Here is a 277,230-nt window from a genome sequence, read left to right as displayed (position 1 = left end):
ATGGCTCTCAGTTGTGGGAATGCATTTTTAAAGGCAGCTCTGATATGGTTGTGTGATTTACCCTAATTCACAAAACTTAAAAAAAAAAGAACCCAAACCCAAAACCTAGTAAAACAAAAGGAGTCAGGGAAGGGGAAGCAAGAAAAGGCCCGGGATTCAACTGAGTTTGGAACATGAGAGTTTTTCCTCCTATTCCTGCTGATCAAGATTCTCTGTCACCATCATTCTCACTAATTTACCTGACCAAGAGGATGTCACGTTACACATTGTCATGGCTCTACATAATGTTATTTTTGATATTTTTTTATTTGCCTTCATTTTGAATGCTTACCAAGTTCCCTCAGGGAGGGATATTAATGTCTCCCCTCAGAGAAGCCCAAATTGTATTATTGTGCTCAAGGAATAGTTTCTGAACCCAGTTGCTCCTTAGATATTAGAATAAGCTGTATCTGTCCAGCCATCCCTTTTTTGACTTTCCCAAGCATTAGATGTTTGTGCAGTGTTTTACGTACATATAATTACAATGATGCAATTGAAATATGCTTTAAAAGGTAGTTTTTATAATAAGTCTCTCTCTTGTTGCTACTCGAGTGAGGTTACTTCAGTTTCTGGCTTATCACAAAAACCAAGAAATGTGTGGGTCTTTTCATCTGGGAAAAAAAATTCATACTGGGAAATTTGTAACTAAGATGATGTTGAGAAATGTGCACCCATTAAAGGCTGTGACTAGCAAGCCAGGTAAATGATAGCAGACCTGTGGTTGCTGAGAGAAAGATGCTCTCACAGTTTCCCCACCCAGAAAAGGCTGGGTCCAAATGTTTGTTGTCAGTTGCTAGACAGCCCATAACTTGACATAATGAAGCACTGATGTCAGGGCTTCAAGGCTAATACTGAGCTAAAATCTTGCCAGCATTTTTAGGTAACCTCTTTTTATTACAGATTGATGGCACAAAGCAAACTTAAATCGATGTTTACCTCTACTGTTAAAAGCAAGGAGAAGAGGAGAGGACAGTTGGTGGCTCCAAGGGGGCTTGATAGCCAAAGACTAATGTCCTTGTAAATCTGATAAATAACAGATAGTCCAAATTTTTGTAAGAGCTCCAAGGTTTCCTGTGGGATTCCTTTAGATAAGAATTTGAAGGGCACTGGTTACTTCTGAAGGTACATTACCCTCTCAAGGTCCAGCATATGGGGAGAAATAACGTTAAAACAGAGAGAAGGAACATATGGGGAGAAACAGCTTAAAAGAAAACCGAAACCAACTACTACTTGTCCCTTTTTTGCATAGAGTTGGACTGTCTACACTCTCATAGAAGAAGCACGCAGTCAGTGGATGCATAAAGAAAGAGGAACAATTAATCAGGACAGTGGTGAGCAGAAACATAAAATACAAGGAACTGAAAACCAAACAAACCCTGCCATATATAACCTCCTGAGTCAGGGTCGTGCCCTAAATGCACAATACTATCTAAAAGTAGTGCATATTGTATTTAAGTATCTAAACACATGCTTACTACATACTTGTAAAATATATTCCAGATCCAGCATAATATCATTTTAGTTGTACAGTATGTTCTTTTAATAAGGAGGAGATGCCAATCCTGAACCTGCAGTCAGAGGTGCTTGTCTTAGAGAAGGTTCCTGGAACCATCTCAGCTCAGGTTTAAAGGTTGCTCAAATGTTTAGGCTCAAACTAAACAAGTTAAGTATGTTCTTGACAGATTATTTTCTCCCTTTCACAGGTCTCCCCTGAGGCATATTAGTCATAAACTCAGCAGAACGCCTACACTGCATCCACACAATTTGAGGTAAATGTTAAAATAATCCCCCACCTCAGCACACAACTCTGGTAACTGTTCAATCAGTTATGCAACTTGCATGTGTAAATGAATTTTGCATTCACAGATGGATTCATGTGTGTACTATGGATAGTTAAAAGTGGAATCTGAAAACAGTTCTATAGTATTCATTTCCCATAATGGGATTTTATCACATTAAATTATAAATCTATGTTTTTATTTCTCTCTCTCCCTCTCTCTCTCTCTGTATATATATATAAAGATGCACAGAGCATATCTGTCTGTGTTCAGTGTTCACTTCTGGAGCTACAAGGGTGCTTAGCCAATTGAAAATGTGATGGTGGAGCTCTGTACAAAGTTGTCTTTGCTTGTCATATTTTGGGGAAGTGAGTGGGACAGCAAGACTGGGAGCTCTTTCAAACAGTAGTGGCCTATGAGAATCATGTTCTCTGGGTGTTTGGATTTCAGTTTGTAGGTCATTGCAACTCTTGCTCTATTTTTTGGAATGCAAATTTTCAGGTTATGCAATGTACTATTTAGATTCTGTGTTTTCAGTACTCAGAAAGGAAGTGTGTCACCAGTCCCACTGGCCACTTATTGGCACCAAGTTGTTAACAAAGGCTTGTATGAGCGCTGGGTTTCTGGCACTGACCTTTTTTAATAGTTTTTTTCTTTAGAGAACAGACAAACACACAGTTCTGACCTTAGCAGATGAATGTAGAAAAATAAGGTGGTTTAAGGTTTGAGACTGACAGCTCTCCGTCAGTATTATCCGTTTCTGTAGTATAATAAACAATTAAAGTATTTTTGCATTATCAGTTCAAGATGACGTTGGGTGGTTAAAATGATCGATACTTCACCCAACCTTAGAGAATTCAAATCTCACTGATTTCTCATGAAAACAGAAATATCTTCCAGATATTCATATTTTAAAAATACAACACGTCTCACTCACATGTTTACAAAACTGTTTCCCAACACGATTTTTAGTTTCTAAATGGCTGAGAATTCCAAGAAAGGTCATTTTAGAAGTTATCCTACATTTCACGTTTAGGGATCAGATTAAAGTTTGGGTAGTGGTAATGGCACATCTAGGCTTTTCAGATTTCTCAAAGAAACCACAGAGCTAATATTAGGAGCCATGAACATGACTTGGCCTATAGGCCTATAGGCATAGCTTTATATTATAGGTTTATATATTTGAATATTCCCTGTTAGATAAAAGAACATTAATCAATAGAATATGTTAGGAATTGATCAAAACTATTGACTAATCCTCCAGGGGCATCTCCCTCATACTGATCTTGTGGATTAAATGAAATATGTTTACCTCAAATTCTATTACCACAATGCCTTTTAAAGTCTTAATCTCAAAGATTCTCAACAGATTTTGGGAAACACCACCCCCCCACACAAAAAAAAAAAAAAAAAACAACAAAAAACACAAAACCCCCCAAACCACAAAACAAAACAAAACAAAACAAAAAAAACCACAAAACAAAACAAAACCAAAACCAAAAAAACTCCACGAAACAATAAAACCTGCAATATTCTTCTTGAAGTCATAGCACAAAAAAGATTTCAACATTTTTTCCTTTTAGAAAAAAGAGCAAAAGGATACCTCTGAATTTCTCGATTCTCTACATTGTTTTTATTTTTTAGGAAAAAATTATTAATAGAAATTTAAGAATTATAACATTTTAGAAAAAGTATCATACCAGTGAGCAGACACTGCTATAGGATGTTAACCAACTGGAAAAATAAAGCTGCTTATCTGAAGTGATGGGAACTCTTTTCTGCCTACTTAAAACTCAGTTTCTAGTTTGCAAATTTCCAATTCCAATGCCCCATAAAGAATTAGGAGTCAAAAACTGTCTTTGCTAAAGAATTTATGTTTCTTTCTTTCCTATTCTGTCATATTATTTAATCAGAGACTGATGACATTAATCAAATAAAAATAAAATCTCCCTATAAAACATTCAAATATCCAGAGAGTCCTGTCAGTAAACCAGTCTTAAAAAGTGATATGATGCTGAAGCAAATAGCATCATTAACATATATGAGATAATTTTATCTACTCAAACCTCAAAGGCAGAGAAAGATGAGATTCTTTGTGAAGGTTACTTTTAATATTTTGTTGTCATTTTTCCTTGCACATGAATTTTTAGACAATCTCCAAACACTAGCAGGATCAAATGAATCAAATAAGTTGGGACAGACTGTGTTAAATATGACAAAAGGTGATTGTGAAAATTTAACTTTTGAGAGTAGTGAGAAATTTGCAAAGTAAAAAATATATTTTATTAGAAAATATATACTCATAAGCCCCCCAAAATGTCACCAGAATATTTTCAGTGCACTTCTGATAAAATGCAGACTGGATCCACTGGTGATGTGCAGCTTACTCTGAGTCCAGCCATTAGGTCTTGAATGCAACCAGGAGCTTGAGCTTCCAGACCCACAGCTCTATGTCAGAGCCACACTGCTGACTTGATGGTTCAGATTTATCAGTCCTGCTTTGCCATATGGCTTGTTTCAAAACCGGTGGTCTAAATGTTTCCTTGATTCCTGTTTCTGAGTGCCTTGCTGGAGTGAGAATCTGCATAAAATTAGGTCTCTCTCTGCTGGGAAGAACTTCAGGACACCCAGGAGAGTTGGGTGATCATATTATACCACATCAGAATTCTCATCTAAATGCATAACACCCAATCATTATTTAATTTAGGGTGCAGTATGACATTATAGCAATGACAAGGTAGAGGTTGATGTCACTGAAAGAAGTGTTCACGTTTCTCAGAGCAGCTCCTTGGGTGAAGTTACACTCACATAGCTATAAAGGTATTAGGCAAGTAAGTCTTATATTTGTATTGGAACTGATGTTATCCTGATATAATCTGAGAAGACATAGCATTCTCTATGTTGATTTAGCTGTAGTTAATTGTCTACTGACTTAAACTAAATCCTTAAACCTATTCATAACTTCCTATATATCAGGGTGCATTCTGTCTAATCGTTATGATTTTCTTTTCTGTAAAGCGATTTAGAAGTCCAAGACTCCTTTTACAAATTACTTGCATGTCCAGGAGCCTCAGACTTTTTGCAAGACACTAAAACTTAAGCTTATCTTGAAAATTGTATCAGTGGTCTTAAGATGGCAAGAGTCTGCACCTGTGTCGTGCAGCATAAAGCCCTAGATTAGAAAACAAGTCCAAAGTAAATATTTAATTGAGGATAAACAATTAACAGTTCAGAAAGTTCAAGAGAGAGCTCATACTTCTGGCCAGGACTGTTTAAACTTGCCCAGCTGCAGGTTAGGAGCAGTGATCACTTCGAGGTCACCTTCACACTCAGAAGCAACAGGAACTTCAAAATTTAAGCCATGTCAAATCTCCAGGTATAAGATCTGTGGAGAGCCCTGAACTCCAAGCTAGCTATACTTTTTCCATGCCTGAGGATTTCTCATGTCTCATTTAATAAGATATCCAATCATGAAAGCCAGTGGTGATCATAAGCTCTTAAACTGTCAGTTATCTGGTATTTGAATCTTAGTGAGAGGAAAGAGCAGGGCGTGGAAGAGGGAAAGATGGCATGCAAAGTGTAACTGAAGTCAAATAGTGAATTGAAAACATGCAGGCTGAAAAGCCAGCTGCTAAACTATCCTATAATATGGAGACTCATAAAAAGTTAGGAATGAGGACATATCTTCTGGCAGTGCCAATACGCTGAGTAAGCAAAATGTTAGCATATCTTAAGACATCTTCATGATCTTAATTTTCCTTCCCTGCCTCATACATCAATCTAATAATTTAGTATAACCGAGGAGATTTAATACTTTAATGTACTTGAATCTCCCTTGGACATGGTGGCACCAGTTCCAAATTTGAGACACAAAGGTACAGCATCATATATTGTTGGCTAAACTCGCCAACAAGACCTCACCTTGTAATGTGAGTAACAAAAGTTTTAGCATTAATCCTATCTTTCAAGAGACAAGTATTTTCCATGAGGAGGGAAGATGATTTGAAGAGAAAAACATCTAAATATCTACATAAGAGGCTCATAGAACAGCCTCTTTCTGTGTCTTGCTAGTGGAATAGAGCCAAATGTGTCAGGGTTTATTGATGGATCTCATGGCCTGACCACATCAGCCTTTTATATTTGCACCATGAAGTTTTGACATTCTGTTGGAGGCTCTGGGACAGTTGGGCAATGCTGCTCCAGTCAGTGTTCCTCTCCAGTGCACTGCCTTGAAAATATTAACAAAAACAAGCCTCTTCCCTTTCAACAAAAAGGGCTATCATGCAATAAAATGATGAAGATGAAGGTACAGAAGGGCCTCAATGTAGATGAAAACAAAGACTAACCTGAGTGTAAAACAGTGTGAAAAGTAGAGGAGTGACTTTTTTTATAGATTAAAATGGAAGTTAGGCCTCCAAAACAGAGATTTTTGGTGTTTCTTGTGCATGTTTTAATCTCCAATCTCACTTGCCCAGCAAGTGTGCCCTCAGGAATGAGATGACAGGGTAGGCAGCTCCCCAGTGTCCCTAAGATTACAAAGTCCTGCTGTACTCAGGTTCTAACCCACAGTCAGCATCTCTCCCTTGTCCCACTGAAACTGTTCTTGTGGCTGCAGGTATTCTTTACCTTTCCTTTTATCTTCAGATTGTTGATGTACATCAGCTACCCCAAGGTTAAAAAAAAATAAAATAGAAAAAGCAGAGTTCAGCACTGAAGACAAGCCCTAAGGAGATACTGACAAGCAATCTGTCCAGGGGGGGTAATTTCCAGGTGGATCTACCGAAGAAACCACATTCCTGAAACTAGTAGATGAAAGCATGGCAGCTGATACAGCTTAAATTTGTGACTCAGGCAAATCTATGTTTACTGAGATAGGATTAATGCTGATACCAGCCAGAACTGCAGTCACTTAGTGCCAGCAGTAAGGGTTCTGGGATTGTCCATCTAAAATTACTACTTGCTCTACTGGCTGCCATGAATACACCCTTGATTTCTTCATTTATTTAAAAAGTGACAAAACAAACATTCCCAATACAATCTGGGCTTTCATTTGCAGGAGGGCTTCGCTGGTTCAGGCAGGTTATGGTAATTTGTCTGTTGACATTCTTGTGATAGACAAAATGCCTATTATAAATAGGTTTGTTGCTTCTCCTACTCTAGTGGCCTCTCCAAAAGTATGGTCTGATTCTGGCTTTAACAGTTCTCTCTGCAGATACAGTGCTCCCATATGCAGTGCAGCTCCAAACACTTAGAGAAAATTAATTAGACCTTCTACTAAGTAGAATAGGGAATTTTAGAAGGTTAAATCTTATCATAGCTCAGTGGAAGACATGGGAGACAAATGTCCTTCCATGGCTGGTGAATTCAAAGCCTATGATACTTTTACATCCCATTCACCAAGGAAAAAAGGATACAAATAATCCACAGGTCTTCAAGTGGCCTTGGCAATTTCTTTTTTAAGTGATTTTCTTTAAACCAGATCATCTTGAAGGGAACTTATAAAATGGATGGGGACAAACTTTTTAAGTAGGGCCTGTTGAAATTGGACAAGGGGTTCTGGTTTTAAACTGAAGGAGGGTCGATTTAGATTAGATATAAGGAAGAAGTTATTTACAATGATGGTGGTGAAACATTGGAACAGGTTACCTGGAGAGAGACAGTAGAGGCCCGGTCCCTGGAAACATTCAAGGTCAAGTTGGACAGGGATCTGAGCAACCTGAACTCATTGAAGATGTCCCCCTTATTGCAGGAGGGCTGGACTAGATGACCTTTAAAGATCCCTCCCAACTCAAACTATGATCTCACTAACCAGATCACATTGCAGACATACAAATATTAGATCTAGCACAAGGAAGAAGGAAGGAATATGAGGCTGGGAAGGAGAAAAAGGAGAAGTTAAGATTAAGGCTGCCCAAACTTAAATTAGCTCAAGGTGGTTGGAACCCTACCTAGAATTTCAGTATATGCCTTTGAAGACATGCATTTGCTTTGAGACCAATGCAAAATTACTGAAATCATACATGCTTGTTGAGCTGGTCTATCTGCAATTTTAGTAACTGTATCAGAGAAGTCAAACCTCATTCATTTCCCAGGGTCCCAACATCCTTCAAGTTACATCCATCATGAATGCACATTTTACTCAAAAACCTCTTACATGTTTAGCTATAAACAGTTTCAGAATCAAAGCTTACAGCAACAAGATGACACATGGTGACAAAAAGGGGCTGAGAAATTCCATCCCTCTCCCGGTCCCCTCAGTTTACCAGTGGGAATTAAAAATGGAGAGGCACTCTGCTGTGCCAGACACCAAACAAGATGCCCAGCGACTGCTGTAGGACCATGGTGAGAAACTTTGCAAAGGCTGCTGCAAATCAAGGATTGAGAACAGAAAAGCATGATAAATAATCAAAATCTTTCACAGAAAGAGAGAGTGATATTTTCATAGATCAGAGGCAAGTAAGAGCTACATGAGAAAAGTATGTAATACGGCAAGTGTTCTGGAAAAGGGAGACTAGGAACTAACCTGAAAGAACAGGAGAGCATCTTTGATTTTACAGCTCAGTACTTAAACTAGCCTGGAGCAGATGGATTTCCATCTGTCTGACCACAGTCTCAGGTGGGCTTGAACCAACTGGACATTCAATCTGATTTCTCAAGGAAATTCCTGTATCCTTCTAATGGAACAAGGCTCTTCATTCAGGGTTCAAGTCTGATTGCTGTGGTGATATTTAAAGACATGTTTAAACAGTTTGTTAATTCAGAGTTTATGTCGGTACCTGTTTTGGGTACTGCAGAAGTTGCACCACTCAGAGAAACCGACTGCTGGTCCCTCTGAAAGGGTAAAGATACAGGCACATGACTGTTAGCTCTTCTGGGTTGATTAGCACATGTTAACCACTTGGGCTGATGTTTATTTAAAACCATCTGCTCAGGTAATCTGTATAACTATCTGAAACAATTCCTGAGGTCAGTCTTTTAAACAAGGAGATTGGACAGATGGTGAGCTTTCCAATGAAGGTGGGGCACTACAGGTTTGAGGAAGCAGATATCATTCCAATAGAAGCCTGAATTACCCACTTTTCTTGCCATTGTTGGATTGATAAAGCTGTTGCCTCAGTTCGCAGCCAGTGCTCCTGGTAACGTAACCATATTAATTCATGCTGCTACTGCAGCATAGTATCTGAGACCAAACATAAGGGCATATGCATTTGTACAATAAGTTCACTGCTCAGCTTCAAATTAGCACCCCACAACTAGCAGCTGCTGCCCATTTAGCTGAAAAAGCACAACTATTTGACTGTTGGCAGCTTTAGGTGCCTTCTAGAGAACATCTAGACTTGTCTCCTTAGTTTGCACTGCTATAACTATTACCATGACTGTGGTCAGTTACTGTATCTTAGCTCCTAACTCCTTAAATTCACTAAAGATAAGAGAACCTCTGATTTTAGACACTTATTACTTCTGCAGGCTTTGCGTGGGTAGAGTCAAACCAAGACTCTACCTACCTATGTCTCATCTTCTGTATTTCCAAAAGAAAGTGAGGGTACATATCTGGCTCCTCAGTGGTACGTGCAAGAATGAGAAAATACACACATTTTTAGAAAACATCCATAAAAACAGAGATTGTTCTCCTCACAGATCTCGTGAGGGTACCACATATTAAGCATGGATATCCTCACAGCAAAGTACAAGGTGTGCTTGGATATTTTGATTGTCCTTGAAAACTTTACAGAAATGAGGAGCCAAAGGGAAGGTAAATGGGTAAAAATATTTGCTTGGCAATGAGGTTATTTGTTTACATAAACACAGAAATTTTCCGTAAAATTGGTTCTGAGCAATTTCATCAGACACATCTACCAGATGGCTGTCAAATAATTGATTTTTTGAGTTGGAAGCCAAATAAAAACTGTGGGGAAAATTCAGAATTTGAATCTTCTTGCCAAAAAAAATTAGAAGTTGATTTAATTTGACATGTCATGTTCTGGCTAATACAAAATATTTAATTTTACTGACTTTCACAGAAGCAGAAATATAAACATGTAGAGTGGCAGTAGTTCTCAGGATTGCTCCCTGGGAGACAGTTGCCGCTTTATTCAGTATCTCAAGAGCTGTAGCTCTTACACAGGACATAAACTATCCAGATTCAACTCTGTCATCTGCCTCCATTACTCAACTCCCAGAAAATTGGTATAATCATCATGTGTAGTCAAAGAGCCCCTCTCTAGTGATCTGCTGATGCACTTTCACTTTGGATAAACATTTGCAGCTCCAGCCTTCCACACAACAGGTGGAGGCTCATTCCTGGATGCTTTTCTGTGGTCTTTCTTTTGTAATACTATAATGTTTTACCCTAAGTGGAGTTGTGGTGCTAACCCAGGGTTTCTCACAGCTCAGATAAGTGCCTGACTCCCAGGCTGTCAGACAAATCCAGTATCTATCACATTCTCCTTTTTCTTTGTGGTAAAAAAGAAGGAAGACCAGGATCTAGACAAAGGTATCTAATGAATTCACTCTGAATTTGTAAATAACATCGGGATAAAAAATCTGAACACACTTGGCTCAAAGTTTGTCTAGCTCCAGTAATTTCTTTGCAAACTCTCAAGGAAGGAGTGTGTGTTTTATAAACATTGTCTGACACGGGAAAACTCAGAGGATCCAAGGAGATGGATTTTGGTCAAAAGGTTTGAGTTGTAACTGCACTGTATTTGTGCAGTATGTAATAGTCTGCATGAATATATGAGAGTTACATTAATGAGATATAAAAGACATTCCTGGGATGGCTGGACAAGACAAATAAATTTGTAAAATTTGTATTAAACTGACTGTCATTAAACGTTTTTACACTTCAGATATACAAAATTATACCTCTTGAAAAAAACATTCATACTAATTCATTTGGAATATAGTGAACCTAGCTCCTAAAAATATGACAGTTGTACTCTTTTTCAAATCAGTTGTCTGCTAGCTACATTCGAATTCAAGAAACTGTGTAGAAAGACAAAGAAAACTTCTAAGGGGTCACTTGAAAAAGATATAAGAAAGCATGCTGTCTCGTGTTGCTGTTGATGCACAAAAAGTCTGCCTGGAAAAAGCCAAGACAGTGTCAAGAATGCTGGCATAAGTAAATGAATGACCAGTGCCTTTGGGGCACTGGTGTTTCATTACATAAACAAAAATAGACAAGACCATCACATGAACTCACATATACCAAGAATGAGAAAAAATTCTAATACTTTCTTAATGTCAAGGATCTCAACCAGGAGAGTTTTGGAAATGTATTGAGAGATCACAAGATGAGTATGAAAAGGGAAGACACGCAATGGCTTTCATCTTCTTTTTACTTTTGCAAAAATCAATCAATTAATGAAAATAAGTCATATTTTAGACCATGCCAGAAATCCCTGCTGTCTACTGCCACCAACCTTAGCCACAGGTTGAAACACAAATTTTAGTCAAAAATGATATCAAGACCTTTCTTCTTGGAAGAAAGCTTATAACCTTGTGCTGTATATTCCTGGTGACTAGTGATGGCAGGAAGAAAAAACCCAACCAAACCAGCTTCTGCTTTGTGTAAAACTCCAGGCTGTTAACATTCTAGTTAGGACAAAACACTAGCGGCCAAGTTTCCAGCAAATGGGAACAACCCAGTCCACTGGCCAGCCAAAATACCTGCTCAGCTGTAAGCAGGGAAGCCAAGGAAGTTGGCTGATTCCCTAAGAAGCTTAGCCAGATTGTGAGTCCATCAGGCAGTCACACCTTTAGCCAGGCAGCCAACCCGCCAGACTTCTGCCAAAAGCTTTCAAAGTACCAGTGTGTCTCCAGAAGGAAAAAAATAAAGTTGCCAGTGAAAAAGTGTTATTTTCTGGAAAATGTGTTTTGGGTGAAAAAATTGTAACCAAGTCAAGAGGCAATTCTGTTTGCAGTGCTTAAACAGTCTTCATCGCCTGAGGTCTGGAATCGTTGCAAAACATTGCTAATGCCAAAAGGGAGGTACACACTGGAAATATGGTATGTGATGTTGAAGCACTAAGTGGTGAGGTAGATGGTAGACGGATTCAAAAATTTGGCCACAGACCATGCGCAGAATCCTTACCCTGCCCCTGCTAACAGCACTCCACTGAATAAGGAACCACTGTTCTTCATATTCTTATTACTAGCTCTTTTACCCATGGGACTAGACCATTTTAGAAATTTTGCTGCTAAATTTGCATTCCTGCAAGTAAGAACAGCATTTGCTAATATTTACAAAGTCATCCAGGGTATGTTTAATAGGTAACAGGAGTACACCAAGAATCATGTATGTCTGAGGTATAGCTGACTCCAGCCACAGTCCAAAAGTTGGAGGTTTTATTTTTGTAAAACAGCCCCTTTATTATTACTTGCATTTGGCTTGTGCACTTTGTGTCATAGGCTGATCCTAGTATTGAATACAAGTCCTCTTTTCTCATTTGCTTCACTCGGTCTCTTCCTAAATGTTCCTTTTATGTTGCTTCAATAACGTGTCATAAAGACTTAATGGCTGCCACCAGAACCTTATGGGACTCCTTAGTAAGAAATAAAATGGGCCATTGAACTGTGATGGGCCACTTACAAGTCCTTGAGTACCTTGACAGAAGCCAGCAGGAATATATAGCAGAGATGTGTGTTGCATTCTTTGCAACACAAATCACACAACCATGACAAGCTGGAGAGTAAAGTGTTCTGTGTCACCAAGAAATAGCAACTCTACCTTTAAAGAAAATCTTCTCTAGTTCTAAATATTATTCCTGTCCTCATCAGAATTCACATATCCTGCCACATATTCAAAGACCAGACAATTTCAGCTCTCAGAGGGACTGCAGTTGGTATTGGAACCTTTGATTTAGCCAAGGCAGTCCTTGACAGTATCCCCACTTTCATATTTATATTACAGACATACTTTGCATTCCTCTAGCACCTTTTATCAAAGGATTGATCTCCTTTACAGACAGCAATGAATTAATGCTTGCAACGCCAATGTAAATTGGGATTTGTTTTCCTTGTTCTGTAGGTGGGAAAGAATCAAGCTCAAAGATAATGCAACATATTTAAAGAAGGCTTGGCAGAGCCAGGCACAGACTCCAGATGTCCTGATACCCGAGACAGTGCCTTCAACTCCCTATCATTGCCCTTTTACCTGCTAGCTGTGCAACAGACATTCAAGCTGGACACAACACAAAAAAAATTTTCACCTGCTTTTTAAAATGGATGCCTAAACTCATGGGTTCAGAGCTAGACATCAAGTGTGATAAATGTCCAGGACATCTTCAGGCATTAGATTTCACTAGTTCAAAAAAATAGAACTTAGTGACTAAATAAGGATTAAGAACCCCTAGTTCTATCCATACTTTTTTTTTTCTTAAATTTGTCTTTTTCTAATGAGTACTTCTATGTGGCTATGTTGAGTGTGAAAGTATCACAGGAGAGAAAAAGATATTGTGAAAAGAAAAAGAAACTGCTTTTGCTTCACTGGTATCTCTGTGTCTATCTGAGATGTCATTATAAGCAAGGCTGGTTTTATTTCTAAACACTTGTCAAAGGTTCCAGGAAATATGTGCATGGGTTAGACCTGATAATATGTGGTTTTGAACATAGGAGCCCAAGTTTTTCATAATCATAGGCTGACTCTCAACAGAGCATCCTGTACCATTCGCTTTTTTTACCCTGCCCAGTGACACTATCTCATTTCCGACTTACACCATCTCACGTTCACATGTCATGTCTATGCCAGCCAGACAAATTACTTATTTGTAAGTAATAATGAGAAGAGGTAGGAAACCATAACTGACCTTATGTGATACTCAAATTCTACATGCACCAAAGACTTAGTTGGTTACCGTGATTTCCATATATTCCTTGATGCAAGGAACATGTGCAAACCAATATTCCAGTGGAAATAAGCAAAAGCAGTTATAACCTCAAACGCATCCCCATGCCTGCCTCTTCAGTAATTCTGTGGTCCTGAGCACTCTCCTTTCTTTCATAAAATGTTTGAGAGTGTTTCTGTTGCGGTCTGCCTGGTCTTATTCTTTCTCAGACAAAGGGACACATTTACCTACTTGAATCAGCTGATTTGAGGAATACAGCTCCAGATCCACCCTACAATGGGAGGCTCCTTTGGGAGGAAAGCTTTTTTGCTTCTTTGTTTTTCAGCTCCTGTTGTTTCCTAAAATCACGCTGAGTTCTCAAAGCTCCTACTGGTTTTGTCCAGAGCCACAACTGTCTACAGTTAAAAAACCCCAACCAACCAACCAAAAAAAAAACCAAAACCTGAAACCCAAAAAGGCAAGGATTTAAAACTTTCTAGTTTAAAAACAATACACTGTGAATAATAGACCATCTTACAACACAGGGAGCTTTCTTTTGCTCTTGTAGACATCATTTTAGAGGATGTCATGGGGAAACCCATGACAACACTAGCAAAAAAGTCTGAATGTCACTATTTAGCTTTTTTTTTTTAAACTGTGTTTCCTTCATCTTTGCCATAGCTACTGATCCGTTCTACAATAACTTCAAACCATGTGGAATCCACCTACAGAATGAATCCACTTTTGTCAGTTATAGCTCTTTACTGAGATCTGAGGGAGCAAAAAATCCTACCAGTGTTAAAATACACTATTAAGGCAATTTGATCCAGCTTGAAGGTCTTATGCTTATTCTATAGAATCTGCATTTTTATGTTAACAATTCCTTTACTCTTCTGTTTGAATGGGCTTTTCAACATTAATATTACACTATATTTATTGTAAAAATCCATCAGTTTTTCCGATGTTGTCAGTAAATCCATCAATTGATTACCATCCCTAATGTAAGTCTATTGTGAGATTCAGGTGTTGTGGTTGGTCGGTGCACCACCATGCCATGCATGTGTACATGCACACAGTCCAGCCTGAGAGCTGTTCAGGTAACCAGGCCAAATTCACAAATTAGCACATATTTTTTTTCTGATGCTTGACTTTATGGAGTAATTTATGGTTTTCCATCTTTCATTATCTCTGTTCTTTCAATCAGGTATTACTATTTATCTTTGAGGAAAATGTTTCCTATATAGTTACTGTTTAGCTCATTCTTATTAATGAGTACTATCAGGTGCTTTTGATTTTAAATTGTGAAGTATATGTGAAGAATATGTTTGAATTCATGGTCATAACATGGCAATATTTCCATACACTGATGAAGACAATATATGTCTGATTTTAACCCTCTTACAAGTGCAGCTGTATGCAACTTGTATGCAAACTGTCTGAAATGGGCTTAAAAGCCTAGAAAAGTATAAGTGCATTTTGGAAGATGAACTCCAGGACAGGATATTCTGAGCAGCTGGGCAATGAGGGAGCACAATTAGTTAATGCTACTTCAACCTCTCTGTCCTTAATGTCCAAAGGGGCAAGTAGAAATTTATCTTGTTAGTTAACTGTGCTAGTTAATCATAATCTCGAGTTGTGTATATGGCAAAGGTATTTTCTTACCTCATACAGAGGGCTTGAGGCTTGATGTTTGAGTTCTTTGTGCAGAAGGTCATTGATGTATTAATTCAATGTGCTGGCTAAAGGCCCCTAGATGTTGAATGGGTGGTGGGAACAAAACACATTGTTTCTATATTGCAAGGCAAGGTTGAGGGGCTTCTCAGGGACTTTAGCAATATAGACACTACTGGTCAGGAATATGCCATTTCTAACATGCAATTAGAAGCTACAACTGTAAAAAATCTTTATATAAATCTGGAACTGTGCAAAATACCTTCAGATTTTCCACTCTCCATTTTTGTGTTTCTTGATGCTTTGTACTTCATAAAGAGTGGATTTCTTCTAGTCAAAGTATATGGTAATACTGAACAAAGACATTCTCAGATACATACCTATAACTATGCTTGTGTCCTCAGAATGATTGTGTTTGGGCTTTTGGTTCTGCAATATGTATTTTAATTTCACTTATCCTAGGGCACGTGTACAGTAAATAATGGAAAGCAGTGCAGACATTCCTCATTTAGCATCACCAGATGGCTCTGTGTGGAGAATAAATGTTCAAGACACTTGCTGAGGTCGAGAAGCAATGTAGGTTAATGACATGTAGACTGGTAAGCCCTATCACTCCACAAGATAATTGCAACATTTTGGGATTTTAATCTTCCAGTCTAGAATTCATCAGAGATTTCTTGTTGAACAATGTTTATAAATACCGTTTCTGGGACCTGGGCCCCAATCTGGGACAAAGCAAAATGCCACAAATCAGTTGCTCTACACCACTGAGTGCTATGCAGTGAGTCAGCTGCTCCCAGCATCCCTCCATTGCCTCCCATCCAGCGCAGATGCAGGAGCAAGGCATGGCAGAGCTGGGCTGGAAGGACATGGGCCTGGGCTGAGGGGCTGAAGGTGGGAATGTGGAGAATCTGGAGCCTGACTGGGGAAGTGGAGGACCCATGGGCGGCATATCAGAGACTTGTGGTGATGTGGTGGAAGAGGTTGCTGAGGACTCAGACTGAGTTCTGAGGAAAACACAGTTTAAGGAGGGATAATTCCCTGTATGTCTCTATGAGTCCATACATTCAGCAGCAGCAAGTGACTGTTTTGGCTTAATGCCCTCCAGCAACAGCCCCAAGCAACAACAGCTCAGGTTCCTTTCACAGCTCTCTGTCCTGTGACACAGACACCAAACCAGGGCAATGGCACTGAAAACAGTGGACTGAAATGCAGATACCTGAGGCAAAATTTAATCCCTTGTGTTCGGTTCCCAGCATATGTTTTTTATTTGTCTGTAGCCCTTCTGCACTCAGATGGGTATGTCCTGGGTACATGCTGTTTACCTACAAGGAATCCAAAGCATTTAGAGGCATGCCAGCATCAGGGCAGGTTCTGCCGTGCTGGAGCTGTCCCCAGCAGCTCTGGGCTGTGATATCCTGTCTAAACAGTTTCCAGTGCTCTGGTATTCCCATCCTCTTGATCCATGTGGATTTGTAATATTCATCTGAGGGTGAGCTGAGGCCACATTATTTTGTCTCAGTTTGAAAAGACCTGGATGCACTATAGGATTCCCCAAGTTTCATCCACCAGATATTAATGGGTTTTATGTGAAAGCATGAGTATGGCCTGAAAAAACTCAATTTGGGGAATGAATTTATGTCAGTATGATGAAACTGATGTGGACACTGCCATCAGAGCTTTGACAGATGAGCACCAGCAAAAACTCACTTCTGTAGTTCAAGACTAGTACTCTAGTTTTTACCTTTACTCTTGGTTGCCTTGTTCAGTAAGAAGAAAGCCATGATGGGGGTTTACTTTATTCCCCTCCTCCCCCATGAAGAGGAATGCAATCCCCATTCAGACACTTTCTTTGTGTATAATTTTTTCTCTCCATGTTAGCTTTGTGTGCCTTCAATAATTCAACAGTGTAAACTGAAGAAACACTTTTCTTCTATTAAATAAGTTGCATGGGCAGTATATTTTCTAGTTTTCTAGTTTAGGGAGGGCTCCCTTTCTTCTTTAAGTAAGTTCCCTAACAGAAATATATTTGTGTCATGAAGTGCATGAATATCCAATACAGAGAGGCTTGCAGGACAAACTGCACAAACTCTGTAGCTTTGATCTGTACAAAATTGCTAGAAGATTCTTTGGGTTTTCTTGTCAGACAAGAAAGCTACAGAACTGTACTACCATAGTAATTGGGCTACTGGGCACCTGGACACAATCTCTGGGCAGAAAGAGAGGACACACCTGGAAAGATATGGAAGTATGGAACTCCTAAATTGTAGATATCTGAGTTAGGTGCATACACTGTGTTGTTAGAAAGCCTGAAGAGCATAACTGAGTGTGCCGATATTAATTCCCTGCACCAGCTATGTAATTGCCTAGCTCTGTGTTCCATCTGGACACCTACATGAGGAAAGGGTACCAAGTTTTTCATTAGTTAATTATAGTATGATAATAAGATATGTACTGTCTAGATAAGCACTTAGGCAAGTCAATATCTACATTTAAATTAGTCACTAATATTCTGAAATAGGCATATCTACACAACCTTTTACATTGTTTAAAATCTCTTCAAGTTACATGAGAGTAGCTTTCCCTTGAAGAGAAACCAAGAGTTCCCTGTTGCACTGTAGATGAGTTGCTTTGCACAATCTTTTATTGTCACTGGTATGACATTTTTTTCTCTTTCAGACTCTGAAAATGGGCTTCTGTTTCATGATTTAGATTTTAAGTTCTTTGGGGCAGAAATCGTGTTTGCGTGTGTTTGTATAGCAGGTATATGACTGTGGTTTGTAAACATTACCACAATATAAATAGTATGTTATTGTTGATACATTACTATGTCTTAAGTGGTGGCACTGTCTATGACTCTTTGTCTCCTCACAGAGATGAGGTCAATACATTTCCATAATCAAAACATCAGTCTGAAGTCATGGCTGACCCAGATCTTCCTGAAACAGATTCAGAAACAGAGATTGACATTGTATTGTGAATTTCTTGCCTTAGGTAGCATCCATATGGCAGATTGACATATCAACTAATCAGCTAAGGCATGTGCATTAAGTCATATGCATCTATACAAAATTTAATGCCTGTGAGAGTCTCAGACTGCTCTGCAAACATTATTTCACTATCAATAATGTACAAGAATGTTACAAACTCAGTTTAACTCCAGGATGAACTAGTGTGTTTGGTCAGCATATTCACAAAATGTAAGAAAGTAAGTAAATTTGTGTGATTGATATGTATAAGAAATGAGTAAATGCTGGACTTCACAAATCAGGTGCAGATACATTCCAATTTCTTGTAATAACCAATGCCTAAAACATTGAGTTCCCTGTAACTTGACCTGAATTGATTTGATTGTCAAGGTCATGCTGGAAATCTATGACAAAGCAAAAAATAGAAACCAGATCTCCTAACTCTCACTAAATTACAGTTTCTTAATTACAGCAACTGACTGTGTGATCCATAACAGCATTTAACCACATAAAGAGCAATTTAAGACAATTTCCCAACCACTTGAGGCAAATAACTCAAATCTCATCTAAACTGCCTAGGGACACATAGCTTGGACTGAGAAGTTGAGTTTCATTCTTGTATCCACAGAATAGATCAGCAACACAAGGTATCTAACCAACCATGGCATAGGAGACACAGGTCCTCCCCTCCTTCCTGAGTCCCCAGACAATGTGGTGACATACTGTCTCTCTTGTCCTGTAGATCCTTGTCATGTGACTTTTGTAATCCTGACCCCTTATCCTCAAAAGAAGAGTAGGAGGTGTCCATCAGGAATATGTCTGACAACTGGCTGTCCTGCAGAGAGGGAGCCCTGGGTTCAATGCCCCTGAGGCTGAGGAGGGACACTGGAATGGGCAGTTCTTCCACCTCATTTGCCTGACTGAGATGCCGATGCTCCTGAGCTGGTTTCAGTTTCAGCCTTGCAAAAGCAACTAACTCTTTAACTGAGTTAAACTACTAAATGGAGGCAAGAGGGAGAACTTCGCACACATTCCTTTCTTCAGCATGTCCTGCTGCCTGGTTCAGTGCTCTTAGTACTGAGATGCCTGTTATCAACTTCAAATTTAAACATCTGCCCCTTCCTGCTTGTTGTGGGACACCTCACTCAGCACGAAGGGTTCCCTCTCTGGAGGTGGGCACACACAATTTAGGCACTGAATATCACAGTTCTCTGAACCTTTGTAGAGAGGCTCTTCTGAGATACCTCAGAAACTAAGCACCATATTTCAGATGCCCACAATTCTGCTTTGATATAGGCCATCTAGGAAGGACTTTAATACACAGGGAAGATGCAGTACTTAAACAACAGGGGAAGCAGAAGTCACTGTGGAAGAAACAGCTGGACTAAAAATTATGGATTTAGAAAACCCTAATTCAAGTTTTTACTACTTGCACACTAAAGCTATGTGCAAATGATGTCTCAATGCCTTATTTCCTCCTCTGCAAAAGGAAGAAAAATATTGGTGTGTCCTACACAAGTACTGTGAGGATAAACAGAAATGTGGAGATAGGATGTGAACAAATGTCAAATACAGAAATGATAGTCAAGTTACAAGTTGTTAAATCAACTTACAAGAACTACTCATCCACATAGGGAGAAATTACTGTGAACAACCTCCACCTTGGATGAGGCTTTTTCATTTGTACAGGCAACATCATGTTGCAGCAGTTTACATGCTTCTGGGGACACACTAAACAAATCATAAGCAAACTCTGTGAGCTTTACAGGGAATAAGAATCCCCACTCTTAAATTGTGCCTGCCTAAGCCTTTCCTTTCTGACCGTCATGATTATCTGCTAGTATTTGAGTCCCAGTAATCCTAAATGTTTTCATATATAAGTGCAGTTCTGACCCACAATACCCTCAGTTTGCCTCCATGTCGGGTGTCTCTAGAGCAGAGAGGTCCAGGCTTTGCCAGGAATAGCCATTTCACAGGCAATGTCAAAAGGCTGATCAGCAGAACATTAGATCCGTATGAGTGCTTGTTTTCTTTCCCACCCTTATCAGGCACACACTTTCAAGTCTCTTGAATCAACAGTTTCACTGATCATTTTTAGAAATAATACCCATCATTCAGTAGATGTGTTGATGTTTCTCAGAAAAGATCAGGTGTTGCCATGTGTATGGAAGGGATATGTGTAGAAGATAAGATGTCAGACAACCAGTGAAAGCAACAACAAAGAAAATGGAGGGAGGGAAAGGGTAGGAAAATGGTGACATTTTTCTGCTGGACAGCTAGAGAAAGTGAATATCCAGGTACTTCTCTACCACTTTAAAAGCTTGTAGGTAATGCTACAAAAACAGGGTTCTGAGAGAGATCTGGTAGGAGAGATAACAGAGATAAGCAGAAAGAAGGGGAAGTGTTTCATGGTGGAAAAGAAAACAGAAAGGTAAGATAGAGAGGAACTTCATTTGTGGCAGAGAGGCTATTGGCTTGCCCTTGCTGTTTATTTAGAGGAAGCCACTGAACTCTTCTTTAGTAGCAGTCATCAATTTTATAGGGATGTCTGTTTTAAATTCACGTGCTTATCATATTCTACAAATGTACTAGAAGATAATTAACCAACTGTAATAAACCTCAGCACAGTCAAGTATTCTCTTTCAAGATTCAGCTGGATAAAGGTCACCATTTCTAAAAAATTAACAGCTTGATCTAATAAGGCCCTGCATCACTTTGAATTTTGAAGCTGAACTCAAGTGACCCAGAGATGCCCTACTTCAGTTAAGCTCTTTTGCACCATCATTTTCTTGTATTCACCTTATTCCTCCAGATAAGTCTTAAAAATATTCTCTCTTTCTGACATCATAAAATTGGAATATTTAGCATTGAATTCCTGGAAGAATAAGGTGATCATTCTTGTTAATGTTGGAAGTCACAGTGACATTACAGTAGTAGTAGAGCAGCAGCAGTGTGCCGGGTGTCCAAGAGAAAATTCCTACTGCTGTGGAGGCTGGAATACATTAAAAAGCAGGGTGCTACACTGTGCAATCTGATTTCACAAAGTGAAACTCTCCAGCCACTACAGAGAGATAGGATCAAATGGGAAAAGTCTATGATTTTAGGGTGCTTGAAAGAAAGAGAGGACTTAAGCATAGCTGGAATGAAGGAGATGAAGCATGTGATTAGTACATCAATGGGAAGAAATTGGAAGATCAGAATAGCACAGGCACAAAAAAGTGCGTGGAGAGAGAGAAGACTAGGATTAGGCATGTGGGAATAACATTTTAAAGAAGTTCACACTTGAATTCTTCATCTGAGCTACTGGTGGACAGTACAGAAGTGAAACCCCTAATTAGTTCTGCCTGTCCCTGACAGGAGCCCTGAAACCCAGACACACACAGCAGATCTAGGGGGCCCATAATCACTGGTGTAATCCTATTTGAACTAGGGATGCACTTGCATGGGCTGTTGTTGCTGGGTGCAGCTTCAAGTTTTTGAGTCACAGAATAGTTATCCCATAGTTATCCTAGAATGTCACTGTTTCTTTAAGAGAATCCATATCAGCAACCCCAAATATTTCAGCTCCCATTTCTATAAATAACAGAAGAATCACTTGGATATTGCATAGCTTCCTTTATATTTAACTAGTTGCCATAGTGTCTCTGCTGAAAAACTGTGATAGCTATGGCTGCTTCAAGGATGTCTAACTCTTGTCAGTCTTTTTTCTCTCTCTTGCCTTAGAGAAACAGAATAAGGATACAAAAGTAAGCTTTAAATAATTTTCTTGAAGCATACTAAGAATATCTGATGAAGTCCCATGCCTTTTTAGAAGGAGTCAAGTTGGAAAATTTTAAGTTTCTAAACAGTAGGAATGAAGAATTAAAGTACATGTTCAGGCAAACTTCACCCTGCCTGGCTTGTGCACCCCAGCTCTGGGAATTGCTCCGTACCGGAGGCTGGCTTTGAACTCTGCAGGGGGGTGGCTACACCTGCCCTGCAGCTAAATTCCTGACGCACCTCACCCCCGGAACACCAGATTTCTCACATTTGATAAGCGCTTTGCTTCTCTTGTAGTCTCTCTGCCTTTCTGTGTTTGACACAATCCAACCCTGCATTCACCTGCCATTAAAAGCCTATGCACAGACAGCTGCTGGCATCCTCACTTATGGGACTGATTCAACGCAGTTCTTAAATTAGATGTGTAGGAGCTCTTGAAGCTACAGGAAGTCCTTTGATCAAATGAGCATCCTGTCAAGGAATTTTCTCCTCTATTCACAGGTGGGAATGGTCCATCCAGATCACCTTTTAATATGAATCACAGCTCTGTTGAACTCCTGGGACTAATCCTTCTGGGTAATCACACTTTGCACAAAGCAAGGCAGTTGGTTGATTTGCACATAATTCCAGTGCTATTGACAGGGAAGGGCAGTGTCAAGGTTTCAGAGATATCCTTTATTTCTCAGATATCGGATAGTTTTTTAGATATGGGTGTTAGACCTGAAGCTGACTTAAAAGGCATGAAATACCAGTGGACAGCTTTAACTTTGCATTTATGATGCTTTTTCCCAGTGACTATAAGATCTGCTAATGAATTTAGGAACCTCCCTGAAATGGGTGCTCTCTCCCACTCTGGAAGTACTCAAATGAGGCAGAAAGCTGAGCTGCGAGATGCTAAATCATCAAAACTTTATCCTTGTGATTGCAAGGATTAGAATGGGGAACTCAGAAATCCCTCCTGATGTACACAGGAATTCGAATTAACATAGTCTGAGGCCAGAAATATTCTTTTCCTGCTATTGTCTTTTTAATGAAAATACCTAATCCCCAATATGTCTATGGTAAACCATTTCTCAGCACTATTGTCTGGAAAAGAATGTTAAATCATTTGTCTTGTGTAAGTATGTATGAGTTTTTATATAAAAATGAAACTTTGTATGGCTTTTGTGATTCAAAAGAGGATGACATAAAAAATGTACTCTATTTATGACCACCTACCATTTTTAGGGTTCACCTTGTTTTGGAAGAAATTGCTTTAAAATCATAGGAACAGTAGTTTGGGTTTCCTCTGTAGTATGCCAGTGAGCACTTTCAAAATTCTGTGAGCTAAAGAAGTAAGTGAAACCAACAGTTCAGAACAATAAAAATAGGCTTGTGTTCTGCTGTGCTTCCATCACCTGGCTGCTTGCTGTAGGCCTCTTTCTTACAAGCCACTATGAGCAGGACAGTTTGCTCAGCTGAATTACCTACCGGAGGTCAGTCTCTGTTGTGAGCAATGTGTGTTATAAATGAAGCTATAGGCAATGTGATGCAACCAAATATTTTGCATACCACTGAGGTACGTGCTCTATAAATACATGAAAGCAAACAGACACAATGTTTTCCCTGTGGTCACACTGGTTATTTACTATAGCAGGTGTCAGCCTCTTGAATGATTAAGATACCAAGTAAGTTTAGAAATGTCTTGTATTTATTTATGTCTGACTATATATTATGCAGGTAATATTGAGAAGTACCTACCATTAAAGGGAATTAACCAGCATTGCCTTTTCCAAGCTAAGTATGCTATATGACAGTAAAACCCCCCCTGAGCTGTGGTCCTGGTATTTCAGTTTTTCATTAGCACATAAGAGAACATTCAATTCCGTATTTGTTTTCTAGCTTTTGTGGGTATGTAACAAAAAGAGGGAGAAAACTAAGATCATCATGTGGAAATTGCTAAGGAAGTAATATAAATACCTTTTCAGTAAATATGTAAGTTTGAGGTTAGAGCAAAAGACCAAGAGTTAGGCCTCCAGGGCTTTGTTCTTTGGCCTGCTATTAATGCCAGGTGTCCTTGAATGAACCGCTGACCAAGCTCCTAGGGTGAGCTCCTGAAAGCACTCTCCTACATTTACTCTTCCTCTCTTGTGCCACCAAGGGTGCATCTCAGTCAGAGACATGGAATAAATTAGTCCTGATACAGTCCACATGAGGTCCACTGAAGAAAAGGACTAAGCAATAAAGCGCAATGTTAAAAAATAAATATGTGCATATCTGCACAACTTTGCTTCTTTGCCCACTCCCTCTCCAATACATCAAAGATACAACAACCACAACAGATCACTACAGACACTAAAATGATGTGAGGCACTCTGAACACACTACAGGGTTATCAGCAATCACAATTTCTTTCCTATTTATCATGTTTCAAAGGAGAATCACATTTTAAAGCACTGCAAAGAGTTGGTCAGCAACTGAAGCACTTCCAGTGATTAAGTTCTAATTCCATGTTAACTACCTAAAATATATCTTAATATCATAAAGGCTCATTTTGGTCTTCATTCTAAGGACCCTACAGAAAGTAGGGCTGTTTTCCCAATTCTCTCCGTGGTTAGTGAGGACAGTAAGAGCCTGTTTGACTGCTGTAAACTCTTCATCTGAGATTTTGGGGCGTATCTGGATGCCAGGCTATACAAACCTTTTTACAAAGCTAGATTGGTTCAACTTTTTTTCAGGCAAACTGAAAAAAAAGAAAAGGAGAAAGTGAAAAAAAAAATTGGTCTGTTTGGCTGTTTTGAATTATAAGTACTTGTTTTCTTCCTTGCTCCCCAGCTAAGCTATGGAGGTAATGTCCTGCAGAAATGATTCACTACCTGGTTGAATCTTCACTGGAAAAGAGTTAAACTTCTCTTTTTTGAATACATTTCTATAATGTATTATTACATTATAGTAAGAGCTCCATAGGCTTATGTTGGCATTAAATTGGTAGCGCTAAGATTAAGTTCTTCAGCTGGATTTTACAGAAATTGAACAAGGGAATTGTTTCAATTTCTTCTGTGATAAATATCTATAAATTAATAAGCATGGATTCCACAAAATATTTTATCTAATACTTTCCAGCAGCACACATTTAAATCCAAAGAAAGATTAAGCCTTTTGTGAGTAAAGTGGACAAATAGAGATTCAAGCAGCAAAATGTCCACAGTAATGACTTTCCAGCCCAATACCTGGAGCACAAAGGTTTCATCAAAGAGTCAAAAGGTTTCCTAACATCTCATAGTGGCATCCCTTCACAAGCTATAGCTGCCATCTGTCCCTTGAACTTCAGGTTTCCTCCTCTACTATTTCATTTGACCATACACTGATTTCCAAATTATGATCTACCTCTCACTGGCACTTCAGTCAACACTTGGATTATCAGTTGTAATTTCAACGATATATAGATTACTTATATCTATTTTATGTGTGAAATTCAGGCACACCTAAACCAAGAAAGACCATCAGTGCCCTTTCCTTTAATAGTACATGTTTGATCAAAGATCACAAAGCCTATGTGACAGCATAAGTTTGGTCTCAATTCATTCCCAGTGAGTTGAAGTTCAAAGCAGTCCATTGAGAGCAATAAAGTTTGCAGGCTTCATCTCTGTGGCCTCACTTAAAACCAAATTTTAATTTACCTCACAAAGCACAGTTGTGAGTGTACAAGCTGTGGTATACAAGTCCATTTGGCAGTTTTAGAAGGCTTTACAGACTAGCTTTCACTTTCAAATATCTTTCAGATTGTCCTTCTCTCCCAAAACAGAAAAGAGGTCAAATGTCTTCTTTCACTAGAAGCAAGAGAGAGCCTGTGATTATGCTGGGCATGCTCTGGTAGATGGTAGGAGTTAACAAAGCAAGTCTTCATTTCCTACCAAGGCTAGCTTGATTCCTGAAGAGATGCTGGTGTGCAAGGAAAGGGACTGCTAAGAACTCCACAGAGATGGAGGCAGTGTTGGGAATGCAGGAATCTGAGAACACAGGCGAAACTTTGGGTTTTTACTACAGATGTGCAGTTTCCAGATGTGAATGCCATCGGTATCTGAATAAGGTATATATTGCCTGCATTTCTGTTATGAAACATTTAAAAAGGCTTTTTCCTTTTGTTTCAAAATGCCTATAAACCCTCTCTCTGCCCCCCTCTCTGTCTGTGCTGGGCTGGATCAATACGCTCCTGTCCCCACAGCTGTGGGCTGTGGCATTGACCAACATGGGGCTGGAACTGCCTGACCTACTTCAGAGCTCCAGGACCAGGAGCCAGCAGAGAAGTGTCTGGCACTGACAGCACAGCATTCAGCTGTGCAACACTCCTATCCTCCTAATGCATTTCACACTCAGCAGATTGAATTGCTTTGGTCTTCTCATCTCTTTTTCTTCCAGCAAACAAAACTTTTCCCCCCTTTTTCCTTGACAAAGAATTTTGCCATATGCTCCAAATCAATTGCAACCTTTTTGATGCTTTGTTACCGCCCACATCTTGGGCAGCATTCAAAAAAAAAAAAGAAAAAAAAGGAAAAAGCAGCTTAAGCATTTTTGTTTCTGCTCCAACCAAACTAAAATTGAAACATTCTGTTCATTAATTCAAGGGTTAATGTATCTTATCACTCCTCTCTTACTCTGAACTAACAAGAACTGAACCAATTCCCTGCTGTAACTGACATATCTGTCTGACACATTTTTGTCTTTCTGCATGGATAGTTGTCATGAATAGAAAGGAATTTGCTCATATTCATTCAATGATCAACATTACTTGTTGACTTTACTTACCCAATTATCTTAATGTGATTTAATGCTGCACTTCATGTACTTCTGTCCCTTCCTATGTGCCGCCACTAGTCCTTGTTTACTCACAGTCAGCCAGGCAAGGCAGCTGAAGAAGAAGAAACAGAAGCTTTTTATTGATAAAACTCATTTTGAGCATCCCCTAATGACTACCACCGTGGCCCAAAGAGTGGGCAGAGGTAGAGTAAGAGATATAATACAGCTACATTAAAATCGACATTCACTACACAACTACTCCTAAAATCTACAAAAGTTAAAAAAAAAAAAAAAAGCTCTGAGGCATCAGTACCCTCTGCTTTCAGCAGCAGTGGGGTCTTAGATGAATTTCAGCTTCTGTCTAATTCTGAGAAATAGCTTTCAGGCTACATTATTGTAGGTATTACTTAGGGCATAAGGCATCCATATACCGTACTAATGCCTAGTGAGGACATATTTATAGCAGTAGAACAGTCAGATATTGTGAACTAACTATTAACTGCACTGACAGGCACTTTGGAAAATAACTGGGTCAACCCTAGGGTATCTGCTGACACAGCACATACTGGTGAGGAATCGTGCCACTTTCCTCTCCCAAATAATAAAATAAACTCACAGAAATCTGCTGGGTATTTCAGAATGTGACTTACTTAGTGGGATAGGAATAAGAAGGCATATATTCAGAGCATGAAAACTTTATTGCTTAGGTTTGACCCAAGATTTCTATCTCCACTATCCAACTTTGTTCCCTCCCCCTCTTCCTCCAAGGGTACAGGCCACCAGGGAGGTCACTCTGTACCAGGGGATGGGAATAAGTGATGTCAGTGCAGTTGACATCATGTTCTGTGTCCAGCCCCCATGTACCTTGAGCGTTGCTATGTATTCCCCAGCTGAAATGTGTTTTACACACTTTTAAAATCGGTTTCACTGAAATCTTCCAGTTATTTGATATGTTTAGTTTTATTAAGTCCCTTTTTTCAGTGCAGTTGTTCTGGGAATGGAGGGTTGCATTTTCAAGGTCTATATTAATTTTTTTATTTATCTGATATTTGCTACAAATTTAATTTGTTTCCATTAAACTACTTGAATCTGCTAGTGAGAATTTTTATGGAAAGCAAAAGAGAAAGTATGCAAGCCCAGAAGAAAGAATGAAAGATAATATCACACAGATGTAATTAAAACAGGTTGAGAAAAAGCAAGGGAAGGAAAAAAAAATTAATCCTTTGGGTCATCTAGTTTATTTAATTCAGCTAATTAGTTTACACTTATTAGGTATGTCTCCATTAGGAAGATTATCAGTATAGCTATCCTGGTCTAATTATATTAATGGATAAAATCAATTTAAATTTTGAAATGAAAAGCTAAAGCACATTTTTCCTCTATGACTCCAGGTCTCCTTCTGCATTATAAGAACATACAGAGCCAAAGTAACTTAGTTCAATTTACACCATGTGATAGAAAACTTTTACTGTCACCTTTTAAATCATAGTAGTTGTTTAACAGCCTTAGTACTTGCTTTAGGTAAAATACATAAAAAACTTTCCTTATGTTAGTCCTAGAAGACAGTATAGTAATATTATATGATTACTAATAGCAGAAAGCAGTTCTTCTGAGAGGAAGGCAAATGTGAGCCATTCACTGGAAAATTTGAGAATAGACAAATGTGGCAGACAAAACTTTGGGAGGAGATGGGCATTTCCCCACCTCTTCTCTTCCACACCCATCTCAACTCAGCTGATCCCATGGAGTTAAAGCTTGCAAAACAGACTCTGATTATCTTTCCCTTGCTATATGGAGTGTTAGGAGTTAAGTTATTGATGTCTGTATAGTACCTCTGCTTTTGGAGACACAGGCCTTGTAGAAGTATTACCACTTCAAAGAGGTCAACAGCTCAAAAAAGAATGAGCTGAAACGACATGAGGCTGTGGGGTGAATCTGCACTCATCTGAGTGAGCAAAGGCAGATGTTATTCAGACTCATTTCAGATTATTACATTTATATGGCACAAAGCCCTGATAGCTAGACTCTTCATTTCAGTTCAGTGTTTGTTTCCAATGGCTGCTTCCATAAATTTGCAATTTACAGAAGGTAACGCAGATATTCAACCCAGTTGCATAGCTTGAGGTTTAACTCAGTCCAACAGCTCAGTCTCCTAAAGGCTTTGTTTGACAAATATCACTATGTTCTTAATGTCACTATGTCCTTAAGGCAATTTACACATTGTAATTACAGATGCACTGCACGAGTGTAAAGAGGGAGCTACACCAGTGACAATTCACAATTTTTTAGATTCAAATTTAGAAATTTAGGCCTACCCTAGACAGGTTATGAATGTGTTGATCAGATGTGCAATATATTGGTTTTTGCCAGACAAATGCTTATGCCATTAGAAGCCCTAGAAAAAGTTGCCTGACACCAATATAAACTTTATTGCTTCTCAAGGCAAAATTAACTGTGCAGCACTTTCGGTTGATATCTTTATATATGTGATAAAGTGTGGGGAAAGATTGCTTGCTTGGACTACACAAACACAGTAAAGGCTGCAAAACTGCCTGTAACTAAGGAGCCCTTGCTCATTGAACTCCCTTTTCCTCAATGCAATGCTTGTTATCCTGCTGAGATTTTTTTGCTTCAGTGTAGATACAGTTTTATCATCCTTCTCTTGAGTGCCAAATGTCAGGGCAATTGCAATTAACCCTTTGTTGGCTGAAGACAGCTGCAGGGTGTGTCCCTACAATTTCCAATTTTTCATAAGCATCAAAGCTAGAGAAGGAAATGGGACTCTTTGCGTGGTCTGTAAGCAATAACAAACATGGAAGAGGAATGCTGTTTATTTGGTGCAGCTGGAAAGAATGAAGATGATCATCTTCCTTTATCCCTTTCAGGAATTCAGACTGCTGTTAGGTAACAAGAAAACTATGCTAATAATTTTCCACCTAAATAAGCAAGAATTTCACCACTGATACTGCAGTGGGCTTCTCTACTGCTGCTAAGTTGCACAGGTAATGGATAAAACTCATACAGTGATCCCAGATCCACAGAGAAACCTTTTGCCTAACTGCACTGTAGAGATTAAACCATTTGAATATGCTTGGCAGAGGACTTTTCAATTATGGTGACTTTGTTTTTGGTTTACATTTTGGGTTTGTTTGTTATTTGTTTGTTTGCTTGCATTTTTTTTTGTGTTTGTGGTTTTTTTTTTAAACAGAACTAACAATTTAAGTGTTTAGCTTTAAGATAAGATCCATTGCTAGACTATCTTCCTTCTCTTGTTTAGATTACATTCCTTTTTGCACTATTAGATGTAAAACTTCAGTTTCTCCTCTTCAGAAGTAATGTTTTTACTCAGCTCTGTAGTTGCATTGGACCTGGAGACCTGGGGCTGGGGGTTGCTCTCAGTGTCAGGGCAGCTGGACATTAGAAGTAGCATTAGTGTGCTTTGAGGATTTAGCCCTTGCCCACCAGCATTGATGAAGGTGCCTCTAGACAGACAGGTGCAGGCGGTCTCGGAGATGGTCTGCTTGCTTCCCAAGCTGGATAGGAGTCAGTTCTGACACAGAGGTGATGATCTGAGTGTGGTACTTTTAGCTCAGATCCTCTGCCTCTCAGCAAGGCTTTTGTGCTCAGGAGCAGGACTGTGCTAACATGACTATGCTAACATGACTGCATGGTTTAAAGTTTGGATCTGGCAGCCAGGAAAGACCATGGGGATAGCAGATGTGTGGATGTTTGCACTGGAATGAAGCTGTGTTTCAGTTTCATCACTAATACTGAAGGATTACATTTCAGAGAGACCTGGGAAGACTGACAGAGATATTTTGGTTTAGGGCAGATAGTGATTTACTCCTAACCACAATATGAAGGCAATGACTATGGAAAAGGAGTTGTGTCGGGCAGTACAGTCAGTAGATCAACCCATGAGATAGTCATGTGGGCACCACTGTCAAAAGATTGAGGCGTGGAAGAGAGTCTAACAGTGAGTGATGTGAATGCCAATGGAATTTCCTAAGGGATTTTAATGGAAGTCCTGAAGAAAAGGATCATTGTAGTCAGTAAAAAGTCCTAATCATGAAAGGTCTGTTGTCACTTCAGAAGATAAAACAGCAATAAAGTTTCAGGAACCCAGGATATCCCTTATAGCTATGTTGTGAAAGGCTAAGGATGTAAAACTGCAAGGGCAAATGTTGATGGACTCTATTATTCAATTTAACATGAAAAAAAAGCCTAATTTGTGGATAACAACCTTGGTTCAGTACTTCTTTAGTTGCAAGCAATGCTGCTCCAAAAAGCTCCACATGCCATCTGTTCCATGCCCTACCACAGACCTGAGATATTTCTACCATACTTTACAACAAACTTTTGTAAGGAAGGCTGCAACACGAACTGTGCCATAAGAAGATATTAGAGTATCAAAGGGTGTTACTAGTACCCTGCATTACTGTCCTATAAAGGATATAGTAGATAAATAATATGCAGAAGATTTAGGAGTGTGGCCTTACATTACATGAAAAGAGATAGATACATAGATACATAGGTACATAGATATATAGATAATTCTTGGCAGGTTGAACCAAGGGAAAGTTCCTTCCAGACCCCATGTTTGGTGGTTGACAGGTCTTACTCAGATGCTAGGGACAATTTTGGCTCTATCATTGGGAGTAAAGGGCATGCCAGTGGCCATCTGGCCAAACAGGGGTGCCAGTAAATGCAGAGACCTCCCACAGCCAAGTGATAGAACTGGGGAAAATTCTGAAATGGGAAAACAGAGCTATTATGTACCTCTCTGACACAGGAAGAACTGAGGGCAAAAGCAGTATTTTCCATCATCTCCTGCAGACTTTTGAAGCAGTTGAAACAGAATCTACCTTAATCTCTGCTATAAGTGTTCGGCAAAATGGGATACTGTTGCTCTGTTGATACTGTTACTGTAACACAACTCTGTATCATGGTACAGCCCTTAAGACAATGTTTTTCCCTCAGGACCTTTGCCTGACAGACAGTCTCACTATTCCAGCAATAGCCCACATCTTTCCCTTATCACTCCTGAGTCAGCATGGCCAGCCAGTAATCCAGCACTGACCCACCAGACCTCATTTTCAGCTGTGAATGGGTGTTGTTTCACTGGCACTATCTGCCCAGGCTGCACTGCCACGATATGGGGACTTCAGCAGTGAACTCATCTGGGAAGCTCCTGCCCTGATCCCGTCCATCTCTAGATGCTTGTTCATACCAGCCCCTCCAAAACCATTCATGGGGTTGTGCTGGGAACCACAGCACTGAAGTGGACCTCAGTAAAAATAGCTGCTTTGGGGAAAGGAGAGATGCACCTATTTGCAGCTCATCTCCATTCAGTGGTCTAGTTGCTGGCATAGCACCACAACTAGTTGTGTCAGCAGTGTGGGATCAGTCGGAGAAGGTGTGGACATGTTGATCTCCAAAGCATGACAGGGCAGGGCCATTTTTACCTGGTACAGGTAAAGATGGCCCAGCACTCTGTGTAACAGTCTCTGTTCATGCTTCTGTTTCTTCCAAAAACAAGAGGAAGAGGAGGAAGGAAATTGCTAATGGTCACCTTGCAAGCCTGTGCAAATTTGTAAGGAAGAGGCAAAGACTTATCAAGGAACTCTTATGTACTGCTAATTACTTATTTTTGACTGACTATAAATAAATAGCCTAAACTCCCACTATCAGATTGAGAATAATCTTGCATTTTGTTATGAGGGGAATGACTTTGCTCATAGTTTTATGTGAAGAGTTTGATTAAATATGGGTCAAAGTAGAACACAATAAAATTAATTAGTTGTGTCTGTGTGTGAGAGTGGGAAGGGAATAGCAAGCTCTAAACAGGAAGGTGTATCAGTTTGACAAATAATGCGATGCTGCACAGATTTAGTTAACAGTGCGATTTTGCATAAGGACATTCTGACATTGGCTTATGTGTTGTTTTCACTGGATGTATGCCACAGAAGACAGATATAAATTAAAACTACATGTGCCAGTACTGGAGGCTGGAATGATATAAGACATAATATCATCATAACTTCAGTTTAAAAACAGCAAAAGCTTTGAAAGATACATGCTTTAATTCTCATGTATATCATGAACTGTATTTTCTTGCATGAAATACTTTTATGTAGTACATTTTAACCAGGTATCTTAGTACAGCTATTGTATAATCTACATCTATAGAATAACTTAACTAAAAAAAAATTCTGCAATCTGGTTTGTGCTATAACCATGTTTGGTGCAGTGTGTGTGAACTGAATTGCACGTCTGTCATCTGAAAAATGACAAAAAAATAGACCTACAGTATGGTAGATTTATTGGTTTGCAATTCACAGAGAGAATGTGCAAAGCAAAGAAAAAGTCACAGCGTGTTATTCAGTGGTCAATTAACATGCAAAATTGTTTTGCTTGGGTGATGGCTGCTGACAGCTGTGTGGTTGCAATAGCTGGGTGGTCATTTTCCAGCTTATATAAATAAACACTGCAAATTCTGATATGACTGGACTAGGGTGTCTGTGAGTATAAATGCCATCCTTACAAGAGGAAATACAGGATGCTTGCTTTGCTGGCAGACATTTCTCAGGCTGGACTTCCCTGATATGTTCATTCCACTTTTAGGACAAATAATCACGGATCAAAATCATTGTGGTCTCAGAAAGCAAGGCACTGAACTAATCTTAATCTCTTTGCTGCCTCAGTGTTGTTCAAAATGTTTTGAGGGAGTAGCTTAGCAGGTAAGAGCTGCTCTCCTGCAACTAATCTGCCCAAAATAACATCCTGAACTCATGACTTTTCCATATCAAATGTGCACTGCCACATGATCTTGCAGTGCACAGAAACTGGTATTGATGGACAGGGAACTGCAGCTTCGTCATTCCAGCTCAACTAGAAGATGATACAGTGCAGTTTCCTCTCCTTTTAGCCCAGACTTCATTTGAATTAATTAAGGAGCATTTTGAGGATTGGAGTGGGAGCTGGATAAGCAACCTCAAAGGCGAAATGTTGCTCAAAGATTAAGAAAACCTTGCTCAGAGGAAGACAAAAAGAAGTCAAGGCAGACTTGAAGATTGTCTCTAGTAGGTAAGGATGGGCATAGACCCCTAGCTTAAACACTATATAATTTCTGAAAATAAAAAAAACAAACTTGAGATGAGGACTGTGAGGACTGGTAGGTGAAGTTAGGATTCAGATTCCTGTTTGTTGGCTGATCAGATTTACAAAGTAATTTTACTCTTAGGACCATAGTTCTGCTATTTTGGCAGGCTCTTGGCACAAGTATGAAAGCTATTTCCTTAATATGAAGACAGCAAGAGGGAAAATGATTGAGATGGTGGAAGTTTGGCTTCACTGATTGTTTTTGGGGGTAACATTAAACACTTCACTGTCTGGGATCCCTCTATAATCAATGAAGGGAGATAAGGACTCCTGCTCTCCATCACTCTGAAAGAGCTTTTATCTCCCTAGTCACCACAGAGAAAGCCCAAGAAGAGCTAAGTGAGTTAGGCTGTAGTTTACATTACAAAGGGTTTCACAGCTACTCTGATTTAAAGTATCATCTCCTTCCTCTCCTCACAGACTCCTCCCCAGAGATGCCTCCTCTGATTTACACCCTGTCCAGTGGCATGCTATCCCTCAGTAGTGCAGCTGTGCTGTAAACAGCTTTGCGCAACCACTTCAGTCAGAAAATAACAAAAAGGAAATTATTTTTCAGATGTTGCCTCCCAATTTGGTTCACACAGTGGCCACACAAGCAGCTCTATCAGCACAACTGGTGCACCCTTTTCTGGGGCAATATTAATAAATAATAAATAATAAATAATAATTAATAAATAGTAAATAATAAAGCGGCCAAGGGAAGAAGGAATGGCAGTGGCTTAGCATTGACATGATGTCCCACAGCACCTTAATTTGCCTCTGTGCTTCTGGAAAACACATTCCCATTCCTGGGGCTGATATATGTCCCAGTTAGGTCCAAGGCCTAACTCTTTTGAGTGTAGCTTGGCCATGCACCAGGCTCTCTCATCTGTCTTTCTCTTCCTGTTGTCCCTGTGTTCATGTGAAAGAAACCCAGAAGCATGGGTTAGACCAGAGCTGGGGGTCTGCTCCTGTGCAATGGTGCGGGAGCAAGATCCTCTGGCATCTGTTGTTGAATCTACAGGTATCTACTGTGAGCCAAGTCAAGTCCCTAAAAATGTACTTCAGCAACTTCAGCACTTGCACTGATGTGCCACCTTTGGTAGGCATTTGCTTGAGAAACTCATTTTCCCATATAAAATTTGAACCATAGCTATTTTCCAACTTTCCAACTCATAGCAAGGCCTCTATGAGGTCAGAAGTCACCAGATCAATGAGGTTCAGGCAAACTCAGAAAATTTAGAAGAAATTGTAATTCCTTTGATGCCAAACTTGTTGATAACAGAATTCAGTGTTAGTGTGAGCCAAGTTCCACTGGCTGACTATTAAAGGCAGTCTCATGACAGAGATTTCTTGTGATGTGGCTCTACTCTGTAACTGCTGATTGTCAGCCTTTATTGTAACATCATCTACAGTAAAGCATCCATTCCTTGGGGGCAAAAGAAAATGGATGTTTCATACCAGTAATGAAAGTGCCATTGATTTTGTTGAGAATTGTTACTACAGTTATAAAAAGATCCCTTCAGGCTTGCACTGACACATGAGGCAATGAAAATCAAAATCACACTCTTAAATGCTAACAAGCAGTGTGCTGGTAAGGGGAGCAGAGTAGTGAGAGTCAACTAAAAATTACATAGTCATATTCCGAGATATTGCCAGAAGCAAAGTTTGCAGGGGCTTTCAGAGAAAGAAGGGGAGCGACAGCCAGTGTTTGATGGTGGGCCCAAAATGTATCAGAACGAAAGCAACAAATTATACCAGAATTTTAACTCCCTCAATGGAAAGAAGCACAAACAGTATTCAGAGACGAAGTTGTAAACAACAAAAACAAAGTCCCTTGCCTTCAAATCAGCCTGCAATTCAACAGCCAGCAAATATGAGTCCTAAGATTGGGAGGAAAACTGGCAACAGATCTTCAGAAAGGATGCGATAATGTGCACTTTCTCTGCTGCTTAAAAGAGTCACAGGATATAAGGCATGTAGCAGGCCAGATCTCACCTCGCAGCAGGTTACGAAGATGTTATTAAAATTGGGGGTCTGTGTCACTTGACAAGGAGCTTGCACACCTCACCTGACTAAGCTTATGAAGCACATACCTGCACTTGGATACAGCTGAAAAATGGCTCTCCACTGGTAGACATAAAAGAAAAGCAAACCACTTGAAGTGGCCTCTATTCAATAGCTGTGTTTCTATTTTCTTAGACTGAATGGTGAGCTATCACAAATGCATCGGGCACAACTAGCACTGCAAACAAATTGATGAAGTGTCATTGTTTTAGTCTCAGAAGAAGCCATTCACAATTTGTAGGAATCCTTGAGGCAGCAACACCAAATTGTTCCCCAGCATTGGTTGATGCTTTTCTACTTTTTTGTTGTTGCTATTTTTGCATGAGTGGGAAGCAAAAGGCAGATCTAGTCACAGAAGCAACAACATTTAAAGAACCATCACTGATCACCTCTTCTTATTAAATTCTGAAAAACACTCAGGGAGATAAGTCACTGCTACAGCTCTGCAGAGCTTCTGCAGACATGTGGCACCCACCTGGAAGTGAGCACCTGATTGTGGATGGAAGAGAATGGAAGGGAAAGGAAAAAGTTATTTCATCCCTGCTGATTTATCCTTTTATTTATTTTTTTTACACAGAACTTCGGCTTGTGGTGCCTACCTGTCATTTTAACCTTATTTAATATTAACTAACTGGATCTTTTGCCTAAATTTCTTAGGATACCATTTTCTCATATAAACCTGTAATCTGGACATGCTTTTCAATGTCATTGTTTATCTCCTTATGCTGGTTGAGTCTATATCTTGCGGCCTCTCATAAACATCTTCACTTGTACAGCTGAAGTTCTCTACTAGTCTATTGTCATCTCACACCATTTCCTCTTTTCCTTCCTCCTTTGCACTAAAAGAAATTTTTACTGAGCCCTGCTTAATTCTACACTACTGGTTTCATCCTTATTTAATGCTATAAGGGTTTCCTGGCTTCATACAGCACAGTGCCTCATAAGGAATATATCTTAAGGTGGAAGTGCTCAAAGGACCCATCTCTTACTACCACTCCAATCCTGAGATGAATTTTGCATAGTTTGTTTGCATCCATTCATCTGGACTCTGCCTGATTAGAGTGCTTGCTGTCACTGGTAGAGTGCAGAATCAGTGCTTGAGAAGAGACTGGTGCAGAGAGTAACCACTGGAGGCATCAAGGTATCAATCAAAACAATGTAAGAAATGAGGGGAAAGTTTAGAAGGATGATGCATAAGATCTGATGCTTTTGCTTATTTCAAGACACAAAAGCTCACTGTGAGCTCAAGTGCTTACAGGTTTATCCAAGGTATACAGGGCGTACTGTCCTGTAGAGCTCCCCTTGCTTATGGCCTTGCTACAGCACAAGAACATCCACACAGAACACTTGCAGAATTCCTGCAGTTGTGTAAGTACGTTGATAAGCAAATAGCAGTATATTTTTGCATAGAAAAGTCCTACAGGAATCAAGAAATGTTTGAACTGGAAAGTATTCCTGAGTATGAATGCCACTGAACATAAGAAATTGCTTCTGCGTCGTGAAACACACAATGTTTCGCTTTAATATTGCTTTCTACATCTGTATCCTTGACTTTCTAAGCTCATGCCTTACCTGTTTTCAGTAAACTCTGTACATTAGTGTAGAAGAGAGAATCAGTTGGTCCTTCAGTTGAGAAAGAAGTGCAAGGCTGGGGAGGCTGTTCATGTGCAATGCACAGCAGGCTGTCAGCTAAAATGCCAAGGCACACACACAGGGATGGGACTTGGGCTCACACTCATGAATAATGATGCTGTTATCTAGTTATGCACAAGCTCATAAAGGTTTGATATTGGTAAAAGACTAGAAGTAGTGTGAAAGTATGTGGGGGAGGAGGAAAAAGAAGAAGGAAGACATGATATTTTCTATAAATCAGAGGTCAAGAAAAAATATTGTAAAGAATGGGAGCTTTAAAGCTACAGTACATTTAGCATCAGAGATGGTGAGGATGTTGTTTGTAGCATAAATTACAGAATGGAGCATCTGCCCTAAAACTGATTAAACTGCCCTGTTGGCAGAGGTACCCATATGCAAGTATCCCCACTTGAACAGCTTTGTTTTAGGGACTGCAGAGCATCCCCCAATTAGGTGCGTGGCAATGGTGTCACTAAAACTTTGACGACCCAATTGAAGACAAAGCAGAGATCTTGCTGCCATGTGGGAACTTGCAAGTTCAAGGGTCTGTGTAATCAAAGCTGAGCTGCAGCCAGGAAGGGAGGAAACTGGGCTCTGCTCTAGCATTGCACTGCCAGCCAGCTAAGGACAAAGTCCCAAGCAGCTGCTCTTGTGTAAGATGTCTGGGTTTTGGCAGCTTTAGATGCAAAAAATGTTTGTAGCTTGTTTCTAGGCCAAGAGATAAGATGAACAAGAAAAAATGGAATTAACCTTTTATTAGAGAGATGAATCATTACTAGTCCATGAGGCTGCTAAAGGGGCTTTTCTGGACTCTGTGTATTAATATAAGGTGCAGTACACAACATTATATCATCAGGCACACTAGCTAAGCAGGATGAATTGAAGCATGAATCAGGGTGTGTGTAAGGCTCTTGGGGGAGGTGCATGGGAGTGGCTCTTTCCATGACAGAAATGAATGACAACATTTTGGGAGCACATTTTTTCATGGGAAGACATAGGAGCTGAGACTGTTCAGTGAGGACTGAATTTGGATTTGGCCAACAGGAGGAAGTATGGAGTTGGAAAAGTTTGGCCTTTCAAGCAGGATGGTATTTAGACACTGTGGAGGAACCGAGGTCAGCTTCTCCTGCAAGGATTCTGTGTATGGTACTGTCCCACAGAAGTGCAGAAAATAGACCTGGCCTGGGATGTCACACAGATCTTAATCCATTACTGTGCTTTGCTGAGAATGACACTGGACATTCAAAACCCATGAAACATGCCTGTTGTATGTTTGGTTCACAATTTACTCCAATTCTGGAAGATGAACAAAACACAAACAAAACTCAGTGAGTTACATAAAAGAGTTTGGTCCCATGTCACGATCAGAAGAGAATGGATGGCTAGCTTTCAGGTACTCAGGCTGTTTCTAGAGAGGCAACTTCTCACTTTTGCACCAGCACTGTTGCAAATGTCAGATGAGAAAATACCTGGGTACAACACTTGTGCTGCCACTGTGTTAACTGGGCTGGTAATCTCAGCTGAAAAAGCTGTGGCTGTAAATATCCAACCAAACAGCATATTCATAACAATCATTAATGGACTATTTTGCACTGTGCCTGTGTATGCATGTGTTTGTGTGCGTGGTGAATGCATACAAGATGTTCCTACAGATTCTTGTAAATGGAAATTTGAAAGTGGAATTGAAAGTGGTGAAATTTACTTTGTGTTGCATAACAGTAACAGAAATGCTGTGCAGACAGATGGTTTTTCCATAAGTCTTTGCTATAGAGTGGTATTGGCCTCACTATATTAGTAAGATTATGTTTGCTGGTGAATGTCCATACCAAAGAGATGATGCATTAAAGAGCAGTGTTTTTAATCAGTGAGTGTTTGTCTGTCCATCATGCTGATTTTATTCTCCCCAGCATATCTACTTTCATTGTGTACAGATCTTAAGATGAATGAGCTCCAGCATCAAAAGAAGATGTCAGAAGAATATTTAAAAGTTAGCATCTTCTATGTGGATTTGGAGGTTTTAGACACTTCTTAAATTTAGGAGTTAAATGAGAACAGCTTTGACTGATGATGCAATGCAATGTTGGGATTGCAAGAAAAGAAGATCCCAGCAGAAGGCCAGAGCACAGATGTGTCAGATGAGACTGCATTCCACACACCAGAAGTCACGATCTCCTTACCAAGCCATCAGCAGCATTGACTCAGACTTCCTTACATTTGAAATCATTCAGACACGGTGGAATAAATTCCTCTCATTGCAAGTAAATTTAGCCTACTGCTAAAAAGCCAGGAGGTGCCCTGCAAAACACCCTCATTTTACTAATAAGCGATAGTACTCATTGTTCTTCATCTGGAGTCATTATCCTCCAAACAACAGTAAGTTAAGAACAAAATATACAGTTTGGTCCATTTCATTATGTATTTTACTTTCTTTATGTGTTCTAATGGGGTAAGGGAATTATTTTGTGATTTGACACTTACGTATACTTTCCTGACTCTCTTTTCTCTTTTGGAAAAATACATAGGAAAGAGAACCCATGAAAGACTCTCCAGCCCCAACAAATTAGAGTCACAGAACCATAGACTAATTCAGGCTGTAAGGCATCCCTGAGGCCATCTGACTAGGCTACCTGCTTACAGCAGGAGTAACTTCAAAGCTGGGCGTGGTTGCTCAAGGCTTTGACCAGCTCAGATTTGAAAATTTCCCAGGACTAAGACTTGACAGCCTCTCTGCCCTGTTCCAGTGCAGTGTCACTTTCAGGAGGAAATTTTGTTTTTTTTATATTCAGTTACAGTTTGCCTTACTGCAAACTATATACATTGCCTCTTGTACCTTTCCTGGTGCATGTCTGAGAGGAATCTGGCTCTATTTGCTCTGTAGCTCCCCCATAGCTACTGGAAGATGGCAATAAGCTTTCCTAATCCCCTTCTCTGTCTTAGGCTAAATAAACCTTGTTGTCTCAGTGTCTTCTCCCATGTCATGTGACTTGTGGTCCTCTGCTGGACTCCCTCCTGTGAGCTGGACACAGTTCTCCAAATGCAGCCTCATTAGTACCAAACTGTCCTATTAGAAATGTTCTTGCTAAGAAAGATACTCCTTCTTGCTTTTCTTGGAGGTGGGTGTGACATTCGCCTTTCTTCTTGGCATTGGGGACCTCATCAAATTGCCATAATCTTTCAAATATGATAGAGTATGGCCTTGCAATGACACCAGTCATCTCCCTCATAACTCTTGGATCCTTGCCATCACATCCCAAGGACTTGTACACATCCCCATGCTTATGCTGATGCATTTGTTTGCACATTCTCTGGCTTAATCTTCTCCTACCATTAGCAATATTTGTCTCCTTCAAACTCTGCCACAAGGCACGCAGCTTTATGAGGCTGAAGGCAGACTTTGACAGTGAGGACTGAGGAAAAGAAGGAAATGAGATCTTCAGCCTTTTCTGTGTCCCCCATTAGCACATCTCTGGACCTATCAGTAATCGTTCTGAGCTGGCAATACTTTCTCCAGGGTAAGTTTGGTTGTCCAAGTTCTGCAATAAATCTTCACTTTTGAAAATCTGGACTGTTTCTGTAATAATTTTAATAAAAACTTTTGTGAGAGAAAAGAAAATAAGAGGCTGTGGATGTGAATGTTTGCAGATAAAGAGAGAGTTATAGACCCAAACAGACCGTCTTTTGCTAGCCTGTTACCAGTCAGGTTATTTACACATAATGGAAAATATTTCCCATTTTTTAAGTTCAGTTCATTAAAAAAAATCATTATACAGGAAAAAAAAAACCAGAAACCCAACAAGTCTTAATTTATTCCCCAGACTGTAGCTCAACACAGAAGGAAAACACAGATGTTTCATAACACAGCTGTAGAATGAGCTTTTCCAGGTTTGTGAATTTGGCACGCTCCTGCCAAATTAATGGCTCAGGGCAGATAGCCCCAGTCTGGATGTAGCCCTGACTGTGCTGCCTGAATAAGGATCAGGAAGTAAACACAAGCTCCATCAGCACAAGCTCATAGGATTCAATGGAAATGGAACCTGATATAATTTGTGCCATGGTGTTCCAAGTTTAGGTTATCCCACAAAATCATAGGTCATTTGCAAATTACATAAGCAATAAACACTCACTTCACAGCCCTATGCAGGCTACCCAGATTAGAAATATGTCACAGGGGAATTTCTAGGGTTTGTCACCAGTTTAAGCCATTTGTAGAATATATATGATAGTGAAAGGGTGTAGCTTTTGCCCAATGCTGTGTGCATTAGCTGCACTTGTAATCCATTGCCTGAGGGCTGCACTGACTGTTGCTGATGTGGCTGTAAATTATGACTTGCTTCAGCCGAAGAGAGGGCAGGAAGGCTACTATTGTCCAAAAGGGTGTTCCTGAGGCAAACATCCTTGATCGTTCCTGTGAACTGTGATGATAACAGTGCTGTTAACATATATTCCTTGCTGGAGGCAAGTTAAATACATGCGGTTGCAGTGCCACTGCCCAACATTGGGCTTCTCCCTACACTCACTCAGCGACCAGATTTAGAATCTCATGCTTTACGAAGCACTATTTTGCAAATCTCTGGTATTCCTTAATTGCATCATGTAACCTCTTTTATTTCCCTTTTCCTGCAGCCAGTTCCTTCTGGATGCAAAGCTTGCAGTGCCCCTTCCCACCTCTCCCACAGGACCAAACACCTGACTTCAAATTCACCTTCATTTAAATACACTTTTTCATAGCTAAAAAACCTAGAATTCTATACCTAATAACAGGAAAAAACCCTTATTTGATGCTGAAGGGACAAATTATAATTGTTGGAATGAATTCTCTGCAGTCTGATCCTGCAAAGTAATCAGGACTATCAGTTCCCATTGCCCCCAGTGAGAGTGAAGGACAATCACTGTTTCATGGGTTCAGCTGTACTACACTACAGAACCAAAGTACTAACAGGATTACTTCTTGGACTACTGAACAAAGATTTCCTCTGTGAAGAATTCAGATAAGATTAATGCTTTGTAGAAAGGGAGAAACTCTGGGTACCAGGCAGATCCTGTCCTGTAGTCACTACAGTTTACGCAAGGAAGCACAGCAATGCATTAAGCTTTCTCCCTTTGGGACCACGGAAATGGATCAGTCTTATCTTTTTGATGTGCTTTATCCAGATTTGTTTGGCACACCAGCAAGCGGACACTTACTGATTTCTTCTGAGTTTACAGTTCCATCATAATAGGGTCAGATTTTTCACAAGGGATTACTTAGTCTCAAAGGGACAGAAGGGGACAGGAAAACAAAATGATATTTTTAAAAATTAGATATTGCTTTCCTGCTAATAGAGTATGCAATGAAAGCATGTTTGATTTGCTTCTAGAAAACAGATGAAGAAAAAAAAATGTGGATCAAGCAGAAAAGAATGGGATTTGCTTGTAGCAAATAGAAAGCATTTTTCACCTCCTGAAATACCTAGCATGCTAGCTGAAATAATTATAATTATGAGCACTATATCAGTGCTCAGAGAGATAGAAGAAAGGAGTCATACTGTCTCTCACTGGATAATTAACCTCCCATTACCATCCAGGAGGGTGGGATGAGATAAGCTGTGTATGTGGCAGGTGGGAGGAACAGAGCAGAGCAAAGAGAATCGGAGATTTGTGAAGGCAAGAAGCTAACCATATCCAAAAGCGAGAAATCAGTCCAGTAAAACGAAATGCTTCAGCTCACTGCCTCCTCTTTATCTGTGGCAAGAAACACAACATCAAAAACTAGGATGTTCTTAGCACCTACTTAACCTTCTTTAGCAGAACTCCAGAGCTTTATTTCCTAGCAAAATCCTGTCATTGTCCTAAAGGAATAGGCAGTTGTGATAGCTTTCATTTCACTGATGGGGTGATAGTGGCCAAGTATGTAGGTGTATTCAGCAACCTTCTTTCTAGGATTTTTCAAAGCAGTAAGTCAGTTGATATTTCATTCAATAGAAGTTAAATATGAAATTACTTCTGAAATATTCACTAACCACTTACCTGCCTTTTTAAGCACATATGTAACTTTAAAAATTAGATGAAAGTGACTTGTTTCTAAGAGAGATATATCTTAAAGCTATGCCTTATCGTAGGTGTCCAAGGAGAAAGGTGACAGGAATTAGGCTTTAAGCATCCTCAGGCATCAGGTCTTTACAAGTCCTCCCTGAGTCCCAACTCTCAGCTTGCCTGTTAGGTCAAGCTAGTTGTGCAGCAAGAAACTTGAACTTTACTGTTCATAGATGAAAAGAAAAAAATGTGTTGCTGGTATAGAGATGACTGAATAACATCCTCAACTTGGGGCCCCTGCTTTCTCTAGAGAATGGCTCTAGAGAATGCCACCTCTGACATGGAGTTCCTTATCTTCTTGAAACCCTTAAATACTTACTAAGTTAAGGAGCAAATGATAGTACAAGGCCCAGTTTATAAACAGAAGATGCTATACACAGGAGGGCTGATTCATTTTGTTTGGCTAACTCGGCAGACCAAGGAGGGAGGCTTTTCACAAGGACTCACTTGGCTTGGCCTCATGTCTTTGGTTTTCTGGGTCTGCTTCACAACAACAAATTCATAGTCTATAAAATAACTCTGGTGCATTCAACATATTAATCTTGTTGAAAGTACAGATGTCCATTTCTTCAATGGAATAATAATAATAATAGCTTGTCTTCCTTAGAGACTGGAGTGGTGTGAATAAAAGAGCTCTGCTAGACAGCAAAGTATGCCAAATGGACATATTTTACTAGATGAGAAAAACAGCTTGTCACTTCTAATTGTTCAAATTATGTGTGATTCAGTTCTTCCTGCAGTTATTTTTAAAATGTTGTTAAGGGGGTATAATGTGCAGCTAAGAATAAAAAGGGTGTGAAATTGTTAGCTCCCCTGGTAGGTAGGTGGTGATAATGAACATTTCATAAAGTTCTTGTTAACAGACAAATCTCAGTAGTGCTCAGAAAGTCTCTCATAGCATTAACAGTCTCTCACGAAACTAAATGGTTCTTAAGGAATACATACGGGTTTTGATCTGCTGCTTTTCTTTTTTTCTTAATTACAGAAATGAGTTAAAATCAGACTGATGGGTCAGAGCTCCAGGATACCAAGCATTATGCTGGTGTCCCAAAATGTCACCCAAAGCTGCTGATTGAGACCCCAGGGCATGGTCTGCAGCTGGTTCACAAGTCACGTTGTATGCTTGGCATGGTGCCAGTCTCTCTCCATGAGAAGAGCTACAGCAGACACTCCTCTGCTTGCATGGCAAACCTCTTAACAGGGATTGCTTTCATGGCAGGGCCCACAAGTCTGGCATTTGGGAACCATTGGCTGTGACCTCTTCTGGCCTGTTAAGTACTCTTGCCCTAATGTAGGTATATGAAAGGCCTGCTAAAGTAAGCTAGATTTCTCTGGAATATCAGAGGAACTCAGCTCACACTGAATGAAGACACTGGGCAAGAACATATACGTTACTGAACCACACAGCCGGATCTCAGACCTATACCTCTGTCTAGTGTGGCAGAGTTGGGAAAGCAGTGGTCCCTGAACAAGGTGGCCATGTCAGCAGAAGCCTCTTGTGCTGATGCATTTTTAGCTGCAGAGCTGTGCTTTACAAGTAGAGCTTGGCTTGTCTCTGTGACTTCTTTACCTGCTGCTGTTAGCCACTAGGCCATGGCTGTGCTTACAATATCTGTGAACCTACAGGCAGAAATCTCTGCACACACCTGAACTGTAGTCATTGAGACTTACGTAACAGTGCTTGAATTAAGTTCAGACATGTTAACATGGGTGGAGATAGATATTAGCTTAGATGCAGGCAGTGTAGTTGTGGCATGAAAGAGCTCAGCACAAGCCAGCTGCACTAGCACCTATCCATCCTCACGAGCATTACAGCCATTGCTGTTTGCAGGGCTAAGGTGACTACAAATGGGGGCTTCCTGTTCTCTGGTGAGAAACTCCAGGAGCTTACTTTTAGTTCTTCCAGGACACATACATCACTGTAAGGATCAGAGATTGAAATCTGGGATATGGAGAGGATGGACAGAGGGAAGTGGCAGTCTGGAGTGCAACCATCAATGGAAACCTCAAATCCCATTCAAGGCTGTCCCTGTGCTCCTCGATTATGACTAATTCCTAGTGTGGACAGGGAGCAAAAACTGTCACTGCTACAGGGACACGACATCCTTACGCATGCAGGTGTTCACATGGCTTTCCTGCCTTTCTCTGGCATGGAGACGTTTACAGGCTGGGTGTATCAGTCTCATAAACATGCCCTAGTCTGACTAAAGGGCTTTTCTTTGCAATGCTCCTGCATGGCCTTGCCCTGCTGACCTTTGTTCTTGTTCAATTAATCAGCTTGGTGGATAACCAGAGACACTTCAGGCTGTGCCATAGATTGCTTTTCTAGCAGGTATCTTGCAAATCTTGTTATTGTCATTCCTGCAGGCACTGGAGCTTCTTACTGTGGGTTTTGCAAATGGTGACTTCTCCAGCACCACAATTTGTTTTCTGACTGTTGGCTCTGCACTACAGATTTTATTTCACAGAGTGACTTCCGCATTTATACTCACCTTTTGTGTGGGATCTCATCCTCTGGTGGATCTTATCAACGTTTAGATGTTTATGATGTAAATGTCTCTCTATGTAAGGTAGTCATACTAAATTCACTTTATAGTTAATGGAAATAGATACTTTTATAGTCAGATTTAACTGCTGCCTTTTCATCAGCAACTTGGGAATGAAATGAATCATGCCCTGGCCACATCTTTTTTCCTTCCATTAATTATCAGGGACACTTAGTATCTTGTTCAGATCTGTCTACACTGGGTGAATCTCATCCCACATGACTCCCTCTGCCAGGTGCTTGTAACATCGTCTCATTGTAATTTAGTTTTCATTGACATAATGGTAACTTAAAATCTGATCAGTTGGGTCTAATTTGAGGTTAATGAGGGTTTTGCTTCTCATGAACAGCTTGTCTGGGTATTAGAATTATCTGACCTACAAAGCAGAATGAAAAGGGTTCTCTAGGCATGAGAGTAGGCTAATGTGCTTTTTTTTTTCTTAAATTGTCTTGATATGTGTCTTTAAAGAAATCTGGATGACGTGTCTGAAAAAAAACATTGCTGAGTAAGAAGTAGTTTAAGACTGGAAGAACTGTCATAGAGACAAGACTTCTGAGTCTTACTCCTGTCTGTAATAATGACTTTGTGGCCTTCAGGTCACTTAGAGCTAGCCAATCTCCCAGGAAATAATATCTACTTGCAGTGGAGACAATAAAGAAATAAAATTAATTCTCAGTATCTTAAAAATTAGTTTAACAAAAGTCTTGAACTGACCACATAGATGTAATGATAAACAATTCAGAGAACTGATCTGAAGCTTAATTATCACAGCCATAAAAGCCTCTGTAACCTAGAAAAAGATGACAAATACGAACCTCAGGTCTAATCTCACTGATGTCAACAGATTTACAGCTAACATGATCTGATTTTCTGGACTTTGTTTTGAACCCTTAGTTAATCCAAACACCCACAAAATGAGAGGCATCTGATGGACAGTTCAATAAGTATGTTTTTTTCCTGCAACTTGCCATGCTCTGAGAATGCACCATTCCAGAGCCAGTTAATTCTGAAATAAAGGATTTTGGCTCTTCACCCTTTTCTGGAAAAGCAGTCCTTTTGGATGATTTAATTTTTAATAGTGTTCATAGTACCACACAAACTGTGGTTCAGAGCAGGAAAGAGAGAAGGGCTTATAGTACACAAGCTGAACAAAAGCTATAATATCAATTTTCTGCACAACCACTTGGAAGGAATGAGGAAACACCACTTACTTTCCTTAACTGTCCTGTCATCATTCAGGTTCCTGGTTCACATCCTAGATAAGGGTTAAGTTATAATCCAGTGGGGGAATGACTTTGAAGAGGCTGATTCATTTACTCTGGTAAATAACAGATGTTTGTTTCATGGATAGAACACATCATTGGTCAGATCTGTATCTTGAATTTCTGAAGCCCCTATTTAATGGTTTCAGGAAAGAGTAATATTTGTCAAATAAAGGTGTTCAGGTGGATGTTCCTACATCTCAACTCATCAGCAAAAGTGTCATAAGCAATCACATTTTTGGACCAGGCAAAGTGAGTACCCACATACACTAGCTGAGAAACTGGGGGCAGCAAAAATGTTAGTTTTCAGACTTGAAATATGTGATGTTTGCCAGTAATGATTATTGACTATTAACAAAAACTGTACAGTACTGAGAGTGATGAATCATATTCTCTTAAAAATATTATTGAACTGTTAAGAAATTTATGGAAGGACAACAACTACTGTCCTGCCTTGCCAAGAAAAGAGACTCAAACCAGCACTGGTCATGGATTAAACAGGGTGTGAAAGACTTAACTTTTGCAACACTCAGCTATGAAGTTTGAGAGATCAAAGGTCTTTTTATCAAATCAGTAAATTTCTTTGTTAGCAGCTGAAGTAGTTCATATTAGTTCACAGACATAGGCTAAAGATGACGAAAAAACTCATTGTGGTGTGGGTCTCAGTCTGATGGGAGGGTTTTGGAAGGACTCTGCAGGCTTCTTAACCTGGTACAGTACCTCTGCTGTTCCTGAGAGTGAGAAGGCAGAACAAAGGGGGACAGCTTGGAAATTCCTGCAGTCACACCAGTACTCTTCATTTTGCTACATTAGTGAGGTACACTGGCCCACAATTGGATTATAAAGATTTTGTGGCTTGCAGAGAAATATATGTATGTATCTCTCAAATAACACTGGTGCCTGTTGTGCTTACTTGGCTCCTGCTTGGATGAACCAGCAGCTACCGGGCACAAGGATGGGTGGCTCTGGGATACAAGTAATTTTAGTCAACAGGTCAAGCCAAGAATACATAACAGAAGGCATTCTCAGGAATTCACTGATTAGCAGCTGGGAATAGTTTGAGCTTTATCACTTAATCCAAGCCACATAAGCAAGGTTTTTGTGCAGACACACTAGTGGGTTTAGGCAAATGCATGGGCAGGAGCACAGCTTAAAACTGCAATGCAGGCATACCCTGAAACCCTGATTCTCTTGACTTGAGTACTCACATCCAGTACAGACTTCAGTGAAACCCATCAATCTGAATAGACAAGATGAACAAAGAGAGGTCTCAGGGTCAAGCACCAGGTCAAAATGAAAACAGAGAACAGAATCCAGACCACTAAACTACCAGCTAGCCACACAGTTCACTGATTTGCACTCATCTTTCTACAACCCACCACTGAGGTTAACACATGTTCTGCCTCAAGTAAAGCAGAAAAAGAAAAAGCTGAGATTTAGTGTATGAATGCAGCTTTTTTTCCTGTAGATTTACGTGTAGGCATGCATGCTTTTACAGCAGAAAGTAGGATCTAAACTGATACCTGGCTTGTCCGTGTGAGTGTGCATGAATGACCCTAGAATAATAAAGTAATCCATGTATAATTCAATGTTCAGGAATAACAGTACAATACAAAATATCATGTAGGCCAGTTCTTTTCGGTAGATTTGTAATAATGAAAGGGCAGCATAACCAACATTCTCAAATCACCTTAAGTGATTCACAACTAGTACATATGACTTCTTCAAGAACAGCAAGACAGCTTGTGAATCTCCTGACTCTCATAAGCACCTCCTCTTATCAAGAAATGCCCACTAGAGACAGGCAAAAGCCTGATCAGGTAACCTGTATGCTGCAAGGCTGCAAAAGGATTATATAGATAAAGAGAGGGAAAAGACAGTGGTATTGAAGGTGATGGAAAACGTCTTTCCAGGTGCCTGCTCCAATGAATGTTTTGTCCTTGTTTGAGAGTCACTGAGATCTGTAACAATAAGCAGTGGGATAACAGCAGGCCCAAGCCTGGCAGCAATAAATAGAGCTGTGGGGAAAGAGAGGCATGTTTGTGGCTGTTATATGGAAACCATTCAAAGGAAACCAAAACATTTAAAAGCCTGGATAATCTACATGATTTAAAGCTGGGAAATGCTGCCACACATCCTCACTTGTAAACTCTGCAAGAAGACAGGGAGAGTTAGACTTCATCACTGCCTCACCAGCTTCAGAGCACTTTGCCAGTGGTGTTACTTGCCTCATCTCTGACTAGCAGCTCTGCAGACCTCATCACCAGATTCTCATCACACAAAGCATCCTCAAACAGCCTTTAGGACACCACCTGCTGTATAGCTCTGTAATGCCTACACAGCCCTGAAGGAGAGGTCTTCCCCTGAAAGCAGCATGTGTGTCAAGTGAGGGAGCTCTGAGCACTTCCCACAGCTGAAATCTCAGGAGAGGGATAGGGACCTATCTCAGGCCCCAGAGAAATCTCTATCTTTTGGTGGGCTGATCGAGAGAAGAGAGACGGATCTAAAACCATGACTGCCCATAGTGGTTTATTTGGCATCCCTGCTTCCAGCAGCTCCCTCCTTTTATTTTCTCTTCCATTTAGGTAATCATGACTTCTGAGCTATGCTCATCTCAACTGCTAAACTGCTCATTCATCTATCTGTCTGCTTCCCAGTCTATCCACCTTAAAAATCACTTAGAAACAGACACAAGAGCATCCACTCAGAGACTGATGCTAATTTAAATGAATCAATCTGGATAATCCCCTTGGATCTGACTCTCATTTGTATTTAAAACCACATTTCACAGATCCAGAAAATGGAAAATTTAATTGGCACTTTCCATTAATGCCAGAGGTCTGCTCTTTTTTTTGTGTGGCGGCAATCAAACAAGCCCAACATGTTGATTTCTGCATTCTCCAACAATTCTCCAAAGAAAATTATCTTTAAAGACTGAAAACATTTTAGCCGAAAAAAAATAGAAGAGGCTAAACCATTTAATGCATCTATTACAATCCGCCCAAAAAAACCCAAAAATTGATGCATTTCTTATCCATTCGGAGTCACTCACAGGCCTTATTCTACTCATTCTTTATTATACTATGCAGGAGAAGTCCATGTTCAAAAGATATGGGGTCTCTATGTGGAACATAGAAAACTAAGTAAGAATCAAAACAGATATACTCCTCTTTTACCTCTGCCCTCAGAGAGACTAGAGAAACCAACATTACAAGACAGGTTTGTCCACCTTCTCAACAGCAGAGTATTGAATTATACAGTCAGATAAATATTTCAAACCCATTTGATTAAAAAAGAGAAACTGCTCAGGGTACAGATGGACTCATCAATGGGCTGGAAGCGGCTCTTGGGCTGCCTTACAAGCATCCCTATATTTGGGTTAACTGCGCAAATAGGAATGTGCACATCCCAGATGAAACATTTCTCGAACGACAACAGCAACAGACTGACCAAACTATTTCAAATAGGTAAGTGATCTTGTCCAGATTCAGTGCCTGCTTTGCATCACAGGGAGCCTCTCCTGCTTCAGCAGGTGTAGCAGCTGCTGTGTCCACAGAAAATGAAAAGTGGGAGTAGAAATCAAAGGGGTTTCTCCTGCACCAGGAATGTGTGAGACACCAATATGAGACTTGGGGCTTAAGTGGAAGATGCCGAGAGCTCCTTCCTGGCCTCCTACCATTAAAAAGATTGGACAAGCCTGACTGACCTGCTACCTAAATCTCTCCCACTTATTAGTTAATTTTCAATTCAGCTGAAAATATGACTGTGGGTCTACATTCTTGGCTGAGATAAGTTTGTACAAATCTACATTGTTTGAAGATATGATTCACTTCCTTTAATCACAATATGCTCACTTATCCCATCAAGTATTTGGCATATATTTAGTATTCTTCCACTATCTTAATCTCTAGACTTTTATGAGTGTGAGGAAGCATGAAGACTGGATTGGCAGTTTAACTGAGAACTTCTCAATGGGAAAATGGTTGAAGTGAGACCCAGCTTTTATAAACAGTTTATAGACAGTGCTGGCTCTAAACACTCCCTACTATTCCTCTTTGGAGGCTCCTAAGAACATTTTAAGCCTTCTAAGAACATTACCCTCCATTGCATGGCAGCAAAGCGGGTGTGAAAGCAGCATCAAGAGATGGCTGCTGGCATGCCTACATCACATAGCAAAGCATGGGCACAGAGATGCCTAATCCAGCAGCCCAGCAGCACCATTCAGATGTATCAGCTTACGTAGCAATAGGTCAGCATTAGTTCACGTGCCTGTATTGCACAGGGTAGATATGTCTGTGCCTTTTCCAGCTTCTAAAATGTCTGGGCTGTTAAGAGGAGTTTTGAAAAAACCTCTACCACCATCAAAATCAAGCACAGAACAATTCAATAATCCCGGGTAAAGTGTGGAAAGAGGAGATTTTTAAACATATGAAGGATATAGGAATAAGTAGTTTGAGCCTGGGGCTTATATTTTGGGATAGAAGAGAAAAGTTTTACAAAATGTGAAAGTAACAAAAAATGTTTGAGTTTTTATCTCTTTGTAAAGAAAATAATTGTCCTGGACTGAGCCCTTCCCTGGGAGTGTTTGCAAACCAAACATTACACAGCTGCCAAGTGCCTGAAAACCAAAATGTGAAACTGACCTAAAATAAAAGCAAAAGTGATTGCTTTATTTCCATCCACACAGAAGACTACTCAGAGGTCTAGGTGCAGGGTGATTAAAGACCTTTAGGATGTGATTCATCTGACATCCTAATGTGCACAATGTCAAGGCCTCCTATAAAAGCAACTAAGTGACATACACACTGTTCATGTGAAATCCATCTTATTCATAAAGTGGGTAAGACAAATCATGAAGTTCTTTGATTAATTTATGTATAGATGCCTAATATTGGGTGAGATTCTTTGCCTGATCTTTAACAGATCAATCTGCTACCTTACCTTACCCTGTTCAGCAAAACTAAGCATTTTAAAAAACAGTAGAAGCAGAAACAAGAACAGAATTTTAGAAGTGGTGAGATAAGGGAAGACTAAAACTGTTCCATGATATCTGTCCAGTGACAGTGATTCCCTGGGTTTTTTGAACACCAAAAGATTTTACCAAGGCTACCTTTGGCTTGTTGTACAGGACCACATGTTTACAGCCACATGTACTAGCTAAAGCTTAGCATGACGAGCCTGATGGAGCTTCAGGTGTGCTTAGACATTTTTTCCCCTGTGGAAATGCAGTAATTGGGAACTAGATTACCTCTGAGTAACTGGCAGGCAAGCAGACCATGTCTAATTTTCCTCAACAGCTACATGGATGCTGTCACCAGCTAGAGACAACGGCTAGTCTAAGGGGTTGTGTGAGTGCTCACAGCATGCTAACAGTATGCCACTGCATCAGTAGAGTGCATTGGAGATCTTCTTTCTGGAAGTATTGTACAAAGCTTAAGTACTGACTCCTTTCAGTATTTCTGGGAGCTGTAGAATAAGAAACATTAATTCCACTTTGTGATTGAAGTTGAATTATAGAAAAGTGAAAGGATCAAGAGAGGTCTTACTTCTCCTTCCAAGATTTGCCAGCCTAACTGTGTTGGTCCAGAATACAACAGTTATTCCAACAATATAAGCCTCTATTTCCTTTTGGAAAGTAATACGAGCTTTATACTTGTTAGGAGGCTTTCCTGGTATAGCAATACCAATTGAAGTTACACTGGCAAATACTTCCTTGTGCAGATAAGGTTTGAATTACTCCAGAAACATGTTCTTACAACATGATCTTATGTTCTCCCCATTCTACTCCTCTGTTTGTCACAGACATAACCTATTGAGTTCAAAATCCTGCTCTTACCATATTGTGTACTCCTGTGTGTGTCTGTGTGCAGGCAGAGTTTTATCATCCCTCATTTCTCAGGCTATAAGCGCCCTGACCCACAGCAACTCACTGAAGTGTACAGAGACATCTAAACCAAGACCTAAAATAACCCTCCCATGCCCATCTGATTGAAGGCATCTAGGGCTGAAAACCTGAAAGTTAGTAACTGTTTGTTAGAGTGAATCAACCGATTGCTCTGCAGGTCTCTGACTGACCTCAGACACAAGGTTAGTCACACCAGACGCTGCTTAATCATCTGGCTTTGCTCAGAAATATGATAAGGGAGGGCAAGGCTGGGAGACACAGCTCCCATTGGCAGCCTCTGACGGCTCCCTTTTATTGCAAAGCAAATGGTGTGGGAGATTATAGGTGAGAAACTTGCTCACCCACCCACAGTTTGACTTTATTTCTGCACGTCATTTATTTGTGTTATGGCATTCCACAGTTGTTCCAGCTGTATATACAGTTACATCCTTTAAAACAGATCATTCAGGTCTGATGTAACAACTGAGCCTAGCAGTGCTTAACTAACCTCTGCAGTTCTGCATCCTCACGGCTCTCCAGTGGCAACTGCTTTGTAGGTGCCACAGATCCCCTATTAACACGGTAGTGACCTTCTCGAAATTGCTACTGGCTACTCAGCAGGTGATAACTTGAGATTTCGGGTCAGGATATGAAGGCCCTGCCCCTCCTAAACTGGAGTTGCTAGGTACCTTGAGTTGAGTCTTTTTCAGTTGCTGCAGGTACACTTGTCCCACCCAGTTGTTAACTATTTAACACTTACAGTAATGGATCCTAAACATCATATTTTCACAACCTTCATACTTGCATAAGTGAGCTATAGATGGAACCACTGGCTCTCTATTTCTGCAACAAATATTTAGCAAAGGAGACTGAGAAAGACCAACTTCTGTTTATACGGGGAACATGGTTACCATTCTTGGGGTTAAGGGCTCTGCTATGGGACAAGTCCATCTAATCCATCTAATACCAAGATGTTATAGTGCTTGAGAACCAACAAGCATACAGACCCATGAGAGCTAACTTGATGATATCTATGATGGCAATTCTTCACACCACTGGCTACTGAAATCCAAGCACAGGACTATTCTTTCTTTTCCTACTGTAGCAATTCCCTAAGGGGTAAATCCACATAAAGATTTACACATGTAGTGATTCATGAAGCAAGAGAGAGAGTAGCTAATAGTTCCCTACCTCACAGCCAAGTTAATAATTTATGAGCAGTGAAACAGCTTCAATAGTGACTGAGATGGCCTGCCCATGAACCTTAAGTAGAGGGCATTCATGTCATACTGCTGGCCTGCCCTACCTGAGTCAGACTGAAGACTTGAAAATGGATCCTTCCTTCCCAGATATCAGTCCTAAGCACTTTATTTTTTTTCAAGACAAAGCACTGGCTTACACCTAACATCTGGACATAGTCCAGATAAAGGCACTTCACTATGACTGAGTAAGAATGGAGTCCACCTGTTGTGCTTTTTTTGTCTGTTAATGTTTTTGTTTTGTTTTTGTTTGTTTGGGGGGTTTTGGTTTTATATTTTTTTACTGGCTTGGTTAGCTCTGGATTTTCTGGATTCAGTGAATCCTCCTGTTAGTACTCCACACACTGCAGGGAATATTGTACTGTTGCCCTGAGAATTAGATGCAGATTGAGTGGTAAACGGTCCTTATTTGTAAAATCATGAAGATATGCTGTGACAGGTCCTAAACTTCAAAAGTTTTAGTCATAACAAGTGTCACAGTGTCATAACAAGAACATTATGCAGTACACTGTCTTCTGGCTACTAGCTTTCATCATTATATTTTATGTCACATCAAAAGATATCCTCATATTCAGTCTTGTGTCTTCAACTCACTGCTCAGCTGAAACATTTTGTTCTGAACTCAAAAGGCAACACTATCATGGAACAAATAGCAATAACATCCAGAGAGATCCATGGGGAGGACTATTTCCTGCTCAGTTCCTGGGGTCACTCATTGCCACCTGGTACTTCATGGATTACTACAGCTAACGTTCTCCCAAAAGGAAGACAAACTTGTGTGAAGCCATCACCACCTTCCTTCAGGCTTCTCCTGAAGGTCTTAAGTGCTGCCAGTTCCTTCAAATTCTCCACAAGCCAAATGAGCTTGAAGCATGGCTGCAGCTGACAACAAAAGCTTCACCTTTCCAGTACATTACAACCAACCTGAAAGCAAGCCAGCCATCTGAGACTATCTGGACTCTCTTGCTCCCCTCATGGTAAAGACCAGCAGATCAGAACTGGTGCAGATACTGGGGAGATCTCAACCTCCCTCAGAGCTGGGATCCTATATTTAACATAATTACAAGAAGAGAGTGGGAACAGGAAAAGTAGTCCCTGCAAACCCTCTGCTCCTCCTTCTTCTCTGCATTATATACCGTGCTGGTCCCAGCATAGCAGAGAAGACTCTGTTGTACATAATTCTTCCTGGCATGGGAGAAGGGCTTGAGCACACAGGGGAAATACAAGAGCAGCAGAGCTGATTTTGGCCCAGGAGTGGTGAGGGAACTATTGCAGGATCAAGGCTGATTAAGCAGAATCAAGACCAGAAAAAAGGACGAGAAAAAAACTGTTCATGAAGAAGAAATTATAAAATAAATTTTTATTTGCTGGGAAAGGGGTTGGAGCCACGTGGGGAACACGCTGGAGGAATTAACATGACCTTAATATAATTAGGAACACTAGCAGCACCATTCCTTTCTTTCCTTTGCACAAACACAGACATACAATGTCGTACACTGCAATAACAGTTCAAAATTCAAAGGGCAGACACTGAAAAGTATGACTCAGTATTTTTGAACCTCTGGACTTAAAACTGCTATAAGACTTCAAAAGTCCTCTCATCCAAATGGTGTCAATGCTTATGTCTCCTCACTAAGTAAGATCCGAAATGGGGCTTTATTTTGGGTGCACCCAAACTGGTTATGTTACATTGAAGTCTTGTCTTACATTCATTGCTTACTAAAGAGAAATTCTCCCTTATTTTGAAGCCCATAACTAATTAAACTCCTCATTATGCATTGTTGACAGCAAAACCATATAAAACCAAGCTGCCAGGCATTCTCTATGATCCTTCCAGTACATCATGCAGTCATCCACCGCATTTGCCTTCTAGGATTATATTTTTCTGTGCTATACCTCATAAAATTTGCATTTTTAAGTTTTAACCAAAGCTTAATCAACAGATTTAAACTTTTGTTTGGAATGCACCCTGTTTATCAGTTTGAGGTTCAGGGGATCATTAGTACCAGAATAATGTTCTAACTGGGCAGTCCAAAAGAATAGTGGAAAAAGGGATGAACAACAACATTTTTTAATGTTTTTTAAAAACAGTCTTTCAACTTCAGCTTGTAGTAGAATTACATATCAAGTAATGGCAGTTACAATACAATCATGACTTTTTGATCAGTAGTTACCTAAATTACGTTACTCTAACTCTTAACTATATTAGAAGTTCCCTCAATTATCCATTCCTCATTTACCATAGTCAGCTAGGCAAATGCTGCTTCAATGGATTTCTCCTTGCCTCAACTAATTCTTTCTTTTTGACCCTATCCTTACTATGTGCCTTCTTGTTCAGTTTTCATACCTATGTCTTCAGTTTTGCCTCTGGTGGCAGGTTTGTACAACCCTAAATTTTTGCATTGGGCCTTTCTATTCACTCAGATACATGGATGTCTGAAGCGTTTCCATAATCACTAACTAAATACAGATGTATCCATTTATTTAAGATATAGCTTTTAAAGGCATAACCAAAAGAAATGTATGAACCTAATCAAGTTTGATAACCAAGTTCCTTAGGAATGAGCAATAAACTCCACAGGCTTCTCTCCTTCATGTTTTCTTTCCTATTATTTTCTCTCACTTTCTGTTTTTATCTGTTGTAGCTTGCTTTGGTAAGCAAGCTCTTGTTTTAATTTAGAGATTTTGGAAATTCGTATTACTCAAGAATTAAATCTTATTTTCCAGTGAGTTTAAGTCAGTATCAGGGAAGATATATGTACTACTAAAAATTAAAACAGTTATGTACTAATAAAAACTAAAATAGTTTCAAAGTATTTTAACTTGCAAAGTATCTCTAACTTACACTGCATTGCTTCTGCCTCAAGAGGTGGCTCCAGTACCTAGACTCAAGCATTATGGATCTATCAATTTTTTACTGGGAATGTCTTCTTGTTCAACTTCCCTTAAAAATAAAGGTACTTTATCTCAGAACTTGAAAAGGAATAAAAAAGTTTTGGAGACCATATCTGCACCTATATGAACATAAACAGCTTAAGAATACAATAATCCATGTTGCTGCTGTTTCGTCCAACAGGGACAGCTCTTCAGTGGCTCTTACTGCAACACGCATTGACTTCGGAGGTACCAGAGATCCTCTCTACCTGCTTAGTGCTACCTTAAAACATGTGTTTCAGTTTATATCTGAAACCCCCCCCACACCTTTAACATCTGTTTAAATCACAGTCCTGAGAAATGAGAATTTGTAAGGGCATAGATATTGTTCCATTGTAATCACCCATCTTTCTGAGAAACCTTTGAATCTTTGCCCAGAACCATGCAGTGTGATAGTTGCCCAGACGTTCAGACTCAACTCCATTTCAACTGGAAGTTTCCACATACTTATTTGAGATGTTGAAAAAAAAAAAAATAAAAGAAGAAACCTCCTAAAACCAAAAGGGTGCTCAAAGACAATCACAGAAATTATCTACCCAGGTGCTACTTCACCCATAGCCAGGACTACTGGAAGGGGAGACACTATCAAGCACGTGGTTCCTTAGGCATAGCATAACTGTACTGAAAAAGACCATTTATTTATTGCATTCATCTCTTCCATCAGCCAGCATATTTATTGACATAGATGGCAGGCTCACATTATAGGACCTAACTGTATTAAAATTTTGCCCAAATTCAATTGGTAAGTAGCAACCTGTACCAACATAAGCCTCTAATTTAGAAAGGGTAAACCAAAATGAGGTTTGCCTTACCTGAGGTGTGTCAGAAATAAAACTGAATTCTTCTTCTGGAACTTGTAGGCAGATAGGTAACATTGACAGGAGGCTATACCAACCTGAAAAGCTGAACACTATTGTACATTTTTGGAATGGCACAATGGTATCTAACATCTGGAAGAGACACTTCCCCTCCCTCTCCCCAAAATAATAGTATTTGCTCTGTACCACTCTTCCTATAAAGCATATCTGATTGTGAGACAAATTGTGGGAAGGTCTACCAGGCCTGCTGATGGTGCAACCTGAATGTTAATGGAGATAGTCTGGAGAGAGTGGAAGGATGTGTACTGTGGACTATTAGGAGGATGGTTTGACCTTGAAATGCCGAATCCTGAATGGCTGAGGTCGAACTCCCCTGCTCAAGTAGGGTCACCTAGAGATGGCCTTTGAATATGTCCAAGGATGGAGACTCTACCACCTTCTCAGGCAATATATGCCAGTTCTTTGCTCATAGCGGAAAACTGTTTCCTGGTGTTTCAGTTTGTGCCCACTGCCTCTTGTCCTATCACAGGGCACTGCTGAAAAAGAGCCTGGCTCCATCCTCTTCACACTTTCCCTGTAGACATTTATATACATTGATGAGATCCCCCTGAGCCTTCTCTAGGCTAAACAGTCTCAGCTCTAAACAGAGCTGGGGTATCAGTTTTAAGGTAAGATCTCATCAGCCAACCACTGCAAGAAAAATGACAACCTGGATTTTTTTTTGGAGCCATAGACCATAGTGGAAGAAGGGCTTTTTTGTTCTAGTCTAGGGACCTCAAAATACTGTGGACAACTAGACAAAGAGTGTGCAGTTCTGAGCAGTCTGCACTATGTTGCTGTAACATCCTGTTACGTACTTCTGGACACATCGCTCCCCAAGGGGTAAACATCTCTTTTGGAGTAGCTGAAAGAGCCAGCATAAGAAACACTGAGGCTGAAGCCAGGATTTGTCCTTGGAGTAGGGGAGATAGACAGGGGCTTGTTTTCTTGCTTCAAGGGATTGATTTCCTGGGAAACTGTATAAAGGTCAGAAGCACATTATGCTCTATGTGATTGTGAAAAAGACTCTGGAGATTGATGTTACATAAATATTTACAACTACCATTACTAACCAAACCTGTTTCCAACCCCTGCCCCTCCCAAGGAAGAAAACAGGATAATAAGGAAAAATTGACTTGTGAAGAATAATAGCAGTGAAAGTCTAACTTAAAATCACTAATGAAAACTGCACACTTATTGGAACAGGAAGAGATATTAAATAAAAAATAAATCAAGGAGCATCAGTAATTTTCCAATGCAGACTACAGAAGACTGCAAGTCAGCTGTGACAAGAGTGATAACAGCACCATGCTTTTGTTTTCTTTATTTTACCCTTGAGAAGATAACCTTTCATATTTTGGTATAATAGACACATTATGTTTTTTTTGCGATGTTGCAAAACTCCACTTTCTTCTCATTCCTCTGGGAACAAATTCATCCATGTCTTTTAACCACAACACAGTTTTATAAAGATCAGAAAGACCAGAGGAACACCAGTTTGTTGGGATTCACACACGATTGTATCTATTGTTCATATCAAAGCTAGCTGAAGAACTGTCAAAAAAAGGATATTCGTGACGTCATGTGAATTCAGTGTCAGAGAACCCAGGCAGAGATGGCATTTGACTAATTTCATATTTTTTAAGGTGATCCAAGACCCCCAAGCAAGCAACTTGCAGCTCTGGAGGTACACATGGCTTGCAAGCAGTTCAGATGCACACATAAAGTGTGCTGTATCAGAAAGTGCATGGCAGGACTACTGGTGCTGAGCTGCTGGGTAACGCAACAGCACAGCTGCAGAAGGAAGTGAATCATAAAAGATTGCTGGAGCAGATAATGAGGCATCTTGAGACCCAGCCACATGCTTAGGTCTGTGGCTGAACCCTGACGTATGGTGGAAGCACCAAGATCTATGAAGAATTTACTGGGTTTTTTCCTTTTTTGGGGGCTACTCCTAAAGTTTGTCTTCCTTTTACGTCTCAAAGTGTATATTAGCTGCCCAAAGGCATGCAACTCTGTTTCCACTTCAGTGGAACCAAGGTGCCCAAACTTCCAAGGCACTTTTGAAAACCCCATTCACAAACTAAAAATACATGGGAATGTGAATTAAATGAGATTAATAAGCATTCAAATTCAAAAGTCGAAACTCTTCTCAAGATAAGCCTTCTCATCAAAGAGCAGAGCTGACAGAAATCCTCAGAATCTCTGACATTTCAAACTGAAGTTGAAATAGATTTAGCATAGTCATTCCTGTGCTTCAACAGTAGAAACTCCTACTATCTTTTGGACATCTAGATTTTACAATACAGTTACATTTACTTAGTTTTGTATGTGAAAAAGGGTGCAAAGGATAAGGATAAAAGAGTACCATGTTTTATGCTGTGGAATTGATTTACTTGTGTTTAAAGAAATAAACTTTGGTCTTTGTGTAGGCCAGCCCATTATGACATAACTAAAATCTACACTGTACATCCAGCAGTGAAAATAAGCAAGATGAAACACAGAAGAAACAAAAATGTTTATTATAAAGGCTGTTAAAGAAATTCCCCAATGTTCAAAAATTTGAAACGTATTTATTTTGCATCCGTATGATCCAACATGTCCACTGCCTCCCTTCCTTATCTTTTCTGCCTATTCAAACAGTATTTGAGAGAATATTTAATACTATGCAATCAGCAAAAGTTTGATAGACTAAATTTCACCCAGCTGATTTCTTTCCAGCATTTTCTCCTGTAATCAGTTCCACCACTCAGACTGGCCTATATATGGAAACTTTTTTTTCACAATATATCTTCCTGATTCTGTGTTCTTGAAGACTGTAAACTTTTCACTCACTACATTTCTGTGAATATAGTTATGGATATTTCTAATTCCTGAGTTGCATTCTCCAATGGATTGAATTTTCAGTCTTTTCTCTACCATTCATGTGGAATCTTGGTTCAATGCAAAAGCTGAAGGCTCACCCAAATGCTTCATTCTGGTTTGCTGCTATGGTCAAGTTTTCAAAGTTAATGTTCTAGGATGCAAGTAGCACAAAAGGAATAAGAAAATAAGAAGACTAGATATGGGAATACAAATGGCAGCACGACTTAGACTCTGTTGTGCCTTTATCAATGACATAATGTATCAAAAGATTTTTGAGAATTTAATGGAATTAAAAAAAACCAAACCGTTCTGTTTCATGACTGACACAAAGGCCAAATAAGCAGGTCTGGCATTCCACAGATCAGACAGTTGTGATTATATAAAAGCTGTTAGATACAATTGGTACACTATTCATTTATGACATGAGAAGTTCACCAAAATAGCATCTCTTGATCACAGCTGAAGATACTTCAATCTGCTCCTAGATTAAAGTAGCCCTTGTTAACACTGGCCACAGGATAATGTTGGAAGCACTGCCACTTAAAAATGCCTCTAGTCCTCCTTTTATGACTTCCAAGATGAGGCAAAATAATCTATCTAAATGACCTGCTGATGACATCTGGTCTACATAATACTTTACAAAGGATGAACCTATGTAAGTTCTGAAGTAAGGAATAGCCGACCTAGTCTCTTTCTAATATTAGAGGACCCCTGATGTAGAAACTTCTTTTAAAAAAATTGAATTATCTGTTTCTATTAAACACCTCTACAAGCTCTGTCTTGTCATCCATGTACTAGTGATAAGAGAGCAAAAGCTTGTTGCCACCTTTCACAAGCACAAGTATACAGGTGATGGTGCATGTGACTGACAAATAGCTTTAAATAGTGCTTTTCTTTAAGTCTTTTAGCAACACACTGTTTGTTTCCTTCATTAAATGGCACTTGATTTTCTAGCTGTGACATTTGCAAAATGCCACACACTGGCAGACACAGACATAGCAGCTAGAGGCTGCAAGAACTTTGTATGCAAAGAAAAGGACAACAGCTGATGTTGCAAATTGATGTCAAAGGTTACCTCATATATTGAGTGGGAGGGCAGGTAATATCTCCATCAATCTACTTTTGGCTAAGAGTCCCGTTGGTAATTCTTGGTGGTGCTGGAAATGAAACATTCTGTTGCCATTGCACAATGCAGAACAGAAGCACTTCAAGGTCACAGGCAAGCTTTCATCCCATGTGAAGGTCAGGGCAGCACCACTCCCTCATTTCTAAATGGTGCATCTCTGGTGCACTGAAACCTACAGGACACCAAGGGTATATTTCTCCCCTAGAGGGCTTCTGTATGAGCTGTCTAGGTATGAGATTCACCCGGTCCTTTTGTTTTTGTGTCTTTGTCATTGCAGATGTCCACATTGTGAAGTCCTATCATACTATTTTTATTACCATCCATTAAGTCTTCTGCCATCTCGGTGCTCTTCTTATTGCATTGACAGAAGTCACTGGAGGTCTCTAGAAGGTTGATGCAAAATTTGATAACCAGTGCTAGCCAGGCCATCCCAAAGAGGATCCACAGAGAGATTAGATTCTTGTACCACCTTGGATAGGTGCGATCTGGGTTCATCCCTAGAATAGAATCACCCAAAACATTTCTAGATTGGATCAAGAGTGCCTCAGAGACAATGAACATAAAAGCAAAAAGGCAGCTGAAATACCAATTAATATTAGTGGTTTCTATATAAAACAAGAGTATCTCATCTACTTAGCACGTGAATAGATGTTGTAAGCAAGTATGTTTCATGATGTCACCAACAACCTAGTACTCCCTAAGAATCGCAAAGTTTACCCGTAAGAAAGAAAAATAAATCCCAGACTGTATCTATGTCAAAGTGAAATTATTCACATTTAAGCACACAGTTTTATTTCTCTATTTATTACTCAGCATAACAATATTGTATTAGCATGTAACAGGGGGTCCTGCAGGCAGAGAGGTAAGTGGGTTTTATGTATCAATGCATGTTAAACCACATATAAGCAAGTGAGAGAGTCTCTGAGAGTGGGAGGAAAGAAGCCTGAGCAGTCCTAAAACCTCCAAGATAAAACCAAGCCTTGGAAGACAGTTTGAAATTATGCTACCTCTGTCTGGTTACTCAGCTAGGTACTCTGTGATCCCTTTGGAGCAAAGCCATATTTCTGGTTGTGTTTCTACAGTGTTTAGTGCAAAGAGCTTTCTATGGGATAAGTTAGTGTCAGTAGCAACATTAACACAGAAAAAGCCCTATGAAGTGACTGGGCTGTATCATAAAGCAGTCTGGGGTACCTTTCAGACACAGGATACAAATCACTGGCAGTGAAGTTGTTGCATGGCCTTTTTCCTACACTGCTTCTCAGGTGTCATTGCTTAGGTTCCTTACATTAGGAAGGTTTGTCACTTTATAACTGGATACCTACAGTGCAGCAGATACTACAGGAAACCCAATAATTTTGGGACAGAATGTGAGGAGTTAACACATACGAGGCGGTACCTCCACAAACCTGGAGGCCACACTCCATACCACATTCCAGTGAAAAGCACTCACAGGGCTGGGTTAAAATGGGACATCCATCAAAACACTCCTCAAGTGTTTAGGTTTTTGTCATCTGTGATAGGTTGTGTGCAAGAAAACTGTCCTAGCAGTTCCCAAATCATGGTCTATGAGCTGTTACTGTCTACAAGACTGTGATAAGTAGAAACTGTTCAGTAGAGTCATATTAAACAGCCAATTCTTTACACCCATTTACTTAGTATTATTATATATTATGTAATAAACATTGTACGTGTTCAATATAATGGGACCACAAGACATTAAGTTGTCACTAAGTCCCTGTAAATGTCTGGGAGCTACCCTGAGATTAGCTTAGTTGGTTAGAGTATGGTGCTAATAACACCAAGATTGCGGGTTTGATCCCCATTCACTTAAGAGCTGGACTCAATAATCCTTGTGGGTCCCTTCCAACTCAGAATATTCTATTCTATAATTCTAACCACTTCTGTGGTAACTACTCTTTTGGCTGGCTTTCTACATCAAGGTGAACTTCAAACAGGAAGAGTATTATATGCATTATTCAAACAAGAACCTTTAATCAATGCTAAATTCAAAGGTTTAAAAATTGTTTGTTTCTAAGAAATAAATGAAAACATGAGCAAAGGGCTATTTGAGGCTTCCAAGGAGAATGCTTTTCCCACAGAGACCATATGATAGGTGCAGACTTGGGGGTGAGAAGATCTGAAGCAGTATAGGACCTACATGACACCCTGTGTCCAATAGAAGGGCTTACTGAGTGTGTAAATTAGCAAATTTCAGGGCCAGTAAGAGAAGCTACATCAGTATTACTAAATAAAACTGGCTAGGGACCACTCTATGACTTCAAATCCAAGTGCCATAGCCTGGCTTACATTTTTCCCAAAACAGAGCAGCTGTGTCCAAAGCGAACAGAGGATATCACTCTTGGCATATGATATCCCTCAGAATTTCCCTCGCCCAGAACAGTAGCAGAAGCATCTCTGGAGATCATCTAGTCCACCCCCCTTGCTAAAGCAGGTTCACCTAGAGCAGGTTGCACAGGATTGTGTTCAGGCAGACTTTTAATATCTCCAGAGAAAGAGATTCCACAACATCTCTGGGCAGTCCATGCTAGTGCTCTGTCACCCTCAAAATAAAGTTTTTCCTCATATCCAAATGAACCTTCCTGTGTTTCAGTTCGTGCCTATTGACCCTTGACCTGTCACTGAACATTACTGAAACAGGTTTGATCCCATCCTCTTGACACCCACCCTCAAGATATTTAAATGCTTTGATAAGATCTCCTCTCAGGCCTCTCTTTTCCAGGTTAAACAGGTCCATCTCCTTCAGCCTGTCCTTTTAAGAAAGATGCTCCAGTCCCTTTATCATTTTTGTAGCCTTTCACTGGACCCACTGCAGGAGCTCCATATCTCTCTTGTACTGAAGAGTCCAGAACCGAACACAGCACTCTAGATGTGGCCTCACTAGGGCTGAGTAGAGGGGCAGGATCACCTCCCTCGACCTGCAATGCTCTTTCTGATGCATCCCAGGATACCAATGGCCTTCTCGGCCACAAGGGCACTCTGCTGGATCATGGCCAGTTTGTTGTCCACAAAGGACCCCCGGGCCATTCTCTGTAGAGCTGCTTTCCAGCACGTCAGCTACTTCTCCCAGTTTTGTATCACACTAGTGGGGAAACAGTATGATGGTCACTTGAACCTCCTTTTTAAGTTTAGACATAAAACCACACATACAGGATTGTAAGGCCAAAATTGTTTGGCCAGTACATACCACAGGACACTGACACATTCAGTTATTCCCATGCTGAACCTAGCATATCTATCAGCTGGAAGGCAGGATGGCTCTGCAGAGGGACCTGGACAGACTGGAGAGTTGGGCTGATTCCAACGGGATGAGATTCAACAAGGCCAAGTGCCAGGTCCTGTACTTTGGCCACAACAACCCCATGCAGTGCTACAGGCTGGGCACAGAGTGGCTGGAGAGCAACCAGACAGAGAGAGACCTGAGAGTTTGGATTGACAGGAAGCTGAACATGAGCCAGCAGTGTGCCCAGGTGGCCAAGAAGGCCAATGGCATCCTGGCCTGGATCAGGAATAGTGTGGCCAGTAGGTCCAGGGAAGTGATTCTTCCCCTGTATTCAGCACTGGTGAGGCCACACCTGGAGTACTGTGTCCAGTTCTGGGCCCCTCAGTTCAGGAAGGATATTGAGGTGCTGGAGCAGGTCCAGAGAAGAGCAACGAGGCTGGTGAAGGGACTCGAACACAAGTCCTGTGAGGAGAGGCTGAGGGAGCTGGGGTTGTTCAGCCTGGAGAAGAGGAGGCTCAGGGGAGACCTCATCACTCTCTACAACTACCTGAAAGGAGTTTGCAGCCAGATGGGGGTTGGTCTCTTCTCCCAGGCAGCTATCAGTAAGACAAGAGGGCATGGTCTTAAGCTCTGCCACGGGAGGTTTAGGTTGGATATTAAGAAGAAATTCTTTACAGAGAAGGTAATCAGGCATTGGAACGGGCTGCCCAGGGAAGTGGTGGATTCTCTGTCCCTGGAGGTTTTTAAGATGAGACTGGATGTGGCACTGAGTGCCATGGTCTGGCAACCACAGCGGTGTTGGATCAAGGGTTGGACTTGATGATCCCGGAGGTCCTTTCCAACCTGGCTGGTTCTATGATTCTATATCTGTGGCAGTATGCCAGTTACAAAGGTACTACACAGATGAAGGTACACCTGGAAGAGGGAGGTATACCAAATTCATTAACAGAAACTGAGAGAAGTAAAGCTGCTGCCACACAGAATTCGGCATCATCTGTAAAATCAGTGCAGGAAAATGCTGAACTAACCTAGCTTTTGTTAAGCTTCATCTGGCTACCCTTACCCAAGATAACATGATTCCAGCTTATTTATTTCTGCCTACACAAGCTCTAATCATAACTCTGATGCATTATACACAAGTCCTAAAGTAACCACCACAAAGTTGTCTAACCATCAATCAAGTGCTATGAAGAAAAGAAAATAGAGAATCCATAATAAGATGTTTTAGTCTTTCTGTCTCTCAGGGATTTAAGGGTGCATGTGTTTCTATAATCAATTTGTTTTTAATGAGAAAGTCTTTATCAAAAAGGTGTGTCCTGTGTTTCAGCAAATGCAACGGGCGTGGGTCCAATCCCACTTCCTCTGGCAAAGGGTTTTGGCATCCAAAACTAGGCTGTGCCTGGTGCCTGACAGTCTACACCTAAGTGACTTAAGCTGCCTTTTAGAAAGCAGTTGTCTAGGGTTTTGACAGAAGAAATGGTCACAGTCTGTTAATGGTGATGCAGAGTAGCATCTGCTGAAATTAATCGCTGCTGATGCATTGGAGTGCAATAAGTGTGCCATCAGCCACTGCTGTGATTAAAAACAGAGCACTCCAGCTTGGTGATGTAGTCATTCAGGGGACAGACCACGTGAATGCTGGAAGACTACTCATTGACCAGGAAACAATTTCTTTGTTCTTTTACAGGTGCATTGCTATCACAGGAATCACGTCTTCCTCAACCTGTCAAACGCCTATCACAATATATTTATCATCAGGTCTATGGACTGCTAGTGGTGTCAAACTGCCAAGTGGGGAGCTTCATATGCTATGCATTTAACTTTGCTGTTTAGTAGGTGCAAGCGACAAAATGTGAACTACTCACCAATAACATAATCTCCAAACCCTATAGTGCTGAGGGTAATGAAGGAATAGTAGAAGCCTTCTTCATAAGACCAGCCTTCTTTGTCAGAGAATAACAAGGGAGGTAGCAAGAGGAACAATAACAAGCCAGTTACCAGTGCACAGGTCTTCATCAGGAGAGAAGCTTTATTCTAGTAAAACAGGAAGAAAAAAAGCTTATGAAGGACTCCACAAAAACATGCAAACATTCATTACATTCCACTATGATAAATGGTGTGGATCTTCCAATGTGTTGATTTTACCTGGGATGGTTATTTTCTTCATAGTAGATAGTGTGGGGCTGTACTTTAGATTCGTGCTGAAAATAGTATTGATAATACAGGGCTTTTCTGCTTCTCATCCCACCTCACCAGTGAGTAGATGGGGGGTACACAGGAATTTGGGAGGGGACACAGCCAGGACAGCCAATCCCAACTGATCAAAGGGATATTCCATACCATATGGCATCATGCTCACCATACAGAGCTGGGGGAAGAAGGAAGAGGGGGGATGTTCAGAGTGATAGCATTTGTCTTCCCAAGTTACACACGATGAAGCCCTGCCTTCCTGGGGATGGCTGAACACGTGCCTGCTGATGAAAAGTGGTAAACAAATTCCTTGTTTTGTTTTTCTCTGCTTGCATGCACAGCTTTTGCTTTACCTGTTAAACTGTCTTTATTTCAACCCATGACATTTTTCACTTTTATTCTTCTAATTTTCTTCCTCATCCCACTGGGAGGGAGGGAGGGAGTGACTGCATGGTGCTTAGCTGCCAGATGGGGTTAAACTTCGACATCCAGTCAACACAAACTGGGCATCACCTCCATGAGTCCTAAATTCATGCCAGTTTAAAGCCTATTTGACAAATGTTCCCATATAACTTACTCAGGCAATTCTAACTATGACTGATGATAAACAGACTAGATAGTCTAGGACTGTGCATGGCTCTCATGCTTTAGCACTTCTGTTGCTGTAGGGGAAGTCATTAATCACAGAATTTCCCTCAATTAATAAACAACCTTATCTGACACCTCATAGGGCTGTCATAAACTAAATTTATTTGCTTCCAGCTATTCCTGAATATTATTGCCTTTTTGGCCAAATAGGGGGGCAGGCTGTCCTTGTTAGTCAGACGATCTCAAATACCAATGTCCTCTGTCTTTTGTTTCCTTGAGATATACCCATGCACATTGCTTACCTGCCAAGGAAACACCTCCTCTAGGCGATGGGCACAATGCTGAACCCCAAGCAGCATCAGCTGCCCAATTTCATTCAGGAGTACAAGGTTCAAGGGAATTCCAAAAAGTGCAAACACGATGCAGAAGATTCGCCCGAATGCAGTGCTGAGGCTCAGGTTCCCATAGCCTAGGCAGGGAAGGAATGAGGCATTAAATCTAAAATACTCTTTGCTTGCCCTCCTCCCCTGGAGGGGTGAACCTCCATCTTCTAAAGAAGTTAGGCAAGAAGGTCACTGCTCCAAAAGGACCTTTTTTATAAATAACTGTAAGTTACATCCATTGTTTGTCATATCCTATTGTGGGCTGGAAAATAACACTTCTTTCTCTGCCAATTTTGCTTAGTTCCTTTTCCATTTACCAGTGAATTTCCTCTCCCCTACCCACTGTCCTGGCTGGGATCTGACGTAAATGCAAACCTTCCGTTTAGCTCAGTTTTTGTAAGCATTGTTGGCATGGGGTTTGCTGGTAAATGATCCTGCATGGCTGTCAGATGGTCTCTGAATCACAACAATAGTGTTTTAATTATAACAACCACCCTTTTCTACCTTTGTCCCACAGGACTAGCGAACTTCACACTGCCTCCTTGCTTATACTCCTCATTGGCGCCACAAGTACCAAATACACCTTAAATTGTCAAAATGGTTGTCTAGAATCTAACAAAAAGTCCTGCCTTGCAAGCACAGCCTTGCTTGTATCCTCAGGTGATTATGCCTTCAAAATCACTGCTGCAATATTTGTCTTTGTTCCCCTTTTTAAAATGTCCTGTAAATCTGCAAACTCGCACTTCTTTAGTTTCAAGTGTTTTATGCCACAGGAAAGTCAGATTTAACTATAGTTTATTTCATAGGGTGCTTTCTAAGACAGGGGAAGAAACAGCACACCACAAGCATTTCAACTGTGATTTAGCCAGTCAGAGACCTGTGGCCTTGACTACATTTCAAAATCACCTCTGCTCATTAGAGATTGGTGTACGTCCACATGTAAGATTATCTTTTCACGACAAATAATGATATCCCCTCCCGGCGACACCCAAGGTTAGCACAGCACAAGCACCAGTGCCTGCTTTTAGGTGGTGTAGCCCCAGAGCAAGTGAGCAGTGCCCAGGAGGGAGAGGTCCCAGGGCTGGGCTCTGTACCCCAGATAAGTGAGAGTGCAAACACCTGTGGTTAATCAGATAGAGTCCCATTCCTTCACCAACTTCTGTCACATGCCAGCTGCAATAAGCCACTGACCAACAGTGTAGAAATGTGTACAACTGTGAGCTGGGGATATCTACACGTCCTGTGCCACGTTTTGTGCTAACAAAAATCTCTCGCCATGGACAACTCTGCAGTTAATTGTACATGGGAACCAGCGAATTATACCCAGAAAAAGGTCTGGGGCAAACTATTTCTAAGTGTGCACCCATAAAAATTCGAAGTTTTACTATTTGGAGGGCTTTCCCTCCAATAATTTTAGACTTGAATGATTTGTGAGCCCCTGAGTCTAACATATATGATAGTACATAATATACCTCCAAAGCAGCCCCAGCAGCCTGTCCCTGGGAGAGGGCAGAGCATCTCTCAGAAAGAATGGGATGCTGTTATGTAACTAGAAATAGTTTTTCAACACACTCAAACAAAGGGGCTAAATTAGGACTTCATTCCAGTGGTATGTTCACAGAATCATAGAATCAGCTGGGTTGGAAAGGACGTCCAAGATCATCAAGTTCAACCCTTGATCCACTGTTCTTTGCTTGTGAGCAGCTTTATAATGTTTATGCACTTTTCCCCACGTGTAGTTGCGGATTTCTGCCAGCTTTCACCATTTCTAGACTAACAGGTGTGGTAAATGAGACATGCAGGCAAGTACATCCGGTTGGTAATCTCACCTAAGTGAATTAAAGGGATATGTGCCTGGAGTGATGCATTTCACACTGGCTGTGCCACATTTCAGTGGATTAGTTCCAGTTTTTCCCTTTTGTGGACTGATCTGGCCCAAGGAGAAAGTGCTGGGGGGGGCATTTACTGTAAGGCTGGAGTCTGAACATTATTTACATACATTTATGGCCAGCCATTCCCAAAGTGGTTTCCCCATTCCCTTTGCCCCTCTTTTCCTTCTATATTAAGTTTTAAAAGACTGTGTAATGTCTTGGGCAGTTCTTTTTACCACAGTTTTCCAAGTTATTCCATCTCTGAAGAAAAACATCAGATAAGAGAAGAAAGGCCTGTGATCTCAGATGACTGTGTGAAGCACAGCAGCCTCCAGAATTTTGAAGATGCCACATAGTTCTGACTGGAGAGCATCTATAGTTAAACCGTACATTACAACTAATTTAGAGTGGCAAATTCAATAATGTAAGAAGGTCTAATGCGCACAGTAAGCCCAGCACTCCAAAACACCAGATCTGCTTTGCATTTGATTTCTCTGCTTCCCTTTTCCCTTGGGCTCAGCAGCTCAAGACAATTTTCTGAAGACTTGATGAGCAGTTGCTGAACATATGCCAAAAAGCCACAGTCCCATTAGCTTTTTATACAGGATACAAAGTTTAATCAAATAGCACAGGAGATTTCAGATTATGCGAAATGGCCAGAAATTTATTCCTGGCTAATGACATCCACTTGCCTTTGCATGAGACAAATAGATGCCAGCCTAGTTGTATATAAACCTCAATTGTTATAAAACTCAAGCAGGAATGGGTAAATAGGACATATTCTCTTCAGTAAATGGAATGAGGGTAATTGGTGTCTTATACCACTGTGGGCTATACATTAGAAGATCTGAACCAAACTCAGAGAGTAAAACTAAACTGGCCGTTGTGTCACATCCCTCACGAGCCTGCTGCTGGGATGTCACCTGGTACGTGCCTGATCCAAGAGACACCAAAGGATGGTCACTAAAAACTGCATAGACATCAAAATGTGTTTTCACTGAAGCTGGATTAAGCGCATGTACTGTACTCTCATTTTGAAATAAAGTGTAAAGTAAGTTAAGCTTCTTTAGAAGAAGCAAAATAAGAGTGGTTTTATTTCTAAATGTTCATATCCATGTGCTTTAACTCTTGTGCTTCTGTTGTACATATTTAGTAATTCAGTATTTTTTCCCTGCTTTCCCATTACATTCCCTTAACATATGGGCTTTGGAAGCTCTGTGAACTTGTTAAAAAGATGAGACTTATTAGTAAAAGATCTTTTCATTCACAAGACAATATCCTATTTGCAGTATTCTCAGTTCAACTAAGGCAACTGCAACTTCCTGCTACCCACAATGAAAGATTTGTTTAGCTCCTGTTCTCACTGCCTGGATGTGAAAGAGTAGTTTCAGCAAAAAGTCCTTAGAACAAAAAACAAGTGTCTTTCACAGGCTGAAAATCACCTGCAAACTTACAAAAAAATTCATCTGTGGAAAAAACTCAATGGATTTAAAAAAAAAAAAAAAAGCAGGAGGAAGAGCTGCTTCCCTAATCTGTAAATTTATCAGTGGTTTTAGCATTCAAACACATTTTTGGGGAGATTTGGTTTAATTGTTTCTCCTACTTGAGAGTATACAAGCCATCACTTCCTAAGGAATGACCTAATCCTAAATTTACAGAGTACTCTTGTTGACAGTATTTTGCTTTGAACAGCCACACACTCATCTAAGCCTAGGAGCCAGGTGTCTTGAACAACAGGAGTATTTGACCCACAGGGCCATTGGACAGTTCAGTGAGGGGTATCAGTCCTAGAATTACTTTATTTTGCATTAGACATTTAAATACTCAAAAATGCTCCACTTGGCATTTGGGATGATCTCCGGTGAGCCACATTCCTCTTCTCCTAGGCACTGGAGGAAGTTATACCCTCAAACTATCTAGCTCCTCCCACCAATAGCTCCTCCTCTAACATTTTTCAGAAAATCTAAACTTTTCTTTTCCCTGTGATCTTTACAAGTAACCCAAATTTTTTAATCTGGGATAAATGAAAGGTTTTGCTCATGAAAAATTCAAATGTGTTATTGAGAAAAAATAAGACAGAAAAGTTGTCTTCATATAATTCAAAGTGGAAAAGTATACAAACAAACCTATTGATCACTCACACAGCCTTATATGTTTGTCTGATTCCTGAAAATGTGAGCAAAGGTCCAGTTCAGCTGGAAGGTGTCCTTGATAAAGCCCTCATTACCCTGGTTTGACCTCATAGCTGACTGCTTTAAGCACACACGTTGCACCAGAGACCTTCTGAGGCACCAGGAAGACTGAATTATCTTATGATTTTACAAGCATTAAGATTTTCAGAGGTCATTTGGTACCACCTACAGTCAACTGAAGATCAGCAAGTCAGAGGTTCCTATTCTCCCTTTGATTGCCTCCATGAGAATAACTATATGAAAACGTATTTGGCTTCTCGAGATTCTTGTGAGATTTCATATTATACCCATCAAGTCTGCTTCAAGTTCAGGAACACCTGGCAGCTGGACACAGCCACTGAGCTCAGGACACTTGACATGGGAAGTCAGTTATTTCCAATTCATCCATCCATGGAGGATGACCTTGCTAAGGCCTCCCAGTTGTGGTAGAGACAGAAGCAGGACATGGAAGCCCCAAGCAGCCACAGTTCTTGCACTGGCTTCTCAGTTTTATGATTAGAACAACCAAGAATTTAAAGAATTTGATTATTAAAGCTAGTGGGCAGATTCTCAGGAACTGTGTCTTACATGGCACAGCTCACTGGGACCCTGGCAGGTTGGACCAGGGCATGTGGTGGAAGCTGCCCATCACTATTCATTTTAGCTGGTGCTGTTTTGAAGTAGAGACCAATAACTAAGGCTGGTAGGCTGAAAAACAGGTTTGAACAGAGTTTTAGCCCTATGAAATTCCACGCGACAGCAAATTTGGTTGCACACTCCTTCAGTGAGTGAAAGGCCAGAACAATGCTTCAGATGAGTACTGTGGTCTTATTTGTACTGTATTTATTTGGGTATACAATGGAAGCTGTATAGCAGGCTTTCCTTCAACTGGACAAGATGGTATGCAGTCAGGAAAGCAGACCAAATTTGTCAGTGCTCAGGAGATAGCTCAGAGGATGTTGCTGCAAGTAATATTCCCACATCCACCAGTTATCTCCCATGGATCACTGTGCCACATCCTACTTGGCCAAGCCCGTAAAGCAGCTCAGTTAGCTGTCACAAGGCAGGGAAATGATCAATTCATCAAAGGTTGGGGGCTCTTCAGCAGAGAACTCCCCTACACAAGCCTGAGGTTCACAGAGGATTCAAATGTCAAAGAGGCCCCAGGTTGTTATTCCATATTTTAACTAATCTGAGACATTAAGTTACTTTAACTGACTTTCTCAATGGATTGTCCACCAGCAATGGGCAGAAACTTGGCCATTTCTCAGGAACTCTACCAGACGCTGGGCAGCGCTACAGAGGGTCAGTGTTCAAGAAACTTTTGCTGGCCCAAAGCATTACACTACCCTGAACTTGCTACTTTTTTTTCCTCCCCATAGGAATCATCTGTGGCACCACTCACTCAATAGCCTGCTCCTTGACTCTTTGCTATCCCCTAATCCTTTGGGGTTTTGCTTTTAGGAGCTATTATACTGTGATAATCAGAGATGGAAAGAACAGGAAGAAGGTCTTTCCCTTCCTTTCCACATGGTGAGATGGTTTATTTGCCTTATTTTATATTTAAAAAAGGGCTTTTGAAATTCATACAAATGAATTCTTAGCTTTGCAGCAGAAAATGGTAATGCAGCACCAGGCATCTCCCTACCCAATATAAAGGGGGATGTTCAGGCTAGAGAGGACACTACTCTCCCATCTACAACCACAGCCTCAACACAAAGCATTTTCCTAGCACCTTATCTGAAATTACACCACCCTGAGATCATTTGACTTCAGGAATTTTCATCTTGTGCCCTACTCTCCACTTGCTTTGACCTCTGCATTAGTCCAAACTAACTAGGAGGAGAGTAAACAAAGAAAGGAGAGACTTTGTGTCGGCAAGGGATAAAGACGTCTGAGAGATAAAACAAGCAGCAAGTTAGCTTCTCTTCTTTAATCATGTTTAGTACTACATCTCTAAAGGAACTCTGAAGATGACCCTTCAAGGCATTGGAGAGAGGGTTTCTATGGAAAAACTCTGCAGAAAATGAGATAACAAAAATTCTGGGATGACATTACATGTCAAAGACGGCAATGAAGAAAGCACAGAAGCGTAACAGTGGAGAGAAGGAATCATCAGATGGCCAGGGCTGTCCAACCCACATGATCAAAAGTTATAAATGCAGTTCCATTCAAATTCCAAGACTGGCCAAAAACTACATAGGCTTTGAGGCACTTTAAACAATAGGGTTTAGTTCATACACACCTGTTCTTTAAATCTTTGGGATTAGGGAACCATGTGTGCCCAGCCTGCAGGTTAGAACTTGCTTTGTTTTTTCAGCAAAATTTGCATGCTGCTTTTAATTATTAGTGGAAATGGATGATACTCTCATTTAAATGGAAGAAGAAGAGTACAGTGCAGAAGATGCTGGAACAGGAAACATGGGGAGGCAAATCTTGTCAGCAGGGAAAGAAGCTAATGCTCCTCAGTTGGTCTTAATGAGGAAAGAAGATTACATCCTTCCCGTATCCCAGTGAGAAAGCATTCTGCTAAGGACTTGAGAAACACATCAAGCCTTCTGAGGGGGGCTGAAGTATCTAAAGCAGAATACAGCTAACAGAATAGAAATAGTATCTCAAAGGAAAGTGATGAAGGTGAAAGTGATAATGTCTTTGGCAGTGCTGTTTGAGAAGACTAAGGAAAAAGGCCACAAAGACACTACATAGTGTCAGAGGCCAGCAAGACACCAATAGCATTAGTAGCAGAGAAAGAATATGGAAGAGACAAACAGGCCAAAGAAGGACTTGCAGCAGCTGGAATACATGAAATAGAGTCCATCCAGATTCTTCAGAATCTTTATATAGTACCCTTAAATTCCTGAGAATCTCTTTTTCTCCATTATCATCTTAACTCCACCCTTTATGAACTCCTTTGCCAGAATGCCTTGGGCTTTAACTCCTATACATTAATCTTGTGAGACTGGACCTGCTTTCATTGGTTCCATAATCACAGCCTAGGATAGGCTCTTCCTTGCCATGTAAGGACACTAAAATCTCAACACATCCTCAAGAAACCTTCTCAACTGTCATTTACCCCATTGCCGTGCCTTATAAATGAAGTTTCCTACTGTGACTCACTCCTGTGAACTTCACTGAGTTCTTTGGAAAGGAGCTTGACTCTTTACTTGACATCAGTTGTCCTTCTCAGTCACATATCGATTTTCTCCATGAAGCTGAACTAGCCACTATCTCAAGAATTTGCATAAAACCAGATGATAACAGACTCAAGGCGAGGCTCTGTGAAACCATCTTAGTTTTCTCTTCTACAACGTACTGTTATCAAGTGTTAAGACCTGTATGCAACTAACAATTTAACTTGAAAAAGAATAAAGGGTCCATTTGTCTGAAGCTCTCTGCATAGAAGTGACTTGTATGGCCTTCTCAGCTCCACAACTGAAAAATCAAGAGCAAGTCTCTACAGTCACAGCATCAGCTTTAAAATTATGAGATAGAGAGCTGTAATATTTGGTTCTTTTCAACTTCCTCTGCTGTCCTGTCCCATCCTTCCTCCCCCAGCCATCAGTGCAACAAGTTTACTTAAAGAAAGAGGGGGGGGGGAAAAAAGAAAAAAAAAGGAGTAGCTTAGCAGCCAGAAATGCTTAGTCTAGATCTCTGCAACATCACAAATTCCCCTTTTATTTTTTACTCTTCCTGAATATAATTAACTTAAATTGGTTGTGTTAAAACAGTCACTCTGATGACTTATAAGCTGATCAGGATTCACTACTGAAGTAAGCGAAGCAGCTCTGAGCAGATGCTGCTTTGTACCAAAGGCTGGAAGAAACTGCCCAGGCTCTGCGCTGAAAACCTACTGTCTAATGAGCCTCCACTGCCATCATCTGGTACAACCCGTGCGAGGTAGTACAGCACACTAAAAGTGTGTTCCCAATCAGAACAATGCACGTGCAAACAACAGGGCAGAAAGATGTACTGAGTCACAGGAAGATGACACCACACCACCACCCACTCATTTCCACCCCTGCAAAAAACCCTCAAACCCTCTCTTTCTCTGAGCTCATGTGGGGGGGGGGCTTAGTGTTCTAAGATGGAGACAATCTAACAATCAAAAATCAAAAGAATGTGCCATTTAGGTGCAAAAAGAAAATTCTTGATTTAAAAATATACTTGAAATTGAAGAGAGCTGACAAATTCAACACAAATCAGTAAACCTATGATGGATTTTTGATATTCAACAACCATCTCTCCACATACTCTCCCCTCCATGGTTCTTATAAAAAGACATAAGCGCAAGTTATTAATGGTTTTTGGGGGCTGGGGACATGAAATGACAATAATTAATAGCATCTGCCTTAACTAACACTGTACCCAATACATTTTATTTTTTCCATTCTCTCCCCCCTACTTATTTCCATCATTCCTTCATGGCTTTGCATTAGTCGTTTGCTGAAACCTGAGTCAACTGAATTGTGATGTTTATTCAGCTATTTAACTTTCACTTGAACAAGCAGGTCCTCAACCAATACAGATAGTAATAAGAAGGAATTAATTCATAAATATAGCCTCTGAAGATGTAGCAGCCAGTATTAGGAGTGTTTCAGAATAATTCCTTTCCCTGTGATGGGAAAAGCTCATTTCAATGCACAATTCACCTCAGACCTCTCAGAGCACACTAGGCTTGGGGAAGTACAGGTACTGCAGCACTGTGAAGTTCAGGCCCCAAAAGTTGTGTAACTTAGTAGGAATATGGACTGACTTAATTATCCCTGCATATAATCAGTCAGAGATCATTATTGTGCTGGCACTGATGATAAAGCGTTTCTAGGGCTAGGTTCATGGGTGCTTACCTCCTGCATGATATAGAGAAGCTACAGGAAGACTCACAGTGCTGGAGGAGCATCTGTCCTCATTCCCACTCTTTTCCTAACTATGAGGTGGCCCTGAAAGCAGGGAACTCTTACCAATGGTTGTTATTGCAGAGATGGAGAAGAAGAAAGACCCACTGTAGTCCCATCTGCCCAGGTTAGTGGTGTTTCCCTGGAGGGTTATGCCACTCTTGTAGGCTTGGATGATAGCCTGTAAAGAGACAATAACATGAGATCCCACAAACCCCCTTATGGCAAGTTTACGTGACTGGCATTTCTACTTCTGGCTGGTAAAGTCAAAAACTACAACTACTTCTGACTCTGTTGTTTCCCCTTTAATAGAGGATATCCTGTGCCTTAGAGACCAAGGAGCTCCAAGGTCAGAAAAGCCAAAAGGCGGACTATTGCTTCTAAGAAAAGGGCATTTACGGCAACGAAAAAGTTGCACATGCACATGGTAGATAGCAGAGGTAAATGTGGAAGAGACTGGAGGAAAAGAACTAACTAGAGAAAGCCTAGACAGATGGTTATTCAAACTGCGTTATGACATACTCATTAGGAAAAGGAAGTGTTTCCAGATGGGATATTCCAATGGCAGAAGACCCAGAGCAGCAAATAAACATGCATATGTAAATGATACAGATCCTTTGGTGGGGATCCCCCTGGGGAGGAATGTATATGGTATATTATACGAGACTGAGACTACACAGGATGGACAGTCTACTAGTTTTGGGCAATAAAATTTATAGTCCCCACATCAGGACTATAAATGTGAATTAACAGATTGGATTAGCATTATGGCTGATTCTCTTCAACTTACCCAGGAAAAACTTAGAAGCCACTACACTGAACTGTGCAGAATTACACTAAAATAAGATATCAGATGTTTTAACAGTGCCCACATCTGATTATGCCTTCTCATGCCAATAAAACTAATGACAGTTGTGTCCAAAACATTAATCACAGCATGTACACTAAACATTTCACACTCACTGATCAAGAATCCCTGACACTTAATTGTCCTTGAATGCAAAGTGTAGCCAAGAATACATAAATTTCATCATCTCTGAGAAGGATATGCAGATACTGAATAATGCAATCACTATTCGAACAAAAAGACTGCTGATAAAGCTTTCACCATTGATAATAAAACGAATCACTCTCAGGTTAGATTTTGACCAATTGTGGGCTTTACAAAGAAGTTGTAGCTTATGCATCCATCAAGCAAACCGGCACTTTAAGCCGGCAAAGCAAGGAAGCTTTGCCCCATTTTACTGATGCAAGATGCTCTGTGTGAATTGAAAACTGTTTTCAGAGCTCCAAGCAGCATGGATCATTATCTCTTTTCTCTAAGCTACTAGTTCTCAAACTAAAGAGCAAGGAGCAGCTCAGAGATCAACACATCTTTCCAAGAAACAAGCACTGCTTGACAGTTGCATTCTCAGAAGTATCTTCATGTATTCATAACTGAAGGCAATCTAAACCATTCAGGGTCACATTATAATCTACTGAATCTGACAACATGCTCTTCTCTTTGCAAGACAGAGCAGAGAGCCCGTGCTCCAAAAAGAGCTAAGGACCACATGCTATATTACATTTTGCTTCCTTCTGTGACTTGTTGCCACAACCTGAGCGGGGCAATTCAAGGAAAGAATTTTTATACAGCGTGACATAAAAGAACCAAACCCTGCTTCCCCCTCCCCCCCCAAAAAAAAGCAAAAATGTTTTACTAAGAAGCCTCCACCAGGATTTGTTTTGAATAGTTGTGGGTAATTCTGCCACCCCTCATTCTTCTTCCAGGTTTGGTGTCTGCACTGAAGTTTGTCAGGTTGCATAGGGTGCAGGCTCTGACATTTCTTTGTTGCTGATCTCTGACCATACTTGACCTCTGCTTTAAGAAGTATAAGAAATTCTGGAGACAGTGGCCTAGTCAGGAATCACAGTTCCCATGAACATAAAATAACTCCCAAACTAAGCTGTATGGCAAAGGAGACACTGGAAATTTACACAGATGACCTGCAGGTTTTTTTTCCCTCCAGAAACGAGTGGTTAAATTTGAAATCAAAAGCTTGCTATTTTCCTGAAACTTTCTTTCTGTAAACTGTGATGTCTGCAGTTTTAAGCAGTTAGTCTTGAACACATATATACCTGCTGGAACAGCAACAGTCCAGCTCTCAGATAACTTTAGCAGCTTGATCAGATAGACTCAAAAACCTTGAATATGTAGCATGTTTGTTGTCCATTCTCCTGCCTCATGTACTGCTGATACAAGCTCAGCAGTTGACAACATTACGCACAACATCAAGTTTTTAAAGTCAGAAACACTTAGGAACTAAACAGGATTGCAAGAACCTGTGGCTGAATTGGCCCCAGGAAATGGAAAATTCTTCATGCAGAAAGGGGAAACAAAAAGCCTACGTGAGACATCATGTGAGAAGCAAGCAGCAGTAATGAAGTCATTAAATGCTTAATTTCACATCCTTGCATCACTTCCATTTTGCACGGTTTAGAACGAAGAGGCTGAGCAGTTGTGAGCACCCATGACAGCTCTGCAGTGACTTCCAACAACTCAGCATCCCAGAGTCACTGTCTTAACTTTCCCCAAGGTGATGCTACTGCCAGGAAGCACAGCATGCATCTTCAGAGTCTGCAGACAGGCTACAGTATTTGCCCCAAAGGGCACAATGACCTGTGCTACTCTCATGGAGAAGGAAGGTACCACGTAACCATTACTCACTGGCAAAGAGCAAGCACTGAGCCTGCAGTGTGTCAGCTGTTTTCTGTTTCTGGTATTGAGGAACTTGGAATGTTTGCTGTAGTCTTCAAGAGCCTTCAGCAGTAAGCTTCTGCCTACCCATTTCTTTGTTAAATCTTGTTATCAAACATCCAGATAACACCATTAACCATTAGGCTCACTGCTCTGTGGAAGCCAGCCCAAAATGGGGACCACTGAATACCCATGCAAACCAAAGCCCTTGAATAAATTTACACTCCCAGAAGAAATGTCCAATTCATTACTGTTATGAAGAAAGAGCTACTGAGGTCATCCTTAAAGGGGAAGATTCACAGTATGTGGGATTAAGGATACCAGCTTTTGTTTTTTCAAAGTAAAATATGTTTTACTATACTAACTAGAATCAACCTTTGACACACAGCAACAACGATGATAGAAAATTAAAGATTGACTCTTCTGAGAACAGTAGAACTAATGGAGCTTGCCTTCCTGCAGATGTGCCCAGGGAGGCAGATTCATGAAACAGAAATCCATAGATAGCTATTAATGCACAGAAATTACTTCTGGCACAGGAAGTAATTGAACTGCAAACTCCTGAAGGCTGAGTGAGCATCTAGGAAGATATCAGTGAATACTCTCCCTAATTTAATATGTTTAGACTTCTGCTTTTGGCTATTGCTCTTTTTCATAGAAAAATTAATAGCAGTTTATAATTTTAGACAGAACACAGGAAAAAAACCAGCTAATAAACACTCTAACAGAACAGCTGAATTCTCCCTGCTTTTTTCATTGAAGAGGCACTGATATGTCTCTGCCACTGATTTTCAAATAAACTTGGGTTAATTGGCCTGTGGGTTCCAGGTGTACTAAATAGAAAGTGAATCATACATGTTGGGTCATAACTGCTTGGTTTCTTTTGCCTGTCTTTTCGAGAACCAGACACTTTGTTTTGCTTTACACCCATTCTGGAGGTGAAATCCTAGGGGTTTTCCTTTTTCTCTTAATTAGACTAGTAATTCAGACAGGATCTGCCTCAAAACCTAATGCATTAAAGGGCACCCAGTAGAAGCAGCATCCTAAATCCAGTGTTCAAAAGCAGGTATCTGCCTGGTCTAAGACCCCAGTCAATACCACCAACTGCTCAAACACAACAAATACTGAAATTCAAGAGCATGGGCTTGATATTTTGGGAACTTAAAAGGTCACATGCAACTCAAAGAAGAATAGAAAGGAAGCGGGTGGGTGGTTAAAATAATCAGAAAGAAACACAACTCAATGGTTCTTTGGTTTCTACTGACAGACAAGCTGTACAACAAAACCCCACAATTTCATTTCTCTTCACTTTTTTCCCCCTCTCTAAAATGATAACAATTTGTAGTTCACAGCAACTACTTCATCTGTAGCTGACAATGCTTATATAGTTTTAAGCTACAGATAAAAGTTTCTATGGGAATTATTGTAACTGCTATAGCATTTCTAAATTGAGATATTTTAGACTTTTAGCCTTCATAAATCACTGAAATTTCATTTGCAGACTGCCACATTTTCTCAAATAGGCTGTTCTGTTCCTTGTCCATACAAGTAGGCTTTGCATGGTGCTACTTAATATTGTCATAGCTGGTGCTTACAACATCAGCACGATATCCACTCAAAGCAGTCTATTTAAATGTAACATCTGTCCTGTTGCCTTTGGGATAAAACATGCCTCAGTATACCCAAATTGGGTGTCCAGCTCCATTTTGCTCAACCACAAGCTCTGAAGTTTCAGTTAGGAACGTCATAAACTAATGATTGCAAATGCACGCTTTATGTTAGATCATTATATTTCAGTACAAACCAAAGCCTGGTTTTCTGCATACTTCTGCAGGGAATTCACTCCTTGAATTCAAGCTCAATGGTAACTCCACAAGGACGCTGTGGATTTCTGCTGACTCCCTTGCTGAACTTATTTTTAGGATGGCAATACCCCTTTTTTCCTTCTATTTTACTATTAATTAGAATAATCATTGCTGATTCTTCCTGCAGGAGACCATCCAAACACAACATTTTACCAGTTTCCTTATTTGAGTCAAAAAAATACATTAAAAAAATTTAAATCACTCTTACAGACTGACTTCCTTTTAGCCCTTCACATCTCTTGTGGCTGTATTTCCACAAATTACTGTTAATGAGTACCTCATCCATCCTGGAGAAGTCTTACCAAGCTACACAGCTCTGTAGCAACAAACCCAACGTAGTTACAGTCATACTAGCAAAAATCAAACCACAGAAAGCAATTACAGGCAAGAGGTCTCTTTTGTTCATACTGTCTAGCTAAAAAAAATAAATCCAAAACAAAACCCCAAAAAAGTGAGGTGGCTGTTTCTACCAGGACATCTGCTTAAGCATCCAGAAGCTTTCTACAGGCTCAGCCTACAGAGTTTGGTTCCCTCTTGACATTTGAGTATAACATCTTCTTCCCTGCAAAATGTAGATTTATTCTCTATTTGCTGCAGAGCTGCTCTATCCTTCAGCCATACTCATAAGTCTCTTTTATCATGTTTGCTGTCTTATGAGTTCTGGGCAACTCCCAGATTTTCCAACTTACACATTTCCTCTCTTCCAATATCCTCATCATATGTGGGCTCCTCCACCACCAGCCTGTGGCTGCAGCAAGACTTCTGATCACCAGGTATGCAAAAGGCAGAACTATTATTTAATCTGACCTCCTTAACACCAACTAAAAAATTCATCTTTCTCCTCTGCACTCACATCTGCATGTAACTAGGATACAGCTTTCAAAAAAGGCATTTAAGATCAGCAATAAAGAATTAATTCATGTGTATATATAAACTGTGGCACTATTTTCCTTGCAATCTCTTTCTTCAGAACACTGTGCTTCTCTTTCCTTTTACAATCTTTACAGAAAAAAAAAAAAGCTTCATCTAAATGATTAAATAGACTGATTCTAATCTATCTGCCTGCCCTCCCCAAAACAAGGTATAAAGTGAAAAAGGGGAAAGCAAAGCCCCAGAAGACTAGGACTCTACCAAGTATCTCCATAAGAATTCCTGACTTTTTTTTCTTCTGGAGGAAACTATCATAGAAAGAATCATACAAACGACCCTTTTACAAACCATGGCTCCTCTCATGCTTCTGAACTGTGGCATTGTGGTCAGTGGTCACAGTAATCTTGAGATCATCTTTTAAAGGCAAAAGAAGTTATTTAGTAATTGTATCTGAAAGCAGTTCTCAAGGAAGGCAAAGAAGTATGTGAATGGACTGGTGTAAGAAACTCGAGACTAAAGTTTAGTTGACGTTTACATACACATATCCAAAACCATCAACTTCTCCAGGGAGTACGTGCCCTCCTGAAAATGGTTTGCCTGATTTCAGACACTTTTCCTCACCTTCACAATCTATCGAGGAGGGAAAGGAGATGTTAAAAAAGCACCAAGCTGCCATTTAGATTAATGAGAAAACAACTCACATAAACTTTGTGCACTGGAAATTTCTGCACAATGTTAGCATATAAACAGTCATTTATTCCTCACAGAATAGCAGCTGTAAATCACAAGAAAATGGTTAACATTAACCTTGGATCAGATTGCAAGGACAGAGGTCAATTAATTTCCAAATAATTGAAAAATAGATTATTAATCACACTTTCCCAGCTATGAGCTCTGACCCCTTGTCCTTGCCTGGACAGGAAACTTACATGAATTCTGGCCAAAACAAGAGCAGGCACAAGATATGCTATGAATCCAGAAGAATCCAGCTGTATTTTTTTTTTTAACTTCGTGCCACTCGAATGACCTGAGACCTGATCAAGGAACTGTTCCCCACCTTCCCCAGCTAACGTAATTGGCACTAGTTCCTCAAAACCAAAGGAACCCTATGAGCAAAAGCACTTTTACTTTACAGCTGGGTCTGTACTACCATTTCTAGAATTCATCTACAATTACTCTTCAACAGAAAAGGAGCAAAAGACATAGTATAGGAATGATGAAACCAATCTCTCAGACACTTGTACTTTTTCTGAAAATTAAGCTCGTATATGAAGGAAGAATCTATGACATGATTCATGGGACAAAGTGTTGCTGAATTCCAGTCACTTCAAACCCCAATGACAGAAGTAATTTGACAGCTGGGCTGCAACAGAAATAGGTAGTGCTTGTTGAAAGGAGCTGCCTGTATAATCTACAGAACACAGCAGGTTGCATTGCATCATCCTTGTAAAATTGAGATTTCCCTCCCTAGTAGTTGTGGGGTTTTTTTTGGTTTTTTTTTTTTTTTTTTTTAGTGCAATTAAAACTATGATGACCAAGTACCTGTAAGAGTAATCCACATCTTCAAACAACGGACAAGAATTACCATCTCTCTTTTTAGAGGGCACTCGCCAGTCTTTAGCTATCCACTGTAGGTCTCAAACCTTCCTGGTTGGACAGATTATTAAGACACTTATCAGTTAATGCCAGCTTGCTACTCCCTTACTTGGTACTTCCACCAAGCCTGACCAGCTGTAACTGGGAACTTGATAATAAGAAAATCTCTCTCTTTAGGTAGAGGTACAATAAAATAGGCTGCTGTGCTTTCCATTCACCTTTCTCTTTTTAAACACAGGTACTAGACACTACGTTGAACATTAGACCTAGGAATGAGTCAACTAACCAGAAACAACAGTTCACCAGTAGATCTTCTCATCACCTCCCAGGAAGTCTAACAACAGAGTTCTAGCCTATTACCTTACAGAAAATTATATACCTACTGCTTTATAGAATAATGATTTTATCTTAAACAAATTCTGTCAAATGGATGCTATAATAGGATATTATTAGTACAGAATGCACATTCTTGATAAGGTATCCATGGCTCTTTTAATTATAGGTCTGGAGAATGATGAACTGCTGTAACTCAATCAAAGTAGTAGTACATTTTGATAAGCATGAAATTAGAAAGAATAATTACAGGGGATCAATCCTATTTAATCTGTGACAAGTGAATTTGATTAAATTGGTTCTATACAGATATCACAGGTCTAAAATACCAAGAGCCAACGCTGTTCCTTAAAGACCCTCATCACCAGCAGGTGATCCCTTATGCTCATCCCTTACTAGTCATCCACTGTTTCATCATATGTGAGCAAGATTATTTTAGGAAATGGTATTTACAGGGTTGTATTTCCTGACAGCTGTCACAATTCTCTACTGGTTCAATGCCAGTACAAGCCCAGGTATTGATGAGGATCTCTCAGTCACATGGGATCTCATTGCTTTTGTAAACATCTACTAAACTCTTTGTGTACCTCTAGCTGTTGACTCTGGAGATAACAGTATCTAGATCCACCTGCAGGCTTTTAGTTTATAACCTGCCCTTTATCATTAGGTCCTTTTTACTACACCTTAAATCTTTCTAGACAAAAAAATATTTATTTAATTTAGCTCAGCTTTCATTTTCTGAGTTTATGTAAGCAATTGTGTTTAAACAGCATTGTATATCTACAATTGAAAGTGGATGGAATACAATAAATATAGGAAACAACCATAATAGGGAAATATATATATAACAATAAAAAAGTTTATATATAAAAAAAAAAAATGGTAGCAGGAAAAGGATGTCATGGTGATAGCATAACACAGCAAAAGTCCTGTTCCAAGCCTGGCCATACAGCCAGTCATCTGACTAAAGAGACACTGGCAAGGATAGCAGCTGTGTGCCTGAAACCACTGAAAATGACGTAGGAAAAGGAGTGAGTTTGGAGGACAGCTCAGCTGGAGCAGAGCTATATATACTCACCCTACACAATAAAACTGAGACATTTATGCACTAGGAGTGCATCACACTATGGAGTGTGTGTAGGTGTTCCCAGCCCCAAAAGGTCAGAGAAGGTCACAGCTCTAGAAGATATGCCAGTACAGAATGTGCCATCTTTGTGTGCAGCCTCACTTTCTGGACACTTCTTGAATCTGGAACCAGCATAATTTTTGCCTGGACACAGACTTTTACATATTTTTCTCCCGAGCTGAGTCTAGCTACTTTTCCTCATTGTATGGAGAGTACATCACTTGAAATCTGCCTTATCATTGCATCTGTTTCCATCTTCTGCAAGTCTTCTCACTGAGAGCTTCCTCTGATGCAACATTACACTCAGTAATTCTGGCATGTGAAAATGATCACCATACTTATAATAAAAGGCCAGATATTGTCCTCTTTGCATGTTACCCAATGGCTCATGAGGTGGCTTGCTCTCTGTCTTGCTCCTAGCGAACATCTGTTCATGTCATAGACTGTATACGATGTTGGAAAAATAGCCTGGGGTTAGATGGGTCAACAAAACCAAAGTTATGTCTTCCTTGAGCAAATGTTACTGGATGCACAGTTGAGGGATGTGGGGCCACAGTCATGTGGCCCCCCTCTGTTGTCCCCTCTGCTGCCCTTGTTCTTATACATACATATAGGTATGCATAAACACGTGTGCATACATTGCTTATTTCCTTAAACATAAAGCATTTGCATGTGCTATCTTCAACTATTTAGGAAATATGGAACTGTTCAGCATCCCATAGGGGAAGAGCCAGCCAGTTCCTCTAGGCAAAAAAACCCAACAAAATCCAGCTACAGGAAGCACAGACCCACCACCACAGGTGTCACGCACTTTCTAACACATTCTCCTCTGTCATTCTGTTTTTGTTGCTGGTCTGCTATCTTCAATTCTTTCTGTACTTTCCTTTTTAACTAGAAAATTACTTCTTCCCTGGAAAGGATCCGAGCCACAGAAACTACTAACCGAGAATTCACTGGTCTAACTACTACAGCATGGTTTGTTTGACTTTTCCTTTCCTCCTCCCATCCTCACTCTGTGCTGCCCTGCTATCTCCTTAAAGCAGGAGCTCGCTATTGCTCTCCATCTGTGCAAGGCTGGAACAGCGGATTTCCACTCCCGGTTGGTAACTAGGAATTAAGAGATAAACAGGTTGTAAAATTATGTTTGTACATTGCTTAGCAAACTAGGATTTTATTCCATATTGCCCCCTATACACTTAAAATAAACAGTTTAGAATTATCTAGAATGAAAGAGCTGTAAGAAAACAATGAGGAATTGCCATAATGTCAAGGCACTTAAAATTCACACACTGCTTTATGTTTTCACAAACACTCTTTATATGTCTTTCTTAATTAGTAAATAATCAGCTGTGCAGTTAGAATACAAGTTTCTTATCTGAAGAGGGCCACTGATGACATTTGCCTGATAAACTATGTGCAATGTTATCATCATGGCTAGGCTTCACAAACGAAGATTTGAGTTTTGAGATGTGCAATGTACTACAATAACAACTGACTGCACAGAAAAACATCCCATTTTTTTGAGCACACTTACAGTAAGCAAGTGATTGCTGCACAGGAAATTAGAAAAGAGTGTAGGAAAACAGCAATTCCGTGGATTATCTGTTTATGATTAATTCCTCACTGTGAAAGTTATTAAAAATTGCACACAAAGCCATTCAAACTCAGTGTGGTTTCTCAGAGCACAAATGCATGCACAGTCACTCTGTAAAGTGAAACAAAGCTTATTTGTAACTTCCCCATCAAGGGCTTGCTCAGGTCACAATTGAGTACTCACACGGCATATTGTAACAACATCTGGTCTGAATGGATTTTGAGCAGCTGTCCTATTCCCTTGACTACTAGGTAGTATCAAGAATTAGTAAGGTCAAGCTACAGTAAACCCAACCATCAGAATGACATTTCTACCTATTAGTTGTGATCATCTTCTCTCCACTACTAGCATCTTGTCACTGTCATTCATCAGCCCTCTTGCCCTTGCAACCACAGGGCAAGTGCCATGCCAGATGCTCACTGCACAGTGGGCCAGTGCTGAGTGAAGCTCAGCTAAGACCTTCCTTAATGAAACACCAGACTGGTCTTCTCTGATGTATTTATCACTTCTATTTAAATTCCACAGCTAGCACAACATACACTATAAATAATAAAAGTAGTTACCACAGTATCTTACAAGGGCCCAAATCTATGCCATATGTTCAGCGAACTACAGACGGCCAACAGAGGATTTACCATCTAGAAAGTCAGGGGATGAGACTGTGACATAGGTCTTCAGCAAAATTTTGTCTGCCAGGGCCTTGCTGAAACACCTGACAAAATTATCAGTTTGATGGTTTCTGTGTTTTTTTCTCTATTGGGAAAAAAAAAAAAAGGAAGCAATTATCCCAGTCCTCTTTAGGTTCTTTGAACTGGTGGCCAGCTCCTTTGGTTTCAGTCACCATCATACACTACTTTAACAAAACAAACAAAAAACCCCACAACCTCCCCCCAAATCAAACAACAAATCCCAAACAAACAAACCCCCCAGGTTTTCTTTGTTTGTTTGGCAACATCTTTTTGAGGCAGACTGACCAAAGCAAACAGTACATACTCAATTGCCAGCACCTACTGAACTCAAAGGGTTTGGGGAATCATTCAAGACACTTCAATATTGTAGATTTTTCTCTTTTTCAGAGAAAAATTAAGCAAAGAAAACCCATTTATTCCACTTTGCTCATATCTGTATCATAAAAATGCAACCACTTGTACATTAGTAAGATTGCATTTGCTCCTGCTTTACATTTTGCAACCGTCCTGCAAACATCCTCAAGAAATGCATTAAATATCTTGAAAGATTTAAGGATTTCCTTTTTCCCTTTAATTAACAAGTAGAAAACGGGGAAAGTTTGACACCAGTGTAAACACCCATTTAACTTACCACGACAAAACTCTTCCGTTAGAATTTACCACCTGCAAGACGTCACAGACTGTAATTCATTCTTAGTAAGTGCAAGAGCAAACCCAAGCCACCTGTTATTAACCGCAGGTAACTGTCACGTAGTCAGATACTCCGCCACTGCCTGCCTACGGTCGGGACGGCGGCGCTTCAAAACCCGTAGGTCGGCGGCGGAGAACGAAAGAACCCCTTTATCAGCGGGGAGAAAAGACGGCCGCAGCCCGGGGCGAGGAGCCGGGGGGGCCCGGCGTGCCCAAACACCGCAGCCGAGGCGGCTGCCTGCGGAGCGCGGAACGCTTTCTCCACGCCGTGGGCAGCTTCTTCGGGGCAGGTTGCCGTGTGAGCAAGAGACCTACACAGGGAAAAGTTTTTGTACTTTTTATAAGTTACTCTCGGGCGGGGGGCGCGGTTGCTGCGGCTGCCGCCGGCCGCCCCTCACTCCGCTCCGCTCCTCCACGCCCGGGCTCACCTCGACGAGCCGCTGCAGGGCGGGCCCCTGCAGGCAGGTGTGATTGGCCAGCAGCTCCAAGCGCTCCTGGAGGAGGCGCTGGGCCGCCCGCACCTCGGCCGGCCGCTCCAGCGCCTGCAGCACGGCGGCGCCCATCCCCACATAGCCCAAGTAGGCGGCCAGGAGCACCGGCACCCCCCAGCGCCGCCGCCACCGCTGCCGCCACGCCACCACCAGCATCACTCCACGGCCGCTGCCGCCCCCGGCGCTGAAGAAGCGGCGGGGGCGGGAGCGGGGCCGCCCGCGGGAGGAGGGCTGCGCCGGCCGGCCCCCTGCGCCTCCCCCGGCCTGCCCCTGTCCCCAGACTCGGGTTGTGCCGGGAAGGGCAAGTGGTTGTGCCACTCCCCGCTGTGCAGCAGCCCACTGCGCCGCCCCCGTCCTCCTTTGGCGCCGCTCCACTTCACACCTGTCCGCTCCAGAGCGCTCCGCCAGTGCCTGAGCGAGCGCGGGCACCGAGTCACGTTCGCCCCTCCGAGGGATGCTAGCCAGCCCCTTTACCAGCGCATCCAAGTATGCCCCTCATCAGCTGGCACTATTAAAGTACTACTACGGCAGTAGGTTGCGTAAATCTGCTCTCCTCCTTCACTCAGCTGCTAATTTAATTTAAAAGGCAGCAAACAGGTATTTGTGATAACAACTCTTAGATATAAACAAGTGAAAAGGTAGCAAGTTTGTCAGAATCTTTTTCTAATTTGTAATTTTCCCGTGGAAGTACTTTCTTCATATAGGTAGTTCTCAAGACCGCTTTGATTAATTATTTTCTTGTAGAGAACTATATCTAACGTTCCTTTCTGTTCTCTTACCAGGAGATAAAACAGCCAAGTCACTTTTGGTGTATAAAATCTTTTTAATTTACCTGTAATGTGTAATGTGAGCTAAAGGGGGATAAACCTGCTAGATTTCTGAACAGGATGCCTTTATGTACTGTCACATGAAAATGCGGTCTCACACTGCCCTCTAATTATTTTTGCCAGGGACGTGTGCATACTGTTACAAATAAGGCAACCTTCAAACAGGTATTGCCCCACTGCAACTGTTGTGGAGATGTGCTAATCTCTGATTTTCTGGGTTGTGCTTTAAGGTGATTAGCATAAACACATGATTTTGCTAGCAAGATGTAAAAATTAATATGCAAAGACTAGATCAATTCCAGAGTAAAGATATCATTCTGAGCACAGTCCTAGGGGAAAAAAAAAAGTTATGCTGCTTATTGCTCAGTCTTAACTCTGCCTTTTCAGGGTATTCATTACTGAATGATATTTAAAGCAAAAATGGAATTATGTAAAAAAGGAAAGGCTTCTATAAAATTATATATGAGAAAATAAAAGTGCAAAGATACTAAAAAGAATATATACTTGTCACCTCTTTCATTGAAGATTGGGAAATAGATACATGTGAGCTACATTTTGACATTTTAACGGCATTTAAACCCAGATATTTTATACAAAGCACACTGAGTATAACCATGCTGAAACATTATGAATAAACATATAGCATTTAATATTTATACTAAAAATATATAAAACAAATTACAGGGGAGACTCAGGAGTTTTAACTACAAGATAGATTGTGAAAACCCACGACATCAAGCATGTGCTTACTAGGAAACTGGGGAGAAAGAGATCAGGATTCACAATAAATCTTCACAGAATTATATAATATTTAAATGGTTTTCTTGAGTACTCTCAGAAGTGTCGCTTGTCTGTCAGTCTTCTATTTACATCTCCACAGAGAAGGGCTCGAATCTTGCCGATGATATTTTGATGTTGTCTGGAAGGTACCAATATATCTCAGGATGAAGAAGGGCTTGTTGCGTAGGCTTAAAGGGTAAGTGTAAGCCTGGAAGGACATTTGCTTATTGTCCTGCACTGGACTGCAAGTGGTAGCTGCTCATCACAGATGAACACTGCCTGAGCCATCACTTCCACCACAGACTGCAGAGCTACATTCAGAGGCTTCAGAAGTGCTGTTTTCCATGTATTGGAGCTAAATATGTGCACTCTCCATTATGTGCAGAAAGGTACCACTGGTAAAATGGTCTATTAGACCAGAAGAGTCCCTTTTGTGTGCTCCTCTGGCTCCTAGCAAGCCCTTGTGATTGTGTAGTTCTTCCACGTTACTTTTCTTAGCTGGTCAGTTGATAATTGACAACTGCCTTTTTATTAGAGGAAGGCTACCAGAAAGCACTTGGTCCATCCATGTTCAAGAACTAGGCCAGTGCTCCCAGTATATATCTCAAATTAACTTCAATTACAGATGTGCATGACATTTAGGATCTTTTAGGACCTTGAAAAATTGACAAAGTGAGCAAGAAATTTCTATCACTTATGTAATGCATGAGAGGGCATCAGTATCCTTCTTGTTTCTATTCCAATGTGGCCATATGCTTGATTTAAGGTATCTTTCTAAATCTTCTGGCAGACAGCTGGACAACTGCTGCAGCTACTCTCAGCTTTACTAAACACAGCAGTAGCAAAAAATTCAGAAGATGGTCTCACCATGCTGCTACTTTGCAAAATCATTAGCAGATACAGGAACAATTTTCTGGACTGCAGTAAAAAAATTCCAAACTTCCAGCTGTCAGATGTCAAGTAAGGATAACTTTAAGAAACACTTTCCCAGTTACTGCTTTCTATCCCTGATAAACCTCACTATCATTTTTTATGGCATGCAGCATGGTGTAAAACACTGTATAGGATCACCTTTAGAGCAGTGCATGTGTTGTGGCTGGCTGTGGTTAGATAAAGTAAGGAAGGCATGGAAAAATGCAGGGTGAAGAGAACAGGTTAAATACAAAAGTCAGCAGAACTTTAGTTTCATCTTTCGCATAAACAGGCCAAAAATGTCTTGTAGAGTTAACACAAGGCAGGTACAGAATACAGTGATGGTGATGATGTTAAAAAGTCCAAGTGCAAACATTATGTCTGAAGAATAGAAAATACTGAGAGAGAAAGTCTCCCGTGAGATTTGCAAAGATACAAAAAACCAGACAGGAGATAATTGGCTGCTCTCAGTAAAAGTCTACCAAGAAAGCTGTTGCATAAATTTATGGGAATAGCTGAGGGCATAGGGAAGATCAGTGAAAAAACAGAGGAGATAAAATCTATGAGGTAGGTAGTGGTAAGACATGAGGTAAATCTTAGATGGGATAAGCATTTGAACACTCATTTGAACACTTGAAGCTAGTCTAATAAACCATACCCAGCATTCTTATATTTCAAATTTGAACAGCTACACTGCACTATGCAGGTGTCAGCAACTGGCAAACAAAACAAATACCATGTCAGATGTAAGAACAAATGTCTGTTGTGACCCTCCTCAGGAGTAAAAATCTAGCTCAGAAAGTATGCATGAAAAGATTAGTGACCTACACAAGCCTCTACATGTTTTATGGACACATCTCCAAAATGAAATATCAAAGCAGCTGCTGAAAGGCTGATATTTGATGTTCCTGTAGCCTGTCAGACATACGCTAGCTTGGGGCTAGTCTACATATGCAGTCATATTTCACTCACACTTTACATTAAAGTTCCTCTTATAAATGAGTTTAAAAGGATTAATTGATGGTTACTATGAGATATAAACATACTGAATAAATAGTATGTATATAATTACAAGCATGCCCATGGAATGTGCCAGTGATGGTTATAACCAATTGAATGTGGTACCCAATGAATGGATAATTGTTTTATCAAGTTTCTGTAGTTCACTTTAATACAGAGTATGACTACACTTTTCATCTCAGTGACTATCCTCTTATAAGGTGCTTATATGTCCTTCTTTGGTTTTTAAGCTTCTTTGGAGATGGCTTCTGCTACTTTTGACTTCAAATAACTGTGATAAAATCAAACTCCCTATTTCTCACGGGTGACACTATACTCGAGTGAGGATCAGATCTAATGCAAGAGCCTATCATCAGCCTTATTTAGAGATAAACATACAGCATCAAATCTGTACGGAGCATGGTAGTTCTTCAGTGAACTGGCCCAAATAAAATGCCAGACTCTAGAATTATTTGTGACCTGGCTAGAAATAAGGAAATTTGCTTGCATTTAAATTTAGTTTAAAGTGCTGTTAAAGTGGCTGCGAAATGAACTGTGATGAGGACCTGCTTTGAGCTGCCAGTTCACTTTGAGATGAATTGTAACAGTCCAGGCAGTGCTGGATAGACACATAATTTCTGCACAATTAAAAGAGAAGCATTTTAGCTCGGAAAATAAATGTTTTCATTTTATGTGAAAGCTGCTCTTTTCAGACAATATCAACTGAATCTTAACTGGATGGTTGTCATTAAGCAGGTTTTAATTAGTGTTGATATTCCTCTATGCTTTTCCTTGTTTTCTGACTGGAAATGAAGAAAGATTTCTGTACCTGACTTTTTCCACTTGAGATTCTTGATGATGTGACTTCTTATTGAAGCTGGGAGGCAGTCACTCTGGATTTTTTTGAAAATGAGTGACCATAAGAACTGAATCCCACTAGAGGAAGACAAAGGATAATAATTGATTACTTCAGGGGAAGTTGCCTTTTTTGAGTGAGAATTGTTAAATGAATCCTGGGACAATTGTATAGCTACTCCTTCGGAGGTTTTGTGTAGGCTGATGCCTACACAGGGTGTGGAAATTTCCATGTTTCTGGAACATTTCCTCCTTAGGAAACAGTCCAAAACCTGTGGTTTAGTCCTTTATCCACAGGGCTTGCTTAGTGTGAGATACAGATGAAAGATGCAGTTTCAGACTGCTCTCTTTGTACCTTGCTCAGCTAGGGATATGGATTCTACGCTGCTCAGGTTCATCTTCCAATTTGGTGGTGCCTCCTTCTGCCAAGCTTGAGTCAGACTTATGCCCCTTTAGTTGAAGGAATTTTTCCATCAAGTCAGCTCCCACGTTGAAGACCAGAGCCAGCCAGGCCAAGCCAAAGACAATCCAAATTGCAGTCAGGCTCCTGTACACAGGGATATAGTGCTTGTTGGGGTTTGTGCCTGAAAAATCCAGGGAAATTTGCATATTAATCTTGACAGCTTTGTTCTGCTGAACATACATACTGATACACCCTCTCCACCCCCTGCAAAAATGTAGGCTTAGTGAGCTTGTGTGATCTATTAGCAGATAGATCTCTCTTTTTCTTTTTTTTTTTTTTATGCCAGCTCTCATGTTAAACTTAGTGCAGTTGGCATCAAATCCCTGAAGCTGAGGCTATACAATAAAAATAGCCATATTGAATGTTGATCAGGGATGCACAAAATCAACAGCTCCTAGCCAACAACAAAGGAAAAAAACCATCTTGGAAATTCAATGTTGAATCCATATTAGCCATATTTTAGTCAAGAGAAACACTGAGAATCTCAGATGACTTAGAAAGATACAGTTTAATGATATAGTGATTCCTATTTGTAGGGTGATATAACTCAGTATGCAGGATTCACCTGGATACTATGGGAAATACAGCCATTTTAAGTAAGTGGTTATGAGAATCTTATCCCTGGTTTGATATTTCCACAGCATGGACAATTGGTGCAGCTGATACAGGCACAGCACAGCACTGCAGCTATCCATTTAGTCTCTGTTGTCCAGATCATCATGAAATTCCACAACGCCAGATACGGCATGGGATGCTTTTTTATCTTCTTTTGGGACCTCTAGGAGAGGTAGTACTTGCAAGACCTACTACTTGCAAAGTAAGAGATCCTAGTGGTTTTAAGAAATACACACATTAGACATAATCTGTTAAGATTATGCATTTGTTCAAATAAGCATGTGGAAATGTAGCCCCTCACATTTTTACCGTGTGTCTTTACCGTGATGTTCTCAGCCTAGACTATGTAATCTCACTGGGTTTGTTTTCTTTCAGAGGCATCCTGTGGTTATCAGTAATGTTGTTCCCATTGTAAGTATTGATTATTTAATATTTGACATTAATTGTTATTGGGAATGGTAGGCTCTTGCTGAAGCAAATCACTGTTAGGAGAGGGTGGTTTTAAGGCTTAATACTGCTTTAAGACAAAGAAATTTCATTTATATTCCACCTGTCACTCCTGGATCCCATTTGTGGCAGCCTGGGCAGAGACACTGTTGAATGGGTGTTCAGTGGCATATGTGAAATGAGTTGGGTGATTCGCAGCTTAGCTGCCAAGAGAAAAATGCTCATGTTCTATAATATATTAGCTCATTATTACTAGTCTGGCTGAGCTCACTCTTGTACCAGATTTATAGTGGAATGGATATCTATGCTCCCTGTATTTAGTTTTATACTAGAGTAACGTATTTCAACAAAGCTTAATCCAGTTCACCTTCTTTTTTACCTACTACATAGTCTCCAAATCCAATGGTGCTCAGGGTGATGAAAGTGAAGTAAAAGCCTTCTCCATAGCTCCAGCCTTCTACATAACTGAAGACTAATGGCGGGAACACTAGAAAAAGCAAAGTCCCAGTGGACAAGAAGATGGCCACTGCCAGTGTTTGAACCACCTGAAAGATAAAGCGAAGATGGCAGCTAAGCAGCATGGAGCAGTTGTCTTGTTGAAATTGCTGGGTCTGTTTTTTCTTGAATCACAAACCCAATCCAGCTGGGAGCAGTGGTGAAAAAAGGAAGGATAAGCCAATGCTTCCATGCACTGCAGGCTGAGCTCACTGTTTACTCTGCACATAGATATTGTACCTAATCATGAAACAAAAAACCCCTTAAAATTAGGAAAAAGGGAGGATTTTTTTAAAGCTTTTTGCAATGAGTTTTTAAGAATGCTCCAGTCATATTTTCAGACTTAGAACAGCCATAGGAATGAAATACTCACTTTTCAATTTCAGTTCAAGAGGAGGTACTCTTGTAATCAATCAGTTTCTGTCTTCGAGGAAAATCACCAAGTATTGCATAAGTCATTATACAAAGATTGGCAAGAAAAAAATATGGTTCTTTTCACCATGATTGCTTCCAAAGATTTATAAAGTGGCTTATAAGAGCTCAGCCAAAAATATGTTTGGATGAAACCTAAGTGAAGTCAGTTTACCTTCTTTCATTTTTAACTTAGAAGCACTCAGAGGAAAACTGTTCTGTTAGCACAGGGAAGATCTATGCCTCTCAGTACAAATGTTTGCCTTCTGGGAGATAAGTTACTGCATATGTGACTGCAAAGACTGGTCAGGGGATGGGTCATGACAGCAGATTTTAGCAGTTTAGGACTGAGGATGAGGAATTCGTGGATTTCCAGGGAACACATTCTGTTGAACTATTGACTAGTGGTGTGCTGATGCAAACTCATTGCAACTATTTAAAAATGCCCTCAAGGGCATTCAAAGCAGAATATGATTTTCTATTCATGTGCCTATTGTGACTGGATGAAAAGCCAAACCACTGTTTATAAAGTAGAAGGTCCAGGTATCATGTTTCCTTTTCTCTTTCAGTATTACCTCACATATAAAATAGTGCTCTGAGCTTGAGAAACTTGCTATGAGCCAACTGGGTGACTTGGAGAAATCAATTCTATATTGTGTGCCATATCTCTCTAGTTTTTATAGTAATACCTCATTTGCAGAGCACCTTGAGAATTACCAATCAACATGGTAATAGTTGATATCTGTTCCCATTTAGTTCATTCTAGTAGTGTAATAGCATTTAATTAGATAATGAATTTTGCATAAAAATTGTTACTGAAATGCACAATTTTACTTTTTAGCCTGGCTTTTAAGAAATTTCTGGTAGAAATCTCTAATGTGGGACAGTAAGTCAGGAATAAGGAAGAACTGATTGTAATTAATTTCCCAAAGCATGACAAAATTGTGTTTAAAAGGAGGTAAACCAAATTCCTGGAAGAGGCTTTTCAGGGTAAACAAGCTGATACAGCTCCAAAGCTTTGTCTGATCATAGGAGTTATGCCAGAAATGAGGTGTTAATTCAGGAGTGAAAAAAAAAATAAAAATCACATCCCTGAGGTTCTGTTAGAAATCTCAGGAAAGATGTAGCCATACTAACATGAAAATCCTTCCGGTGGTAAAGCTGCATGTGTTTGGGGAACAGGTATATGTTATGCAGCTAAAGAAATTTTGCTTATAGAATCCAAGTCTGCATTTGACAGTACCTTTATAGCCTCAAGAGATTTTACAAATGAAAAAACTTGTGTCAGAACTGCAAAATGTTTTGACATATCTAACATATCTAATCTCCCTTTTGTCTTACTAAAGCAGTCAATTCACTGGACCTTTTCTCAGAAACATGCACTAACTGTGTTATACATTACCTTCATGTATTTTCTATTATCAGTGCTTCTCTTATTATAAAACATTTGGACTAGTTCAATGACTAACCAATAAGCCGTAAGTAAGGAGAAGCAGTATTTGCATTTTAAGAAAACAGAGGCAGTGCTAAATTGCTGGCACAATCAGGGAAGCTAATTCAAGCCAGATTAGCATACCAATAAAAATAATTTGTCTTTGCACAGTGTAGAGCTAGACTCTGGATAGATGCTACCATAGGCTAGAGAATAGAAGCTTGATTCGGCTATGTGTGTATACGCACACATTCTTCTAAGGTCACCAGATTAATGGTTTTGCTGAGTCAGGTTTTAAAAAAGGCAAATCTAGAGTCCCTTAGGCAAAAGCCTATTTCTTTAAAGCTCTTGTAGATAAATCAAGTGTATGGAGTCTCTACTGTCGTTCACACAAGGAAACCCAATCTAGCAGCAGCCACATATCTGAGAAGAGAATTTTAACTAGTTTTAAAATAGAAGAAACAAATGATAAATTGACATTGTACCTGGGCACGGCCTGGCTTTTGCACCCATCTTTCCAGGGTAAGCAGATGAGCGTTGAGACCTTTCCCCAGCTGATTAAGGAAGGCCAGGTTGAGGGGCACTCCGAATAAGGCATAAAACACACAGAAGATCTGCCCTGCCACTGTGCTGGGGGACAGGTTACCATAACCTGGAAAAAAAAGAAGAAAACAGCTACAGAAAAAGGCTTTACAGTAAAGCTGCAGGCATCATGGAGAGTTCCTAAGCTTGGAAGCTCAACTACATTAAGCTTCATGAACCTGTGAATATATGATTTTCTGTAATTAAATCTGTCTACAAATTGCCATAGTTTATGACGAAGGCCTACTAGAAAAATACTACTCTTATAGGGAATATTGTAACTTGCTATAGGTTACTGATTTTGTGAGTGCAACTCAGAGCTTCAAAGCGACCTCAAGATGCACTGTCCATGTACAAGATAATACTGCATGTACCAAGTAGGCACTCGGCTTCCTTGGCAGGTGTAAAATACTGGGTACGCAAGAATAACAGGCATAACTGGAAACCAACAGAAAACTGTAACTCACAGTAGTTGATTGTCTTGCAGGTGTATTCTATCCACCAATTACACATTTCTGCGGGCTTTTAAGAATGGTTGGAGGAAACTCAGGTTTATAGGGAAAGAGAGTACCTCACCTATAGTGGTGACAACAGTTCCTGCAAAAAAGAAGGAGTTGCTGAAGTCCCAGTTGCTGGGATTTGTAGAGTTTCCTTCTGGGTTGACCCCTTTTTCCCATGCTTCCATGAGGACCTGAGGTGGAAGAGGTCAAAGGAGCAAAGATGAGGAATAATGTCAGAAATAGAGAGAAGTAAATACTGCTTTCCATCTTGAGCAAGCAGAGTGATAAACAGTGTAGATAACAGGGTAGAGTTGGACTAAAATGGACTACTGCTGACATGGCAAAACTTGGAAATAGAGCTGGCTAGGAACTTGAACTCTTGCCCCTGGAGAACTCGTCACTGAAGTAGGATCAGTTCCATAGCTAAATGAAATCTGAGGGGAAAGGTGTGGAGGGATTCCCCAAAGTGATCCAACTGGGAAAAAAAAGTAAAGCTGTGCCATAAAAAATAAAGGTAATTCCTCTTCTTCCATAGTCTAGTCATCTCATTCCAGTTTTTAATGTAGGCAAGTGTAAATGTGTCTGTGGGGAAGGGCATGAGGAACATGCTCATTTCTATTTCCTCCATGTAAGTACTAGTGAGGATGAATTTCTGTTTTTGGCTTTGACTTCCCAATAATTTTCAATGAATATTAGGCTTCTCCTAGTCTGAAAGATTAACTAATAAAATATTCTCTGCTATTTCAGATAGCTCTTACCAGATGACTAAAACTACTGTGTGCTAAAAAAATACTGCTCCTGCATCAAATATCCTGTCAACTGCCTTAGTGAAGAATGTGTTCCTTTGCTGTCTCCAAGGATTTCTCTGAAGGAGACTGGTTTCCCTCTGCTCAGTGCCTGGGTTTTAAGAATCCCCCTGTTTGTCACATACCAGGTCACAGCTTTGTAATTTTGCAAAATGCCTAAGGAATTGCTCATTCATCTCTTCTAAAGACTTTCTATGATGCAAGGCATGAGCAGGATTTAATAGAAACACCAGCTTTAGCTGGTTTCAGGAGTATGAGACCAAAGAAGATCCTCTTTCTTGATTGAAATGTTGACTACTGCCAGAAGGATTGCTTTTCTAATGAACATACCCACTATAAGGTATCCAATTTTGTACAGGTTTTGCAATTTTAAATGATCTGTACTGGTGGACTTGAGTACCGTAAGTTTAGTGGCTAATCTTATTTCTGCAGTAAAAAATCCTACAGCATTGGTCAAGTTTATCAGAGGGCTTCTGGGCATCATCACATGTGAGCTCATGACTGAAGTGTCAGCAGAGCTTCTTTTCAATACGACAAACAACTTTCTCCATTAAAAACCTGTTCTTAGAATGGGAATTCAACATGTCAAATTTTCTAGAGCTGACTATTTCATTTTCTGCTTAGAAGGAACACAGAGAAGCTACTAAGGTGTGAATACTTTGAAATGTCTAAAATAATCACAGGTTTAATTTATTTCTGTAAGAAACACTTGACAGTTCTATGCATTTCAATGCACAAGAGTTCACAGGAGTTACATTCACATCATGAGAGTCAACAAGGAAGAGTAAGGCAATTTTGAATGTTGAACCCTTAAGACACAGTCTGACAAGGTCACATTTCTTGGTATGATTGTTGCTTTTAAGTACAACCCCATGAAATAAATGCCATCCTGGTGCCCAGGAGAATTGTTCCTAAAAAAACAGGTTCCTGTGGGACAGTTAAAATGGCTCCTAGCTCTTTTCATCTACAGCTCAGGTAAGGGTTATGGCTGGGGTGTGATCAGAGCAGCTGTTGAATGGTTGGTGAGCATTAGCTGTTGCCTTTGGGAACAGAAGTAGCCAGTAAGTAAAAGCAATGTGCTGTAATTTACAGCAGGAGTATGAAACCTATATAAAGCTACAGTAGTATGTGGAGAGAATAAAAGCTTCCTGCTGTTTCTCCTCCTGTCCCCCTGCTGATGCACATTGCAGCCACTTGTGGTCATAGACAAGGATTTGGTCCTTTCACTCTATGTTTAGATCAGTTCGTTTGAGGCTGAAAAAGTATGGACATAATCAAAATTGGGACTCATAAAGGGTACTTCCTTACTCAATGCATCTCAGTTATGTTGTCAGAATGCATAATTTCCTGAGTGATGTTTACCAGAGATGCATGAGATCACAGAATTTGGATTTGCACTTTCCCAAAGCTTCAGGCTGCTCATTTTAGGAGCTGCAGCTCAGGGCCACCTCTCAGCTAGGCAGTTTTAGCCATGCAGAGCCAATGCAGTTTATTGACATGGAATTGCAAGAATTTGTTTCCTGCACAATCAAGTCAAAAGTTAATGAATTATAAGTGGTAACTCTATTATTGGTGATCATAGATATGCAGAAAGAAACCGAGGTTGACTCTCACATTTCAGGATTTATGTTTAAAGAATGGGCATTAAGACAAGACATGTTATACTTGTTAGCTGAGCAGACTGAGTCTGGGGGCTGTGTCTCACTGCAGTCTGACTACTGTGACTTTTCAGACTGGAACTTCTGGCCTTCTTAACCATATAGTTAAAACATGCAGAGACACAACTGCTTCTCTGCATTAAAGTTAGAGATTTAATATGGGAAGAGTAGTATTTCCCAATATTAGTAAGAGTTAGACAAATTTCTTAACAAGTCTTATAAATAACAGGTGATTCAGAGAGGACCTGCACTGCTGTGAACCTTGAGGACTACCAAGTCTAAGTACTTTGAAGCTTGGTGCATTGTAGGTGATTTGGTGCCCTCAGCTGGCTTTATCTGGAACAGCTTACAAGTGAAATTTTATTTAATTCTGCAGAGACATAACAAAATGTGATTCTCTGAGTGGCATGGCAGTGCTAAGAAAGCTCCACTGGAGACAGAGTGAGAAGAATCTGGACACGTGTGAATCTTCCCTAAGGTTTCTAGGGTAGTAGAGATTTAACTAAACCTTTCAATCCTATAAGGTATTCCAGTTAGATTTAGAATGAGAATCAGGATTTTTGCCCCTACAATCACTATCAGAGAGATAAGGAAAGGACAGGTAATATCACCAAATGCTATAGCCGAAAAAAATAGTCATGTTTCTAGGCATGTAAGTTCTTTAAAACTAGTAATTTTCTGGCCAATGTCCAATGTTCCACAAGAAATATATCACAGTATTAGTAATCAGAACATTGGCTTTGTAGACAGAGGTTCAGGCACCTTTGCTACCCTTTCTAATCTGAAATTCACTGTTTGCTTAAATCCATTTACAAAAATCTAGGCTTTTTGTTTATCAAAACCTTAGTGGAAGTCCTCCAACTTGGGCAGTGCAAACTTGCAGCATGTTTAGAGTTTTTATCAGGTTTAGTGACATAGTAGAAAGAGTTCAAATTATTTAGGCACTCAGCTCTGCATCTGGGTAGATTCTGAGCACAAAGAAAGTGGTAGTTTAAGTATTTCTGTCCAGTTCTTGCAATACTAGTATGAGAGATACCAAGAAAGGTATCTCCAGCCAGTTTTGAGGAATAGATTAAAATGTCATTAACTGACAACCTATATTGAATAAGAGCTCTTTATCTCTTCTTACAAGAGAGATAACATAGTGATGGTTGGCTTTATCTTTTCTTTAGAGGCCTGCGAGTGCAGGACCACCTTCAAAGACGGTAGACAATTCCTAGTACAAAAGGGCAGAAATGCACAGGTTTGGACTGGAGAACCTTGGAAGGGCAACCTGCTTATTTAGGTTTGATTCTTGATTTTGCCCCAAAGCATAATTCCCTGTAATAATTAATGAAAGAGCCAAGAACCATGAAGTTGAAATTACTGCAATGTAGCACAAAAATGCATCAGGCAGATTTACATATTTTAGGAGTTTGTGACTGGGAGAAGAAAGTAGTTCAATAGATCAAGATAAAGAGGTATATGAATGGGCTTGAGAAACCTCTGCCTTTAATTTAAACAGTTAGACCTTTAATATCATGGACACCTGATAAGTTTATAACATGCTTGGCCACAATACTATAATTTTTTCTAACGAAAATAATGCTTGAGCCAAAATAATGGGAACCTGTTCCTCTTACCTGTACAAACTTCTCCAGGGCTTGTCTGTCCAAGCATGTGTAGTTCTGCAGGAAGTTAAGCTTCTCCAGCTGGAACTGGTCCCGAAAGTGGGTCTCTGCCTGCTTCTCAAGCAGCTGGAACACCATAGCACCCAAGAGGAGGTAAAAGAGATACCCCAGTACCAGCAGCGGAGTCCAGCTGATCCGCCAGCTGTGTATGGCGAGGAGAGGCATGCTGCTGCTCTGCTGTTGCCAGTCCCTGCTCAGTACTTAACAGGTTACTGTCCCAAGATGTGTGCTACCCAGAACACCCAGAAATCACACACCCATGTTCCCAGCTACTGCCCTGGAGAGTTTTTTAATAGAACATACAGGTATCAGGGCTATACGAAATGAGACTAACAGAGAAATTTTATCCCTCCATATCTGTTCTCTATCCAGATCAAAAGGTGAGCACTTACGGCTTAATAAGAATGTGAATGATAGTGTTTTTCTCCTATTAAAACATCTTTTATCCAAAAATCTTAATCAAATGAATGAAGCCCTCTGAGGATGGTATTGGTTTCCAGGCTGGGAAGCTGAATCAAAACTCTGGTTATATGACTTACCCTGGGTCATATGAATATGGAGTCACAGATAGACTCCTAAAGTCTTGACAAGTAAAGCCTTACACTAAACACTAGACTTCTGAACAAGAAAACGCTATAAACTCTAATTACAGCAGACTCTCCAGAACAAAGAAGACTATGGAGCTGAATAAATGGAAAAGTCAATAGCTGCCGTCTGTACCATACAAACATCGCTGGCACCAGTAAAAGCAGCATGATGGAGCTTATAAACATCCTGAATTCAGCCTGGTCACACGACAGAACCTTTCTTTCTTTTCTAACCCTAATAAAATCAATCTCACTGCCTGGTGTGCTGCTCCTGAACTATTTGTCAGATGACTCCACCCTTTAGTCCATAGAGTTAGAGAATGCCTACTGCTTTCTCTCTCCATATTGCCTTTTTAATCCAAGTGCATAAGGGGGGAAGGAGGGCTTAAGGTTAATCATTGGCCAAAAAAGGTCAGAGGTTCACTCATGGGAGCCTTAATGATTATTATACACTGGAAATGAGCTGGGCTTGCATATTTTTCTCTAGGAAGAGCTTTATGGCAAGTGTCATCTATGCCACACTGCTTCCAAAAGAAAACACACACACACACACACACACAGAAAGAAGGCCAGGTGGCTAGGGATGGAATTCCGTTATTAAACTCCCTTCCTGTTAAAATGTTCTGGATACAGATATCCTTTGCTTAGCATTCAGATTGTTTTCACCTACCTTCGAAAAAGAGTTAGTGCTCACAGAAAAAGACCGAAAAAATTATTTCATTCATATCCTATTTGGGAAAATCCCTGTACTTGCCATTTGTACTGTGCTTGTAGCCTAGAGCCAGGCATCATCCAGAAGAGGATGACTGACTGGCAGCAGAAGGCTACTTAGCACTGTGAAAAGCGAAAACTATCGTGGACAACTCCAAGGAGACCGTCTTGGACTTTTGTCACCACTCTGTCAGTGTGACTGAGGGACAGAAAGGGTTCAGTAAAGAAGTGCAATGTGCAAGGACTCTGAGCCTTGGTGCTCTGGCATTTCTTTTCAGCTGAAAAAGTGAAACATTTGGGAGATAGAAGTTACATTGGCATTGAAATTACTGAGCATGGCATTGAAATTACTGAGCACTTCAACATTATGAAGCAATCTGATCTGAAGCAACTGAGATGCCCAACTGACAGAAGGCCTTCTCTTGGTCTGTGCTAAGGGTGACAATTACTTAGTATCTAACAAGAACATCTCTGTTGTGTCTGATTTCCATAACTAAAAGGTACAGCTTGTTGTTCCATACCTAATGCCACGGTAAGGGTTGACAAGCCTGGGATGTTGGACAACTGCTTGTTATACTAGCAGGGCTGTCTCTGGTGACAGATCCAGGTGTTGGTCATGTTGTTTATAGGACCTATGTCTACCAGGCCAAGAGAATGACAGTCTACTGGTTTTCTGGAATGGGTGCAAACCCATCTGCATAGCTGGGCTGAGACAAATTTTCTCAGCTGAAGTACGTTTCACAATTAAGGGTATGAAACTAATAAGATATAAATGAAAAAATAGAGCACTGAATCTCTTTTATGTCCCATTCTGTTCAGTTCAGTTCAACAAAGCATTCCAGCTGCCAAACTTGGCAGTCTAAATTATGCCTTAAGAAAATTGTCCACTCAGGCTTACTTTTGGGATCTTAATTTTCTGAGGGTGTTGCGAATTGGGTCACTAAAATTATAAAGGTGTTTTTACTTCTATACTGTAGTTATTCCTACTGGTTTGTTTTTTCCCTCCTTTAGTATAAGGTTGCAATATAGAAATCAAACAAAGCCAGACTGTGTGCAGCAGCCCAGAAGTTATGTCTTGCCACAGGAAAAAAAGAAACTCGAATATATACATTTGGAAGTAAACTGAAGACTTAAGATTTTTGTGTGAGTTTTGAATATGGAAGAGAGAGCTCAGCATGGCTTACCACATCAGAAATTAAATTTGGTTTTGAGGTAAAAAGGCATAATACAGAAAGTGCTGAAATAACAATACTAGCAGATCGCTTTTGATGACAGGATGACAAAGCACATTGTCTAACCTAACTTCTCTGTTCCTCTTCTAATGCTCTTCTGATTAAAAAATAAATAAAACCTGAGTTCACAAACAGAAATAAAAAGTCCTGAATGCAAGAACTTCTTAAGAGTAGCTGAACTTGGAAGTTGACTGTTCCTCAGAAGTCCTGCTTTTCCTGCCAATGTTGAACATAGGGGTGCATCTGGTCTCAAAGCTCAGGAATGATTTCTCACGACATATATTTTGAACCCAGGGCTGAACACAACCTCCTTGATCATTCCTTCGCTTATCATATTTTTCTTCCTCAATGTGACTGACCCAACAGGATCCAGCTTTTCTCACAAAAAATCTGAGCCATTCTGGAAAGGACATCCTGGTTTGCAATCAACATAATAGTAATTTTTTCATTTATTACTTCCATGTATTACTTGTAATATTTTCATGTATTACTTGGAGCAAATCAAAGGATTCAGGGTTCTCCAACTGCTTCACCTATTGTTGCTACAGTCCCTAACAGACTTAAACATGGATAGATACAAAATAAAGGATGGGCCAAAAATAACTGACATGGTTTGCTCACTTTCTGCACAGGCTTTCAAAAGCCAGAAAAAATAACATTGTGATCAGTAGGAGTATAATTTACATTGACATAAATAAGCTGTTCCTAAAATAAGTAATAAAATGGTTGAAAGGTACCTTGGCTGATCCTGTCATTCACAAATTTCTGATGAACAATGATTTTTCTGGACTAGTTTTTCTGGTAGAAATCTCTCTGTACTAAACTAGTTGACAAAGTAGATGTTAAGATCCAGGGATCCATTCTTCCACTTGCTATGCATTTCAGCTTGAACAGGTTGTACAAGGAAAGACTTAACTGTTTTTAATTTGCTTTGCTCCTTGAATGACGTTTAGACTCTGCACTTCAGAGAAGAATTAAGGAAATTATTTTAGCACCATGTTAAGTATAAATAACAGAACCATTGCATTTCTTCAGGCATGACACTGCCATCTGGCAATTTTCTACTTCTGATCTTGTTCTTACTCCAAATTTAAACCAATCATGATTGATGTGATTTATGTTCACATAGGTGAAAACATGAAGCATTTTCAGATAAAAAGTATAAAGAATTCTAAGGTTTCAACAGTATTTTTCTCAGACAGATTGCATGGGAAGAAGAAATAATTTCCTTGAATTCTGTTGTTATTGTATTGGAAGTAGATCTTGTTTTGTGTTCTTCATCTATATAAATACATTCACTGTTGGCCCACAACAGTGGGCACTGTTGGCAGCACTGCAGCTGCCCTAAAAAATGAACAGAGAATAATCTTCAATCAACCTCAGGTGCAGCCCCTGAGATTTCACTCAAGGAAAAGAGAAAGAAATCTTTACTTTTATTGTGGTGGTGTCAAATCAAGGCATGGATAGTAAGCACTTAAAAATATCCAGTTTACATTGCTTGTCTTAAAGGTGAGATTTCAAACCAAACATTGCAGGAAGTGAAACAGAAAAAAAATATTAGAAAAAGATAATTTAACATTGACTTAAGCAACAATAAAAATGATTCATCTGAAATAATCTAAAAACAGAAGTTTGATTGTTGTGGTTATTAAAAATGGACTTTGAAAAGACAAATAAATTCTATATGGAGCTACCAAATATGCTACATGTAACAGGACATTCCCAGATGTTCATCTTCTTGGCATTTGTATTCACCACCTGCATATTTGGTAGAGGCAATATTTACAAGATCTTAACATTTTATTATGTTGAAGTGTTCTCTGTTTATACTATTGACATAAAATACTTGCATCCTGTGATTGATTAAACCAGGTAAGTGTATATTACATTATATGCTTACACTGTTACACATGTGAACCTCATTATTCCATTTCAAAGCCTCTTTCTTAAAAAGTGTAGGAGTGGCAGAGGGAGATTGAATTATGCATGTCCATCTTCCAAGCAAGAGAAACTCAACTTAAGGTTATGTAATTTTCTTTTTGAAGCTCTCTGGAAAGCTGCAGTGGCCAGGAAGTGGTAAAATGCCCAAACCAAGAGCTTGTTAGCTTAAGGGTTTCACTAATGCCATTCCAGACTGTGTATAGAGCCCTGGCAGACTCAGCATAAATGAGAACAGAGCTTTTGAACTTTATTGTAAGTCTGGGTCACACCCTGACCCTTCCAGAAGCTACATTGCTGTAGGAGACCAGAGGATGTGTATCTGTTTCTGAAATAAACCATGTAGAAGATTGGAAATATGTTGAAATACAAGATGATCCACAATGTCTGGTATCAATTAATCCCAGAAATATCTATATGATATCTAGTACTCTACAGCTACTTCCTCCAGAAATCTCCACCAAAAAAAAAAAAAAAAAGATTTATTCCGATTGCAGATAATAAAAAAAAATGGTATTTACCATATGAACATTGAACCAAATGCAACTAGATATCACGGTGAATTGACAGGAATGAGAATCTCCATGCTTAGCAATACTGTTTTACATGGGGCTTAGGGAGGAGTCAATACCAGTATAAATGTGGGCCTCTGATTGTTTCTTCAATGTGGTAAATACTTGGGTTATTTCAAATTAATCTTGCAATTATATGAAGAGAGATTATTAGAACAAGAAACTTTGTTCACTTGTGGCCAATTAAACTTTTTGAAGCAATAAATGCTTTCATGAAGCCAAGTAGACTTAGGGAAGTGCCCCAGTAGCCTTCTCACACCTGTGAGAAAGACATTAAGAAGCTGGAACCACGCTTTTGACAGTGTGGCTTGTGAGAGGAAGAGAGATAATGGGCAAAAAAGAAAAGTTCAGGCTGGACATAAGAGAAAATGTTTTCATGATGAGGACAGTCAAACACTGAAATGGACTGCTTAGAAAGGTTATGCAGTCTCCATCCTTGGAGGTTTTCAAGACCACATTGAACAGAGCCCTCAGCATCTCGATTTGATCTCATAGCTGATGCTGTTTTGAGGAAGAGGTGAGATTAAAGACCTGCTGAGGTCCTTTCCAACCTGACATTTTCTATAAACCCAAGAGGCAACTTTTGAAAAGTGGAGGCAGTTTCTTTGAAAAGAGAATGCCTTATGTCTGAAGACTGTTGTTTACTGAATGAGCAATCTTTTCTTTCCATATGATAGTATGAAATTTTTCAAAGAAGTAAGAAAGCTTTGTATTTGTATATATGGTTTTATATATTTATATGGTTTTCTATTACTGACTGCACTTTTGTCCAAGTTCTTAAGTGTTTGGTATAATCTTACTCTGAGACTATTTTGCCAATCAGGGACTACTTTGTTGACAATGATTGAATTTCACACCAAATTTACAACAGTGTAAAAACAGGCTAGAGAATTTGGAAACAGAAGAGCAAGGAATTTTTTCTCTCTGTGAGTGAGATGTGAGGCAAACTGAGAACAGAACACCGAATCATCAAGTAATAGCAGCATCACATAGATACCAGAGTTGCACTGGTATCCTCTTAACCAGTTACTTAAAGCTATTGGAAATGCTTCAATGCCAAAAGGAAGGAGTTTTTGTACCAATGATTTTCTTTTGGCCATCTTCATATAAATTCACGACAATAGGAATTCTACTGGAAACCAAAAAAGACAGCTGCTTCACCCAGCAACAGTTTGGAACCTCTGGTTCTTCTCCAGGTAGCAGGGTCAGTGGCCCTGCTCTCATCAGAAGCTGCATAAACAATAACTCAGTGTGTATTTAATGCAGTGTTTATATACAACAGAGTGAGAAGAAGAACGACAAATAAAAATTCTGGAAGAGGGACATTTTAATATAATCTCCAACAAAGCAGCCATTTTTCCACCTCTGACCAAATCGTGGAACTCCCTCTTTCCAAAGCAAGAGTAGATCTGACTTTTATCTCACGTTGTACATACTAAATCCTGCATAAAGATTACCAATTTATGTGATAGCTGTGCTGACTTTTACAGAAAATTAAAAGGCAAAAAAGGTATAACTTTAGTTTTTTTAAATTGATTGCATATTAGTTGTTAATTAGATAAATGTATATCTTGTGTAGGTTTGAACATAGCAATTCACCACGTACCTCTGTATAATTAGGAATTTGACACAGAATTAAGTATCAATAACTCAAAGAAATATACATCCTTAAGAATATGTGACTTCTGTCAATATATTCTTTTATTTTTTATATAAACAACCCAAATCCTTCCAAATGCATGACTATAAGATTATCACTAGCATGAAAAATTATGTTTTCAGTCTGGTAGTAGGTATATCTCAGAGAAATAGAGTGTATTTTGCATTGCATTTTTTGATTTTGGTCTGATATGTAAAATAAGTTGTTACATACCTAGATATTATCCAATAAAGTAGTACTGAGCCAATAGTGAACTTACATTTTATATAAGATATAACTGCATTTAAACTTCCACATCTCATTTGTGTTTTAGAAGTATTTGCTCAGTTCTATTTTAAACCTCTTAAGTGTAATTGTTTCTTCGGAAACCTGTATATTCGAGGAGGGTATATATTTTGCACAACACTTAATCCATTCAAATAAAAAGAAAACAGTTGTGAAAATTACTTTCTAAAATACATTTTTTTATATTACAAGACAATCTCAGTATTCTAATAATCTGATATGAAAACTTCTATTCCTTGGAGAAAAAAAAAGCCTCAAATGAAATTCTATAGAATTTTATAACCCAGATAACTACTATTATTGAATAGATATCTCTTAATGGCAAATAGATGTAATTAATAAAGCCTTATGCAAATTGATGCAAACAAAACTATCAGTAGTAATAAGTTTCCCAGATTAAAGATGTAGAATAGCATTAACATATTAGATAATTTTAACATTTAGAAAACATACAATGAATTCTCATAAACAAACATATTTGGCGAACTCCTGATTAGTTGTTTCAGTTTTGCATAATCTTAATGCAAGATGAAGATAGTGAGTGCAAATACTCAAAAATCTATTGCCAGAGAAAAGGATTTTGCTGTCAAAGACGAATCATTTATATACCTTTAACAATTAAACCTGTACATCTACAGTACTTACTCGTACCTGTTTCTAAACAGAACAGGAAGGGAAAGAATAAAGGTCTTTCACTTTTTCTAAAAGGAAATGGTGGACTGTGACAAGAATTTCATTTGTTCTCCAAGCCTGAAAGATGAATAATACATTAGACTATATTTCAGGTTGCATTGTCAGTTTTAAAACAAATTTCAGAAACACAAAAGAGAAGAAAGAAGAAAAAAATCTTTTAATTTAAAACTTTAAGACACAAAATCATTAATGTACTCTTCTGTGTTTTCATTTCTCTACCTCAAGACTGAACAAGGCAACAAAAGCATGTTTGAAGAGTAGCCCTTTGTAAAAAGCTTTCCAATGTAGTTATTACAATGCTTTAACAATCCCAGCAAGGCCCTATGAATGTACCTGCTTTAATTCTGCTCTGTTTAGAAAGCAAACGGTAACGACCTACAATCCCTGAGGTAATCTTTACTGAGACCTCTCATTCCCACTCCTGCACTACTGTCACTAAGGATATTGAGCATTCCCATGCTTTCTGTTTATGGAACTTATTTTCCACTCTGTTGGCTTCTGCACACATCTATCCTTCCCTCCCCTCGCCCCCCAGCTAATGTAAAGTAAGGCCCTCAATTTGCTTCTAAAATACTGATATAGAAGTTTGAAAGGGTCAGGATCAATAAAGGAAAGAGCAGTAATGATGTTGACACTTTTTAGGCCTAGCAGTCTTTGGTTTGGCTGACCCTATGCTTCCTCATGTTGTTTCCTGCAGGGCACTATGTGTGTTAACAGTCATGCAGAGAGTGAATGCATTTGCATGCAAATGCAGAAATGACTATTGAACATCCCAGTAGAAAAGAGTTTGGGAAGGAGGCGACAGAGCACTGGACTGGGACTCAGCACACTTAGTTTCTATGTGAAAGTGTCTGACTCAGCTTAATGGGTTCGGGCAAATAATTTCTCTTTGGTTTATTTTGTATGTGTTTGAAACTTCTCGAGGAAAAGCTATGTGGGAGACTGGTAAAACATAATTTTTTTCTCGCGAAGTTATAAGTGAGAGTATATTCATTCTTCTTCCTTTCTACCTAACTGTACATCTGATAGTTTTTCTTTTTGAGGGCAGGAATGGGGACATCATAGTCCCAAAAGAAAACCCTCCAGTTCTGCTCTGCTTTGGATGCAAGTGTTGTTGGAAACTCTATATAGCCATTGATGCACAAATACTACAGTAGTTATGTGTCTCCTTTTAGTCTAGAAACAAATCAAATAAGAGGGAAATGATGTGCTCACAGGAAAAGGGAACACAAAACACATAACACTATCACAGATGCACGAATAGTGGTGTTGCTGAGCCCATTTTCTTCTCTGAATTAGAAAGGCTACCACTGCACCTCATAAATGTCCTCAGGTTTCACTGTGGTGCTGAATCACAAAGTACTTCTTTAGCAGTAGTAAACTGTAGATTTTACCCTCCTTCATCTTGCTAAATTAGAATTTACAAAAATTTTTTGCTCAATGGTTCCTGCTATTGGTTCCATCCCTCAAATCTGGAAGGCTTTCCTGTTCCACACAAGCAGTCAAGGAAGAAAAGCATTTTTTTATATGCCAGGTTGACTCCAAATCATTCTCAGAACTTGCTGCTGAGCTGTCTCTTTTCTATGACACATCAGGTCCCTACACAATTTCTTATACTGACAAGGCCTCTTTAATTTTTGTTCTGCTGCCTATGCTTAGCAATTGGTTGAATCATCCAGCCCTGCACTGCCAGGATGATCAAATGCTACTCCATTCCTTTTCATCTACTTAGGGCAGCTCATCTTGTCTAACTGAACTTCAGAACAATTTTTTGTCCTTTGTTCTGAAAGAATACCTTTTATGACTTGGGGTCTAAATAGTTGTCTATGTCGATAATGTCTAGTCCCTTCTGAAACTGATGGATGATGCTGGGTAATAGCCTGTGGCTGAAAACAATCAGGACGGAAAAAGCATTTGAGAGAGACATTTCTGACATGGTATGATTTAGGAGATAATCACAGATGTGCTCTTGTCACAGATTGAGTTAGATTTGGACCTTCTAAAGGCCTGAAATGTTTGTTGTAAGACACTTATCTCTAACCTTTTTCTGGTGAGCTGCCTATAAAATCAATTTAATTTCATTTGCAGAAGAAACCTGACAGCAGCTTTTCTAAATAAAGACAAAAGGGATCCCAAAGCCTAAGTGTGTTAAGTGTTTGCTTTGGATGAGTGTAGGGAGACTGTTTTTTCAGCCACTGTATGTTTACCTGACAGTTTTCTGATAAGCAGTGTGATACCAAAGCCCCACTTTGTGACAGTGCTAACACCATCTGCCAGGTGCTGATAGCTTGTTGAATAATGCTGTCATCAGTACTAAAGTGCTGATGGAAAGTTATTGCTTCAGTACCACTACAGCTTTCATCTTCTTTCTAATTGGTTGCTGCCACTAAAAACTATTACTCAGAAAAAAAAAAGAAAACCACAGGTCATTTTTCTTTATCATGATGAATTACTTTTAGGCTGCCTTGCAGTGCCGCCATTGTTTATTTATTGCTTTCTGCTTCCTGCCAATTTTACTGATCTACACTCTAGAGTGAACTTTATTACATACCTGTGATTGCTCTCAGTACCTGGTTTGATACAGTTTCATTAGACTTTGATATAGTGAAATATCTGTTAAGGAGATACTCTGATGGACAGAGTGGGCCAGTCTGCCTCCTGAGGTAGGGTACAGTGAAGTCATTTGAGTAATCTTTATTTGGAGACAGTTGTTGCAACTAAATTTGTATCAGATGAAAAACAGGCCAGACAGTTTAAAGACAAATTTGGAAGTATTTTAATCACCAAGAAACCTCATTCAAATGCATTTACTTAAGAGTAAAATAATATACTTTGCAGGCTGCACAGCCATGCATGCCCCAGAAAGTTCACTCATGGTGACTGAGTAAAACAGAGAGCATTCACAGTTTTTCACTGCAGCTCTGAGCTACTAAAACAAATATATGTGAAGAACCTCAAGTGTTTAGAATGGCTGAGAACATATTGTAATGTAACTGAAGCCAGAATAAGTTCTCACTTGCATCAGTATAATGTGGACTAAAGCTATTTTGCCTTTAAAATGCTGTACCAGAGATTTTGGTTTGGCTTCCTAATTTTTTGGCAGGATTTACCTTTCCTTTGCAGGATCCTCTGTCTTGCTTTCATGAAAGCTAGGATGTCAGCATCAGCCTGGCTGTCTCCAGTCAGAGGAATAGATGTACTTGAACTTTGTGGGGTCCTGAAATAAGAAGTATACTTGTGGACTCAAGTGAGTAAGGTTAATTTTTCTATCTCCTCTTTTTTCACCATGAAGGACTTTGTTCTTCCATACATTCTTGGAGAAGGCACATTTTATAGGAGAACTGAGTCACGACTTCTTACTGATCTTACATAGGTTCCTAAGATTAGCCAATATTAGTCAATATTAACCAATTAGTTAAGGTTAGCATGTGGTAAAACTACATGCTTATCAGCTATAAATCCTCTCACAAAGGGTTAAAAATATTTTACTGCTGAGTCAAAGACTCAGCAAGTGGAAAAGCCTAATGTAGCGAGTTTATGAAGGAAATGATGGATGTGACTATGCTGTGTGCTTTGTTTGCTTCAGGCTGCTATAAATTTGAACCGATCAATAGTATTTTTGCCTACTATGAAGGAATTAAATTTTCATCCATACACAGAAGTAAACAATCACATGACATTCATGACATTTCCTGACAGATGCAACTTCTTTCTGCTGCTGAGTCTCCAGTCCCAGCTGAACACTTGTATATATGCACTCAAATCATTGACTCTACGGTGGTATAAGATGATGTAATACAATTAAGCTGTTCTAATAAGCTAAGAAAGCTAAGAATTTGGGCCTGTGTCTTTAACCTTGGTTGAAGATTAAGCACTAATACAGTGCTTAATTTTCAAACAAATACACTGACAGAAATACAGTGATAAAAATTTCAAATACAGAAGGACAAGTGGAACTGAAGGGAGAAACCTTTTTTTTTGCATATCCTACATTTGTAATTATAGTTATTTCCTCTGTTCCTTACTGACTATTGCAGTAGGAGGAAACTGTGACTGACATAAACAGCAGTCTCATATCCTTATCTTTGTTCAACTAATGAAGTTCTCACTTGCTGAATCAGTGAACCAAAATGGAAAAATAAAGTAGAAATTACCCCCCCTATTTTTATGAAATTTACAAGGTGATTGCAGAACATCAGTAAAGAACTATTCTCTTATTAATTTTAATTTGATTAGCATCAGTATAAAAAGTAAAAAAACCCACAATATATTTGAGAAGGTATCGTCTAAATTCCATTTTAGCTTCTCTTTTTCTTCTGCTTTTCCTGAAACCAAATGCAATTTAAAACATTTAAACAGGTTTTGGGGGATGAAATTTTCCAATTTTTTCCTGTTCTGGATTGTTTTGGAAAATGAAAGAAAAAACCCCTTGTGTTTTGTTCTTACTAATGCAGTATGAAAAATAGTAACTTAACTGTATTTTCCTACGGGCCTTAATACCCAGAACTGTTGAGCACAATAAGAGTATAACTTCAGTAAGTATAGTGACTCAGCACAGTGTTTCAGTGCGAGAAAAGAATATGGAAATGAACACACCTGAAAAAAATAGAGGCTCAAAAAAACAATAGTTTGTTATCCTGCTAAGTTAATTTTCATGAAACAGTACCTCTTTTGAGAAAACATGACATGTAACCTTTTCCAAGCCTGACACACCTGAGCTACTGTTGTCATTTTATTTTAATAGAATAATTTGTAGGAGGACAAAATTTTAAGGACAAAATTACAAGTATGAAAAGAATCTCTGCCTAGTTCCTGCATTCTGCAATATGTAAATACTCTGATCTCTCTTCTTTTCAAATATTTTATTTACTCTGAAAGAGTCCCTTTCTCTGGGGAGAGATACTCATGAGGATTCATTAGCTTATAGGGAAAAAAGCCTCAGGCCAAACAAGAAACCACATCTTTAATGCTGATAATGCAGCTGATTGGTGTAAAGCTATGTGACAGCCTTGTTGTTGTTTTGGAAGTTGGAGGAAAATCTGCAAGTTCTATTACATTTTTATTTTTAGAGGAGACTGTTGTTAAATAGTCTGATGGAGAATTACGTAGGCATTGTACTTAGTACTTTCCTTTTTCGTCTGAATAGCCCAGGTACACTTCTTACCTTGTTTTTAAAGTTGGATTACTAACAGTGATGGAATTGTTTTTCCCAGCTGGATCTTCATTAGGGCTGACTCTTGTGATCTCTGAAAAACTGGAATGGGAAATGAAGAAATGAAGGAAAATGAAGGAAATTAAAGAAATAAAAAAAGAATTTAATCCTTGTGTAGCAAATATGAATACATACACTAAGTAACTACAAAGAAGAAGTTTTTCAAGATTTTTTTAGATCTATATAAAGCACTTGTTTACCGGAAGAAGATTTTCAGTTTGATCCATATGATGATTAGATCCGTGTAGCTATGTGGCTATGAAAGAATGACAAATAAGCTCATAAAGATTATACTTTTAGTATTTGCCTTCTAAGCTGGGCTTGTAAAGCACTTTGATGTATCTGATGTAGAGTTAGGAATGGTATATTTAGTTCCCAAACTGACTATTAGCCAAGTGAGGCCTTAGCTCATTTTCCATTCTTTCTTTAGTCAGGCAAAATTATTACGAAAATCAGTGGGAGACTGGATAAAGACTCAGCAAGGACTTTGGGATGTGACTTGTTGATGATAGCCAAATATATTGCAAACAGCTGCTGTGCATTCCTGCCCCTGCAGATACCATTATCAAGGAAGCTCACTGCTAGGGAGGCAGTTTTCTGCCACTGGATATCTAGGGACTCTCTTCTTTCCCCAGGGGTTGCATATGCTGTCGGATCCAGTCCCAATCTTAAGAGTGGAAACACTGAATTATCCAGTTTAAGGATTTTTCCAGTAGATGGCAGGATTGGCAAGTTCTTGCTTTTCTAACTCTGCGGTAGTTAGTTCGTTTTTGGCTGATGAATTGATATTTCTGGCAGAGAGCTTGAAAAAGGAAAGAAATTTATTACTAAAATTTTACTGTATTACACTGTGCCAGGTTCAGTTTTGCAGAAGATATTGTGCCCAGGAGTATAAGTCATTTTCAGATGAACAGTTTTAGTTTTGCTGTATGTTCCTCTTTAACTCCTCAAGTCCCATGCCATTCACACCTGCCTAATTCAACTAAAGCATTATAGCATTTGAAGTTAATAATTTTCTGTACTTTATTACACCTACATATTACAAGAGCTAGAAAGGATGTGTGATGTTATTACCTACTATGTGGTTTAACAATATCTGGGAACTTCACATCATCATTCTGCCTTAGGATTTCCTGAACATTTTTTCCATTGATTTGGCAGTTCTTAAAAAAGAAGTGATTTAGGCTTTTAAATTCAGTTTTCTAAAAGCACTCTGTGTTAGTACCTTGAGATACCTAGGCATCCAAGTCATATAATCATGGTTTAATAAATCACTATACATCAACTAAACCACAGCAACCATCTACGACTCTATTCTTAGCCTACAACAAATGTAAGGTAATGTGACTTAATGTGATTATTTTTCATTGCTTTCTTTTAATTGGAATAAGCTTATTTGCTTTATATTTGTCATACATAGAATGTATAATTTTACAAATACTGTGAGTCAGCTGAAGTATTTTATTTTTAAACTGCAGTAGTTTATAGTTGGAGCTATTTTTTTCCATTGAATTTAAATGAAACTTATTATTCAAAATTGTTAAATCCCCATTTTAAAGGGGATTTAGATTCAGAACAATTAAAAAATCCTAGACACTACAGGTGTGGCAAAGCTTTATCTCTAGGGATGTCACTTTCAAATGGATTCCTGGACCCAGGGACAATATGCCAAAATTTGCCTTAGGGTGCTTTGGGAGAATTGGGTACCCAAGAAAGGTGATATTAAAAAAAACATTTACACTGAAAGAGATGATGCCAGAATCAGGGAATTAACATTACTGTGCTTAGAGATGGACCTTAACCTTTTATCCTCTGCCTCTGGGGTTGCAGCCAGACATTTTTGATGTGGGATGCAAACTCTTAAGAAAATGTATAAGGCATCTTATAACTGTTTTTTAAAATGACTCAAAGTGCTACTTCCACATGAGGTTAATAATTAGTGTACTAATCTAACAGATGAGTTCCTCAGCTTGGCACAACTCAAATCCATGTTTTATGTATCCCAGAGATTTGTTTAACCCCTAGGCTAGAAGGATGGTCTGTATGGGGATAATTTGCATCTTTCGTACTGAAGCGCTAATAATGGCATTGCAGGATATGTGCAGTGGTTTGTATGCTCAGATGCAACTTGCTCCTAGACTGTTCTTAGATGTCAGGACTCTCCTCCTTCATCTGAGTGTTAGATGCTGTTCCAGTGATGAGAAATTTTCTAGTAATGCTCAAAATTTATTGGAAAGTCATTATAACAGCATGGGGTGGGGGTGATGATATGACTCTCTGTGTGCTAAGCCTGAAGGACTGGACATCTCAGGATGCTCAACAAAGCCAAACAAAACCATAGCTGACCCACTTTAGTGTGATGATTGTCTTCAAGCAAGAGGTTGGTCTAGAGATCTCTAGAGGTGCCATTGAACCAAAATTTCTGTAATGTGCAAACAGTCACTCCTGGATCACATTTTGGATTTGGATGGACATACAAGCTATATAAGGCCTGTCTCTTTGTCTGTCTCCTAAGCTCTAACATCATTTAGGTTGTTTTGATAATGTATAATTCCCATTTTCATTCTGAATCTATCTGATTTTTCCTTGAGTTGAATTTAAGAAGTCTCAAAACACTGTTTCCTGACAACTTTAGAAAATTCCTGCTTTTTTTCTGGAGATTAAAGATAGTCTGTCAGATTTGTTTCTTTTTGTTTCTCAAGTTTGTTTTTTTAACCTCATACCTGAAGTTCCACCCAGTGGATAACTTGCTTTTTTGGGGGAGAGAGGGAGTATCCTCTATTGGGGGTATATTTCTCAGTCAGGCATGGAGCAGCAGCTAGAGAAATGTACATAGTGTTGCAGCAGTGCTTCCCTTGCTGCAGGAACCCAAGGACCAGAAACAACTGACCCATGGACTGATCAGCTCCATCAAGCACACAGGGTAGAGAAACTGGAGAGATGATACATCTCATAGTATGAATGCTTAATCTGTCAGCTGAAAAATAGTGGAAAATCAGGTAGATTAAAATAGAAAGTGAAAAATTCGAAGGTGTGCAACCTCTGTAATGTTAAAAAACCCTCAGTTGCAGTTCTCTGGTCATCTGAGCCTTGGACATGAGGGGAACAGATGTTCTGTGTAAAGACAGGAAAGATTCAAGCTGCTTAAAAGCTGAGCATTTTAGTAGTTGGTTACAAAATCAAATTTGGCCTAGCTTGCAAATTCACAGACACATTGTTCAAGTTGTCACCACAGAATGTGAAAACCTTTGAAATGTCATTAATTGATGATGTTATTCCCAGATTATATTTTATCATCATGTAACATTGAGGAAAATTGGCAGGAATAAAAAATAATTAGACTGAAAATGCTGCAAAACATGTAAACATTGCCCTTGTTTCACACAGCATTAATACAGGAAGGAAATTTTGTAATCCAGGACAATAATTGTTAGAAAATCTGATGCTCAAAGTCATCAGAGAACATGAAGAGTTATCTGAAAATATCTCCAGGGGAATCTAAAGTGCTAGGAAGATTTTGAAGAAGAAATAGGACAGCCAAGGAGTCTGAGATTTAACATACTTGGGTCTGGCTGGAATAGGACAAATGAGATTCAGTAAATGGGAATGAGTAAGGTTAAGAAAGATCTGACTGAGACTGGAATGCATTCCTTCTGAGAGAAGGAAAAAAATCCAAAACTTTTGATAAGATTTGAATAACTATTTGCTTGATTTGAGGGGAATACAAGAACAGTTTAACACTACTGAAATTAAATGTTCAGTAAGAGAAGTAACGTGAATAGACAAGAACCTGACAAATTCCTTAATGAAAGGCATTGTGGGAGAAGACTATATCAGGAAAAACAAAATGCTGTGCTTGAATGCTGAAGTGAAGCACACCTGGAGTGCTGAGCCCAACATGCATTTTGAGTCTTTTTGCAGACTTGACAGGAACCCATTAAGAGACATAAACATATATACAGTATGAGTTGCAGTTATCACTACAAGCTTTCAAACCTTACTGACTGAGGCAGAAATACAGTTCAACTCTTTTATTAACACACACTCATTTCAACACTTAACAATTCAGTAATTTTTTTTCAGTTGTAAAAAGAGAGATGTTTGGCCATGAATCAAATGCCTTTTATATGTGTGTATCCTTCTTAAGCCTCAAAAGGATTACCAGCTTCCTTTGTCTGTTATTTTAGTTATAAATTAATTTAGTATAAAATATGATGTGAGCTCTCCCAAGGCTTAATTTTCTCTGATAACAAGACTAAGGTGTGTCAAAAAATAACAATCCACACAAATTGTTTGCTACACGGTGATCAAAAGATTTTGCTCAAAAACATATAAAAATCTCAAAAAAGGTTATAGACTATACCTGTATCCTTTGTAGGCTGAGATAGATAATTTGTTATTTCTAATCCTGAGGACTGTATTCATATTCAGGAGTTTGTCTGAAAGGTTTTACTGCACACTTACTCGGTCAACAGCAGTCTTAGATTTCTGACATGCAGCCCACTAAGTTTTAGATCTTACATCTATTGAACACGCTTATTAACTGAATTCCATCTTGTAAATAGGTTTTATTTACACCACATTACTTCAAATACAATTTATGTCAGCTTTTTCTTTTGTGACTGGTTATTCTGCTGGATGAAGATAACAATATAATTTCAAAGAGTGATTGTTCATTTCTAGGTGAGTTAGGAACGTAGAGCCATTTGTGTCTCAGGACTACTCAACTAAGAGGAGCAACTGTAGCTGGGCTCATTCTACACCATCACAGGAACTGGTATGTTAAGCTCCTGTGTCAACTGGGGTCAAGGAAATCCTTGGGAAATAAATTTTCTCTATTTTATTCTCTTAAAGCCTGTTAAATTGAAAACTTTTACTCTAAAATGTTATTACATCAGGTAGGGGAAAAAGTAAATTTTCATGCACAGTGGGATGTTAAGCCTCCAGCTCCTGTCTCACAAAAAGCAGAAATAATGTTTCTATTTCCATATACATCACACTGGAAATGTTTGAACAGCCTAACATAAAATAAGATCAACTTTCTAAAACTGTAGGAAGGAAAGAGTAGTTGACTTCTAAAGATTATTGCAAGAATATTGATAGAGATGGGAAATTAAAACTATATTCATTCTGACTCCATCTAAGATTTAAGTTCCAGAAGATGAATACTCTGTGACTGTGATATGTATGCAAGGATCATACAGTCAGTCTCAGCCAACACGCCCATTACTTAGACACAGAGAAACTTCACTGTAAAGAACATCTGCTTTTTTTGCAAGAAATTATGTGGGGCAGTAAGCTTGGCAGCTGAAAGCAACAAGACACCATTCTATTCAAAATGCCAGACAGACTTTGTTGAGACCTCTCCTCCAGTAATAAACATTAACAGTAAAGGCCTTTGATAGAAAAGCTTAAATAAAAATTATACAGAAATCAGAATACAGAATACAGAAATTTTGCTTCTGAGCTAGGGTAGGGGATGGAAGATGCACCGCTGCTGGAGACCAGTCTCCCATTGCACTGGAAAGTGCCTGGGCATTACCATATGTTCTTTTAAATTCTAATTCAGACTGCAAAAGGTATCACTGTCCCAAGCAATGCATCAAGACACCAACTGAAAATTGTTGTTTCCTAGGTTCGGGGGGGCAGAGAGGTTGTGCAAGAGGTGCTTAGTTAACGCAGTACAAAGTTAAAGAGAGTGACAGTCATGGATTTCTTGAGCTAATTTGGCTGACTTTCACAGAATCATAGAATCAACCAGGCTGGAAAAGACCTCCAAGATCATCAAGTCCAACCCCTGATCCAACACTGCTGTGGTTACTAGACCATGGCACTAAGTGCCACATCCAGTCTCATCTTAAAAACCTCCAGGGACGGTGAACGCGCCACCTGGGCAGCCCATTCTAATGTCTGATTATTCTCTCTGTAAAAAATTTCTTCCTAATATCTAACCTAATCCTTCCCTGGCACAACTTAAGACTGTGCCCTCTTGTCCTACTGCTGGTTGCCTGGGAGAAGAGACCAACCCCCATCTGGCTACAAACTCCTGTCAGAGAGTTGTAGAGAGTGATGAGGTCTCCCCTGAGCCTCCTCTTCTCCAGACTGAACAACCCCAGCTCCCTCAGCCTCTCCCCATGGGACTTGTGCTCAAGTCCCTTCACCAGCCTCGTTGCTCTTCTCTGGACCTGCTCCAGCACCTCAATATCCTTCCTGAACTGAGGGGCCCAGAACTGGACACAGTACTCCAGGTTTGGCCTCACCAGTGCTGAGTACAGGGGAAGAATCATTTCCCTGATCCTGCTGGCCACACTGTTCCTGATACTTTGTGCTGACAGACCAAAAATGCTCTCACATTTTGTTCCATCATCTTTTCTGTGGGACAAATAACCTTCAGCCTAACACCAGAAATGAACAGCTCAAATTAGGCCTAACACCTGACAGCCATTTGCCAAGTGAATAGTGTTTAAGTCTTGAGAGAACACAGAATAAGAACTGAAGCAAAGTAGAGGAGACTAGAGTTGGTTTTCATCATTTTAAGACATCTGAAAATGTCTTCTTAGACAACTTTAAAGGACTATGTCTATAATTTTCTGTACTGATATCTGTAGCATTTGCCACAGATACAGGGAAGTTTAAAATACAACTTAGAATATATTTTACAGTTTTAAGAAAATTCAGTATTCATTATTTAACGGTACGGAGAATATATTGTGTTTGCTGTAAAAGAGAAAATGTAGGTCGAATCACAGAGTACTCTGGGTTGGGAGGGACCCAGAAGGATCACTGAGTCCAATTCTTAAATTCAATCATCAGAGAAATGGTAACTGTATAAGGAGAAGCAGGGAGAGAGAAGGAGAAAAAGAGAGCAAGAGAAAGGTGGGGAGGGATAGAGGAAATTTATTATCCATGAATATGGAAACTGCACAGTCAGGTATGTGGTTTGTTCCACTCTACTTTTCTTGATGGCTATGGAAGATTTATTACTGCAAATTTAAATTAGACGTTTTGAAATCAGAAGTGACTGATGATGAAACTAACAAGATGATTACATTTTCCTACCGTAGAGGATGCACCAGCATTCTATAATATCAAATGTAATATCATTGTGTAATAATATGCTGTATAAATGTAACACCGTGACATTTTTCAACAACTAATCTATCTAGGCTATATATTAAATAAATTTTTAATCATCTTTGATTTGTAGCCCCCTGAATACATTCCAAAGGAGATATAGTCTCCTCATACAGCAGAGTTGATTGATAACAAGCTTGCGTTTCTTATCTGTCATGGGGTCCCTAGTGACAGGTTTCCAGGGTCCCAAGACCAACAAGTCAAAAGAACTGATGTACAGTAAGTTACCTTCAATATGACTGCAAAATGACTGAATGATAAAAATTCATTTTCTACACAGTCATTTCTGTTGTAACTGTAAATACAATGTTTTAGTGTGATATTTGCAAAAGCATTCTGGTGAACTGCACTTCTATGAAAAGGAAGAGAAAAATAACCAATTTACCTGTTAGTTGATAGATGCTGCAAGGATTTGATAAACTGGGGATAAACAGTCACAGTATTTGGTGATGTAACCATCTCTGGCTTTTCCTGCTGGTTTTAGATCAAAAAACAAAATTAGGTAGGAGAGGATTTTTTTTAGAGTTCTTAATACTGGCCTATAGGTTTCAGCAATAACAAGGTAGGCAATGACTCATTCAGAAAACACCGAGTTTGAATCGTACAGTATTTTCTCCACTTGCACAAACACTTCTGAATAAAGAGAAAAGTATTTAGAATTGGTTCAAGTATTTTTAAGCTCAAGTTACAGTTTTTTAATATGTAACAGCATGTGTTTACTGGTTTCAGTTTCATAGGCAGCTCAGATGTATAGATAGGTCAAGATCCAAGAAATCAGTCCCAATTACTTTTTCCAGTTTTCTAGTCTTCTGTTGATGAATCATGAGAGGCTGCATCTTGGAGCTCTCGTTAAGGGATACCGAAAAATGTGCTCCAGTGGATTCAAGAATATTACTTGCAGTGCTTTGAAAAGCCTAAATATTTAGACAGGAGGGTGACTAAAACATTATCCTCTTTGCCACTAGTACGGTGAGGGATTTTAATGTGAAAAGTATTTTGCGATGATAACTTGAAGTTAAGCTAGTTAGGTGGCACTGTATGGATAACTAAGTTTCTGATGTTCAGTTCTGTATTAACTTTAGGGTGTTTTCTTAAAAATACAGTTTAATTTATACTCACAAGAATTAAGCAAAAAATGGGCTAAACATTTCTTTGTTTATAACAACTTTTCCTCAAGGGGTAAATCTTCTTTCCAGGTAATAATAAATGATATGGGATGGACTGTACTCTTTTCATGAGGCTGACATATGTTTCATGGCAGTGCTTCATTGGGAGATGCCATGTCACTACTTGTAAGTCATTAAAAAAGTATCAGAAGAGGAGCATAAGAAAGCTGTGTTATTGTTTCAGTTGAGTGTAGTCTTCAGACTGTATTATGAATTTCTGATACGCTGTTTAAAATGACACCTCTAGTTCATTTTTACACAAGTCATTGAATTAGAGCACTGTTTCTGCTGGGTTCTTAAACACTGGTGGGCCTCAGCTAGAGAGTGAGGGAACACAGTCTGTGCTGAGAGCTGCTAACCCTCTGGAAGCTTAGGGAAGCTGAAAGGTTACTGGAGTCTTTGAAACAAAGGAAAAAAAGCAACTACATTTGCTGGAATAAATCTGATGAAATCACAGTTTTGCTAGCATGAAAAAAGATTATTTTTCCCAATCTTCTCTATTTGTTTAATGTTCCTTCAGAATTGTTGGCATTTTGGGCTCATTCTTCCCTATCAATTTTTTTGGGAGGACATAAAAACAGAAAAATAGAGAAGAAAGAAATGATTTTTCTTTATTTGTGTTAGCTTCACATTGTCCAATTTATTACTGGACATTATCTTTGTCCAATTTACATAAGCATAAGCACAGGTGAACCAGACCCTGAATCATACTCCTTCCTATTTAGTCAATTAACTACTTTAAGAAATGATTGAAGATGTTATATTTACATGAAAATGGAAGAAATATAAAGTGATTTCATACCTGTAAATTTTTTGCCTCTTCAGACCACCAGACTTCAAAGTCTTTTTGCATCTTCATCTTTACTTTTTCCATAAGAAGCTGTAGGTGCTCAATCTCTACCTTCAGCCCTTTGAAGCGATTGAACATTGTTTTATAACTAATATGAGAAGAAGAAAGTGTATTACAGATCTTTCAACATATATCTGAAGAAAGGTTTATCCTACCTAGAACAGTTACAGATTTAAACTATAAAATAATAAATAATAATCAGAGATGCAGGGGACACAGAGAGATGGTAGAAGGAAGCATGTCATGTTTTATAAAAGCTTCATGTTTTATTAAAGCTTTTATAAGTGCAAGAAACTTATCTCCAAAACCTTTTATTTCATAAAAAAATTAGTGAAATTCAAATGGGATCAATATTGATTAACAATTAAAATATAGGTTCAATCAACTATGTAAAATATTTCTTTTGAATACTCAGCATGTTACTATTAATAAAGAACCCCACCAGGGCTTGGATTCAGATAGGAGCTGAGATGGATTCCCCTTTCAGATGGAAGCTTCATTAAGCAGGCCTCTTGGCTAACATATCCTTGGAGATTTACCAGGAGTATGAAAGAGCCAGAAGTTTCCTCAGAGATTGCGCATAAGACAAATGCTAGTAAAACACTTAGAACTGATATCCTTGCATCTATTTTCTTTTATACTCCTGGCTACAGCAACATTAGAACAAGGACTGGTTAACAAATGTGTATCCTTCATGTTATTTACACTTGGTCAATCCCGTATAACCTGAAGATTTTCCTTAGGTCAAGAAAGGCAAGACTTTTCTGAATCAACCAAAAAGGTTCATAATACATTTGGATTCAAAGAACAAGTTTTGAACACTAAGCCTCGGGGAGGATATTAAGCTGGTTTTATTTATTTTTAGCTTTTAGCCCAAGCATAAATTTTCCCCAGTCATCTACTGTGGCATCTTACAGACAAACCAACAGCATATACACAAATTTAAAAACTATTAGTGAACCACAAAGCTGACATTTTTTAAATGTCAGAGAAAACCCTGAGGGTAACTGTGTGTGCAGAATTGTAATTGGAATATACTATCAGTATAATTTATCTTCTGAAGGATAGCAGAAGTCTGAGGCAGAAGTAATACCTTTTTTTTTCTTCTTCAATTTGCATTCTAAGTTTCTCTTCTACTGGATCAAACATATTTAACTCTTCAGAAGGACTTGAAACAGCTATAGGAGAAATGTTCAGATGTAAGCAACGACCATATGATGTCCAAAGAAGCAACTTCTAATTAGAATAAAAACTACTTTTTAAGAGGTAGTTAACAAAATGGGGGTCATTAACCATTTCTCTCTTCTGGAAATGCTTCTTCAAATTCCTTATTTAGGCCTTACTTAGTAGAGGAGACACTTGACAACTAGGGATTTGAATTAAGCTGCTTTTAATTTTTTTTTCCAGGAGAGATGGGAATACTGATTTTAGACATGAATAAAAGCAAGTTGTCAGTTTAAATGTTCATCTTTGGTATAATACCCTATCAAATGCATTCAACCTGGCAGTTTTGGCTACAAAGAGAAGACCAGAAGTTGTTTCAAAAAGAGACAGCAGTAGCTGTGTTGGTGTTTGGAAATAAAGTAACAGAAGGACAAGTAAAAGACAAATCTTGAAAGAAAAATTATCACTTTGGTAAGCAATAAATTCAGACAATTGGTATAAATAAGGAAAACATCCTGAAACTATGTGAGAAAATTTTCAAGGTAAAGGAGAACTGAGGAAATACCTTGAGTAGTCTAAGTTAATCTAAGAAACCAGTTTAGGATTTTCCTATCCTGTAACAGAGCTAGTGAGCATGCAATACACAATATGCTTATTATGAGAGAGGACAAAACAGTCTTTCCATCATGGTTTATATGTTCATCAGTGAAAGGAAATGTAAAGTTACCTCCTAGTATTACAACAGTTTCTGTTTCTAGGATGAATGAGAATAGTTTTAGGTTCCCAAGAAAACATGTTTAACCTTTTTAACTCAAGAAAAATGAAAGAAACAAAAGATTTGCTGTACAATACATGCAAGTTTCCACCCTGACTATTATTTCTGCCAAGAAAATAAATTCTATGTCAGCCTGTCACAAGGCCTGAGGAATGCACCCTCTCTTTAAGGAAAGGAATTCTGTCTGGAACAAGAGGGCAGTAATGACCCCTCTCTGCCTCTAAGCACATCAGCTGAAAACATTAATCTTCTGTTGTAGCACCCTATAGCTTAATACAGATTAAGTTGAAAGGCATTTTATTTCATTAGAATACTTAAGTCAAGCATGTTAATACAGACAGTCAAGGTGGACAAAGGCCATGCAGAATTCTCATTTTGTACATTGAAAGGCTTTGCTGCATGTGATTACAAAAGAAGAATAGGGTGAAGACATTTGTGGCGGAGAGGGTACTCTGAAAAGATAAAAATACAAACTGCTTGGAATGTTAAAGTGAATGCACAAGGTAAAAACATCACGGCAGAGGAGATGCTACAACAGTGGCACTGTATAACAAGCCATACCTGAACACAACAGATAATAAGAAGGCCATCACAATCATGTCAGAACCTCTGTGGAAAGCAGTAAACCTTTCCATGATTACAGCATACGAGGATTTTCTGATTTGTCAGATTTCATCCCCAAGAGAAGGCATAATGTGGGAAAGCACAGAGCTACACAGGGAACTTGTGAGGAGACATTCACTGCAGAGCTCCTGAGGCTTCACACTTGTTCTGACCTTCACAAATACACAGAATCCAGGCTTGAGAGAAATATGCTCTTGTGGAACAAACTGAAATGATTTAGGGAGATACTTCCTCCTAATTGAGCCATGCTCACAGACCATGTTAGAATCCTTAGTATGTTTCCATGAATATTCCAGCCAGACCCAGCGTGACCCAACTTCAGCAGTGGTTAAAGGGGACTCTTCTGAGAACACTGAAGTGCATTTGTCCTATTTTCACAATTTGTAACAGTGTCTGAGTTCATGAGGTAGCAGTTCTAGCCCCTTATAAGCAAGGGAAATAATACGGAGTGGAAGACTGTAGCATCTTAAAATGTTAATACTGTTTCTGAAGTGAGGACTTCCCTACATGAAAACATCACCAAATTCTTCTAGTCATTACAGAGTGATGCAAGGCCATAATATAGCTTTCCTTCCTTGATTTATTAGGACATCTAGTACTTGGAAAAATGTTTATACATTAGCTCTGAAAGGTCAGCAAAACTTAGGCATAATTTTGCCACTTATACATAAAAACACCATGAAAAATGTTTTTCTTCTGCTGATTACATGCTGTAGAAGGGATTATTTTGTTGCAAGTTACCTTCAGAAATAATAAAGCCTTTTATATGAGATGAGAACCTTTATCATAAACAGGCCCCATCATCTCCACCCCTGAATAAAATTACACCCATTATCTCCAGCTAGTGATGAAAGTCAGAAACACAGCTATGGGCAAGGCAAGCAGCACAGTTTCATGAATAGAAAGAAATGAGTATACTGCAAGCTGATGGGGCCCCAGCAGCAAAACCAGCATTGGATAAATGGCTACAACTTAGACATCCATCACTGTGCTCGTGTCACAAAAGCAGAAGAGATCTGATCACAGTATCAGATTAAATCCAGTGGTAAATTAAGTCCAGGACATGCCTACAGGGGCACTCCTTTGTAAGATGTCCAGTGCCTTTTCCCAAGCTGCTACAGTCTCCATTTCAGCTTTTTCTTATGCCTGCTCATTGCAACAATGTGTTTGTTAACTGAATAACTTTCTGCTCTAAAGACTAAACCTTTTTGAATCTACCTACTGTAATATATACAAGCATACACATGGCTCTTTCCTGATCCGAGCAAAAGACATCTAAGGTCTGGTGGACTGTACTTCAACTCTTATGTTTTCTGCTGCTTCTGCCTTCTCCTCTTTCCCTTCTACTTCTTTTCTCCCCTCTCCTCTTTACCTTTCCTGAATCCCTGCAGTGGCCTCTTTCTGCCCCTGGGCTCCTGCTGCTGCCTCACACCCCTCTCCTCTTACCAGTCCAGGCGATTTCAGCTACAGCTGACATGAGAAAGGTAAGGCAGAGGTTACTGGCTCATGTCTAATGTTAATGTTCTTCAGTACATAGGCTCAGTTATTTTAAAATAACATAAGAGGGACAACTGAGTGAATAAAAAGCATAATATTTACTCAAAAAATTTAATTCAGATACCTGAGAAGAAATATTTTCTTTTTGCTCCAGGTTTTTATTCCTCTAAAGAGTTTCTTTTTATTGTATATTTCTGCCTTTCCATGCAGGAACAGAAAGCATTTATTAACCACATATATAGGAAGTACATGCAAATTGCTAAACACTGAAAAATCACATCAACTTTTGCCCTTATAAATTAAAAAATTCTGCAATACATTACAATACATTACAATACATCTCTACTCTACAAGTAGAGATGCTACTGCCGAAACACTAATTATCAGATATCTTTTCTGCAACTGCACAGAAGAACACAAAGTGGTATCTCCTTGTTCACACAGGGTTGACTTTTAATTCATTGATTGACAGTTTGTCATATGAAACTTGATTGTACAGTCTCACTCTATGCTTTCAGTGCATCAGCTGAGATGAGCCATTCAATTGATGTGTAACACCACACGCACTTTTAGTGCCCCAGTGACTTCTCCTGGGAAACAAATGGAGTTACTGCAATTTAATCCTGGATAACGCAGATTCAGGTTTCAGGGGTGCAGGGGAGGTATGATGTGCATGTTTAGGAAAACACTGGCTCTGTATATACTAGGGGGGGTTTCTGTTGGCATACCTCCATCCAATTCTATACAACAGAGTTATTTTGTCAGTAGTCAGCAATGTACTGATAAGGAGTACTAGTTTCTTTACATTAGCATAACTGCACATACAGCTGAGTGTCAAAAATTATGAATCCTAAATTGTGAAGTCTTTTTAAAGAAAACTGAGGTCACAAGATGTAAAGAAGAGACTTTGACAGTGCTATGCTGGGCAATAAAATAGCAACTTTTATGCTTACTTTTGGGCTAACTGGTTTTGTTTCATCTTCACATACAACCCATTTGGTAAAGTGAGGAACAGGATACAACTGATACCAGCTGCCTGCTTACAGAGGAAGGTGAGCTCTGCATGAGTTGACAGTTCATATCATAAAAGTTTGTGATTTTTGGCTTTTTTTGCATAAGGAATTGCTAAGAGGCATTCTAAGATATAATTATTTTATTCTAATGAAAGGGCCAATTTTGGAGCACAGGAAGTAGTAAATTTTACAGCACATTCCACATCACCAAAACACACAGTACCAGAAAGAAATTACAGCACCTGCTAACTGGATCACTATTGTAAAGCAATATGGAAAGCATGGATGAAAAACACTATTTCTAGCATGAGATACCAAGTGTTATCACCATGGTTTACTGCAAGCTGGCAACAACACGAAATACTCTGGCAGATTCTTGTCTAGAGTCAGAAAATTTTGCAAGAAACTCTCTGTGACCCTGAACTTTATACTCTCTGGGGCACTCGTATATTTCTCGACCTGAGTGTATCCCAGAAGTCAAACTCCTAGGGATTTATTGTCTTGTGCCTCAAATAACATTGTGCCCTGCCCTCCAGCTGTACTTTTGCAGTCAAATATTTTCATTTTTTCACTAGATAGTCTTGTGTTTATCTGCTTAAATTTATAGTCACTTGAAGTAACCAAATTTAGAATTCACTTTAGTATCCCTTAACATATTTACTGCTTTTTTTATCAGCTTTGGAGCTTTTGGCAAACTCGGGCTTTAGTGCTTTCAAACTGGACCATATGTTGTCATTTGGTTTTTTAAAACAGAACTACCCATCCATCGTTAAGGATCAGCTTACAAGTAATTGCCCCCCTTTTCTTTTTTATTCCTCCCCTAGGCCATGTCAGCCTATGTTTGTCACTGGGCACCACGTGTGTACCTTATACAAAATCAAAGATGAGTATGCACATCCAATCCAAGAGGAGAGAAAAATATCCTGGTGCCTGGATGAGTTTGTATTGTGGGTTTTAGAGCAATTTCCCTAACCCTAATATAAAAGATTTTTTAAAGTTTCAGCCAATTTGTCTTGAGAATGCACTGAAACCAGGTGCAGTCATGCTGAGTGTCACAGAGCACGGAAGCAATAGTGAGGCTTAGGGCATCCATATTTCTTGCTGGTTCTGAGAAGTGCCAGCCTTATTGTGCATGAATATACACAGCCATGCACAGTAAATCCTGTACTTGCAGGTCACATTTAGGAATTCAGTGCATGCAGCAACTGTGGGATCAATTCAATAGGCCTAATGTTTTCTAAATATAAGGGGTGTTTTACCTGCATTCTCTGTAGAACTCTGTCTGTGGTTGTCAGTACAAACACTCATGACAATGCACAGAAGCATTGATTTTGGACTGTATGCTAAATTTATAGCAACCTCATTTGCAAGAATATTAAAGAAAAATAAACATACATTTTTATACTTCACTGCTTCTGTTTCAGCTGTGTATAGGCGGGTCCTGAAACTGATGTGTAACTTCAAGTTAGACAATAAAGGAGGTTTTGACCTTGATTCAAGAAGTGAATACCAACCAAATAAATGCATGTGGCAGCATCAGTTAGAACAATTTTGATCTTTCTGTTACAAGGTATTAGTAAAAGTCCTTTCATCTGCAAAAGAGAAGTAGATGAGATAGAAAACAGAAAGAAGACACACCATTATTGATGAAATCAATATATTATGAGCATGGGGTTGCACTGTAAAATGATTAGTTTAACTCTTGGCCCAAGGAAGACAAAAGGTGTTAGGCCTGAAGCCCCTTTATCATGGACATGGTGGTTTTTTCTGTGCAAATAGCAGAGATATGTGTTAAGACTTCACCTCACTTAAGCGTACAATAAAGACAAAAGTACTACAGAAATTTTCGTTTCCACCCTCTCACATGGCTACTCCATTGGTCCTCTAAAACAGTTTCCTGAATGCTTTTTAAAATATTGTATGAGTTTTCCAGAAAATTTCTGAAGCTCCAATATAGGATTTCATGTCACCAGGAATGTTATTCTTTAAGATCCATTTTGATGTTGTTCAGTGTTCTAGCATATGTGTTTGATTAGGATCATGTAAAACTTGGGCAGTTATAGGGGCCAGATTATGGTTTTGGGACCCCCTATCCCTGCTGGCCACACTCATATCCCACATCAAGTGCTGCACTTTTGCTGGTCTTCCCATGCACACACCTATCAGCTGCAGCTGCAGAACAGCTGGGCTGTCTGTGCTGGCTACCAGCTCAAGAAGGTACAAGAAATAAAGAGGTATTTAGGGATTTCTCATAATTCAGCTCTTTTCTATGACTTGTGAAGGAAAGGACATTGAGTTTGATGTTCTGGTAGCTGTTGGATGAATTACTCTGTACCATATACTGAGAAGAGACAATCCTGATATATCCAGAAACAATTACAACTTATGCATAAGATTCTTATCTGGAGAAGTACATCCAACCTCTGCACATTTGTAGGATATTGTTAATAGCTACTTATTTGAAGACATTATTCTCTGTGATCTTAAATATGCAAAAAATTTTGAGCAGAAAAGCAGTGAATTAATTTCCTTTGGCTCTTTCAGCAAAAAGTAAAATGGGAGAAGTTTTTATGAGATCTGAAGATTGTTCTGAAACACTGGATGTCACATTAGCCATGCTATTTCTCATTCCCTCTATCCTTTATATGATCAGAATAGATAGAAATTGCTATTCTAGTTTTGACCACTACCTTGAAAAACTCAAAGAAATACAGATGTGAAAGAGCTCCATTTGTTGTTTATAGTTCATTAGATTACAGAACTTTTGTTTATTTCAGAGAGCTTTCACAGAGAAAGCCTTGACTGATACAGAACTAGTCAAGCTGCCCAACATACCCACTGGACATGGTTGGAAGAAAGAAGTGTACAGCACCTTAGTTAAACTTTCTACAAACTTTTTAGAGCCAATAGAGGCTACTCAAAGATACACTGAAGCTAAAGCAAACAAGCTTAGGCCTAGAATCAGTAGCCTGTATGTATAGAACCAAGTTGATTTTTTGCTCACTCCACTTCAAGTCCTGCCTTAGAATTATAGAATCAGTGGAAGGGACCTTGAAAGGCTGCACAGTCCAAGCTACTGCTCAAAGTTTAGTGAAAACTGAATCAGACTAGATTGTCCAGACATGTAATGAAAAACTCCATGGACAGAGATCCTACAAACTTCTCTGATGACCTCTTTCAATGTGTAATTATCCTCATAGAATCTTAATATTTTAATTTAGTAGATCAAACTAGAGAATGAGAGCTTTATCTCCAGATTCTGCCTTGCTTACTTGCTAGAAACCAGGAGTCTCTAAATAATAATGCAATTTGCATTGAACTTTTCAGTATTTCAGAAGAAATACTTATTCCAAGAAAGCTAACAGAGACTGCAAGCTGTTCCAACAACAGTGAAATGCCTAAGTCAGTGTCAATAAAACTGAGAAATGAATAGCTGTGCTACAAGTTCATGACTCCTAATAAAAATATCGCTTGATCCAAAGATGTCTTTGCTCTTTTCTGAGCTATGATAGCTGAAGTTGAGTGGGTCACATGGGAAGCTTAATAGGAACACACAAGTAATCTCAGAATTTTCTCTGATAGTTCAAGAGGAGATATTTGCAAAGACTTCCAGTAAAGATGCAATATTCTCTTTCTTGAAGACAGAATGAAAGGGAAAACTCATGCCTGTCTCTAGAATTTAGCATTGTACCTAGAAAAACCTGCTAAGTGTCTTCTTACAGTGCATACTCTTACAGTTTTAAACTTAATTCCAATGTAATAGTGAGAAACCCTCAAAACATATTACCTAAGAAGAAACTTCAGGTACTGTGGGAAAAAAATCATTGCTGCTTGTTTAGCTGCTGCTTCGAATCCATGGTTCTTTTTCCTGACTGTGAACATCTTTACAGAAGGACTTGGTAGATACAGAAATACAAAAGCTCTTCAAGAGCTCATAGTTTTAGCCATAAACTGTGCTGACTTGAAGCACAAAACAGCATGCAAAACCAAGAGAGTAAGTTTGTTATGGTGTCTAACTTCACAGTTACCACAGGCTAAAGTCTATGCTTTTTCCCACCAAGACAAATCTGAAATAACTGCAATGACTTAAATACACTACAATAACAAGCTTCTCTAATCTACCTGTAACGTCCTATATAGCTACTTATATTTCAAGCACTTGCTTAAAAACAGATTTGGTAAATATTTCTAAAAGCACTTAATATGCTACAATAATTCTACAATGCAAATTCAAAAGCAGCTTTATCTTTGTCAGAGTAAAACTTTTAAAAAAGGCCAAGAGGTACTGGTTTCTGAATTTTCATCAAGTTTTGCTATTGGTATCTTTGTCTTAACAACAGTGAAAAATCATCATCCTTTTTAACAAGCACAATCTTACCAGCTTTCTGTCACTCTCAGAATTCCTATTTTCTTTGAAATACACTAAAGAAATCAAACCCATCACTAAAAAACAGTGGCCTTGATACCGCTAGAGGTCACCCTAGGAATAAAATAAGTTCCCTGCATGCACAAGTACAGGGAACTTTTATAAAAAACACCACTGTTGTTTGACATTTGAACTACAAATGTATAGAAGAATATAACACACAGAAACATTGTGCATATCAAAATTATGATTTGCTAAGAGAAATCTTTCCCTTATTCTGAGGCTATTGCAAACTGAATACACTGCTCTTTGGCATTCTTTATCCTTTGGATGATTAGTAGTACTGGGGACATGTTGCTTTATCTCCCACAAAAAAACCCAAACCAAACCAAACCAAACCAAACCAAACCAAACCAAACCAAACCAAACCAAACCAAACCAACCAACCAACCAAAAACCACAAAAAAAATCCCATAGAAAAAAACAAACCAAAAAAACCCCTTAAAGTTCTGGACTTCAAAGAGATTATTTCTCTAAAGTGCTTTATTTAGCCCATACATAAGATATCATTTTTCAGCACCAAGAATGATGGTCTTGAAACAGGCCATCTATTATTCTCCATGGACTGTGCTGGATTTGTGTGGGAAAACACAAACTGCCAGTTTGGTCAGCTTCTGTCATTTTCTGATTGAAAACACTTGTGTCTCTTCATTTCATGCCATCAGTACAGATCAAGAATCTTCTGCTTCATATGAAAAATGTTAAATGTCATCTCAGTTACAAGATGTAAAGAAGTGAAAGAAACCAAGGCCATTTTATTTAAATATGGATTTATTTAAATAACAGCCCAACTCCGATGCAAAACAGCGGTTTGGAAGTGAGATGTGCTTTCCATTGACACAGATCACAGCAGATGAGTTCAAGACAGTTATAATGATTAGTCTAATTAATGTTATATATGTCTGTAAAACGCTGCAATGGTTGCAGAGAACTATCATACACTTATATACCAGATACAAACCCCAGTGGATCAACTTTTCCAGTGTCATGGGCCACATTGGAAGGTTCAAGGTCAGACTGGATGGCGCTGTGAGCAACTCGATTTAGTGAAAGATGTTCTCCCTGCCCGTGGTTGGAAGGTTGGTCTGGATGACATTTAAACGTCCCTTCCAACCCAAATCATTCTATGATTCTATGAGCTAAAACTCTGGACAACTGGGAGCAGCAGTTCCCCATTCTAACTCTTCAGATATACAGAAATGTGTCAAACAACATATTTTCTTTCCATCAGGTATAGATGGGATATATGGTAGTGACAGCACCACAAGTACTGGAGGAATCGCTTCTTGAAATTCTTTCCTAACACTGGCTAGAATATTCCTGCAGGAGTACTCTGATACATTAATTATACAGCACTGTCTGTCCCTGCTTTATTCTGGTATTGATCATGTTCTTTTACTTCTAATCAAGGAAAGGTGAGTAAGCAGAATGAAACACGCTATAAAGAAACACCCATCACGGCAAGAAAAAGGATATAAGCTGATACTAATACCTTTAGAACAGGTATCTAGCCTTGAAAATGTAGGAAAAGATGACATAGAAAAGGCTACAGAGGGTACAAAGATAAGGACAAACTTTTCTATTTTTGCTTAAAACAAATGTGTTACAATTCCAAATATAAAAATAACATGCCAAAAGCCTTGCTCTCAGGCATTTGCCATACTAAATCAAATGCTGGTATGCAATATCAGGGATTCAAATATATCTGTTATTTCTGACTCACCTAGTCATTTTATTTTTTATGAGGAATGGGCTTTATCAAAGGAATTTTGCTTAAAAAAGAACTTTGGAAGAGCTCTTTGAATAATGGCAGAAATAAAGAATCTTATTTCTAAAACTCAAGTTACAAAACCAGGAAAAACAAATGGAGGTTTTGTTTGTTTTTTTGTTTTTAATAAAATATTGATAAAACTGCACCTTAATGCCGAAATCCATAAAAAGGATGCAGATTCCTTACAAAGACCCACATTTCTCCTACTTTTTTTCATTTCAAATAGCTGTACAGAGAAAGTGGAGCTAGATAGTAATTTAGTCTCAACAAACCTCCCCAGAAGCAGAAAGGTTTTTCCATCTTTTGATGTTTTCAGGAGAATTCCAAAAGAAAGGATTGCTACTAGCAAGAATTGCTACTAGCCCAGATTTCAAAACTTACACAAAAAGAGAAGGGAGTCTCATGGAAAACGTGAGGAAAAGAAAATTATTTGAAATGGAAAGCTGCAAACTTAAACTAAACTGATAAATTACCCATAATTATCAGTGATGATCGGTGATCAGGTGCTGAAGATGCTGCACCACTGGTCGCAGACTAACATTCATGTTAATTTAGGAAACTTTTCAGACTGTACATAATGGATGATCCTTCTGTGCATGTCCCAATCTGCTTGAAGCTGACTGAACAGCCTGGGGGACTTGTAGATTTACTAAACATTTCTGCTGATATGGACAGATCAGTCAAGGGTATGTTCAAGGGTACTTCCTAACTTCCAGAGTTGACCCAACAGAGGCCTCTACTCAAGATGTAGTTGAATAGGCAAAACTGTGCAAGTCATAGCACAGTTACTTCTGTTATGGAAAGTAATTGTACAAAACACACCTTTGCTACATGACTACAACCCCATAGAAGCATCCTCCCATTACAATACATCATAGGATTTCCTATGTCATCAGGCAGGTCCAGCTTAGGATTCAGTCTCCCCCCAGTGCTGGCAAGTAACGTTACACTAGCCTGCTTGCAGTCATGCTCTATCTATGCAAAACTGGAATAAGAAAATGGAGAATCAGGTCCTGTATTTTACAGAAATGCTAGTTAAAAGCATCTTAATATTTCACTAGAATCAAATAAAACCCCTACATTTCTTCTACAACACTGCAAACTCCAGGAAAAGCAATTTTTCCCTCCTATCTTTTACACCCAGCAACATTCTCATGATGCAATTTTTTCACTCTGTGAATACTTAAGCAGTGTATACATTATTTTATTTTAAATCCTTCCTAAAAATGCAGTTTGTCATGAAAAAGAAATTTTAAATCCTGCCTGAAAATATTTTTAAGCATGTTACTCTGAAAGATCTCACTGAAGATAACTAAAAGAAGTTATTTGTATAATAAAGTATTTTTATAATTAATAAAGATGAAAGTCACCCTAAGAGTGAATCTTGCAATTTTGCACAAAATATTCAATGTTTCTGGTTCTGTACTGACAAACATGAAGCAATCCCTTGTCTCTGATGAAACCTCCCATCTATTTGTGTCCTTTGTGAACTTCCAGCATATGGTGTTTTAAAAAAGACAGCTAAGAGCAATGGGCTTAGTAGTGGAGTTTTCCTTCAATAAGAAATCCACATCTTAAGCACAGCCATGAGGGAAACAAATCTACACTGTTTAAAATCCAACTAGAATAGCTTCTTCAAGAGTTTTAACCATAAAATTTTTTAAGGAAAAAAAAAAAGGCAGCTGGAACATATTAACTTGGTTTCTAATTGAAACAATGGTGTGTTTTGTTTCATGTTGGGATTTCAACAGACTCTTAATTAGAACTTTTACCACGCAGTTTTCAGTAAAAGTATCTTGATGACATTCTGGTTGTCGAGAAGTTCCTGGGAGACTTGACACCTGTTACTCCTTGGAAGAACATTCACTCAAAAAGACAGGCAAGCAAATAATACTCCCCAACTCATAGAATAAATATTAAGTCTAAATAACCAGAGTATTTAAAAGAATAATGAAAATACTGAAAAATAATTTGTGCAGTCCAGACTTTGTGATGATAGGCAGACAGCAGTGCTTAAAACAAAAGGCAAAAACGCATAGGTTGCCTGCTGCATTTTAGAATACTAATAGAATATTTACAATGTAAATGTATAGCTGGTAAAGTCACTACTATGGCATTTCGTAAGGACATGAAAAATTATGCTTACCTATGTTATGAAAAGTAGGGAGGGGAGGGGAGGGGAGGGTGCTTTTTAAACACTGTCAGGTATGGGACACTGATCACCTATCTAGGAAGCCTATTCTTGGTAAAGAAACTTTTCCTAATATCAGATCTGAACTTTCACTGATGCAGCTTTGAACCATTCCCATGTGTCCTGTTACTGGACACCAGGGAGATCAGCAGCTCCTTCATTTCCCCTTCTCATACTGATCAAAATAACTTGAGTTTATCTCCTAGGCTTTATTGACATGGACAACATTAATTTTCAGTGCTGATTATCAAAATAAAAAGGGATAGAGGTATAAAATAATAACATCATCAACAAAGCTTGAGATGCATGGGTAAATTAGAAAGAGAAACTATTTTTTTTTCTGCAGTAACTTACTTGCCTGACTTTTGGGATTAAGAAAGTCCCTCAATTTTCTCCCTCTTATTAAGAGACAAATAATGTTCTCTGTATTATGTAGACACAGAAATAAATGCATCAACTGCAATCTGGTCTGAGTTAGCTCCATCTTTTATGTGAAGAAGGTCTATGAAGGCACATTTTGGGATTCTTTTATGGATTTAAATGAAGAGGGATCTAAATTGTTATTGCAACAGCAGTTTTCTGTCAAATTTTAGATGAAGTTTATTGTCCCAGAAGTGGAATTCTCACATGAACACTCCTAGGCTGTTTCAGTACAAAGTCAGTGGAGTCAGCTTTAAGCATCTTAAAACAAATTTGGATGACTTTACACTTATATGAACAACTTACATAGACACTTTTAGCTTCACAGCTGTGTCAACAGAAACTGTAAGAAATAACTTCTCAACTCCTATAACTAGATGCGAGAGAAATGACCTGTGTATGCTTTCAGCCCCTCTCAGAACGAGAAAAATTAAAAAGGATGTTAGACAGACTGTGGCAACGTGGTTACTAGCTCAGTCTCAGGACATACCAATGTCTGTTAATGGGAATTCAAATTAGACTCATCAGAAACCAAACTCCAAAACCTATAAGAATTTTGTACTATTTTTCTCATCACATATAAAATAAGATGCCTTTAGAGTCAAATTTCAGGCAAAGTTCACAGAGTCCATGTTCTTTATGGCATGGATATTGCAGAAATACTGTGGCAAAAACTGTCATAGAAAATACAACCTGCCTCATAAGCAGATTCATCCTATCTATACCTGAAATGTTATGGTCTTACCTAGAGCTGCTCTCTGAATGTGCCTCTGGGTTATCTCTCCTTTGAGACAGTCTGTAAAGGACACAAAATGCAAATAGTTAGAATTCAAAATGTCAAAAATCAATGAAGTCATTGCTTTCCCATCATTTGAAATTCCTTGTGCTGCTGGCCAATTTTAGTTGGTTTTTTTTTTTTTTTGTGACCCATGGGACAGGAAGTTTTCTGAGTTCTGTCCTTCTCTCTACTGCAAGTAAACAAGTAGGCACAATGCGACTCTACATATCCTAAGATTTAACTTTGTCCAGTAAGAAAAACTGAAAATGAGGCTCTTTACTGTCAAGCACTTTCATAGGATAATGATCTGATGCTGCTAGATACAAAAGAAATCCAAGTAAGACTAAAAGACATAGAGAATTCCAAGTATTTTTTCAAACAGACTTACAGGTGCTAACGGTGGAAAGGAGATATTAGGTCACTAGTCTGCGTCTTTGCCAGTGAAAAATTGGTCCCCTACAGTCCATTTTTCCTGTTTGTCTAGCCCAGTTTTAAATATCTCATGTGCTAGAGCTTCTGCAAGTTCTACTAGTGTCCTGGTTCCAGACAGGACAGGGTTAATTTTTGCAGTAGCTGCGAGGGGGCATGGCTAGGACACATAGGTTATTCTATACCACCTCATGTCCTTGCAGGGATGGTGTGAAAGGGACTCTATTCCAGGGAGAAGGGGTTCTTTCCAGTTGAGAAAACATGGTAGAGGGAGCCATCCAGTATTGCCTGTTACCATGAATCCTTTCTGTATGCTGTTACTAGTAGTGTTGCTGTTAGTGTTCATTTTCTTATCTCATTGCTGTTTCCAGTAAATTGTCCTCATCTCAACCTGTGATCTTTGCCTTTTGTGCCTCCAATTCTCCTCTCCACCTGCTGCAGTGGGGAAGGGGGAGAAAGCAGGGGAGTGAGAGAAAGAGCGGTACGGGGTTTGGAGAGTCTTGGTGGGGGCACTAAATTGGGGAGCACAGTTCCTAAACCACAACAACTACTCAGCATAAGTCACAGTGTAGAGGTTGTTGATTTTCAACCAAAAATTAACTAAAATTTCGTTATCTCATTATTTCTAACTAGGCTTCCATGCCCCATATAATTCACCTTTACCCTTCTTTTATCAATTTTCATCCTGTTCTATGATATTGTTTCAGTTTACCAATTATTCCAAACCATAAGTAAATTATGACATAGATATTAATGAAAACAATAAAGGAAAAACATAATGCTAAATGCACAATTTCAGCAGTGCGTGTGTTCTGAGGGAGAATGGAATTATGCCTTTCAAGTTTTCAAATTAAAACCATTTCTAAGCAGAGACTTGTTCATAATCTTTACTAAGCTGTACATCTGGATACGAGGGAAAGAAAAAAAATCCGCAGGATTCACTTTTTTTTTCCCCAGATCTCTGATTATCTACATCATATTAGCATGCATTCTGAATTAAAAATATCCTTTTGCTTACAAGTGAAGACCTACAGAATAAACTAATCAGAGGAAATTAACTCATTAACAGTTGTCAAATGCTTAAACAGAGAATGTAAAAAAACATTTAGAATTCACAGGTCATGAGAATTAGACTGCTCTGTGAGCACAAAAGAACCATGACAAATTAAACTTTTTTGGGAATTATGAAAATAATTGTAAAGTATTTAGTAGCATTGTAGAAATGATATTGTATGCAATACATTACAGTGTAACAGTAAAGTTTTGCTGTTTTAAATATTTATAGAGAAACAAACAAACCAAAGCACCCTACCTACTCCTTGACTATAAAATAGATATTGCAGAGTTGTATTTTCCTGCAGAGGAAGTTTTATTCTTTTTAGTTATTTTTACTTAAACCAGTGAATTCTTCTGTACTTAAAGTTAGCTGTAAAATTAAGAAAAGCCTTCAGCTACTGAGAAAGAGATTAAGTGAAATAACTAACCTCATCTACCCCTGCTATAACAAACAAATAAATCCTCCACCTAAATCCCCTTAATAATTTTTACCAATAAAAGCAGTGTTAAATGATCAATGCTCACCATATTTGTGCTTTGAAAGCTTTATCAAGCAACTCAGTTGATGTCAATACTCAGTACAATGTGATTAAATGTGCTATTTATTCCCTCAAATTGCTTTTTGCTACTCTGGATATTTAGATTCTTGTATTCTATTGCACTGTATCACACAGAGTGATGTTACTCAATATTGAGCCATGAGACAGTCATGAAACAATTCGTAGTAATCTTGAGATTCATCTCAATGGATTACCATTAACTGAGGTGCCTCAGAAAGCTATCTATATGTTTATCTTCATGTAAGAGCTTATAAACTCTCTTTCTTATGCACTGTGAGCTGCAAAAGGCAGCTGCCATTGTCATATGATAAAAATGGTTGTAGTAGTGAGAATATGCTGTTCATCAAGAGCCAACTGAAAAAAAGGGTGACATACGGTTCTCAATCCTGTCAATATATGGTGTTATTTGTCCTTCTTTAACCTTGCTAGAAACAGATCATCAGCAATCTAAATGTTTTGCATTTCAAGTGGCAATGAGGTCAACTGAAAAAAGCAAGGCAAACAAGTCAATGAAAGTAAGATCGAACAGATAGATAACAGCTTGCCATCAGTACAAATATGTGGAAACACAAGAACATGGGGACTGTTTTTAAATGATTATAGCCAAGAGGCTTGACTTTTAATTACGTAGAATTCACTTTCAACACAGCTGGGACAGAAACCACAGAGGCTGCAAAAGTTCTGCTTCTATTGCAAGCTTTCTCAGATCGGTCAGCAGTGTGAATGCTCCCAAATGCTCCTCTCCCCTTTCATTCTAGCCTTTGTACACTACTGCTCCATCCATGACATGGACCATGATGTTGCAAGAAACCTCGTCCTTCTTCAATTTGGCAGCTTTGTGAAAGAATGAGAAGCTGGAACCACACCACCTGTAGTCAGAGAGGAACCAAAGAAAACTTCTCTTTTGGCCAGAAAAATAAAAATCCAGCATCAGCACTCTTCTAGCAAGAGTTTTTGTTCTTTAAATAGAAACAGAAAGGTGACATTTTTCCGATTCACACAGTCCAAACTGCCTTTTCAAGGCAGCAAAAACTGAACTTCATTTTGCAGAAAACTTCTTGAGGAGAAACTGTAATTGAAATGGGAAAAGTAGCCCAAAAAGGAATTCTGATTCCGAGGACATGGTGGTATCATGAGGCACCTGACTATAATTCCATACCAAGACTTAGCCAGATATTATTTAATCTTTCAATTTGTTTTAATCCAATTTGAAATCTGACAGTTTATGTCGATTTAATTTGGAAAAAATTGGTTTTCACGTAGAAACTCTTATTTTTGACATAACCTTAAGATTCTCTGTGCATGTTTTTCATTAAAGTAATCTTGTTTTGTTTTCAGGATAAATACTTGTGGGGGAGAACGAATGTTTCTGAACTGTTCTACTTTTCTGCCTCTGAGAACATTAATGCAAGGCTTGAAGTTCATAAGTGACAGAAGTAGGGGGTGATTCCAGTACTGTTGCCTGCACAGATCTTCCCATATAAACAAATGGAAGACTTCAGTCTTTAGTACTGCCAGTTCTGCAATCTTCATAAACACAAATATTTACCCAAAGAAATATGAAGAATCACATTCTCATTAAAATACCCATGTCTTCTGATTCCAACAGTATAAAGTTGTGGACAAGGTAGTGCTTAAATGTGGTTTGCAAAAATTGAATTTAAGACTTGGAGAACATCTCTCAACATATGGCTAATTATGTTTTCTGAAGTTTCACCAAACAAGAAGTTAAAAATAGGTCTATAGCTGATACCAAATTTTTTCCAGTGGAGTCATTCTTCATTTGGAGATAACAGTCCCAAGAAAATGTTGAATGCTGCAACTCTACATGTTTTGGCAAAAAAGTAGTTTTGGGGAATTTAAGAATTCACTCAGCATGCAGCCAGCTGTCATTAAGGTTGTGATAAATCTATTGTTTTTGGCCTGTGTTTCTGGACACATGTACCATCCTGAGGTATGGAAAAGAGATGAACTGGTAACACAGAAATTCAGCTTTGTGACAGGAGACAAAAGCAAGAAGGGAAACAGAGAACACTAGAAAAATGGACTAGAGAAATCTAATTAAGATTGATGTAAAGCAGAAGAAACTATCCCATACGGTGACTAAATATGAATACATAACTTGAATAATATGGCTTTAACTTCTTGTCTTTGTGTTGTTTCAGACTGTTTCAAGGATCTGAAATTATCTTCCAAATTATTACAGACAATGAATGCTTTGGCCATACTGCATATGCTTCAATTGAAAAATGAGTATATTACAATTAAGAAAACAGTGATTAAAAAAAGTATTTTCATTTTGTTTGAGTCCGTATGACAGGTTTTAAAACTACTCTTACATTTTATCAGATCCTCCATATAATACTATTATAATGTTTCAAAGGCTGCTAACTTAAAAGATAGAAGTGCTGGTCAAGTAAAGAGTACACCTACAACCTTAACTCCCTTCCTTTGAGAATATTTGTTGCTATTGGTATGGATAGACCTTTAACTTGGCACAGGGTCTCTTCTGACTCAGTAATTGACAGGCTACAGCCTTTGTCAATAACTCTTTATCTCCTGTTATTTTTTAGTATTTTTCTATTATTTTACATTTTCCAAGCCTATGTTTATCCTAATTAGTCCTTCCATCCTGGAGATCCTGAAATCTTCACACCTCATCTAGGATGCTGTATCTCCTTCTTTCTTCATCGTGAAATCGTTTTTGATGTTACATAAAATATTAAGCTGAAAAACCTCATATGCATCCAGGGAACCTCTGATTCCTGGAATTCACCCTCCAGGAAATTCTAGGTCCCTAACTGAGCTATATGGTAGTAGTTGTTTCTTTTTTTTTCTGTTTCTTTCCCCCAGTCCCACCAGAGGGGAATGAGCAAGTGGCTGTGTGATGCTTAGTTGCCAGCTGGGGTTAAACCATTGCAGGAAATATGCGGGGGTTTTGTTTGTAATGCAATGCCCCTACATTTGCAGTTGGACCCAGCTATGAAGACCTAATTAAGACTCTGGATCTATTAAATCTGATTCATAAAGTTGAGTGCCCCCACTTGAATCAGATAAGAAGTCCTGCTGAATGAGCACAAATTAAATCTACATATTCAGCAAATAAGCACTGAAGCAGGCTTTTACAAAGAGGGCAGTAGTCACATAAATTCCATGAGCCTTGTAGAGGTATATTTTTAACTGCATTTGAGGTCAGAGTTGTAACAGCTTACGAAGTGTTCCTGAAAGTAGGGGACATTGAACCCAAATGGAGATATTCAAGTGGAATAATTTCTCAAATGAAGAATATCAAACACAGACAGTTATTGCAAATCTTACCAGATGTGGTAGATACTTTTTAAAATCTGATGCTGAAATTGTATGAGAACGCAGTCTATGACAAAAAGTATCTGATAAGAAAAATCATGGAATTAAATAAAAAAGATTCTGTTCTAACTCAAAATCTTGCAGCATTAAGAGCAGATAAACCATTCAGCTTTTCTCTGACCCAGAGAAAGATTTGGGAAAAAATTCTTACTATTTTTCAAACTTAGTCCTTCGATAGCAAAAACGTTGGCTCAGTTGGCTCTCTTAGGACAACATGTAGAGGCAAAGTAGTCTGCATTAGCAGCACTATTTCTGACGAAAATGCTTTATTTTGGGATACGTGGTTGACCAAATCCCCACGTGATCTGACAGCTCCTCATTTTCAGAAAGGCCTTGGTGGTATAAGGGGAGAAAACACAGTATTGCAGCACTCAAGGCCTCCTGACTATAGCACATGCATTTTTAAAGGTATAAAATACAACTCTCATCAGCATCAAAAATAAATTAATGACAATATGTGAGGTGACATATTGTTAAGTATGACCTGCTGCAGCAGATTTCTGCCTTTTGTTCACTGAAGAAACATCTCCAGTGGTTTAAGATTTTACTGGCTCTCCTTTCTCCTTTTCCCTCTCCCTTCCCTTCATCCCAAAGTTTGCTGTCAAACGTCACTGCCCCACAGCAGAGGGGGTAGAAGCAAATGTCTGCCTGTGTTCTGCTTGCTCTAGCACAGTTTGGCACCTCAGCACAAGCATATAAGCAATTTAAGTGAGACACTATCATGGAGTCAACTACAATGTAGTAAACACTCTCTCTCGTTTGCCAGCTGGGAAGAAAGAATTGGAGACAGTAACTGCCAGCAAAGAGATGGGGCACACCATTGGAAGCAAGGTAGCTGATAGTATTTAGTAGAATTCATCGGTGAGAGACTCCAGAAAAGACAAGAGGTTCAGAATTGGAAGCACAACCCTGACTTCCACACCAAATTCATAGTTGCAAACCATAGCCTAAGCTTAGCACATCAACAAACACACATGGAAACACACCATTTTCCCAACTTAATCTCCTTCCTTGAAGCTTAAATATCACAGATTCAAATGCATATATTTTACTATAATGTAGGATACTGCACATTTTGGGATTACTATTTAAAATATCTGACTGGGACATGCTTCCTTCCTTACCATACTCAGCTGAGACAATAACAGTTTTTATTGAGACATTTATTACCTTCAAACGTGATCAAATTTACAGACAGCAAGCTTATGAGACAGCAGCCACTGACAGTCATTTCTATAGGATGACACTGGACTTCTCAGGAAGGATTTCTTCTCTGAAAGTGTGGTCAGGCATTGGGATGGGCTTCCCAGGGAGGTGGTGGAGTCACCATCCCTGGAGGTGTTCAAGAAACAACTGAATATGGCACATAGTGCCATGGTCTAGTTAGAGAGATGGTGACTGGTCAAAGGTTGAACTCAATGATCTTGGAGGTCTTTTGCAACCTAAGTGATTCTGTGATTCACTGATTATTCCTTAAGCTACTCAATATACAGTCCTCTAAACTCTGTACCCATTTCTGTGCATTTATTTCTAACCTCCATATTAAGTCTCTTTCCATTTTCCTACATGTTCTTGTTAGTTCTGGCCAGATTACATTTTTTTTTTCCTCACAAGCTGATTATTTACACTTTCTGATTGATGGTCATTCCTGTAACTGTTTATTGTTTGGCCTGCATTTCCACAGCACCCTTTATACCATATTTTTTTTTTCTACTAGCCTTTCATACACTCTGGCTGCTACAGAACAAAAAAATGCTCTGATAGGGTTAAACAGCATAGCTGTAGAGAAACTCAATTTATTTTCCTGATGACATGATTCAGGACCTCTCTCTTGCTCTAAGTACAGACCTGTCATAGGCTGCATAGGCCTTAATTGTTTGGGTATTCCCCAAGGTCCCATTCATATAAATGAGGGAAATGCTAGCATGTTCCACAACTCCCATTCACCCAAAGGCACAGGACTTCTTTCCATAGGAAGCAGAATATGGCAAGTGGCTAGTGCAGACAAATTCCTAACAAATCAGATACTGAACATTGGGATATCTAGGATAACCAACGGAAAACACAAAGGGGTCTGGACTTCAGTTCAACATCTCCTTGAAAGTGGAACTCAGAACCTGGATGCTTTCTGAATCTAGAAACAAATGCTTGGACCTTTATTCTATTGTCCCAAGGTTGGCTGTCACTACTTATTGCTGTCCAGGCATTTTTAGCCAAGCACAGATATATAGCAGCAAGCATATTCCAGGACACTTCAGCAGAAGGACACATCGTTTCTGGATTCTCAGTGGGGAGGGTATAGGTAGTTCAGTCAATAAAGCAGTGCTTCTGTATGCACTAGCAATGGCAGTTAGTTGCATTTCAGGAACTAAAGTGAACAGGTTCCTTTTTTTTTCCTTTTTCCTGGATAGCTCTTCTGAATTTAGGTACCTAAATTTAATTTAAGCTATATCTTAGGTGCCAGTGTGCTATTTTAGGTATTGCCCTAAGTTAACAAATATTCTGTGTATCTATCTTCATATGCTAGGAAAGACACAGAAATAATGCACATCTGGAAACTGTTGTTCTGTTGTTTATCACATGTATTTGTTCATGAATTAAATATTAAGCTGGTCCAAAAAGCATGACTGAAAAGCAATGCCATATGGATAAGGAGTCATAATCTGTAAATTTAGTGTTCTGGATGCTCATATGACTAAATGTAGCTTATCTCTTGATTATTTCTGAAGAATTAATGTGAAGAGAAAGAATAAGGAAAATAAAGTCAGAGAAACAGCTTTGTATACAGCTCTTTTGTTTTTTAATGTCCAAATATAAGAAGCTTAAAAAATAAATAAAGGGTCTTAAAAGTACAGACAAGCAAAGTCAAAACCAAAGAATTTTGCCCTCTCAAGTTTTAAACAGAGTGACTATATCCACGTACAAGATGAACACAGTTATTTCCTGTTACTAATACTGCCTGCATGGCTTTGTAATTTCTATGCAACAATCCGATGTCCAGTTTCATACTGTGACATTTTTTCTGGCCAAATTTGCTCAACATAAAATTGAGTATAGAGTTCCAGGCCTCACTATATACTTCAGTTTCACAGACTTTTAAAATTTTTCTATCTTTACCAAGAAATTGTCCTGGAATTTCATACTGCTGTGTAAACTTCTGGTCAGATGAGACAGAGTGATGTTAAAAACCTGACAGACATGACACAAAATTAAAAATAAAATAAATTAAAAAAATTATAGTGCTCAAGGTCATTTACCACATTTTGAGGGTATGTATGCAAAGGTTTCATGGTGAAAGAAACAAGATCAGAGTAAGAATGGGTGTATGATACATTTTTAATGCTCATTCACTTGTATGTACCAAACCTTTGAGAAATTACTTGGTAAAATATGTTAGACACATATTAACATCTCAGTAAAATATGAAATAGGTTCCTGTAAAGATACAGCATATATTTAGTGTTGTGCATAAGCCTAAGTCTGCTTCTTGAATTGTTCAGCAATTTAAAATGCAACCTGATTCTACATAAGTGGCACAATGATGTTATCAGCTCTGAACAGACGTCATCCCTCAGTCTTAACAAAAGTGCATGAGAAAATCTTCCTAATACAGCTATTCTCTGTTGATTGCACTCCTTCTGCAACATCCATCTGTGGTGACATCACTAGTCCTACATGATTTAGGAACTAGTTTGATTAGAAAAAAACGGCTATTGTATTTCAGTAGATGTAGGTTGGTATGCCTATACTGCAAGTCTGCATGAATGCTGTCCAGATGTGTAAATGAACCACAAGATGCTATGAAAAACAAATTTGTATTTCTGTGCTCTTGAAGGGGTATCACTCTTTAACAGTACTACTCTGAATAAGCTGAGGTCTACTTCTCTAGAGTTTGAAGGTTTAATTTTTCACTCTTAAAATCTCTGGCTATCCAGTAGTAAAGACGCACATGACTTAAATGCAGGACACAAAGGAATACTAAATTTCCTCATGACACTAAATTGGGAGGAGCTGCTGACTCCCTTGAGGGAAGCGAGGTCCTGCAGGAGACCTTGACAAATTAGAGAGATGGACAACCACAAGGACAAGAGCTGGATTATGCACCTGGGATGGGGCAATCCTGGTTGCATGTATAGACTAGGAAATGATAGGCTGGAGAGCAGCACTGTGGAAAGGGACCTGGGGGTCTTGATCTGTGGCAAGTTGAACATGAGTCAGCAGTGCCCTGGCAGCCAGGAGGGCCAACCGTGTCCTGGAGGGCATGAGGAAAAGCATTGCCAGACGGTTGAGAGAGGGGATTGTCCCGCTCTGCTCTGCACTGAGGTGGCCTCACATTGAATATTGTGTGCAGCTTTGGGCACCACAATATAAGAAAGATATTCAGCTCTTAGAGAGCATCCAAAGGAAGGCAACAAAGATGGTGAAGGACCTTGATGGGAAGCCGTATGAGGAGTGGCTGAGATCACTTGGTCTGTTGAGCCTGGACAAGAGGAGACTGAGGGGAGACCTCATTGTGATCTTCAACATCCTCACAGGGGGAAGTAAAGGGACAGGCACTGTTCTCTTCTCTGTGGTGACCAGTGTCAGAACCTGAAGGAATGGCCTGAAGTTGTGTCAGGGGAGGTTTAGTTTGGATATTAGAAAAAGGTTCTTCCCTCAGAGGGTGGTTGGGCACTGGAACAGGCTCCCCAGGGAAGTGGTCACAGCACCAAGCCAGACAGAGTTCAAGAAGCTCTCAGGCACATGGTGTTACTCTTGGGATGTCCTGTGCAGACCAGGAGTTGGACTCAATGATCCTGATGGGTTCCTTCCTACTCAGCATATTCTATGATTCTATGATCAAGAAAAACTTTTTGTACTAAAGACTGTAGGATTTAAACACCAGCCCCCCAGTACAGCATGAACTATCATCTAGCATCTTTTCTTTAAAAGAGCAAATTTAACAGGTTGACTTAAGAACAGACTCCCTAATAAAAGAGCAAAATGCAGTGTAGCAATCCAGCATGACTACATGTTTTCAGTCTAAAGACAGCTTACAGGCAGAAAATCTGTTACTAAGCAGCATTTTTCAAAGTTTATAGTCATAACAGTTCATAGCTTGATTAAATCCAATGAGCTTGGTCAATTTGTTTTAGTTATTCTAGTGAAAACCTTAAGTAAAAAGTGTTTACATGGTGTCTTCCTGAGCATAACTTTTTCCCCTGAAAATACTTCGGTTTCTAAAGAACAGAACATCATTTGTAATAATTAGAAAATGAAAATGTTTCCTACATATGTAGATTCCAATACAGATCCAAAGAAAACATTAACATCTTAGGCCTGCAGTGACTGTTACACTAATAAGGTTCTTCTGTTGAAAGAATAGCACACCAGGGGAGCATAATAGAGCTGTTCAAATGAATTCGTTCAGTTTGGTATTTTCTGAATAAGTCATTTGACAAATTGTGTTTTCTCATTCTAAGGACCCATTCAGCCTATGCACTGTCACCCTGGGGCATTGCCTATTGTTTGAAAGTAAAAACAAACATATGCAAGCTACTCTGAAACAATGGACAATATTTAGCATTGGCATTAACATATGCATTGCCCCCTGAAGCCAAAAGACTTGTACCTTCTGAAATGACTTTCCTAAGTGCTGCTGCAAAGACTATATTATATTACCAAAGATGGTATTCTCTTCTTATAAGGAGGAGCAGAAAAAGCAAAAAGGCTGTCAGAAAGCTGCTAGAGCTGCCTAGTTCTCTTGTCAGTCTGATCTCTAAAAGATCAGGTAAGACAAATCCTACAGCAGCTGGTGGTGACAGGGCAATGACGTCTTTCTTTCTGTCTTCTCTGACAATTGTCCTAGCATGATCCACACTGAAGCAGTGGCAGAACAGAACGCTCTGTCACAGCTCCATCAATCTAGGTCTGCCTCTGAAGTGAGACAAACACTAGACCTAGATGTTTACACTGCATACAGTAAGTATAGCAGATGAACTCTCTCTCTCTTAATTTCAGAAAGACAAAGTAATGCTTTACAGTTTAGTCCTTCCTCCTTATTTGCACATCTTACTACCAGTTTTCTGGGGACTCTCATTCAGCTAAAAATATTATTTTATTATACATTGCCTAATCATAGGGTGTTAAGAATTACACTCAGCAAATATAACTACTCCAAGACAATGTGAGCCTTGCTCACATGGAAATCTGAAATTCTAAGAAAAATTCTCTCGAGTATCAAAAAATATGATCTGGTAATTACAAACAAGGCAGTTAATTGATTACTCTGACTCACTATGAACACTGTGAAGAAACAAAAAAAGTCATTAACATGAACTTTCCACTGAACTGCTAACAAGAAAGAAAAATATATTCCCATCACTCTGCTTTATATTATGAGACAACTGGCTGCTCCTAGGATAAGAAAATAGGTTGTGGAAGCTTCCATCACAGCATTGAGTCTGCCCCAAGAGGGTAGCCACCAGCTACCATGTTGTAGCTATCTGCCAGGCCTGTGTAAAATTCATGACATCTATTCTGCATTACAGCACCTTGAGAGAAGTCTTCCAAAAGATGCTGTGAGAGAGCATAGCATTTTTATATTGTGCTCTACAGATCCCTGGCTAAACTGGGCCATAGAAATCATGCCTGAAGCAGTAGAAAAAGAATCTTAACAGAATCAAGTTGAAAGTAAGCTACATTTCATCATGGAAGGAAGGAAATAAGTGAAAATGGAACGAGTTATAACCACACAGAAAAATAAGATGTAGCATCCTGCAAAGCAAAGTAAATCACATTTCTACAATGGACAAACTGCAGATGGTGACAGAGTGGTTAAGAAAATAAAATCTGCAGAAACTCAGCTGTTTTTCTGTATTTTCAATTCCGTGCTTCCAAAAATCAAAATGTAATATTTAAAAAATAGATTCCAAAACTGCAGTCATAATGGCATGGTGATTAGACATTTATCCAAAACAAACACACATAGGAACAATGTTTTTTCAGTATTAGGTTGCAAAACAATTGGGCCAAGAAATTAAGGAGAAAGAATCCGAAGACTGTGTCAGCCATGCTGAATGGCTTCAGCTTTAACAGCTACTGCTATTTTTGGTGGACACATAAACATTCCATTTATTACAAAACTGCTTTGAAAGTGACCTGGAGATCAGAAACAGACTGAAGCTTCTAGGCACTGGGCCACGCTGAATAACATCCCAGCTGGGAAATTACATCTGGGGGACTGTTTGTCCCAATAGCCTGTTTTCTCTTCTGTTTTTCTGACAGATGGCTGCAGGTTTTGCAGAGCTAATGTGCTTTGTTATATTAGTCATAAATTACATCCCTCAGAAGTAAACAACATAGTTACACACCCGAGATGAAGTATGGAAGAAATACTAATTCTGTTCCATTTTCTGATCCAACTTGTGTTCGAAGACCAAGAGTGACTCTGTTAAGTGACAGAGGACAGATGCAACATATAGGCAGACTCCCAGGAGACAGGAAATCAGTGGAGGCTAATTGCATTGAGGCTTTATTTTTCCATATATCCCAGTGCAAAACAGAAGTGATGAAGCAGCAGGAAGGAAACTTTTTCTTTCTCAGAAAGCTTCCAATCTACACTGATGTGTTCTTGTCAAATCTCCTACTTCTCATACTAAACTATGGTTTCAGCCTGTTCTAGATTCCTGATCTGGCTGTTCATCTGGAACTTCTTGGGTACTGAACAGTCCAGCCAGGGCTCCTGGACACATAAATCTTGGTACATGCAGCAAGCATGCAGACTGATACTGAGCAGGCTTTGTAGAAGGCCCACACAGTACGTTTGACATCTACAGAATGTGCCTGATGAATTGCACACCTTGAGCTGCACCAACTGCCCAGCTGCACATCCTCAGCACATCCTGAGCATGTTAGATTCACCACATTGCTCAGATTTCTGTCTGTGAAAAAAATTCTGGGACCTTTGGTTTTTTTGATGCCAAACATTGATGGATGCATTAAGGCTCAGTTCTCAGGGATCTTTCTACATAAAAAAAAACCCAACCCAAACCAAACCAAACAAAAACCAACAAGAACTAAAGAACAAGATAAATAGCAAACTCGCTTGCTGTTCTTGCAGGTTTTATGTCTCTCATGACACAAAATTCAGTGTAGTATTTAAGGGTGGTATACAACACTTCCATAGGGTGAAACACTTGCTTATTAAATAAGAAAAATACCTTGAAAGTCCACATCATACCTCTTATATCATTCCTGAAGACCATGAATGAGAAAACATGTAAAGGTAACCACATTTGAAATACAGGACAATCCTAAAGTGACTGGCTGAGTGCACAACCACGAATTACTCCCAAAATCAAAAGGAAGCTGAGCAGTCTTACTGATATAAAGATAGGTGAAATTGTGAATGGAGTTCAAGGAGGCAGCTTTGGAGACCTCAAAGGTGGACAATATTGCAATATATTTCACACTATAAGTGATAGTGTTTGTCTGTTTAAAATAATTACTACTATAGGTTACAGGTTTAGCAGGACCAAGTGCAAGCTGCTGCACCAGGGTCAGGGCAACTCCTGGTATCAATACAGGCTGGGGGATGAACAGATCAAGAGCAGCGCTGCTGAGAGGGACCTAGGAGTGCTGGTGGATGAGAGGCTGGACATGAGCCAGCAATGTGCACAATTGCAGCCCAAAAAGCCAATTGTGTCCTGGGCTGCATCAAAAGCAGTATGTCCAGCAGGTCAAAGGAGGTGATTCTGCCCCTCTACTCTGTTCTTGTGAGACCCTATCTGGAGCAGTACATCCAGCTCTTGGGTTCCTGCACAGGAAGGACATTGACCTTTTAGAGTTAGTCCAGAGGAGGAATACCAAGATGATTAGAAGGATGAAGCACCTCTCCTATGAGGAAAGGCTGAGAGAATTGGGATTGTTCAGCCTGGAAAAGAGACAGCCTAGGGGTGTCCTAATTGTGGCCTTCCAGTGCCAGAAGGGAGCCTACAAGAAAGACAGAGAGGGACAAAGAGCATGTAGTGACAGTACAAGGGGGAACAGCTTCAAACTGAAGGAGAGTAGGTTTAGAATAGATATTATGAAGAAATTCTTTACTGTGAGGGTGTTAAGACACTGGAACAGGTTGCCCAGAGAAGGTGTGGATGTTTCATCCCAGAAAGTGTTTAAGGCCAGGCTAGTCAGGTTTTGAGCAACCTGTTCTAGTGAAAGGTGTCCCTGCTTTTCGCAGGGGGGTTGGAACAAGATGATCTTTAAGGTCTCTTCCTACCAAAAATATTCAATGAGTCTATGATTCTTTGTCTAATGCTTGTTGCCCTTTATCAACTAAAACAACAATAAAGACAAATATGGAAATATTTTCAGAATTTTCTTTTCAATCTGTACACAAGTAGAACTCAAACTGACCTCAGCTAGAGTTTCTCTTTGGTGAGGATTTCAAGATTTCAAATTCCATGGATTCCATTGCTGAGAATGGCAATTCATAAAAGCTACCTGAAGAATGAAATGCTGTGGACTGACATTATTGAGTTATCTGCTCATTATATCTGCATACTGAATTCATTTATTTATGAGTTGTTTGCATCTCATTTGAACCATATTTTTCTATGGCACGTAACTTCTCTTCTTGAAGTTTCTCAATCTCTTTTTAAACCCGATCTTGCCATTTTTCTCCCACACTAGTCATTTCCAGTAAAATTCACTGAGCATATAGATCAGATATGAGTCTGCCTAAGTACTTGATACTTTCTGGAATTAAACTAGAACAGTGAATTAGATCAGCAGCTATGAAGTTGCAATGTTTATTTCCATAAAAGAATAAGTATCTCAGAATATTACAGTATAGAATGGAATGCATTTCAAAGCATAGTAATTTCTCTCTTATTATAGCCTTACTTTATTCATGGTTGAAACAATGTCTCTCTCTCTCTCTGAAGCTAATGTCTGACTCAGAACTATATATTAATATAAAGCAATAGATAATACTACCAATATTAATGATCTTTAAGAAAGCAATGCAGTGATTTTGATGGATTTTCATATCGCAAATAATTTTGAGGATTTTAATTTCATTTAGATTCCATGTAAAGCATGGAATTTTTCTTCAACAGAGAAATGTCATCCTTCCAAAATACAGACACTTCTTCAGCAAAATGTTTTAAAATGCTATTTGCTCATTCATGACTTCCCTCAATTCTTTCAGCCCATATAATCATGGCTTAAAATATGTGTAACATTCCTAAGATCAGCCTCGGGATTCTAGTTCTTAACTAACTGATTCTCCTTTTTCAAAGTAATTTATTGCCTGCATGTGAAGCTAAAACAATGCAGATATACAACATAGCCAACAGAGTGCTCTTAGACTACTTCTGCCTAAAAAACCTAACTTTGTCTTATTTCTTTTCTTATCTGTGCAAAAACGCTGCTATCAGTTCCCTTTATAAAGATGTGCAGGTATAAAGAAAACCTTTGCAAGAAATACTCTTAGCTTGGAGTTTAAATGTAGGTCTACTTGGCTATCTCCATAGGGAGGTAGGGTGACCATAACAAAATTAATTTTCATGTATATATACATAGCATCTTGCCTATAGAGAAAAAGGTGATTAAAATTCTGGGTTTATATTAATTAGGTTTGGATTAGGTTTAACACCTACTGTGCATTTACAGAGATAACAATGTGACATACAAGACAGTGAACCAGAATCAATATTATCCTTAGCACTGCAATGTCTTGTCCTTGCTCTCCTCCAGTCCTCACCATTTCAGTGCAGAACCCCATTAACTGGGATATATATGAAAATTATTTGAATAATTTGCAAGAAGATTAAATGAAGAGTCTTCAATAACCGTGCTTTGCAATTCTCAGATATGCTGTCACTGAAGATGATAATTGGCTTTGGTATTCTATGATCTTGTGCACTAAACTCAAAGCCTGAAATGAGGCAGAGCAGTGCAACAGCTCAGCATTCCTGTGGGTATAGATGCACCACCAACATCATGTGCACATAATCCACCCACCTACCCTTTTTCATTCCAAAAGTGCCTGTTTCCTCACACAGTTATTACTCCCACTTGAGTTTGCCCTTCCTCTCACAGCTTCAATCATAATGTTAGCTGATTTCTGGACAGACTACAAACAACAACTGCTTCCCTTTGGGCATTAAATACCATTTAGTATGCTTTTTTCCTTTAGGAAATAACTAAACCTAATAGTGTTAAAAATACCCCAAAATAGTCAGACAATTATAGGAATGAACTTGGAAATTTTTACTACTCTTGAATGCACCTAACACATAGCACATTCTTGTATACAGGCAAGTTTTTTAGTGGCAAAATTCAGAATGAATATATCAGTTTAATTTACACTGAAAACAGTAGTTTTAATTCCACCAACTCACTCTGTGATCAATGTAGTAGTAGTTAGGCCTTTTTTTTTGGTTACCTAATGCTTTGTGGTTTGTTCAGATGAAGACTAGTCCTTACTGTCAGAGTCTCTTCACATAGAATGTTTCCAGTAAAACCACCTGTTGATAACAGCACCCTAGGAAAAAACCCTCCTGCTAACCCTGATGAGGGGAGAAGTTTTGATTTCAATCTTGATGATTCTCACCATCTGGCTCCATTCAAATTGGCAATAAATTAAACTAACTTTCTCCAACTTGAGTCCGTTTCACCTGTGATGGTAGTTGGTAAGTGATCTCATCTTAATCTCAACCCACAAGCTTTTTCTTCTTACTTTTTTCTCCTGTTCTGTTGAGGAAAGGATATGAGAGAGCAGCTGGATAGCCAGCTGAGGTTGACCCATCACAATGGGCTAGGCACAATCACTCAAGTTTTTGCAAGGAGAAATTCTATACCTTCACTATTCTGAAATAAAATCCTTGGCTTCAGCATCAAATTTCCTTCACTAAGTCTCTTTCAGTAATACCAAAAGGATCTATAGTTCTTGTTAGAAACCATAATTCTCTGAAAACGATACAATACAAAAACACATGCAGTGGCACAGCATTTTTTTCCCAAGAAAAGAAACCTATTCTTTTTTGTTCTTTAGCCAGTGAAATACACACTTTTAAAGTTCTTAATGTTGGAGAAAGGCAAAAATGTACTTTGTGTCAGTGCTGGCCCACTTTCCACTTTTTCTACATTGGTTATCGAGTTCTCATTATTTCCTGGTCTCTCAGTTATTTTTTTCCAGTTTCACTCATGTTGGTTTTCTTTATTTGTCTTTTAAAAACTAGTCTTTGGGTACGTTCTCCAGTCATACATAAACAATTCTGAAGAGTTCACTCAAACAAATCCAGACGTCTACATGTTCAAACTCCATACAATTTCTCTGTCTTTTTTGGTGTATTTATGCAATATATTGACTTGCAAAAATAATTGTCCCTCAATGCTTTCACCAAAACTCTCTGTTCCTTTCTTTCGGCTTACACAGAAGTTAGTGTGATAATGCAGCAAACAGGGTCACTACAATGACCCTGACTAAGAAACACTTCCTTCTTTTTCTTCTTTTGTTTTCATTGATCAGTAAAGAAACTTTTCATCCTACAATGAAATCCACTCCCTTACTTCTAGGAGGTCATTATGAAAAGTAAGCATAATGACAAATCTAAGACATATCTATTATTTTCCATAAAAATAATTTAAAAATCTCTGTATTCTCTGTAGTGCTATTAAACATAAAAGAAGACAGAATCCAGGACTATGTGGTAGGGTAGCAAAAGGCATGTAGCCTTGAATGTCTCATTTCTGATATTATAGTCACTCTACACTTGAAATCCACCTTACACATAGACATTGTTCTCCTTAATCTTTTTATGCAAGCAGCAACATCAGCAAAAGCCTACCACGAAAATCTTACTGCAAATTTCTTTTTACAGCCCTAACTTCCTGATGTTTTTGAAATGCTAGTGTAATTGAGAAGGGGTTGGAGTATTCTGTGTACTTTTCACTGCAAAACACTAATATTTCCAAAGTCAGAATGAAGGGCTATTTATGACATAAAAGTTACAGCCAACTGCTGCTATCAGTATCTCAAAATATAATCAGACTGCATGAAATGTGCTCTATGGCCTCTGTGGTGCATAGTTTTATACTATTAAAAGTAGCTTAGAAATAATGGAAACTGATATTGATGGGATCTGTTCTTGATTGAGCACAACAAGGCAGATAGGAATGCTTAAGGAAACTGAAACAATAATAAAAGTAAATTAAAGATCCAGTTGCAGGCTGCAGATGACTCTTATTTCTCCTACCACATTTTCAGTAAAGACTTGGCAGGCTAGTAAACTTAGCATCTTTAATGGCCTTCTGAATATGTAAGCTATGATGAAGCAGACTTAACTGAATAATTGTTTCAGGCTGCTAAACTATATAAAGTAGTGTAACTGCATTGACTGAGAAGAATAAGCCAGAAATTGTCCTACTGGATGCAAAAATTTAATAATTGTTAGGAAGTGCTTATAGGCAGATATATTAACAACTATGTTCAAAACAAAGCAGGACAGGACAAAAGGACAGATGAATAAAATGTAGTCTTTGTATTAGCCAGAGTGCAAATTTTCACATGCTGCATAATGTTACATAGAAAGAATTAAAGAAAAGACTGTAAATTATGATCATTCTCAAGCCTCAGACATCAATGTTTAAAAACCATACACAAAGTAGTGTACATCTGCATAGATCAGAATATGGAGAGCTATAAATGGATACAACATGGATGGAATTTCTTGCTTATACAGTAGGATTACAGCACGAACTAAATGAAAAGATTGTTTCTCCATTTCACTACCAAAATTAAAAAAAGAAGAGCATAACGAAATTAATTTTCAACAAAACCAAAATGTGTTTTGTGCAATTTTTCTTAGAACTTTGAGGTCATTTCTAGCTTGATTCTTAAAGTAACTTTTCAACATTCATGGGGTCTACAACTTATTACAAATACCTATATGAGGCATGTAAGTATAGTCAAGTTCAGTGCAATACTAGTAATTTGTTACATGGCTGCTTGTTTTGTTCAAGGGATCAGTTTGGGTTTTTATGTTACATATACATATGAATATGCACTTAGATTTTTGTATTGCTTGTGTCTCAGATATACCTCACTGTTCCGCTTCTAACACTGAAGAACTTAACCAAAAACAAGTTTTAAAACAGATGTTTTTAATTACAGCAAAACCCATACTCTACTGCACTACAGCTATCAGAATTTTGCCTAACTTACTGAGGAAAAACCCACAGCGATTCAGTCCAAACCAAAGATTTCTTTTAGATTTTGCTGCGATCCATGGAAACAGTCTAGAGAGGCTACATCTACATTGCATTGTTGCATTGTTACTGAGAGCTGCCACAGTAGATTTCTACAAATCTCAAGGGACTTGCAGACCACATAAGTCTTGTCCCAGCACGACAATACAAGCGGTACGTTCAGGACTGGCATGTGCCCTGCTGCTTCTTGCACTGTCTCTCACACCCTTCAAACATTTGTTCTCCCCTAAGACATTTGCATCAGATAAAAGGTGCATTTAAGAGTTGCTGCTAGGCTCCTGTCTTTAACCATCACAGTGGCAAATACTGAGAAAGACGTGCTTATGTGTGGCTGCTTATTGCTGGCACTATTCCTGCTTCGAAATGGATTTCAACTTGAGCAAGAGAAAGAAGTCTGACACTCAGTGTTGGCTTTGGCTCTACCTCATTTAGGCCAAGAAATCTGTTGGGCTTAACACAGATGAGCAAATCTAGGAGAGAGAAGGAATGCAGGACAATGTTGACTTCAAGATGGCAGCAGAGAAAAAAGAATCCTTTTCAGTAGGTTTAACCAGGAGTTAAATGAGCTTACATGGCCACTGCAGAGACCAATAGTTGCAAGATAGGTATTGAAATTCTATTTGCATGGGTCAATCTGTGGATACCCATGCACAGGTTCTGTACTGACATTTATGTTCTGGCCAGTCTGACGGAGACAAATTAATCAACTGAGAGAAGACAGGTGAATTCAAGTATCATGTCTTACAAAAGTAACCTACTGTTCAGAACACTGCTGCAGCAGGGATCAGCACCTGATGTCTCTGCTTCTCGATCCCTTCCAAACATCATTTGTGCTGTGGTTTGAAAACACATCCCAACATGGCTGAGGCTTTCCACATATCTGGCATAACTTTAAATATACTGCATAAGGTCACTGAGGGACTTGTGGTGTACCCGAAGGTGATTGGGAGGGGAATCTGGCAGTAGTTATCTTCATGACCACAGAGAATATAATCATGGATATGGTGTAACTACAGAGCACTTGTCAGCTGTGCTGTGAGATTTTTGTTCTTTCCCAGAAGTCAACTGCTGTTGTAAGACATGAAGTGAAGATAATGACTTCTTTTTCCATGTCTGTGCAGGTGCCACCCAAAGAGGAAGGAGACAGAAACTGAGTGCAAGGTCTATACCACTTACCCCGGATGCCAGAGTACCTTTAAATCTGGTCCCCCATAGCCTGTATTTGGAAGCTTGAAGAGACACAGTTCACCTGAATGTGTGTATATGGGAGGACAAGGACCTGATCTCCAAGAACTTCAGGGATAGATTAAAAAACTGTTTAACATCTGACAGAGAGCCTGGATAGCCAGTTTTAAGAAAACAAACTCCAGGCTTAGAATCAACAGAACTCAGAAATCAACTAGGAACATATGAAAGGCTGCTAGAAGAATCAGATAAGCTCTAGCTTGGGGTTGAATGTATCCACGGGTGATTTTTGGTATTGAACAATCTGAAACTGGATGCCAAATGTCACAGAATCACAGAATATGCTGAGTTGGAAGGAACCCACAAGGATCATTGAGTCCAACTCCTGGTCTGCACAGGACATCCCAAGAGTAACACCATGTGCCTGAGCGCTTCTTGAACTCTGTCAGGCTTGGTGCTGTGACCACTTCCCTGGGGAGCCTGTTCCAGTGCCCAACCACCCTCTGAGGGAAGAACCTTTTTCTAATATCCAAACTAAACCTCCCCTGACACAACTTCAGGCCATTCCTTCAGGTTCTGACACTGGTCACCACAGAGAAGAGAACAGTGCCTGTCCCTTTACTTCCCCCTGTGAGGATGTTGAAGATCACAATGAGGTCTCCCCTCAGTCTCCTCTTGTCCAGGCTCAACAGACCAAGTGATCCCAGCCGTTCCTCATACGGCTTCCCCTCAAGGTCCTTCACCATCTTTGTTGCCTTCCTTTGGACGCTCTCTAAGAGCTGAATATCTTTCTTCTATTGTGGTGCCCAAAGCTGCACACAATATTCAATGTGAGGCCACCTCAGTGCAGAGCAGAGTGGGACAATCCCCTCCCTCAACCACCTGGCGATGCTTTGCCTGATGCCCCCCAGGACACAGTTGGCCCTCCTGGCTGCCAGGGCACTGCTGACTCATGTTCAACTTTTGCCATCCACTGGGACCCCCAGTTTTCGTGGTACTGCTTTCCAGCATCTCATTCCCCAGTCTGTACATGCATCCGGGGTTCCCCCACCCCAGATGCTGAATCCAGCACTTTCCCTTGTTGAACTTTGTACGGTTGGTGATTGCTCAGTCATCTGATTTGTCGAGGTCTCTCTGTGGGGCTTCCCTGCCTTCAAGGGAGTCAACAGCTCCTCCCAATTTTGTATCATCTGCAAACTTTCTTAATGCTCTTCCAGTCCTTTGTCCAAGCCAATTATGAAGATGTTGAGGAACACAGGGCCTAAGATGGAGCCCTATGGAACCCCACTAGGGACAGGTCTCCAGCCTGATGTTCCCCCATTCACTATTACTCTCTGTGCTCAACTTATGAGCCAATTGCTCACCCACCACATGGTGTGTTTATCCAGCTGCAGGCTGGGAATTTTGTCCAGAAGGATCCTGTGAGAGACAGTATTGAAAGCTTTACTGAAATCCAAAAAGATTACATCAGCTGGCTTCCCTTGATTACCTAGGTAGGTTACCTTGTAATGAAAGGAAATCAGGTCTGATAAGCAGGACTTTCCTCTCAGGAAGCTGTGCTGGCTGTGATCAATCAACCTAGCATTGTCTTGCAGGTGTTTTTCAATCCTTCCCAGAATAATCTTCTCCATTACTTTTTTCCAGGCACTGACGTGAGACTGACAGGCCTGTAGTTCCAGGGTCCTCCTTTTTGCCCTTCTTGAAAATCAAGACAACATTTGCTTCCAGTATGCTGGGACACCTCTGGAATCCCAAGACTGCTCAAAAATCATCAAGAGAGGTTTTGTGATGACAATTTGAAATTAAAAACCCTCATGCTAATACCTTAATTTCTCCTTCTGATAAATTTCAGACATCCTGTCAAATAAAGAAGGGAGCTCTTTTTCACATAATGGTATTTGAAATAATCAAAACTTGTACATAAAATTATTACTGCCATCATCAGCTTACAATTTACCGGAAATCTTAGCAATGCATTGACTATTTTCTTTTAGAAAATAGAATCTCTTCCCATATCTTTTGAATGCTGTGATTTCATAAACTAAAAGGTAAAATGAGGTTAAAATATACTCACTTATTTTACTTCTCACTTCATTTAGCTTTACTCCAAGGCATTTAACTTCAGCAAACCTGTCAATGCAAGGATAATGATACAGAATTATTCTAAAGAACAACTAGTGAAACTAGTCAATCACAATAAAATACTGAATTACTCAGTACTAATTTTTGATTGGCAAGTTGAAGTAATTGGAAACAATTTTCCATTAGAAAGATTATCCGGTCCAAGAGAAACCTTTCTGAAAGAAACCATGCAACAGATAAGTTTACTAGACAGACAAAACCAATGTATTTAAGTTTTAAAAACTATGGTATCTCAACTCTAGTGACTGGATTCTCTTAAATACTCTTACTACACCACAGTATTATTCTTAATATGTTACTTTACTTGTAATGTTTTAACAAAGAGTGATATAAAAGTAAAACTAAAAAATAACCCAAGCAAATTAAAACAAAATGATTGAAAGCATTAGAACTGCTCACTAGGAAATTTCAAATTTCAGCCTGTAATTAGCATATTGCCGATGAACACTGTGCTGTGTGGAAATATACATCCTAGTCACTAAGAAACCTCTCAAACAGAAAATGTGAGAAAACTAAATGATGCTGTTCTTCTACAGATAGCCACTAAGTGAATGCAGACTTTCAGTTGATATTCAGCTACTGCTCAAATAGCAACACACATGAAGATATGCAAATAGCAAGCAAGAAGCAGGCTGAGAAGGATGGAAACGAATGAATGAATCAGTCTTTGGAAACTCTCTTTTTCTAGAACGCAAATAGCTTGACCTCAAATCAAAACTGGAAATAAGTGGGAAATTCCCTCCAGGTATGTTTCTAAATGAGTTCACTGACCACTTCCTCCTTATATTCAAATAATGAAATCTTCACATGGTATGTAAAATATTCTGATGATCAGCAGTTTCTTTTTTAGCTTGCAACAGCTCACTGTATGTCTTGCTTCTTAGGAAATGTGTCATATCTTGCTTCTTAGGAAATGTGTCATATCTAAATGTATTCTTAAAAAACAGCTGTCTACCGAGCCTTAAAAATTTATATTCTCTACATTTCTTACAGTCTGCTAGCACTTGATGCCTACTCCTTTTGTGTTTTTCTTCTGTCCGTTTTCTGATGTTTCACAGTAGTTGCTGTCATAATTATTCTCTTATACTTATTTAATTTGGTACTATATAAAACTGTTCAGGAAAAATCAGGTTTAGGACATATCAGGTCTTCAAATGCCAAACATATTGTGCTGTAAAAATAATGACAGTTACTTCAATGTACAATGGTAAAGTCCAAGGAGGCACTGAGAGAACTGAGGCTATTTCAAGAAAACATCAATTGTAATAGTCTAAACAGTAATAGTTTAAAATTTAGAATGATGATTTGCTGCACTGTGACATTTGTTGTAGGACATCAAGATTAACATGAAACTCTCAGTTGTTACTTGTATGTGTACAAGTGGAACCTTGCAGAATGTGGAGGCAGAACTCTATTAAGCAAGACTTCAGGTGATCTGGAAGAGTCTTGCTCTAGACAAAGTAACTGAGGAAATCCACAAATTGTACTTCTGTCTAACTCAAATAATGGCAAAATAGAGTAAATAACCTCCCCCCCCCGGAGAGGTGGGGTTTGAAAAACTGCCCCTTCTCAACTAGCCAATTTCCCTGTAAAACCGGAACGAGTTAGAATTTCGGGTGCCTTCATTGCTATCTGCTCACAAACATACACTTTCAAAGCTGAATTCAACAAGACTAAATGGCTGGAGCTGGACGGTTCCTCAGCACTTACTCTTTCTTACTCTTACTCTTAAAGAAGGCAGAAGCCTTTGAAGCATCTGTGAGACTTTATATAACCTTATTCTACTGGTGTTGACTTAGACCTGCAAGCAGGCATTGAAGAGTGTGTAAATATCAAAGGGAAGAAACCCCAAAGTACCTCCTCTTTCTTTCCCTCAGGTCCCATGAACCAAATAGCAAGTTCCTCAATAACTTAATAATTTTTGAGGCAAATCTCATGTTGACTATTAACTCTGATTCATGTTCACAGAGAGATTTATCTGGACAAGTTGAAGCCATCTATCTATCCAGTCCCTATTCATAGGCTACTGCCAATAGTTGAATGGATCGTGCATATGTTTCTCAAACACCATAGTTTATAAACTAGCACAATAACATAAACTGAAATTTGGCATTAATGTATGACAGTCCAATGGATTCCATCTGTGACTACGAGTCAGTCTAACAAAATAAACCAGGTAAAGACATAAGATTTGGCTCTAATATTAAAAGGTAAAAAGCTATTTCGATACTCTTCTAATTAAAAAAAAGGTGGTATTATCTAACATTAAGCTGATATTGCTATGAATATTGACGATTGAACAATTATATATTGTAAGCTGAAAAAACTTCCTGTGTATCTTACATGGAGACCACTCAACAGAAAGGCTGAAGTTGACAAATCATGGCTTCTATTACCTACAAGATAAATACTCCATGATGAAACCCTAAAGTGAATTTAGCCACTGATTTCAGTGGAACAAGCATTTTTGGCAAAGATTTCACTCTTTGAATGCAAGTGCCAGTAATTTAAAAATAAACTTCTTGAAAAACAAATCTCTAACTCATAATGTAAACCAAGACAAACTCAGAGGCTGTCTAATAAGACAGTGGAGACATTTAGTGAATTAAATGAACATTCACTTGTTTTTAATTATTAGAAATTACAACAAGTGACCTAAGTGAAACTCATCCTTTCCATGAAACTTGCCCATAGGTATTGAAAAAAACAAGTTAGTTGCTAACCAGCTGAAACACAGAAAGCAAGGAAAGAAGAAAATGGAAAATAGTGGATAAAACAAAATGGAAACTAGATTTACATCACATCTGTAAGCTCAGTAGAACTTTACTACTGGAAATACTGACTAAGATGGGGCTTAAAAGCTTTGTGCAATCTGCAATATTACATTGGAATGGCTCATATGGGAAGATTTTTTGATAGTATATTTCACCAGAAAATGAGATATATTTTTCTCCTCCTCAGAGAAACAATCCTAAGCGAACATGGTTATGTTGAGAAATAGAATGTTATTAAGTTCTCTGGAAGTCAAGTATAGGAAGTCCAAATTGCAGAAATCTGATTCTGTCTGGGCATAAACCACTCCCTCTGCTCCAGACCAGCATTACCCCACCACTCTGTTCGCCACACTTGCTCCACCAGAAAAGGAATGCCCTTCTCAGAAGCGAGAGAGAGTCCCTTTCCCCCACACCCCTGGCCATGATGTACGATGGTATAGAATAACATTAGGGTCTTGGCAATGCCCACATGGCTCCACAATCCACTCTCTGACAGCTACTGCAAAAAATTAACCCTGTCCTTGGCCAAAACCAGGACACAGTCACACTCACATCACCTGAGCTAGACCAAAGCCCCTTCACAGCAGGTGGCTCCACAGGTGCCCTGCTTGACTCCCTACACTCACCACACTCACACAGTCAGACAAGGGTTCCTTACTGGCTCAACTCTAGGTTTCCCATAGCAGAGCCTCTCATACGTCTGGATCCTTAAAATAATTTAATCATGATGCAACAACAGAATAATAGCTTGAGCTGATGCCTCCAAGGAAGGACCTGGAACAAAGGAAACCCTGGACAGCGTAAGTGTGTGAAAGTCTCAGCTCTTCCACCTAAGTCACTGGCTCCTACTATGCCTCTAAGTGTCTGTTCACCTGGCTAGCTGTGCCCTTTGTTGTGCAAAGGGTCGGTGCCAGTTCATAGCCTCTTGCCTTGGGCTCTTGCCACTCAGAGCTCAATCTGCAGCTCCCACTGAAGAGGCACACTGAGCTACTGGCACTAAATGTATTCCTCAACAGTACTGCATCCAGTTCTGGAGCACAGGAAAGACATGGATCTATTAGAGTGGGTCCAGAGGAGGGCCACAAAAATGATCTGAGGGCTGGAACACCTCTCTTCTGAAGACAGTCTGAGACAGTTGAGGTTGTTCAGCCTGGAAAAGAGAAGGCTCCAGAGTGACCTTATTGCAGCCTTTCAATATTTAAAGGGGGATCATAAGAATGTTTTAGCAGGATCTGTTGGGATAGGACAAGGGGCAATGGTTTTAAACTAAAAGAGTGTAGATTTAGAGTAGATATAAGGAAGAAACTTTTTACAATGAGGGTGGTAAAACACTGGAACAGGTTGTCCAGAGTGGTGGTGGATGCTCCATCCCTGGAAACACTCAAGGGCTCTGAGCAACCTGATCTGTTTGAACATATCCCTGCTCATTGCAGAAGGTTTGGACTAGATGACCTTTAAAGGTTCCTTCCTATCCTCTGTGGTAATTAGCAAGCCAAGAAAATCTCCCCCAAATACCCAAAGGAAAAATAAGACAGCTAAAAATAAGTAATTTGTGAGCCAAATACTGTTTGTGGTATGACAGAAGTGGTTATGCAACTATAAACAAAATTATTAACATGAGAGGCCTACATATAAAGGGAAGTTATGGTAACTTTTAAACATGTGGTGTCCACACTCTTCTTCCTGTGCAATTTGAACACTGGCTGGGTAACAGAACTTTTGTGTAACTGGTAGTTCAGAGGCTGCATTTCAAATTATAGACTGGACTTGATGTAAATCCATTCTAATGAACTTGGTAAACTTGGAGCTATAAGCATTTTTGCTAAAAATGACTGCAAATGGCAGAGGGAAACTCTTGCTCCAGAGTATCAACATTCACATTAGCACTGATTTCAGCAATCAGCTGATGCCTATTAGAGAAGGGTTACCCAAGGCATTAGTTTGAATCCCTTTGTCCTTTAGGGAAGGCAAATCTGTCATCAAACTTTGTGGATTCTGCCCGTCTCTATTATATGTTCTGAAACCAGAAGGAAATACTGGTTTGCTTCATAGTAATAGCAAACAGAAAAAAATATGGAAGAATTGTGATTAACTAGAGAAAATGCAGGGCACGGCTCAAAACCGTGTTGCTCTCATTATCATGCTGTGACCATGAAGTGTTCTGCTCAACAAACAGCAACGTCAGAAATTACTCATTTATGCAGTGATGATGCAGTGATGTGGCATCATCTGATATATGGATCAGAAGAAATGCATTACTAAACATCCAGTTTACAGGGATAAATTCTTACATACATCTAATACCTCATCAATTTGTGTTCCTGTGTCTGAGTTATGGATCGAGGTAGAAAGTTAATCAATTCAGAAAAGTGATAAACAGCAAGAGCTTGAATAAGTCACATAGATGTGGAGATCACTTCTTGCCTCAATTTCACTGAAGTAAATGAATATTAAACTTAGTAACCCTGAAAATAATGTCTTTCATGCCTATTAAGAGTTTAAATTGTGTTAAAGAAAGCAGAAGAAAGCAGGAGAAAGCTGGAGGAGAAAACTCCAGGGGGAAAAAAAAAAAAAAAAAAAAAAAAGAAAGAAAAAAATCCCAAGAAACTATTAGGGGAATTGCTAGTTAAAAGGACAGATTGAGAGACCTGCTTTTGGCATCTGCAATCTCAAACCCATGTATTTCTTTTGCAGTACAAGGGGAGTTAACACTTGAAAAACTGACACAGAAACAGTGCTGTTATCCAATCAACATGGACAAGGGTTGGTGGTTCAATTTGCGAGATGTTTAAAATCTGCTGAATAAAAACATGTTTTCAATGTTTTTTCCATTCTCGCCATCTTCACCACATTTTGAAGTGTTTTGCCAGCATTAACAACAAATGTGGAAGAGGAAAGTATTATTTCTGTTTGCGAGTGCAAAACTGGCAGAGAGAAGTTAAAATCACTTGGCAAAAAAGTTAGGAACAACAGACAGATGCATATGTTAAACATCTCCTAGCTTACTATCCAACTCGGTGTCAAAGCCAGTAAAACATTTTTGACAATGGAAATCGCAGTAATTGATTCAGTCACATGGATTTTACTTCCTCTAAATAATTCTAGATCATGAATGCCATTGCCACGTTGCTTTAACATGGCTATGAGGATGAATAAAACCAGTGGCAATATGCACTAAGATTCTTCATGACACTTTCATGTTCTATCCAGACTTCTATTCTCTTACCACATAGTGCCTTCTGAATATGAAATGTCCTAAGTAAGAAAAGGCAAAGTTTCTGTACCAAGTCCTCAATTAAAGTCTGGGATGTCTGGTGTAAAATTATGTTCTTACCTAGACTGATAATGAACTGCCAGATGTCTTCCTCCAGCTGTATTCTGCTGTGACACTCACCTCTGTTTCAGAAGCTGTTTGTTGTCCTCAATGGTTATACTGTCAGCATGGTCCCGCTTGAAAACTTCAAAAGCTTCCTGACATCCAAGTGACATCTTTCCTCCTGCCCCAAGGTAAAAAATAATTACTTCACAGTCATCAAAAGACAGACATTTTGCACTTCATTAAATCCTATTTAGACAAACACAGCAAGTCAGCCCAGGGCTCTTAAAGCACAAAGAAGACTAAAGTTCAGTTTTCCACCAATGGGAAAGCATTTTTGACTAAAGATTTCTATTATCTGACAAATTAATTTTGTTTCACCTCACTTCTCTAAAGTCTGAAAGCTTGAGGTGTATAATTTCTCAAGATAACTTAAAATGTTCATGTGAAATATTCTTAAGTGTGAGCCAGAGGTATTTTCACAACAGCAAAACTCAATTTGCTTCTGTATTTCTTTCATCTGTTTCACACTGGATCCTCAAAATAACTTGAATTTTTTCAGTATTCCTAGAAAAAGAAAATTCAGGCTTCTTTTAATTATGTATTAGTGAATATTTTTCATATCCTTTTATGTGAAGCAGGACTTCTACCTACAAAAATGGTTGGTTTCTGCCTTTTTACATTTCCAACTTGGTGTTTGTTTCCTTTTGTGCACCAGAATGTCAAGACTTATTTGGCCTTCAAATCTTTTTAAAAATCACTGTAGAAAAGTATTCCAGTCTCTATAATTTATCAGTTCTCATTGTTAGATGATCTAAGATCCAAGTAAGATACCATGCATTTGTATTAGCAAAAAAATTCAAAGGCTTAAGGAGAATGAAAGATCATGCCAGCACCTGTGTTATCAGGTGTACATGTATGTCATTATATAAGCAAGGAGAAACAAATAAATTACAGTAATGAAGATAGCTCAGGAGCAAAAAGGTGGAGGACTCTCACTCAAACAAGTGTGAAAAATGCAAAATAGCTTCACCTCTAATTCAACCTCAAGGTTGCAACTTAAACCTCAAAAATTATATTCCTTAAATTGGAATTTGATTCTCCATCATTTTTTTCACCTCTAAAGCCATTCTTTTGTCCTATTCACAAGTCTGCCTTCCTGCTTCAGATCTACCAGGACCCCCAAATCCACCATGAACAAGAGCTATAAAATTTTCTAGGATCTCTGCTGTGCAAGTGTTTTCTATATGTTTTATGTCAATGTGGGTAGAGTCCTTCCCAAATCTTCATTTGCAAAGCCTAGCCATGAATGAATGAAAGCCAATGGACCAGCATTACCAATAACATACGTATGCCAGTTATTTTTCAGGCTACCTGCTTTGCAATTTTGGTGTAAGTGGGTTTTTCAGGCTACCTGTTTTGCAATTTTGGTGTAAGGGTTTCCTCCTTCTCCAAGTTTCTCCTGTTTTCTTTAACAGAATTTTCTCACTTAATAGGGATGAAAGACACTGTTTTCAGAGCCACCAAGTTCTAAACCCACTTTAGTGAAACTGAGGCAAAAAATAGGTAAAACATACCCAAACAGGTTGGGATATGCAATACGGGGATGTTACCCCTTATTGGGGTCTAGCTCCATGAGCTGCATTTAAAGTCACTCTAAATATGTTCTGCTAAACCTCATTGCACTTATAATATCAGGATAATTTCCCATTGACTGCAGTGAGATTTCAGTGATGTAAGATACTGTTTACAGCGAGGGCTGGTAAAAAAAATTAGGACTTAGAGTTTAATAATCAGTAAAAGTTAAAAAATTTATTCAAAATAAGAGAAAAATTTGCCCACTGTTTCAGTCAAAAGAATCAGCACATCTGTTACTAATTCAAAAATTTTGAGTTGAAAATAGAACCGCCAGGAATGTTTGAATGGCAAAGCATGCAGAAATGCTCCACCCTTTTTGAATAAGAAAATCAAAGAAAGATACAGTGCAGTCTTTACTGTTGTGTGATCCAAAAGAGCAAGAGGATTTAGGAAAATATATTTTTCTGTGGTGATGACCTGAGAATATAATGTTCATGTTTCATACTTGCCTTGAAGAAAAACAGGCAGCTTTGCAAGCAGAATTTTATAGCACATTCATCCCATCACTAGCACTAATTTTAACATGCAGCCCGATTTGACCCTCTAGAATTGCTTTTGTTGCAGAAAAAGTTTGTATTAAGTGCAGAAAGCCTGGACAAAATTCCTGATCAAGCCTAAAATAAACAATGAATGCCCTTACTCATGCATAACACTGCAATGTAAAGTATTTAACTCTTCTGGCAACGTACTGCCTTAGAGAGTAGGAGTAAAAACAGTAAAGTAAGTTTGGAAAACAAAACTTTTACAGTGATTATTGCTACTGCCTGGCAGAAAAGCATCAACCAAAATTAAAGGTAACCTGATAATCATTTTCCAGCACTAAATTAAGAGGCAGCACATTTGTACAGCCAAACAAAGCACACAAAAATAGATCCCCAGAACTCCTGGGAAGGGGAAATTTTCTGGTTTATGCAGTTCATTTTAAGAAAATAGAGAAACATATGAACTAGTAAACAATACTATTCTGAAAGTGGTATAAAAGGAAAGGAACTTTAAATGGAACACTGAGACTGTATCTCAGCATAATATAAACATAAAACAGCTACAGAAAAATGTTGCAGCCTGTGGGTAATGACAAAAACGTTTAGGATGATAATAAGGGAAGACAGCAATGTTAATACTAGTAAAAGACTGCAAGAGACATTGGAAACTTGATGGAGTGGTTGTGTTTTCATTTTGCTCAGTAATGAAGATTATTGCTTCTCCATGGTTGATGTGGTATCTTCAATCATGCTGTTTACATTTCCTTAAATATTCTTTAATTTCATAAAGTAGCCTCACCTTCTTCCAAATAGCCTCCAAGTGCCAAGGTGCATTAACATTATTGGCATGCTGTTTCTCCTGGGCTTAATTCCAACAAAGAAACTATATATTCTTTTAAACCAAGGTGCTATCGAATTTCTGTTTTTCTCTAGCTGTATATCGAAATTTATGTACAGATTATGAATAAAAACAGAATTAGGAGAAGAAACCATTGATGAGGAGAAATTTTTGGCAAGCTAGTGGAATAGTTCAGCTAAAACTGTTAGAGAAAACGATTTCTTTCATTCTTACAAGGCAAACAATTTCTCCTCTCCTTCTTTAATAACATGGCATGGGGTTGCAAAATAAATATTTGAAAATTCTTATATAAGGAAGAACCAGGAAACACAAGTCATTAAGTCATTACAATATGAACTGGAATAATTATTACCATAAAAATAATTCACATCATTGGAAAAAGCATAAAAATTTCTTGTAATCACAGTCTTGAAACTCCAGTTGACAGAGTTGCATGAAAGAGTGATAAATTTTGTATCAACTTGATTTTAATGATATCTTTCCTGTTAGGTTGTGTAGTTTGGCCTTAATATTAAAACACAAGTATGCCCAAGTCACACAATGTGAAATTCACAGCAAACCCATCATTATTTACAGCAAATTCACACAGCTGAAATTTTGGTAAAATTCAAGTTCACTTCACATCCCAAGTTTGTATGTTTAAGAATGTTTTCATTGAAGGTTTGATTTTAGTCTGTAGTCCTATTCAGTGAACTCTCAACTTTCACATTAAGCAAAAAGCTTTGGTTCAACAGGCTCCTCTCCTGAAATGTGCAAATTACAGCTGTCCCACTGAACTTGGTAAGTCAACAGGATGGCAATTAAGGCTCAAGCTCTGAACTAGAGCAACAAGATCTGAAATGACCAAGAAATAGAAAGCTTGTTGTGGTATTGATAATGGGCTAAACTTATGAAACAAGCAATAATTCAAAATACACTGAGCAAAAATGTAATAAGGCTTTTGGGTGTTGCTGATTACTTTTCAAGGTAAGAAAAGATCAAAGTGATTTAAAGACTCAGTTGCACGCCTACAGCAGGTAGAAGCCTGCATAGCAGCAAAGACCCTGGCAGGTATTATGCACCCTATTCTATCACTAATTTAGAGATAATTTATTCTATGCTGTTACATATACAGATGCTATTTACAGACATCCTAAATCACCAAATGTTAAGTTTAAATGAACTTTAAAGTTAAAGGAACATGTAGGGTATAGTGCGGCACTGGGTACTCAACTCTCAGCAGAGGAATGACATGGCTGAATGCTATTTAAGTTAAATGGTATCCACTGAGATTACTTAGGGGCTACATTGATTATGTAAGAGCATGCAAGTGGATAAACACAGACTTTATTTTGTTGCCACAAGTGATTAAACACTGGTGTATATATTTAAATGACCATACTGATTTTTAAATTTATCCGACACTGACAAATCCTATTGCAGCTTGTATTAGTGATCACATTTTAAAAATATTGGACAATTTCAAAGTACTCTATTTTAGTGTTGTGTTAGGGTTTTTTTTGCCCCATACAGATTTCAAGACTGCTCAATCTGGAAATGGCACTTCCAGTCCTGAGTCTGGCCACCTTCTGCTTTTTGGTTTGTTTGTTGAAAAAGGTTTTATTGCTCAGAGGGAGAAGGCTTTCATAAAGTTTAATGCATGAAACCCACAGAAAAAGTTTACATTGGTCTTCAGTTAGGTCTGGAAAAATATGTCAAACAATAGCATGAAATTTATATCTTCTCTGTCTGAAAGCAGAACCACAGTGTCTCCTCACAATCCCACCTTGTAACCAGATTTTGTTCCTGGTATATGAGAGCTCTGAGGAGTTTTCAGCAGCCCTCATATGAGACGATGCCAGTGTAACCCACTAAAAGAACTGGAAACAACACTCCAGAAGAGAAGAATTAAGATTGCAAGTTGAGCTGTTCTGAGGGAGGAACATTAAGACTGTTCACAAAAGCAAACTCTTGGGATTAGCTGTTCAGACCACGTCATCATGGCTAGGCTTCACGAACGAAGATTTGGGAAGGGCTCTACCCACGTTTGTTGCAAGCGTGTTGTCAGACCATGTATTCTGATGAGAAAGGCATCTGTCCACATATCTGCCCATCTATCTGTTTTGCAGAAACTACATTTTCACAGGAAAAGACTTCTCTTTCCATTTCTACTAAGTGCTCTATTGGACAAGAATTGTCAGCTCTTCCACTGAAATCAATAGGAGCAAAAAGTCCCCTTGGCTCAAGGAAAGCTCTCATGCAAGTCAGGGCTGTCTGAAGAATTTCAGGATAGCTAGTGTGAATTGTGAGTCTTCATGCTTATGAAGACTGTCAGCCTGTTTGTGTTACTATGTATTTCCACTTATTATCAAATGAGAACAAAAGAACTGTAAAAACTTCCAAATGAAACTAAAGACAATATATTTGGTAAGTCTTTGTAAAAGAACTAAGGTATTAGAAATCATATAAGCATAATTCATTACATTTTTACCAGGATCTATCAAGATATCATAGCCATCTGTTCAGAATGGAAAAAAGATGTAACAGAGCTTGGGAATAATGAATCAATAAAGAATAAATACTTAAAAATAGGCAAACAAACCCCAAAACAATATACAACAAATACTTTCCCACTGTAAAGCTCAGCTAAATTTCTCATGAAAACCATGTGTATTACATATGGCTACCTTCATTAGACTACTATTCAAAAATGGGAAAGACATAAAACAAGGCTGCTCATAGCACCCCTGCAGTGTTGAACTGCAAAACTTTTGGGAAAGGTAAAAGCCTCGAAGGAAAACCAAAATATTCAGATGCAATGAACTAAATAAAACATTGGCATACATTACTTTCTCTGGTTCTGGAGTTTCTTTGTTTATTTGCAGGGGTGGAGGAGACAAAAAGAATATTTTCTTGAGATTATGAGCATATTTATTGTGGTACTGAACATTGATCTAGGCAGGTCAGACAAGTGAATTCCACAAGTGAAAATTTCTGTTGTGGAAACCCTTCAGATAACCGGTGCACGGGTCATTTACCTAGGCATTATCTTATGCACATGAAATTAATTGATTGACAAGATAAACTGTTCCATATATGTTGGAATAATTTATAAACAGAAGAGAAATCATCACTAAATGAAACACTGAAAATGACTAACAGCAAAGAACAATCTTGTACAGGAGCACGTCAGACACAAATCAAAGATAAATCAAAGACAAGAAATTACACTAATTTCTAATGCAATGAATATTGTTAGAGGATATGTGATCACTAAAGATGGGATTGCTTTAAGAGTACTAAAATAAAACAAAAAACCTAACTATTACGTATAATGTCAACTTTGTAAAAGACAATTTTTATAAAGCACAATTGAAATGCTTCCAAAGAAAACCTAAACAAACGACCACTTACAAGCATCTATTAGGAGTAGGTTATTACATTAATTAATAATCCTCTACAGGAGTATTAAGGCAAATATTGAATTTGTAGATCAAAACCTAAGGTTAAATTAAGTAAAAACTTAAGATGAAATTGAAATTTCAAGATTGTCTAAGACCATAGAACAACAAAACTCCAAATAGGATATGGTAGCTTTAATCATGTTGAATTTCTTCAGTTTCTTTATTTTGAACAATCTCAAATTAAAATACAGGTAAGAAAAATATTTTTCATATTAACCCAGATCCATGTTTATAACAGCTCTAGTTTTTCAACCAAAGCTACTTGACCTTTAAAATCTAATGATAGTCAGAAACATGGTTTTAGGTTCCTTACTGTGGTAAGTCCGATACCAAATTCAACATCAGAGTGATCTCTATGTGATAAAATTGAAACTATTGAAATAGCTTTTCCTCATTTTCCTCTTCTGAAAAACTGGTATACCAGTTTGTCTCTCTGTCAAATGTTGCAAAGAACAGTGCTAGTGAGAGTTACACGATAAAAGGAAACTGTTACTAGCAACTTTAAATACTGTAATCACCTTCACCTTATAGAGCACATATTTTACTAACATGTTACACTCAGTTAACAGAATAACTTTAGTCTGATTCTGTTTTTGTTAGTTATGGATTCTAACAATTTCTCAGATTACCAGGCATGGAATCTATATGCTGCAGAATATCTGCACTAGCATCAATGATTTTCAGCCTGCCTACTTTTGTGTTACCTATTTACACTAGTATGTTCTCTTTAAAGAGTCAATGGGCAACAGGGATATCAAATTCAAAATGGGATCAGAAGAGACAAGGATGCAGGTAGAAGCTACTTGGCATAACCAAAATGTTTGCAGTTATCAGCAGTGGGGAATGAAATAGTGTATCTATTGATAGTTGTGTTCTGATACAAATATTATTGCAGAAATATTTTACATGTCATGTATGACAGCTTGTACGTCTCCAAAGAGAAAAAAAATCAGCTATTTGCAACCATTTACTTCTTTAAAGATGCCTGTGAGATCATATTTGATTGTATAATACATACACACATTTAAAGTCCTTAATTAGTAGGTACAAAGGGAGAGCCTGAAATGAAGCATGGTAGGCTTGGCAGAAGCACAGTGGGTGGATACAAAGGAAACTATGAAGTCGAATCCACAAGAACTTTAGGAGACCCACCCAGTGCTGTTGCCACTTCTAAATAAATAAGATTCACTTCTGCATATGACAGAATCATACAATTAATACAACTTCTCATAAAGCAGGACATATATCTCGTTGTGCAGTTTACATCCAACACCAGACACTACAAATAAACTGTGCATTTCCCTTGTTTTGTTGGAGTCTAAATCTGCTCCCTTCAATGGTTGATGCAGTTCTAAAAATTCTACTAAAAGTAAGAAAGCGCTAATATTTAGACACTTGAGTCAACTCAAATTAGAGCTGATTTTAAATCAACTTTAGACTACTGTGCTTAAGATGAATATTTCAATTAAGATTGAGTAACAGCAGATTAAATGTGTATGTTTAGACATCTTTTAAGTAGTTGCCATGTTGCAGCAGAATCTTTTGCCACTTGTTTTAGACCCAAAAAAGAGCTTTTATGTTAAAACACTTTTCTTCCTTTTTTTAACTAGACCAACACATTTCAAAAAAGATAGAGTACTCAACAAAATTTTCCTCATTTGCATGTTCTATGTTGTTTTGAGTGATAGATATGGTATTTAAATTCTCCTTTTCAATAGATCTTTCTCAGTTTTAGAAAAATTACTCTGAATGGTGGATAAGAAAATCTTAAGTGCTCTACAAAATGACAGCTTACATCAATGGAGTCATGACAGCTTGGACCAAATGCAAGTGAAGTGTTCTGCTAGGGACATCTGCAGACATCTGCATGTATTTTTGGTGTCTGAAGAATAATTTCTACCACCAATCTTGCCAGTAACACCATAAACCACAAAAGAGGCATGTTTCATTTTCAGAACAGTTTAGCAGAGGAAAAAGAACTTGTTATAAACATCAATCTGGTTTTGGAAACTTACTGTACTTTTAATTTCATATTACATTTCAGCTTTTTCTTTATTGAGATATTGAGGTTTGCTGAAGTAGAAGCCCAAATATACTACATCTGAGGCAGACAAGAAAAAAACCTCCTGTAGCAGGCACACCATTGATTAGAAGCAGCTGGGGCTATCTTAGTATTTCAGGTTATAAACTACAGGAGTGCAGGAGCCACTCAATGAGAAATTGGTCTTTTGTTTGCTTGTTTGTTTTGGTTTTGGTTTGGTTGGTTGTGTTTTTTTGGTTGTGGGTTTGTTTTATTTTAATAGTAGGAACTTCAGCACTGAAAGAATGGGGTATGCTGAGGTAGAGAGTCGAGAGAAGAAACCATGAGATAAACTCCATGGTAAGCTATTTCTCTTCTCCAGTCAGTAATCTAGATTAACTAACTTTAAAATTTACTATCTATTTACCTTCAAGATGAACAGCTTTACTTCTACTGCTTAGTACTTAGCCCTTCTGGAAGCTAAAAATTAGCAATTAAGAAATGAGTGAAACTCCTTTTTAAAAGAATGAAGTTTGATTCTTGCTCTGTTGAAGCTTTATTGGGGTGTCTCTCAAAACAGTAGCCTGTTTTGTACTAATGTCCAGATTTGAAAAAATAATTAGGTATGTTATACCTCAGCAGTGACCACATCAAATTTCAAGCACTCACCTACTGAGCAAGTCCTGTAACTACTACATTACAGAATAGCACCAATGTGTATTAACTGCACTCTAAATATACAAAGAAAATTGAGCCTTCAGAAGTTTTAACTTATTACAACTGAGGACTTTTAGGCATGTGACAAGCTCCAGAAGGTCAGCAAAGCCAAAATGTCCTGTGCATATAAATCAGCAGAAGTTTAGAGAACACTTGAGTTCAGGTGCCTGCATGTTGTTAAACACCTACCCTGACATAAGTTGTTGAATTCGCCTTGGAATTCAACACATTGTGCCTCTTGTATTACACAAAGGATGCATTTTAGCAAGACTTAGTAGAGAACAGTGCATGTAGACAGAAAACAGTTATTGCCAGTCCAGGTATACTTATAAATTCCATTTCTCTCTGTAGTAGTTCTGAAATAGCAGCCAAAGTAGAAAAGAATGAGATAACAATCAGGCCTGGGCTTATTCATAAAAACAAACTGGCTAATTTCTTTCTGGAACTTTCACTTAATCTTTTCAAACTTTACCATATTGTTTTTACAAAACTTTTAGCTTACTTTAGCTAAAACTTCAGCTCATTATTTTGGACTTTCCTCAGCTATTAAAGGCTTTCTACTGCTTTTAAAACCTCTTTTGATCATACATATTTTATTTTGAATGGGGAAAAATTTATCTGGAAGGATTGAATTGTAAAGGAAACATTAAGACTTTGTACACTGTAGAATAAAGAAAAATTATTTTGAATACCATATACATACATCCTTTATTAAAACAAGTTTTGCCAAACCAACATATAAGTATACTTGCCTTCTGAATCAGTGTTAACATAGTCTAGAAGACTGAGGAGGTTTAAGTGAAGCTGTAATTTGCATTTTTAATAAAGCATTTTGAGCGGAGGCATTCATCAAAACATTTTATTAAAAATGCATTTTTAAGAACAAAATTATGCAACACATTAATACTATTTAGCTTCAGTACTCTAAGAATGAAACCTTCAGAAAGAGACTCCATAAGCATTCTTAAAATACAACAGAAAGTTTACTTAAGTTAATTCTCCACCTGACATCCTCAGGCTCACTACATGTTGGAAGCAGCAACAGGGCTGACACTCGCCATGAACAGTGTTTATACTATTGCTGCTGCAAAAAGTTGGAGTGAGGTTTTTTTGTTAAATATACATTAGTGCATTTTAATAAAGAGCTACTACTTAACGATAAGAAACTCCTATTTTGAGCTTAGAGTCAAAAAACTATGAGCAGTGTAAAATTCCTGGACAATTAATTCTCACTCTCACATATTCTGCAGGTGATATCCCACCATATTGGGTCACTGAAGTGATTAAGAAACCTTCTCTGAAGGCAAGTCCACTGCAGAGAATGAATTTCTGTCTTACAGAGGGAGAAGGAATAGCCAGAGACAGCTAAGACCTCGCTTGTAATTGTTGCTAAGTGGCCAAAAGATCTGTGTTATTCACTTTATTTTCTGTCCTTGAAGGAAACAGAAATAATCATGTCAGGATTTACAAATACAGTTTTGAAACAGAAGTGCACATATCAGCTCCAAATCCAAACCCTGAAACCTCACCATGCTAAAATTTATTAAATTTTTGGTGAAACTTCCATCTTAAATTGCCCCTAAAGGCAGGAAGTGCCTTCTACCCTGTAGTTGTAGGTTACTGTGGTCTATCCTATTAATATATGGTCCTGCTGTTATTATTTATAATAATAAATAACCACATTCAGTAAAATAATCATTCCTTGTCTTCATGGAGTCTGATAATTTGTACGGCAACCATTCCCCATGAAATAAAAGTCAGAGAGCAGTTCAGTAATAGAGTGTGGTAAAATAAACCAATGATTTGGCAACATCTATTTGCTTATAATAATTCACAGAATGTCTGTCTTCCAGAAAACTATCAGGGCATCTTTAGAAATTTCCTGAACGTTTGTCTTTCTATCTTATTGGAGGGTGCCTATTTTACAGAAATATATATTATCATTCAAAATCCATGAGTCTATGAAAGGTTATAGTGGTTCCAAATCTCTTACTATTAGATGCATATCTGCACTAAACAATTCCACATTTTTTTGCCATCCTCAACAGTGATGATGGAAAGCAAATTAATTCAGAAGCTAAATTCCTGATCCTGCAAATAAACATGCACAGGCATTTTTTCTCCCAAATACTCAAAGAAATCAGAGAGCAAACATTATTTACTAATACGTACATAAACATATGGATAAGCATAGAGATGCAAAATCTTTCTCACTCCTGAGAACAAATAAGTGAAAAAAAATTCTAATATTAGAAGGCTATCTTAATCACCTAAAATACAAATTATTTTTCCTTTATACAACATGTATACAATTGCACAATAACATGCAACACATTTTACATAACCTAAAAATGTTTTCTTCAGGGTCCACTCCTACTAATTTATTGTCAGCTTTGTTTATTCTGCCTGTAGCCTCCACAGTGAATAAAAAGAGAAAAGGAAAACTGTAATTATTATGACAATGCCTAACATGTCTATTATATTAAAATTGATAATAATAATAATCAATTATTCTGCATTCCTCTGAATCTTATTTATTGCCTTTTTTTCTATGATTCAAAAGACTCTCAGTTTAATAAAAACGGACGACATTCCTGTCCCAGAGATATTAAAGGCAAAACTGATTGCTCGCAGAAGCAAGACTCCCCTGTTGTTTCTCTGGCTCATCATACCACAGATGTTTTCTGGTGAAAATTCAATGGTCTCAGACGCTGTGTTAGGAACAACCCTTACAAAAAACCCCTATCATGTAATGTAAAGTATTTGGGTGAAATTCCATTTCATATCGGCACAATTCCCACTGTGAAAAGCAACTTCTTCCCATTATTTTTTAAACAAAATTTGTAACCAACTGAACTCTATGACTCATATGCAACAAAGGATCAAAAGACAATTTTTGCACCAATAACCTCTATAGCTCTAAATCTGCTTATGTCAGGACATAGAATTAAAAGTGGTTTTGCCCCCTGTTGAAATAAGTGATTATCACTAGAAAAATAGCATAATTCTTCCTGAATGCCAAGTACACTGTTTCTTTGATGGCTTTAAACTGGTTGTTTTGCTGAAGATCAAAAGGGGACAGTATATTTTGGAAATTCCTTGTCATACAGGCTTACTACAATATTAAATGTGCTGTATCTTAGAGCCATGAGCTCTTGTATCGGGCTTTAGCTAATTAAATAAACCTGCTGAAAATCAAAAGGATGTCTTCCTGGAACTCTTTTTCTTCTGGAAAAGTTATTTTAACACTCCTGATACAAAACTAAGACATTCTCCTTCTGTTTCCAAACACTGGTCATTGCTCAAACTGATGTCACCATCTCTCTGCACATTTCAAGATTAAAGGAAATTTCTGAAATATTTAGAATTATTTCTCCCAAGAGTTATAGCTGGATGTAAATGGCATAAATAAAGAGAGCTGATCGAAGTGGGGAGGTATTGCAGAAGAAAGGATTCATAATAAAATATACAATCATTTTAACACTCAGAACTTTCCCAGCTCACTCCAAGTGCTTTACTCTCTTCTTTTACTGAACAAGTAGAGACAGCTTTGCGTGAAATATACTTGTATGCAGCTTACTCTCAGAGTTTACAATAAATATCAAACATATTATAAACAGAGAGGTTTGTCCAAGCTTACATAGAATTTTAAGTAGCCAGCATAGCCCAGATTTTCAACAAAGCTTCCCAAACAGATTAGTTATCAATGAAGAGAAACAATTTCAAGAACTGTGTTGCAACAGTTACGTTGACTGAAAATGAAGAGTCAAGACTTCCAAGATTTTATATTGGTTTCTGCTTCTAATTCACTGTCTTACTTTCACAAATCATTTCATCTGCTCCTCAATGTTGGAAAAACAAGATTTTGCACTTACAGGTGGCCTTTGAACATGAAATCTCAAAGTGATCAAGGAAGATAACCCACAATAGTTTATTTCACAGTTGAAGAAACTAGTTCAGAGAGATGAGATCACTTGTATAAGTTCACAAACTTAGTAAAAAATAAAGACTGAAATAAAAAACAGATGGCCTGCATTTCAGTGTAGTATCTTATTCAATGCAATGTATTGCCTCTATAATGCAGTTGAAAGCTGAGTTGTTTTATTTATAATTTGAATCCACACAGTAGTAGAGGGATGCAAACAATAGTGAACATGAAGGAAAAATATGACAAACAACAAAAATAAGATTCCAAGCCAGCTAACAACCTCAGTCAGACAATATACTTTATCACAAGCATTCAGTAAAAAAATCAGACACATACAAAGGCAAATGTTAATAGAAACTCGCACATTATTCAGGAAATATTCTTACTATGAAGAAGTTTCATTTCTTTAGGAATAACAAGAGTGGTGTAAGTAGTCAACAGGCACAACTGCAAACAAGACAACTGTATGAAGTTTCTTTGCTTAAGTAATGAAAAAGTGAACATTACAAAAACAAAGAATAGATGATTACATGAAGAATAAAATATAAAAAGAGGTAACAAAAATAAAAAGGGAAATTTAAAGCTTTTACCCCCCTCAAAATTTACAGCAGCTGCCATTTATGACATAAGAAGCACAGCCTTTGTCACTTTGGAAAGATATATAACATTTGCTTACCTTTACTTATGCTTTAATTATTGCACTGAACTGCTTCCAACTCTTCATCCACTAATAGAATGTTTAATGTCTGGATAAAGATTCTATATGAATCAATAGTCATATGTTGTTTCATATGTTGTCATTCTGTAGTAGACAACTAAATCTATTGCTAAAAATATATATTCTGATTTCTCAATTATCTGTGAACTTTGTAGCATTTTTTCTGGCATTAACATTTCTTCTGCCATAAGTATTTACTTTTCTCTCTAAAATGTAGGATTTTGCAATATTATTTATAAGATGGCAATTCTTTCAAGATTCCTATCTGATGCATCACAGTATGACTCACTGCTACTACATTTTTCAGTGTTCCAGTTTCCCCTATTAGCAATTCTGAAATAGCTCCTCATTTGCAATAACCCTTTAAAAAAATTATTTGATACAAACCAGCTTTTGACTACTGCTTTTCAAGCATCTGAAAAATATCTGTGATTTGACCCTGAGATTAAGGGTTTAGGAAGATGAAAGAAGAGGAAGGCTATGCTTATATAATTGGCAGCTATCCAGCACACTGAGAAAAGTTGCAGTCACTGTTATTGAAATATTCAGGTTAGGAACCTTAAGAGAGTAGGCAAAAAACCCCAGAAAACAAAGGAAAAAAAAATTCGTGATTCCAACCCAGCTAGTTAGACTAGAAAAAGATGAATTTGCAACAGCATAAAAAATAGCATCTTACTAGTCAGATAAAATGTTCATATTTTTAATAGAATATGTTTAATATTACATCAATTCATGTCTTCTTTTTATCTGAAAATTATACCTGACAACATCTATTGTCCTTCTAATCTTCTCTCTCTCTTTTTTTTTTTTTTTTTTTTTTTTTTTAATGACAGTAAACAGAGGCTTTACTAATCCTCAGGTTGCTAATAAGCCCTTATAATCTGAGTGGTCATGTGATGCATTCTCTTATATCTCAACAACTTTATTGCTGCCTTGCCAGTAAAAAAATAAATGCTGTCTCCTTTTTTTCCCAGCTATTACCATGGTGAAATGGACCTTAATAAACATAATGGTTCTAGTAGTTATGTGCAGTTATGATCAATGCATTTTTAACATTATTTTTACTATATAAAGAAAGTATCAATTTGAAAAAAGAAATTATATAACACCGTTGCAACTATATCTGGAAAAACGGAGTTTGATAATTTGTTCAAACTTCTCAGAGGCTTTTAGAGGTGATTTTTTCCTCTACCACTTAACAAACCTCTTTACACTTTCTTTCCTAAAGTCCATATTTTGCAAAAAAGCAGATTCCAGGAAATGAAGTTACTTGTTTGGACACAACTGCCAAAGCCACTTCCTGTACGCAGTTGGCAGAAATGCGCGGGGAAAAAAAGCCTTATGACATTTTTCAATCCAACCAAGATGGGCATTCCATTCAGCCACACAAAAACTCAATTTAGCCCCAGAACTCTATGCCAGTATTATATATTTGACCGCTCAAAGTATTGCAGTCCAGTAATAATAAATTCAGTTTTACATTTGTCAGGAAAAATAGTATCAAACAGGTGCCAAACAGCAAACACATGGACTACTGCAACCATGACCTGATATTATTCCATTTTTTTTTGTATTTTTCTGTTCTTCCTCTCTTCTCTCTGTGCAGCTTCACACATGAATGCACTCTAAAGAGTAACTTAAGAAAAGTCTGCAGAGACACCGTTCACTGGAACATGACATAACACAGTCATTGTTACTTTTGGAATTTGACACTATTTATGCCTCATTCAGTGACAGATAGAAAAGGAAATTTCAATAAGAAAGCCTCTATAACAAACGCTTGGGCTGTTATAACATAAAAGCATCAAATACTTTATACTCATCAGATGAACTGAACAGGCTGTCAATGACCGAATCATATTTTCTTGGACTTTGCTAACAGCTGTTTTACCATACCTTGTCCTGCACAATCTCTATTATGATAAAATGAAGTCTTTGACTGTAACAACACATTATTTTCAAACCAAGTGATTAAAAGTACCTATAAACAAAAAAAAGTCTGTTATTATTCTGGTTGCTTTGACTCCAGATCAACCTCTTTATCTTAAAGATTAAGAAATTTGCCTAAGGGATCACAATTAGATATGCAGCAGTTTAAAACTGTACTACTTCTTCTTACAGCTCGCCTAATTTAATGAAGCTCCATTAAAGCTAAAATATGCCTTAGCTCAGGTGCCTGTCTTTGAGCTTTCGGGTTTTTTTGGGAGTAACAGCTAAATTAAGGGTGACAAGCAGTAACTTCCCAACTAGTTTCCATTTTATTGCATGTATCATTTGAAAACACATATTACTGCCTTGTCTCTTTAGGCATTTTCCATCCAATAACTCTCTTGGGTTCACTTTTCATTCCCTAGTAACTTAGCTCTTGCTTCCCTCCAACCTACAGTCTTATTCCTCATCTCATTCCCAGCTTCATTAGGAATACATAGTAAGCCACAAATCTCTTTGCCCTTTTCTACCCTATTTACAAAACAGAAATCCAATCCATACCTGCCCTCCTCTTTTTATCCCTTCCAAATCAATTTTCTCCTCCCACAGTTTAGGCAGTCAAGCGTGTGGCACAAAGACTGTTTAATATCAATTGCTTCTACTGTCTACTCCATCTACAGTTTCCTGGCAGTCACAGTATTTTCACAAGAAAGAAAAAAAATAGTATTCAGAAACACTTTTGCTATTTGTAACCAGCACATGGTCTCTTAATGTATTCCATCAAACACATCAAACAGATTCCTGACATTTGAATAAAAAAAGCCCAGAAACGGAGTGTGAGAGAGAAAATAAAACACTGATACACTGATAGTCTTTTTGATTTTTTTCTTTTTTTTTTTTTTTTTTTGAGTCCCCCTCCAACGTTTTAGGCATTATCATGGAAATTTTCAACCCAGCATTAAAGTTATTTTACTCAAAAGTTCAAGATAAGATGCAATTTACCCAAGCTTTCTTCCCCTAAGTACAAATTCAATGATTTAATATAAAAAACTACAGCTAACAAGTTCAGCTATAGGAATATAGAAACACATATCTCCTCTCACAGCTGGCACCCTTCAATGTATTCCTTCCTTCTAAAAATCCAGAGAAAATCAGACTTGGAACAGCATGGAAAACAAGTACTAGAAAGCTCTGGGGCACCTCATGAGTGCCAAGAGTGAAGACATTTCCGAAACAATGGCCTGACCACAGATCTTTCCTTTTGTAATTGATGCAACTTCTAGCAGGCTTTCTTAAAAAGAGAGGTTCCAAAAGACTGACACTTCTAGGCCAAAGGCTTAATTTGAGAAATATTGTAGAACTGTGCCATTACAGATATGCAGAGAACATTTCTATTTAAAAGACAAGCAGCTACTTTTACACCAGATTCAGTTTCAAACCAGCTTAAAGTTGTAGCTCTATACAGAGTACACTGCAGGAATCAAACCTAGGGCAACAGATGTATGGAACGGTGTAGCAAAATCCTTTACTTGGAAAAAGTGCTCTTCAGTCACAGATTAAAACATGCTGTGATGGTTTCATTAATCATGTTTACTAATTGGAATCTAAAACACTTCAAACTTGTGTTACATACTACAAGTAAACTTTCTCTTCAAGAGTGGTACTGTAAGTTCTGAGTAGTTCTTCCCATTGTTCCCATAATGCTGCATAATAATTTTGTGGATTGAAGTGGATACATTAATCTTCATTTATATCCCCATCTCAAAGAAGTATATATCAAATTTTTTAATCAAAATCAAATAGGTCACATTCCAATATATAGTCCTAACTGAAATCCATTCTACAGGTAATCATAAAGTTTAGAAAATCATATCAGAGCTTGTTTTTACTTTGAAAAAGACTGTAAGTTTTATTTCCATCTTTATTTAAATTATTATTATCCATTGAATCACTCAAAGACATACCTAAGAACAAGACATGATAGCAATCTGCAACAGTTTATGAGGGAAGTTAGGCATGGGAAAGAAATTCTTTTGACTTAACCTTGCTTCTTCAAACAGTAAGGACAAATGGATGAAAGTTTTAATTCACAAAGTATCAAAACATGACATGAATGTTTGACATGTGATTAGGTCCAACTGACACCATAGGGAAATAACAACATGCTTATATGTACTTCTTCAGAGACTAAAATACCAGTAGTTTTTTTATAAAAGCCCTGATAATAAATCCTGCTTGATCGTGCAGTGATACAATGAACCCTGCGGCTGTCTTGGACCTATTCTTCAAAGCACTTATCCTTTTTCTGATTAACTTTCTTAGCTCTACAGGCTATGTCCCCAACCTTGAGAGCCCCCACAAGAGTGGGAGATAAGATACTTTGAGCTATCCTCTTTCAGTCATCTGGATGTTTTGATTGTCAGGCCTTGATGGGGCAGAAATTGTTGTGCCCAGAAAACAAGCATGTAAAAGATCTAGCTATAAATATCAAAGTACTCAACATTTTAAATATGCACGTAGTACATCAGAAACCAGAAAGAGATTGGCCACATACATATACAGAATTATGATGGCAACTAAAACTGGAAGAAATATTAAATCTTGTGCTTTTGCACTTCATCTAAACACTAAGTAATAGGCATCAAGAAAAAACCCAACTGAACCACAAGCTATAAACAGCAGTTTATGCTGGGGTTTTATACCTTCCTGTGAAGGTATAAAACCTTCACCTTGCATTTGGTTATGCAACAGATGCAGGTATTTCCAGCAGTTTTATGCCCAGGAGGTGGTGCTGCTGTCTGTTTTGGAAGTGACACAGGAACATGTCCTTACAACATTCATGCCTAGATACTATGTGGATGCAATGCTATGATTTTTTGTTTGTTTGTTTGTTTTAACTGTTTATTTCAGGAATACAAACCTCACATGTAAATTTAGTGATTTCAGAAGCAACAAGAATATCACGTGGAAAAACCCCCAAACAATTATCTAGCACAGCACAGCTTTCTCTGTGCTGGGTTTACTATAAGAAAAGGGTTAGAAATTCTTAAACAGAAGCAAAAATAGTATCAAAATGTAACACAAGCTGTTAAGGCAATTTAAACATACAGGGCTCCACTGAGATCTCCTGAAAATGGACTTACAAATTTGCAGAATACATGATAAAACTCATCAATTGATATTAACACAAAGTCACAAATATCATCTTAGGGTATATGTTCTCTTACTGCCTGTCCTCTGAATGCAATTAAATCCTAAACAAGCACTAGAAAATACATTTACATTTACTCTTGGGGATAAAAAGTGATACAAACACTTTCAAAAGGAAAAATCTACTTTTCTTCTGTATTATAAAAGGTTAGTTGCACATTGACTTTATTGTTTTAAAGACTGTGATTTTGAGAGAGGATAAAAGCTACCACTTCAAACTTTATTTTTATAACTTTTTCACTGACATTTCAGATTCATCTAGTTTTAGATGCATTTTATATGATATAGCTTGCAAGGATTTTCTTTTTAAATGATCACTGGATACTCGTAAGTGCAAAAAAAAAAAAAAGCCTGAAAATGTAAGCTAAACATATTGTTAAAAAGTATAAACCAATGCAAAGAGAAAATGGCAGTTGAAATGCTTCATATCTTCATTAAAAAATCCTGCATGAGTCTGCCTCTACTTTAAGGAGAGCATAAATCATATATATATATATATATATATATATATATATATATATATATATATATATATATATACACTCTAAACAATGACAAGATATCAGTCTCACTTCTAGTTAAAATTTTACTGATATGTTTTAAAGCCAAAGATTTAAGAATCTTGAACCACTTATGTATTCTCTATATTATTGAGATGTGCATATGGAGAAACTGATTCGATTTCTGTTGAGGAATAAAGAAAAGAGTGACAATATCTTCCTAAAATAGCATGTAAATCATAGATAAATAGAATTTTTGAGGTTGGAAAATACCTCTAAGATCATCAAGTACAACTGTCAACCCAGCACCAGCACTATGGTCACCATTAAACCATGTCTTCAAATGCCATATCCACACTTCCAGGGATGGTGACTATGCCACTTCCCTGGGCAGCCTATTCCCATGCTTGACAACCCTTTCAGAGAAGAAATTTTCCCCAATTTTCTGTCTAAACCTCTGCTGGAGCAACTTGAGGCCATTTCCTCTCATCCTGTCATTTGTTGCCTTGGAGAAGAGACCAACTCGTACCTGGCTACAACCTCCTTTCAAGTAGTTCTAGGGAGTGATAAGGTCCACCCTGAGCCTCCTTTTCTCCAGGCTGAACAACCCCGGATCCCTCAGCCACTCCTCATAGGACTTGTGCTTCAAATGTACAATATAAATATTAAACAAGTTAGTCTCTCCATTCATGTTTTTGAGAAAGTTTATTGTGAGTTCCAGCATGATAAACTGATGCTCTTAAAGGCTTTTATATTTAGGTAATAGAAAGCCTAAAATGGCAGCAGAAAGCAATAGTGACATTGTAATAGGTATAATAAAAAATTGCAGAAGGTTTCAAACATGGCATCCAATATTAACAGCACCAGATTTTCATTTTACATTTTTATATTAGTTCTGCCTAGAGCTGAACTTCAGAATATTGATTTTGAGATTATCATTATTTGAAGGAATTTCAGAGTTACAATAAACATTTAAAAAACTAAGATAGTAACAGTAAGCAAGTTCAGTAACATGAACGTACAGCAACAGTTCAAGGGCCATGAGTTGACCAAAATGAAAAGGCTGGAGATTATTACACTCAAGACACAAAAAAATAAAAGACTGAGAATACTTATTATAGAAAATTATTGGAAACTAGTTGGATGATCAGGAAACTAGAAAAGACAGCAAAAGATGAAATTTAATTTTATTTGAATGCTGAAAATCAGGCGGAGGTTCACACTAGAAGTAGGACTATTTGTACTAATATTTGGCATGATATCATTAACAACAGCAACAACAAAAACAAAAAAACCTTTCAGCAAGTGTTTTTCTCAACCATCACCAAATGACTCACCTATAGAAAGAATATTGTCAGGAAAAATGGGAAACCAGAAAAACTATTAAGGGAAAGTAGATTAATCATAAGCATTGCGATACAGTACAAAAGTAGACAGTGCAGAACTTTGTCATGACTGGCTCCACCATTCACTGCATTGGTCAGATACAAGTGGTTTGAAGAAAAACTGGAATTATTGCTAAATGCTTACAAACGTTAAATAATCATTTCTGCTACAGGAGACTGGCCATAATTACCTACATGTGAAGGATCTTTGATGCACACATGTTTGCAAAGAACCAATTCAGCTCTTTGTATAACTGTGAAATCATTTCAACTTGCAAAATTGCCTTAAGGAAGTCTTAGACCAGCTCCTACCTGACCGTACGAATAAAAAGATCAAAGACTGTTTTCAATGTAGCTTGGTAGACAGATACAGCAGAGCATCTCAGCCACAGACTTGTAAGATCAGCCCTGCAATGAAAATGAATAAGAGCTTTTACCTGATCTAAAAGTAAAACCTACCAAACTTACTGCATGACATTGTGGAAAACCAAATATCACCTCAGCTCTAGCAGTTAGTTCATTTCCAACAATTTGTTTACTCTTTTCTTTCACACAGAAGTCAATAATGGTCTAATTTTTCTCAGACTAACCTATATACCACACAACCTCCTGCTAACATAATGTTATTCTTTTGAAAGTATCCTTCTGAACTTACAACAGTGACTGAAAATGAACGAAACAAAGACACAGTTACTAAATAGGTATTCCAGAGTTAAAATTGTAAGAGTCGAAGAGGCATGAGAGGTAAGTGAACCATGCCATGATTTTTTCACCAAAAGCATCCAATACTTCGGAGCCAATTGTCACTGATGCAAAAAGACATATAAATCCACCAAATTCAATGGAAAAAATTGTACAATAACAGCAGCATGAAATTGGCCTGAAACATTTGGAAGAAACTTATCTTTAAAGTTAAATGCATTGCAAATATCAGAAAAAACTAGGGATTTCTGGGATATTTCCGATAATTTCTACTTTCATTTAATATTCAAATATGTGAGATTAGTCTCTCAAGACAATATCTGGTTTTGTGACGAACAGAATGAAACAGGGCATTTTTTAGCTTAAATACACAAAGAAAAGAGAAACAGAACTCTAGACTAATCTAATATTTAGCAGAATTAGCAGTATCTGTACAGGAATATATAAAGATTAAGCTAACAGGAGGACCTTCTAGTCTTTTGATTACCGATATCCATATATAATGTGCATGTAGTGGCTCTGTTAAAAGATATTCTAGTCTCTCAGGACTGATGTTCATAACAACAACAATATGGAAGAGGTTTTACAGAGGTATTTGCCAAATCTGACAATCAATATATAAAGGAATTTGATTACCCTTCAAGTACACAGAAACATTCGGAAGTATATTTTTACCTCTAAAATATCAAGAATTGAAGAGCTTCAGTCACCAAAAAAACCCCCAAAACAACTTCAAGGAGTTAGTTTGAAGGATCCAATAGCCAAAATATGGCTAATGAAAGAGGAAGCCAAAAAGATTTGAAATAGTAGAGAAATTCTAAGGAACACTAGGTTACATTTAGCAGACTAATCTGGATCAGAGAACAGTAAACTAGCATAAAAATACTGGAAAGTTTCCCCATCTAAACAGACTCAAGAGGAAGGCAGTAAAAACTGCCAAAAGCATCTTTAACAAGCTTCCAAACATACGTTCCACATTAGAAGACATTCCCATCTGAGAAGTGGAAAGAAAGACATGATGGGCATCTTAGAAAAAACAGAAATATTTTGTAAAACCAAATAAACATGGAGAAAGAAAAAGCTGTTGATATAAGCAGTAAGTGTCTTTACATAACAACATTTTCAATATATAAGTAAATTTCAATGTCTCTGAGAAACTAATGAAAGTCCTGTAATGATCTACTCCTTACTCTCATTAAATCCTTATGACTTGCAAAATCTGCCTTTGATGTTGCAAATGGGGATCAAGCTCCAAAAAGGAAAATCCAGGCTTCATCTTCTAAAAATAACCCTACGTTCATATTTAGAAACAGTTAAGATGATAAAAATTGTAACACACAGTGCTTTATCATGGAATACCAAATGCAAGGGCTCACTCAACTTTAAATCTTACGACATGTATTTATATTTCTTTGTCACAAAGAATAATCATCTCTTGTTCCTTACAAAGATGTTACAGAGTCTCAAACTTCTTAACACATTTGGTTTCTTGCTGTTCACTAATCTTAGTGAGTTCAGTTCAAAGTCCTCACTCAAGGAAAACTGACAGTGGATTCACTGTGAAGTCTGACCAAAAAAAAGATCTTGGAAGCAGTACAGATAGAAGACTAGATTTTGAGAAAAACTCAAACAAACAAAAACCCCAACCCCCAGAAGTTAGTCGAGTGTTCTATAAATTCACAGAGGTAGTCTACTTGGTGTTTACTGCAATCAGTGTACATTTAAAGACAGTAATTTTTTCTAGAAACTACTTTGAATTTTAACTTTTACTTTTTGTTCCTTCTAAAACATTAAAAGGAGGAATAAAACCGTGATCTCTTAAGGCAATGAGATATACCAAAATGTATAAAAGGACATGACAAAGTAAAAAATTTCCACAACTACATGCTACGAACATGTGTCTGAAGATAGACATTCATTCATATTTATTACAGAAATTGGAGCCTTAGCAATACACGTTTTATCTGGTAACTTGAAATATCAGAAAATACCTTTGTTACGCTTATCAGAAGCAAACTTCAATAAAATTATTCCAAAGCTTATGTTGACTGTTAACATTTGCTGAATTTATTTTGAAGGCTTTCTAAAATACCTAAATCTTAAGCAGTGAAGTCTGATATTTCCTGCTTCATCCGTAAACTTGGCAATAAAAAAAATAAATTATTGTAGCAAATAATCACTCTACACTATAGAAAACATTTTATGCTTAAGAAGTTAGCAAAACAACACATCTTTTTTTAAATAGTTGTTACGAAGGTTTAACAGTAGCAATGCAATATGTACAGCATCAGTAGAAGTTCAGCTGGAAAGCAAATGGAATAAAAACTTTTTCCCAGACCTGTAACAGAAAATGTAGCACATACTTTCTTTTCTGACTAAGTAGAAAGATCAACAGTAAGTCTGAACAGTGCCCTAAACACACTAGTGAGCTCTTTTGCTGGTCAAATAGCAGTAAAATGGCTAAATGTGTTTGTTGACAAAAGATTTGTCATGGGCACAGTGCCAAGAGTCTGCCACCAGATATCCCAAAGCACTACCGGACACAGAAAAGATTCCAAGATACAAATAGGTTTGCTAAGCTTTTAATTTTTCTAGAGGGTTGAGACCTGTCTTTTTTCTGAACTAAAAGACAAGAAATTCTAATGGAAAACCTCAGTCAATATTTTCCATTAGGGAACTTTCTGTGGGTTTTCAACAATGGAAGGAAGTATTTTTCCCTGAATTATTACATAAATATATAAAATAGACAAGATAAATATTTTGAGAAATCTTAATACAAGACAAAAATATTTATCTTTCAGAAATGAGCAGTTCATGTGTTATCATCACTACTTTCATGCTATTCATAATCATCGTCTGTTTATAGAAACCATCTCTCATCTTACATTTCAAAGTCAGCTTGTCAGCCCTTCAGCAGGAATGCTCTTTTGTATAGGTATTTGCATAGTGTTGAGCAAAAAGTGATCTTAAACCATGAAGGGGGTACACAGGAGGTCAATTCTTTACCAACTTCTCAAAAACCTCACAGCTTCTCAATGAAAGATAAAGGAAGTGGCTCAAACTGGTCAAAACATGATCCTGACAAAATCTTTTGTGAGAGCAAAATAATCCCTCTCAAGTCCATCAGCATATACAATGATTTGAAGCTCTTACTAAGATTTATTGTGTTCTTTGAGCGTCACAATAGTCACACTATTGTCTGGTAACCAGGCTGTTTATATTTCAAGAGAAAAACAAATCCAGCAGGAGGAAAAATGGTATCATACGTCTCTTATGCTGACAGAATTATGCTAAGAAGCAAACAGCAGTGTGAGACTGATTTCAAAATAAGATTTCTCTGTACAGAAGAAGTGGTATAACGCAGTAAAAGTATAATACAATAAAATGTTTATCACTCCACTGGCATGCATGATGAAGTCTGATTTGCTAGGTTCCTTCATTCTTGGAATTATCCCAAAAACTACTAATTTATAATAATTGACACCATCTCCTGAGAAAGACTATGTGTAGTTCTACATTTATGTCTCTACAAGATACAAATTATTAGTACAGCTAAAGCTGCAGTAGACACTTTATGATGAACTAAATGATTATATTAAAACTAAAATGGTTGAAGCATTTGTAAATCTCAGGTTATTATGCCAATAACTTATCTTTGCACATTCTGGAACGTTCATCTGAAACATAAATTAAATTCATAGCCAGTTGTGTCTGTTTCAGATTTATGAAAGATATTCTGATGCAATAAATAACAGCAGCTACTGAATTTGCCATAGTGTTTTACTCACTCTCACTCATGTAGTTATAATTTTGAGTTTATAATTTTGAGTGCTCTGTGATTAAAGATGGGTATTGAAAAGCAAGTTCTCCCCTTTCATGGTATAACACAGACTAAGATAACAAGTTCTGATCTGTTCACTCTAAGTTCTCTGTCTTATGCAATCTGTAAAACCTCTCCAGTGATGGGAGCTGACTTGCCAAAATGAGAGCAGCAGGCTGCCTTCCGCTGTTTCCAGGCACCCTACCTACTACTCCCTCCTAAAAGAAGTCTTTTGGGATCCAAGGAAAACAAATCTGACAGCATGTAAACTGGGATTATTTTTAACTGAAGAATTCAATGCTATGTAACCCAGTACCATCAGTGAAACTTAGGACACTACTAGGACACTGAACTTGCATATTCCTCTGCTAGAACCATCAAGAAGAACATGCTGACATAGACCCTAATATACACTGAAAAAAGAACAATACAGAACACTACAAAGATCCACATGTCCAATTTCAGTTGTGCTTAATTAGGTCTGCCACTGGTATCAAACCTCATGTTCAACAATATTTTACTAATGACATTATTTTGAATATGATATTCAAACAAAAAGTTAAAGACATACCTGTTCAGAAAAAATACCATTTAATATTAAATCAAAGACAAGTGGAGAAACCTGCCATTGCTCAGCATGGAGAAGACTCCAGAGAGACCTCATCACAGCCTTCCAGTACTTAAAGGGGGCTTATAAAAAGGAGGGAGAGGGACTTTTTTACAGGCAGACAGTGACAAGACAAGGGGTAATGGTTTTAAATTGAAAGACAGTAGGTTTAAAGGAGGTGTTAGGAAGCAATTCTTTACTGTGGGGGTGGTGAAACACTGGAACAGGTCGCCCAGAGAGGTTGTGGATGCCTCATCCCTGGAATTGTTCAAGGCCAGGTTGGATGGGGACCTGAGTAACCTGATCTAGTGAGTGGCATCCCTGTCCATGGCTGGGGGACTGGAACTAAATGATCTTTAAGGACCCTTACAACCCAAACTATTCTATGATTCTATGAAATCAACTCTTTGCAACTTAGTATTTATTAGCAGTCAAAAATATGCTATAATAGTGCCCCAAAACCTACTTGGAAATCACAGAATATTCCGAGTTGAAAGGGACCCACAAGGACCAAGTCCAACTCCTAAGTGAATGGCCCATATGGGCATTGAGCCCACTACCTTGATGGTGTTCTAACCAACTGAGCCAATGTCAGACCAAATGTGGGGAGTTAGGCTTTACTGATCTTTTAGTTTGTACAGTCATTACCATTAAAGGCTTCTGTTTAGAGTTTCAGGCATACAAGCAGTGGGGGAAAGATAAAATGTACAGGAAGGTAAATATTACCATATGTCAAACCTTTGAAGATGTATTATGTTCACTCAGTGTCTTTTCAAAGAGCATGCACATTCAGTGCAGGATGGACTTAAAAAAAAGATAAATTACAGCTGTGCCTATACAACATGTACAGTTGTAGAAGTCAATACTCATTCACCTTCAAAGTCAGCCTGCTGTGAGACAAATTTGGACCAGGAATTGTTTTACTGCTATGATGAGATAAAAATTTTCCTGTTAACCCAGATTATTACATCAAGCTCAGCAGTGAAATAGTATGACTGCATTTCTCCTACTCAAAGCAATATCTGGAGAGGGTAGACTAGAAGCATCATTACACATATCTTCCAATGCAGATATGGTCCTAGATCATACAAGGAAAATTATAAAAATATGCTTCACCATAGAGAGACAGCAGTTCTCTGAGATAATACATTTTTTACCACACCGAGAAAGAAACTTTGCCTACATAGTACTGTATGAGTTCTTATAGTTCATTTACTTTTCAGAAATTTAGCAGCATAAATAATTTTTTTTTTGATGGATTCAGTAACAGGTCAATAAGTCTGGAGATTTTACAATGTAAAAGCAGCAGTAAATCTAACATGGAAGTAACAAAATGAAATTATTCTATTTTCTAACACAGAATGGTAAAGATCTGTTTCTGGGCAAACAAATGTTAAAGCTACACAACAAATCAACAGCAAAATAAATGAAAGTTTATCTAATTATTAGAGAGACTTTCTAACAACTGCTTCACTAAAGTAATTTTTTTTTCCTACGCTTTCTGCTGATTTCCTAATTTAATTGTTTTCAGGAAAAGGAAATGAGATAGAAAAATGGAAAACACATTAGAAATAACATTTATTTTGAATTCTATTGCATTAAATCCATCTAATGACAGCTTTGAGAGTACAGAATTAAATAAAGAAAGCTAGATTGCTAAAACAGGTAACATATCACATAAGCCTTCCTGCTATTGAAAACTGAAATCTTCATAAATGATGTAAGGTATGCAGAAAGTTTAAATGATGAAGAATAGCTTTAATATTACCCATTATGTACGCTAATATTACACTAAAGCTTCTAGTTGGGAGTTTGACCCTGGCTCAGGCCCAAGCCCTTTCACACATCTTTAGTGAATCCTTAATGACTACAGACAAAAAGGCATACGTATACAGTTCAGATAGATTTTGAAATTAATGGATAACTTTATAATGATGAATATTATTTTCAGGTTTTCAATATATGAAAAATGAGGCTCTGTGCTTGAGTGAGAATGATGCTTCATCCAACTTAGAATCACAGAATGGTTTAGGTTGAAAGGGACCTTGAAGACAATCTTGTTCCAACCCCACTGCCACAGGCATGGACATCTTCCACTAGAGCAGGTTGCTCAGGGCCCCATCCAACTTGGCCTCACTAATGCAGAGTGCAGGAGATAAGGTTCAACAATCCAGTCAGTTTGAGCTGACATGCTGGTTCCTATTTATGTTCAAAGTAAATTCATATGAACATGCACATACAAAAGTTTGCAAAAAGAGAAAGCTTTGATCGAAACAGAATTTGCTACTGCTTGCAAATTGTTCTTTAAATTGTTCTCTAAAGACTAAAGAACAAATGACACTATATAAAAGATGCAATTATGTTAGTCATTTGTTGATACAACATAGCTACTTTTTGCTGACATATTTCTAAGGTAATCAAAAGTTTTATGTTATGATTATATTTAGCTAATACTACTATGACACCAATTAAATAAATTTTTCCTAGAAAACGATAAGGAGCATTATGAATAGGAAAAGTTGAAGGCAAAGGGATTTCCTCAGTAGCTGAAACAATAGTAAGTGTGACAATTGACTCTTAATTCAATTACAAAGCAATTTTAGAGGATAACTGGCAACCTTAACTAGTTTAAGAAAAGCATTCCCAGTAGTACACTTGCAAAATCTAAGTTTCTACTTATCAGCTGCCATGTCTGAAATTCAAGCTGAAGATTCTCTCTTTCAGTTTAAAATCCCCTCATAAAATGCATAAAAAAGTAAACAAAAATGCAAATCATGAACATGTAATAGTTATACGTGGTAATCTAGGATGAGGTATGTTCTTTGCTAACAAAATCATAAGCACTTCTAGAACCTACTGACACCAAAAAACCTTTTTATTTGAACAATTCAACTAGAAAATAAAGACAACATGCAACTATGCACGAAAAACCTGTCTACAGTTACTGGAAGTTATTTTAAGTGGATTTAGAAATTAACAACTTGCAAGAACATTGTTACTTATTGTCATAAATAACCAGCACAGATGATGCAAGGAAAGAAAACTGCAATGATTAACATTTAACCCTTTTCAAATACCAACTATAAAACTGCCCTACATACACAATCCATGCTGTTTAATATTATTTCCATTGTTTGAGCTGCTTCCACAATGATTTAACCACATTCTTAAATCTGGTGGGATCACTCTTACAAATGAGGTGAAACAGATCCCTGAAATCTTATAAAATCTGGTTCTGGGAATGGTTGCAGCTAGTTCTGAAAATTTAGTATGCAGAAGAACACATTTTCAAAAAAATTATCAGTAAATATTACTTATACTTGCATATCTTTTAAAACTCGGTCTTCTGGAAACTAATGATTTGAATATTTAATCTCATGATTCAGTATTTAAAACTTTTGGGGTTGAATACATAAGCTTCTGGAAATTTTTTAATTAATAGCCGTATTAATTGAAGTGTGTAAGACAATATTAAAAGAATTAGTTATGAGGTCTGATGAAGCCTGAGGTAAAACCTAACTCCTGAGAAGAATATTTAATACTTTTGCAATTGTCCCTCAAACTTCTTTCCCACTCTTTCACAAGCCTCCCCAGCCAGTTGACAATTTCATCATTGCAGTAGCCTGTCAAAAACCATGATGAGAAAGCTTTTCAAACCCATATAGAAATTTGAAGGTTAAAAGGAAAAACTGAAGTCAGAATATGTATCTAGTGGATACTAGAGTATTAAAATTACTTATTTTGCTATGTAAGGTGACAACCGTGGTTTTCACCAGATGGTGTTCTTTCAAGACGTTGTGCTTCATTCTTAGATAGAACAAACGGGATTAATCATGTCTGAGGCATACAAATGTGTTCAGGTCTGAGTTCACCAGGAAAGAGAACTACATCCTAGCCATTAGCAGACAGAAAAAAGAGTTTTAAGCTGCCAAGGAATGTACTAATGTATCTTTGCACTGTTGTAGCTTTACAATAAAAGAGAAAAATAGTAATAACGGCTTGAGGCTTATGGCAATTTTCAGCTAAGGGTCTCAAAACAGTAACTTGCCTGCAAAAAAAATTGAATGCTTCTTGGTTACAGACTTTTTCTTCATGTGATATTGATCTGTACTTTATAGTTGTGGTTTGTTTTTTTTTTTAATCAGCACATAGGCTGCTTATCCTAGTATGGGCTTCCTTTATACTAACTCACAGAACTTTTCTCTTTTACTTTTTTTCTTTTTCTTTTACTTGAGCCTTCTGGCCTTATTTTACCTTAGTTCTTGTTCTTAAATACTTTTATTATTTTTGATAATTTTTGGGTCATGATCCATTCTGGTGGTTGTTGTTGTTATTATTATTATTATTCAAATGCAATTTTAAAGACTACAGAAAAGTTCTAATACTTCTAAAAAGAATTTATTAAGTTTCATTAAAATTACTCTCCTGTAGCACAACTTAACATCTGATATGATGGCTTTATGCATACTATGTATACGTACACAGTGAGACCTTTTTCAACACTGAACTATTTGTATATGTTTACAAGTGTTACATAGCAAATTTTTCTCAAATATGTCTCTTGGTACCATGAAGAATCAAACTGTAAAAAAGCTGAATTCAAAAATGCTTAATCTTCAGTCTACAAGAACTTTTAAATATAAAGGCTAGTTACAATATGAAGATAAATATTGAAGTTTGTTACTTTGAGAATTTGAAGAAATAAAAAAAATAGAATGAGAAAAATAAAATTACTTCTATATCAGGGAGAACATACTGCCATTTTCAGAGACACAATGAAAGAGCTTGAACACTGTTATATTCTTGTAGACACAATTGGTCTCCTGAGGTTGGGTTTAAGGCACGCTGGCAAGGCTGTAGGTGTAGTATTAGTAAATGTTTCTACTACCTTTTTAAGTCTGCCATTTGAAGTATTCCCTGAGCACAATAACGCAAGCATTTTAAGACATAACATTATAAGGCATTATCATTATAATAGCTATCAGCTATACATTACAAAAGATTGCAAGTGCAAGTGCTGCCAACATTATTCAACTAGTAGCAGAATGTCAGGCCACTCTGAAGGAATGCAGAGATATTTGCCCATCTAAAATTGTTCAACGTTTTTAATGAATTATGCTCAAAAGGTCTTTTTTTCTGAGAATTTACTCAAAGATTCAAGGGCCTGCAACTGAATTTATACTCTGGTTTTGTAGGGCTGTCCCACAGAGTAGTCACATCAGCTTGTTAAAGCCATCAGCACTTTGAGAGAGCTTTAAATTTAAAACCCTGTATTTGTGGATACAGAATTAGCACAATATGACTGATATTGAAAATAAAGCTTTCCTGTTTTGGTTCACATTTGATTCATACGCTGTAAATCATACTGGAATAATCCAATAAATGTTCTCTTAATTAATTACACTAACCTGTTTGTCTAGAAAGAAAAGGTAGTCTGTGAACAGAAGAGCTGAAATCTTTTGCCCCTTTCAGACTAAAACAGCTAGATGGGCTCTGCCTATCTTCCAAGTTTATAGATAGAGACTGCTCCAAGACTGTAGAACAAGCAGAGCTGGCATTAAGCTGGAAAAGAGCATCTTGTGCTTTCTTTTTTTCTTTTTTTAGCATATTTACCAGAATATCTGCACGATACATTAAGGAAATAATTAAGAATTTATTTTTGTTAATATATATAGAGTAACAATCATCCACCTCAGTTTTTTCAAACAGCAGATTCATTTTTACTAAACATTAACAAATTCACACATTGACCACAAATTGTTGATCCCATTCAATCAACTCCTGATAAAAGCATTTACATACAAACAGAAAGGAAAAGTCTAGGATCTTATTGCCATTGTGTGACACTTCCTTTTTGTTTTTAAAATTTTGTAAAAAACAAGACTTCCAAACAAAAGAAAAAAACCTTTTAACTTACAGGTAGCCTCGCAAATGTTTAGGCTTTTCACAGTAAGAAGGTTTATTAAAATGCAGAAAAGGTCTTTAGGAAATTTCTTGCAATAACACTATGCATTTACTGGAAGTATATTTGGTATAAACACATTTTCCCTAACAGCTCATAGAGGGCGTACAATGGAAATCCTGTGTGTGTTCAGATGAAACCACAGAAGTCCCTGTGATATGTTTTTGATACGTTATTCGTTTTAATACTAATTAATCTTCTAAATGAACAGCAAAAAATCTAAGTAGTCTTTAGGGAATATAATTAACTTGACTAGGTAGTAAAACACTTTCCAATTCAGTTGTTATGATATCTTCTAGTTACTGTAGGCAAGAAGGAACTCATAGTTTATTAACTAAACAGCTTCCATACTTCCCACCACTTCATCACATTAGACATGTTATTAATGTGATGATGTACAGTCACTTAGCAACTCTCTAAATCAGTCTTGTCTTCAAAGTCTTAATACTTATATTCTTCCTATATAATTCTAACATGGATTTCCACAAGTTTCCTCCTTGTACAAACAAAGCTGTGTAAATCTACTGAGCACAAGCGCATTTGATAGAGATATTTTGCTTTTTTTCCCATACTAATGAAATAATTCATTTCAGGAAGAAATGTTTCTGGGAATTCAGACATTAAAATTGACATAAAAGTGAAGTCTTTTTTGAAAGGAATGAGTCACTGTTTTAGATAAATTTATTTGAAATCGTACCTTGGAAAATTAAAATATTATCATCTGTGACAGAGCAGAATTAGAGAAGCTTTCCCAACACCTCCATTCAGACTGGTAGCATGTTATACCCCAATGAAAAATGCTATTTTCATTCGACATTTAAAATTCATCAGGAATTGCTGAGCACAAAGAACACAACCGGGTTTGCTCTTTACTAGTATCTGTGAGAGAATCTCTATTATCTTTAAACTTAGCAAATCCATATTTTCTTTTCTCTGCCATACTCAAATTTTACCCAAGGAGTAGCCACAAAGTTAGGGACACCGCGATGTTGCAGTTTGCCCACAGTTCTGTCAATCTGCTAAAAATAACTCCCACCCACTGCGCTACAGCACAGCTACTCATATTTCTTGTGAGGCAGTGAAATGGATGAAGCACGTCTGAGCAGTTTAGTACTTTCATGTCCAAAAAGCTTTAGCTTTAAATTTTAAAGTTAAATGTAAAAAGTACAACTTTTATATTTGTTCTAAAGGCATATAGCCCAATAGTCCCCAAAGTAGCACTTCATTTGGCTAAAAATAACACATACAGGAAATTCTATTCTTTGTAAGGTAATAAATTGGTTTTTATACTGCATGAGAGTTTTCCCCTCTAAAAAATGGTTTAATTTGCTTGAGAAGAGTGTTTTAGGTGTGACTTGACCCACACTATTTGGATATTGGGTGGACCATTCTAAAGCTAAGTGGTGCTTGGATCCAGGATTTTTATTTGGGTTACAATTGAAAGAGATGCAGGTGCAAAGCAGAAGTCCTGTTACACAAAAGTTGGGAATTGAGTATTTGCTCATTTGCTCACTGTATTTGCTTTAACACAGTGGGGGCAGCTTCCATACAGCCTATCTCACATACACAAAACCCACTGTAAGCCAAACTATAAGCCCATCTCAAAACAAAATAATATTTTTTTCCTCACAAAGGATACTGATTTCATTGTCTCTTTGCTGCAGAAGGTCTTTAAGTTTTTCCAGTTCTTCTCCTGATTCTTTGTTGGTGTCTTCTTCTTCAGAGATGTTTTGTGAGAGCAGTTTTTTATCAGAAGTTGTGGGATGATTCATCAGTTGCTATTAGGAGAAACAAAAAAAGCATACCCTTTTAACTTTACCTCCAGCTCAGTATTATTCTACTCTGAGATGGTCTAGCTATGGTACGAAAGGTAAAGCCTTTCTAGGCTCTTGGCAGAACAAAATCATGCCACCAGTTGACTGTCAACTTATATCTACTGTGTCAAGTAGGGAACAAATTGTATTGGGCAATCTTCACTACCAAGCGTACAGTTTACTTTACTCTTAGACATAAATTAGACATAAATTCCAGCGTTCCCTAGTATGACAGAACTTTCAATATTAACAATATAACTAAAAATAATTATTTAAGGACAATAAATTAAGATCAGGAATGCATACATTGTTTTATTGGAAAAACTGTATCCCAAAATACAGAAAAGTATTATCTTCTATTGCTTTCCTCACTAGTTTCATAATTAATAAGCATATCTTGTTTGCTCAATGATTCAGAAGGGCTTGCAACACCTTCAGGAGAGTTAGTGTAACAGATTCAGGGATTTAGTGGTTTTAATCTACATTTTCATATCTTTCAACATATTTGTCCAAAATATGGCCTCCACAGTGCTGGAAATACAGACCGGAAGATCAAGCCATATACAAATAACTAGTCTGTGTTGATTCCAATAAGTACCAGTCCTCTATTACAATTTACTGCATGCTGAGATCCTTGCTGAGGTTTCCACAAAACACTGGTGAATTTTTCCAATTAAATTTAAAATTCCTATCAGTCCTCCAAGCACTTCAAAGCTCAGGTGTTTCACCCTTCTCCAGCACCCCTCAACTGTATTGCATTTTTTTTAACACTTTTCAACAATGAATGTCTTCAAGTTATTTTCAGAGTTCTAGCTGCACTTCCATCCATGTTTAAAAAAAATACCTTCATATGAATGAAGCAATACTTGATCTTGCGCATGTCAGCACCAACATCCAGAGTGCTATCAGGATCGCTATCTTTGAGAAACATTTCAATTAATTCATCCAACCTGAAAATACATAGCATTTCTTAGGAGAAGAAAAAAAATCGCAAACAAGCAGACAACTCTGTAAAGTGGTGTGTCAAATACAACCCAAAATGTACCAAGCTCCCAGATATTAGTAGGCTATTTTCCTTCAAGGTCCATGCATTTGAAACGTACCTTTGTTCTGATTACTAAAAGCTGGATTTGATACTGGAGATGCAACAAATGCATATCTGAACATACTTGCACCTGCTAAGGAATAGTTCTGGAACTAACAGCATCTAAAAAGTAATATTTTCTTTTTCTCATTTATTTTATAACCTTTTATTCTTTTGCTATCTCATAATTGACAAAACCAAAAGCCTGTCCTCTCAGAAGAATAGATTTTTAGAGGCTTTGGACAGAGGATTTGCTACTATATATGATTATTTATGCAAAAGAAAAGTCTACTTCCTTTTCTACTGCAGTAGTCAGCAGACAGCATAGCTTTCATACATAAAATTACCTGCTCCAACCACCAAGCAAAGCAAACTATCTTTTAATGCAGGTATTTACAGATTTCTCAAAGACCTACTGCTCTTCTGAATAATGAAACACAGTAAGTATTTTATTCTCTTGCAATGTGTTCTTTACAAACAACTGACAAAATCTTCCTTAGGGAGATACGATTTTTATTTCAGTAATTCAATCTTCATAAGACAATCTGGCACACAGAAGCCTTTCTATTTTTCAAAACCAAATTAAAACCTGGAAAGCTATACGGCCATAATATCCCACGCTTCTAAGCTGGATGTCACAGCTGTATTGATAGAGTCAGACTTCCTCTTGCATGCTCTCACCATCTTTCCAGGTTTTGCATTCCAGGATGCGTTGCAGATCATTCTCAAGACAAAGGGAAGAGGATTTCTAATCCCGCACTAGCCCCTTAACCCACTTACTACGGTACATTTCTGGAAAACAACAAGTGCAAGTTCAAACTCCACCAACTGGTTTTAGATTTATGGCTTCCTGGTTCCTGACAGATGCTATTACAATTATTTAGAAGGCAAATGGTGGGAAACAATGACAGGCATATACCCTGTAAAGCACAATTTTATAATTTTAAATGCTTATTTAGCTTATTATCCTCAGTAGTCAAACTTAAGTTCTGAACCTGAGCCAAAGTATCTAAGGCAGCTGCAGTCAGTACCCAACTGCCTGAAAAGGGCAAGAGTTCAAAACCATCTCTGTGCTTAGTGTTTCTTTTGGATGAGTTTTGTTCAGCTCCTCAATTAATATGCAAGCCTTTTGAATGTTATTTCATAGTAATTTAAGTGATTTAGCAGTTCAAGGATCGTGAAAACAACATATGAATTTATATAGTAGCAAGACTTTCATTTTTACAAAAGAAAAATCCTAACAATGCTATTTCATTTGCAGAGATGTTAACAAAATAAATCAAGGAGATGATAAAGAATCACAGGAGGAGGGAAAAAACCACAGCTGAGAATAAGTACAAAAAAAGAATACTGACTATACATTTTCTTTTTCCTAATATAGATTAGACAAGGTATGTCTGCTTGCTAGGTGGCACAGAAACAAATGACAACAGAATTTACAAGGTGAATATCCTTTTACTTATCATATTCCTAACTCAAACAGTTTATTATATTTATCTCTACAAATATCCATAAAAATGAAATTAAATATATGGAATATATGAAAACTCGAGCACAGAATTATGTAAAATAGGGCTGTAAAAGATTTACGTATTTCATATAGGACATGCACAGTTAAAACTCCAACCCGTTCTTTCTAATCAAAACATTTCACACAGGCTGTAGTTGCCCTCCTATCGAAAGGGACAAAGTGAGAAAAACCTTTCTAAAAGTAAAGGAGAGCCAAAATGACTTTTGGTTTTCATTCTATTTCTTTCAAAAGATGGATAATACCCTTCTCCTCAGCAATAACGATATCTTCTGAGGTAGTCACCTATCTTTGATCCTTAGTTCTCTACCAGAAGAATGTATAGTGAACTGTTTTCCTCCAACCAAAGACTGTTGCAAGAGTACACATCAGTAAGAACTGAACCAGAAAAACACATAAAACAGCCCAGCACTGAACAAAGTTGGGTCTAGGTGCTCAAGAGGAACAAGAAACTCATAGACAACAAGAATTCCAGAGAATTCCCTAGCAAATCTTGCCTTTACTTGCCTACCTAGAGGCACATGTATGTGGCAGAGCAAAGGTAATGTGAAATCATGAGGCCAAGTAACACCGTTCTTTTTCTAAAGGACCTTTTTTCAATTCAGTTCTAAGAGAGTAATAAAAAGGCATAGAAAGTAAAGTATTTTTAGTCAGTTATTGTGGCTCAGCCCTGAGACACACACCTAGATGTCTCTTAGTTAGTCAGTCAGTATTTCCTGGTAGAGTTGAGAACTATTGTTTCTTTTGAAAAAGACCAGAGCAATTGAACCTTACATATATTGATGACCAGCTTCTGCTATTATGCCAAGGATAATGGTTAACATCTGCACGTCCTCTCAAAAGAGAAATTAGGAAAATGCCCAAGGAAGGTTATTTTGATAATGAACTTGCTAAAGGAAAGAGCATGCTTGGCACAGAATGCATACCATATTTGAAAAGTTTCTAACTTTGTGACTGAGATTTTCTTCTCCCAAAACAACCTAGGCTGAAGCTTAATTTCCGCATGACACATATTACCAAAAGTCACTGAGAAAATAATTTAGAAAAATCAGAGATATTCATGTACATAGGTTTTATAACATGATTGAGGGTGCTAAGGTAACTCATAAACTAGAGGGGAGGAAAAAAAGCCCAAACACTTTTGCTAAAACTTATAAAAAAAACCAGCTAGAATTAAGAAGAAAAAAAAAAATCAACCAAGAAACATATCAAAACTCCTTTCTAGAGTATTAAATACATATATGAACACTGCTGCTTTCAGTATGGTTTTTTTTCCTTCATTGACTGCATTTATGAAGACTAGCACTACAGCAGTGCTGGACCTTACTGTTATACGAGAGATGGACTGCAGAAGAAATAAATTCCTGTTTCAACATTCTATTTCTTTATTATAACTTACAAAATGAGCTTTGCGAGACATCAATCAGCAGCAGAAAGAATAACCCCCAAACTAAAACAAAAATTCAATACAATCAACCTGAAGACCTAGTAATGAAATAACACCAAAACCCACTCCCTGGAGGAGAAAACTGAATAAAGAGATGGTCTCTATCATCTGAAGATCAACAACAGGAATTTCACTTCACACTGAAGACATCTTTATAAAAAAATACTTAGCCCCAAGATTTCACACTGCTCTGCTTAAAAACTTGAAGTGAACTCAGCTTCATGGGAAAAAGCCATGATGGAAACTGTTTAATTAACTGAAATTCAATGGAAACCTAATCATGGGGTTAGGTAGAAAGACTGAATTGAAAATTACTGAATTGCTTACTTGTCAGACTTAACTGCTACAGTGGAAATATTCAGTATGTATCTGTATTTCAGAATTTTATACTCTTTTAAGGTAAGATGATCACTTTAACTTATTTAAATTTGAGGGCGTTTTGTTATACTGGTGAGTTACATCAGAAAAGACTACATTAATCGGAAATAAAAGTAACTAACCACAAGATACTTCCACTGAAAGTATTAAACTAACATAAGAAACCCCCCTAAAAATACATTTTAGAAATCCTAAACCCTCTATTTTTGTGTAGAAACAAATATTAAAACAAAAGTCTTTCATTTGTTGTAGTTAATAACATTAGCAAGCCAGCTGCTGCATTCTGCATTAATTATAGCTTACTCAGGGTCTCAATAAGGCTGCCATGCAGAATTTAGCTAATCAAAACTGAAGCATGGATAATCACAGCTAATTCACACGACAGCAAAATCAGCATCGTATGAAGATGTCTCATAACTCACAGAGATCCAAAATGGTTCTATTTTTTCCCTTTTCTCTTGTATGTTGGAAGGTAAAGGAAGTTACAGAGCATTAAATATTTATTATTTAATGTTATTACAGTAGATGAAGCCTCAAAAGGCAATTTTTCATACATTTCCATTCTTACTTTTAGGACTACAAGGTTCTGCCCTGAGGACAGCAGGCCTAACTTAGACTAATAAGAGCAAGGGTGTGCTGAGGCCTATTGCCAGAACCCTGCTGTATCAGAAAGAATAGTTTTCCCAACAGAAACTCCCTGAAGGAGGAAGAATATGAAAGTATCAAACAAAGACCCATTTTCTGTGAAAAACAGCAGTAAACAAAGAATGAGGTTTTCTTTTTCAGTGCTCACCAGAAAAAAAAACCCAAACAGATTACACACACACACAAAAGCTTTCTAAGTCAATGTATAATGTGAGTTAAGAGATTAATTTAAAACTAATTTTGATAGTGACCTTTTACAAATGAACATAGTACAAAAATAAAGGTATTGCAATGCTGATCCAGGCAAGTTTGAATCATGAAAACAGAATCTAAAACCACAAGCCGTATCAAGCACAAGTTCTTATGTTGATGATTGGAAGAAAATTCACAGTAGAACAGTCATAAACAGTTAGGATAGAAACGTGTTAAACTAACAGTGCTCTCTCATTAGTGACTGTGAATCAGTCCCAAATTCTTGGTCTAGCATTTCCCTCTTTATATCTTTTTTCTGCAAATGATGTAAACACACACTGTACTGCAGCTTGGAGACAGCTTTTACATTATCAATTTTATTTCTCTTCTGTTGCTTTCCACCCTTCAGAAATTCTTCTCTAATGTAGACTGCTTACCATTCAGACCATGCATAAATCACAGAAGCTTTCTATCCACATTATTTCAGATTCCACCCAATTTTTCTGATAGCACAACTGCAAAATGATTAAATGAGCACTGTGCTATTTCACTTTTATCCATTCATTAAACAACAGACTTCCATATTTTTAAAAAAAATCCGCTTCTGAATCAGTCATATGTTTGGACGAACCAGGATGCAAATTACACAGCTGAAATGCATCAGAAAAGCACTCCCAGCCAACTGAGAGTATGTTTTTAAAGTCTGGAGCTCTCAATAGCTTGCAGGATGCATGGTCTCAAATCACAGATTTGGAAGGACTTGTTTTGACCTTGCTTTATGTGCCATGATTAATTTCTGGGAGAGCTTGCCTTTTAACCCGTGATCCACTGTATATTATGTATTGAAACTAAGTTAACTTAAAGAACAATTAATTTTGTGTGTCAGCTGTGAAGTCTGTGACAAGCAAAATGGAAATCCAAGTTTATGAAAAATAGGCTGCTAACAAGGCAGCTACTAAAACACTTGTGGTAATCAGAGAGGTCTCTAATTAAAGAATTTTGTTTAGCTTGATTTTGTAATAGTTTTCATTGGTAACATACTTGATATCAATTTTTCCTTCATATATTAATTCTGAAAATTATATTTAAGTTTAATAATTACGCCTATGTTCTTTAAAAAAAGTAACTCCACATCTCTACAAATGTCATGACTTGATCTAAAAAATTCATGATAGTTGGAGCAGAATTACTATTATATTTAAGAACAGCTAACTTGAAGCTAAGTTTAGTTTCAAGTGTGCATCTGTATGGGAAGACCATGGAGTTTCTAAGTAGTCGATTTTATGAACAATGCTGTGGAAGACAGGAGAAACAAGGAAGGTTTTTCCAGGCATTGTTGTCAATGGAATGACAGAAGATAAAAGTACACAAAATACATTTGAGCTGGCCTTGAGAAGAGCTCTAATACATTACTGACAGGTAGTGCACATACACATATATAGAGGATAATGCTGTATTCTTTATCCAGAAATAACTGCTTAACCTCTAATTTAAAAAAAGTATGTTAACTTCTGGATGAACTAATAATAATTAAGTTAACTAAATAGTGGAACCAGCTACATAAGCCCTGGTATAGGCCGCATAGATCTAGTGCAGTCTTAGAGCACAGAAGGAAGAGCAGTAAGTCCCTGAGTGTCTTCCATTTCTACAGTCTGGAAGATTTTTATGCTTTTTAAAAATATCTATATAGTGCTCTAACAACTATAACAACTACTACAGGAGATTCTTCTGAATTAAATGGCTGCCACGTGACAAACAGATGTAAGATGAGTTTCTACACACTTGAAAATCATTAATTTCAAGGATGATCTTTGTACCAGTAAAACTAGGGGTGATTTTGAATGGATGATAAAAAGACCAAGACTAGCTCATACAGGAAAAAAGTGCCTACAGTAATTCTAAACATGCAATTTTTTTGCAGAGAAGAAACACGTCAAGTAGCTTGCTGAGGAGATGATTTCCTTCTTCAACAGCACTTTATAAAAACAAGCCGAAAGCGTGTACATAAAGAAATGCTACTCACTGCCAGCTAATATTTGTGGCCCTAACAGTAGTCCTATTCTAATCACTGGAGTATTCGTAAAAGTAGCAAGAGATAATTAGCCTTCAGTTTATCAAAATTTAAAAAATCAAATCTCTAAGGTAGAAAGAACTTGAAATAAAATGAAAGGACATAGAACAAGCATAACAACTATTCGAAGAAGCCAAAACTACTCATATGGATGAACACCAAGATAGTCCTACTGTATAAATGGGAGTAGTTTTGAAAAGATTCAGTAAAGTATCACTTACAGGTTATTAATTAGATGTAGAGACTCAAAAGAAAAAGATTTTCGAAATGAATTTATAGTGCCATAAGATGCAAACAGGTATTTAGTAGCACTTTCAGAAGAACTCAAACGTTCAATGAATTTCAGTGAGATTCAAAAAGCTTCTATGATCACTTGACCATTTGTATTTGAAAATTGCCTCCAAGATTTTTTCAAGCATCTAAATAATCAACTAAAGCTATGTTATGTTTTCCCATACATCTCACTAATATTAGTTATACTATATTTCATTATGATTCTTGGAACCATATGACATTAGATGACTGGTATAATTTTGAACATTAGAAAACAGGACATCGTCTATCTTCCTTCCACCCTCATACTAAAACAAACTCACTAACCTTTGAAAAGAATTCTACAGTTTATTATCTCTCAATAATTTCAATGTAAAAGGTGATCAGTTTAAATAATATAAGATTTTTTTTCCTACTTTCAGTGGCCTTGGAACAAAATGCAGGATCACAGAAAAGTATTTACACTTACTTTAAGCATCTAGCTCAGGCATCTGCATCAGGAATCTGAACTTTCTGTGTTGTCACTGAAGATTTTTTAACATGTAAGAGAAAAAATGTTCTCTAGAGAAATACATTGATTTAACAGCATTCTAAATCAAGCATCTGAGCTAGCAGTTAATGTCAGACTACTTTATTGCTACGATAGCTTCTTTTCTCTTGAATATTGCCTATACAGCTCATGTCTGTCAGTCTGATAACTTCTACACAAATCAACAGTCTGCAGAGCTGTGCTGACAAAAGGCAAGGTGATATGCCTTTATTTCTTCCACCTTGCAACTGAAATTCAACACTAATATGAGCAAATAAGAACATTCACTCTGCTTTGTAAAGGAAGCCATTTGTTCAACAGCTTGAGTAACTCTTAAAGCTTTATATTGTACAACAGTGCAATATTGTTAATACCATGATAGCATACAGATGTCACAATGTTGAAACAGAAAAATGAAAGACAGAAAGAAGTAATGAGATATCCAGGATTTAAGTATGATGAACAATATATGACTGTTGAAGTAAAAAATAGAAGTGTCTGTAATAACACATGCATCTGAAAGAAATAAGGTAAAGTTATTAATAAATTAAAGTGCTAAGCCAGTACTTCCGGTCCTGTTCTTAGAGAATTCCAATTGGCAAAGGCTCTGGAAGCGTGGGTGCTCTGGAACACAGGACCTTGATTTGAAATCCTGACTTTCTGGGCACAGATTGTAAATTGCTAGTGAGCTCATTTATATGATTAAAAAAAATAAAAATCTCAAATGAATAAAAAAAAAGGACTCTCCCTTTTACTTTTGGCATGCATTTTATAAAAGAAAAAAAAACATCATTTGAAGGTAATTTAATTCTATTCTAAAGCATAACGCAGAAGCCTGTGAGAGTACAATTTCCTTGTACTTGGGATGTATGATGTTATTTTCTATTTTTTAAAAATAGTCCAAAGATCCCCTTTTTATTTTTTTCTCCTAAACAAGAAACCAATTCTCCAGCTCAAAGAAATATTTAGATCAGCCCTTTACAGCTAAGGAAGTAGATGGTAAGGTCCAAAGCAAGCAATTCAGATTTTGGAAGCATTTTATGAACTACATTCTGAACCACTTATGTAGTCTAGCTAAATTTTTTATGCTTTGCTTTTTAAATAAACAAAATGAGAGCAGCAGAATTCATTTATGTTTAAAATTTATGAGAATAAAGTAATAAAATAAAAAATATGACATACTAATGCAAATGCTTACCATTTAACATAAAATTCTGAAATAAGAATTACAGACAGCTGTAGCTTTAGTCACATGACTAAGTTCTGTTGTATTATAATTTACCATTCACAAGAAAAGTCAAGAGCATTTGTTTTCCATTTTGTTTTAAACAGTGAATGACAATACAACATTGTAGTGATTCTTAGGAAAGCCTATTTGACACATTTTTTTCCTTCCATTAAATGAATAATAAAAAAAAAATAAAACCCCTGAAGACACATATTTGATTTAAGTGTGGAAAAAAACCAATGAAGTAACCTCAGCTTATTCATATACCAATGTAAAACATTTAGCAAATTCAACTGCATTTAGTAGCCCACTGATTTTAACTAGAATGCCCTGAACATAAGCAAGTGGAATGAAGCTCATTATTGCAAGACATGCTTGGCATTTCTTAACTTTGTAAGTCAAGAAACATACAAAATAAAATTTTAACATATTATTAATACTTATTTCCTGGGCAATCACCAACACTTAACTCCTGCAACATATGTGGAGAGCAAAAAACCTAAGCATTTTGTTAGACTAAAAAAATAATATTGGATCTACACATGTACCACTGGAATCAGTTTCATGTTGGCATCCATCTTCCACTGAAAAGTGCCCGAGAAAAAGACTTGTGCAGGACAACAAAATAAATATGTACTTAGTGCACGGAGTTTTTCACTGACATGTTTTACACCTTTGACCAACTGTGTTCAGAATCAAAGAATAAATTAAAAAACTGGCACAGAATACTTTGAGCAGATTGATTTTGCTCTGACCTCCCTTAAAATACATATGACGAATCAGAATAAGAAGAATTATAACACATCCATTTTTTATACGACTATACTTTGTAACACTTCTCCTTATTAGTTAATTATTTGCAATAAAATTAACTACAGTAAGACTTTCATTAAAGTCTAGGAATTTTGAAAAGATCTATATAGCCTTGGATTATTTATAGACAGATATATATATACACACATATATATACTGAGGTACAGTTTATTTAAGTTTAAACAGAAGATATCCCAACTAAGCAAAAATGTCAAAACAGCATTTGAAATCCATAATTACCTTAATTAGAAATTCTTCTCTGCCATATTAAAAAAGCATCAATAATAATAATAAAAAAATCCCCTATGGTACTAGTCCCCTAAGAACCCTTCTTGGGTGGCAACTTGAATTAAAGCACAACACAGTATGTTGCACTATCACCAATACTGTGTTTCTTTTCCTATTCTCCTGTCATAACAAACTGATCTATATGTCTCCTGATAAATAATATTATTCAGGTTTCATTATACATGCAAAACTAGACGAAAATCACAAAATAGATATTTTTTAGCAATAGTCAATCATAATTTTATAAGCCTTCATCCAGGTCAATACTTCTGTTTGGACTACTCGCTGGTACATCTATTCTTTAATGTGAACTCTCCAGATAATGAGTAGCTCCAAACTCCGATGGCCAGTCTCAAAAAACAGAACTGCCACAAAGATGTCATGTTATGTATTGACAGACTCTAACTGGAGACAGAGCACTAAGATGCTATCTGCTGATTGTCATAAATGCTCAGAACATTTATGGACCTCAGGTTCAGACATGTAAAATCAGTGTGGTCACAAATGTTATTGCCATTTGAAAGCAAGCTCAAAAAGTATTCATGTTAAAAACCATAGAAAGATATTTTCATTGAAGTAGTGACTTTTTATACTATCATTTGATTATACTTTCATTTGGGTGTTTAGTTCACATCAGTTTCTGTGAGCACTCTGTTTATAAGACATACAAATGCAAAACTCATAAACCCTGACATCTGATATTTTCCTCCACTTGAATTGTTTTTAAAAAGATTGACTTAGCTTGTGACATTCCATTCAACTACAGCATAGGGTACTAATAAGCCAGTCTGACTCATGTATATGATAGTTATTCTCTAGCACTATCTCTGGCTCTCTGCTTGAAAAACCTCTGTATATCCAATTTTTTTGTTTCACTTTAAATCATACAAAAAATAATGATCCTTGAACAATGTCATTACATGGCATTAATGACTGATGAGGGTAATTGTTTGAGGTCATTCTTGTTTACTAGTGATCTTCAGGCGAAGCATTATATCCCAGTCATCAGTACTTAAGTGTTGTTCTATATTTTAATTGCACAGTGCTTGTTCCAAAAACGAACTTATTTTTAAAACAATGAACACCTGTGGTACATGAGCCTGAGTAAACATAAATAAATGATAAATTCAAAGTTGAAAATTCTCTGTTGACCTAATACAGCTGAAGTCCTTGAAAGTTATTTCTCATTCTGTGTCTTATTACAGGTAGAAAGTCATTAAAGTCTCCTCCCTGCTTCTTTCTGAAGTAATCAGATGCAAAATTCCTTGCTATGATCTCAGAAGAAACCTTTTCTGACAGTGCAATGCACTATCTATTGTGCTACGCAGATAACAAGCAAAAACATACAACTAATAAACTGTATAGTCACACTTCTGAAACAAGGCCTCCCAGTTGTATGCTATTGTTCAACTGTATGCAGATGGTTCCTTCCTAGGTTTTCTTTGCATATTCATAGTAAAACCTTTAATCAACCATTAACCCATTCCCATTCGTAAGAATGCCATTTTTGTGGCAAAAAGTCAGGTAGAAAATCTTAAGAAGTAGGATTCGTGAGTGTGATCTTAAAAAACCCAATGACAGGCATTTATAATAATGTTAGCAAAGCACATCTTTAAATGAATATATAGATTATTTAAGCATGTCTGAATAAAGTCACTGAGTCAGTCATCTTCTGAAGGACTAGTTCTGTCAGGGCAAAAAGAAACTAACTAATAAGGGCATTTAATTCTTCATGTAATAAAAGAGAGAGATACTTCTCTGTTCTTGCTGTTTCTTTAATTTTCTTTCTATGTCTAGTCTTGGTCATATCCAGTGCTAGTCTGTAATGTTATTTATGCATTTGACTCCCATATGTTTGGGCAGAATGATAAATACATATTAAATCAGTAGGAAATGAGGGGACATTTCTGGTTAGAAGAATATGCTGGTAACTGCCCATGTTGAAAATTACTCAGATTAACAGTATAAATACATATATATATATATATAAGTAATGCTACCTCGCTCCTCATCCTTGATATGGATGTCATTTCATTTTTGAATTAAAACAAAGCAAGAATTAATAATGACAACAATCTACTTGAGAAACTCAAGGTTCAAGGTAGCACCTTGTCCTCATGTCTCCAGAATCTTCTGTATTTCAGGAAAATGTTAGCACTGACAGTTGTCTTTTGAACCAGTCCCATGTGAAATTAAAGTAAGACTAAAAATTCTCACAGTTTCATTTCAGTTACCATCAGTGTATTACCAAACAAAATTAGGCAGTTACTACTTTCTTTATAGAGATGAGGTACAGAGATTAAGTAGGTCCATCCTACAGAATAAATTTTTCAAAACTGGAAACTGAATTAAGTTATTTTGAACATTTAGACCAAAGTAAATATTTCCACATTATATATAGAAAGATCTTACACTCTGTACTGATCTGTTACAAAAAGCTGCAGGATGTTACAATACTTACATGAATTAATACTGCATTTTCAATAGCATGCTCAGTAAAAACAAAAATGAATATTCGGCTTTTAAGACATTGATTAATTGTGGATCACAAATGTGAGATTTCTTTTGGTTTACATCAAACTAACGTTGCAGCAGGATACTTTTTAGTAGAAGAATATTCCTTGAACTCTAGTCAGATTGCATATCCAGTTTTGAGAGAGACTGTTTTTCATTCTGCACTATTATACAACACTTCTTTTTGCCTGGCACTTGACAGGCATTCCCATCCTTTGCGTTTACTTTACTTCACTTCCTCAAAGCTGAGGCTGCAAAAACACAGCCAGCAGCCTCACAGAGCTTTCCATGGAAAACTGCCATTCTAAACTGGCACCTAACTTCACTTTATTATTCACTCAGGGAAGTTTAAAACTCTGAGATAATTTTAAATATTTATGCCAGTAAACAAAAAGTAAACTGATGAGAAGTATAATAATAAAAGAAAAATCGAAAACAATGTAAGCCATTACTGAAGCAGCTCTTCTTGTGAAAGCTCTGACGTTCTTTGCTTGCCAGTCACCAGCTCCAACTCATCCTTCAAATCCTGGATTTCCTTTTTCAACTGGACAATCATCTGTAAACAGCAAGGCATAAACCAAGCATCATCTACAAATAACAGCTAGTTTATGATTTTTGCATTAGAAGGCTGAGTTTAGCTAAATATTATACTTCGGTTTTATCTTTTTTTAAACAAGGTATCTTTTTTTAAAAACTGTTAAAATGCCTTAAATACATCAAAAACCTTTTTTTTTCTTTTTCCATTTATAAAACAAAGAAAAGTCTTCTAAACTCAGTAAATTCTTGTGTTAGAAGACATGGCTGTACAGAAAGAGTTCAAAAGATTTCTTGCAAAAGAGAAATAAAATTTGACATAGGAATAAAAAGAGCTTTTCTGTCTTCTTAGTTTTGCCTGTTAATAATGAAAGGACACTTAAGAACTGACATCTTTGTTAGAGATAGGGAAACTACACACCAAAAGTGATTTTTTTTTTTTTACTTTCCCTTTAGAAACAGAAGTTCCAAATCACTTTTATAAGAATTATAGCACACTTTACTTGTAGGATGCATTAGTTGCTAACAACAAACTAATATCATAAGGCAACAAAATTAAATTGCATTATGAATAGTAATGATTGTGAGAAAATTGCTTGGAGAACTGAACTCGATTTTAAAATTCTAATAGTTAATTATCAGAACATTACTTTGGGAAAAAATGTCTGCATGAAACCATATTTTACAAATGAAAATATTCTAAATATGCATTTGATGATTTCTTTTAACCCTAGACCTACTGTTAACATATTTTTTACAACAAAAGTATGAAAGGCTAGCTTATAATATTTTATTTAAGAACCTATTAAAGTGATGAACTGTTAATTAGAGAAGTTGCAAGAACACTTAGAGAATATTGCCAGAAAAATGTTTTAACCTAATTTCATATTGCCCCACTTTGGTGCCACACGCTGATGTAGTCTGCACCACTTACTGAGTCAAGCAAATAAAACTTGAGGCTGGAGTATAAAATGGTAGACAGATGAATGATATCATCATCTCTACTCAATGTTCAAATTTGTTAGCATGATTAACTTCAATTTGACAACAACAGAAATACCAGTTTCAGGATACGGATAAAAGATTGATTTTCAAGTATTAATAAGACAAGCAAAAATCTACAGAAGCGGAACTATTCAATGTCTATTTTATATGAAGGCCAGAGGAGAGGAGGTTTAATTCAGGGTCAAGACTCTTATTTTCAGTTTAAATCTTTGCTCATGAGTGAGAGAGGTTCAAAGATGAGTGGCTTAAAAGTACAATGAGTACAAATTCATCTTCTCTAGTAAGATAAAAAGTCAGGAAGTCTCCATTATGTAGAATAAATTTTATGCAACAGTCAGTCTTAACTCAGATCTATCAAGAAGTATTATGAACTCCCTTTATAAAGCATGCATTCAACTCACAGATGATAAAAACTGCCAATAAATTGTGTTGGATTTTCATGAAAAAAAAAAAAGTCCTAAGATGAGCAGTTTACTGAATAATCAGGTTGCACGCTGGGAATGTACTTAAGGTAGTTAAGATGGGCAACAAATTCCACAACGAGCACAGAGCCATATAAAGTCAAGGTACCTGTGTATCCCTGCCTTTTCCACAAGGGGGGACGGTTTTCTAGCTCTCACGAGTCCACTCTGCTTTACTTGCTAAATGATCCTGCAGAGCAAGACATACCAAACTCGTGGAGTATTGCTCCACAGGATGTAGTAAATGCTCAGGAGCCTGCATGTGTTACACCTCAATCAAAGGCTTCTGTGGCCATGGAAGAAATCTTTTGCATGATTTGCTACTATAAAGCCTACACAGGAAAGAAAAAAGAGGACAGACAGACAGAAATGAAGAAGTTGTTCAATGCCTACTGGGTTTGTTTTTTGGCCTTTCTTTCTTCTTAAATTGTTTTACCGTTACTACTAGAAACTGCTTGGAGAGATAAATAAATAAATAAATGAAAAAGAAAAACAGCAGAAAACCTGACAAGAATCTTCTATTCCCATTGAATTTCAAGGACAAGAGACAACAACAACAACAAAAAAGCACAACCATTAACAATAACTGAAATATGATAATTACCATTAAGTAACAATTAATGAATTGTCACTTGAAATCATTAATCATCTAATCCCCAAGTTTTAGACAACAAATGCTTCTTACATTATATAACCTAATATTCTGCAGATTCTAGAAATCCTGTTTCTATCTGCTTTACTTGTCTTCATTTTTTTTCCTAAAGGTAACTTCTCAGAATTCTTTCTTCCTAGCTAAAATGTTCTTTGACAAATTTCAAGGAAGAACTGTATCTGTATGTTTGTTAGCTTTATAATACACAAATCATTTCAGTGCAGCAGTGTGCTTTCACCAAATGACTAGTAATCTTAGCATATTTTTAAGTGGTTTAGAGCCATCCAATTATGTGTTATTATGATTTAGAAATTAACATTCTGAAAAAAACAACACAAAACCAATAATGAAAGTGACCATTACTCTTCAGATGCTTTAAGAGCTGGTAAAGCCTTTAGAGGTTTTATAATTGTGTCCAAAAGAAAAAGAGTAGAATGGTAGTTATTTTACAGAAAACAGTTGGAACTTGCATTAAAAACAATTTATTGGGATGATTCAGTATAAAATTCCCGACATCAGTTTGATTGCTACTGATTATTAAAATGTAAAACAAGCAATCTCCTTCTCTCTGCCCCCAGACAACTCTCACCAATCTGGGGTCGATTTCTTCATTAAGAACTGCTTCATTCTTAATAAGAGCAACTCGCTGTGCAAATCTGCAGGTTGATATAGATTCCTGGAAGGAAAAGAAAAATAAAAGAATTTCAGTTAGCTTTGCACTAGGTAAGCAGGCCAGACTGCTAATGAAGTCATTAAACTATGTTTCTATTTTTTGAGCATTTTACAGAAATATTCTATCATTTCGTATTCCAAAATAACAATATGCAAAGGAAATTAGGTTAGCATATTAATGAGAGTGACATATAAAACTGTTAAATCATAGTACATATTTTATTGATCCAGTTAATCTTCTAACCATTTGTGTTTCAGATAAGCCCCTGACTGGCACTATAGGATAAGAAAGCCATGCTATTTAGAAGGTAATAAGGTTTGAATTATGAGAAAAAGAGAAAATTATCTAAAACTATTTTTTTTTTTTTTTTTGCTGAAAATGGGACTAGATCATTTTATGTAAAAAACAGCAGGAAAAGAGATGAAGGGAAGAGTGGAGGTCCAGGAAAAATGAGAAACAAGCTGGGAGACTTGGAACTAGAAGGCATACAGGAGAACTGTGATACCAGATAAAAAAATGTCAGATGAGCTAAGATGGGATGCAGGAGAAAGGAAGGCAGAAAAAAAAAGATACGACTGAGTTTGTAGAGGAAACTCTCTGATAATCAGTGCATACTCCCATCTAGGGCACAGAACGAAACCAAAGATCCTTATATGTAATGTTCCTCCTTTGAAATCAGCTGATACTTGAATGTCAGACCCTGATAGAGAACTGTACGATAAAATTTTCTGAGATGTGCTATACTGCATTTAAAATGGAATTTACATGTACTTTACTACTGTAACAGAATTGATTTTCAGAATCAAAGTAATTCTGCAGTTTTCAGTCCTCTAACATATGAAAATACCAAATTAAATGTTATGTTCATATAGTTCTTTTTCTGCAGGACTTCTGTCTCTGTCAGTGCTTGAAGGGGTGGTATCTGAATTAGGGTTACATGAGGAAAAATACTAGTGCTTCTTGCCAAAACATAATATACACAGAGAATCAAAGGAAAGGAAGGTCTTAAACTAAGACAGTTGTAAACAGTATTAGCTGTGTTTGCCTCTGCTGTACAGTTCCTGTGCAGTGATGATCAGCTAATGTGATTTTAATTAAGTTCTGTACATATATTGAGTACAGTTATATGTACACTACACATACATACATTTCCATCAGATCTCTTTGCCCTGTTTAGTGTGAAGCATATATTAAATTAACGAGTAGCTAATCAATTCAGTTCTCAATGTTCAATATGTAAGCTTACAATTTATTTATTCTATGCCATGAAAACAGTCATCAAGCCTGACATCTAATTTCCTAACCATTTTTCTACCATGCTTATCATCACAGCACCTCAGGGCTTCACAAGAATTAGTCAACTAACCCTCTAGTTATTACTTTGCTGCAAGTGTGTGGAATGACTACACTTAACAGAAAGGAAAGTGAAGTCAAAAATACCAAAAAAATTATATGCAGTTGCTATCAATATACAATCTTCTGTTCAAAACAGCTTCCATTCAGCTTCAGCTACAAATATAATAAGTAAAAATCTATAATTCAGAATCAACATCTTCATTCAAGCACTCCACAAAACTAGCACAAAAAATGTGATGTAGTGATCTGAAAAATTCTGTATAAACTCATTGGTAGGACTAGGGATATAATCTAGTTCTCTAGGATAGTATTCCATTTGTCCTCTTCATACGAGGGCCCTTTCTTACTTTGAGTTCTCTGTTTCATTGTTTTCATTGCAAGAAACAACACTGGATCCTTAAGAAAGTAGCTTTTATTATGCAACTTCAATTCCCACTGGGTGGTAGTTCTGTCTTGTGCTTCATTCGTGAATGAAATGTATATCCCATGGGAAAAAATACGCAAACATGCAAACCAAAGATAACGACTCGTGCACTATGCTCATTCTGACATTTTCTAATGAATTGTCATTAATTGATAGTAATTGACTTACCATCTGTTTATATTATTCATACATATTAACTTATCATCTGTCTATATTATTTGGACATATCAGATTGTGGGGAGCAAGGAAGATATTTTGTTTGGGTTTTTTTTTGTTTGTTTGGTTGGTTTTTTTTTATTTTTTTTTTTTTATTTTTGGGAGGACTGAAGAATAAGATCTGTTGTGTGGATTGTATATGTTAAAGCAAGAACATGAAAACTGTCAGTAGCATACTCTGCATAATTGCTTGGGCTAAATATTCCCAAAATAGAAATCTAGAACACAATATGAGATACATATACCTGATGAACTGATATACAAAAGGGTGCTAATCCCACAGAGCCTAAAATAAAATTAACAAACTTACCCAGTTGCATTTGTAACAAGACAATATGCTTGCATAATTACATGTTTGCAAGTCTGAACAATCTGTTTTCATTTAACAGCAAAGTCCATTTTCTAAAGAAAAAGAAGTCTACAACTAGATGAAGTATGGTTTTAGTATAATGCTTTCCACTGTATTTCGGAAAACAGTCTTAGGCTAAATATTTTTTTTCTTGTTATTCACATTAGAATGCTTTGATGTTAATAAAATCAGGAAATAAATATATTACAAGTGGCTTTGAGCGGGGGTTCTATCTATTCACATCACTACATATTTTAGAATAAAATAGACTAGACTGTTTCAGTTGAAAGGGATCTACAACGATCATCTAGTCCAGCTGCCCGACCAAGTTAAAGCATATTGTTAATGGCATTGTCCAAACATCTTTTAAATACTGACAGGCTTGGGGTATCGACCACCTCTCAGCCTGGTCCAATGTTTGACCATCCTCTTAATAAAGAAATGCTTCCTAATCCAGCCTGAATCTCCCCTGGCACAGCTTTAAACCATTCCCATTCATTCTATTGCTGGATATCAGGGCAAAGAGCTCAGCACCTCCCTCTTTGCTTTCCCTCCTTAGGGAGTTGTAGAGATCAAAGAAGCCTCCTTTGCTTCAAATTAGAGAAGCTCAAATTCCTCAGCCACTTCACACATGACATTCCTCACAGCTTTTCACCTGCTTTGTTGCCCTTCTCTGGATGCATTCAAGGACCTTCACATCTTTCTTAAGTCATGGGGCTCAGAACTGCGCAGAGTCCTCAAGGTGTATGCAGACACCAACACTGCATACAGCAGGATAATCACTTCTTTGTTGCCCTGAACCCTGAGGAACATTGCTGGAGACCAGTCTCCAGCCAGATGTAGCCCCATTCACTACAACCCTTTGATAAAAAATACAGCCCTTTTTGTAAACAAAGAGAAGAAAACATCAGCACACATAATTCCAGGGAAGGAAATTAGTAAAGGGACATAGAAGTATTTAAAAAATTTCCATAAGTCCCAAACTACCCCACCCAATTCCCTCTCTCCCCTAGTGAACTCTCCAGCTGTCTACCACACTCAGTGAAGTCTTGACTCCAAAGAAGTCTAACAGAAGTTCTGTCAAGGCTTTCAGTGGAAATGCATTTTCGTAACTCAAAAATTTATTCCTCAGGAAATCAGTAAATTTAAAAAAAAAGAACAGTTTAGTACTAAGTGCAAATCATTTCCCAACTGCTCCTTGACTTGAGATTACTTAGAGAAAAGCACATTTCCTAATGGATATGTATATATCCTAGCGCAATTTCTACAGATAAAATTAACTCCTGGAAACAAAGTTAATTTTTTTTTTAATAAGGATAAGAATTAAAGCATACACATTTGAATTGTAAACTACAATAAAATTCAAAAGAGCAGGATCTTTAGAGAAGTGGAAATATTTTTGTTCAAAATAGATAAAATAACATACATCTATGTTTCTTTTGTCTATAGAGAGTGTTGCTATCATGGCAGTCATGCAGTTTCCTCCCAGGCTGTCTCTTAGCACTGAGGTCATCATAGAGTTTCGATAAGGAATGTGGGACCGGTTTTTCTCTGCAAGGGCAATTATTACCTAAAACAATAGCAAAAACAGAAAGGACTTGGAAATTTATATACCTATTAACGACTGACACATAAAAGAACAAAACCAATCTACTCAGGAACTTCTGATACAATAAAACTATGCTTATGCACCTTAGCTGCAAACCTGCTGGTTTTATTGAATGAATTTCAACTTAAATTTCAGCGTGTTTATATGTCTTTGTAGGAGCTGGACCTGAAAGACCAAATAAATTACATTTTATCATACCCTAGCCTTACAGTCTCTCAGCAACATGGAAAATGAACACGATAAACTCAAACCCACAGATTTTCCTAAAACACAGGAACATACTGAAAATCTTCCTCATACTTTTTTGTCTTAATAATAAAATATGCATAGTATTCAAGTAAAAATTTGCTCAATATTTGCTAAAGCATGCTTTAAAAATTACACATTCTTAAAGCATGTGCTTCTTAGATGGGTTGATACATTTATTTCTGAGAAAATGTCTTGGAAAGCAAAGCACAAATAAAAGGGTGCATGATTACAATGTACTGCTGGAAAGAAATGATTCAGTTCAGACTATATATGTCTTGGCCAAAAAGGAAATTGTACACCTCCTATTCTCAGTTTCCCTTCTCAGCTGTTTACATTATGGGACCTAATTATTATTAAATAAAAGGCCAGATTACCCCCTGATCTCCTGTGATGTAAAAGATTTGAACTGTTATCAGGCCAAGGACTGTACCGAAAAACTGTAGCTATACGAGTTGTGCAAGCTCTCCTAAATCATTAGGAGTTGGTTTTCCTTTAATAATAAATATTATATTCCAGTATATATTTAATTTATGCTGCATTTACAAAAAGTGTTATTTTAGAAAATTTAGTAGCAACTTTTTTGTGGCACTAGTTTCTCTTAACAGTCTTCAGAAAGTTAAAAGTTAAAACTATAAATCTTACACTGGCAGCCCTGACAGACATGAATGCATAATATTAAAATTACTATCTTGTGAAGGAATCTGGAAAGCCATTCCTGGATCAAGGTTTTCAAATCTCATATTTACAACTTGTTATATAGAAACATGTTAAAACTTTTTTGGTTTATAATATTGCATAGAAACCTCATAGTAGTCTAGCACATACATTAATAAGCACACTGTCAGCCTCTACCACACAGAGACTATAATCTGAATAGACAAGATGGGAAAAGAGCCAGAGGGAAGATATGTTATTTCCATTAAAAATGGGAACTTTGTTACAGAGAAGTTCATTTTTTCTGAAGCTCATGTAGGAAGTCTGTAGTGCAGACTTCCACACTAACACTGGAAAGTTTTATGACCAGCTCTTATGAAGCAAAAGCCACTGTACTGTCATAACACAGAAGATTTTGGTCTTAAGTCTCTTTAGTACAACCTCACCTAAATCACTAAATCAATCTTTACAATCCAATGAAGGAATCTAGAATAGAAAGAGGAGAATCTAAAGGAGAGGGAAATAATGTTCTTTCATAAAGTGAGAGAAACTACCTGTACAGACTGAACCTGGCTCCTCTAACAGCCACAAAATATGATAATCAGAAAATTGTCTCATTTAAGAAGGCATTATTGTCCTTTTAATACAAAAAAGGGTGGTTTTTTTTTTTTGTTTTTGTTTTGTTTTGTTTTTAATACCAGAGATCTGAGGTTAATAATATTACTAAACCAGGGCTGTAATATGCAATATGCTGAGTGAAATCAACATAATTTAAGGCAGAAAGTCTCATTGTGAGTGGGTCAAACAAACCACTTTAAGGTCTAGTTAATTTTTTAAATGTGGAAGCTGCCAGAACTATAGTTACTTGCATCCTGTATGACACATTATGGAGTAGAGTAGGTACAATCACTCACAAATGATTTCACTGAAATGTATGGAAGCATTGTTAAGCATAAAGGAAGGTCTGAGACTCACAAGTGGTTCTGACATGATATGAAGTGTGTCCAAGGGTCCCTGTTCCTGTCCACATCCTTTATGCAAGGACTAGATTTGCACTAGCACCTCATGCCAACAGGCAGCCAAAACATGTTCTCAGAGCATCCTCCAGAGATGAGGATTTTGGGGTGCTTGCAGGTACAGAGCTATCAGGTACATCGTTTTGTGTATCAGATGCTCTGAAGCCATATGCCAACCTCTGAGGTCTTTCTTTATGTCTCCCATCCTATCTCCCATTTCTAGTAGAGTTTAGCAGCTTAAGCTCTGGTCCTTACAGCAAAAAAAAAAAAAAATCAAACTCTGTTGCTGATGTCTTGTAGTAAATTACAAGCATTCTCACTTTTTGGTCAACATATGCTTATTTGCAATATATATGACAGGTCCTGCTGGAAATAATTCACCCCCAAATCATGATTTTCTAATCAGAAACAAATACATGTATTTCAATTTAAATTATTTAAAAGTTTCTGGTTTTTCTGTTACTCTAGTGTCCGTATATGTTTATTAGGAAACACCAAACAGAAAATTATCTTTTATATAAGATGTGAATAAATCTAGCGTTTGATGACTGGCAGTAATTTCAAATTTTATTAAAAAAACCTTTGGTAGGTATGGGTAGCAACCACTCACTAATGAATAAAATCATTCAACATTCCCTAAATGGAACACATGTTAAATGACAGTTAACAGGCATATTCATTAAAGCAGTGAGAACATTGTACTCTATTATTTTGGGGAAATAATTCCATTATAGTGTCAAATCATGTGGCAGTATCACTGTCAATTTGCAACTCTAAGTTTGGTCCAGGATACTTTATGTTGTGCATCAGAAGGGAACATCTACATACACACAGTTACAATGCAGTTGTAATTCCAGAACATGCTACTGCATCTCTCAGACAAAGAAAAGCTACCCAGACATGGTAGTAGGGACTTCTAAGTTCCTGATGCCATTTTAGATCAGCTGCATGACACTATCCTCCTTTTTTTCTAGACACAGAGGCCACTTGGAGAAAAAGTGAGTTTATTTATTTGAAGATTTTTTAAACACACTGTGAATATTTAACAAGTAGACCAAGAGTGGTAACACAGAACTCTGTTCCCATTGTCATCTCAATAAAAATCATTTTACATGACTATTCTATTGTGAAAAGTGTTTAAAAATGGCATAACTTAACACTAAACCACCAGTAGGCAACTAAATATCTGAGAATGTAAATAAGCTGATTTGGAGGAATCTATATACTTTAATATTAGTCACTGAAGGGTCAGAATTGAATGGTTTAATTCTCACTGAACAAAGAGGTATTTTTTATAGTCTTCAGTATCAGAAAACATTTTTATTAATGATACACAATCCCAGTCAGAACCCAACGTGCTTATTTCCGACTGTATTTCTTCTAAAATAGAAATTAAAAGTTGCATGAAAAAAAATATTCGTTTCTACAGCACTTCAGACCTGAGTATTTGAAAACACACTACACAGATTATTAAAATCAACCTCATACAGGCTCATGCAATGTTGCATTATAAATACAGTAAAATCATACAGTAAATAAGAAGGATTGTGAGTATAATTTGTAGGATTCTGAAGTGGTCCACTTTAGAATCACTAATCCTTATCACTCCCCCTGAGTAAAACTGAAACACAGACTTTTTTTTCAAGGTAAAATTTAAACAAATGGGGGGGCTGAAAAAAATTCAAGGTAATAGTAAATGACTGACTGCCACCTGCTGTGCTTTAAGCTTCTTCTTTTGACAGATGAAATATCTCTCATTGTAGGTTAAATAAAATGCAAGAGATTTGTTCTTGTTAACAGGAAAACACATAACACAGAAATGAAAAATATTCTTCCCAGCAAGTGGAACAGTTATATTTCCTAATAATAATTTTAAAGAATTGTCACATATAGACACCCACAAAATTTTCTGGTTTTATGGATTTCCTCAACTGTATATTTTACTAAATAACACATATACTGACGTGTAAATTAAAAAGGACAAGTTTAAATTTCAGAGTTAAGCATTTTTTCTTCTCTCTACCCCCTTACTTCTCCCACTAAATGAAAGCCTCACAGACCTGATGTGGTCGTACATAAAAATTTTTAAAGAAGCCTTAGGAAAAAATACTGTATTCTCCATCAGAATCCCTCCAAATAATTAATTTCTGGCAATAAGAACAGTGTTTACTGTACTGTGAAAACCATATTATGTATTCAGCCTTAGGAAGAACTTAATTTGTTTTACAGGTGTGAAGTCTGAAATGAACACTTGAAAATCTTCAATGATTGCAAATTAATAGTACAGCATTCACAGAAGAGATTTCATTCATTGCCAAGTGTTTCTTACCTGTACTTGGTGTTTTACAGCATTCTAAACATCGAACGTACAAAACATCACAGTAGATCAGGGAGATATATATGAAAAACTTAATAATAATTACAATTAATTATTAATAATAAAATAATAATTATAATAATAAATTATTCAATTTTTGTAAAAATACAATTAATCATTGTTAATAAAATCTTTCATCTCCAAATTTTCCATTCACTGCTGTTATCTTAAGAATTTTTTTCTTAAATTAGTAAGATTAGTTGGGAGTAATCTATTTTCTCATTTTTTGCCCTTTCCAAAGAGGAAAAACAAAAAGCAACAGTGAAAGAAGGATAGGGATTTTAGCAAACCTTGAATCAAGAGGCTAAGTCTTTTCCAGTAACAACAGCTGAATGACAAAGATTTGTGGAGATTTATTATCATCGTAGTTACATCTGTGAGTAGTAATAACTAATTATGGTAGTTACTCCATAAATACATTACCAAAGGTAACTCCTGTCTTAAAGAGATCAAGGATTCTCATTGGTAGAGGAATAAAACAACACATGTTGTTTACCTAGTAATTTACCATATTACAATGCTTGAACCAAATAAAACCAAAACACTTTAGTTCACTGATCCTTGAGTGATACATCCTGATCCCAGCCATGGAAGGAGAAGAAGATTACAAAGAACATTTTAGTAGAAATATGGATGCAATCTTGCAAATATATTTAGTACTGCAGATAAAACAGGAAAAGTATTTTGGAAATACTACCATGTATACCTACTATAATCTTGCTGCTTAATTTTTAAGCTTAATTTTTAAGCTTTTCCTAAATTAAAATATGTTAATTTAAAGGAAGAGCTATCAATTCAATTTTTTAAAATTGCAATAAATATCCTAATATATCAAGTTTTCCAAAACATTGCATATTGCTAAGCAGGGATGTAGTAAAGGGAGAAATGTTTTACTCTATTATACCTGTTCCAAATAATGTAATGACAGGTTGATATATTTGGCTTCTGTCAGCAAGTGACCTCCAACTCCAGTCTTTGCAACACGTTCTGATCCAGCAAGGTCTACTAAGTGCAACTTGGAGCGTCTGATAGTTGCAGATCCAGGTTCCTTGCTGGAGACGTGAACAGTGAAAATGCAGTGAGATCGGCTTGAGGCTTGATTCATTGGTGTCTACAGTGAAAAGAAAGGAAGAATCCTCAATGTTCAGCGGGAAAATAAATTTAGGTTTTTATAGCTCGACAATCTGGCAATCAAAATCCCCTACCCCCCTGAGATCAGCTCAGTTGGTTAGAGTCTGGTGCTAATAACATCAAGGTTGGGGGTTCGTTGCCTGTCCAGGCCATTCACTTAAGAGTTGGACTTGATGATCCTTGTGGGAACCTGTGACTATGTGATTGAGCACATTAGCAAAGCAAGTGGTCTTACTATGCTAAGAAATATTATAAAAGGGCACCTTGATCAGAGGGAAAGTTACTAACTCCTGATCTCTGAGAGGTTATCAATTTCCCCATTGGTGCACACTTTTTTCCTTTTTTTTGTTTTGATACATAGCTACCACTATAACTAAGACTAGGACTTTCTATAAGGCTTCAGACTTTTGCATTATTACTTCTATCAAAAAAAATTAACTTGGCAGAATCAGTGTCAGAATTTTATGTGACATGACAGAGTTTTCATATTCATAAAAATACATTAAATGTATTTATTTGGAATAAACTACTGCCACACTTCCTTAACTAGACACATGGAAATTTTTGGTCAATTTTTATAGATGCTCAGTTTTAGCATCACTTTAAAGGTTTTCTCAATATACTTGAAATGCAGAACATAAAATTTTAAACAGCTCTCAGTTATTTAGATTTCAAATAACCATATGCCATCACATATGCACTTTTCTTTTCTTAAGAAGACATATAAAATATCTTTAATCATCTAAAACACCTTTCATTTAGTTGTATGAAGATATTGTTAGAAACTCTAAAAGAATTCCTTAATATCCTCATTTTATAAATAGCCAAAGCTTTAGACTATGGAGAATAAAGGTTAGCATACAGATAGTATTTTTATTTATAAACTATAACAAGTATGACAACATTGTTTTCCGGGCATAAATGCAGAAAAATAGGGGACTGGAATAAATTAGCAAATTAATATTATTTACTTAGCAACTAAATCTATATTTATAGCTGCTGAAAAAGATGATAAAAAATCCTGGTTATATTGTCTACATTAATCTCTTGTCTATACTTTATTCCTCTGTTTTTCTGGAGTAATTATCTATGTAGGCATACCCTGTGATTCAGAATAGAAATACCAACATATTGCCTTTTTTTACATAGTCTGCTTGCAGATGTTAAAACAGTCTGCCTACTGCAGGCACTGAAGATGTTGTCTTGTTAACACAGAAAAGACAGCTCTTAACAGAATGAGTGCAAGATGAATAATCCTGTAACAGGAATAATATGGACAGCTATACTGCTTGGTTCAATTGTCTTAGCTTCCATTTCCCCATACTTTTTTTCAGCCTTAGTAGTGCCAGCAACTGAGCTGTTTTTGGGAACTGATTCAGTTCAAAGGAAAAAAAAATAAAGTCTGCAAACCATAGATATTTAATCTGGATTGGTTTCTCAATTCAGCCACAGCACAGCTATAGACAACTGTTCTAGTAAAATACCTGAAAATGGTAGCATAGAGGGCGTGAACAAGTAGGTAGTGTGCAGGAACAGCATACACTTGTAGTTGTTGGTGAGAATTCTGTATGTAAATTACACCCTTAGCACCATTTTCTCTTGGGCTGCTTTATTTAATAAAGGCAAGCTCAAAGGGAGAGGGAGAAGAATTTTGAACTTTAGTTTATACAGATGAGGAATTTTAGAATTTGCAGTCCTGTGAAATGAGCATCAGAACATCAGAGTGCCATGAGGTCTTCAGAGGTGAGAAAATGAAGAGGAAGTGAGTTGTAGAGTTGGAATGAAAATAAATAGGCTCAGGGAAAGGTGACAAGCAGAAAAATACTCCAAAACTTACTTAAAATGCAGGTATACTAAGAAAAAGTTATATGCTGTGAAAATGTACTTTATTCAGCAATTCTGATTCCATGATTAATCAGAGCCAGCTTCACTTATTTTACTAGGACAGCTATAATTTTATTGCAGCTCTGTGAAGCAGGACTGGATATTTTATTTTTTTTCAGCTCACAATCCACAACAGAATTAATATTTAAGGTCATTCTCCTCAACAGAACTGATATTTGAGGACATTTTGCACTACAGATATGTAGTCATACTATACTGCAGACAAATCTAAGCAGACAAGTCTGAGATCAAATATCAATACAGATTCAGCTGTGGAAGTAAAAAGTAAAGGTTGCTGTAAAAGAAGCAGAAGTTACCATACTTCTGAATATTCTTAAGCAAACTTGTGTTTCACTATGCAGCAAAGCCTCATGTATTTCAAAATGTGCTTTTAGTCACACCTGTTTAATGCCAATAGAGGCAAAAAAAAATAAAAATTGAAGTATAAAAGAAAATAATTTAAGGACCCTGAGTTCCAAAACAGTGCAATATTTCTTCTATTCAGTCCTTACTGTCTACTGCAATACACTAGCCACAACTTTATTTTGTGTGTTCCAAGTAGATTTGGCTGGACTGGCCATTAGAAATTCTATTGCTTTTCTCTCCACAGCCTCCTTTTTTATGTGAATGAAAAAATGCATGAAGCTGATTTGGGAGTCATTGGCTAGAATCCCAAACTCATATTTTTGTAAAGTCCTTCTTCAGAGTAGAATCATGGTTTAATAAGACACCAATACTCCTTTTAACAATGTAATGCTATCTTTGCTTTGCAGTTCCATTATGTAGGAAGCTCTGTTAGAACTCTTGCAGAAAGCATAAAGCAATAAAAATTTAAACTGTTAAATGGGATGAGATCGTGAAACATTAATTGCAGTCATAATCTCCCACACTTTGCTTCTTTTACCACATAAGTAGATGAAAAGCATACAACAGAAATGATGACTTGTCAGCATCTTCAGTCCAAAACCAAGCCTTTTTTTTTTTTTGTTGTTTGGTTGGGTATTTGCTATCTTAGATATTCAACTTCTGAGAATCACCATTCATCTTTTTAGAAAGTTTGAAAACTGAAAACCAAAAAACAAAAATTTCTGGACAGTGTCTCAGAGCCTACTAAAATGTTCCTTTAGTGGCTTTCAGAGTTCATTTTGGCTTTGTTAGCAGTATTCAAACCATATGTATATGAAATCATCCTCACACTAATTTGATGTGATGAAGGAAAAAAAAGAAGGAGGGGAGTGGCCTGGTTCTCAGCAGATGGTTGCTATTGTGAGAGTTATATATAGAACAACTGATGAGCTGCAGTTACTTACAAAGAAATAGTTTTTTTCCAGGAATTCTGTGACATCATAAACCACTTAAGCAGACTTTGGATGCCTTGTGATATCACAAGAACACTACAAAGGAATTAATGCCAGGTCATCTGTTGCTGCCCATTTGTGGCAGGGTAAAAGAGGAATTCAATAACGTTTAAGATCACGACTTCATAAAGCAACAGTGTTTCATTTGGAAACAATGAACAAGGCATATTTGAAGCCAACCCAGACTTGTTTCTTTCCAGGACCAAAATATACCTGTTTGCTGAAATTAAATAAATTGTATAGAAACTTTGTGACTTTAACTATTACATTTGATCATACAATGGTTGCAAGAAGGTGGTTTCTACTTAAATGAGAATCTACAGCACAGTCATCCTGCAAGAAACATCTGAGTTGGATGTTTCTGGCAAGGAAAATGTCATTAAAATGACCAAAAATTTGCTGGAGTCTAAGTTGTCCATCTCAATCTAATTTTTACCTATTTTAAGTCAACAAAACACTGTAGGAATTCTTCCCTATGCAGGAATTTATGTATTTCCCAAATATTTAATTTGTTGCCGCTTATTATAAATGCTGTTTTCACTAAGAATAGCCATAAATGGATGCTACTGGTGTAAATAGAGTTCTTAATAATTGAGGACCTAAGAGCAAGTTTCTTAAATAGGAGAAAGACGTGTGAAAAGCTGTTTGAAAATCACCATTAGACTAAGAGAAGCTGCTACTATCTGGAAGAATAGTGTGTTGATTATAGCTGCCAAAACACTCTGACAGAGAAAATACATAAGAGAGTTCAGGACTGCTGGGACAAAAAGATTTTACAGGTGATAAATGCAGTTGTTCAGTCCTTATTGCAAACCATCTCCACTTGGCAGCTTATACCATTCCAGTGGAATCTTCCTTGAATCAAAATATTTAGACAGCAGAAGAACATGAATTCCCTGTGTGAGTAAATTAGTGACTAGCCAATGCATAAGTGAAGAAAGTCTGATTCTGAAATTTTGCATTTTTTTGAGAATGAAAAGGTACAAAATTTTCTTTAAAAGAGTGTTTCTTTTTCCTCTTAAGGCTTTTTCACTTTTTAACTTTCTGAAGAAGAGCAAGTCAAAAGAGAAAAGTACTGATAGCATCCAAGACTCATATCAAATTGATTTTCTCCAATCTCATGCTACATTCAAAGGGATATCTGTAGGAAGAAGTTACGACAGCTACAGTCATTTCACAGTTCAGATGGATATCTCTGCCTAATGAATATAAACTCCACCAGTTCCAACAGAACCGAGCTATATGGAAGAGTATGTAAGTTGATGATAGGAGGTTCTCTCCTTTATATTTGGTAGATGAGTGAGACCTTAATATATCTTTAGTTTCCTTTCTAAATAATATGGTGCAAGTGAAAGGGCTCTTCACGTGTACTTAAGTACACTTGACATAGTCGAAATTGAAAAATTTTTGCTATGAAAATATAAGGATCAGAATAGGTGCAAACATTTCCTGAAAGCAATACTTTATCTTTCCATGTTTAATAGAAGTACGGTTTCACAGTTAGACCACAGGAGCTCAGCTAACTTTTAAAGTAATTAATACTCCCTGGTGAGGATATTATTAAACTTTATATTATATAGTGCCTTTTATCCATATAAATCCCAAAGCATTTTAACAACTATTCAAAGTAGTATGTACAACTAGTGATTTCTTTATCACACACTGAAATGAAAGCACCTGTGCTGAAATGACCATGCCATGTAGTGCTAATAATACCAGGTTTTTTGGAGTGGAAATAAATTAATAATTGACACCAATGAGGAATCTAGCAAAGCAGAAAATTTTAATTCCTTCTGGAATGCAGCGTTAACATGGATAACCATGCATTTTTTGTCAAGTGTCATTTAATCTCATATGTTCCCACATTCAAATCCTATTTTTCATATTGTATCCAATAAAAAATGCAGTCAAACACTACAAGGTCTTTCTAAATATATTCAAGGGAATAGCAATGGACAATAAATACAAACAGAATGAGTCCAATTCAGAGGTCACAAGTCAGTCCCCACAGCTATCTTTAAATCTTTAAAAGTTCCATTATTTCTTGAAATAAATGTATTTAAACATTGCCAAAAGCTTACTGCTTCCCCCATGTGTACTTTGAACATTTTAAATGATGGAACATACAAAATACTGTGTAGTATGTATGCAGTACCAATACGGCGTAGTATGTATGGTCTTCCAAATTAAAAAAATTAAGTACTATAGGTATAAAACCATATACTGAAACATCTCCTTCCTCATTAAAATGAAGTACTTTTTCATTAGAGGAAAATTAAAGTCTAGCTGTACATACAACTGCAGCACTCAGACACATTAATCTCAGATAAAGATTTTACAGTTTGGAAATCGATGCATGTCCTGGGGAGAGAGACTATCTTACTCTGCTATGTTAAGAGAAATACTAAAAAATACCAAGAATTCTCAAAATCACAGAGGTTTAGGCATGTTATTTCAAAGGACAAAGATCATAAGAGATTCCCATCACAAGAACTTAGAGAAGACCACTTCAGTTGAAGATATATTAACAGTAAACCAAAATGAAATGTTTTGTGAACACTACCTAAATGGCCAAACACTTATTTCTGCACAGGAGCTTTATTAAGATACTGCTGCTACGACCTGTGTCATATTGCAAATTAGATTCTGAAATCCCCTGTTTGCATGCATATCAGATACCTAAATCAAAGCTGGCTTACAAAATTAAAATACAAAAAACAAGTTCAGATTTTATAACCTGTCACTGCAGATTCTCATGCATTCAAATGGAACAAGAAACTGGGCACTATGAGAAACCAAAAAATTTAGCCCTTACATTTGGCAGAGCTGCCAACAAAAGAATCAGTTTTTTGGGTTTGATCTCTGCCTATTTCTCTCTGGAAAAATATGAAACAAAAAATTCCTATTTGGATTTTTACATTATTAATTGTTTGTGCACAGATGTCTCCCATCTTACCATTTCCACAACTTGTCAAAACTAGAGGAAAGGACCAGTTCTACACTGACTAATAAAGTAATCCTACAAAAATTAGATTAGCTCCTTTTTTTCCCTTCTCATGAGCTATATACTTATGTGTGGGAAAGAAGTATCAGTTATAAATGTTCCCATAGGTTCTGACATTTAATGAATGAATGAATGAATGTAGCCTGTAAAATACTTCTAATGTTATGATCACTTTCTTTTTAGCACAATCAGTGATGAAGGAAAAACGCAGCCTTCAAATCACAAGTTAGATTGCACTAGCACAGGTGATGCAGAAATTAAATTGTCATTCTTATTTCAAAATAATCAACTCTTCAAAGAAGGGTTATTTAAGGGATAAAGCATCAGACTGCAATTTTAGAGGCTACAGATTTCATATGTGATCCAAGACAGTTGTCTGAGTTTTTCCACAGCCGAACTTGTCATGGTAAAAAAAAGATGAATCAAGCATTTCTTTTACTTTCTTTTTTATTTAGGTTTATTAATCTTGCGTCTTTTTTTTTTAGTTTACTTAAGAGGGTTCTAGTCTTGAGAGGTCAAAAAGTATTATCATCATTAAGATTTAAAAATATTAATCTCTGAAGAAGTTATGTTTTAGGTCATAAGTCCTCTTTCTTAGATGTCTATATTAATCTACCCTTTTTGCAAACACTGTTCTCTCATTCTGATGTTATCATATAAAGTACCACAGTCACCTTAAGCGCAAAATGCCATATAATAATGAGGATAAATTCTGTAATGCTAAGACGAAGCAGCAATCAGTAAGTACACTGAACTGTACTGCAACATACCTGCTGCAATGATAAAGGAAAAATTTATGACATAAGTACATAAAAAAAACTTCTACAATGAAATCAACCTCAGTTGGAGTTTTTAGAATCATACTAGCATTCAGACTAAGCAAAGTTAATATTGTTGCAATATGTGGTAGTTATTCCAAGCAAGTATTCTCAGCATTTTTTCTTTTAAGTATTTTTTATTAAAGATCAATGAAACAATAACTTTATAGTGTTTATATAACAAAAAACTCTTGCAAAAGCAGCAAAACTGATGTTGGTACAGCATTTGCTTACCCAAGCTATTTAGATTAGTGAATTCTCAACTATTCGGGTGCCACACAATCTGATGTCTATTCTTATTGTTTTCTAGCAAGTACTAGCATGTTCCAAATAAAACTAACAAGTTGTAGATTTAAAAAGAAGCTAAAGAGCATTTTCCTCATACAATTCACTTAAGACATGGAACCTTGTGTCACATGAGATTTCATGATAAAAATCTGGCAGGGTCAAAAAAGGCATCTGGGCTAATTCATGCAAAGAAAAAGTACAGCAAAAGTCATTAGTTGATAGTAGTCTGAAACACATACTAATGAAGACTAGGAGATTTTTTTTTTTTTAAGTATCATTATTGACTTGGTTTATCTTTTACTCATCTCTATATATTTTGCTATTGGCCATTACCTCAACTTGACATTTAATGACTTACCATGTTTATTAGTCTTGCTATTTGTTCATAACTTTCAGTGTTTGGGATATATATTCTCTTTCCAAATACAAAACAAAATTGCCCTTTACAATTGCTGATTTATGATCCTGTTACCCAGCAGCGTATCATTCTTTAAATATTTGGTCTCATTTTCATAGAGGGCCTCTAGACTGATCAGAGATTTTCTGAAGATCTTTCTCCATACAACGAATTCTATTTTTCTGTTGATCCTGAGATTAGCTCAGCTGGTTAGAGTACAATGCTAATAATGGCATAGATTGTGGGTTTGATTCCTTTATGGGCCATTCAGGTAAGAGTTGGACTTGATGATCCTTGTGGGTCCCTTCCAACTCTGAATATTCTGAGATTACTCACTATCATGGTAGGTTTTAAAGCTTCTGAAATCAATGTTAACTTTTTGTCTCCCCTACTACACTTTTTCAAGTTCCTCTCCTCTACAATTTTTCCATTTCAATATCATGAAGCAGTTCCTTGACTCAATACTCATGTTTATTAACAGCCCTTAAATTGATTATTTCTTGCCTCTCAAAATGTAACTGTTGAAATAGTCCTTCTTGAGAAAGAAAAAACAAGTATTTGTTTTGACAATTTATATTTTACAATCAACTGCTTCTTCTGTGCTCAGGTGTACGTGGTCAGCCAGCAAGAACACAGAACTACTTAACTATTTAATATGCTTTAAGTGTCTTCCTTGTCAATGATTTACGATATATCTTTTTGGTGATACAGATACAGAGGAAGAAAACCCACAAAGTTCTAAAATAGAATTAACTATATTGTAGTAAAGACACATTGTCAGTGCTCACTTTTTACAATACACTTTTTATATTTACATTCCTCATCCAAGCACAAAAATAAGGCAAAAAAGAACCCTACAGATTTTGGATATAGAAACACTTCATTTTAATTTTTCAGAATTAGTAAAAACACGCTTGTCTTTGCATATTTGCATATATTTATTCTGAATTTGCTTTGCACTACCATTTGGGTTTTTTGAGTGTTTTTGTTTTTTTTTCTTTCCTTTTGATTTGGTTGTTGTTGTTATTTGTTGGGGGTTGTTTTTGCTAGATTTTTGTTGGGTTTTTTTGTTCTATTTTTACACATAACACAACATGTTTATGCAATAAAAAGAAAAAAAAGAAGGGACTGATAACTTATGGTAAGCACTTCAAAGGCAATTTAGTACTTAATCATAGAATCATGAACGTTTTGGGTTGGAAGGAACCTTAAAGATCACCTAGTTCCAACTCCCCCTGCCATGGGCAGGGACACCTGCAACTAGACCAGCTTGCTCAGGGCCTCATCCAAGCTGGTGTTGAACACTTCCAGGGAAAAACTTCTGTGGGAATTGTAGCTGACAATGCTGTGTAAGGCCATGTTTTCTAATCTTTAAACGTATATGTAAGATAATACACGCCACATTCAAAAGTCAGGGTATACTTTAGGAGAACTTTTGTATTCTAGTTATTTGAATTTCGGTAAGTTAAGACATCAACAACCACCAATCATATTCACTATGGGAAAACAGAAAGCTCTTTGCAAAGTGAAAGCTGTCATCAGAAAGAAGCTTATTTACTTTCACTGTGGAAATACACTCAGAAAGAATATACTAATTTATCTCCAAGGACTTCCAAAATATACATCTTATGTGGAGAGGTTTATGACCATTTTAACTCTGGTGGCATTAAGGAGGATTTGGAGCAGCAATTCTCACCTCAGCAATCATTCTGTTGGTGTCTCCCAAGAAGAGCAGGTTTAAGGCTTCCTCTTCATTGGTCGCTTGCTGAAGAGACAAGTTTTTCAGATGAATGTTTTGATCAGAGTCTTCCATTATTGTCACTTTTCTATGTAGAAAATAAAAAACAACCACCAAATGAAAACTATAGTTTTAAAGCAATATTTGTTCCATACTTTCATTTTGATTGCATGTACCTAAAAGGTGAAATCTAAATCAATCATGATGAAAGAACTAAAGATGTGAAAAATAAATGATACCCATTAAAGGAAGTGTTGATTTTTTTTAATCTGTCACCTTCTTTTTATTCCTTTATTACAAACCTTCACACAGAAAAGGAATATATGAAATCTATTAGTATTAGAGAAAGCTTTAGGATTTTTATTTTAATGAGATATAGTAAACTCTCAAGAGCAAGAGGTTAGATGAATCATCACAAACAAATAATAAGTGGGGGTTTGTTTTCTATTACCAAGCACAGATGATACACAAAACATACCATAATCTTGATGTACAAATAGGCATGGAATATTTCAGAATCAACACATCTGTAGTCAACATGTTTCTAATAACTTTGCATTTGTAAAGACTATTTCTCCTTTCATTCTTCTTAAATGGTAGTAACTACAACTGTAAATTATCCCTTTCTTAAATTAAAAGCAAGAAAACAGAATGATTTTATTTATTTCCACTGACGTCAGAAACACTCTTAGCTGTACTTCTATAAGCCGTAAAGTTTACAGAAAGGAAGTTAGATGCAAGTAGCAAGGATATGGCAAAAGCTCCAAGAGAGCTGTTAAATATTACTGAAAACCCCTCTCATTTATTCAAATAGTCCTTTAACATAAGAATTTTTTCTTTTGAAATGGTTACTTAGAGTTAAACTTTATTGGCATTACTGAGTAGCCATTAGGATCTCCTCATTTGGAACATTTTTTAGTATCCAACATGGAAGCCAAGTAGTTGCCTCACTGGCTTTGGAAAACTCCCAGAGGGAAGAATCTGTTAAAATGGAAGTACACTACATTTGAGGATAAATAACCTATGTTTCAGGGTGAATTACATGTTCTGAGACAATTTAAAACAAGCAAGTTAGAACTTTTTTAGAAGTTGGAGGGTTTTTTATTAAAAAAATATTTTTTTCTGTGTAAGTATAGATAATACTTTATATCTATACATATACACCTATATGTATACATATATGTATATACATTCTTTTTCACGTTCTTCAGGGTTAACCACAAGAGGGAGTATGGGGCTTGAGTTTCTATCAGTAGATAGTTCCTGCATGTTAATTACTTCAAGTTGCTTCAAAACCAGAAAGATATGGTTTTGTTCTGTCTTTTTTTTTTTCCCCCCAAACTCACAGAATCAAATCAAGCATCTAAGCAGCATTCCATAGCATTGCACTTAGATATTGGGGAAGTAGTTCATAGTCTGACGGTCAAAACATTTGAATAGATATACAGAAAAAATTTTAACAATTGCAATATACTCACTATTTTCAAGAATAAACACATGTAAAAGTACACACAATGCTTCTTTAGTATTCATAACAATTGCTTTTCCATGTATGATAGCCTTATTTTTGTGTGGTAGTGTAAGACATTACTAATACAGTCAGAAAACTCAGCTTCCCCATTCAAAGCATAAACCCCAAAGCATAATTCTGCTCTTGCTTTGTCAGGTTGTATTCTATCTGCAATTCCACCTGTGCATGCATGACACAGTAAAGCCCAGAGTGGTTCTGATTGCAGTATGATGCTCTGACTAATTTTAACATTTGAAATTGCACGGTAAGCATCATCTACCTATTTTTACAATTTAGGAAAACAATATTGTTTTATTATGCACATTTGGCATAGTATTTAAACTTTTAAGGATCTCTTCAGTCTACACTTTGATCAACGATCATTCCATCTCAGAATATTCTGTGATTCTGTGAAATAATTTCCAGAGAAGTAAGATGTTAATTTGGATGTAAAGCTCTGGAAGATTAATATATCAGAAATGAGACAGTGCAGACCTCACAAAACAGTGACAGCCTCCTATACAGTGGCCTTGCAACTATTAGGAAGATTTCCAAATGGAAGCCTACATTTGCACATCTAGAGAGGCATCTATCAAAACTTCCTCAGAATGGTATGTTCCAAAACGACAACAAAATTATTTTTTACAATGTTATAAAGTTACTATATAGCATGATAATAATTTCTAGAGTACATTCACTATATTAGTAAAATCTTTACATTTCATGGCTCTAACTTGGGTGGAAAAATTCTGTTAAGTTATCCATAATGACTGAAAGAAGGCAGAGACAAGGTTTTGTATTCTTTATAAACAAAGAATTTTTTCCATTTGGCTTAAGGGATGGAATTAGTAACTGGTTAGGAAGCCTGTAGGATGGGATCAGGCTTTCTTATTAGCTGCAGCCCTTTCCTGCATCAGCCGAGCTGCCATTAATGCAGGAGAGCCTTGCACACTGAATGCTTTAATCTATGAAATTCTTGTTACTGGCAAACAACGAACTTAAAGCTACCTTTGATTAATTAACACCGTCTCATATGTTATATAAATAATAAAAAAAACCCTTAAAAGATTTTGGAAAAAATTACGATTTTAAAAATTAAGTTTCCTATTATTATATCCATCTCTAGGGCTTAGAATTGAAGAAATCTAGAACAATATTTAAAACTTTATAAACAATTAAAAATTAATCATAATGATACAAATAAATAATATATGAGGATATACATGAGGAGATTATAGTGATACTACTTCAATGTGAGGAGGAGAGTATACAGCCAATAACAAATTTAGGAAAAAGTTAAAAGAGAAAAGCAGCAAGCATGCATCTTGGAGTCTGTCTAGAAGAATAGAATAAATTAATGGATAAGTATAGCTAATGATTTGTAAAATTGCAAGGAGCTTTAGGTTTTAAGAAAGAATGATCAAGATAATAATTTTATAGATCACCCCAAAAAAATGATCTTTCAGAAGTACAACTCCCTGAATACCACAAGAGAACAAAGTCAACACTGATTCAAGAGGCAAGGCTACAAAGTTATTCAGCTACCAACACAACTTTCAACAGAACACAGGTATGATTTTCCATTGAAGTATAGACCTAGAGCATAATCTCCTTGGCATGTGAGACATGGCAGAATTATGAGATGAGTAAGTATTTGTGCAGACTGTTTGCTTGACACGTCACATTGTGATAGGAAGTCTTTCCCACTGTCTCCAGTGGATTCTGTTGTGAGACAACAAAAACACACTTTGGTTGTCCTGCATGTAACGGACATGACTGGGAGACTTACACATTTAGGAGTCAGTGATTCACACAACAGTGACTCTGAGCAGGCACAGCCTGTGATGTGCAGCACACAAAGAGGGGCATTCAGGCCTGTGTCGCACTGCGCAGATCCCTTGGCTGCACAATAAATACACTAAGCTCTCATAAGAATACCTTTTAGAATGGAACTGTTTCCTTGTAAGCAAATTTTATAATAGCTCAAAAGGCCAAAAGGGAGAGCTTCTCTCCATGGACTGGAACTGTACTGCTCTGTGCAGTGCACCGTGGAGAAATCCACTCAGGCCCTGTCCAATGCTGCACAGACGCAGGGCACCCAGCACCTGATGGGATGTAATTTACTTGCAACCTATATTCCTCTTCTTATTCTGTCTAATTGAAGCAGTTACATTAGTAAGCCATTTGTTGTCAGGGCTCTCTTACTGAGATCTGGAAAGAGCTGTGCACTGTCTCTCCCCCTGACACGACCATGCTGAACAAGGAGTCCAAACTGAAACAATGAGACTGGTGGTTTGCGTAACAAAAAAACATATAAAATATGTTAGAATTTGCAGACAACTGCAATAGTCTCATGTACCAAAAAAAAAAAAAAAAGTTTGTTAAACAGGCTTTGACATTCGCAAGCAAAGTTGCCTTGAATTAATTTATTTATCAAATGCTTTTAGAAAAGTCACCTTAGAGAAACTTCACTGATTTCCTACTGATTTTCAGAAAGCAAATCAACATAAAATCTGGATGCAAATAAACAATATATAATGTATGCTGAAGTTATTGTATACATTTATAGTTTGAACTGTAACAAAAAAAATCATAATCTTCGAAGAAATGATTCAGAACAGTTTTAAGCTGTCTCCTCATTAACAAACAGAAAAGTTTAACCTTACAAAAATATATTTCCTATATATGTTGAAAATTATTCCTTTAGCCTTTTTTATTTTTATCCTTCTTTGTTAATAGCATAGGAATTATTATACTAGTTGTTTTAAGTTTTCCATTTCAGTAATTTGGTATCTCTTAAAGTCCTTGGAGAGCAGCAGAGAATAGAAGAGTACAAACCCATTTGAGGCAGTTAACCAATATACAGTTACAGATTTTTTTTAAAGTGAAAATATTTCATATTGATCCCATGAAACATAACAATTCTAATATATGTTACTAATATATATTGATACACCCATCATTGTTGATGTTTGAAGTTAATTGGCTCTTAGCTTCAAGTGTGGTTTTCTTTTTTAAAGTCTGACAGCATCACACCTAAACTTCCACATCTCCCTCTCAAAGAGGACTTTATAGAAAAAGTAGGGAATCACTTATGCTGGCTTGAAGTTCAGATTGCATTTTCCTTTGGCTATACAGAATCATAGAATCATACAATCAATCGTGTTGGAAAAGACCTCTGAGATCATCAAGTTCAGCCCTTGATCCAACACCGCCATGGTTACTAGACCATGGCACTAAGTGCCACAAATCACTCCTGATTAATGGTTGTCTAAGCTCCCTGAGAAGTAGCTCCTCAACTACTGCAGTTTAAAGGCTAACATTCTAAGGCAAACCAGCATTAATTTTAGTTTGCCTTCACACGCAAGAGGGTCACCTGCTGTAGGACAGGTAAAGAGGTAACTTATTAGTTGTCTATGACATAATCAAGTCACTGTTGACTAATAGTTGTATAACCTCCTTCTTTACTTTTTTTTATTCATTGCCAAGAAAATTCTTACTTCTTAATAAATAATACAAACTAGTTAGAAAGAGTACTGGTAGGTTGTAACTAAAGTGAAATCTGTTAGATTCAGTAACATTGAGTTATATAAATTACAAATACACTACAACAGAGAATCTGTTGGAGATGAAAAGCTTTTACACAAATTCAGAGCTTCGGAAAAATATTCCTAATTTGAACAGTCCTGCAAAACTTTTTTGAAAACATGAGGTGGCAGTAAGTATTTAAATAGTCTTCTACCAGCTGTATTTTATAGCAACAATTTTATACTTTTTACATGTTTGAAAACAATCATAATTTCCTTGCATAAACGTGGAACTCTCTACAGCTACAAACAGAATTAGATTGTCAATATTAAATTCAATTTTTGCATTCTAACAAGTAAGATTCTTCAAAGGTTTTTTGCATCTGCATATGCTGGGTTTCAGCTACAATGTCACAAAATTAAAACACTGTCAGTTTTGTATAAGCAAAACAAGTTAAAATTGTAAACTAAGACATTTTGGGTGAAGCATTAAGGTATATCAAAGGATATCTTCTATGGGCTACATGTAATATCATTACATCAAGAAAACTGTTTTCTCTCCATTAAAATTTTAATGTGCAGATATATAAACTACATTTATGCATTTTTCAGGAATTTATTTCCAGAAAAGCAGGGATTTTTTTTTTTTGTGAGAGTTTCTTCCCTTCTCACCTGGCAGACTCTAATGAAATGATTAAAGATGAAAATCTCATAGTCTACAGAAAATACTAAGTATGGCTACACACAAAACCTTGACTTCAGCAGCTGAGATTCCAAATCTAATCATGCAATGGACAATTTTTAAAAAGTTTATTTATTCACTTTGCCTTAAACATCAAATACAATTTTATGTCTCATTTTTCAAGTATTACCAACAAGCCTGTAGTGCGCTTTTCATAACTTCTATTACCTGAGTGCAATCTGTGTTTATTCTTTTCATTGAACTGGTAACATTAACCCATTAACATAGAGTTTGCTAGACAGAAGTACATATTTCTGATTCAAATTCCATCCCCTTCTTGTGCAGGAATATGGATAAAAAAATATTCTTCCAAAACAATCTGCATACTTTATGAGGTTAACTAATCTTTTTGCTTACTCTTCTAAAATGACACATTTCTTAAATACTCTTCTTGTCCATCTTAAATACTTGGGAAAGTATCAGGACTGACTGCTAATATTTACTCATGCACATTGGGTAAATACCCTGCCTTTGGCTTTGTATGGTGCTTAAAGCCTAGATGATCTGCTGCGGAGTTCAACAGAAAATTATGCACCATGTGACCCTTTTACAGTACAACAAATACTAGTTCCTTTTAATATTCTCATTAAATATACACTTTCAAACAAACTTGAGAAAGTCAGGTTATTTAGTATTTTGCTACAAGGTTTTAAGCACATAAAATTCTCAGAAATATTAAATACATATTAGATAATAAACATCTGATAAATTTTAAAATATGTGATTACTATTTACATGTAACTTCTATTTTGTCATATGTGAAAATTATTCGAGTAATTAAAATAATTAATCATGCAACTATCCATTCCTGCAATTCATAATCCCTTTCCAGCTCAGAATGACACTATATTTTTTTAAATTTTGAATTCTCAAACTACAATATTAAAAAATAAACAAAAAATATTGTATGAATTAAATACTCTTACACATGTGGTGGTGGATACCCCGTTTCCTACCCCTGACTGCATTATGAGTTAATATGACTGGTGAAGGTATAGTTTTAGTGTACAGAACACATTTAATTGACAAATGACGTACTGGAAATAATAATGTCCACATACAATAAAATCTTAAAGCACTTGTTAAGATTACTCTGCACAGAAAAATTTACTATCTCACTAAAACCCATCCTGCAATAGTATACACTATGTAAATTTACAGATAATTATGATTATCCCAGTGTGCTTTATCCTTAATTTATAACCAAATTATCAACATTTACTTTTTTAAATAGCCTAATACATAACAAGGAGTTAGCTTAATTGAATCACCATACATAAACCAATTTGGAGACTCTAAAATTCCTAATTATTGGCAGATAGTCAGTACTTAGTTTCAAAATATGAGATATTTTCCAGGCTATATGACCCCCAAATATCTGTTTCAAAGTTTCAATTAAATTAATCAAATTAAGTTTATTTCAATTGAATAAATTCAGTTTCATAAAATGTCAAATGAAATTACTTCAAATATTTCAAATAACTTAATAAATCATATTAATAATGTAATAAACTTGAATAACTTAATAGCATTAACTTTAATAAGCTGAATAAAGTGTAACAGACTTTTTTTACATAAATCCTTGAAAAAATCTGCACTGTAAAAACGGGCACAAAAATTAAATTATTACCCAAATTAGCCTCTGATGTAAATTTTTTGTCTGCATAGCACAGAAAGCAGACAATAACTTAAATTAAAATTCTAAACTTTGCAATGAAAGACCCTGGTAAATATACACAGTCTTTATAGCACCAATGTGTCATAAGGTGCTAAAATTTACTTCCATTTTACAGGTGAAAAAAGCAAAACAATGAGACCAATTGTCTCATACTCTGCATTTGTCTGCTGCCTTCCTAATCTCTAGACTAGTTCATTTTATAAAGATCAATCTTGAAAATTTTTTGTAAGTATGTCCTAGATACCCCGCATTGTGTAGAAAACTAAAGCTCTATACTAACACAATAAAATATTGTGTTGGAAGACTTTTTTAATAAATAAAATTCTTTTAATAGTATGTAAATAACATAATTAGACATTTAAATATAAAATTCTATTGATTTTCAGTTATTTTCTCATTGCAAGTTTTCAGTTCATTTCCTGCTCTTATATTAGCAATTATTTAATTGCTATTTACATGTTTCTGTCACCATTATGTTGAGTGATAAAGTTTATAGTGCCCAGCATTATTTCGAAGCATTTGCAAATCCAGTCACTTATTCATACACATTTACTGTTTGCTTAGTTATTTAAAGAATAGCAAAGACTACAAACTATTATTTCAGACTTGGAAACTAGGATTTGTATTTCCTACAAATTAGAAATTTTTAATTTCAGCAGGCTGGAGTGTTCATGACCTACAAACCTTTATTTACTACCCTTCTCCAAGTATTAGTAAGTGCTGGTGTTTGACCAATGAAAACTATTATAAAAATCATCCATTCTGAAGTAAACAACCTGTTCTTTTGAGTTCCTTGTGGCCTATTTTCTAGCTGTTACTTACCTTATTTCCTCAAAGCATATTCTAGAAAAATATATAATTATCCTTGAAGGAAAAGGCCCAAGTAGAAGCAGGGAGCTTTTCTCACTACTATTGCAAGGAAATAATGCTTGTTACATATGTCTCTGCCCCACACAGTCATGTATTCCATACAGAGACAGGCTGTCATGAGAAAAACAAGTACCTTCTCTTGTTTTCAGTGGCTGCAAGAGATCTCCTTTGCAAAGTACACTGTTAATATTTTCATCTTCAGTTACTCCCATCTAGTCTCCCCAGCCTCTATACATACAAGATTACAGAAAATTAAAGCAGTGCTGATAAAATTGAGAAAACAAAGTATACTGATTAAATTAACACTGAGATCAGTAACACAGCTGCCAAAAAGTCCCCAAACAGTGCTACAGGGTATACGAAAATGATTCCTCTTGGTTTTGATGATTCTCTTAAGTAGTCCTATTACTCACGGCAAATCTTCCAATCTGGAGGCCTCATGCCTTGGGTCCAGCAGATCATAACCACATTCATTGTAGATTTCTAAGTAGGAAACATGAGTTGTATACACTTTACTGCTGTCCTGCATAAGAAAAGGAAAAAAAAAATAGAAAAAAAGGAAGTGCCATAAAGAGAAGTCAGAGTTAGATTAGATAACAAATTTTTTTGCTACTGCTTTTATGTTAATTTCTCACTCTGTCTCTTTTTCTTTTCCTGGGTATGGTGTACATTATCAATTTCTTATGCTTTCATATTTTCTGTTATCATATGTATAAAGGCTTAAGAAAGAAAAAAAAACCAAACAATAAAACCCCCCAACTAAAACAGACACATGCACACACACACACAAAACCCACTAAAACAAAAATCCCCCCCAAAACTCCACCATGCCCATGAGTTTAGTCTGGGATTTTTAACTGATTCCTTATACCTAGAAAAGTCTGTGTACATTTAGAACATGGGAGCCTGCTTACAGAACAATGCAACATGACATTTTTCACATCTACACCAAGAAAAGAATGCTATTACAAAAAGGTAAACCCTCATATTATGGATAGAAAAACTATGCTTTAAAAAAAAACAAACAAGCAAGGAACAACAAAAATAAGATTTACTCCATTTAGAAACATCAGATACATACTGCTTTTCACTCTCTTTATTATAACATTTAAACAGTGTATATGATGTTGCTGTTCTCTGCAATCACATTTTTTTGGTATATTACATTGCCAAAATGTAATTTAACACAACTAAGTTTTGCAGATAGAACTTTCTTCTGCCCCAAACCTCAAAATAGTGGGCTATGATTTCCAAAATAAAATAAAAAAAACCAAAAACCAGTCACTTCTTTTCACAGACAGATGAAGCCACTGTGAAAGCACTCATATCACAGTAGAAGTTTAATAATCCAATCCACTGCTGTTGTTTTTCAAAATACTTCAAGATATAACTTTTCATTTTCATTGAATAGTTATTTCCTGTGGGTTTTTATTTTATTGATAATGACAGTTCACTATTTCAAGGGATATGACTTAAAAGATACACTACAGATGGATGGAAAAAATGAAGTAAGAAACTGTTCAAACAGGAAACTGTGGAAATATGAGAATTTCTAAATTAAAAGGAGATGTTATTAAAAACAAAGGGCTTTATTTGCTTCTCATTTAGGGTAAAAAGCTTTCTTTCCTTGGTTTCAAATTGCATTGTCTTTGTGCAACTCAGAGCTTCACGAGTCTTGTATTTTGTGTCCCTGATTTCACTGTCTCCTGTTTCATACTACTTAGGGTTAGAAGGCAGATGTCTTGTCTACTATGTCAGCATCTTCCAAAGCACAGTTGTAGACATAAAGAAACAGGTGAAAGATATGAAAAGAAAAGCAAGTGGAAAGATAAAACACCAAGAAGAGATTCTTTACGATGCACCAAGAAAGAAACAGGATGCTTTGGAGGCAGGAAAACAGAAATATCCCTATAAGCATAATCAGGTATAACTTCTGATTCAAAATCCAGTTTGAAGAGGGAAACTTTTTTATTTCTGTAGAAACTATGTGCTGAGAAGATGACAAATAAACTAGTTAGTTTTCATCCTATTTTGGTTTTATGACATAATTAGCATTAGAAAAGAATGTTGGTGTGTTGACACTGTTCATTGCCGGCAATTGCACAATCAACCTGTTCACTTTTCACCACAAAAGTCCTCCACGGGGTCATGTGAATGCAGCAGAAGGTCTAAGGCAACATGATCACATGGGGTTTTATTTCATTTCCATTGCCACAATAGCAAGCTTTTGTGCACCTGCAATATTATGTGTACTTTTATGTGCCAAAGCCATACTTCCAAAGATCCAAAGTCATTACTTACTGTAGTTAACCCTTACTGAGACAGGGCATGTTAATGTGACTGAGACATATACCTTATGAATATGAATTGGTACCCTGTATTACATGAATGACAGAGTATAAAAGTACAGTGTAATGACTGATGTTGATGTCAAATAATATTTAAATTGGTTTAATTAAATAGCTTTGTTAAAATGTGAAGATTAATCTTTAATGAATCATAGGCCTGGTGGAGTAAATGAAGAGACAAAACATAAATTACACAAAACTACTCTCTTCACTTTTGTCTCCTATAGTTATAAAAGCACCAGAATGATTTACTGTGTTCACTCATGTAAGTATTTCAGACACTAAAGGAAAATGAAATTTCTTGCAAACGTACTAAACATAATGAACAATCAATGTGCTTACTCTGGCACATCCTTTCACTTATTCACTCATTTCATTGCCTAGAATATCAAAATGAAATGCAATGCATACAATACAAAACCAGAGTGGAGCTGATATAAGTGTTAAGAGCAGGATAACCAATTATGTAATCTGAATGTATGCTGCAGCAATCAAAAATAGCATGGCTCTTAAACCTGCAAAAAAACCCCTCCATTGATGTCCATTTTTTTCAGTCTATTGCAATAAGCCAGGTAACCAAAACTATTACAAATGTATTCTTGCACACAGTATTGTGTCAAGTTAGATACTTTCTTCAGCATTAATTTTAGGGCTTTCTCTAAACAGAAATAGCCTCTTGCAATAGTTAAATGTCTGTAAACTGGACATTAAAAATAAACAGAAAACATGTTCCATACCTTCTGCAGCTGATCAAAAATATAAGATAGAGTCCTGGGAATAATGCCTCGATCACTGTAACGTTCTGCTCCTCCTGTGATGGTAAAAGTTTTGCCACTGCCTGTCTGACCATATGCAAAGATAGTACCATTATATCCAGCCAAAACACTATACAATCAAGAAAAGAGAAGATGATTATTGAGTCAGAACATATCTTTCACAGTCAACTTTGTATAGAACCAAAATACAATTAACAGCAATTCTTAATTATGTAGCACTTGCCTTCGGTAATAAAGAATACACTTCAAGATATGTATTCTAGAATCTATAGAATTTAAATTCTCTAGATCTGAAGGACTTTCTGAGGCCTTGACTTACCCCATCATTCAATATAATCATTAGTTGATCATACTTATTACTATTTACACTATCTTTTCATAGTGTTTTCTTTGGCTTATGATTTTTTTGCAAGGATGATATTTAGTCTCTTTAAAGTCTGCAGAGGTCAGGAATACACAACAGCTCAAGAATCTAGAAATATTTCACATGTGACTTCATTCAATGCAAACAGAGAAAACTATATTGTGGTTAGAAACAGTTAGATACAGTTAGATACAGTTATACAAGGGGTCATTTTTATTCTGAGAATACTACTAAACTATCAGACTGCTCTTGGATGAGGGTGTGCAGGAGAACCTGTGCTTAAATCAGTGTAGTAAAGTCTTCATTTACTGTGAAAACACACAAAACCTCATTGGTAATAGCAAAGTTTTCTGTTACAACTGTGATTGTACAAGAAGCTTCTGTGGAACAGCCATAACAGCTGTGCAATGACATAGCATGAAATGCCATTCAGACTCATCATGTTTTTCCACATCTCTTACTTCTATTTGCAGAAGTGCCTAATAAAAGTCTAGTTCAAATATCTTTCTCTAATTCACCACACTTTCACCATTGACTTCCATCTGATTTCCACCAAAACAGTAGATAAGCTTAATAAACTTAAATTTTGGATTTGATTTACTGTGCTTAAGGACTTACTACTTCTGTTAAACAAAATGAAAAGCTACAATTTTTCTTAGGCATTTTGTTTATTGAAAAAGTGATAAATAAGCTAAGATTTTAATAAATAGAAAGAGGGCAAACAACCCTTGCATAAGAGGAAAAGCAACATATGTATAGATAGCTGCTGGTCTGGCGCCACAAGAGACGCAATGATTCTCCAACTTACTCAAGTTTATTTAAAGGCCTGAGTAGTTGCCAATTCGCTTATTTTAATCCATCCAGTAGGATGTCAGAGACAAAAGCAGAAACATGCTGAAAAGAATTACAGTGAACATCTGCTCCCAAAAACCAAAATGCCCAGAGTTTATACAGATTTTAGACTCCAGATGTTAAAAATCAAAATAATTATTATTATAAAACACCTCATTTATCTACCTTAGTAATTTCTAGTGTCCACTGTCACAGTATCTGAATGCTGAAGACAGTAATGAGTAGTCAAAAGGTAGGGGGTATCAACAGAACTCAGAGACAGCAGATTCAAAACAAGCAAGGGGAAAGGATTCTTCATGCAGAACGTAGTTAAGCTGTTCAACTCTTTGCCATGCCATGTTTTGGATGTTAAAATTTCACACAGGCTTCAGCAGAGATTGGATTAAATCACAAGAAAAATTTTCTCTCAGGGCTACTAAACACTAGAAAACAGAAAGTCCCTAAACTACAAATCATAGAATCATAGAATCAGCTGGGTTGGAAGGGACCTCCGAGATCATCAAGTCCAACCCTTGATCCACTACCTCCGTGATTACAGACCATGGCACTAAATGCCACATCCAGTCTCATCTTAAAGACCTCCAGGGACGGAGAATCCACGACTTCCCTGGGCAGCCCGTTCCAGTGCCTGATTACTCTCTCTGTAAAGAATTTCTTCCTAATATCCAACCTAATCCTCCCCTGGTAGAGCTTAAAACCATGCCCTCTTGTCCTACCGATAGTTGCCTGAGAGAAGAGACCAACCCCCACCTGGCTACACCCTCCTTTCAGGGAGTTGTAGGGAGTGATGAGGTCTCCCCTGAGCGTCCTGTTCTCCAGGCTAAACAACCCCAGCTCCCTCAGCCTCTCCTTATAGGACTTGTGCTTGAGTCCCTTCACCAGCCTTGTTGCTCTTCTCTGGACCTGCTCCAGCACCTCAATATCCTTCCTGAACTGAGGGGCCCAGAGCTGGACACAGTACTCCAGGTGTGGCCTCACCAGTGCTGAGTACAGGGGGAAAATCACTTCCCTGGTCCTGCTGGCCACACTGTTCCTGATCCAGGCCAGGATGCCATTGGCCTTCTTGGCCACCTGGGCACACTGCTGGCTCATGTTCAGCTTCCTGTCAATCCAAACTCCCAGGTCCCTTTCTGCCTGGCTGCTCTCCAGCCACTCTGTCCCTGATGACTAAAGACTAACAGGATACATGGGGAAGCATGGCCGTAAGACAGTTAAAAAAAATAAATCCTTAGAGTCCAGAGGAAAAAAAAAGAGTTAATAAGAAATGGTCATTACATATAAGGACTTAGTCAATAACACTGAGGAAGAATAAGATATTCTGTAGCACTGTAGCTGCAACTATGATACTCCAGAAGTGTAAGAAAAAACCAGGTATTTAGAGAGAGGAAGCATCTTGTATTAAACTCACCAATAACTGGGAAAAAAGAAGACGGGGCTCAGGGTCTCAGTGGATTATTGGGCTTTTTTTGGTGACATTAGAAAAACCCTGCCTCTTCCCTTACAATCTTGCTAAGTAGAAGCTGTTAGTACAACTTTGTATCAATTATCAGGCATAGGACAATTCTTTCTACTATGGACTCATATATGAATGTAAAGGAGAGTAACACAATGCAGATTTTCCCCTCAAATTTTCTTACTTGCTTATCAATTAACTTGCATGTTCTAACTTACTCCTAATTAGTAGTGATTTAAAAACATGCACAGTAAGATACATGCTTTTCATTTGAAAATTCATTTTAGACCCCTATTTAAATGAATGGTTGTTACAGAGTTATGTACTGACATTTTCAGTCGCTCCACTGCCTTGTCTCATGCACCTAAATATAGGGTGTGATACAGAAGTATAACTCATGGAAGCAATTCCGCTTAAATTGATAGATATGTTATGTTTACAACTGTCTAACACTCCTCAAGTGAGAAATTCCTCAAGTGAGAGCTAGACAATTTATGGGTCGTTACTACAGTCTAAAATATCATTCAGTACTTTGTCCTTGAGTATCCGAGACAATACAAATAGTGGTATAAAGCCCAGTGACAGAAGACAGAGGCTGAAAGCAGACTGAGGTTGTTTTATTGTGGTTGGTTTTTCTGACTACATTTTGTTTTAATTTCCAGTGAAGATCATTTGTTCTATTTAAAGTTTATGGACACAGAACTTTTCATTTGCTTCTGTGCTCATTGCTAATGAGACTTTAGGGAGGCTTTTGCCTAAGTACAACGAAGAACTCTGCTTCCTCTGCTGCTGCACTGGTTTTGCTGAATCAAATAGAACAGTTACCATCAAAATTTGCAAAAAAGAAAAGAAACTCTCCTCCTTGGGTTCTGTCTCCTGTTTTGGGCTCCCAGTAGATGAAAAATGCTCTAAAGAAACTGGAGTGAGCCTGATAAAACCAATTTAGTTCAGGTTGCAGCACATCACACACAAGGGGAAGTTTCCTATCAACCTAGAGAAGAGAAAGCCATACATGTACCTAATTATCACCTTATGCAATGGATTGTTACAGAGATGGACTCAAACTCTTCCCAGAGACTTACAGTGGTAGAACACCAAGCAGTGGCCACAAGTTGCAAGAGAAGAAACTTCAAATGGGTATAATGAAAATACTGTTCACAGTAAAAGTAATTAAGCCCTGGAACAGGTGCCTAGATGGATTGGGGGATCTCCATCTTTGGAAATTTTTGAAGCTCTACTGGACAAGGGCCCAAGAAATGTGATCTAACAAAACCTGCTTTGCTCAGGAGGTTGGACCAGATGACCTCCAGAGATTCCTTCTCACCTAATTAGTCTAATTTGTTGAAAAAGTTGAGAGTTTTTAACTAAATTTATAATATGAATAAATAAAACAACAACAAAACCCCCTTATTAAGGACTAAATTCTGTAAATGTTTATATATAGGTAAGAGAAAATTCTGGGAACCAGAAACATCTTTCAACTTTAAAATGTAATTATTTTGATTTTGTTAGTTTATTTCAGCTTCATATTATTATTTTAATTTGATTTCTTCCATCTTCATTTTAAATGAGTAGTAACAAAAAGGCACATGATTGAAAAAAATATTCAAATATTAAAAAATTAAAATACTAGACTGATGAAAAAAAGCAGAAAACACCTGTAGTTTGATCTTGGGACACTGATAGCCCTCTCCTCATCTCAGTTCTTGCAGACCTGAAATATTCTACCAATGTCCCTCACTTTCAATGTCCCTCACTTTTATATATATATATATATATATATATATATATATATATATATATATAAAAATCAACACAGTCCTCACAAAACCTTCCTCCAGAAATTATAATGAAGATAAAAGAAAGGAAGGAGTTAATTTGTAGGATCTGGAAAACAAGTTTTCAGGGAGAATTTGTCTTCAGAGACTCAGTTTTTAGGTATCTTCTATCATTTGATGCTCAGACTAAAGTTTCTTTTAATTAAAATAAACAAATTATCTCAGTATGACATTTTTTCTTTATGTCTTTGCCAGATTTGTGGAACAAATCTAAATTGGTAATGTCTCATCTTTAAAAAACAAAGCCAATGTAACTGGTTTTGAGACTTTAGTGCAGGCAAGTTTCCTTAGAAATTTCAAAAGAGCTTTCCTAAGGAAAAAGAAAAGTAATATAATTTCCTATTTTAACTAAGATCTCTAAATATATTTAGAATTCCACCACAACCACCATAAACAGACAAGTGGCACAAAGATACTCTGAATCAAACTGTAACTTATAACAAACAGCCTTCTTGAACAATTCTAAGCTGTGCAATTTAAGTCAAAACAAACACAAGCAACTAGTAGTCATTTAAAATGAAACATCAATGATGCTTTTCACTTTTTATTGCCTCATAATTGTACTCACTTCCAGAAAGAACTGCTAGCATTACTATCCAATTTCTCAGTTTAGGGGAAATTTGAAGCCAATTTTGCTTCCAGCTGACATCCAAAAAAATAAGTGTCCTTTTATTATACATAGATTCTACAGGTCTTTTGTGGTGCAGATGAGCCAAACCACTACTTCCAATACTGTGTGACAAATATATCCAGGGACAAAATGGAATAAACCAGAACCTGAGCCAATGGGAGCATTGTCCTGGAGGCTCTCAGATCTTTCAAAAGAACATGGGTGATTGTCATTAGGTTATAAACAGCTGAGGTATTTCTCATTTTCATGAGACATCTGAAGAGAATGTATTTTCAAATGTTATTCTTTAATAAATCAAGACATCTAATACCAAAATATTGGCCATATTAGAACTGAAAACTAATTCAAAGCAGTTAATATTTTTTACTTAATTTCTGATTGCATTAATAATCACAACACTAGCATTTGAAACATTTTAAGAGTAGCCTTGTTCTGTTGCTAACACAATACTTAATCATTAGCAGACTGTAAAAGTAGGATGTTATTTATTTTCTCTATTTCTGATAGAATAACAGAATTAGTGCTGCTTCTTAAACATCAAGTTGACTCTGCACAAAAGAATTACCAAGAATATATATTTAAAATAAAAAGGAAAAGAGGAAGGCACAACCAAACGATAAAAAGAAACCATGCAAGAGATGACTCAAGGATTCAAAAAAAGTAATAAAAAAGTTCAAGTAAATCACATGCTTATAATAGTTTGCAGAGGCAGGGACTTTTGACTGAAGAAGCAAATTAAACAAACTAATGTCTGGTGCCTCTGAAACCACAGGCAAGATGACAATGTAACTGGACTTTAAGAAGGAAAAGTAGTGGCCCAGCATCAAAGAAAGCATATTTAAAAGGGGGGTGAGGGGAAGACAAGAAAGTTGTATCGAAGTTCCATCCAAGAACAAACTAGAAAGATTTTAGAATCCTGAACATTGCATTGCTGGTTTTAGTTTAAACAATGCCCAAGAATTTTTTTTCTGAACATTCAAGTCTGTAACTGAATTTTCTCAGGACTGTAAGTATGCATGGCAAAGAGCCTTAAAATGTTACTGAAGTATTTCATTGATACTTTCCCACTACTTCTTTTCCCTGGCAATACACACACAAAAACTGTTCCCTTAGTAAAGGGACTCCAAAACCAGAAATGTATTTTCAACAGCTTTTTTATGCAGGAGAATGTTGACTTTGAAAGAAACAAATAATGAAGAACATTTTGCCATGAAAAACTGTGGTCTCTCAGAGAAATAGGGTAATTCTTATTGTCCCACGATGGAAAGGAAAATCAAGTCATTAACTATAGAGTGAAATAACTTTTAGGCCCAGTTCAGGACTCCATTAACCAAGGAACCTCATGACTATAAATATATTTTGAAATACATATTTTTGCCTAAAAAAACGTAAAAAATTAAGGAGGTGAATGAGAAACATGAAGGTACTTCAGTTATTACCTACTCTATCACAAAAACACAAGTAAAGTTATCCTTCAGTATTATCACTAACAACACAAACATGAACAAGAATACAAGCTTTAGCACATTATAATACTAAGACAAAATCTTGATTTCATTAAGAATGAATTTATAAATCAATTTTAGCATTAAAGATTTGGCTATTTGGAGATAACTGTATGCCTAAACAACACTGATTTTAATAGTATTTAAATACTTTTAAATACTTAAAAATATCTAAACCCCAAAACTAAAGCCTACATAATGGAGAAAATTAATATATAACAGTCTTGTATCAGCCAAGGAAATAAAGGAAAAGAATACCACTTCTTGTTTATTAGAGCACTGTATAGATGAATTATTTGACTGAAAAATCTTTCCACATTCTAGCAAAACACTCCAAAGGGAAAAAAATTAGCCAGTCTGTTGCTAGTTAATTTTGATACCCCAAGCTTTTGTTGAGGATAATTAAATCCATAGTATGTAACAACAAGATTTTTAACCCTTCTCTTTCCAAACAAACTCAAATAAGATAAAGACTTTTTTGTCCCTGCAGTCACCACTGAACCCAGAAATATTTAAAGTTAAGTGTATGAGCTAATCTGAAGCCACATGTCATGATGTCAGATAAGCAAATAAATCTTTTCTGGGTGAGAAAATATTATAACAAATATTATTTTTAAATCTATTTTAACTTATCTAATGAAGTTTCAAATTCACTGGCTCTTCATTTTCACTGTCAATTACTCTTCTGCTTTATGTTGGACTTCAAAGAAAAAAATAGGCAAAAAAATAAAATTAAACTATAAAGAGATAGATATATCTTTCTTCCAAATAGCAACTTGAGAAAGGCTCAGTGTCCAGCTGAGGATGTCTGTTTTCCTACAGTCCTAAACACAGGACAGTGCAACAGATGCGAGGAATAACTTGCGGAATCATAGCTTAGACAAACTCCAGACAATGAATGAGAAAGAAGTTGGCATCTAAAGTAATACTTCCCAACTCCCTACAAGTTTGGATTCTCAGCAGTAAGTTTGATAAGCAAACATTATACAGAAATTCTGCTTCCTGCAGCACGGCATTTTCTCCCCCACTAAACCCAGTACAAACTTCAGCAATTCAGACAATAAATCGAGCAAAGAGAATGGCATATTGGGAAATCCACCTGTTTTGGAGTGGAATTCAATCCACACAATGAGTGCAGAGAGCTTCATCAGTCTTAAATGCCTGCCTTTGCAAACTGTGAAATATGAATAGTGCTTGATTATTAAATGGAGGTGAAAAACAAAAATAGGACCAAAAGCACTGCCTTACATGTCAAGACAAAACTAACAGGGCAAAATTTAGGAATATCTCCACAGGTATTAATGAGCATCCCTAAATTAATGAAAACTAAGCAGGGGGATAAGATTTTCATTAGATTTACCTCTTCATGAAACAATATAGGGAATACTTTTCTAAGGCAATGAAGTGAGCTTATACTGCAGACAAAAAAAAGAATCAGATGTGGATTTCTATGGCTATACAACATAAGAGGTAACAGCAGCAGTGCTATTTCAGGAGTCAAAAATGGAACCCTTGCATACGTAAAATTCTCAGGGGATTGTATATCTCCTAGATTCAGATATGTTAGTATTTAGAAAATTAAAATATCAATATACACAACAATGAGACAAAGACTTGGCAGCTCTCCTCTGAGAAATACAAAAAAAGCAAAAGTACCATCATCCTGATTACTTGCAAGATCAAAACGTACCATTCTGCTACTGGTTTGGCAATGCTGTCAAAAATCACATCTTGTTTTGCTTCTTGATCAAAAATTTTCTGAAATCTGAAAATATTAAGCAAATAAAAATTTCTTAGAATGCTAAAACACTACTTGATTCATACATTTTTGTTTGTGTTTGTAATAGTCAATGTTTACATCATTAGGCTTACATAACTCAGTACAATGTTTTCCCTGTAGTCTTAACCACAGCTTGCTGTTGTGCTATTGTACATAAATAGGCTGTACACAGAGCTGCTTTGACAAGATCTGTACAATAAAATCCTCTGATAAAATGATGTGGCTTAGAAAAAACTAAACCGTATTTTAAATCTATCAAGAGAATCAGTGTTTGTAACTGGCACCACACTGAATCCTGGATAAATAGATTACACTATAACCAAATACAGCATCCCACCAGTACAGCAAGGCTCACATTTTTTCATAGCTATTTCCTTCACTCTGCTGCACTATTACTATAGGTCACAAGGAGATGATTAATTCAATATGTTTTGTCACTTTTTATATAAAATATCTGAAGTTGCCTTACAGAATCGAAATTCTGGAGATTGGAAGGGACCATCTGCTCCAAACCCCCCGCTGAAAGGAGAGTCAGATAGAACAGGGGTCCATTGAGTATCTCCACATATGGGGGCTCCACAGCCTTTCTGGGCAACCTGTTTCAATATCTGATCACCTCACAGTGGGGTACCCAGCGCAGAAAAGACATCAACCTTTTGGAGATAGTCCAGAAGAGGGCCACCAAGATGATTAGAGGGATGGAGCAGCTCTCCTATGAAGAAAGGTTAAGAGAATTGGGATTGTTCAGCCTGGAGAAGAGAAGGCTTCAGGGTAACCTGATTGTGGCCTTCCAGTACTGAAAGGGACCTTATAAGGAAGATGGAGAGAAACTTTTTACAAGGGCATGTAGTGACAGCACAAGGGGGAATGGCTTCAAACTTAGAGTAGGTTTAGATTAGACATTAGGAAGAAATTTTTTACTGAGGCACTGGAACAGGTTGCCCAGAGTTGTGGATGCTCCATACCTGGGAGTGTTCAAGGCCAGGTTGCATGGAGCTCTGAGCAACCTGGCCTACTGGAAGGCTTCCTGTCCATGGCAGGGGGTGTTGAAACTAGATGATATTTAAGGTCCTTTCCAATTCAAACCATTCTATGATTCTATGGTATTTCCTGTATTTCAATCTGTGTCCATTAACTCCTGTCCTGTCCGTGGGCACCACTGAGATGCCTTTGCATCATTTGCTGTTCATCTGGATGGACCGTTCCTGAGCTTGGAGGAGGTGATCCTTGAAAATCAGCCAGTTCTCTGGGACTTCTCTCCAAGGCTGTGTCTCATAGAATTCTTTCAATCAGGTCTGTGAACAGGCCGAAATTTGCATTTATGACATCCAGGGTTGTGATCCTACTTTTTGCCTTGCTCCCTGAGCAAGTATCCTGAATTTCACTATCTCATGGCCACTGCAACCTAGGCTACCCCCAGGTTTAATATCTCTCATCAGTTCTTCCATGTTTGCAAATACGTGGTGCAGCAGAGTTTTTCCCCTCGTTGGCTTTTTGATGGTATGTTAGGAAGTTGTGATCCATATATTCCAGAAACCTCCTGGACTGCTGGTGTCTGGCTGTGGCGTTCCCCCTGCTTGGAAATGTACACTCACATAGAACTTCCCAGGGTATGTAGAAAAGCATTGCAGACACCGGGTATACGGAGAGGCACCACGCTGACCCAGGCAGTTTGTACAGTATCGCAGACAAATGCAATACACAAAACATAAATGCATACATTCTATCCTGCTAATGCTTAATCAGCTGAGATTGTGTTTGGTTCCCATACAAGAGAGTAAAAACAAAAGAGAATAATCTTTGATGTGACCAGGATAAATAGACTGCATGAAAGAATGAGTTTCATGGAGGAAAAATAAATGCTTACTCCACAGAATTATTTTTGCATTGTCTTATGGGTAATAAGACATGGTGTTTTTCAAAATCCACCTCTACAGACTTACTAATAAATTATAAAGTCAGAAAAAAATATCAGCATTCATTAAGTCAGGCTTGGCCATCTGCAACCTAGCCTAATGTTGCATATTAATCTATTTGGAGAGGGCAGCTCCTCTCTTCCCAAGCAAATTTCCTTAGCTGATGTAAAATGACATCAGCCTGAAGTGCAGATGTTTATCTAGGGCTCTCTTTTTTAACAGCATAGAGCAACAAATCTACTTGATCATTATTACAAAAAAATAAAGAATATTCTACTTGCCCTCATCATTAGAAGTGATTATATATCTAGTTTTATTTATCATCAAAATTATAAAATGTTGCCTCAAAGTTTTCTGCTGAAGTGATGAAAATATTTGATTGATATTGCTGGTAGAGACCTTAAGTTCCTAATAAACATTTACATTCTATAACCAAGGTTTTGTTTCTTTCAACTACTTCTGTTTTTCTATATCTTGTTTTGGTAATGTCTGAAACACCATTACCTAAACAGAGTGTTTTACACCAAGACAATTTTTAGCTAGCCTACGACAATTAATTAGATCACAAGAGCACACACACGAGTGCATTCACTCGTCATACACAAATTCAAAACAATTGGTAGAGAGGGAAGAATTGATAAATGAAAATGCAACCTTTGAGACGAGACTTAGAATCGAGAGACGAGACTTGTAGTGGACAGACAACTTTACCCAATGCTATCAAACTCGTGGTGAAGAGCATATGCTGAAGTACTCCTCTTGTTAGGGAGTTGTACAAAAATAAACCTACCTGTACCAAAACTTAAGATTAGGCTTTTCCTGATTCTGTACATCTGTATCACTACACGTAGAGTTAGCAATCACTAAAAGCAGAAGAAGCAAAGATAATGCTTTTACTCACTTGAACTTGTAGGTCTCTCGTTTATTATTGACGAACCCATCTGCTAAGTCACGTGGCACAGTAATCTCCAGACTAGAGAGAAGATCCTCCTCATCATCCACTGAATAACTCTAATAAGCATGGATATGAATTCACAGCATAATTTCACCAATAGAACAGCATAGCCCTTAGACATAACACTTATGTAAGTTTAGCACCTGTAACTGCCTCAAGAAAAAATTTGTACAAATTTCACTAAATATTTGACCAGATCCTCCTTTGGTTATTATACAACAAAGCCAGCATATACCAACATTATTCTGTCACCATGTAAACACTACAACAATACTTGAAACAAAAGTGTAGCCTGGCATACTTGCTTACTAAACCACTTCAATATCCGTGGTGTTGTGAAAAACAAAGCACAGCCCCAAGTGCAAACCTCTCCAAAAAAACCCTGGAAGAATACATTAGGAAAGGCTACGACAAAATGGGTTGAGCTGGTTTAAAACCAGAAGACAAATAAGAGACCTAAATGCACGGTTTCTGAGGAACACTTTCATTATCTTTATTATTCCTTTCAAGTACAGCTATACCCTGGGAGCTACACGTTCCCCTCCCATGCTCAGAACACGGTGCTGAACTGCATAAACCCGGTGACCAGTGTCAAGTGTTTTCCTGCGGAGCCTTTCTCTAACAAACTAGGCTGGAAAGAAAGTTCCTCGCCCCTTCCCCCAGCAGTTACAGCCTAAGCTCTACTTCGTGATTTTAAGAACTTCTTAAGGCTTCGCAGCGCAGGACGAGTCTGTGGCTTTCCCCGCTCGCGTACCCACCCCTCCGCCCTCACCAGCCGGCCGAGCTCCTTGCAGGGAGGGGGGTCCCGCTCCCTGCCCGCTCCCGGGGGGACGCGGGCCCCCGGGACGGCCCTCGGCTCTCCCCAGCAGCCCCCCTCCACCCCTGGCAGCACAGCGGCACAGCTTCCCGGCCTACCCCCGCCTGCTGCCGCCTGCCCAGCGGCTTCACCCGCGCGTACACCCGGATAGTTTCCTTCACCATCGCTGCCCGCCGAGCCCCTGGCAACGGCAGCGCGGCGCGGAGACCGAGCAGCGTGACCCGGCACTGTAACCCGGCACTGTAACCCGGCACGGTCACCGAGCGCGGTAACCCCGCACCCTCCGCCACCGGCAGCGATGGCAAGCGGCCCCGAGCCACCTCACGCCCTCGGGTGGCCTTGGAGGGGCTTGGAGAAGGGAGGAGCCGCACTCCACCTGCGAGGGATGACTGCCTGCCTGGCCCTGAATGGCAATTCCCCGCCAGCGGTGCTCCCCGAGGCCGCGGGGTCACGGCTGTGAGCAGAGGGAGCTTGTACACACTGCCCATCCCAGAGGTGCGGGGTTGGTGTGGCCTGTGGAGCGCTCCGTGGGCATGCCAGGAATTCCCCGCCTGACCTGTTGTGCCGTACCTGTGTGTCGGCATGGCTCTGCTCGGGCTCGGCTCATCCGTCTAAGGCTCAAGGGAAGTCTCTCTTGCTATGCGGTTGAAACACCATAAAGGGAAATTGAAGCAAAGTACCTAGATTACAGGCAATGAAGACATCGAGTCCTTAATTCTAGTATAAAAAGGGTTGGGGGAAAACTGCTAGTGGGAAATAAAGGGTGTCGTCTTGTTACAAGAGCTAAAACAGAGAGCAGTAACAACAGGACCCCATTACTCTGTGAAGTGGTTACTGAAGAGTCAACATGATAGTATTTTGGCGTTCGTTTTGGTGAGACATAGTGGTAGAGATCAGATTACAAGTGATTACAAGTAAACTAATTTAAATTAAGTGGAAAATCAGGGACGTGATTACGGAGGAGGATAGAAATTTCTTCTACTCGGATATGGTAAAAATATGTTGAACTTGTATTCCAAATAAGAAAAACAGTAGGGAAAAGGTTTTTCTCTCCCAAATGAATAAATAACTGTCTCAGAAAGCGTATGAGGCATACGTAGTGAGCCTTCAGGGAATAAAATGGAAAAGGACTAATCACCATCCAAAGTCAAGTGCAAAAGTCAAAAGGGTAAAAATGAAAACAAATGGAAAATATTACTTGGTGGTTAAATAAAGAATGAAAAAAAACACTAGGACATTGGAATAGGATAATGGAATAGACAGTGTCTTCTCAACATTGCTCCGAAACTACAGAAAAGTTTATCTCTTGTCAGTGTAGAGATGGGGATGTTGAAGGTAATGCTAGAGGCAGAAGTGACTAAAAGAGGGAAATATGACAGAGAAACATGCAGCCAAGAGGGAAGCAGAAATCACAGTGTTCAATGAATTTAGACTGGAAGATCAGGATTTGGGAGGTAAGCGTAAATAATTTCAGTCCCAGAATTCTGAAAGAATTGGGCTGTGTAATTGAAGGCCCGGGAACTGGGTTAATTTGTTGTGGTTTTTTTGGTTTTGTAGTGAAACAGATGCAGGAGAGTACAGTATTGTTTGAAAACTGCAAATATAATAGTCAACTGTGTTATTTAGCAGCTTAGCTGGATTCTGAATTAAGTGGGCAGTAGACGTTGTAACACTGCAGTTAATTGTGAGGAAAGCCATTTTGTGTCTGCTGGTTTTCAGTAGCTGGAGTATGGAGTTGGTGAATGAGACTGTACTGCTTCTGGGATCAAGTCTGCTCTGCAAATGGTTTAGGTGCCGCTCTTCAACACAAAGTCTGACCTGTAAACTCTGAACCAATGGCACAGTGAAGACACACTGGTTTTACACAGGACTAGTCTGAATACAATCTGGCCTGCACAGAGAAGCCAATGAGCCAGCTCAGGCTCAAGTTGCTTCCAGAATGAAAGCATAGGCTGAATTTCTGAGAGCGGAGAAGGAATTCTGGGCCACCTGCAGAATGGTCACTTGCATAGCAAGAGAAGAACAAAGATAACAGAAAGGACACGATTGTCTTCTAAAATACTCTTTCTGTTACACAGCAGTCCTTGCAGAAATGCTGGAGTGCTTCTGTGTTGTGCTCCACAATATATTGCCTTCAAGACTGGCGTGTTAGCCCAGTAGCACCCAAATCAGAATTAGCACTCCAGGCTTAGTCCTTCTGCGAAACAAAATCTGCATCGTTAATTAGAGCATCAAAATTATCCAGGTTTTCCTCTTCTGTAGAGTATGTAATATGCTGACTGCACAAGATGGGAGATCAGCAGAAGAATTATAAGAGGAGTGAGAACTGAGTCAAAGGTGCTCTGTTATAGTTTGTTAAGAAAAAGGATGTTCTTGGACTGTAAGGAAATTTTTAGTAGACTTTCGTGAGACAGAGCATATGTAATATTTTAGTCAATAAATTTGCACCAAAGATGAGATTGTGTATTAATTAAACTCTGATGATGATGTGGCTGAGGGTTATATGTGCTGAAAAGGATAAAGATATACAGGAAAAGATGAATGAGTAATAGATATGGATAGGTTTAGAATAATAGATATGGATAACCATTAAATGTGGTACAAGTTGCAAAATGCTGAAGGCATGTGGGACTGAGGACTACTGACAACATATTCTGCTGCAATCTGAAATCCATTCAGCGAGAAATATCAGAAGATTTTCTGGTTGTGGAAGTCCAGATGACAGCTGCCAATGAAAAAAATACAGCTGTGGTTCTTCAGTGAATCAAGAATGTGTTCTACAAAGGAAAGAAAGCATTCACACTATTTTAGAGAGTCTTGGTGAGACCTTCAGCATACTTTCCCTGTGTGTTTATGGTCATTTCTTTTTGTTTCTGCAAGTTTTTGAGTACAGGGGCTACTGGAATGATTAACCTGATGGAGATTTTGCTGTAAGACAACAAACCTGTAGGAGTTGATTTATTTAGCAAAGGCTAAATATGAGAGGCTCTATGGGTGTGTATGAATATACTATGAGTAATTGATGTGGAAGTAAAAGAATCTTCTAAGACAGACATAAGAAAAAAATTGAAATAATTTCAGGTGAATAAATGCACACTGGAAAGCAGAAGAAAATGGAAGGCATGGTTCTTGATTCTTTCCTTTGGATGCTAGAGAAAACATGATAAAGTTATGAAAGAGTACTACATGACCATTTATCTTAGCGGGGATAAGAGATAAGGATAAATCAAGAACCTCTGTTCCAAAAAGTCTTTTTCAAGCATCTTTCTAGAACCATATTATGAACAAGAAAGCAAAGAGAAAGTGAGTACTTTCTCTTCCCCCAAGCCACCTGATGGGACTCAACTTCACCTTATTTTATTATCTTAACCATTTTTGTTACCTTAACCATTATAGTATGTCCCTGCCTGGGTGTAATCTGTGTCTGTTTTCTGTTTAAGGTCATTGTCAACATATAATCTTGAGTTCATTAAAAAAACCCATGCTCTCAGTTATACCTTTTAGGCTGTAGGAAACCTTCTGTCAACTTCATAATTTGCAAAGCTGTAAGGCATACACTGCTCCTAATTAGATTGGTCAACAGTTGCACATTTCACAGAAAATATAAAATAAAAATCTCTAAGTCAAAGAACTTGCACAGCTTGATTATTTATCTTCTTGTGCATCTTGATGTCTTCTTTTCATCTGTAAGAAATCAAATTTCTCTTTTTACTGACTCTCATTTTCCTAGTCTCTATGTTCTGTGTCTACTTCAGCTTGTCCAGTACAGAAGATAGTAAGAAACTGATTGTGGTTCTTCTGAATCTCATCACCGTGGTTTTCATTTTCATATACAGTTCCTAAGATATTTAAATCTAAAGTTCAACATTTTATGTTATCCTTTTAGGGGAAATTCATGCCCTCAGATATGGTCAAGAAAGAAAAGAAAAGATAAAACTTTTCCTCACTTGGTTCAATCATTCCAGCAATTTAAGAACAAGGTCAGTTGTTGTCTGCATTTATTTCAGTGGGTTGAATGCAGCTTCATTTGTGCTTAGGAACAAGAAGTGCTGATAAATACTTTATGAGGTTCAAAGCAGTTTCAAAAAGTGGTCATCTTCAGAGAGATTCTACTTCAGTAAGAAATTATCAATTTACTTTAGGAACTAATGGACAAAGTTTTATGTTGTCTTACACAAGAAGTCAGATTTTGTAGCTTTAAAGTCACTTCCAATTTCAAAATAGATAATCTCTAGTTTTTTTGTATCTCTTGAGTTATGACTAGCTGATATGTGAGTGTTTTCATATAGGATTTTAAAAGTGTTAAGCAAAGGAAAATTTGTGCCATTGTGGAAGATAAAAGGCCACTTAATTTACTCCGCAATTACAGAATCGCTGATTAACAGAAGTCTTCTCTTGAGGCCTACCTTAGGAAGTAATTTGGCTCTTTAAATTTTCGTAAGATTTGGAACAGAGGATTGTTACTAGTGGTAAAGAGCTGATTACAAAGATGCAGGAATTGTAGGACATCTTTTTCTTATTACCAAACAAAAAGAACTGTTTTCAGAATTTGTATTTCTTAGAACTTTGAAGAAAGTCTTGGAAAATGGAGCCTAAAGGTGACATCTAACTGTTCCAGATAATGGACTGGTCTAGAGGTTCCATCTTATGATGGAGGCCTGAAAAGTTTTTGTTTGCTTTAAATTTATTGTGTTTGAGATCTTCTTTCTCTCTTCCCCGAGAAATCACCTTGTACTTGAAGAATTTTCAGCATTTGCATTTATGCTAAACCTCAAAGATGTGTCAGCCTTCTTCAGCTCCAGTGTTAAAGAAAGTACACCACAGAACACAAACACCCTATAGGCTTGAAACAGTTAGGTGACTGTATGAGTTACAGGATCTGGCAATTGCATGTTTTGAAAAGGTCAGCCATTGCATTTTGAAGTAATAGTTACAGCGTCACAACTAATTGTCTGCCTTTACCATTATAGTTTTCTTCCAATTAGAAAAATAATATGGGTCATAATATATAGTGAGGCTGGCAGTTCAAGAACTTGAGCTCCATTATGTCACCTAGCAACTTAATATGCTTCCAAATAAACAGCCTTGTAAGTTTTATAATAGCCCAAACTTTCAAGTCCTTTCTTTTTTGTCCAAAGTTTTACTTTTCATAGACTTTACTTATTCTTGGCAACTATCATGCCATTTGGCTGAGATAATGATTAGAAGTTAGAACATTAAAATCTTTCCACAGATCAACTGGGCAGGATGAAGGGCCAAAACTCTTGCCAAACTCTGAGTTTGTCTCATCATCCAACTCCTGAAAACATTAGTGCCAAATATGTATCTTCTACATGACCAGAAACACTTCTTAAATGACCAGAACTTAAAGTTTGAAACGTGGCCTAAATTTATGTATAATATCTGTTGAGTTTGTTAAATAAGCTCTGCCAGAAAGAGTACAACCTTTATTTGTAAAAGGTGTGGTAATACAGAAACTTAGGTTTCTATATTTGAATGGAATGTGAAAAAGTTGAGGCAATATTTTTTGGTATTTCAAGTATCATCCCAAAGCCCTATAACCTTTGGTTTTTTCTGCTTTTCTGTTCAGTGTTAAAATGGTTAATGCTTTCATCTAGACAAAACTGCCTTGTTCAGCTTTTAATAGTCCAGTCCTGTGAGAAGGGCAGGGATGTTTTTCTCTTTTAGGCTACTGTTACAATCTGTTTCTTGGGAAACAGGGCTACATCTTCATGTATGTAAGAGATTTGGAAAGCACGTTAAAATGTCACTGTTTTGACATTCTCACCAAACACATTTATATATACCCTAAAAATGTCTGTCTTGGTAGACTTAGTCAAGCTAGAAATTCTTAAAATATCCTCCTGAGGGCTTATGCAAATGCGTAAATCTCTGTCTTTAATTGTTTGACTCTTTTGGAGTAAACAAAAATTCCATGAAGAAATTTAGGGATTCTTAGGACTCTGACTGCAACAGGCAACAAATATTTTTTTTTTTTTCCAAGTTGGGCTTTTTTTTTCTGGCTTGGGTTTTGGGGGTTATTTTTCATCTTCTATATGGTAAATTGGATCTTTTGTTGCAAACTGCAGTGTAAGAAGTGTTAGCAGGAAACATAAACATACTTCTAATGCACTGCAAATTTTATCTGCAGAGTTTTCACTACCTCCTTCTCATATTTATCTTTAGCATTTTAGTTTTTCTTATTTGTTATTTTGTCATGAAACCTTCCGAAGTCCATTGTTGACTTTTCTCTGACTAAGGACAGACAAAATGCTAGGTGACCATGAGTAGAAAAGTCTGTGGGGTTTGTGTTTTTTGACCCGAAAACTGGTGAGAAATTTAGAATCTTGTGTTCAGTTCTGCTCAGCAAGTATAGTCATTTTATAACCAGTTTGTGTATGCTCATTTGAAGAGGATTTCAATCCCACCACCTTCAACAAAACATTATGAAACACAATTATTAGACATCATTGATTTATAATAAGTCTTAAAGTCAAGCCATGGATAAGAAGTTTGGTTGGGCACTGTGTAAGGTAAGAGGTGAACCAAACAGCTCTTGCTATACAAGTTTAGGACAGGTGGCAATGCTGGAAAGAGGGAAATAAACAGAAATAATGTGGATAATATTAGCACAATAATAGAGACTAGAATTCTCCTATCAAGCTGTTGTAGAGACACTACTATAAAGAGGATTTAAAGAAAGACTGTGTGTAATTTTACAGATTTTTGCAGAGCTCTTTTCAGGAATGAAAACTAGCATCACAGAAAGCAGAGAAAGATTTATTTGAAAGTGTAAAATGAAGCTGATACTATTGATTGACCATAGACAGAAACCTATCTGCTACTTGGTCATGAATAAGGTGTTACAGAATGTGCCTTAAAGACAAATAAAATAATATAATAAAGACCGGAGAGTTGCTGGAGGAGGTGCAATTGCTTACAGCAATAACAGTGATAACTGAAAGGATGATATTAGAAACAGTGTTTTGAGAATCTGTGTGTGGGATTGGGTGGGAGGGGACGATAGAGAAGCTTTTATTCATTGAGGCTGGGTATGAGGAAAATGCAACAAGGTGATGGAAGGTGACTAAAGTCATGGAGCAAAATTAAGTTTTGTAGTTCAAAAGAGTAGGGATAAAGAATAAGGATAAGGGCTATGATCTCAGTTTCACAATTATCATTAAGTGAACATAGAAGGCATGATGCAGGGAGTGATAGTGAAGGAGGCTCTAGAATATGAGTATAAAAGAGAACTCCAGCCAGTAAAAATAAACTTCATGGCTTAGGTAATGTAAAAATGAAAATGAGGAAGGAGAATGAAGTATTACTTCAGAGGTAAAGGGAAACAAAGGTAGCAGACCCTTTGAGGGCTTTTTGTTTAGCTTATTTATTTGGATGGAAAAGATGGAAGTATGGAGCTAGTGTGAAGAAAGTGAGGAAACACAGAAGAGTTAGTAATTAAGAAAAATACAGAAGCAGATTAGTTGATCTCATTAGAAGATAAATTAGGATGGGGTGACCAGTGGTTGACTAGGTGAACAGATGAGAAACTTTGTACCTACAAGGTGATTGAGTTGTACAAGAAGAGAAGGCCTTCTGTAAGGAAGCAAAGGCTTGCATCATAATTTAAGTAGCATAGCATAGCATGGCATACCTAAAACTAATGGAAATTATACTGCCCATGTACACTGATCTCAGGAAACTGTTATAAAGATCATTCGTAACTACTTGCACAAGCTCACAAGTGCTTCAATTTGGATGTAGTAATACAGCCAGCCAACACAATAATGGTTCCAGCCAGGTGTGCCAGACATGAACATGTTTAGCTCTAGAGTTGGTACCCGCCTTTTTCTTAGAGGAGAAAATTAAGACATGGAGTAATTAAGCAATGTGTCCAATTGTGCAAGCAGAGCCTCCAGTGAAGCCAGAGAAAATTGTTTCTTCAGTATCAGGGTACTAAATGCCTTAAAATACCAAGACCAACCTTCCCACTAGAGTTTTCCATGTGTTTGCATATTGTTGTAAATGAGGGACAAACAGGACAATACCATTTTCCCCCATACAACTCTGTGAATTAAGAAGTACTCTTGAACTGCTTGAAATCAAATATAATAGCCCTCATTTAAGGACATTTCAATGATATTAAAAATCCTTTCTTTTTTTTTTTTAACAAGACTACATGTTTTCAAGAGATGAAGGAAAAATGAGGTTTAGTTTCATTGAGTTTTTGTAATATCCAGTTTTTAGTTTAGAATAAGCCAACTACTATTATTCATTCAACTACTATTGCAAATTCAGCCTTGGTCTAGTGGAGTGTGTCCCTGCCCGTGGCAGGGGAGTTGGAACTAGAGAATCTTTAAGGTCCCTTCCAACCCAAACCATTCTGATTCTAAATTTCAAATTCCAGATGCATTTAAGGCCGCGTGATTTTGTCACATGCTGATGTTGTGCATCAGCAGTTGAGAAATCTTATAACTGGGTAAGGGTTGGTATCGAGGGACTACAGACATCAGTTACGTGCCAATGTGAAGATGCAGACTTCCTGTCTGAGTCACTATATTAAAATACAAAATGTTCATTTGCCCGGTGTTGATCTTCTATCTCTATCTTGGCCATGGATTGTGTATTTAGTCACTATTTAGACTTTCTACGCTTCTTTCACTTAAGAATACCAAATCATGTAATGAACTAGCGAGTTTCAATTCTCTTGCATTTGGAATTAAATATTCTTCAAATTAAAGCTGAATCTAGGACTCTAAGATTACAGGCACAAGCAACAATCTGCATTTTATCTGTTTTTCATGTATGACTGAGGAGCACAGAGGTAAAGTAAATTAGCCAAAGGTGAAAATAGAATAATCCTTCTTTCCTAACTTAATAACTGCACTGCACTTTACCTCCGTTATTTCTTCTCTCAATTGAAGTCTTATTGTAAGCACTGTCAACAATTTTAATCCTTCACATATTTATAACCAAGATGGTGAGTTATAAATTCAACAACACTCTACATAGTGTGGATCCTTGTTTCAGAAAGTGAGCTTGCAAAGACCTTGAAGGTAATTTGACAGAAAAATATATGCCAGCAGCATTTTTTCGTATGAAGTCATTATTAATCTAATAGTATAGTTTTTACTGGGGATCTGTTGACAAAATCAGGAGCTATTTTTCTCAAGTTCGCATTAGTCTGTGACCCGCAGGAGGAGGCAGTGATTTGTACACACTCCAGTCAGATTTTTCATAAGTTAATAAACATGAAGTACTAGATATTATACCTGAAAACATAGGTCAATATGTATATCAGATTGCCTCCATGAATAGCGAATTTAAGGCATTACATATATTCATTTTTGAAATTTTTTTGCAGAACGTATTTTTTTCCTGCAAATGAATACCACATAGATACTCACTTTCAAAACAACAGGTAAAGATTGTTAACAGTTATTGTCATTGAAGAAGCTGTGATTTTGTGAGCTAAGAAAAAAACACTTTTTCCGTTGTATAAATCTAGTAAGATGTGTAAGGACTCCCTTACACATGTTACAAGTCTGATCCACTGAGATGCACGAATGAGAAAAGCTAGTTGAAATACAAAACAAACAAAACCAAATCTCTGTCTACTTCCTGCGTTCACGTAAATAGTATCTTTTTCACTGATGAACAGATGTTCATATATATAGAGTAGGACTGATCTTTGCCAAATGGGATATTCCAATAGCTTCCCTTGAGAGGAAACTGTCCATCTAGGTGAGTTACATGGCTAGTTAAACGAAGTTGTTACTAGTAATGTAACATTTGCTTTTCAATGGATCTTATATTACTTATATTATTCTGTAATTAATTTATAATTATATTATTTGTCCATTGAATGATTTATCAGAAGAGTTGCATAAGTAAAACATGCAGTTTGGTGCAAACCACTAGCTACAAAAGGAATGAAGCATCTTACCTTGGAAGGTGGTAGTGTTAGTTTGGATCACATTTAATAGTTTAAGAACAGACATAATTTAGTCCAGAAGCGCAGTTTAAGTACGCTGGTTTTTATCTGCTTTTATTATTAGTTATTTGAAAAAACATTTGAATTTTTTTTTTTACAGTTTTGATGTATTTGCATGCTCTCATAGGCCTTGCCTAGGCCCCAGGATATGCCCAAGCACCTCCAGAAGCTTAATCCCACATTGTTAAAGTGAACATTGTTTGGACGTAGGCCAAATGTTGGCTGAAAAAGGGAAAATGGCAGGAAGGATTGTATAACATCTCAGAAAGCAGCTAGACTGTCTGATAAGCAATTCTTTAGATTACGTATTGAGGCTTCAGAATAGCACTGATGAAAACTGAATCATGTTGGATCAAGGGACCACAGAAATAATTGTTTAGTATCACAATTGTTAACCAATTTGTACAGTTATTGAAATATTTTTCTTTGCATTTTAAAGTCTCCAGGTGCCAAGTGTGTATCATGATTTTCTTCTACCGCACATAAAATTACTTAATGAATATTGGCTTGCAGGATTATTATCCTTCCAGCTAATTCCCAATCCAACTCGACTTGCTTTTTTCCTGGGCTTCTTGCCACATTCCACTTTTCCCTATGCTGTTGATGTTATGTACAGCTGAAATGTGGAATAATCAGTTCATAAAAGAATCAAGTACCTTAGGCTGTTGTGTTCATCTATTATTAATGGACAGTAAATGCAAACATGAGCTAACAAAAGGCAAAAGATAAACACATTTCAGTCAGACCAGTTCCCAGAGAAATAATTTAAAAACTTGTCAAACAATTCTTGAAACATGGAAGAATAATGATTACCCAAAGATTCATTGTATATATTCTGGCACTGTAACTTTTCCTTTATATAATATTTTTATAAAACTTGAATAGTAATTTCCATTGTAAGATCTCAAAGAGATTTACAGATATTAACACAATCTGACTTGTAACACTAGTGTGAAGAAAAGAAGCTGGTTTAGATATTTGTTGCCAAAAACATATCTTTGCCCCAATTAGCTGCTTTGTGCTCTTCTGCCAGCACAAAGTTTCACAAAATACTTCATTCACCAATTCCTAATCATTCTCCTCCATTTGGATTCCTTTTACATTCCCTAGTTTCTGAGGCTTATGACTAGGCTCTCAGATAAATTAATTATCCTCAGAGGGCTTGATTCTATGTGAAGGAAGCCACTCGCTTATGATCCCCTCTGCTTCTTCCAAACATTACTGCATTCCAGTGGTCCTGCGCTTCTGGAAAGACTTCAGACAGCTACTGTGCCTCTGTATTACAACTATAATGCAGAGCAGTTTTCATCACGTTTCAGAGATGGGCAGGAAGTAAAAGTATCTTCATTCAGTTTTTCAAGTAAGCCAGGCGTTGATGCCAGTACTTAGTTGGTAATTTCTTACCTGTGTTTCACTGTTCAGCAGTCCCCACACAACCCAGTCTCTTCCTGCAAGTTCATGGGCCCGTCCCTACCTTCCAGCCCTCAATTTATTTTTCAAACTACTTAAGTTGGTATAATTTTTATCTAAACATATGTTTAAGGCTTTAGAAAATGTCTTTTCCTCCGAACAATATACTATTATTATAATTTTATAATTCTTATATACAATGTGATATTGCATGATTTTATATGTCAACTAGAGACTTGAGTATTCAGATGCTTCGAGCATTTCTCTTATGAGCAACTTGTGTTTTCAGAAAAAAATGAGCAAAATACAGAGCAAATACACACCAAAAGAAGTCCTCTAGAAAATATATCAGTTTGCGAATTTATTACTACTCTAAGCCTTGCTTATGCCTAAGTAAGGTACAACCAGTTCCGTAGATGGCCTTAACCAATCTCCTTGAGAGTGAAGGCTTTATAATTCACACTTGGTGAAGGCTGCCACGTGAACTTCATCTGTGGAGTACCGCACCAATTCCTTATATAAGGGAACCCAGAGGGTTTTTAATGTTTGCTTCACAGTTGTGTCCCAGGCCTTTTTCCTGAATTGTTTTTATGTCTGCTCAGCCAGGGTCCTTTTTACCCACCAGCTGAACTGTTTCTATTCCTATCTTTTTCTTTCTCCCAACTCCAACTTTTAGTTTGTAGTCCCTGACATTAGCCAATGACGCCTCTCACCTCAATGCTCTTAATGATGAATGTGGTATCCTTACAACTTTATTTATATCCATCCTTAATTCAAGCCTGGCCCTGATTGCTGGTGGTACTGCTTATGCTCTCTGGCATCCTTCCATTTTAACATCTTAAATCTTCAGTAAAATATTAATCAAACAAGACATGTCTATCTATACAATTCTGTTGCCAATGCTAAACTATTAATGTTTAATGATGAGACATTTGCTTTTTTATTGTTAATAATATCTGGTAGCATCAGGTAACTTTCTTTTAAAAGCAGTCTCAATCCAGACAGTGCTCCCTCAACTATGAAAGCAAAGTTCTTATCCATAAAACTCTGTGTTGACATAAAAATACTCCTGAAAATAGAAAAATAGTGACTTGTTTTTCAGAAGTAAGACTAAATGTTCTCTGTCAGCTTTCTTTGAGAAGATAGGGTATCTGTGCTGCAGAGTTTCAGCTGGTCTATCTGCATGTCAGTTTGCACCAGTAGATCCAGAAATTTTCCATATTCAGTGGCCTTGCACCAGAATTTCGTTGTCACTATATAGAAGTCCTGCAGGAAGAACTTTGTAACAGCTACTAAGGAATGTGCAAAGAAGTGTAGAGTGCTTGACTATGCTGTTCACAACCTGGCAGACCTTTCTCCTTACGGGAAGAATAAGGACTTCTGAATTTCTGGAAACTGTAGTAAGGGAGATAAGTGGGATTCACTATTACTGCCTTCTCCACTTCTGTGTTTGACAACTATTTAAAGAAATGTAGTCTCTGGAAACCAACATTTTTTTTGTGCATCCATTTGACTGTTTTGGCCTTTCTAGACACTTGCATTGAGCATGCTTCTTTCCTGTCCTAGGAAACAATACATTTGGCATCTCAAATCAGAAAGACTTGCGTAATTACATCCGTGCCAATGATTTTCTCTCTTTTGTAAGCTAATTTCATGTAACTTATGTTAATTTAACATGACATGACGTGCACAGAAAAGTATTTGCCATTTTTTTCTGTTTTCTTTCTCAAAAGAAATTTTATTCTTTCTCAAAAGAATTTTTCTGTTTTCAAAATATTCAGGAATACAAGCACAATCATCAGAAATAATTGCTTGGTTGTTGTCCCGTGTGAAACAAATTATCTGAAACCCTGTCAAATCAGGTACTCCAAGAAGGATAAAGAAAGGTGTATCTTCATGTAGAATTATTATTCAACATCTCATCCATCAACTTGTGCATCAGAGATGCAAGCACTGAATAAATTTGTTGTTCTTCAGTTTTTCCAGTCTGAGGAGCCCACAGATCTTTACAAAGAGGAATGAGATTGACCTCACAGCGTCCATGTCAATCATTTTATTTCAGAATTTCTGTTTTGCAGAAGAAGAAAAGGTCCCAGAGAAATTAAGAATTCTGTCAAAGAGACTAAACCGTATTTATGTGTTTTACATACATTTTCACATCTTGACAAATTTCATCAAATGTCATTAAATTGTTATACCTCCCTGGATCTGCCAAATTAATTAGGAAGAAGCAAAGGAACAAAACTTCTAGATTTTAATAATTCCTGTGCCTAATCAGGACAAAAATCTTATAGTAGCAATTTTTATGACATAAATTTTATGAAATTAACAAAAAGCTACAAAAGTATTTATTTAAGCCTATCACCTTTCTGTCTGTACTTGAAATGATCAAAGAAAATGACAAATCAAAGGTACATAGCCTTTTCTTGTCAAACTGGTTAACAAATTTTATCTGAACTGGTTCACTGCTAATTTTCATCAATTATGTGTTACATGAAAATTATTTCTTAATTGCAGTATCTAATAATGACAAAGGAGAAAGAATACCTAAATATTGTGGTTTAATTTTGTTCTCTTTGCCTAATTAATTTCTTATATTATAAAAGATTGGGAAATGATGTTATGAGTCAAGATCCTGCATTCTTATGCTGTAGGCAGACTGTCTTAATTTCTTCTTCTGCAGGTGAGGTAGCACACAGGGTCACTTTTGGCTGACCTGGTAATAAAACTTGGGGCTCAAGCCTAGAAGTCTCTACAATTTGTATATCTTTTAAGAATATCTACACCAAGTATTTCTGCCTAAGTCCATAATACTGTGTCATGCTTCAGAAGCAGAGCTCAAGAACTTTCTTATGTTTCCTGCCTGAAATAACACTTGTATATGTCACAGTTAAGCTGCATTACTTCTTGAAATGGCAGCTTCACTAGAGGAGAGCAGCATCATGACATGACAGTAGTTGAGTAAAACTCCAGTATTCAGGAAACTTCAGGGATTATGTTGATATCTCAAAAATTCAGTAGGAATTACATGGGCAAAAGTTTTGGAAATGTTGGTGAGGGTTTTTTTTTCTTTAATTAGCAAATAATACAGAAAGAACAACAGTAAAGAGCATAAGCATTGGTAAACCAAAGCACCTAAAAGTGTAGAAGCACCAAAATTGCAGCACCAGCTCTGACTGTGTGCTTACATTTTATAGATACTTGCTTTGTCCCACGCATCATGTTCACATCAGCTGTGGCAAGAGCTGCAAGGAGAGAGTTCTCTTGAGCTAAATGTCTTGAACTGAAATGCAGGTAGCCGGGTTGCATCCCATGTTCTGCCACAGATGTTTTACATGGGTAGTGTCTAAACATGTCCATATCATAATATGTTTGCTATTTGTCATCTTCCAAAATTTGATTTTCCAAGCTTGATATTCTTTCAGTGTTGTTAAAATGTAATGTAGTTAGCTGTAGATTATTACTCTTTCAGGTTTATGGGTTCAAATCTGTGGGCCACTGATATACTTTTGCATTTGTGCCCACAAAAGAGATTTTCTGAGAGGTTGTTTTAAACCATTATAGGAAGTGACTCAGGATAATTGCCAGTCTAATAGGCTCTCTTGGCTTCCTGGAGTCTTTTAAAAATAAATCCTTTGCAAGAAAAAAGAATGTCTAGGAAAGAAAAGAAAAAAAATACCAGTCAAGACATTTAAATTTGATACAGTCCACATAATTTAACTCTCCTTCCAACTCAGGTTCCCCTGATGTATTTTAACACCTTAGGATTGTTGCTAATGTGGCATATCGTTGCTGGCATTTCTGTCTGCATGATTGTCTACTGTGTGGATACATTTTTCTTTGGCTTCTTTGAAGCATCTCTGCTTTAACAGTTGTCAATACAGTATTTATGTGAAAGAAGCCAAGAAACTGTTGTCCCACAAAGCTCTCAAAGGACCCTGGTTAACCTGAATTCACCATATAGTTTTTGGTGGAAAACGAAATTAACCTAAGTTAGCACTGGGAATAGCTTGTGATATATTACAAAATGTTGTTTAATTCTGACATTATATATCTGCAGAACAATTTTAGTTTAAAACTGTCCAAATAGTCCTGCCTACCAAATTCTCTTTGGTCTAGTTGACAGCTGCAAAGGAGTCAGAGCCTAGCCACAACTCCCTGTGTGGGACAGAGCTCACTCTTTCCTACCTCCTCTTCTGCCAGCAGGGGAGGCAGGGTGTTCTCAGCCCATGTTGCCTTCTGTCTACTCTCATGTATGAATACTGTCTGTCTAAGTTGCTAATTTAGTTTGAGAAGTCCAATCTGTCTCTCAGGCTCTGAGTTCAGT

The 277,230-nt window shown here is 37.5% G+C and overlaps 3 protein-coding genes and 1 long non-coding RNA gene across 9 annotated transcripts; 1 reads left to right on the top strand and 3 right to left on the bottom strand.

The window, feature by feature from the left end:
- Positions 1-60,967: 60,967 nt before the first annotated feature.
- Positions 60,968-89,976, bottom strand: LOC135411192 (potassium channel subfamily K member 17-like). The gene is made up of 5 exons (XM_064648468.1): positions 89,726-89,976; positions 77,864-77,978; positions 68,783-68,949; positions 67,568-67,736; positions 60,968-62,958 (listed from the first exon to the last, which is right to left on the bottom strand). Exons 1-5 carry the CDS (start codon positions 89,942-89,944, stop codon positions 62,687-62,689), a joined length of 942 nt encoding a protein of 313 aa, XP_064504538.1. The 5' UTR covers positions 89,945-89,976; the 3' UTR covers positions 60,968-62,686.
- Positions 77,867-109,493, bottom strand: LOC135411193 (potassium channel subfamily K member 16-like). Of its 4 annotated transcripts, none has more exons than XR_010429036.1 (6): positions 103,193-109,493; positions 99,183-99,297; positions 98,510-98,676; positions 96,066-96,231; positions 94,136-94,745; positions 77,867-77,978 (listed from the first exon to the last, which is right to left on the bottom strand). XR_010429036.1 is itself a non-coding variant. In XM_064648470.1 (6 exons), exons 1-5 carry the CDS (start codon positions 103,403-103,405, stop codon positions 94,522-94,524), a joined length of 885 nt encoding a protein of 294 aa, XP_064504540.1. In that variant the 5' UTR covers positions 103,406-109,493; the 3' UTR covers positions 91,241-94,242; positions 94,517-94,521. The 4 variants fall into 4 exon arrangements, 2 of the variants coding, with proteins under 2 accessions (XP_064504540.1, XP_064504539.1); XR_010429037.1 differs by lacking the exon at positions 77,867-77,978 and adding an exon at positions 91,241-91,534; XM_064648470.1 differs by lacking the exon at positions 77,867-77,978 and having other exon boundaries at positions 91,241-94,242; positions 94,517-94,745.
- LOC135411194 (uncharacterized) lies at positions 91,505-96,288 on the top strand. Its single transcript, XR_010429038.1, has 3 exons — positions 91,505-91,591; positions 95,615-95,650; positions 96,077-96,288. It is a non-coding gene; the product is annotated as an uncharacterized LOC135411194 (long non-coding RNA).
- Positions 109,494-109,589: 96 nt separating the features above from the next.
- KIF6 (kinesin family member 6) lies at positions 109,590-261,747 on the bottom strand. 3 transcript variants are annotated; one of them, XM_064648465.1, is made up of 22 exons: positions 261,598-261,746; positions 260,629-260,738; positions 257,722-257,796; positions 249,350-249,497; positions 246,678-246,787; positions 237,896-238,025; positions 228,224-228,430; positions 222,841-222,984; positions 218,986-219,072; positions 216,197-216,300; positions 203,599-203,704; positions 202,580-202,718; positions 200,387-200,599; positions 169,099-169,201; positions 162,863-162,918; positions 139,907-139,957; positions 126,374-126,458; positions 125,233-125,368; positions 123,650-123,738; positions 116,083-116,172; positions 114,029-114,135; positions 109,590-110,975 (listed from the first exon to the last, which is right to left on the bottom strand). In XM_064648465.1, the coding sequence occupies exons 1-22, from the start codon at positions 261,661-261,663 to the stop codon at positions 110,959-110,961; spliced, it is 2,373 nt and encodes a 790-aa protein (XP_064504535.1). In that variant the 5' UTR covers positions 261,664-261,746; the 3' UTR covers positions 109,590-110,958. The 3 variants fall into 3 exon arrangements, with proteins under 3 accessions (XP_064504535.1, XP_064504536.1, XP_064504537.1); XM_064648466.1 differs by having other exon boundaries at positions 123,650-123,735; XM_064648467.1 differs by lacking the exon at positions 222,841-222,984 and having other exon boundaries at positions 261,598-261,747.
- Positions 261,748-277,230: the final 15,483 nt, after the last annotated feature.

The sequence above is a fragment of the Pseudopipra pipra genome, chromosome 3 (assembly GCF_036250125.1).
Source record: "Pseudopipra pipra isolate bDixPip1 chromosome 3, bDixPip1.hap1, whole genome shotgun sequence".
NCBI classification, from domain to species: domain Eukaryota; kingdom Metazoa; phylum Chordata; class Aves; order Passeriformes; family Pipridae; genus Pseudopipra; species Pseudopipra pipra.
The sequence above is the reverse complement of the archived record's forward strand: the minus strand, read 5'-3'. Positions and strand labels throughout refer to the sequence as shown.

Bases quoted from the DNA above. Each gene is read 5' to 3' on its own strand.
- LOC135411192 (XM_064648468.1), bottom strand. From the start codon at position 89,944: ATGCTGGTGGTGGCGTGGCGGCAGCGGTGGCGGCGGCGCTGGGGGGTG. The intron at 68,950-77,863 runs GTAAGAGTTCCC...TTCCCTGCCTAG, and splicing joins CTCTGCAATAACAACCATTG to GCTATGGGAACCTGAGCCTC. The intron at 67,737-68,782 runs GTAAGCAATGTG...CTGTTTTACTAG, and splicing joins AGGAGGTGTTTCCTTGGCAG to AATAAAGCTTCTCTCCTGAT.
- LOC135411193 (XM_064648469.1), bottom strand. From the start codon at position 103,405: ATGCCTCTCCTCGCCATACACAGCTGGCGGATCAGCTGGACTCCGCTG. The intron at 96,232-98,509 runs GTACAATGTCAA...TTTATCTTTCAG, and splicing joins AAAAGCCAGGCCGTGCCCAG to GTGGTTCAAACACTGGCAGT. The intron at 94,746-96,065 runs GTAAAAAAGAAG...TGGATTTTTCAG, and splicing joins ATTTGGAGACTATGTAGTAG to GCACAAACCCCAACAAGCAC.
- KIF6 (XM_064648465.1), bottom strand. From the start codon at position 261,663: ATGGTGAAGGAAACTATCCGGGTGTACGCGCGGGTGAAGCCGCTGGGC. The intron at 246,788-249,349 runs GTATGGAACATG...TTTCTTATGCAG, and splicing joins TTTTTGATCAGCTGCAGAAG to GACAGCAGTAAAGTGTATAC. The intron at 169,202-200,386 runs GTTAGTGTAATT...ACCTTGGGGCAG, and splicing joins TTTTCTTTCTAGACAAACAG to GAGGAAAGATGTCACTTGGA.